This window comes from Schistocerca americana, chromosome 8 (assembly GCF_021461395.2).
Source record: "Schistocerca americana isolate TAMUIC-IGC-003095 chromosome 8, iqSchAmer2.1, whole genome shotgun sequence".
Lineage (NCBI taxonomy): Eukaryota > Metazoa > Arthropoda > Insecta > Orthoptera > Acrididae > Schistocerca > Schistocerca americana.
This window is the reverse complement of record NC_060126.1, coordinates 321097835-321386192: the sequence shown is the minus strand read 5'-3', so window position 1 is coordinate 321386192 and position 288358 is coordinate 321097835. Positions and strand designations below refer to the sequence as shown.

The following is a 288358-nucleotide window of genomic DNA, read 5'->3' as shown; positions in this document are numbered from 1 at the left end:
TAACCTTCCCTCTTCCTTTCTTTAAACATAGAAAAAGCCTGTGTATCAAACTGCACTGATATGCGCCTCCCGTCAGTTACAGCCTTCTAATAGCATCCTATCTAACTAACTATCCTTCATACATAACAATAAACAATGCACATTATCACTTTTTTGCATCCAACTGCAAGTTGCAAGATCTCCCATCCACAAACAACGCTCCTAAACTGTCTCATACCGTGTACCTACCACAGCATGTTGTTACACCACTTTCTTCAGTGTTCGTTCCGCCATCCATTGCTCCCAATAATCCCTCCAAATCCTCCTCAATAAATTCAGCTCCCAATGTAACAAGAGGCATATCTCCATTAATCCTATGGAACCTGGGGAAATTATTATAAGAAAAAACCACCAGAGGTTTTAGACCTGGAGACCTCTACCCCACAATCCAAAAATACCCAATTCACCTAAGTAAAACACTAAAATATCTTATACTAACACTCTATCAAAGACTAACTTGGAGTCCTCCACGGCTAGTCATCCAAAAGATAGCCCACAATAGATTAAAACTGCAAACCACAAGAACAGGAATTAAATAGCTGTCATATATATCCACAATACCTCCATTTGTAACATCCTCATCTATTGAAATGTTACATGGATTTCCGCTCTCCCAAGTTTTGCCATTCCCTCCAAATCCTTGACCGCTCTTCACTCCTCCTAGCTTTCTATGTCTGTTTACCGTCTCGCTGTTCGTATCCTGCACCACATTATAAAGTTCTCTCATCTCCTCAAACACCTCTAATACCTTCGTCAGTGGTATGTTCCACACAAAATTGAATCCCAACACCCCACTGTATCCTCCATACTTGAGAAGCCCGGCCTGCTGCCACGCATCTGTCACCACGTCCTACAGACCATACATCCCCACATACCGCGTGTCCTTTCCCAGACTAATTTCAAACGCCTTCCCCTCCTGCCAACTATAGCCTTCCCTAGCCCTTCCAAACGAAGGTTCCGAACCACCTACCAGCATCCCACCACCTACATGCCATCTCTTGAACCATCCCACATTCTTTCTCAAATTACTTCGTCTGCAGTTTCATCTGAATCCAAATATAAACCTATAAAATGCCTGCAGGAGCCCACAGCACCGTCACACTTCACAGTCTCAAGACTGTACAGAGCACGACATCATCATACCGAACGAGGAAGTGCATCAGTAAGACACTGACGGATTCGGGAAGATAGTGATTCAAATTTCCATCCAGATTTAGGTTTCCCCAGAGTTCCCTAACACACTCAAGACAAATGCCGGGATAGCTCCTTTGAAAGGATATGGCGGTTTTCCTTCCACAGTCCGAGCTTTTCCTCGTCGTCGACAAACACTAAATCCTAATCTTCCCTTTCTCCTTATCATATTATTAAGACTGAGAGTATAGTTTTTATTCGTATAATTGCATATTTATGTACGTAATTGTTTCATACAAAGGCTGAACAGTGGCAGCATGACCGCTGCCAGTCCGTATCTCCTCCCTCACCCTCTAGGATGGAGGAATGAAAATTAACAATCAAAAAACAGTGTACGATATCCCAAGCACGCTTGGCAATATTGCAACATCGCTCTAATCGAGTATTTGTTTCACTAACTTCGCTGTTCCGCATTTAGTTTCTGGATCCTTGTTTGAAATTGATCGATAACCTACTACATACTACATATTGCATGTGTATAAATCTGGCAAGAAAGCAATGTCTGCAATATTATTCTTCAGAATGTCTGTGAGATCCATTATTTTACAGGTCCGTTTGACCGTTGCTATGGTAAAGGTCAGTTCTCTCACTATTAGAGTGCTTGGAGACGGACGCCCTGGACGTGTGATTTTACGCCTGAGAATCGTCTGCCCAACAGCATTTCGTTCTGCTGTTTACACGGGGAACAGCGTTTAGCTTCCGTAATGTGTGTTATATGGTTCTGACATCTCATTCGTTTGTATCTTGAATCTAGACTTTGATAGTCTGACGCAAATTTTACACATCTTTCGTGTACACCTTTTAATTTGTATTTTGGTGACTTGTTGAGGATTTCTTTTATTGCTTTTTCAGCCTTGTATCACACAAATAAACTGATGGAAAAAGAATCGCAACACCAAGAGATGTCGTGCGACATAAACGAAAGTTGGTAGGCGCATTTCTACATCTGAAAAATTATGTTTCAAATTTTGCGCCATTCGAATAAGAGTGGCGCTAGTTGCGCCACTATGAGGATGCAAGTCACCGCTGTGAGGAAGCAAACCTATTTCGCTTTAAATACCTGTTGTAACGGCTGTGAGCGTTGGTTATCTTTGTGAGTTGATGTAAGTCAAAAATGCTTTTAAGGAGACAAAGACACCATTATCAACACCTCACCGAGTTTGATAGAGATAGTGTAATAGGGCTGCGATATTGCAGAAAAACTTGACGAGAATGTAGCTACTGCACGTGACTGCTGGCAGTAGTGATCACGAGAATGTACGGTCGCAAGAAGAACGGTCTTCGTACGGCCACGTGGCACAACCGAGAGGGAAGACCGTTGTGTTTGGCGTGTGACTCTGGCGCATCGTACTGCATCTGCAGCAGCAATTTCGGCAGCTGTTGGCACCACAGTGACACAACGACTGTTACTGATCGGGAACTTCAATGATAGCACCAAGCCAGGCGCCCTGTAGCGTGCAGTCCACTCATCCCAAATCACCGCCATTTGTGACTTCAGTGGTGTCAAGCGAGAGCTCATTGGAGGGCAAGGTAGAGGTTTGTCTTGTTTTCTGAAGAAAGTTGGTTCTGCCTCGGTGCCAGTGATGGCCGTGTGTTGGGCAGATGAACACCAATTGAGGGCCTACTTAAAAAAAAAAAATGGCTCTGAGCACTATGGGACTTAACTTCTGAGGTCATCAGTCCCCTGGAACTTAGAACTACTTAAACCTAACTAACCTAAGGACACCACACACATTCATGCCCAAGGTAGGATTCGAACCTGCGACCGTAGCGGTCGCGCGTTTCCAGACTGTAGCGCCTAGAACCGCTCGGCCACCACGGCCGGCGAGGGCCTACTACCAACCTGTCAGCGTGTTAGACACACTGGACGTACACCTGGAGTTGTGGACTGGGGTGCGATTTCGTATGACAGCGCGAACACTTTCATGGTTATACCACGCACAATGACTGCAAATCTGTACGTCAGTCAGATGATTCGACACGTAGGGCTGCCATTCATGAGCAGCATACTGGGGGATGATTTCCAGTGGGATAACGCTCACCAGCATACCGCTGCTATAACCCAGTATGCTCTACAGAGTGTCGGCATGTTGCCTTGGCCTGATCGTTCACCAGATTTGTCTCCAATCGAGCACATATGGGGCATCATCGGACGACAACTGCAGAGTCATCCATAACCAGCATTAACTGTCCCTGTATTGATCGACCAAATGCAATTGGCATGATACCCCATCCTTCAAGCTGACATTCAGAACCTGTACAACAGAATGCATGCACGTTTACATGCTTGCATACAAATTCCGACTGTTACATCGGTTACTAATGTATCAGCATTTCACATTTGCAATGATTATCTCGGACTTACATTAACCTGTGATGATGCAATGTTAATAACTTAAATGTTATTTAGACACGTGTATTCCCTAAATTTTTGGAGTTTAGATTTCTTTCCAACAGTGTAGTATCATTATCGTTTTTCGTCTTCTTAGCAAGCCATCATCAGATGATATGCTTAAAAAGATAGAAATACACTACTGGCCATTAAAATTGCTACACCAAGAAGAAATGCAGATGATAAACGAGTATTCATTGGACAAAGATATTATACTAGAACTGACACGTGATTACATTTTCACGCAATTTGGGTGCATAGATCCTGAGAAATCAGTACCCTGAACAACCACCTCTGGCCGTAATAACGGTCTTGATACGCCTGGGCATTGAGTCGAACAGAGCTTGGATGGCGTGTGTAGGTACAGCTGCCCATGCAGCTTCAATACGATACCATAGTACATCAAGAGTAGTGGCTGGCTTATTGTGACGAGCCAGTTGCTCGGCAACCATTGACCAGACGTTTTCAATTGGTGAGAGATCTGGACAATGTGCTGGCCAGGGCAGCAGTCGAACATTTTCTATATCCAGAAAGGCCCGTACAGGACCTGTAACATGCGGTCGTGCATTGTCCTGCTAAAATGCAGGGTTTCGAAGGGATCGAATGAAGGGTAGAGCCACGGGTCGTAACACATCTGAAATGTAACGTCCACTGTTCAAAGTGCCGTCAATGCGAACAAGAGATGACCGAGACGTCTAACCAATGGCACCCCATACCATCACGCCGGGCGATGCGTCAGTATGATTGTGACGAATACACGCTTCCAATGTGCATTCACCGCGATGTCGCCAAACACGGATACGACTATCATGATGCTGTAAACAGAACCTGGATTCATCCGAAAAAATGACGTTTTGCCATTCGTGCACCTAGGTTCGTCGTTGAGTACACCATCGCAGGCGCTCCTGTCTGTGATGCAGCGTCAAGGGTAACCGCAGCCATGGTCTCTGAACTGATAGTCCATGCTGCTGTAAACGTCGCCGAACTGTTCGTATAGATGGTTGTTACCTTGCAAACGTCCCCATCTGTTGACTCAGGGATCGAGACGTGGCTGCACGATCCGTTACATCCATGCGGATAAGATGCCTGTCATCTCGACTACTAGTGATATCAGGCCGTTGGGATCCAGCACGGCGTTTCGTATTACCCTCCTGAACCCACCGATTCCATATTCTGCTAACAGTCATTGGATCTCGACCAACGCGAGCACCAATGTCGCGATACGAAAAACCGCAATCGCGATAGGCTACAATCCGACCTTTATCAAAGTCGGAAACGTGATGGTACGCATTTCTCCTCCATACACGAGGCATGACACCCACGTTTCACCAGGCGACGCCGGTCAACTGCTGTTTGTGTAAGAGAAATCGGCTGGAAACTTTCCTCACGTCAGCACGTTGTAGGTGTCGCCATCGGTGCCAACCTTCTGTGAACGCTCTGAGAAGCTTATCACTTGCATATCACAGCATCTTCTTCCTGTTGGTTAAATTTCGCGTCTGTAGCACGTCATCTTCGTGGTGTAGCAATTTTAATGGCCAATAGTGTATTTTACTGACCTTTCTTCACTTTTTTCTTTTTAAGCAAATGAGCTGATAACTCACTAAGAAGTCGAAACTGCTAACGATCTATCTAAGTGACGCGAGGCTGAAAAATTCAGTAAAAGAATTTCGTTAACAGATGGGTACAGAGTTCCCCTTAGACGATAAGCTTAGTCTTTGTATGGCTGTTTGTGACTTCATTGTACATTTGTTTGGCCATTTTCGGATTTGTTGTAATTTCCTCTCAGCTTAGCGTCACCAGTGTATCCACTGTTTGCGGTCTGGCTTCGTAAAATATTACAGCTCCCCTGGCTGCGACATCTCTTTCTCATTAGCTTCAAGGTTTCGCAAAAGTATTTCTTATTATCGATTAGGTGCTCACTTGAGAAATTCCGGTTCTGCCGCCGCCTCATTTTCACTTGTCACAAAATAAATTAAGAAAGCCTAACTAATTTGTCTTACTTTGGTAGCATGGTATAGAGTGGAAGCAAAGAGCGGCGCGCTCGCAGTTTTGTACCATATTACACAATAAATTGGTGAATGTTATTAACGTTTGCATGCTCTACATCGTTTAATTAAACCACATAACTCTTTTATCATATAAATACCTAAAAATGTATGTATGTACATGTTTGCATGTATGTTCCACATCTTCTCATAAACCGCTGGGTAGATTTCTATAAAATTTGGTAACTATTTATTGTCTGGGAAGAAGTACTGAGGCATGGATAGGTGGTTAAGACCCACCTGGTTCCCATAGAGTGGGGACGAGAAGGGTTGGTAACCTCTGACATCCAACTGATGTGTTGTGTGAGTAGTATTGGAATGTATTCAAGGGGCTAAATGAGCAGATGGGAACGAATGAGCGAAGAGAGGGGAGAGTAGGAGGCGGATAGTGACAGGGCAGAGGATGAGGTGGACACAGAAAGGGTGGAGGAGATGGATGGAGAGAGAGCAGAAAGAGATACAGGTGAGAGGATGAGATGTATATTGAAACTGGGGGAGGAGGAGATGGAGAGCCAGAGGCGAGTGAGGAAGAGATGGTCAGACAGAGAGGAGAGAGAAAAAGGTGGACAGGAAGAGGAGCTAGGAAAGATGGACAGAGAAAGGGGCAAGGAGAGGATAGACAGAGAGAGGGGCGAGGAGAGGATGGACAGAGAAAGAGAGAGGAGGAGATTGATAGAGAGAGGGTAGGAAGAGATGGATAGAAAATGGGGGAGGATGATATATACAGAGAGATGAGGGTGGAGGGGGAGGACAGAAAGAGAGTGAGGAGGAGATGGACAGAGAGAAGTGGAGTAGGAGATGGACATACATAAAGGGGTGGAAGAGATGGACACAGAGATCTGGGATGATGAGATGGATATTGAGAGAGGGGGAGGAGGAGATGGAAGAGAGGACAGAGGAAGAGATGGACAAATAGAGAGGGGAGAGGAAGAGATAACCAGAGAGAGGGGTAGGAACAGATGAAGAGGGAGAGGATGGACAGATGGAGAAAAGGAATGAACAAAGAGAAGAGGAAGAGGAGATGTACATAGAGGGGTGAGGAAGGAACGGTCAGAGAGAGGAGAGGGAGAGATGAACAGAAAGGGGAGTAGAAGAAGGGGGTGGTGGATGTACAGAGAGGAGGGAAGAAAAGATCGACAGAGAGAGGTAGGAGGATAAAAAGTACACTGAAAGAAGAGGAGGAGGGGATGGATATAGAGGGAAGAGATAGACAGAGAGGAGTAGGAAGAGATGGAGAGAGGGGGAGGAGGGGATGAGCAGAGGGAGAGGGAGAAAAGGATGGATAGCAAGAGGGGCGACCAAATGGACATAGACAGGGTTTGGAGGTGGACAGAGAGAGGGAGGAGCAGGATATGGACAGAAAGGTGGAGTGGGAGGATATGTACATGTGTACGGAGAGACTGGGAGGAGGAGATGTACATAGAGTGTGGGTGGAAGACATGGGCAGAGATAGAGAGAGTGAGACGAGGAGATGGACAGATGGAGGGGGAGAAGACGATGGATGGAGATGAGAGTGAGGAAGAGGTGGTCAGAGGGATTGGGGAAGGAGGTGGAAAGAGTGAGGGAAAAGGAGGAGATGGACAAAGAGAGAGAGAGAGAGAGAGAGAGAGAGAGAGAGAGAGAGAGAGAGAAGAAGAAGAAGATGTTAGCAATATATATGCCGTACATGCAAGTGGTTGAAGGCGCGGGTAAAAGTCTAGTATTTTATAAAAGAGGAGAAAAAGAAAGTATTTCGATTTGAAAAAGTACACGTGTATCAAATCGCAAAGTAACTATAATTTGCCGCTGCGCCCGCTCCAGTGAACGCAACAATGAGTGAAAAAGTGATACGATAGCCAGGGCCGCGGAGTGAGAAGGGGAGAGAGGGGAAAACGTTTTTCTCTCTATCTCGCATTGTTACCAACTCAGGCGCCACCCAGCAATTAGTTGCTATGGTACAAATGACATACGGAACTAAAGTTACGTGAAGGCACGCTATAGGGAAGTCTGTGGTCAAATGCCTATTTGTATTAATGAATATTGAGTTAAATCAATCCATGTGTAATACAACTCCATGATAAGACAAATGACACTTGAAACGTTTACTAAACATCCAACTCACTGTCTCAAGTCACATCATGATTTCTTTTTCCTCACTCTTCGGGAAAAGTCAGGAATGCACGTGACCTCGACCCATCATGGCTAAATCCTTTATTAATTAATACTGGACACACGTTCACCGAGCAGCTACAATGCGACTGTTTGGACGTCGCGTGCGGCAGCAGCTGAAACATTACGTCACATTCGCGAAAACTACCGAATAAGCCGGTATGTATCGAGTAGAACTAGGGAGTAAAGTGACACCGCTACGGTGACAGGTGGTAGCACCTCTTATTTACATTAAATCTTGTGGTTTTATTGTTTTGATTATACGAATTTATGTTTTAAGTCCTGAATTTCAAGACAGTATTTCGTAAGAAAATGATTTATGATTGTGAGTTTGATCATAAGTTTTCAAAAATCGATACTTATGATTTTTATGGCTGAGAAGGGGGGGGGGGGGATTACATGATTGGAAAGGGCGTTTCGGCACATACCAGTGTGCACTGCCACTTCAGTATCGTGATTTCCTATCTTCATAGTTTCGGTAGTTTTAGCAGGGCGATTGCACTGAGATGATATCTCGTCTGAGCTGAAGGGCTCTTATAGCTTTGCGGCTTGTAACGTCGTGGTTTTGGTCTTAGGTGTCTTTGCTCTTCGCTCAGCGGCACAACGCTTTTTCCGGTGTCCGTGTAGCAGCTCTGCGCGGCACCGCTTCCTGCCATGTTTCAAAATTTAAATGGCTCTGAGCACTATGGGACTTAACATCTGAGGTCATCAGTCCCCTAGAAGTTAGAACTAGTTAAACCTTACTAACCTAAGGACATCACACACATCCACGCCCGAGGCAGGATTCGAACCTGCGACCGTAGCAGTCGCGCGTCTCCGGTCTGAAGCGCCTAGAACTGCTCGGTCACAGCGGCCTGCTGACATGTTTCTAACTGCTCGCCGGGACTTGATATGCCTCCGCAGTGGACCTTAATCTCTGCACGAATTCACAATCGCTGTAGACCAGTGTTGGGCATAAAGGCGCTAACGTGGAAACGGGCACCCGTGGCCACTCTGAGCCACCTCTATGCTAATATCGCTCGTTTGTTACCGGCCGGAACCGGCAAGGCACGCCTGCTCTCCTACTCAGTAAGATTAAATTTGTTGATGCAGCAAGTGTTTAATAAAGAAAATCATGTGTTCTTTACTTTTCGCTTTATATCGGTGTTGTATTTGTGACGAGGAAATGAAGTCCACGAGAGTGGTAATTTTATTTTCTTGATCCCTGAACCGCTCGCCCTCCACACGGTTCCCTGCTGAACAAAAAGACAAAACTTGGAAATTTGCATCATATCGTACTGCTTGCGCCTGCTGTCAAGCCCATGCAGTGTATCACTTTGCAGCGCTGCTGTGCTCGTTACGACATTACAAAGTGATTAAGATTAATCTCATTTGTTTCTTTGCCGCTGTGTTGTGCCTCAGTCGAACTGCAGCCGGTCAGTAGCTTCTCTATCCTCTGCTGGTGTCTTCTGAAAGTGTACCTGACTAGTTTTTTCGAACAAAGCGAACAGTACATTCGAGCTGAGAGGAAAGCGAAACATGACTTACGAGATGGTGGCACAGGGAAAAAAAAAAAAAAAATCAAACGTAGAATTTCCCTTACTGACAAACGTAGGAAAACAACACGACTAGTTTACAAACTAATAACTGACATGCAAATCCTTGTGTGACGACCTGGCACATTAAACCATGTACAGTAGTATAAATTCGCCTTCTTTTCTTCACAACAGAATTGTTATAAGCTAAACGTTGTTAATTTTTCATTTGATGGCACATTTGTGTAACACAAGGGAAGCAACGTTATCGTAAAGACTATACAGATGTTATATTTGTATTGTCCTACTACGAACAGAATACTTCCAATGCGACTATAAACTCGAGCGTCAGCTGTCGATCGTATATTGTCGGCAGTCTTCAATGCTGATCGCGAGTAAGAGGGTCCGTGCGCATTGTGCCTGGACTGCGATACGAGTGCCCACAGAGCCCACGGGCAGCTCACATGCTCAGCCTTGCTCTAGAATGATTCACTCTAGGCAGCAGCTCTGGTCTGATTCTTTGAGGATTAAAATTAATTAATTCATACAGATATAACAACAATATATTGTATAGTATTATTATACGTGTAGTGTCTGTTCAGTCGCACATGTCCGACAGAAAAGACATTTTTGATACAGCGGCCGAATATATACGAGGTGTGAGCAAAAAGTAACGGGATCTTTTCTCTCCCAGGCATTATGCACCCGTTTTTCAATTTTATTACAACTTCGTTGGTAGAGACATTCCTGGTGTATGTTTGCATTTTCAGCTGTTTTGAACATTTAGTTTATTGTTGGCGCATATGTATTATATGTGCCGTACAGACACCACTCATATAACGGCATACATGCACCTTGACGGTAATGATAACTGTAGTGTGGATGCACACTAGGTCCGAATTCTTGCGGAAATCAGGTAAAGCTCCGAGCAATGAGGATAATGAACAGTGCGCGCTACATGTGTGGTATGTGCGACAAGCTGAGAATTTGCGTTAGACGGGAAGCGTGTCCAGACAGCCGAAGAGCATAAGGCAACCGTTCGCTTAACGTGGCAAATCCAGGCTCGAGTCCCGGTTTGGCACAAGTTTTCACTTGCCGCTAGTGAATTTAATTCAATGCCCAACAGCGGTATTTCTCTTAAATCATGTACATATTGTAGTAGCCAACGATTAATAACCTAAAAACTTCACTCGGGTGCTCAAATGACACGTTGAACGCCTTTATATTCTTAACAGCATACCCCTAATGAACAACATGAACATGACTCACACTAGCATCATTGCGCATGAATTTCCTCAGACCACTCTTTTCCTTTAAGAATCTGTTGCAAATTCCACTTCTACTAAATTTTAGAAAAAGTGATTAGGCCCACTGTATACAGTATAGCCGAATTCCTAAAGTTCCATTTTCCTGCAGTTCATCAATATCGAAAGCCGTATAGTGCATGGCATTTCTGAAACGTATTTATTCCGTTAGTCGAAGTCACGACACTCATAGTAACGTAGTCACAAAGAACAGTAACAAATCATTACCGACGACGGGCCAGCTGCTACAGTTCACACGTCCCACAAGAGTTATCATAAACTTACAGCGTTAACTGCTATAAAATGTTCCGAATTTATCGATATTCGCATTGAACTGAATGAATTAGCAGAAGGAGAAGGTACAGAATTGAGGCAAAAGAAGCAGGCAAAATTAGAGCCACCTTTGGAGAGAACAGAAGCCTTTGAATGAATATCAAGAGCTCAGACGGCAAGCCAGTACTAAGAAGAGAAAGCTGAAAGCAGGAAGATATGTATAGGAAGGTTGTATAATGAAAATGAAGGCAATACGAAGCATCTTCAGAAATTAAATGTACTCTGACCATAACGGGCTGGGTCTTTTTGTTTTTTAAGAGTGTGCAACACTGAGTCGCAAGAACACGGTAATACATAAATTCAAGTTGCAGCGGCATTTTTCTCTCTATCTTTTTTTTTTCTTTTCAAACAGAACGACTATGCTTAAGATGTGCAGGGAGTTTAGTGGAGGCACAAGAAACCTCCATGACGAACACATAAGTGGAAGACCTGCTATTTTGACTGATGGTTTGGTGCAAAAGATCGAGGAAATTGTTGTGAAGACAGTCGATTGAAAGTGGATGAAATTTCTGCGATGTTTCCAAAACGCTCTTATACAAGACACTCACAGGAACGCTGAGATACCGGAAACTGCCCCACATGGCTCGCAAACCAAGTGATGGGGCAGAACAACAAAAATCGGGTCAGTAGTGCCCGCAGGTTTCTTGAGCGACTGTAATTAGAAAATGAGGATTTTCTGAGCTCTGTTGTGACTGGTGATGAAACGTGGGTGGCTCATTACATGCCTGAGACAAAAAGACAGTCGTAATAGTGGCGTCACATCTATTCCCCATCCGTCAGAAGCTTGAAAAACCACAATTTCGAGCAAAAGAGTCATAGCCTTAGAGTTTTGGGACTGAAAACGCATCATTTTGGTCGAATTTCTCCGTCAGGGGGAGACCATCAAAGTACGACGATAGTGTGAGACACTAAAGAAAATCAAAAGGAGCATTCAAAACAAAAGGAAGAGTATGCTTGTTACATGACAACGCCAGTCCTCACACAGCCTTAGCCATAGCATTCTTGGACTAATTTGGCTGGGATGTTATGAACGACACCCCTTATTCTTCTGGCTTGGCGCCTTCAGATTATCTCGTTTTCACCTCCCTGAAGGTACACATGAGTGGAATTACATTTTCAACCGACGAACAGGTGCAGAAAGAGGTTCTGAAGTGGGGGAAGGAACTGGCGAGAGAGTTCTTCGAGGAGAGCATAAAGAGTCTTGTGTCACGGCTCACCACAAGCATTGATGGGATGGCGATTATGTGAAAAAGTAGCCAACAAGTCTACCAACAATATTCTGTCATTTTTTCAAATACATTTTTTCTAATGAAATATAAAAATCTAGCATACTTATTTTCCGGACATGTCTCGTATTATAGAAACGGAAGTTTAGTAAATGGAGATGAGATAAGAACTATGACAATGCGAGAAGAATTTGACGGAGCATTGAAAGACCTAAGTCAAAACTAAGTCTCTGGAGTAGACGAAATTACCTCATAATTACTGAGCTCCTTGGGATAGCCAAAAGCTACAAACCTATTCCACCCATTGTGCAACATATACATAAGATATTGAATGCAGACTGTCAATAGCAAGAAATCCTATCTGAAAAAGAGAATTTGTCAACGTTGAATATAAATTCTGGTTGTTAGGAAGTATTTTCTGAAGTATTTGTCTGGATTGCAGGCTCGTACAGGAATGAAACGTTGACAGTGAGTTCAGACAAGAAGAGAATAGAGGCTTTTGAAAGGTAATGTTACAGAAGAATGCCGGACATTAGATGGCCAGATCGTGTGACTGAGAAGGAACTGAATCGAACTGGGGAAAAAAGAAATTTGTCCCTTAACTTGACTAAAAGAAGGGGAAGGTTGTTAGGACAAATTCTGAGACATCAAGGAATCAACGATTTAGCACTTGAGGGAAGTGTAGGTGGTAAAAATTGTAGAGCGAGGCCAAGAGATGAATATAGTAAGCAGGTTCTGTGGGGTCTCGCCCACTCCTCGCTAATAGGGTGGCTGAGGGATGCACCGTTCACGGAATGCCATTCAACTATTCAAACAAATAACATTAGTAGTTTTATTGCTATAAAGCAGTTGACAATACTTATCTTTGGAAACAGCAAATGGCACTAGCGTGAGGCGACATGAAAAAAGTAAAGTTCTTGCTATACACAAAGTCGAAGTAAACACTTGATACGAATCACGACAATCTAATAGCGTAACACTAGCGTCCGTTTCAGCCTGGTCTGATCTGAGCGGCCGAGGCTAACGGGAGCGGCAATTATATTCACTTCTTCAGGTGTCGCTTTTGGCGCGGCGCTGTCCAATTCTGCGCACCATTGGCCAACGTTTGCTCACCGCCTTCTCTGCTCCTGCGTTCCGCATCTTCGTTCCGGCGCTTGTGGTTACGCCAGAACAGGTTTAAATGGACGTAGGCGGCGGCAGTTATTCGATAACGACGAAGAGGTTTGCACAAGAAAGTATTAAGAACAGAAAGTTGCTTGAAACCGGAAGTGAATAGCAGCGAAATTCTAAGTTCAGACTGGAATATTTATCGTAAGGATAGGTCAGTCACCAATGGTAGTGGCGCATTTGTTGCAGTAAAGAACTCGATAATATTTAACGAGGTTATCAAGGATTCCGAATGTGAATTAATCTGGATGAAGTCAGGTATCAAATACACGTAGGTCTGCTGTTAAGTGGCTATGTCACATGATAGCTCATACAGCAGGTGAAGAGTGACTTTATTGATAACAAAGTATTCATGATGCATTTCAACACTATTTCCATTTTCATAAATATCTAGGCGTAACTATCCAGAGCGACCTTAAGTGGAATGACCATATAAAACAGATAGTGGGAAAAGCAGACACAAGGCTCAGATTCATCGGAAGAATCTTAAGGAAATGTAGCTCATCCACGAAAGAAGTGGCTCATAAGGTGCTTGTTCGCCCGGTTCTTGAGTACTGTGCATCTGTCTGGGATCTTTATAAGGTAGGATTGATAGAGCAGAGAGAGAAGATCCAACGAAGAGCGGCACGTTTCGTGGCGGGATCGTTTAGCTGGCGAGAGAGCGTTACGGAGATGCTAAACAAACTCCACTGGCAGACATTACAAGAGAGACATTTTGCATCACGAAGAGATTTACTACTGATATTTCGAGACAGCACTTTTCAAGAGGAGTCAGACAACATATTACTTCCCCACTCCCAAGCCCCTACACACCTCTCGCGTATTGACCACGAGGAGAAAATTCGATAAATTAGAGCCAATACAGAGACTTACCAACAATAATTCTTCCCACTCACTATCCGCGAGTGGAACAGGATTGGAGGGATCAGATAGTTCAAATGGCTCTGAGCACTATGGGACTTAACATCTGAGGCCATCAGTACCCTAGAACTTAGAACTACTTGAACCTAACTAGCCTAAGGACATCACACATATCCATGCCTGAGGCAGGATTCGAACCTGCGACCGTAGCGGTCGCGCGATTCCAGACTATAGCGCCTAGAACCGCTCGCCAACAGAGGTCGGCGGATTAGATGGTGGTACCGCAAGTACCCTCCGCCATTAGGTGGCTTGCGGAAGATGATGGAGATGTAGATGTAGAAATTACGACTGTTTTGGGAAACGAAAATCTTCTCTATAAAAATTAACACGGATTCTGCAAGCAGTGATCTTGCGAAAATCAGCTCGTTTCCTCCACGAGTTCCATTGCGCTGTAGAAAAGGGCGATCGAGTTTGTGCTGTGTTCCTTAACTTCAGGAAGGCATTTGACACCATCCCGCCCTGCCTTTTAGTGAAAAAATACGACTTACCGAGCGCTGGACCTGATTTGCTTTTGAATTGAAGACTTCTTGCAGATGGAACAAAATTTGCATATGTCAAGGTAATTTCCGGAGTATTCCAGGGAAGTGTGATAAGACTGTTACTGTTTACAATGTATGTAAATGATCTAGTAAAAAGCTTGGAAGCTCTTTAAGACTGTTCGTAGATGATGCGGTTGTCTGTAAGGAAGTAGCAATGCCCAAAGACAGTATCGATTTGCAGACTGGCCTGCAGAGGATGGATGAATGGTGCAGACTCTGTCAGTTGACTCTGAACGTAAATAAATGTAACATAATTGCGCTTACATAGGAGTATCCTGAGCGACCTTAAGCGAAGTGACCAAATAAAACAAGTAATAGGTAAAGCAGATACAAGACTGAGATTCATAGGAAGAATGTTAACGGAAATGTAGCTCATTCAGGAAGGAAGTGACTTACAAGGCTCTTGTTCGACAGATTCTTGAGTATTGTTCATGAGTCTGCTATCCTCACCAGGAAGGACTGATAGAAGAGAGAGAGAAGATCCAACGATGAGCTGCGTGTTTCGGATTAGATTAGATTAGATTAGATTAATACTTGTTCCATAGATCATGAATACGACACTTCGTAATGATGTGGAACGTGTCAGGTTAATAAAAGATGTCTGTACAAGATATTACATTACACAAAATATTGCATGACACTAATGTTTGAGTTGGTTTCTTTTTCTTTTTTTTTGCCCCCCTTAATTTATATCTAAAAATTCAGCCAATGAGTAGAAGGAGTTGTCATCTAGAAATTCTTTTAATTTATTTTTAAATGTTAGTTGGCTATCTGTCAGGCTTTTGATGCTGTTTGCTAGGTGACCAAAGACTTTTGTGGCAGCATAATTTACCCCTTTCTGTGCCAAAGTCAGATTTAACCCTGCATGGTGAAGATCATCCTTTCTCCTGGTGTTATAGCTATGCACACTGCTATTACTTTTGAACTGGGCTGGATTATTAACAACAAATTTCATAAGTGAATATATATACTGTGAGGTTACTGTGAGGATCCCTAGATCCTTGAGTAGATGTCTGCAGGATGACCGTGGGTGGGCTCCAGCAATTATTCTGATTACACGTTTTTGAGCAATGAATACTTTTCTACTCAACGATGAATTACCCCAGAATATGATGCCATACGAAAGCAGTGAATGAAAGTAGGCATAGTAAGCTAATTTACTGAGATTCTTATCATCAAAATAGCATACATAGCTGAACTCAGACATTTCAGCAGACCATCAATGTGTTGCTTCCAGTTTAACCTCTCATCAATGGACACACGTAAAAATTTTGAAAATTCTACGTTAGCTACATGCTTCTGTTCAAAGTCTATATTTATTACTGGAGTTGTGCCATTTACTGTATGGAACTGTATATACTGTGTTTTATCAAAATTTAAAGAGAGTTCGTTTGCTGAGAACCACTTAATAACTTTGTGAAAAACATCATTTACAATTACATCACTTAGTTCTTGGTTTTTGGATGTTAGTTCTATACTTGTATCATCAGCAAAAAGAACTAACTTTGCGTCTTCATCAATGTGGAATGGTAAGTCATTAATGTATATCAAGAACAGTAAAGGACCTCAGACCGAACTCTGTGGGACCCCATACTTGATAGCCACCCAGTTTGAGGAATCAGCTGTTGTTTTAACATTACATGAACCACTTATTTCAACTTTCTGCATTCTTCCAGTTAAGTATGACTTAAACCATTTGTGCACTTCCCCCCTCAAACCATAATGATTTAGCTTATCTAAAAGAATTCCATGATTTACACAATCAAAGGCCTTTGAGAGATCACAAAAAATACCAATGGGTGATGTCCGGTTATTCAGAGCATTTAATATTTGATCAGTGAAAACGTATATAGCATTTTCTGTTGAAAAGCCTTTCTGAAAACCAAACTGACATTTTGTTATTACTTTATTTTTACAAATATGGGAGGCTACTCTTGAATACATTACTTTCTCAAAAATTTTTGATAGAGCTGTCAGAAGAGAGATTGGGCGGTAGTTGTTGACATACAATTAATACGACCGTTGCACCTGAAACCTGAACAACGACTTCACTTGCCACGCATAAGATGTGCAATAGACTACGTCACACCAGCGTGGGCAATAGTACCCCTTACATGAAGTTTTCAGTCTGAGGATTGGTTTGATGCAGCTCTCCGCGCCAGTCTGTCTTACATCTGTTTACATCTACATCATACTCCCCAAGCCCCCTAATGGTGTATTTGGACGGTACTCCTGCTACCAATAACTGATACTCCCCTTCTTTTGGTAAGCGTTTAGTTGGTGTGAGAGCGTGACAGACATGCTCAACAAACTCCAGCGGCAGATGTTGCAAGACAGGCGCTGAACATCATGGAGAGGCTTACTATCGAAATTTCTAGGGAGCACTTTCCGAGAAGAGTCGTACAACATCGTATTTCCTCCCACGTACATCTCATGAAACGCCCACGACCAGAAAATTCGAGAAATTAGAGCTAATACAGACGCTTACCGACAGAGGGCGAGTATCACTTATTGGTAGCAGGAGTACCGTCCAGATACACCATTAGGGGGCTTGGGGAGTATGATGTAGATGTAAACAGATGTAAGAGACTGGCGCGGAGACCTGCATCAAACCAGTCTTCAGACTGAAAACTTCATGTAAGGGGTACTATTGCCCACACTGGTATGACGTAGTCTATTGCACACCTTATGCGTGGCAAGTGAAATCGTTGTTCAGGTTTCACGTGGAACGGTCGTATTAATTCTATGTTTTGTTTTAGCTGGAACATTTTATTTCAAAATTAAGATAAAAGCAGTAGTAACTGAGCACAGTGCATTGGTCTGGTGTTTTTATTATTGTTAACGAAGAGCTGATTTTGTATAAGAATTACTATTGTACCAAATTTCATTAAAAAAAAGAGACAACAAAGAAAATAACTCTGGGAGGCAAACGCGTTACCGTTTGGCAAAGATATTTCCATGTCCAGGACTTTGCTATCCAGGGCCATTTCACTTAGGCTGAAGCATCCTTTGGTACACTATATTATTACTTAGGCAATTATTAAAGTTCTGGTGAGGCTTTTTTTGTAATTTAATAATAAAAAGTAATGCAGCAATGACAAACTTCAGTGTGGAAGTGAAACTAAATTTAATTGCTAATATGACCGCGGTTGGGTCTAACCATTGTTGGGAAGTGTGTTACTTACGAACTCAGTGTACGTAGTAAAGAATATCAAAATATCAAATATTTTCCTTTCGAAGTAACGTTTTCACTTCTTTCGCTACCTCCAAAAGAAAATATATTTCACGCCGTTTAGTTTTCCAGCGCAGAAATCTGGTATTTTGACATGGGAACTGTATGTCCCAGTTCAAATGAATTAGCATCCTTCATTTTCATTTATGATCTACGAGGGTGTGCTGGAAAGTAGTGTCTTCGAATTTTTTTAGAAGATCTTTAAATAAAATAAACTTTAATATCATCTTTATTCTTTCTGTCAATATATTTGTTTCTCAACGTAGTCACCCTGGCGACGAACACATTTCTCCAACAAGGGACCAGTTTGTTGATACTAAATACGTCACTGCAGAATGTTTTTAACTTTATTGACGGAACCACAACCTCACCTCTGTTTGCACCACTTCATCACTATGAAAGTGAAATCCTTGAAAGTGTTCTTTAAGTTTTGGAAACAGATTAAAATCGGTTGGGGCCCAGTCGGGATTGTACGGAGGATGATCGATGACAGTGAACCCAAGCCGTATACAGTTAGAATTCTTCGAGTGTTATACTGACATCACATATCTATGTGAATAAGAGCCAAGTCACCCTCTGGATGCACACGTGTTTACCAGTGCTGGCACGATGCCTCTCTACCTGCAGTCCAGCGAAGACCTAATTGCCGAGCAACTTACCCTCGCAGACACGGCTAAAACAAAGTGTAAAATTGGCAGTAGCGGAACATTGTGAGAACTGTGGCTCTGGCATCGATTTTAATAATGTGCATGTGCTGGCCAAAGAAACAAACATTTATAGAAGAAAGGTACGAGAAGCGGTTGAAAATTCCAAGAATGCATGTAATTTCAATAGAAAGGACGGCTATAGGCTTCCGGCATCATGGCTCCCCGCCATCAAGGAAGTGAATATGCGGCCGCGGCGTGCGAGAGACAGAAACAACACGCTGCAAGTCACCTCGCCGGACATAAATATTTTGCGTAAACATTCCCGCTCTCCAGCTCTGTCCGTTTCACATATAGCCAATGATGACGGCCAACCAATAGCAGTGGGAGGAATTTCAACCAATAACCCTTCTCCAGCGTTAAGTGTGAAATAATGCCTTTCTATCCAATGATGATGGGCCACCAACGGTATCCACAAGAGTTTAGCCAATAACGTCCCCACTTCTGTATAAGTGCGGGAATATTAGTCTATGACGATGGTCCACCAATGGTAGCCACAAGAATTTTAACCAATACTCCCACTTTTCCAGCACAAACGCGGGAAAACTCCCCTTTACAAGAGAACAGGACACTGGTCTCTTGACAGTGTTATAGCAATAGTGGACACCGGAAGATCCCGAAGAAGATCCCAGCAGAGGGGTCGAAACGTCGATTATTTTAGAGGAAATATGATGCGGTCTAACAACCCAGATGATTTTAACTTTAGTATCCCATTAGTCTCACAGAAGTCAATGGACTCCAGACTGATGTGATGTGTGATTGCCCATTATATTTAGGACTGGATTTTGTTTGCTTGGGTGAGTGTGACTGGTAAAGTGTTCTAAAAACTTAAGAAAATTTTGAGCAGTCATCAGTCCTGATTCAAGAGCCACTCCAATGGTGTCTAGGAGTGCCCCATTTAAAATAGCAGGGTTCGTCCTTAACCTGGGACAGACGAGAAATGGTGGAATATATGACCCAGTAGCACTCATACCACACAAAACTGTGATTGTTACTCCTTGTTCAGCAGGAGAAACTTTAATCACACAGTGGGGAACTATGGGTATGGTCACTTCAGCAGTTTTCGTTGACACTGTGGAAAACCTTGTTTCATCGATGTTATAGGTAGATTGAGTTTTGTGCTACTGCCGTTGTCTCTGGCTTTCTCAGGATTATTTTGTAGTTGTTTCGAAAATACTTTATGGAGACTTTTCCAGCAGCTTTCTTATATTTGATGAACCGATGGCTCATTCCTAGTTTTTCTTTATACGAAAAACACAGTTTCCCAAACAGTTTATTTGTTATCCCGAATCCCTTTTGTCCAAATCGATGACAAATCGTCTCAGCTCTTCTATTTGATGGTTGGTAAATGTTTGTTTAAATCTTCCTAAGTTTCGAGGATACTCCTAAAACTAGTAAAAGTTTTATCCATAAATTTAAAGATGCATTATTTTTTTAGTTTTTTCTTTAAAAAAATTTCACTACACTAGCCCACTTAAGGCTTCCCCATCGAGATCACATGTCTGTTTCAAATATTTTCGTGGTGTTGGCTCTGGCACGTTATGTTTCTTTCCTGCTGCATTTACACTAGAGGTTTTATCTCATATCTAGCTGCATTCATTGCCTCCTTATCAGTTTCCCCTGTCACTTTTCCTGGTATAATTTCTTGGCACTGTGTTTATAAAATGTAAAACATTAATAGATGAACACCCGACATTAGGATTTAAAATAAAAAAAAAACAGCATCTAAAATTCATTTTCAAAAGCAGTTATTAAATAAGACAAAAGCTGTTAATAAGGAATGGCATCTTCAAAATATGTCGGGTAAGATGATGAACAAGCGAACTTCTCGTCATCTTACCCACCCTGCGATTCGTCATCTTATCCCACACCACCATTTCTGTTTTGAACTAGATTACTATTTCCCTGCCGGCCGGTGTAGCCGTGCAGTTCTAGGCGCTACAGTCTGGAACCGTGTGACTGCTACGGTCGCAGGTTCGAATCCTGCCTCGGGCGTGGATGTGTGTGATGTCCTTAGGTTAGTTAGGTTTAGGTAGTTCTAAGTTCCAGGGGACTGATGACCACAGCAGTTACGTTCCATAGTGCTCAGAGCCATTTGATACTATTTCCCTAGTTTATCGTCGACTACCTACACCATGCATTGTTCTTTGAATTAAGAGATGTATTTTGAGATTAGTTTATGGAAGAGCGTAGTCAGCTAACCACATTCGAATAATTCCTTACGCTGCGAAGTCCAAAAATTACAAATCCAGCGTTGTTGCGACTGCTCGCTGAATAACCGGTCCGCAATCCCTGTTGGCGAACTTTGCAAGTAATCGCCTGAGTCTCAGAAACTGCTATCTTTGAATCCGTTGGAGAAATAACGTGTTCGTTATCTTCCAAGCTTCGTGACCATCCCCCACCTTCCCTATATTTCCAATTCACAGAGTAATTTAATGTAAGAATAAATATCTTGTTGCTTTTCTCTTATTACAATGGCAAAGCAAACCAAAACAAGCAAATGAACTACATCTGAGCTCCACATAGTTCTACACTATTACATTGTACGAGTTAATGCTGGCAGATGTTTTTACGCTCACATACCGGAAGTTTGCTTAATAAGTAGGCCTATGTAACCTGCTACGGTAGTGGTTCAAATGGCTCTGAGCACTATGGGACTTAACATCTATGGTCATCAGTCCCTTAGAACTTAGAACTACTTCAACCTAACTAACCTAAGGACATCACATGCATCCATGCCTGAGGCAGGATTCGAACCTGTGACCGTAGCAGTCGCGCGGTTCCGGACTGAGCGCCTAAAACCGCTAGACCACCGCGGCCGGCTGCTACGGTAGTTTCATAAATTCAGACTACGCTCGTTGCCGCACAAAGTGCTGCAACGGGGAAGCAGTCGGTTTGGACATTGATTTGTTAAACGAAAGGAGTGAAAAAAAAAATACCATGGAATTTGGGATGCATCTCGCATGGACTATCATGACAGGATTAAGAAGAGAGTGCCATAATTTCAAGGTTGTGCAAAGTTATGTGAGGGCTTCGCTACGAAAGTGTATCAGGAGAGAAATGAAATGAGTAAACATCACTGTTAAACTATTTTTTGTTTATTTTCTGTCGGTGGCGTTTTTTCTCGAATGTGGCCATCTAAAACAGGAGTATGTAAACTTTTCGTCTGGTAATTTGATAGGAGACATTGTTTACTTTGAAAGTTAATAAATTTTTTAAAAACGGGATAAACTTGTATTATTCTGTGATAAATTTTAAACCATAACTAATAACACAGAATCCGTAATAAAATTTTAAAAGTATAATTAGTACTGCCAAAATGATGAAGAAAGCGATTCAGTTACCAGTTTCCAGTGGAATACTTATTAATTTCCCACGTAATACAGTTTGGGAACCCCAATGTAAAACTTGAAATAACGCAAAGCAGCTCCTTTTCATCTGAACGAACAAATCTTCAGTTAACAGCAAAAGTTTAAAATAAATTCTGTTACCTCAGCCGATTCAATATAATCAATGCTTTTATTGTATTGCAGTCACATAGTACGTACTATACGAATACACTAAGTTGACATTCGGTGGGGCAGATGATGGGAGCATTTCGCATTTACAGCCGCTCCCATCAGCCACCGTGCCGTGTGTCAACTTCAAGTTTGCACGTTTAATAATTGTACACATTACGGTAATGATATAAGGTCTATAGTCTTTCATGTTCTGGAAAAAAATTTATTCATTGTTCACTACGGTTGTTATCGACCAGATTCAGATACATTTGTATTGCCGTGGTACTCTGGCAGCCTCGTCTACAAAGACATTTCTTCTTCTGTTAAGTGATCTCCATCCTTGGGGCAATCGGATTTCATTGTCCAGATCACATAGCATGATTTTCAAATTCCCTGGCATTTTTCAACTGTTTTCTTCTGTGAATTTTGGTATGCGCTATTTGCACAAGACTTCCCGCACAGGTTTAAAAACTTTCTTAGCTATTTTACACTGTGTTGCATCGCTGACTCTGTATTGATAATACAGATTGATTAGAGTGTAGCCACTGACCGGATATCCGGAAAGATAAACAATTCATGCTGTAGCTGTTGTTCTGGTATTAATTCATCAAATGACTGTACATTAATTTCAAAATAAAGGAGTTACTTTCATCTTCTCTTAAATCCACGTACGAGGGTGAGTCAAATGAAAATATTAAATTTGTAATAACAAATCGAAATTTTCGCGCCGTTATCCTGTAAGTTGGTAAGCGTGCTACAAACTGCGTGCAGAATGCCCTATAGGTGGCAGCACAGTACAGATGCACACATACCGTCGCAGTATCAGTATAAAGATGGCCGCCCCACTTGTGACTTGCACCAGGGAAGAACAGCGTTCTGTTATTCGGTTTTTGCGTAGTGAAGGTGTGAAACCTATTGAAATTCATCGACAATTGAAGGCTCAGTAAAGTGATTCATGTTTGTCACAGCAGCAAGTCTACGAATGGAGTAGGAAGTTCACAAATGGTGTGACTTCAGTGGAAGGTGCTCCTCGTCCAGGTCAGGCACAACGAGTTGTGACTCCACAGAACATTGCGGCAGTTGAAGCCATAGTGAAGGAAAACTGCTGAGCGGCACTGAATGACATTGCAGCATGTTTACAGATTAGTCATGGGCCAGCACACCACATTGTGCATGATGTGCTCCAGTTTCACAAAGTGCCTGCAAGATAGGTGCCACGGCAGCTGTCTCCTAAAATGAGAGAACGATGTGTTGATGCTTGTGAAGAACTTCTTCGGCACTTTGAACGAGAAGGTGTTGGCTTCCTTGCAGGAATCATTACTGGGGACGAAACCTGGGTTAACTTGCACCAACCAGAAACAAATAGAGTGAGCAACCCAGACCTTGCCCCAAGTGATTTCCATATGTTTGGACCACTCAAAGACGCAATGGGAGGGAAGAAGTTCCATTCCGATGAAGAGGTACGCCACGCTGTGCATGAGTGGTTGTGCAGACTACCAAAATAATTTTTTCTCTAAAGGAATTTATGCACTTTGTAAGCGCTGGAGGACTTGCACTGAGCCTATGGGAGATTATGTTGAAAAGTGACACAGCTTTGTACCGCTTCTGCACAATAAATAATATTTTTTTTAAATATTTAAGGTTTTCATTTGACTCAGCCTCGTACAATGTTACGAACGTTCTTTTCAACAGCCTGTATCACTACTAGGTGAGTTACTGTTACGTTTCTTAATGTATTCTTAAATGAAATAAGAAAACACTGCCTGGCTTTTTACTGCCTATGTACATACTGAATGGCTTCCAGTCTAGCACTATTGTGCAATCATTGTTGAGCTGCCATCCTATGTGCACCAAAACGATTTCAGATGCTGATTCTGCAGTAATTGCTCTACTTCGTTGTAAGTAGAAAAAAAAGATGAAAAATTGAGTCAAGGATCACTCATAACTTGTGAGCACTGAGGTTGAACGAAAATAACAGTAATAATAATAATAATAATAATAATAATAATAACAATCAAAAATGTGCTGAACACATCTGGTGCTTAAAAACGATATTACAAATGAGGAAATGCAGAAACACAGTAAATACATTCATCGACTTCAGGAAAGCATACGATTCAGAGGACCACGAAACCCTCTTTTAAATCATAGAAGAATTTCGAATCGATCGAAAGACACGAAATATCACAGAACAGAGACTTGCAGGAACGACATCCAAAATGAAATTCATAGACGAAATATCAGAACCCTTCGAAATCAAAACTGGAGTCTGACAGGGGGACGGACTATCCCCAATGCTTTGTTCTAGAAAAGATCGGGGAATAGGAATCTCATGTAAAGGGCATCCAGATTGGTATAAAAAAAGAGAACCGAATTAAAGCCAAGTGCCTTTTGCTGATGTTATTGCAATCATCACCAATAACAGAACATAAGCAATTCACACAGTGGCAAAACTACATGCAATTTCACACAAAACTGGACTAAGTTAAAGGCACCAGTAATTGACACCTTAAGAAATGAAACTATTTTAATTTGATATTTATGAATACAAGTTGATGTTGGGCACAAACACAATTAATCTTCAGGCTCTTTGATCTTTGGGATTTGATATTTATTATAATTTACTATGTTAAGGTACATTAAATGGTAAATAAAAATTATAACAAAAGTATAAGAGCAGTCATCAGTAGTTAACACTAGTGAGACATGAAAGTTTCAATAGTTGACAGGAAAAATATTCAGTAGTTGACACTAAATAAATAACTTTAATCTACACATCACAGTCAATACTGTTTCGGAATTCATATTTCAAATGTTCATTAGTGATAGTTGAGAGTGGTAAAGGAAGAATAACACTAACATCATTTTCATCAACATAAAAAACTTTTTTCTAACAGTTGCAAGATTTTAGAGCCACTACTTCTATTTCACCATCCTCAAACACACGCTAAACAATACAAACATATTTGAAATATCTCTTCCTTCTGGGAAAAGAAAGAAGAAGAAATTCACCATTTCTAAAAGTTTATTCGTATTTTCTTCTTTGTTTGCTGTTTCTTTTTCAGTTATAATTGTTTGATCAGAATTGTCGTCTTCCTTGCCATCAGATGTCTGCAAATCACTATCAAGGAGCTTACTAATGTCATCGATACTGCTGCCTGACTCACTCCATTCTCCATCTTCAGAATCTGAGGACACTGAAATTGTTCTTTTCTCGTGCATATTTTGCTTTCTACGATTCTCTGCTTTAGTTTGCTTCTTGAGTTTCTTAGCTTTCTCACACTGTTCTTTCTTAAGTTTTCGTGCTTCTGCTCTATCAGCTTTTAGTCTCTCTCTTTGTAGCTTCAGTTGTTCCTTCTTATGATGATATTCCTGCCACTGCTTGGATGTCACAACACTTTGAAGTTTTTCTCTTAATCTTATTTTCCCTTGTTTTCCTATATTCTGTGGCCAAAATAATGCATGTTTGAATGGGGAGGGGATTAGTTGGTCCCCTGATTTCCTATTAATATTTCCACTAGAAGCACGCTGAGGAAAATCAGAATTTTTCATTGAATTATTGGGTGTGTCATACTGGTCTGTTATATTAGTCTCCTCTCTTTCTTTATTTTGGTTGTTGCCTGCCAAGCTTTTCATGTCTTCCTGTTTTTTATTTTCGATTACTTCATTATTTTGTTTTTCATCTTGATGGACATTTCATTCCTCCACTTTTTCATTTTGATTTGCCACACAGTTGTTTGTGTCATCAACAGACTGGAAAGGATAGAATTATGACAGTAATTTTTAAGTTCCTTCCAAAGCAAAAACAAAGACTGGCCATTTATATTTCCTTCCCACACATCACTTGAAGACTCAAAGCATGCAAGTTTAACTCTCTCAATGTATATTTCTAGGACCTCTCACCCAACTCTTAAGTTTAATTTTTCAGTAGTGGCAGTTCTGTGAGTAGTAAGTATAATATCATCACTCACTGATGAACATTTCGAGTCCCAAATCCATTCTATAGGACAGATGGTTTAATCAACTCATCCAAAGTTTGTTCCAGTAAGGGTGCAAAATGGATCTTCTTAAGTACTGGTTGATCCAAATGTTCCAATGTCCACAGATGTGCCTTGTTTTTCCAACTTTCCTTTAACAAATAAAAGGGAGCAACATCCATAGGTTGAAGAAGATGTGTAGAATTTGGAAGCAACGCTACGAGTATTATCCCACGCTCATTACAAAACTTACTAGTGTGTAAGGTGAGATGTGACGAATGGCCGTCAATAAACACAATGACTGGCAGTGGTATTTTCTTTTCTAGAAGGTAAGTACGGAAAACATTCGTTATAAATTCAAAGAATAAGGGACCTGTCATCCAACCTGTTTCAGATTTACCTATTCCCCAATGTTTTGGCACACTCTCTGCCAGTTCCCGTGGTATTCTAATGTATTTAAACACTTTCAATGGAGGTGCTAAATCATCATTTGCATTTACAGTCAACAAAAACCGTTAGACATTCTTTCTCGTCACTATTCACTAGCTGGTACACATTTTTTTCTCCTTTGAGGACCAACACTTTGTTTTCTTTGGGGTTCAGAAAGTATCAGTTTCATCTAAATTAAAAACTCTTTCGGGACTTTGAAGAATTGACTTAAAATTGTTCTCTGTTAAATATTTATCTATCTCATCAAACCAGTTTCTTATAGCTTCCGGCTTTACTCCTGCCCTGCTTGCTTTACTCCTGCCCTGCTTGATGTCAGATTTTGTGACATTCTGATCCCAGTATCGGGATGGAGCTTCAGAAAAGCATTGTACCAAGTTTTCCCTGGGTGGTTACAAACAAAGGGATTTTTATGCTTCAGTAGTTCAATCAGATGCTGCACACTGTCCAGAAGCTCGAGTTTTGCTATGGGGAAACCGGTCTTAGCCATAGTACAAATCCAGTGTACTAATAAACCCTCTTCTTTGGTAAGAAATGCATAAGGACCCATGTGACGATTTCTGGCTTTGTACATTAAAGTAATTCGAGGAACTGAGAAACTTTTTGCTGCTGTAGAAACAGGCATTCCATTGAGTACTGTATCGATGGCAAGCTGCATTTGTTCCTCTGGATAACTGAGCATCTTCCCATTTACTGGTGGGGTTATAATGACCTAAATAATATAAAACATAATGTCAGAAATTCACATTACTTGAATGCCAGTAATTGACATGGTATGAGCTAGTGGTTGAGATAGGGTGTCAACCACTGGATCTACACATGCAATGATAAATTTAACACAAACTCCACAGACCTAAGCTTATCAAGATACAGGGAATGAAAAAGGGATTAAAAAAGTTATTGGACTCAGTAGTTGACATATGTGTCAACTACTAAAAATAAGGAACATATTAGCACCAGTACTTGGCACCTGATCCCTGACCATATCATAACCTAACTTCACAAATATTTCACAAATTTGCTTAATTTGTTTAACACTGGAACCATCTAAAAAACTGCACACAAAAAGAATAATATCTTATGTTTGCTTTGCCACATCAAAAAACTTATCTCCATATCGATTTCGAGAAGAAAATCAACAACAGCAGAGAAACACAAGCACACAGTGTCACAAACAGAAGCACCCACTTCAAGATGGCTGCTAAGAAAATATTATAGTTATCAAATTACACTGTAGATGGCACCACTATACCACAACAGTCAAAACTCTATCTCTGAATAAAGCGATTTTCTTATTTTAAGAACTTTTATTTGAAAATGTCAACTACTGGTATTCTGTCAACTACCGGTGCCTTTGCCTTACAGATATCTTATGAAAAAACCAAATATATGGAAAGACAGCCAGAAGATAAATCCCCTTTAATCACAAAACATGGTAAAATTGTACAAGTCTGCAATTTTAAATACCTCGGAGAAATTATACAGTCCTCAGGATTAAATCGAATTGCCAATGAACAAAGAATCACCATGCTCCAGAAGGCCTAACATGGACACATTACAACAAGAAGTGCATCTCGACAGACGCAAAATTAAGGCACTATAGAACAGCAATCTACACAGCTAAAACAATGGTGATTGATGGTCATTCAAAAATTAGGGAAACAGAAAAGCAGGAAAGACAAATTCTCAGGAAGATTTATGGGACAATCAACAAAAACGGCATTTTGATGACATGACAACAAAACGAGCTCTATATAAAGGCCAACACAGTAAGAGACAAAATCAGAAAACACTCAAATTTTATATACATATCTACAGGACGGAATACTCTAGAACAGCAAAGAAACTTTTCAATATTAGAACAAAGAGTAAACACAACACAAACTGGCTGAGAGAAGTCCAGAGGGATCTGCAGCAGATCAACATAAAGAATCTCGAAGACCGCATTGAGTGCCGGAATAAAATCGCAAATATTAAGTTTGAGGAAAGGACATCGCACCAGCCTAGTAAAAAATGGACAGAAGAACGGATGAAGGAGCATTCTCAGAGGATGAAGAGTTTTTGGGAAGCAAAGAAGAAAAACGTCTGGAGACGAAATTATGAATTCAAGTTCAACCCCTCTCCTAAAGGGGAACAATCGTTATAATAATGAAAATATTTCGGAAATCAAAATAAGCTTTGAAAAACTACAGCTTATTGAAATGGAAGAAAATTTTACCAAAAATAATACTAGAAATTTTTATCAAACTTTTAAACACATATTTAAAGGATATCAGACACCAAGTATTTCTTTCAAAGGTGAAAATGGCAAAATGGGATTAAATAACAAAGAAAATTGTGAAATTTTAACAAAATTTTTTGAAAGGCTATTAAACTGTCCAGATCCAACAGATAAACTAGAATTTCCAGTGACACATCAAAATCTAGAGGAAGATTTCCCACCAACAGAATTAGAAATTCACGAAGCCATCAAAACACTCAAAAACAATAAAGCAAGTGGTGAAGACTCCATTACAGCAGAATTACTGAAGTGGTCAGAACAAAAAATCAGAAAGGACCTACAACTGCTTCTTTAAGACATTTGTGAAACTGAAAAGATTCCAGTTGAATGGAAAACAGCATTAATCCTTCCGCTACATAAAAAGGGGAGACAAATAAAATGTCAGTAATTACAGAGGAGTGTCACTTTTGCTAGAGGCATACAAAATATTATCAAAAGTTCTCCTGAACAGAGTGGTAGATACTTTAGACAACAACTGGGAGAATATTAGGGTGGTTTGCGAAAGGGAAGATCCTGTGCAGAACAAATATTTAACTTAAACTCAATAATTCGCTGTAGAATGTTAACCAGCAAACCAATAATAGTGTCATTTACTGATTTCAAGAAAGCATTTCATTGTATAAACAGATAAACAATAGATAAGGTCATTAGAGAATTTTGTGTTAAATCAAAATTAGCAAATATAATTCGTGAAACACTAATGTGTACAATATATGAAGTCAAATTTATGGGAGAAGTATCTCAGCTATTTGAAATAAAAACTTGTGTTAGTCAAAGTGATGGTTTATCACCTTTTCTGTTCAATTATGTTCTAGAAAAAACTGTAAATATCTGGAATTCATAGCTAAAAAATCACAAAATTGAACCAAAAACTCTGGGAAGGAAAACAAATGGAATCAAAATAAACTGCTTGGCTTTTCCGGATGATTTTGCAATACTTTCAGAAAACCTGACAGAAGCAGTTATTCAGATAAACCTTCTGTAAAAAACAGCAAACAGAACTGGTCTCAAAATTTCAGCTGAAAAAACAAAATTGATGACAAATATAAAAAATGAGCCAAAATTCATAAAAACACTGAAAGATAAAATAGAACAAGTAAATAAATTAAAATGTCTTGGAGAGGCTATACAACAGAATGGACTAGAAAAATCTGCAATAGATGTAAGAATTAACAAAATGGAAAGAGCATATGGTTGGACCAAAAATATTTACAACAAGAAATGTATATCTAGAAAAACAAAACTAAAACACTACAACACAGTGGCACGACCAGAATGTTTATATGGATCTAAATGCCTAACGATGATCTATAAGATGGACAGACTAGAGGTACTGGAAAGAAGGATTAAGGTATTAGAAAAATAATGGGTGCAATAAAAACTGCAGATGGTTGGCAAATAAGAAGTAATGAGGAGATCTACGAAAATATAGAGAAAATATCTGAAGTAATGGCCAAACAAACATTAACCTTCTTCAGACACCTCTACCGGATGGATAGACTAACAAAACAAATACTCCTGTATTTCTGGAAGAAGAAATCGACGATAGCATGGATTACAGAAGTAACAAAAGATCTAGAAAGAAAAAACGTCAAATAATCAGAAATAACAGAAATTAACCGTTTTAAAAATAAAATACTAAATTTGGGAGGCTTTCAAAGCAGAAGAAATAAAAAATCAGGAACAACATGGACAGAAGAAAGGAAGAGACATCATGGGGAGAAAATGAGGGAATACTGAAAAAATAGGAAACAACAACAAAGGGAAAAGAGGAACTGAAGTTGTTAGCCTGATCCTAGTTGGTCAATACAATTGTACAAAAATAATAATAATAAGATTAGCATAACTTCTTGTGTGTTGGTGGTTCAGCATCTGATACGTTACTGCAAATGGTCATCAACATACATTGGCACCCCATACATAGGCACTTGCGCTGCCCCACCCTCTCACTCTTGGTATCTGGAGTATGCTTTTTTTATTGATTACAAAATTCTTATACACTCCAAGAAGTCGTTTCCATGATTCCACTGAACCTCTCGTTCAGCCAAATGTAGCACTACATGGCTGATCGCAGAGAGGAAGTACTATGGCTGTAGCAATTGCTGTATAATCGTTAGTTTGTTTGTACAGTATCGAAGTAAAGTACATTAACAAATGTTGAGTGGATAACCATCAGTTTTCTGGGATATAGTGGATTTTTTTCCCTATAAAATTCAGTTCCTCAGGTATGATACATCTCAAACCCGACCAATTCATTTACATCAAAAATAGAAATTTTAGAGTCTTGCATTTCCGTAACCCCCCATCCAAACCCGCTGCCCAATTAAATTTCTGCAGACGCCAAATCTCCATGATGGGAGACGTAATTCCACCAAGTCAGCGTTTACATAATGTGGTACAGTACCTTACCACTGACCATTCTTTCCAAGACTTTACAAATTTGCAAGTACAGTTTTACCTTATGGAAACGTGTCATGCAAGACATGCGTTGAGTGATTATTTTCGGATAGATAATACACAGGGTGGACCATTGATCGTGACTGGGCCAAATATCTCACGAAATAAGTGTCAAACGAAAAAACTACAAAGAACGAAACTTGTCTAGCTTGAAGGGGGAAACCAGATGGCGCTATGGTTGGCCTGCTAGATGGCGCTGCCATAGGTAAAACGGATATCAACTGCGTTTTTTTAAAAAATAGGAACCCCCATTTTTATTACATATTCGTGTAGTACGTAAAGAAATATGAATGTTTTAGTTGGACCACTTTTTTCGCTTTGTGATAGATGGCGCTTGCGGCGGCGCGGTTCTTTCCGTCCCTTTACGACGAACCTGCACCTACTTGTGAACATTGTCTCAGCAGATCATCAGTAGGAAAGCCGAGTGAAACCTACTGTACTTCCACGTGAACCAGGCTGCAATTTAAGTCACTAATCTACGTTTCGGGAGAAAGTTTTCACACAAATGAAATGTTGGAAATTTTGTCCTCAATTAATATATTCTGAAACTTAGGTGAACAAGTATCACTGCCAAGCCCGTGCCAGTCTTAACACAGTCACTCACAATCAATTTCACTCACGTTAGCAAGTTTATGATGTTGCATTTCCCGAAAACGTATTAGTTACAGATGTACGGATTGTTTTTCATTTAGAATGCTCGCCAAATATTAAGTCTGTCGGTACCAAATGCAGTCACAGTTTTTAGCCACCGACCTGCTCAATACGCCACGCGGAATATATGTCTTTTCTCGTCACAAAATTCACTTAAAAATTCTGAAATTTCTACACGCCCATCGGAATAATTATGCCGTCACTTTACCACACTTTTCATGTATGAAACACTGCTAGATCCAGCAACTTATCGTTTCCATCGGAACTACTACTACGCACATCCGAACTGTTTCATGGCTACGCTCCCACTCTTCTCTAGAATACTCTGTCTTCTCTACCAGCAGAGAAAGGCGCGCAAAGAATATTTGCTTTACCATTGGTTAGTTTACTCAACAGCCAATAGCAAAACAACATTCTCCCGCGTCACTCCGCGCTTTTCATCAATAACCAATCGCAAAATAGTAAACCTAACGACTGCATTTTTTTACCGACGTAACTATCTAATTTGCTGAATTTTTGCTTATGCATAAATGGGATGGAAAGTGCTACCAACTTCCAAGACACCTGTCGTTTATGAAAGAAAATTAATGTTTTAAAACTTTCGGAACATATCGACCAGTCGAATGGGACTGAAAAAGCCAATTCAGGCCTGTTTAAATAATTGATCTACGTAAGAGCAGACAGTGCATTGGAATCAGTGTAAATAGTAACTCTACTTCTTTTAGTGTAAGGTACAGTCCAAGAACTAGTAAAATAAATCAGTTTTGCACTCAACATAGTTACAGTGTGTGAAAGACTAAAGTAGGGTATGAATTTAGCCATTTACTGACGAAATGTATCGTAACAATGTGTAATGGTACACGTGCCGTCTAGGCATGCTGTAGCTTCTAGAAAACGCTGAAATAGAGCTTATAAGTACTATTATTTAAAATTTCATTGCAACTGCTGTTGAGGGGACTTAATGTTTTATTTACTATGGTACTGTCTTGTATTAAAAGTACGCACTTTGTATATAATGCAAGGAAATGGGACCAAATAGAACTCATTAAATCAATCTTTGAAAATCATACTGGTAGTTCGGACGCAGCCTTTATTTATTGACCTTTCGATTCCTCATGAGAGTAGTAATGGTTACGTAATGGATTAGTTATTGTATGTATAATATAACTTTGTAAGCATTTATTCATTCATTCAACCGTAGACTAATTTGCTGGGATGGCTGGCATCATATATTCATATAAGGGAATGCATTATTTATAGCAGATGTTAATAAAATAAAAATAATGGAAAAATACAGGGTATATATAAGAAGTTCAGTATTTACATAATTATGTACACAGTTTATCACGTAAGTGCGTAAGACAAGTTTAAAAGAAGAGAAAGAACCTGATTCAAACAAGGGAAATGAATCACAGAAGACTCCTCCAATAATACGCCTTGATTTTTAGATTACACGGAACAATTTACAAAATAGTCATGTAAAGTGTGCTTACAAACATGCTCCGACTTCTTTAGCATCTTTGTTATTGGTGAACATGATGTATTTATTTAGTCCTTCAAATCCTATATGTATAGAATATATACAAGGATATTGGACATGGTTAGTTATTTACAAGATAAAATACAGTTTGTATTGCAATCCTAAGGACTAGATATTGAAGTAATTTAGCACAGATTCATAAATACAACAAACATTACAGGCAACATACAAAGTAGATTATTAATAATGCATCTTTATTTTTGTTGTTTGGCTTTTATATATTCTGTCAGACTGTAAAAGCAATGATCAATTAAATATGCCTTTACTTCAGCCTTAAAACTACAGAGTTTACCTATTGATTTAATATGTTTAGGTAGATTATTGAAAATCGTTATCCTAGTATGTAGAGTGCCTTTTTGGCACAATGATGTTCTCACCTGTTTCACATGAAGGTCAGATTTTTGCCTTGTATTGTGTGCATTTTTGTTATTGGTGAACATGATTTATTTATTCATTTTTTAACAAGATATCTGGGTGTCTATTGATGTATTGTTTGATGAAAACTGATGTTTCATAGATATAAATGCAAGGAAGAGGAAGAACTGTCAGTTTTTTGGATATGGGTCTGCACGATTTCGTATTGTTTAACTTCAATAGTTCTTAGTATTCTCTTTTGCATCCTGAAAAGTTTAATATTTGTTGTTGTATTGCCCCAGAAGATTATGCCATATTTAATTACAGAATGCACATAGGAGTAGTATACATTTAACAGGCTGGCTTTGCTGCAACAAGTTTTTAAGATCCATATCATGTAACAGGTTTTGCTTAGTTTTCTTATTATTTTTGTTACGGTACTTGAGTTCTTTAGTTGAGAAAAAAACTATTTTTAGTAAATGTCTGGGTATTTTAAGGCGTTTAAAATTTACATTTCTTTCATGGTTTTGTTCTCTTTTAGCAGTGTATAATATAGCATGACTTCTTGGTAAAACATATTGGACAGGGTCGTAACTGTCTTTCTCTCCAGATACAACCAATCAGTGTAGGTGGTTTGGTGACTGTGTGTGGAGCAGTATATATATTTAGTTGTTTGTCACTCTACTTGCATGCTTACAGACCATATCAGATTTAGTGTTGACAGCAGAATTTGTCAACCTGTAAATGTGTCCATTTTCATGGCTGGAATGTTGTCTACAGGTGGTCAGGTTTCAATACTGCCCATGTGGGTATGTCCTTGCACAAGAAACTGAAAATATCATGTGCTAAACACATGGTAATTTTCCAAAATCTCTTGTCATTTTAAGTATCTTAGTTTTCATGCTACTATATTCTCCTAAAGTATACTTCTAGTACAGTATATTTTAGGAATGGTGTTTTTGACCCCTACACATCTCCCCGGAATGGATGTCTGCTTGTAGCTTTATAATTCTTAATAGTTGGTGAAAATGGTAGATCAAACATCAAAGTGAGTTAGTAGCTTTTAGATTGTAATCAAATTGAATAAAGATGGGCAAAAATAGGTGGCAATCTCAGTGTTCATCAAAAAAGTAATATCTTGCAGTTGAAGAAATAAAAGTAACCACACATGATGTATTTGAGGCTTTACATGATTAACAGGTATCTAAATAAGACTGAAAATATTGCTGAGCTTTTAGGCTGAGCCCTCCCTCAGAGCTGAGTAACAAATATGCATACATTGTCTCAGCAGTGCAAAGCAATTGAGATGTTTTTACAGTTATCTCTGAAGAACATTTATCTGAGAACTCAGCAGCATTGGTAATCTTATGTCCCAGTCAACGACTCAACACCTTCACTGTTTGTTGTGTGGTTGAGTTTATTAATTTTAGTGATGTGGGAATACATTTTTGACAATGTAAAACAGGTGGCATATTTGTAAATTTATAGGGGTTTTCTATTATATGTTCCACAGATTAGTGGTCTCAGTTTACAACGTATGTCTGGCAGTTTTATTTCAGTGCATCTTCAGTCTGATGAGAAGGTTTATGCTATGAGTGTGTTGTGAAAAACAAGTACATTACTTACTGTCCTGATCCTTTTTTACATGAAAGAGATAAGATTCTCCAGTAACCACTTTGTTTTGTCATTGTCTCTGGATTCATCTTGGCAGAAATCATTTATTGTAACTGAAGTAATGGATGCATTACCAGTGCACTGCAAAAGAGCAATACTGTGAACTTTCGATAGAGCCCGCCAGGGGTTAGTGCCTATTTAACCTTTCTGCGCTATGCTCGCACTTAGTTATCATGTTATTACTGCTTGCATACATTTGCCTTATCTTATTGTGTTCTGTGTGTGTTACGGTGATTGATGTATGTGCCAAAATCTAATAAAGTTGTACTGACATTCTTGGTTGTGTTGTGTGCCCAAGTTACAACACAAATGACGACGAGTGTTGAATTGTTCTCCTTGCTGTTTTCAGTCTCTGAGTAGTCCTCTATTGCGTTATGATATCTGACAGTACTACTGATGAATTTTTACACTGCCTGGTTGATCAGCAAGGGATTCTTACTGTGGTGTTACAGCATCTCGGTCAACAGGCGGAGGTGTTCACCACAGCACAGCACAACACAATCAAAGCCAGGTATTCCAAATGTTTGCCTCTGTTTTGACCAGTTCAGCTCCATCTCGGTCCATGCCGTCTGCTGCGTCTTCCCTTGCACTTCCTGTTTTGCCTGTCACTACCCTGGTCACTTATCCCCTGCTGTTTCCAGCTTATGATGAGTCTGTTGAAGAATTGGAAGCATTTTCATGCATCTGAGTTAACTGATGTTACCTTAGGCCATGCTTTTTTTTTGTCTTGGTTATTGCCTTGCAATTATCAACTCCTTTGCCAACTGGCCCCGCAGCAGGATCTGTCTTCACTCTCTTTTGATAACATGTGCAACCCCCTTTTGATATACTACTGTAAACAGATGCACATCATTGCCGCTCAAGTTGAGTTCTATTGGTGTTTCAAGAAATCAGAACATTCCTAAAAGACTTGAGCAGCTGAGATTCATGGTTTGAGCTGTCATCACTTTGTCACTGATGTACATAAGGAATCATATGCTGACCATATGGTTTGTGATGCAATCATTTGGCTGGCCCCCTATCATAAGGTTCGTGAGCAGGCTCATGAAAACTCCTCCCTCTCTGATGTTGTGACTGTTGCACAATTGTTTGAGGTTTCGAGGGCTGCGGATACTCAAATTGAATCATCGTGTGAGGTTGCAGAAGTTCAACCCGAGCCTACTGCTGTTTGTTGGATGGTTCACTAGGGGATGATATGGTGGCAGCGGTCCACGCACAAGCAAGACATCACAGCAGCCGACCCACTTTCCAGCGCATCAAAATGGGCCACATTGCTCCTTTGTAATGCAAAATTCCAACAGCCTATTGCAGACACTGACATGGATGTCAATTGTCGGTCTTCATTGCACCCAATAAGCTTTTGATGTCAAGGTTTGTCAGAAGGTTTTGCATGTGCGAGTCAACACTGGTGCTGCCTTGTCATTACTGAACTTGCAGATGTAGCCTGCATGGAATTGGGTTCTCTCTCTCTGTAGCACTAGTGTCACATATGTTAGTCACCTACAATAAACAAAGCATTCCAATATTAGGTATTTTCTCAACCCAGTCTCATGTAAATCTGTGGTTCGTCCCCTTACTTTTCTGGTGGATAACAATGCACACACCGAAAATTTGTTTGGTTTGGTTGCCTGTAACGTTTTAACATTTGGTATTTCCAGTGAAATTAATCTCGTCTCTGATCAAATGCCTTATATACTTTTTTATACTTTGAATTTTCTGCCCCATTTTCTGTGGATTTGGATTGTGCCAATAATTTCAAAGCCATCACCGTGAAACCTTTGGCCAGCCCTGTTTCTTTTGGGCTCAGTCAATGCCAATGGCACTCAATGACCAAGTCGAGGTGGAGTTCGATTGCCTCACGTCCTCCAGGGTTATGCAACTGATCGTATCCAGCACATGGGCTACCCCCTTAAGCATTGTCAAGAAGCCGTCGGGACAGTGACACATTTGCTGCAATTTCAAAGTTTCTTTCTGTGCTCAGTCTATCATCGACACGTATCCCTTGCTGCAGCCTGACGAACTTGTTGCTTATCTCGCTGGTGGTTGGTATTTTTCCTAGATTGACCTCACTTATGCATATTTGCAGCTTCCAGTTGATGCTGACTCTCAATGGCTCTTGGCCATTAACATGCCTTTGCTTTTTATCAATACCTGTGGTTACGATTTGGCATGGTCAGCGCTCCAACAATTTTTCAATGATTACTCAAACAACTCACAAGGTCTGTGCCAGGCTGGGCCAATATTGTGGTCTCCAGTTCCTCCTTCTGCAAGGCCAATGGGATTCACCCGACTTTTGCTCCACCCTTCCACCCGCAGTCCAAAAGGATTGTCAGGACATTCAAATCACAAGTGAAAAAAGTATGTGACTTGGTCCCCATCCAATCAATTTCTGTCTTCTTATCAGTTCATGCAGTTTGGCAGCAACAGCCCTGCTGAACTGCTCCGTGTATGTCAACCCAAAACACTCCTGCATCTCCTACAGCCTGGCCATGGACACCAACCTGTGCAACCGTCGTCCCATTTCTGGCAGGGTTGGCTGTCTGGGCACGTGGGTTTGGTTGTCACCCAAAATGGATTCCTACCATCATCTCCCCAAGCAGTGGCCGCCATCTCTGTGACATCTGTCTGGATTAGGGTCTCCGTTGTGCACATCATTATGACCAGTTGCTCCTGTGCATGGATAACTGGACAACCCTGGCCAGGACACTGACATCACAACACCAGTCTGCGTCGCTTGATGAATCACCTGATGTGGCAGGCTCCCTGCCAGGGGTGGTGGCAAGGGGGGGGGGGCTATGGAGGCTATTGCCACCCCCCATAGAGTATCATATTACACTGGATAAAATGACTTCAGAAATCAGTGAATGTATTACGGTACTTCAACAGATTCAATCATTTCTTTATAATTATGTAGCAATATAGGTTGCAATGTATTTCAAACACATTTTAACAAAAGAATAAGAATGGCAAATAGCTTGCTATCTAAACCAATAAATATCATTTAACTTAAAATGGGCGTCTTATTATTTATTAATATAAATTGGATGTATATTAATGTACGAGTACCACTTACAATAATCAAGAAAGCTTAATATGCCAGGTATGCCTACCAACACTTAAATTGCTGACCCCAGACAAAAACTTCAAAATCGCCCAACATCTGGGTCAAATCATATTATTTTCCTGGGAAAACACATTTTACCCTGAACTCCAAAACAGTTACCAAAAACTACTTTAAGCAAAATGAAATTTTACCAGTTTGTTGGTGGAGGACCCCAACTGTCCTTTTGTTAAGCAATAATCCATTCCCCCAAACCCCCTCCCCCACCTTCCCTGTCGTTAGCCCATCCCTTGACCGATTTCTAGAATCCTCTCTGTTCCCTGCCACAATGTATGAGGGAACCCCCATCACCACCATGCCCTCGACCTGATGTGTACATGGAGCTTGTGCCGATGTCACCCACCCTACAATATGGGTTGACACGCGAAGGCGGACTGTGACACTGCTTGTGCCCCAAGTAATGATGATCATACACCCTAGTATCAGCATGTCATCTCATTCAGAGCCTCATGGAGGAAGATGCCACGGACATCTCATGAATCTGAGATGTTCCCCAAGGGAAGAGGAATGAAGTAACGCACACACACTTGAAAGCTGTCCGCATTAACAGTGTGTTGCCATCCACAAGAGTGTGCCACGAAAGAGCAATACTGTGAACTTCCGGCAGAGCCCGCGAAGGGCGAGTGCCTATTTAAAGCCTGCCACACTAAGCTCGTGCTTAATTATCATGTTGTTATTGCATGTGTACATTTGTCTTATCTTATTGTGTTCAGTGTATGTCATGGTGATTGGTGCACATGCCACGGTCTATTAAAGTTGTACTAATATTCTTGATTGTGTTGTGTGTCCAAGTTACGACAGTAACACCTTTACTTTTTGAGGTAGTATAGTCTACCTATATATGAGGGTTGGAACTTAAATAGTGGCAACTATCTATTCACAACCGATACAAAAAGAGTTATATGTTTGCACCTGTTACTGTCCTTCAAAGTAGTCACCAGCATTATGTAGAACCCATTGCCAGTGATGTGGAAGATGTAGTACACCATTACCAGAGCCTGTTATGTTGATAGTACAGTCCACTGCCTGTCACAAAGCATTATGGGTCACTGCAAAAGTTGAAAGTGCGTCAGAGCCCCAGTATGGTGAAAGTTCTGGTGATTCTCATGTATGACTGTGATTGTGTTATCCTAACGCATTACATTGCTCCACAACAGACTGTCAGTGCACAGTATTACTGTTTGTTTTTGGAACATCATCTGCGACCAGCTTTGCATAAATAGTGGCGACACATTATGCGCAACCAACCCATCATTTTGCATGGCAATGCGTGGGCGCATACAACGCAAGCTGTGGCTGCTCTGTTCAGTCAATGGGACTTGGAAGTACTGTACCATCCACTATGCTCCACGGACTTAAGTCCTTGTGACTTTGATTTGATTCTGAAGATGAAGGAACCACTACATGGCATTTGCTTCAGAACTGTTCCAGAGATTCGACAGGCAGTAGACTGCTCCATTCCCACCATCAACAGAACAGGCTCTATTAACCATATACTATGCCTTCCACATTGCTGGCAACAGGTTCTACGCAACGCTGGTGACTACTTTGAAGGACAGTAACAGGTGCATACATGTAACTCTTTTGTATCAGTTGTGACTAAATAGTTGCCACTATTTAAGTTCCAATCCTCATATAAAATTAAAGGTGAAAGGATATCAATGATACGATTTGCTGATGACATTGCTATCCTAAGTGAAAGTGAAGAAGAATTACATGATCTGCTGAATGGAATGAACGGTCTATTGAGAACATAATATGGACTGAAAGTGAATTGAAGAAAGACGAAAGTAATGGAAAGTAGCAGAAATGAGTAAAGCAAGGAACTTAACAATGGGGTTGATGGAGGCTTGATAACTCAAAAAAATAATATTTATATTGATTGCATATAGTTACAGTGAGCAGTTTTCTAAAAGTAATGTTGGAGTTGGTCTCCAAGCCTTACTACAGGAGTTAAGTTTCAGTTAGTTGCATGTTCCATTGATCCATAGTAGGATCCCTTACTGTGATATGGAATGAGTTAGTTGGTTCGCAGTTATAATATATTTCTTCAGAAAAAAAGTGGCAACATGCTAATCATCCTCATAATTGTATTACATTAATCTTAGCATACTTTTTAGTCATGGTAATTTTTACTTAAGTGGATGTCTTGTCTTCAAGGGGAGGGGGGGGGGGGGGGAGGCGAGACATTTGTCTCCAACTAGGATCTATCCAGGGTACAGATTTTGTATTTATTACAGGATTCTCATACATTTCTGAAAATGGGTGTATGTGATTCTATTAAATGTCAAATTTAATGCTGCCTGGGGACACTAGCAGTCACTACAAAACTTAATTTTGTTTGGTTGTCAGGCTACTCATAGGAAAAGGTGGATGGAAAGCTGTACAGAAAACTACCAAACCAGAGTTCCCAATCTGTGCTCTGTCGTTTCCTCACACAGCACATACAGAGCTGCAGAAAATGACCTCTCCAACAAGCCTTCACGTGGTTGTGTGCCAAAACTCAGCACTTTGTAAACATGGCTACAGTGTAACTGCCCAATTTTAGTTTCCGTTTCCCACAAAGCCAGTCCTCTCCCCTTTCTGCACAAAGTGGTCACAACAGTAGTTTTTACATTTGTCTGTGGGCGAAGAAGACTTGTCAAAGTCCCTAGGACTACATTCAGTTTTCCATGGCTGAGCAAATGTAGTAGACTCTGAAGAACATGGCCATATTATACTTCAGGTGTTTTCATCCCTGGTTAATATTGACACAAATGTATTATTAGGATTGAGAAAATATTGTCTCTCTTAGAAGAAAGAGGACTAGAGAGTTTGTCAAACCCTGTTGGATTCAAGACACCTCAACAAGCAGTTATAGAGCTATGAAAAGTGATGCAGTGCACTTGGCATGACTGGACAATAGTGTGACAAATTTGGGAGACAAGGACAATCTTCATTCAGTTTGTGGCAGTTGAGAATCAGTTGAATGACAGTTTTGGAGTTGTTGCATGAAGTTTCACCACATTCATGTCCTTGAAGGTTTGCCTTAGGTTACACTTTACCAAAGCAATCCAAAAAAAGTTGTTTTCAAAACTTATTTTCTTCTGCTTTAGCTATGACAGACAACATTAAAAAATAGAAGGCATGAAAATTGCACTGTAAATCCATCAATGTCTGAAGTTTTGTAAGCAAAGGGATCAAAATTGAATAATATTTTTTTTACTTTTATTTTCTAGTTTCCGATTTGAGGGGTATTAATCAGTGTCATTCTTGTTTGTTGATAAGGAACAAAATTTTTGGGATTATTATGATTTTTGTTTTTATTCCAGATTTTTCATTTATCGTATTAGCCTAACATTATTGTTGTATGAATGAAAATGTATTTTGTGAATTTCCTGTAACTTTCTTACCCGATTTGTGGAATACACCATCTTTAATCATATGAGAATGTAATTTCAGATTGTTTACTCACAAAAGCTACCTCAATTAGGTAAGAGGCAATAAGATTCATGAACTTCATGTCAAATTTAATTCATGGGACAAGACATGTTTTCAAAGTCACCAAACCAATTACATAAAAAATGTAAAATCTTGCGCCATCTTAGAGAAATTTCTTGAGACACCCATGCTGCAATCTATTTTTGGACAATACTCTAACCATGGTAACTTTACTGAGAATGAAAATATTTGTTTGTTACAACGCATACATAGAGAGCCTATACACTGATATCACTTTGATCTGTGACTCTGAGGTTGTTTATTCAGCTTAAATTTGTATGTTACCAGAATGTAATGACTAAATATTTATTTTATTTGATGAAATCTTTTTTATAGAATGCTATTTTTCACTGATATTGAGATTGCTGCCCAAGTAATATATACTTGTAACTTCATCATCAGCTTTATGGGTTAATATTTCTAGCTTTTTCTGGTTTTTAATGGTCCCACCTCTTTTTAGGATGTCCCACATTACTTCCATTGAGTAGAATTATACCCTTATATAAGTTTTATTGTGTTTTTATTTATTTGTTTAGGTGTAGATCAATATTTGATGTTAGAGAAAATAAGTTCAATTCTTTTCTGGTATTGTCATTTCTTGCAAAGTCTCTTGTGGGACATTGTTCTTAATTTTTATTGTGAATCACAATCTATGATGAGGCATAGCAGATTTGCCATTGTTTATTATCATCTGCCCACTGATGAGTGGGAAAAGCAACGCAAACCCTCTAGAAGTAGCCAATACTTTTAACAGATATTATATTACTGTAGCAGACGAATTAATAAGTCAAAATAAAACAAATGCAGTAAGTAAATTGTTAAACCCCCCACATACAAATCATACTATGGTTTTCATACCTACAACAGATGCAGAAGTGTCAAACCTAATAAAACAACTTAAAATTAAACACTCTTCTGGCTTGGATGGTGTTACATCACATCTCATAAAGGAATGCAGAGAATGTATATTAAAACCATTGACACACATGCTGAATGCTGCGATAGAAGAAGGTATATTTCCAGATTCACTGAAAGTAAGTAAAGTGAAGCCAATATTTAAGAAAGGGAACAGGGATGAATTAGGAAATTACAGGCGAATATCATTGATCTCAACATTTGCTAAAATCTATGAAATGATAATAAAGGAGAGGGGAAGACGAAAGGAAGTGGGTTTTAAAGGAGAGGGTAAGGAGTCATTCCAATCCCGGGAGCGGAAAGACTTACCTTAGGGGGAAAAAAGGACAGGTATACACTCGCACACACGCACATATCCATCCACACACATATACATAGAGAGCCTATACACTGATATCACTTTGATCTTTGACTCTGAGGTTGTTTATTCAGCTTAAATTTGTATGTTACCAGAATGTGCGTGTGTGCGAGTGTATACCTGTCCTTTTTTCCCCCTAAGGTAAGTCTTTCCGCTCCCGGGATTGGAATGACTCCTTACCCTCTCCTTTAAAACCCACTTCCTTTCGTCTTCCCCTCTCCTTCCCTCTTTCCTGATGAGGCAACAGTTTGTTGCGAAAGCTTGAATTTTGTGTGTGTGTTTGTGTTTGTTTGTGTGTCTATCGACCTGCCAGCGCTTTTGTTCGGTAAGTCACCTCATCTTTGTTTTTATATATAATTTTTCCCACGTGGAATGTTTCCTTCCATTAAAATGATAATAAAGAATAGAATTGTAAGTTTTATAACAAAGTACAGTATACTGCATTCATCACAACATGGTTTCAGAGAAGGGAAGTCAACAAAAACAGCATCAACAGATATAATTGACCACATTCTTAATTTACTTGACAGGCAACAAAAGACTTGTGGGATTTTTATGGACCTATCTAAGGCATTTGCTTTTGTGAACCACTCAAAATTAATGATGAAATTATATCAGTATGGAATTAGAGGAAAATGCTATGACATACTTAAATCATACATTACAAATAGGAAACAATGCACAGAAATCAGACATACTAGTGGGGGAACTATAACAAACTACATATCAGAATTACAAACAGTTAAACACGGTGTGCCGCAAGGATCTGTGCTTGGGCCAATACTATTTATACTCTACGTAAATGACTTCCCTAGCTATATAAATCAGAAACTTATAATGTATGCTGATGACACAACAATCATTTGCACAGCTGACACAAAGGAGGAGCTTGAGAAGGAAGCACTCCTGACTATTGAAAATGCAAATAAATATTTAACACAAAACAACCTGTTTATGAATCAGTCTAAAACAATGAATGTAGTATTTCAGACCAAGCATAGTGAAAATTATAATATAAATGTTAATATAAATGGAAAGACTATTAAAGAAGTAACCAGCACAAATTTTCTAGGAACTATAATAGACAAACATTTGGCATGGGGGGAGCACATAGATGCACTGTGTAAAAAGATAAACAAACAGATCTTCATCATGCATAAAACAGCTAAGACTGTGGATGATAAAGTCCTCAGATCAATGTATTATGGACTTGTCTTCCCACATTTGTCTTATTCAGTTCATATATGGGGAAATGCACAAGCTGGCTACCTAAAAAGAATATTCACAATTCAGAAAAGGGCAGTGAGATGCATTGCAAAAATAGCACCAAGACAGACCTGTAGGCAAGCTTTTGTACACTATAATATTATGACAGTATATTCACTGTTTATATACCAAAGCATAATGGTGGTAAGGTCAAGTGATAAACACCTCCTAAATAAAGATGTACACAAACACGGTACAAGAGGAAATGAAAATTGCTACATGATAAACAGAAATCTAAAACTGTCTATGACTGCCCCAGAAGAAGCAGGCAAAAGGTTTTTTAATAAACTCCCCAAAATCATTAAAAAAGAAACAGATCTAAAATGTTTTAAAAATCATTTGAAACTATATCTCACAGAGAAATGTATATACAGTTTGAGTGAATACTAAGATGGTGTTTAAATATATCATTACTGAAATGTACCTGTAAAAATTATCATTTCTGTATGTTTTTTTGATTTGTGTGTACGTATAATGTGAAATATGTAAAACCTTTGTGTGATTATGGACTATTTCTGTTTAATCATTTGTTTCATTTATATATATATTGAAATCAAGTTTGATGTTAAAAGGCTATTGTATGACACACCCAATACTCTCAGCTGGATTTTCAGCTGGAGTCCATGGGCAAAGAATAAATAAATAAATAAATGTTGTTCTTCAGTTTTGAACAAATACAATGTTTAGCACTGAAATTATTTTCCTTGTGTCACAGTGCTGAGCAGTTCTCCTTGTAAGGTCCAGACTTCATTTGCATGCTAGTGGTGTATCTCATTACGTGGAGAGCTGTACCAGTGCTTGTTAGTTCCTGCGGAGTAGGCGACTCACTCGCCTTCTGTTCCTTTTTCACCTTTGTGCCTCTATTCATTTGACGAAGCTGCATTAGATGTGCGCTGTATATTGTAGTAATATATTATATGGACAGAGATCATCATCACAATTTCCATCGTCATCACCACCACCTGTTTGGTGTTCACTGCTGGAAAAAAATTCTTCCAGACTTCCCTGCATTAGTTTTCAGTGGTTTACATTCGTGCTGCTGCTGCATGCTTTCTAATGACATCATCCATTTGGTTGTTTTTGATCGTTATCTTGATTAAATAAGAATTTTAAGTAAAAAACTTTTAATGCCTAGACCACAATTTTTCTATCACAATTAAAGTATGATAATTAGTTTCAATTGCTATCTGCTACTATCTCCAGATTGTAATTCAGTTAGTTTTGATGGGTCTTGTCAGGCTGGCAGGCATGCAGCATTTTCCTATCATCCTTATCCTGTACACTTTTCATGACTACTTCATATGTTGTGCAGGATCATTCTTCTCTATGGAACAGCTGACAATTTTTGGAGCCATTACATGTACTGTTCTCACAATAATATCTGCTATACTGTTGCAAGTAATGAGCTTTCAATCCAACTTACTCACGCAACAGGACATTTTCCTATATCTCCATCATCCTGCGAGATTACGATCTGAAGGTTGTTGCTGATAACAACCGAAACTAGTTGTCCTGCTTTAACCGTGATAAGAAAATTGCAGCCTAGCCATTGAAAGTTTTATAGAATGGTATGCATGAGAGCTTCTGCGAAGTTTGGAAGGTAGGAGATGAGGTACTGGCAGAATTAAAGGTGTGAGGATGGGTCGTGAATTGTGCTTGGATAGCTCAGTTGGTAGATCACTTGCCCGCGAAAGGCAAAGGTCCCTAGTTCGAGTCTCGGTCTGGCACACAGTTTTAATCTGTCAGGAAGTTTCGAAAGTTTTATAGTTTGAAACATTTTATTTAAGAAACCACATTAAGACCACTGTATCCTCTATGACAGTGTCAGTCTTCGCCATTATCTTGATTTTTTTTTTTTCCCTCGGAATCCGGCTGATAACTTCCATTGCACATGTATCGCCTATTCACCTGGGTACATGTACTGCTCACCTCCGTTTCATTTTCATAACAGTCTTCGTAAACTCTTCTACTTCAGTCTGTTCTATGATTCATTTGTTTGTTTTCCTGTCACTGTTAGTGATTTCCAATGTGCATCATGATTGCTAATTAAATGACCTTCAGTTTTTGACTGGCTGCTGCATTCTCTGTGCCATATATCAAAACATGTAATACACAATTATTGTACACTTCTCCTTTCAAAGATATTGAGAGCTTAGTTTTGAAAACTCTAGTTTACCAAAAGAAATAATTACTTTTTACCTACCCATCCAATCATTACCTCCTGATTTCCTAAATACAACTCTCGCCAACTGGCTTTGTTAATGTGTCTTTTTTTATGTGGTGGTTATACATTATTTTATGACACTGGCATAAAATACTGAAATCACTAATTACTGAAATGTTATGCTGTAGTAAGACAAATCTACAAAACTAGTTACATGCGTATAAAATGTGATATTAGCAAACCAGCTCTAATTACAGGCCTATAACACTCATACAGACCTGTTTGGTGTTTGGGAAAGAGACGTGATAGACTACTGAAGATAACTGGGCAGGACATGTTAATTGCATTTTAGTTTGGCCATTGTCAATGGCCTTCAAAGAGAAAGCAATATGAAACCTCACAAATCAAATCTATGCAGAGCTAAACAAGAAAAATTGTCCTTTTGGTATATTTTGTGCCCTTGCCAAAGCCTCCAGTTGTATCGAGTACAAAATTCTGTGTGTCAGAGCAAGGTGTTATGACACTAATGACACCTGTCTTCCATTGATACAGTCTTACCTTCATAACAGAAAGCATAGGGTCTCGTTAAGATTATGTCACAATAATTAAATTAACCTCCTAATGGGGTAACTAAAAATGTGGAGTGCCCCAAGGATGGTTCTGGACCCCCTCTTCTTTCTGACCTACATAAGCTTTATTCCAAGGATTTTAAAAGGTGGTTCAAGACAGTAATGTTTACTGATGATACAAGTGTATTAATCAAGAGTCCTAATTCAACGTTAGGAGTTACAGCTTAGATGATAGCTTAACAGCCTTGAAGTAGTTTGCAGCCATCAGTTTAAGTCTTAATCTCATAAAGATTCCTATTATGCAATTTCAGACATGTGATAATGATCCCCTTCCACCAGAAGTAAATATGAATGGCCATACACTAAATGAAACATTGTGTAATATTCATTGGGGACCAGTTGTATAACAAGTTAAAATGGAGCCAACTTATAGATAAACTAATTAAGGAACTTAGTATATAGAAGCATCCCTCATTGTGCTGATATAAAGACAAGTGTATTGATAGAGTTTGAATGTTTTCAGACCATGTTTTTTAAACTGTGGAATTAAAGTAAATAAAATATTAAATAAAATATTCATTCAGCAGAAGTGAGAAATGATGTAAATTAGATAGTTGTAGGCCTACATCTTGGAGAAGTCTTCTTAAGGATCTTGGTATTAATACACTCACTCTCCAGTACATTTGTTCCATAATGCTTTTTGCAGCTGGTAATAACAGTCAGATTCAGCTAAATTGTGATATACACAATCACAATAGAAAACAAAAAAATAATTTTTAAGTAGACTTTGCCTCTTCATCCAGAGTTCACTGAGGAGTTATGTACTCTGGTGCAAAGGTATTTGGCCGAAGTTCCTGTCTAACTTAGCAATAACATGGAAGTACCTACCAGTTTGAAATAAAATGAAAAACATGGCTCATTAACCAGTTTTTCTATTAATTATTTGAATATTTAGATTCAGGGATTGAAAATTTCTGTTTGCTACATGAGAAGCAATAGTTTTTGTTATAAAGCTGCATCTCATGTAGTGATATACTGTAATCAGGACTCTGTATTTAAAGATGTGAGTAACTATTTTCTTTGAGAATTACAGTGCAATAAAGTAAATATTAAATTACTGTTAGAGGGTAAACAAAGGTAAAGGAAACAAACCATTTTTCAAACTAACAGCTTTCTTTTTTAAATTTAACTGGCACAAGTAAGAATATTATTAAACAGTATAGAGACTTTTTTTTAAAATTTAAGTGAGTATCCTGAATATTTTCACACTCTTGAAGTTTCCTTTGTGATGGCATTTACGGAATATGATGCATGAATGATTTAGTGTCATTAGTAGGCTACTCATTTCTGTGCCTCCTTCCAAACATTGCTTTATTAACTTCTTCATTTATTGCTGTTGATATACACGTTACTAGATGGGAAATCTTTTTTTCTGCAATAATAGGCAGTAAGTACACTGTAAACAGTGAAACAGAAGTTGTTCAGATACGTCCATTAACTTGTATTCATTCTTTGTTTTCCCAGTGTAAAGATTTAAATATATCCGCAAACTTCAATAAAGATTGACTCAATTATAAATCCGCATCAAATTAACCAGGGGTTTGGTCCTCGAAGTCACAGATATTTATTGTTTCTTGTTTATGGTGTATACTCATAGGGTAAACAAATTACAAACTTTCCTACTTTTCCAATATATAGGTAATAGTTTTTCATATTTCAAGAAATAAAGATTGCTCACTTTTCTGACCATCCATCAAACAAAAATATCCAGTCACTAAGTGCCAGCAGGAAAAAAAACACATAAAAGATATAGTAACGTGCAACCTTTGAAGCCAGTGACTCTTTCTTCTGGTAGAAGGACTTAAGGGAAAGGAAGATGGATGAAGGAAGAGAACTGTCAAGGTTTAAGAAATGGGGAAAGTCACAGAAAAGTTGCTCAGAACTCTGGGTCAGGGGAGACTTCCTGAACAAGATGAGAAGGAAAGACTGATTGTTGGTGCCTGCACTATATGAGATTCTTGTTGCTTTCCGTTTGGAACGTTGTCTCTGCGCTAAGCAATCTTTGTGCACTTTTGAAGCCAAGCATTCAAATGCATGACCAACAGCAGCTGAGGCAGAATGTAACTATAGCTATGTCATTCACCAGTCAAGACCAGATAGACTGCATCAGTGTCAAAAAGTTAAGACTATTCAAGCATTATAATACATAGCCAATTGGCATAATAATGCAAAATAATATAGAACAAATTTGTATGACACTTAATGGCATAGAGGGAGAGAAATTTTTAACAAATACATGTTCATTTCATTTCATATGACAGTGCATTGTTTAGGGCATCCAGTTTGCTGTTTCAATATCGAAAAACTCATTTAAACTGTACAATGGTTCTTGGCATAGGTTTATTGACATCTTTCCTCATTTTAGTATTTAGATGGTTGAACATTTTAATAGTTACTTTTGGAAAACTTTGCTTTGTCATAGTGAGTCGGCAGCTCGAGATGTCTGTGTCTTCCTCAATGCATGTGTTATATATGTGGACGTCTCTCGTGTTGGTGAATGTTTTATGGTTTTCTTTCAAATATATAAGACAGGTGAAGACATATTAATTGAAAATTGTCATCATCATAGGTGGGTTTATAGTGGTCCAGTTTCCTACTTGATGTTATGATCCTTATTGCTTTTTTGTAGAAGTAGAATTTTCTTGCAGCCTGTAGCATGTTATTTTGGATCACCATAAGGATTATAATATTGATCAAACCTTCTTAACAATACTTATTGCTTTCAATCATGCTGTTTATTTTTACAAATAGGTTAACCAAATGCAACATGTACCAAACAAAATCGTAACATGTATAAATTGTATTTACTCTCTCAATCGTGACTTATCTTGGATTCTATGTGCAAACTGTGTACCTAATCAAAATTTACAGTATCGATAAAGAAAAACAAATGTAATACAAATACAATTCACTCCATTTTTTGCAAAATTTGAAGAATCATATTTTTGGTAAACGACTGTATGTTTGAGAAGCAAAATTGTATTCACATGGAACAAAATTCCAACCTTTCTAATTTTGATTTTCCTCAGGTTCCTAAAATCAGTTCAAGCAAATGGTTCCATCAGAAACATAGCTATCAGTTTCCCTTCCCTGGTCTTGTTCACCTAAGCTTGGCCTTTGTCTGTAATTTTCTAAATGTTACTATGACATTAAAACCTAACCTTCTTTAACTGTTATGGTGTTAATGTGCATGTCAGGAAATAAACTCATTATTCAATATATTTAGTGTATGAGTTAAGTGGACTTCTTCCACATGTCAGTTACCAGCTTATGACCCTAGTGAAATGTCTCATTTTTGACTGCCGATAGCTGAGCTCAAATAATACAACACCATATCATTTTCTGCTGTGTCACTCTATGTTAAGGTGGTTCCTGTCAGAAAATGTGGTACTATCATACCCTAATCTGCAGCAGAACTATGTTATTGATACAGCTATAATGATCAAGCAATCATTGTCAGATTCTGATAGAACTTTAGATTGTACGAAGAATTCAGTTAACAGTTTGGCTTACATCATTTGTGACTACATCATCATGTTGAAATTAAACATGTGAGCAACTGTTGCAAAATTCAAAGAATTAAGCCTTCTGTTGTTTGCGTAAACAGTTTTTCCTCTACAAATTTTAAAGCTTACTGAAATGAAAGACTTCATATAAGACCATAAAGACAACACAACAGTCACAGGAGTACTAATGTTCAAATGTGTGTGAATTCCTAAGGGACGAAACTGCTCAGGTCATCGGTCCCTTATTCTTACACACTACTTAAACTAACTTATACTAAGAACAAAACACACACACACACACACACACACACACACACACACACACATATATGCTCGCTCACTCCTGTTGCATGGCACAGGAGTACTGAGAATGTGGTGGTAGACATTATTATTCTCTGACCATGAAATGTGTCTTCGTGGTAGCGAAATTTAAATCCTCAAGATAATTTATATTGGATCTGACTTCACTGAACTATTAATTTACTGTAGTCTTTGGGTGGGAAAAATCCCTAAATGCCTCCATCATGGTATTTATTCACACTGAATCACATTTTGAAATTGTTAAAAAAGTCTGGCGTTTGTAAATGTCCCCATTTCAGGTAAACTATAGTGCTACTGGTAAATGCATATTGTTGAAACTTGGTACAACAGATACAATTAGATATTGATATTGGAAGTCTGTCTTTGAATTTCAACATTGGATGAAAATTCAGTCATTCTGAACATTTTTGGAGCAAGCATTGTTTTTGTTTATCATTTAAGGGAAACTATTATGAAATAGTTGAAATCATTACCAGAAAGTATCACTAAATCTAAATACTCTTTTAAAGCATTTTTATTAAATTGTAGAGATAATTTCTTCAATTCATATACTGTGATCATATGACACACTTATATTTGATGAATCATATGAACTGATTATTTGCTTTTTTGGCAGCATCTATATTTTGAATTAATGAATATTAACTTTGTTGTTGCCTTAGAAATAATATCATCTTTTTTTTTTTTTTTTTTAGGAGGATCAACTGGCTCGTGTGCTGGAGAAAAACACTGAGCTAACAATCCAGAACACTGATTTGCAGAAGCAAGTGCAGCACTTGCAGAATGTAAGTAATGTAAATACATAAGTCAAAATTGCCTTGATACTTTGTAAGCAAATTTGTTGGGGAAAAAATATATTTCTCAAACTTTAATTGATAGGAATGAAGTTTTACTTTTGTTATGTTGGTGTATGTTGCACAATAACTCAAGTCAAGTGTCAGTTTGATATGTTAAATACTTTTGTGCACTATCAAATTATAAAAAATATATGTAATCATGAGTCATTGTATCATACACCAAAGCAATAAAAATTCAGTTGTGTAATTATTTCTGTTTTATTCTAAAACAGTGCAAGACAACAAATTTCTCCAAATTTTCTTCACTTAGACAGAACGTTTTTTTACATAGAAAATGAAACTTTTATGTCACAAGAAGTGACAGGCGTATAAGTAAGTAAAGAAATTTTGGATAAAGTCAGATCAGGTTAAAAGTCTTTTATATTTCCATCACAAAATATTTTTTTGTCAACTCGATAAACTCGAAAATGGAATCTACATCTACATCTACATCATACTCTGCAAGCCACCTAATGGTATGTGGCAGAGGGTACTTACGGTACCTCTATCTTGTTGAATAATTTTGTTTAGCTGATTTTTGCTGCGACACTCACTTCTCCGTAGGATGATTGCAAATTTTTCAACCTCTTCAATAATTCTCTGAGATTCCACCAGTTACCTTGGCTTCCAGCTTCATTATTGCAGCAGGCAAATTAGCAAAATTTGATTTGATGTGCATCAGCTGTTTCTTCAAATCTGTTTTCATGAATGCCACTTCTAAAAGCTGTATTAGTGGCTTTGAAATTGCCCACAACATAAAACAGGAAGGGGATGGGGGAGGGGGAAAATAGGGGGCAGTAACTCAAGGCTTTTCAATAGAATGAAGCAAACAGATGTTAACTTCAATAAATTTGTGGAGACTTACAGTCTCCTACCCACTAATTTCTTTCGAATACATTATGGGAGTGACAGTGATCAATGTGTTACAAATGTTTACTATCAAAAACAGTCTTGATCACAATTTATTTATTATGGTGACCGGTTTCAACCACTACTGTGCTCATCTTCAGACCAATGAGTAAGAACCTCCTTCTGCTGGAGAATTGGTTGTGATTCTCCAGCAGAAGGAGGTTCTTACTCATTGGTCTGAAGATGACCACAGTAGTGGTCAAAACTGGTCACCGTAATAAACAAATTGTGATGAAGACTGTTTTTGATAGTAAATATTCCTACCCACTAAACTTCATCAAAATTATCAATGTAAAAGATGATAGTGTTATCTACGTAATAAAATGATTAAAATGGATTGTGTTAGCAAAGCTAAACCTGGCATTGTATCTCTAAATGTGGCAAACAGACTGGTGTTTTCAAGAATACCTTCAATGAGAAAAAGAGACAGCATACAGTATGACTTAATTAATGCTGCCAAAGTTATCAGATCTTTAAATTTTGTGCATGTTTACTTTGTTTGAGGTGGATATCAGTGTATTTACATTTTCACGTTTTATACATACTCTTTCAGTTACCAGTATTGCTCAAGGGCTAAACATGTAATGTGCTTTAGGTTAGGATAAAATTTTGTAATTGTCTCCCAGCCTTCATCGTATATGGAACAGCATTGCTGAAAAACAATAGGATCCTTTTTTTATTTAAATTTATTGGCACGAAGTACATTGACTTCTGTCGACTTTTGGCGAGTTGAACTGGGCACTTGAGCTTCCTAGGAAGTTTACAGACTGTAAGAAAATTCACAAAATTATTCATTTTCTGTTCTTTTGGCTGAATTCATATGAAACAAGCCAATAAAAGATGCTATCATGCAAGTTATTGCAATATACACACTGAGGCCACAAAAATATGCATTATACATGTCTAAATTCATGCAGTTGTATCAGTGAAATCTTTTGAAATATGCATATACTTTCCAAATGGCCAAAACATATGTGCGAAATGCTTTTGCGTGGAAATCTAGTAATCACATTATGTATGCTTAATTCAGCATGATAATTCGGAATGTCAGGTGTTCTAAAATTCTTTGTTTCTAGAGGGTAATTTCATCGGTGTTAGGTGAAGTTGTATAAGTAGTCTGCACCTTTGTTTTGAACACTGAAAAAATTGAGAGCTGAAATCAAATTTGGCTGTACTTGTACTGCTAAGAAGATCCATGTGAAAGAAGCCCCAGTTCTGCACAACTCTAACATTTATATTAGACTTTGGTAGTGTATAGATAGCAGATAATGGTCTACATAAAATTACACAAATACTTTATCTGAAGTATCAGAAAGAAATATCAGCTGAGTATTATAATAGGGAGAGTAGTTGCTCCATCATAACACAGTAGAAGTAAAATGGCAATCAGACCATTGGATAGAAGTCACCGACCCTATACCAAAACATGCAGTCTGTTTTAACTGCTGAAAGTGCCCTAATCGTAGAGTCCAGTCACATTAATGTGACCACCCGTCAAAAGCCTGAATAACAAAATTTTGCATTGTGGACCACTGCAAAACTTGCAGAAAGAGAGTCAACAAGGTTCTGGAAGTTACTGAAAGGGATATGGAGCCATGCTGACTCAAGTACCGTAGCTGGCTACACTAAGTTTCTTGGTTGGGGATCCAAGGCATGAGCACCGTGATTGAGATGGTCCCACAGATTCTTGATTGGGTTTTAATCTGGGGAATTTGGTGGCCAGGGCAATATGGTAAACTCATCCTGACACTCTTTGAACCACAAATGCACACTCTGTGCTGTGTGCCATGTTGCATAGTCCAGTGGGTAGATGCCATCATACTGACAAAAACAAACTATATGCAGGGTTGTAAATGGTCCCAAGGATAGATGTGTTGATCCAATGTGCCTTCCAGAATGGTCATTGAGGAGACATTGTTGGTGGCCCTGTCATCAGTGGCCCACAGTGCACCACAGTTGCCTCAGTGTTGGTTTTGGATGGTGCCATTTTGCCGTGCACTGTGTCCTTTGACCATGATGGCATGCAAACAGTTCACAAACTTAGCTGTTTCAGAAATCCTTCCACTCTTGTCTTGAAAGCCAATGATCATACTGGTCATGCCCTTTCGGATGTCAGATAAATTGCTGCTCTGTTTCTGCATTACAATAACGACAGTACTGTTTTCCACATTGTCGTCTACTGCTAGTGCTGCCACTTCTCATCTGTTAGTGGTTACTGCTGGTTGATGTCGAACATTAATTTGACTGGAGTGCATAAAAGGGATTCTTCTTATTGATTACACAACAAATAGTAAAATAATAACTGGTGAATATTATGCAAGACATGTGGGTAAATTGTAATTAAAAGAGACTCTTTATTTGTCCACAAGGAAGCTTTTGTGTTTGAAGCACAATTTGTTGTAAAATTTCAAGATTTACAATAATCCAATCTTCTTCTTCTTCTTCTTCTTATTTGTTCTTACCATTTCTTCTGTATGCTGGTAGGATCCACTGTTTTAGCTGTCTGTTACTGTTTTATCCAGTTTTGTGCCTGATCAGGGTACAGGCCTGATATCTTAAGATCTGCAGGCAGGGTTTCAAGTTGTCACTGCGTACATCGTCCTATTGGCCATTTACCATTTACTCTCAAACTCTAACCAGTCTTTGTCACCGTTACTGTGTCTGCCCTAAGAACATGCCCACACCATTGTAGATGACCTTCTCCCATCTTGTCTACTATTGGTACTGCTCCATATGACTCATCAACTTCATCTTTTATGACATGATCTTGCAGTGTTGATCCAGATGTTCATGTCAATATCTTTGTTTCCATGGCACCAAATTATTATTCCACTTCTTTTGTTGAAAGCCAGCATTCAGCACCATACATTGCAACTCAACAAATTGTAGATCACTGTATTTTTTGTAGCCTGCCTGGAATCCTCCAATCACAGAATAACTTTACTCACAGAAGGTCATTTGAGCCATGTGCTACTCAGATGGTTAGGGATTTCTGCAGATATATTTCCACCAGAAAAATATTTCCAGCCTAGGTACTTGAAAGTGCTTGTTGTTGAGAGATCAGTACAACTAATTCTGATGGTATCTGAGTCATTGAGATCTGTGGTGAGATACTGCATTTTCTTTATGTTAAGTCAAAGATGCACTTCTGCCAAGTGGTCATTGACTTGACACTGCAGATTGGTCTTAATCTTCACAGGCCAACAACACATCATCAGCTTCTAGTAACATCCAGGGTGTGGTTTTCTGCAGACTTCTTGTGATTGCATCCATGACTGTGACAAAGAGGGGAGATGAGAGAGCATATCCTGGATGTACTCATACGGAAACAGGAAAATTGCACAATAGCCCACCAGTTGAGTGTATCTGGCTCTTTGGATAATAATAAAGCAGTCTGAGCCATCCTACTAGTTCTTCAGTTACTCCATGCACTCACAGGGCAACCAAATCAACTTGCGTAGCATTCAGTCAGAGACCTTTTTGAAGTCAAAATTGTAGGTGCCTTGACTTCTCACGGTATTTTTCAAGGAGCAGGCAACTGGCACAGATAGCATCTGTCATCCCACAGCCCATTACAAGTCCACATTGATTGGTAGTGGGACTGATAATTTGCCAGATTATTTTAATTGATGATGCGTTCAGATATCTTCAGTGCATGTGATAGAAAGTGTATTGGGTGATAGTTGCTACCTTCAGCAGGGCTACCCGTCTGCTTCCAAACTGGAACTGTTATACTGCATGTCCAATCAGCTGGAATCCTTCTTTCTTCAATAACTTTATTGAAGAAATCTGTCAACCATTCAGTTGAATTTCAGGACTTCGAGATTTCCACAGACCTGCAGTTAGATTGTCTGGTCCTGTTGCCTTTCCATTTTTCTTTTTGTGCAATGTTTTGAGTACCTCGTCTTTGGTGACTGGAATAATGGGTCCCTGAACAGGCTTTGACATGTAATCCAATGTCCAAGGAAATTTATGACTGACAAGTGTATTGTGTCAACTGGAGAGGCAATGGAAAATGTATATATCAGTGTTTGGCAGACATTTCATTACACTAATAAAGTCTACGAAGGAATAGTGGATGAGAGAGATCTCTGGAACATGGAGAAATGTCAGAAATGTGTGTTTTATTTAAGTCCAGTGCAACATAATGGCCAAACTTCATGAAGAATTAATATACTGAAGTCTTATTATTAAATATCATATTTGAGATAATTTTGTTATTGTTCTTGTACATGCACTCTTTCCCAGTACTGTTGAGAAGAAGAAGGGCAGGGAAAGTCTACGTCTACCTCTATACTCAGCAAACCTCCGTGAAATGTGTGGCAGAGAGTACTTTCCATTGTACTAGTTATTAGACCTTCTTGTCACACAAATCACATATGGAGTGCAGGATGAAAATTGCTTGAAAGCATCTGTGCACACCCTAATTAGTATAATCTTGTTCTCTATGATCTCAGTGGGAGTCATATGTAGGCGACTGTAATATATTCCTAGATTTGTTACATAAAAACTGGTTTTCAAACTTTCTAAGTAGGAAAGTAGCCATTCTTAGGATAGTGTGTGTCTGTCTTAAAGTGTCTGCCAGGTCCATTTTTTCAGCGTCTCCATAATTGTCTCCCATGGGTCAAACAAACCTGTGACCATTTGTGCTGCACTTCTTGTTTGATACCCCTGTTAGTCCTGTTTGGTATGCATCCCATACTCTTAAGTAATATTCTAGGATAGGATATATGAGTATTTTCTAAGCAATATCCATTGTAGACTGATTGCAGTTCATCTAAATTTACATGGTTACTCTGAAAATCACATTTAAGTGCCTGGCAGAGGATTCATCAAACCACTTCCACAATTATTCTCAATTATTCCACTCTAGGACAGAGTGTGGAAAAGACTAACACCTATATCTTTCCATGCAAGTGCTGATTTCCTCTTATTTTATTGTGATGATTATTTCTCCCTATTTAGGTTGGCGTCAAAAAAATATTTTCACATTAGGAGGAGAAAGTTGGTGATTGAAATGTTGTGAGAAGATCTCACCACAATGAGAAATACCTTTGTTTTAATTATTCCCACCCCAAATCCTGTATCAATCTGTGACACTCTCTCCCATATTTCTTGATAATACAAACTGTGCTGCAATTCTTTCAATTTTCTTGATGTACTCTATTAATCTTATCTGGTAAGGATCCCTCACTGCACAGCAGTACTTCAAAAGAGGATGGGCAAGCATAGTGTAGCCAGTCTCTTCAGGAATTACTGCAGTATTCTCTGTTATTTGACCAATAAACTGAAGCCTGTCACGTGCTTTAACTAAGGCTCAGCCTATGTTCTAGTAACCAGACTCTGACATGATCGGGAGCCACAGGCCAATAGGCTGAGGGCATCGACAGTGAGTCACCAAAATCCACAGAAAGACAACTATGGACAGCAGGGAGGACAACAACAACAACAACAAACAGACAACAACAACAACAACACCAAACAGATACAGTAGTATACAAGTCCGAAGAGTAAACCAGATTGAGGGCCTACACGTAGTGAGATCAAGAACAGTGCATACCATATACAACAGTGCACACCATATACAACATAAGAGTGCAGTCAGAACGTGATTGACTTCTGAGCCCCTGAATTGCTGGCCTTATAGGGCCCTGTGAATGCCAATAGGCTGGCGCGGCAGGCGTGTACCACACATAGCGCTGTGGTGTTGAAAGCAGAACTCACTGGTTATAGAGATGCTGCCTAGCGGTTGTTGTTTGTGTCCAATATCTTCTGGCAGGCTGTCCAAATTGTTGAACCAGAATACCAGATCTCTGCCCCTCCCATACCCCCTCCCCCATAATGGACACATAGAGCCTGAAGAGCCCTGGCCAATGTTTCAGGAGGTGAAGAGATGTTGTCCCATCAGTGTAAGCTGCCAGCTGGGAGAAGGAACATGGGACATCAGGTACTTCTCTCTGGAACTCCAGGTGGTGGGTGACTGCACAGCAGATGGAGGCAGTGGCAATGTCTCGACCTCCATCCCTGTGCTTACGGCAGCTGCTGACAGTGTCGTGGATTGCAAATAGTATTCGTGAGGTGGAGGGAGAGGGCAGAGACTCCAACTCAGAGTGATCCACTGCTGGAGGGGTAGGCTGGATGCAGAGACGGAGTTGGTTCATGTGCCAACGTTCCAAATCTCTTGGAGTATCAACCGTCATAAGGAGCCGCTCATAGTAGCCACTATCATAGCTGGTATCCATGAGGGTATTGTTCCATAGGAACATGCCCAAACAGCCAAAGCAGGAGGGTATCGTCCAGCATGACGGGTTTGGTGTTCCTTGGGTTAGGGTGCCAGGAGATGGAGGGTGGTATGCAGCTGTTGATTATGAAGGAGTTCTGCTGGGCTGTTGCAGTGGACAGGGGTGGACCTGTAGGTGTCCAGAAACATCGTGAGTGCTGATGTCTTGATAGATGCACCCACACTCTTCAGTTTTTGTTGCTTGAATGTGTGCACCATCTGCTCTTCTTCGTCAGTGAAGGAGGGGTGAAACGGAGGACTACACAGGTGTTTGATGCAATTAGCGGTACAGAACTGTTCGTAGACCGTAGAAGTGAAGTTGGACCCATTGTCAGTGAGAGGGTCCAGGGAAGCCCCACAATGGCAAGAATCTGCAGAAGGGCATTGAGTGTGGCCGTTGTGGTGGTGGACGCCATGCTGGCTGTGTAGTTTTAGTTAGAACAAGCATCATAGTTTGAACAAGCATGCACAACAATAAGCCAAGTCGAGCCAAGGAAGGGGCCAGCAAAATGTAGATGCATGTGATCCCAAGGGTGATGGGAGTAGGCCAGGGTGCGAAAGATTGGGGTGGAGCAGCCTGTTGTTGAGCACAAGCAGAACAGCAGTGCCCCATAGCCTCCACATCCTTGTTCAGTCCTGACCAGCAGATATATCACCTGGCAAGGGCTTTTATCCAAGACATACCCCAGTGCCTGTGATGGAGGAGTTCCAAGATGTGTGTGCGTAAGGTAGTTGGGATGACAGCACGGTTGGTATCCACCTCCACATTCACCTCCACCCATGGAAGACATATTGTGCGAACGGTGCAAGATAGGGTCGCAGCGTGTGTCCATCACCACCTGAGTAGTGGTAATAGGAAATCCATCCAAGGTGTGTTGTTGTTCCATGTCAATGTGACAACAGGAGATGTCCAGTTGGTCAAATACTGGGTCTAGTCCTGAGGGTAAACATGAGAGGGCATCTGCAATGGCATGTCATGCAGTAGACTTGTACTTCATTGTGTTATAGTAGGAGCTAAGGAAAAGAGCCCAACACAGGAGCCTCTGGGCTGTCCACTCTGGAAGCGAAGAGTGTGGCCCAAAGAGTGGTATGGGTGATTTATGATCTGTAATGAGTGTAAATCTGGACCCAGAGAGGTATTCAAGGAATTTCTTCAAGGCAAAGATGATCGCCAGTGTCTCTTTCTCAATCTGGGAGTAATTGTGTTGGGCAGGCATCAATGTTTTGGATACATAGGTGATAGATTGCTCCATACCATCATCATTACAATGTGCCAGCACTGCACCAATGCCAAAGGGAGAAGCGTCCGCAGCTGAAACAGGGTGACGTGATGGGGAAAAGGGGCTAAGGCAGGGTGCGGAATCTAACATGCACTCCAACCACTGAAATGGAATACCTTTCTTCCACAACTGGTTGAGGGGATGCATAATGTGTGCTCTGTGCAGAAGGAACTTAGAATAATAATTCACTTTCCCCAAAAAAAAACTGCAACACCTGGAGGTTTTGGGGATGCAGGAAGGAGTCAATAACAGAAACGCTCTGGTCATTGGGCTGAATCCCATCTTTGCTGAGCAAGTAGCCTAGGTAGTTGACTTGTTCCTGGAAGCAGTGCATCATGGAATGTAGTAAAGAGGGTATGTAGGTTACGCAGGTGGTCTAGGCTCATAGTACCTGTAACAGTTAAGTCATCTAGGTAATTGGTAAAGCTGGGATGGACATGGTTAACTGTTCCAGGTACCTAGGTGAAGATCGCTGGAGCATAAGAGATCCCAAAAGGCAAATGCTTGTATTTGTATAACCCAAAAGATGTTTTGATGACAACAATGTGTTGAGATTCCTCATTGAGTGGAACCTCTAAGTAAGCATCAACAAGGTCTATTTTAGATAAACATTCACCTCCAGCAAGCTTTGGGAGGAGGTTCTCTTGATGTTGTATGGGGTAGATTTGCACCAGAGCTTGGGCATTGATTGTTGACTTAAAATCTCCACAATGCCAGAGGGAACCATTTGGCGTCTGGACTATGACCAGTGTTGTGGCCCAAGCACTAATTTTGACTGGTTCTAGTCCCCAGCGTCATGAAGGCGATATAGTTCGAGCTTAAAGATCATCTGTAAGGAGACTGGATGAGGACGTGCAGCGTATCTGGACATAAAGAAATGTGTGCCTCAAAATTGGTGGCACACCCCAAGCCAGGCTCAAACAGAGACACAAAAGAGGCACAAAGGTTACCAAATTCCTGGATGGGAACTGTGTGTGAGATTACCTGAGTTTCATCCATGATGGAGAACCCACACAGCGAGAAAGCATCCAGGCTCAAAATGTTGCCAGCAGAATGGCTCTTGACAACATACAGCATTAGCAGCCATCTAACCATTTTGTATGTGGATGTAGTGGTGAATTGATCTCTGAGGGGAATAGAGCTGTCACTGTATGCAACCAACTTGTAAGAAGGCGAGGCCAATGCCAGGTAACCCAGATGAGTGTATATTGGCAGATTGACCAGGGAAACTGTCGCTCCCGTGTCAACTTGGAAACGAATGTCCTGAGGAGCAATCATGAGGTCAATAAACAGCTTGGGGGTGCAAGGATTTCCCTGGGGAATGATGATGGCCTGAATCTCTTGCACCATCCTGTGATGCAAGTTAGAAGTGGGGTTAGACTGACCTGACGGCTGATGGCAGACAGTTCGGAGATGTCCATTCTTGCCACAATGGGTGCAGTGCATCCAATGCTCAGGGCAGTGTGCCCACTGGTGTTCACAAAACAGTTAGGACAAGAAGACAGACCCCATTGGTTGTACCAACACACCTGGAGTGGCTGCTCAGAGGTCATTGACATGTCTGAAAGTGACGAATCATGACGCCACTGTCGGGAAGAAGGCTGACTAGAATCCATCCCTGTGGCAGTGGTTGAACTGCTGTGATCTAGGGACAGGCCATAGGACGTTCATTTGCTGCCTGTGTGATTTAAAAGAGTGTGCGATTTTCAGTATGACATCCAAGGAAGGACTGTTGACCTTGAGGGCCACAGTGCGAACTTCTGGATCGGGAGCCAATTGGACCACTACATCACGGATCAGGGAATCAGCATACCAGGTTTTTCAAGACAGGTTGGCACAGGTAAAATTGCAACAATGACTCAGACCTTGCAAATCTGTCACCCACGATTGATAAGACTGGCCCGCCTGCTTGTGGTACTGATGGAACTTGAGGCGCTATGCGACCAGGTGAAACTGTTGTGAATAATAGGTCGACAGCAACGAACACATTTCCTCAAAAGCAGGTGCAATCAGGCTTGAAAGGGGATCCAGCACCTTGAGTAAGAAAAATGTCTCTGGGGAAGTCCAAGAAATGAAAAGCGACCACTGGAGAGCTTCATCAGAAATCTGAAAATCAGCGAACTGCTGTTTCAGCCGCTACAAATACTTGTCCCAATCCTCCTGGGTATCATTAAACAGCCAAAATGTGGGTGGGGTGGGTGAGTGGGACTCTGTCTGTGAGGTGACCACAGTTGGGATGGGTTCTGAACCTTGTACCTGTAATAGGTCTGACAGCAGCTGTATTTCCTGATGCAAAAAGTGTGTTTGCTGCTGGAACTGCCGTAGCAATTGCTGCTGCCGGAGCAGCCGTTGCTGTTGCTGTTCCTGTTCCACAAGCTGTAGAAATTTCACGTTCATAATGCACCATTAACCTTAACCTCATCGCCATTTCTGGTAACTGGAGTCTGACACTATCAGAAGCCACAGGCCGACCGGCTGAGGGTGAGTCGCCAAAGCTCACAGAATGACAGCTATGGACAACAATGATAACAACAGCAACAACAACAACCATGAATGGATACAGCAGTATACAAATCCGAAGAGTAAAGCAGATTGAGGGCCTAGACATAGCGAGATCAAGAACCCACAACGATGCATATCACATACAACACAGGAGCGCAGTCGGAACGTGACTGACTTCTGAGCCCCTGTGCTGCCAGCATTATAGGGCCCTCCTGAGTACCGATAGGCTTGCACGGCTTGCACACAGTGTTGTGGTGGTACAGCAGCACTCACAAGTTATAGGGGCATGCCTAGCAGCATTCGTCTTATGTCCATGCCTTCTGGTGGGCTGTCCAAATTGTTGGACCGGGATACCAGGCATGTGATGGTCATTTCATATCCTTACAGTTTGTTAGTTAGCTAGTTTCATGGATCTTTCTGCATGATAGATTGTAATGATGTGGAACAAGTCATTTTTACCTTCACATTGAGCATTAATTTGTATGTAAAGGTTACATTCTGAACATTTCTAAATTTTTTCAAAAACAAAAAATATATACAGATGTTGTTAGTCAGTAAGTCAGGAGAAACTTTCTCAGTTTGTTTTCAAATTTTACTTTGCTCTCTGTCAGACATCTTATATCACTAGGCAAGCCATAAAAAATTTTTGTTGCATCATTGTGCACCCAGTTTTGTGCTAAAGGCTACCTTAAAATGCAAAGCAATGAATTCCATTTTTCCTTCTGGTGTTGTAGTTATGTACATCATTGTTCCTTTTGAACTGTAGTGGATTATTTACAACAAACTTCATGAGGGAATAAATAAACTGTGAAGCAGTAGTCAAAATTAAACAGATGTCTACAAGATGATGATGATGAGTGAACATCACATATTATTCTTACAGCACATTTTTGCACAGTGAAGACTTTCTTTCTTGAAGATGAGTTACCCTGGAGCATTATTCCATGTGACATTATTGAATGAAAATATGCAAAATATGTCAACTTACTGATTTGTATCTACTCAAAATTTTCAATGATTATAAGTGCAAATGTGGCTGAACTAAGTTGTTTTAAGAGTTGCTTTTCCCAGTTTAATTCTCACCAGTATGGACACCTAAGACTTTTGAAGTTTCCACCATATTTATTATTTCCTCGCCATGTGTTGTACTTACTATTGGTATAGCACCTGTAGATTTGCAGAAATGAATATATTGTTTCTTTTTAAATTGACCATTGCAGAAGAATATTTGCAGAAGACCAGTCAGTGATACTCTTAAGAACTTTGTTTACCAGTTCTCCTGTTTCTGTATGTATGCTTGGAGTAACTACAATTCTATTTTCATCTGCAAAAAGAACTAACTCTGCTTCTTGTGTGTTAGATGGAAGATCAGTTACATATATGAAGAACAATAGTGGATCTAAGATTGAGCCTGGGGGGACATCATACACAATTTCTCCCCAGTTAGTGTTATGTTATGAGACTATTTTGGTTGAATTACTAAGTACAACTTTCTGTATTCTTTTGGTTATATATGACATTATCCATTGTTCGGCTGAACCATTAGTCACATAAAACTTCAATGTAACACACAGGTGTTGGTGTGAATTGACCAATTCCAGTTGTGACTCATTGATACTGTAGTCATAGGATACTATGTTTTTCATTCTGTGAAGTGCAAAATTTTACATTTCTGAACATTTAAAGCAAGATTCCGAGTTTTGCACCACTTTGACATATTGTCAAAATCTCCAGGAACACATGTGCAGATTCTTTCAGACAATACTTCATTATAGATAACTGCATCATCTACCAAAAGTCTGAGGTTGCTATTTATTGTCAACAAGGTCATTAATAAACAACATGAAGAGAATTGGCTCTAACACACTTTTTCTAGGAACACATGAAGTTACTGCTGCATCTGACGATAACATGCTGTCTCCTTTCCACTAATTAATCCTCAGTCCAGTCACAAATTTCTGTTGGTACCCTGTATGACTGTCTTTTTGATAATAAGGTTAGGTATGCTACAGAGTCAATTGATTTTCAGAAGTAAAGAAATGGTGCGTTTATCCAATGACTTGGTCTGTAACTTTCAGGGTATGAGAAAAGTGCAAGTTCGGTTTCATGTGGTCAGTGATCGTGGAATCCATGCTGGCTGGAGGTTCAAATGCAAAAAAAGCATCTGCATATTAATATTGAGCCATAGGGCAGGAATGAATCTCATAATTGTACCATTGAATCTCATAATTGTACCTACTATAGAACAGAGCCTATTGTTGTAGTCTATGAGCTGCCTTGTCTGGTAAGAGAACCACAGGACTAAACAATAAATGCTAATGGTTTGTGATCAGTTAACGGTTTGTGATCAATCACTAGATGAAAATTAAAACATTATAAAAATACATGAAACTTCTTGATAGCATAAATAATTGCAAGACCTCCCTTCTGTATTTAAGAGTAAATCTTCTGTGCATCGTTAAGCATTTTTGATGCAAAAGCAATGAGCTGTTTCAAACTATTATCATGACATTGAGACAACATAGCCCCCACACGATATTGTGAAGCATCAGTTGGAACAACAGGCTGGAGCCCTGGCCAACAGGTGGCCAAGCATGGGGTAAAATGCAAACTAGCTTTTAATACGTTGAATGTTTGGTCACAGACAGGAATCAACTCAAACTCTCCATCTTTCTTAAGCAGCTGATTTAGAGCATGATACTGGAGCCACCTGCAGGAGGAAATAGTGGTAAAATGTGACTTTGCCTAAGAATGTCTGGAGCTCCTTCAATTTCAAAGGGAGTGGGAGGGCTGCTATGTGGCCGTCAGCTAGCTGAATCCCTGTGAGAGATAACATGCCCCAAGTATACGATAGAGGGTTGGCAGAAATATGATTTTTCCAAATTTCATTTAAGACACATGTCAAGCAAAGTTTGGAAAAAACAGATGAAGTTTGTAAAGGTGTTCCTTAGTGGTGGGACCAGTAGTGCCAAAGATAAGTGATACAACAAAGAATGGATGAATGTGTTGAGTAAACTGTTCCAAGTAACATTGAAAACTGACTGGCACACTAATAATGCTGAAAACCAAGCAGTTGCACCTGTAGAGGCCATATGGTGTATTCACAACAAGAAGCTGACATAATTCATCATCAAGCGGCAGCAGTAAATATGCTTCTAACAAATTGAGTTTTGAAGAATGTTGTCCACCCACCAGCTTTGTCATAAGTTTCTCCAGGTGAGAAGTGGGCTACATATGAACCACAGACTGAATTAACAGTCACCTTGAAGGCACTTTAAAAACAAAGTTTGCTCCTTGGCTTCTTGATAATAACTAATGGTGTAGTCCACTGAGTAGATAAAATGGATTCAATGACATCTAGAGTTGACAGTCTGTCTAATTATTCCTTCACATGAATGTGAAGTGCAAGCAGTACAGGTCTGGCATGGAAAAACAGGGCCATGCCATAGATTTGAGAGTAATATACTCTATGTAGTGTGAGGGTTCTCTTCTTTTTGAAGTGATCTTCTCACTCATTTTGGAGGGACCTCTCTTTCCACCAGACTTTTTCAGACAGACTCTGCTTTCCACTGGACTTTTCCTGTAAAATGACTGCTATCACGTCGTAACAGGTACTGGTAGGTTCACAAATGGGATTATTATTCTAATTATAAATTGGATTAACTTCTGATCAACAGTAACTTCATATAACCAACTAATAACAATAACAGACTCTCCTTATATTTCTGAGTCAAATTTGGTTCTTTGTTTTACATCAGTCTCCTTAAGAGAATATGGAACTCTGAGACCTCTGTTCTGACGTTACGAGCAGCCATCTGGCACTGCCGGAATATCACCAACAGAAATCACCAAACCAATCGAAACAGAATGCAGTTTTCTTTTACCTTTAACTATAGGGTGTACATAAAGTCCAGGAACACTTTCAATTATTTATTGCACAAGAACCAAACATTGTACATATATCATACATATGTCATTTTGAAGAGAAACCCTGAAAGTTTTTTTCATATATACCACCACAGTGTAACTTGGTAATTGCTGGCCGTTGTGGCCGTGCGGTTCTAGGCACTTAAGTCTGGAACCGCGCTGCTGCTATGGTCGCAGGTTCGAATCCTGCCTCGGGCATGGGTGTGTGTTGTATCCTTAGGTTAATTAGGTTTAAGTAGTTCTAAGTCTAGGGGACTGACGACCTCAGATGTTAAGTCCCATAGTGCTCAGAGTGATTTGAACCATTTTTTGAACTTGGTAATTTGCCGATAGTCAGCACTAGTTGCAAACATGGCGAGTTCCGGTGCGGAGCAAGCTTCCTAGGTGGAGTTCAACAATAACAAGTGTGCTACAGCTGTTCAGTGGATGTTTAGAACCAAGTACAGTAAGAAACCACCAACGAGGAATGCAATTTACCACTGGCACAACAAATTTGTTACAGAGTGTTACTTGTGCCCGGCAAAGAGGAGCGTAGAATATGGCAAGCGAATGCCACAGTCGACGATGCCATGCTGGGACGGGTATGGCAAGAATTTGATTACTGTATTGATGTCTGCCCAGGCCACTTATGGTTTGTATATTGAATGTCAGTTAAAAAAAAAAAACCTTCAGAGTTTCTCTTCAAAATGCAATATGTATGACATCTGTACAATGTTTCGTTCTTGTGCAATAAATAATTGAAAGTGTTCCTAGACTTTATGTACACCCTGTATTATTACTTAAACCTAGTCTTCTGCAATTCAACTCTTGGCCTATACATATTTCTACGAACACCAACAAGCACAATCTCGCAATCCCAGTTCAGCATTTCTCATTACCATTGTGTGCGTTTGCACCCTTACTGTAGTTAGTAGCATTGCTGAAGCTGGGTGAAAACAAGGGGAAATATTCTTTGCACAAATCTGGTTCTTTGCCACAGTGGATACACCGGTTCCTGTGAGATCACTGAATTTAAGTGCTGTTGGACGTGGCCGGCACTTGGTGGGTGACCATCCAGCCGCCATATGCTGTTGCCATTTTTCGGGGTGCACTCAGCCTCGTGATGCCAATTGAGGAGCTACTCGACCGAATAGTAGTGGCTTCGGTCAAGAATACCATCATAACAACCCTGAGAGTGGTGTGCTGACATGCCCCTCCTATCCGCATCCTCCTCTGAGGATGACACGACCGTCGGATGGTCCTGGTAGGCCACTCGTGGTCTAAAGATGGAGTGCTTTTTTTATTCAAAAATGTTCAAATGTTTGTGAAATCTTATGAGACTTAACTGATAAGGTCATCAGTCCCTAAGCTTGCACACTACTTAACCTAAATTAACCTAAGGACAAACTCACACACCCATGCCCAAGGGAGGACTCGAACCTCCGCCAGGACCAGCTGCACAGTCCATGACTGTAGTGCCTTAGACCGCTCAGCTAATTGTGAGTGGCTTTTATGACAAATCTTGATAGGCTATGAGATCTGACACAAAGTGAATGAAATCTGAGACCATAAACCCAAAAGTTTGGAAAGCATCCAGACCAAAGAAATCTTCCATAAAGGTACTGTCCACTACCAAAAATGTCATTGGCCAAACCATCGTGAAACACATTTTTTCCACAGTAAATTGGCCCAGAAGAGGAGTCTGCTCTCTGTTGCAGCTAACAAGATGATGTGAAGTAGACGGGGCAACCAAGGCATAATAAGTGTTAAAATTCTATAGCGTGGCCACTGCTCCTGGAGGCGTAAGGGAATCCCATCAATACAAACATCAATGAACAGTTTGTTTGAAACATTTGCAGTATCTTCACACATTTGACTAACAACTTTAATGTCAATAGGTTGAGAAATGAGCAGTACCAATGAAGCAGACCGAACATTGCATACATTTGTAACATGACGTTTATGACATAGGTGGCCAACACCCAATGCTGTGGACAAGTTGGCAAGTCATGCTGAATGAAACAGGCTAGGCAGGAGGGCAGTGGCTTGTGGTGCATTTTTCCCCATGGCCCTATTTGTGTGGAATGTTGCAGCCGAAACTACTACACCGCCATGACACCCACTTCCAAGGGTATGCTAGAACACGCCAGCCTGTTGCTTCCAAGTTGGCTGTGACTGTGTTGGCCCAAGAGACAAACTGATGGTCATTGGCATGAGAAACTTCAAATGCTGGTCCAACCTTGAGTACTTCTTCGGAAGAGAGATGCTCGAATTGCAGTGCACTTTGTTGAACTTCCTTATCAGGATATAATACAGCAAACAGCGAATTTCAACAAGCATTAGAAATGTAGTATCCTGAATGGGGGCTGACTTCCCTAAAAATGATACATTTGAGATCTATGACAGAAAAATGGTGTCGACATGTTTTATCGTGAAGGCCGCGAAGTATTACTGTAGACATTTTTTGTATGATCCCCAGTCTTCAGTGATGACTTCTTAGGTGAGTAAGGGAGGTGGGCAGGATGGCAAAAGTTTGAGGCCTCATTAACAAGCCCATTAACAACCTGTCCAGAATGGCCATGTGCTCTTGCTGCAGCATTTATAAGTGATATTGGTTTTTGTATAAAAAACAGTGATCTGCGCATGGAACATTGCAGAATGAGGACTGGAACACTGCTCTGGGATTAAATAGAAAAACCATTAAACAATGGAAACTTTTGGTAGGAATATCAAGAGTGTAGGAAAAGATAGGTTGCTACTTACTGTAAAGATAACATGTTGTGTTGCAGACAGGCACAATTAATAAGACACTTACACATAAGCTTTCAGCCACAGCCTTCATCAGGAAAAGAGAAATACACACCATTCATTCATACAAGCAAGAATACCTCATGCATACATGACTGCCAACTCAGGCAGCTCATCTGACCAAAGCTACTGGAGTTGGCAGTCGTGTGCATAAGGTGCACTTGCTTTTGTGAGTGAATGGTGTATGGTTCCCTTTTTCTGACTAAGGCTGTGGCCAAAAGCTTAGGTGTAAGTGTGTTTTAATTGTGCCTGTCAGCAGCTTAATGTGTCATCTTTACAATAAATAGTAATTATCTTTTTGTACATTATAGAAAAATGCTAGACATTTCTGCGTAGTGGTGCTGAACATTAGCTGCATTGTAGTGCCTCAAGAATTTTGGGGTAAATTCTAGAAACACTCGGCCTTCCACCGTCTCGAACACCTGCTATTTTAGGTGTTAGTGTGGGATAGTGAGAACGTTTCTACCGATCCACCTGTTTCTATGTGCAGTTCGGAAAGTTTGTTATTAGAAGACCGTAAGAGGTGCGAGTTACTGACAATGACAAGTGTTTTCCACCAGTGCCACAGAAGATGTGAGGAGAACTCAATGAATAATTAAGTCATATTCTTTGATGTGTTAGTGTCTGAGATGATTGTAAAAAAGACTATTGAACAGTTGAATATAGATTGCTATGCACATTCATTTATTGGACTCACTTGAGACTAGAGACTTTCGAATTACTTAATGTCTTGGCTATGAACAAAGCAAGACACATGTATGCTATTTAAATATGTGTGAATGAGTCTAATGTGTAAGGAATAAGTTAGCATGCAGAAGTTATTATCTGAGAAAGTTGAAAATATAAAGTGATTGACCTGATATATGAGTACCACAATTATTTCAATGGTAGAGGAGTATTTTAATAAATTCCTTAACCAGCTGTAGTCTTTGGAGAAGAAGCTTGTGGGAGATCAATGTAGCTGATTACCCAGAGAAGAGGATCAGCTACACACAATGTGCAAGTTAACTGAATTGAGAGACGTGTGTGCCTTGCAACCCAATACCAAACTTTCTCTTGTCTTCTGAAAAACATTAGAGCATGTGCTGCTTGGAAGGCACAGTTGTCAGTGTTGTCTGAAGGTGCTTCATCCTGGTAGCCAAGCATGATCTCCATATGCTGGTGCGGGTTGATCAAACATCATATGACAGGCTGTTGCCTTGTGTCCAGTTGAACTTTGATGGCTTCAGGTATGATTGATGTGGTAACTACAGGTTACAACAGATGTAGTGCTTGATTGTCAGTTCTCTGTAAAGTGTCTACCTGTTTTTCTGCTGTGAAAATTAAATTTCACTCCAGCTAGTCTTTTCAACATGGTTCGCGAAGATCAATTTGTTATCCAGTACTAAACCTAGCTATTTGGTTTAGGTGCTCTTTTCAAACATTTTTTTGTCATTCTTTGCCCTGAAGTTTGGGTTTTTGTGTTGTATGGGAAAGAACTGATGTATTATTTCTTATTTATTGATGATCAGGGTTATTACAAAAAAAAACATGTTTTTGGAGATCTAATATCTTGTTTATTGATGCTTGTAGTTTGTGCTTTCAGTTTTGAAAATTTTTGTCAGTGGCCCATATTATTACGACATTGTCTGTAAATGTGCTCACATTTATATTTTCAGTGTTCTTCAACTCGTTAATCAGGTCATTTATCTAGATTTGGAAAAGGTGCAGCTCCTGAATGCTCTCTGTGGACCTGAAACTTAACATTGCTTGTAACTTGGTTGTACCTTGTGTTTTTGCCCATCTTTGTGTCAGGAACCTTTTTATGCAATTTAACATGTTTCCTAGAAATTCATTTATTTTCAGTTTAATTAAAGCTTACTCCTCCACACTGTATCATGTGCTCCTTGGAGATAAACATATACTGATTATGAGCTTTGTTTTATTGAATCCATATTTGATGTTGTTTGTCACTTCAGAATTGAGTTGGATATGGACATGTTATTCCTGAAACTTACATTCTCTTCTTCTCTAATTTCCTGAGTTTTGAGGTAGTAATTGAGTCTTGCAGTTAACATTTTTTGAAAGGTGTTGGCTGTTACTGATGTCATTGTGATTAGTCATTAGGATTAGATGTTTTCACTTTGTTTTCCTTATTAGAGAACTGGTATAACTGTGGCTTTTAACTATTCTGTTGCTAGGCTTATGTTTCTTCTGTAAAATTTGTTGTATGTGGATAAGAGAATGGATCTTGATTCATCCAATAAATGTTTTGAAAAATCTGGAAAATTAAGTCTGGTTCTGCACTTTTTTTCATTTGTACGCTATTTACAAATTAATTTAACTCTTCCATAGTGAAGTCACCATTAAACGAGTTTTTAGTTCATCTACCTCTTTAGGTTTCTCTTGCCGATATTTTTTTTGCTGCAATAACAGATCAGGAGGTATCACGAAATGTATCTGCATCATCTGAAACACGACATCCTCATTTACTGACACTGCTAGAACTGACTGTGTTCACTTACTTGGACTGACAATACCTTGACCTGTCTCCCCTAAATTTACTGCGCCTAGAGATTTAAGTTAACTGAAACCAAGAAAGTCTACTTTCCTTCAGTTTGGCTGAACATCACTTTCACACGTGCAGGTAACTACCCAAAAACTAGAACATCATGAATGGTCACCCATTCGTCCAAATCAAACAGATTACCACTGCTAAAATATTCTTCTATACAAACTGAACAACTTGTGATGTATTTCTGCGTACAAATACAATGTCAGTTAATGCATTGTGCACGAAATCCATCAGCAACACACAATAATTCATATGAGGTTAAATACAGAGCAGCAAAACATGCAGATGTAGGTAAACACTTAAAGACTACATAAATAAAGAAACATTGGCAATTAAAAGCAAATGTGAACAAATCAGTACTGTTTAACTCTTCTCACATTAGTATTAGTAACTATTGTTTGCAAAAATGACTGTGTTGGAAAGGGTTTGCAAAGTTATGGTTATGAAAAGAAATAATTAAATGAATGAAACCAAGTTCTAAATGTTATTGAAATTAAAACTGAATTGTCTTACAATGTGACGGTTTATCAAACAATGGAAAATCCAGGATGAAATATAACAATACTATGAGAAGAAAAGTTACTACCCATCATATAGCGGAGGGGGGGTGGAGGTGGGGGGTGGAGGTGGGGGGTGGGGTGGGGTGAGGTGGGGGTGGGTGGGGGGGAACTCTTCCATCCTTACACAAACCCTGCTCTCAGTCCCTTACCTCATGGCTCATACCCCTGTAATAAACCTAGATGCAAGACCTGTCCCTTAAATCCTCCCGCCACCAGCACCAACTCCAGTCTGGTCACTAATATCACCTATCTCATCAAAGGCAGGGCTACCTTTGAAACCAGTCATGTGGTCTACAAGCTAAGCTGCAATCACTGTGCTGCATTCTGTGTAGGCATGACAAACAGCAAGCTGTCTCTCTGCATGAATGGCCACCAACATACTGTGGCCAAGAAACAGGTGAACCACCCTGTTGCTGAACATGCTATCAAACATGGTATCCTTCATTTCAGTGACTGCTTCACAGCTTGTGCCATATGGATCCTTCCCACCATCATTTCTGAATTATGCAGGTGGGAACTTTCCTGCAATATGCCCTACGTACCCATAGCACTCATGGCCTCAACATTCGGTAGCCACTTTCCTCACCCATCCAGCCCCTTTCCTGTTCCCATTCCAGCACGACACAGCTGTAATTCCACCACTACACCCAGTCTTTTTATTTCTCTCCTTTTCTACTACTTCCCCCCCCCCCCCCCCTCACCACCTCTCCCCTATGCTCCATGCAGCACTTCACTGTCCGCCACCCCTACTATACTATCCCCCCCCCTCCCCACCCCAAGCTCCTCCTTACCCCCACTCAGTCGCCACTCCCATCATGCACTGGTGCTGCTGCTCACAGTGTGGTGTCAGTTGCGTGAGACTGTGACTCAAAATGACTGTTTACAGTTACGTGAACTGAGTGACCAAGGAAAGTTATTGTTGTCTCTATATACAGAATTCTACGTCACCGATTAGAACGATGTACTTTGCAGTGTGTCTGAGCCAATTAGCCTCCAAAACAGTTTCCACTTAGCCGATGTTGTCGGCTAGTCATCAACATTAGTCCATTATCCTTCAGCATCTAACCCAGTAACTGGTGTTATCTTGATCACTAGCTTCAGTTGAGAAATTGACAGGTAGGCTTGATATTTGCAGAATTAATTCCAGTTTGCCTGCCTGCATACAACAATGAAAATAAAACATGCTGCTTCCCATTAACGCATAATGTAAACTGACATCATATTGTTTGTTTACATTTTAGCCACAGTGTTCAGATTTATGGTTTACAATCATAGTGGAGCACGGTTCACAGTATATCTGTCTGCACTATGAAAGTAAATCAAGTCAGTTGCACTGGAAATCATTAGTCTGTGTTTAACCTGGAGAATAAGTGCCATGCGCAATTGTCTAAGCAAACACTTCAACCTCACAGCAATCAGCATGTCATACATTCACAGTTGAAGTTCTTCGTGTCAGTATATGACGTGAAAATGTATGATCATGTTTTCTGTTTTATTACACAGTCCATGGTAAACACTAAATAATTTGTGCTGTCTGCAATTGAAAACAGTACCTTTAAAGTGTGCACACAGCTTACTGGTTTGCATATCATTGCATAAAGAGTCAAAATGCAGGTCCACAGATGAGTAATGTGACATGTAAAGTCACTAGTCCTCAAATTGAGGTATGCACCAAGGTCATAAATGTAACACTGTCCAAACACTGATATGTTTCACTGGCCACCAACACTATGTGTAGCAGTACCTGCATGGCACAACAATCACCTCATCTCCCTTCTTCTCACTTCTGACACTTTGTTGATGCTTTCTCTTTTGACCTATTAATGTGATTCTACATCAATCATACAACTCATTTCACATAACTGTTTCAAAGATTCTGATTACATCAATTTACAATTTTATACGAAATCACAAATTCATATCACTCTGTCCATAGAAAAAGAATTCAAATAACATGTTAACAAGTAAGAAAGGATTCATCAGAATAATTGAAAGTGGGAATCACATTCATAACACTATATTATATAACCAGAAACATAATTATACCAAGAATTAACTACAAAATACTCATTGTGAAATAACCTTTTCAATGAATGATGAAAATAAAATAGGAAAAAAGTAAAAGAAAATACAGTAAAAAGGGGGAAAAAACTGTACATCAACGGGTAGTGTTATTTCACACTTTCTTGTTTCTTTTGCTTTTTGCTGAGAGTATGTTGTGTGAGGTAATATTTGTTAAACTCTCCAGCTATAACTTTTGGACCCGTAGATTCTTTATTCCCAATTTTCACAGACTGTTTCTTCTTAAGTGTCTTCTTATTATTTAAAGTCTTCATTGAGCAATATGCTTTCATGCTATCAGGTTTATTGACTTTCATAATCGAGAAATTATCCCATGTTTATTTTCCTTTTTTTCCACCTTACTTTATCATGTGATAAAGTCATGCTTCTGTTCCTCTTTCATTTTTCCTTCTGTATTTTCAGCTTCTTATGCCTGAATTTCTTTTAGTCTGAAAGATCACTGTTCCAATAGATATGCCCTTATGAGATATTTTTGTTCCATAAGGGCTTGTATAAATACATCAGCCCTCATGATATATTATTTTTGGCGCTTTTGTTTTAGAACTTCCAAAAAGGCAGAGGGTGCTCCATATTGTACGGCATCTGCACAGAAACTGCTGACTAGATTGCCTACCATAGTGGTAAAATAACACTATTTTGCTTTCTTGTAATTCCACATAATTTTTGCTATATTGTTTTTTGTTACTGTTGTTACATCTGTTGCTGTTTTAGCCATTCTATATGGCCACTGCCAGAGCTCCAGTTATATATTTTTTACACTGGTGAACAATATTAGCAAACACTATTGATAGATCAGGGTTAGTTGGGGTTTTGGAATAATGAATGAATTTTTTGTGGTCTATGCCATTATATAGCATTGGTAGGCATATCCCCAATTAGGTGATGCGGTATTGAAGTCTGCAACTATAACTGTATTATTTGTGGGTGTTATTATGGCTACACTGAAGTTTTTATTGATTGAGGAGGGTTGTAAATTACAAAGATTTTTAGTTTGGTTATTTTTCCAATTGCATGTTGTAAATAAATTTGGAAACATTGAACCACTTTTAAATTAACAATCATGCTATGAAATATCCTATGCCTTAAATGAGGTAGCAAACTTAAAAAATTAAAACACTCACTTTTATAAAAAAAAAAAAAAATAAATAAAAAAATAAAAAAAAAGTTATATACTCCGTACACTTCCCGTTCATTTCTCCTCCTGGATCCCCAGCTTCACATTGAAAATTTATTGCACGCATTGTATTCACCTTCATTGTTTGTGTCACTCTAACCGTAAATGGTTTCAAATCCACTATGTTCTTAAGACTAATTTTCTTCTTTGACTTTGGATAAACTAAATAGAATGTATTTGGGTGTAGTATACTCATTACCTCAAGTGGACCTTTGTACACTTCAAAAAGTTATGATATCTCATTATTTATCTCTCTGGATTTTTCATATGTCTTAACTAACACTAAATCTCCCAATTTAATATCAACCTTCTTTATCTTTTCATCATGTCTTCTCTGCCACTCCTCCAGTTTCTTTTCCACCAACTCCCTCACTTATTTCTTCCTCTCATCCCAACTTAATTGATTTTTAAGAGGAAAAGCCAGTTTCTTCTCTAATGAACTCAAAGATCTCGCTCTTTGCATGATCTCATGAGGAGTAAATCCTGTTATATTGTGGACAACATTATTATTACATCTTCTCCCATGAGCTATGGTTGTAGCTGCAGTATATGTGGCACAACTGTTCAGTTTCTCTCATGTAACGCCTCCAGGTTTTCCTGCTGGCTGATATGTTGATGTATGCAGGGTGAGTCACATAAGACATAACATTCCTTTTACTATGTGTATTTTTACACATATTGAAATGCAGTTTTCAGCTAATGTTAGAGCATCGAGGGACACATGTGTTTCTGTTTGTTAATATTCTTAGTGTTGGTATCAATTGAGATAATGAAGTAAGCACTATTTTTTTGGAACCATATACTTTTTGTAACTGCATTCAATAATTCTTGAGTAGGAAATTACAGTGATATAGCATAATGTGGCATTTGAACCTACTGAAGAAAAAAAGAAGGAAGAGAGGGAGAGAAATGTCCTAGAATGTGAGAGTATAGTGGCTGGAAATGGCATTTGTGATGCAAACACTGCCAAGTAAGCATCTTGGACCAGGCTGCAAAGTTGTATACTGTAAGGTAGCCCTGTGCTACAAGAATAAAGCTTTATTTCCCCGTGAACCAACTTAAAGCTTCGATGCAGGTTCACCTATGACTGTTGTATTTGGAAATACGACATAGGTAGAATCTAGCTATTACAAAGGCCTTAGGAAAACTATTTCACATTTGTGTATCCTCCCAGACTTACATGAGTTGAAACGGAGAAATTAAAAAAATGAAGAGGTCTTATATGCTGGAAAAAGCAACTATTATATTAAATATCTAAACGTTAGAAGAAATATTTGGCCTGCCCTTTCCTGCATGTGCCTGTGTGCTTTTTAGAGGTAAAATACATGCTGTTGGACAGCTGTCTCTACTTACACTGCTCTAAACTATATTATATGGGATACATTCATTGAACTAAGTACTTTATTAAAAATACTTTGGTGACCACTGGTACATTGCTAAATAAATATTCTTCTTAATGAAATGTCATTTCATGCTGAAAGTAAACGTGTAATGACAGTGTTGCCAGCTGAGTACAATACACACCATCGACTTATTTGACATTGCAATGCAATTTCATACACACATAAATGAAATAAACAATTTACTAACATTGATTTGGTAACCACCCAAATCACATAACATAAATTTTGTCTTCCAAAAAAATAGCTTAATCCTTTATTTAAGCATGTATTCAGACTGTTGATCATGGGTTGAAAGTCACATTTACAATCACCATTCGAAAGAATGATGAATAGCTGTAATTATAGTGGATGACATTTTAGCGTATGCCCTGGCAAATCAACGACACATATCATCTGGTGTGGTTGGGGCTTTGCTATAGACTGCATCTTTGAGTGCTCCCCAAAGGAAGAACTCAAGAGGAGTCAAATTGGGGGACCTTGCAAGCCATTTGATAACAGAATTTTGTCCTATCCAATGATTAGGAAATTTCTCATTCAGTAGTTGTATAGCAACATGGGACGAATGAGCTGGACATCCATCGTATTGCAGCCATATACACTGTCAAATATCCAGTTTTACCTCTTCTAGAAGAACCTGCAGAATGTTTGTCGGAAAGCAGCCACACAAATATCCATTTAGAACACTAGAGATTAAGAAAGTGTGGCGTCAAAAGTTCGTATCGACCATGAAACTTATTATCTGTGAACTCTAAGTGCTCTGTTGAGCCTCCATCTTAACTTTATTTTAGTCAGTTCTTTGTTATACTTCATTCTGTATGAATGCAGTGTTAAGTGTAAATATATACGAGCTATGAAATATATGGGAATTAAGTTTTCTATATTCCGATTACCAATCCTGTGCCCATAGTGGTGACCCCGCAGTTCGTTCGTGTTTCGCGTCTTCCACACCGGTGTTTATACAACAGGTTATATGCACTACTTAATGACCACCCCAAACAATGCCTTGTTCGAAGATGTTGAAGCACAACTCCGCTCACCGAGGTTCGTCGTTTCTTTGCTGACAGCGTATTCATCATTTACACACAGTGATTCGCTTTCTCAACCAATACCACATGCTAACCTCATTAGTTTTCAATAGTCAACAACCACGCCATTAGAGCGAACAATGGACTCATTCTTCGCATCACCGGATTATGCCCATCCGACAGTGAAATGTGAACTGAACAATATTTCGAATTGTGTCCCTTCAAATCAAGTGTTTGAAGAACAAAGTGATCTCCATTCGAATACATGTTTAGCCACCCACTGGCATGCTACATCAGTTACTGTCGGGCCACGTGCAGCATTGCCATTACTACAAACCATGGCAGATCTGTTCCATGCACATAGTGTTCCAGTTGTGTCCAATTTACATGCACAATTCAGTGTTTTGCGTAACATGGGCCCCTTATGTCGCCTCAGTGGCTGGCCACATGCACTACAGGCATGTTATGCTTCAGATAGTTTCCATGCAAGTGACGTTCTCCCCCCCCCCCCCTCCCCCCCCCTTCCCCCCTCACTTGTGGGGGTCCCTGTTTCTGGTCGCTCAACTGCCTGCCGCTCCCACAGCACTGCCTGTGGCTGCTGTGCCGGTCTCTCGCCCTGTTCCGGAAGCGGGTCATTTACATGCAGCATTCTTCACTCATGATCCAGTTTCTGGGCCCCCTTGTGTGCCATCCATCCGCCCGTTTCCTTGGTACCATCTGCACCTTCCGCACCATGTTTTCGTGACACACAGTCAACTATGCCAGCTGTCGCTACTACGGATTTGCACGCCTGGTTTAAATCCGGGCCTACTACGCCGGCCTCTGACTTAACCTCAGTTCAGCCGCTATCACAGGAGACACTGAAGCAGCCGTTGTCACCCCCCTCCTGGCCACCTGCTGAAGCTACTGCCCTTATATGAGGACAACTCAGCATAGTGGTCCGTGCTCATCAAGCATCTGTTCGAGTTACGTCATGTCTGACGACAACTCAAAGTTTCTCTGCCTCATCACACACCTCCACGACCACTCGAATTTGATTTGTGACCTGCTCCTTTCACCGCCGCTTGCACCAAAATACGAGTTTGCAAAGAAGACTATAGTGGAATGACTTGCCTGCTTGTCACAAGAGTTAATAATCAAGATTCTCTATGAGGAAAATTCTCAACAAGGAGCACCTGGGGGAACGCGCCCCCTCACAACTCTGGTGCTGCCTTTGATTGCTTGTGAACGAGCATACCATACCTGACATCACGCTATGGGCTGTGTGGTCTGCCAAACTACCTACCAATCTACAAATCCATTTGTTACCACACTCGTTCGAGTCCATCGGCTCCCGCCTACACAGTTGTATTCCCTGCTGCAGCAACATCAGCCGGTTCATTCCACACTGTTCGTCTGCACAACCGTCCCCACAACCAACCTTTGGCCAGCAGAGGCAGGGCTCGCTCTGTTGTCACCTCGTCTACCTCTCCTGACAGCATCGGTTCACCCTCTCTGCTGTCCGAGCACTCCAGGATTGCCCATGCACCTTATGTACCGGTCTATTTAATGGACCAAACCTCCTCCTTACCCTGCTCACCCTTTCTGCTGGTACCGCAAAGTGTTCAGTGACGATGCCAAGAAGTGCAGGTTGCCATGCCAATACCCAAATGCCGACCACAGGAACTAAGAGACGCCGAGTCCTGCGGGGAACCTAACAGGTGTCCTCTTACATTATACTCCGTTCACTCGTCTGACCAGCCGAGTGGTCGTCTCTATGTGACTGACATTGCATAAGGTCTAGCTTTTCTGGTCGACACTGATGCTAACATGTCGATCATACCTACTTTGATGGCTCCACCCACTTCGTCACAGATGGAGTCACTTCTATAAGCTATCAACATGTCGACGTTACCTACCTCAGGCTCAGTAAAGTTTATAGTGACCCCATCTCCTTCTCTACGTTTTCCGTGGATGTTCTACATTGCAGACATTGATGAACCGAACCTCGGTATGGATTTTTTGTCTCATTACGAACTATCTCCGAACACCGTACAGAGTTCAGTGCTCCACCATCCTACGAACACTCACATACTGTACACCTGCACCTATGTCCAACGCTCTGTTTCCACCGCAACATGCGATGTCATACGCGAGTGCTCCACCCTCGTCCTGCGTTACTGACCTACTGTCAGAATATGACTTGGCGACACAACTCCACCAGGACAACAAGAAGCTTAAACAACACATCGCATCCACTTGCAGTGAGCTCTTCGCGGCTTGCACCTCGCTTCTGCAACTGCAGGCCACGGCACTGCCACCTAAACAAGATTGCTCGGCCAAGCCTAACTCGAACTCTCACTAGGTTAGTCCAAAAACCTTACTTGCGTGTGACGTTTGACATTCTAACCTCCCCCCCCACCCGACCCCCCCCCCCCCCCCCCCCCGCCCCCATCATCAAGCAAGCCTCATCCAGTGGCGTGTGTTTCAAACAATCCTGCTAACAACACTCGCGCGCATGTTTTGACCAGGCCCACCTCTCGGACAGCTACTGTGTGTGTTGATAAACATTCCCCATCTCTCACTCACCAGCCACGTGACCCAGCAGCCATTGTGGCCCCACGTGCAACGCCAGTGCCGCTTTTGCCCATTCCGGTTGTCCAGTGCAAGGTTAACAGTGGACAGTTGCTGCCCGTTCCCCTCTGCTTGGCGCTGCGTGCGCACCCACTCCCTCCACACAAGTGCACACCGCGCTCCCATAAGAGACATGTGACTTTCGTGCTACCTCTCCCTACTCGCACTAACGGCTATGCCTCGTCGCACCCTACTCGTGCGAAGACTCGGCGCCAGGACATTAACCAATCTCATGTGCAGTTCTCAGTTTCTTCCGTCACTGATGGAACGACACACAAGATAATTACCACTACCGGCCCTCCTATTAGGCATAAGGTCCAACACCTCAACCCTATCAAGTTGCGCGTGGCCTGGCAGCAGATAAATGAACTTTTGGTGGCAGGATCTTTTGGAATGTGCAGCGATTACAGACGATCATGGACAATTAACCAGTGCTGAAAATCAGTAACTTCACTCATATGTTATCTGGCGCCACAATTTTTAGTGTTATTGACTGTAAACGCACCTACCACCAGATTCCCGTGGTGCTGCAAGATATTCCTATAAGATGGCTATTATCACGCCGCTCGGTTTATTCCAGTACCACTTCATGCTGTTCGGCCTAAAGAATGCAGTGAAAACATGGCAATGTTTCATTGACTCTATCTCGTGACAGTTCGAGTTTTGCTTTGCTTATCTGGACAACATTCTTGTTTTCAGCAGTTCAGCAGAGGAACATGAAAATTATCTGTCTACGGTCCTCCAGACCTTGAACTCCAACAGGTCAACAAAGACAAGTTTCAGTTGCGCCAGGCATCAGTCTCCTTCCTAGGTTACACCATCTCTGCTGACGGAATACAGCCTCCCTAATCTCATATGCAGGTTATCACGTCTCTGCTGCCTCTGGCTACTTACACAAAGGGCTATACCGTTTCCTTGGCACCATCAATTACTATTGTCACCATCTGCCTTCCGCCGCCGCTGTTCAGGCACCCCTGATGGACGCACTATCAGGCAAACAAACTTCCGGTATCAAACCCATCTCTTGGACTGTCCAATGCTAGAGGCCTTCAAGGCTCTGAAGACTTCTTTAGCTCATACTGTGATACTCGCCCACCCCGACTCCTCGGCTGAGTTATTCCTCACTATGGATGCCAGCGACATCGCGGTGGGGGCAGCGTTGCAACATTGCAAGGTTGACACAGTTTCTCCCCTTCATTTCTTCTCCAAGAAATTATTTACAGCTCAGACAAAATATTCTGCATTCAATAGAGAGCTCCTTGCTGTTTACAAGGCGATCAAACATTTCCGCCCCAATGTCGAGGAACATTCGCTTTTCATCCTCACCGCTCACAAACCACTGGCAGAAGTGTTCTGCAACCCACCTGAGGACCCACCCCCTCGACATTACCGCCACTTTGACCTGGTTTCTCAATTCACAATGGACGTCCGTTACATCAAGGGTGCAGATAACATCGCTGCAGATTTCTTCTCATGGATCAGTGCTGTTTGCTGCATCGTTGATCTTTCTGATCTGGCCTCCCTCAAGCTTCTGACGAAGATTCTCAGGCTCTCCTACAAGACCCTAAAACATCACTTGTTTTCACAAAGGCTAAATTTCCTGGCATTTCCGATGAGGTCTGGTGTGATTCTTCGACTGGCACCCTACACCCTTTGCTCCCACCCTGGCTGCGCCACTCGGGCGTTCGAGCCACCACACGTCTCGTGTCAGAACATTATGTTTGGAAGAATATCAAACAGGACTGTCAAACCTGGGCACGCAGCTGCGTCGCTTGCCAGCACAACAAGATCAGCTGCCACACCTCCCCACCTCTGGGCAAGTTCGACATTCCCGCAGGATGATTCCGTCATGTACATATTGATCTGATCGGGCCTCTTCCTCCTTCAGCAGGCCATAGATATATCTTATCAACTATCGACTGTTTGTCTCGCTGAGTTGAGGCTGTCCCTCTCCCTAACATTACTGCTGCGACGGTACCTGAGGCTTTCATTGGCTCGTGGATCGCATGTTTCAGGTGCCCGACCACTATCACCACCGAGCAGGGTCGACAGTTCGAATCCTCCCTTTTCACCATCCTCTGCAATATCTGTGGTTTTAAAAAAATACACACTACCACCTATCACCCACAATGCAATGGGTTGGTGGAGAGATGGCACCACACCCTCAAGATGGTCCTTCGATGCTGTGATTACCTCAGGTTGGAAGCTCTCCCGTGGGTGCTACTTGGTCTACCCTCGACCTATAAACCTGACCTACAGGGGACTATATCCAGATTTGTTTTCGGCGAGAATCTGGTCCTACCAGGTGAACTTATTCTTCCCCAGGTTAGCGAGGATCTTCCCCCCTCGCCAGATTTCATTAATCGGATGCGTACGCATTTTCAACAAATGTGTTTGCACCTGCCCATCAGTCACTCACCGCCCGAGACTTATGTTCTCACACCACACTCTCCGACTGCTCCCATGACATGCTGTGTGTTGATGCGGTTAGGCAGCCTCTTCAACCTCCTTATCTTGGCCCCTACAAAGTCGTGCGGGGGGGGGGGGACATGACTTTTGATATCGTGATTAAAGACCGCACACAGACAGTTTCTCTGCATCACCTGAAACCAGCTTTCGTTGACCCTGATGGCCTTACATCGCTGCAGTTGGACTCTGCAGACGATCCATCCTTGATCGACAATGAAGACTTACTCCCATTAACCTCACCGCACACCTCTTCCACCGAGGACTGTTCGCCACTATTCGCTGGTTTCCTGACCTCGCCCCCTGTTTCACCCTGCACAGGTTTCGCGCCCTCACCTCCAACGTCAGAGACATACACACCTACTATCAGTTTGTCCTGCAGATTGCCCCCGTAACAAATGAACGACGTTTCTATAGTGAGGTTCGACAACAAAGTGCTCATTATTTTGACAGATACTGAGGTCCCGCCATCGGACAGTCCCTTAAATGTCAACATTGCACACAACCTCACACTCCCACGTGAGTGTGACTAGCATCTCTACGTGCTTTCATTTCTATGGATGGCTCGACCCACTTAAGGGCCACACACGCCTCCACCACTCCGTTGACCGCCCTGCCCGCTTACTCCCAGGCCGGTCGCCGTCTCATCCGGCCACGGTAGCTGACTGACTAAGAAGTAGACCTGCCTCTCACCGCTCTGCATGCACAACCCCCCTCATTTGAGGTTGAAGTACCTGTGGTGTGCTTGCCTACGTGCACGATTGCCACCGACTTTGATGCGCACACGCCCTCACCCTTGGATGTCTGTAGTACATCTGTAGTACTCCATACTGCAGGGGGGGGGGGGGGGGGTAGGAAGGGGGGTAGGGGGGGGGGGGAGCTGTGTGGTGTCGATAGTTTGTATCTCCCATTTCATCTTCATCTACATCCTCTTCCATTTCCAGAACATTGTCCTCAAGTACATCGCCCTTGTAGATGAAATGGAAGATACAATACTGCGTGAAGAGTTTGACAGAGCACTGAAAGACCTGAGTCGAAACAAGGCCCCGGGAGTAGACAACATTCCATTAGAGCTACTGACGGCCTTGGGAGAGCCAGTCCTGACAAAACTCTATCATCTGGTGAGCAAGATGTATAAGACAGGCGAAATACCCTCAGACTTCAAGAAGAATATAATAATTCCAATCCCAAAGAAAGCAGGTGCTGACAGATGTGAAAATTACCGAACTATCAGTTTAATAAGTCACAGCTGCAAAGTACTAACATGAATTCCTTACAGACGAATGGAAAAACTGGTAGAAGCCGACCTCGGGGAAGATCAGTTTGGATTCCGTAGAAATGTTGGAACACGTGAGGCAATACTGACCTTACGACTTATCTTAGAAGAAAGATTAAGGAAAGGCAAACCTACATTTCTAGCATTTGTAGACTTAGAGAAAGCTTTTGACAATGTTGACTGGAATACCCTCTTTCAAATTCTAATGGTGGGAGGAGTAAAATACAGGGAGCGAAAGGCTATTTACAATTTGCACAGAAACCAGATGGCAGTTATAAGAGTCGAGGGGCATGAAAGGGAAGCAGTGGTTGGGAAGGGAGTGAGACTGGGTTGTAACCTCTCCCCGATATTATTCAATCTGTATATTGAGCAAGCAGTAAAGGAAACAAAAGAAAAATTTGGAGTAGGTATTAAAATCCAGGGAGAAGAAGTAAAAACTTTGAGGTTCGCCGATGACATTGTAATTCTGTCAGAGACAGCAAAGGACTTGGAAGAGCAGTTGAATGGAATGGACAGTGTCTTGAAAAGAGGATATAAGATGAACATCAACAAAACCAAAACAAGGATAATGGAATGTAGTCGAATTAAGTCAGGTGAAGCTGAGGGAATTAGATTAGGAAATGAGACACTTAAAGTAGTAAAGGAGTTTTGCTATTTGGGGAGCAAAATAACTGATGATGGTCGAAGTAGAGAGGATATAAAATGTAGACTGGCAATGGCAAGGAAAGTGTTTCTGAAGAACAGAAATTTGTTAACATCGAGTATAGATTTAAGTGTGAGGAAGTCGTTTCTGAAAGTATTTGTATGGAGTGCAACCATGTATGGAAGTGAAACATGGACAATAAATAGTTTGGACAAGAAGAGAATAGAAGCTTTCGAAATGTGGTGCTACAGAAGAATGTTGAAGATTAGGTGGGTAGATCACGTAACTAATGAGGAGGTATTGAATAGGATTGGGGAGAAGAGAAGTTTGTGGCACAACTTGACTGGAAGAAGGGATCGGTTGGTAGGACATGTCTTGAGGCATCAAGGGATCACAAATTTAGCATTGGAGGGCAGAGTGGAGGGTAAAAATCGTAGAGGGAGACCAAGAGATGAATACACTAAGCAGATTCAGAAGGATTTAGGTTGCAGTAAGTACTGGGAGATGAAGTAGCTTGCACAGGATAGAGTAGCATGGAGAGCTGCATCAAAGCAGTCTCAGGACTGAAGACCACAACAACAACAACAACAACAACAACAACAATCATGTCCCCTTTTCTCAAAGCTTGAAATACCTCATCAGCAGGCTACAATGCTCTTTTTCAAGAATCAGTGGCAACCAACAGGTCATTCACATCCGCCATTATTTTGGAACTCATCTCCAGTCCTAAGACTTGGTATAGTGCTCTTATGAACACTGACACACTAATATTCAACCCAAACTGAACTACAGAATATTGGTAACACATTCTGTTCACCAAAACGCATTATACTTCTTATACGCTTCTGCAAGACTGATCATATAATTCATCTTCTACTATTTTTCAATATCCCATCCATCTCCTTTGGGTAATCAGTCTCTCTACTCACCATTATATTCAACATCCTAGCACCTTTGATTACCCTGTCACTACTATCATTTTTACCAATGATCGGTGGACTATTCTATTCACTCTTTACTCCTTTCTATAGCCCCACACTCCATCATCATCTCAGTTTCTTTGTACATTGCTTCTCTCAAGGAAAACGGCATAGAAAAAGATTTTCTTGCAAAAGGTTCTTGCCTTTTGATGTCTAATTTATACTCAGAAGTCCTTAAATTTACCTGGTTTATTAGAGAATATCTCCCTGTTCACTCACAAAATTTCTCTCAACTGCTCTGTCTATTGCTCATTCAATCCTGGTACTTTATCCAGTTGGTTCTTTAATTCTTCCATTATTCCTCTCTCATCTCCACTACCACCATAGTCTAGGTTTGTTTGTAAATCTCCAGCATCAACTCCTTAATTTTAGTTGTCCTATTTGTAGTAACACTGTTCACGTTTACGTCGCACTTCACTTAGCGTAGACCGGGACTGTGTCCTAGGCATGCCCGATGTTAACTCACTGGGCACGGCCCGTGCTGCCAAGTTGTTGTTATGCTGGCAGAGGTCACGTCCGAATTCTCGCGTGCCCTCTGGTGGACGGGACTCTACTTGCGGCAACTACCGTCCGTGACGCGCCGTGCCAATGTGCACCTCCCGCGATCTTTCTGGTGGCTACTGCACTCCTTCTCCTTCAGGGGTTGAAGCCACTGTGATCCACTGCGTCGGAAGGTGGAGCGTCGGGCAGGAGCGATGACCTCCACATCCATTGGATGGCCAGAGTCGAGGGGATCTGCTAACCCTCGAGCCGGAACCTTCGAATACGGCTGGAAGTGACCCACACGAAAAGGCCCCCGTCGTCCCACCACCGGAGTCCGGGACAGAACGGGCGACAAGCTGTCGAACTCCGGATCCTGTTCCACCTCGGGAGGGGCAAGACCCAGTGGCGGGGACGAAGGGGAAGGGACGACCGCAGGTGAACCAGCCTCCTGAGAAACCGGCCCTGCTATGGGGGCCAGCTCTCGCTGGGGCATCTCGAACGATGGCGATGCCGGTGCTGGAGCTACTGGAGGCTGCCAAGGCCGAGAACCATCGCAGTGCGGCAGAGTCACAGCGGGGAGAGGAGGTAACGTCCCCTGTGAAACCAATACAGGTGCCGGCAATGGGGAAGCCGGTGTCCGAGAGGTCGGAGTGTGGGTGCCCGAACGCGGACGTAGCTGATTTTAGTGACGACGTACCACCCGGTCCCCCGCCTGCAAGGTATAGAGCCGGGGGCCATTTCGGTGCAGGACCACCGCTGGTATCCGACGTGGATTGCGACCAAACCCACGGGCCCAGACCGACATACCCAGTGGAAAGCCAGGTACTCCGTTTTGTGAAGACTGGCGAGGACCAGGCCGGAGGAGGTGCAGCAGAGTCCTAGGTTGACGCCCATGGAGGAGCTCTGCGGGGCTGAGTTCTCCCATTGGTGTGGTCCAGTATGCCGTCAAGAAAAACGTCAATGCTTCCTCCGCAGAAAATTCGTGCACATACTTTTTCATCTGCATCTTAAATATGCGCACCATATGATCGGCTTCCCCATTCGATTGTGGATGGAAGGGGGGAGAGCAAACGTGCCGAATACCGAAGCGCCTACAAAAATCCTGGAAGGTCTGCAAAGTAAACTGCGCTCCATTGTCCGAGACCAGGGTGATTGGCAGACCTTCCACAGAAAAGATTTTTGCTAGTGCCTGGATTGCAACGTCTGAAGTGGTTGAGGAGCAGCGAACCACATATGGGAATCGGGAATAAGCATCAATGACAATGAGCCAAAAGCCATTGAGAAACGGGCCCGCAAAATTGATGTGAACGCGTTCCCATGCTTGGGTTGCCGGCGGCCATGAAGAGAACGCTGCCCTGGGAGATGCTTGTTGGCTAGCACACTGAGAACAGGCAGCCACCAAGTTCTCAATTTCTCTGTCAATACCGGGCCAGTACACATGTCTGCGAGCCAAGGTTTTAGTACGGGAAACACCCCAGTGCCCCGCATGTAATAACGTGAGGACCTCCCTTCGTAAACTTGCAGTAACAACCACGCGAGGAGCTGTATCATCGGTAGCCAGAAGGAGAACTCCTTCCAAGACCGAGAGGCGGTCTCGTAGAAGAAAATAATTACGAAGAGGGTCCAAGGCCCGGCCCGGAGGGCAGGATGACCACCCCTGCTGAATGAGGCGAACTACTTGCTGGAGAACCGGGTCAGCCGCCGTTTCCCTGGCGACTCGAGAACTAGTGATCGGGAAGCCATCAACCGCTTGGTGGGATGCCACATCCAAATGAAAACACATAATTTCCTCTCGATCGAACGTAGGATCCGGGCCCACCAGAAGACGGGAAAGAGCGTCGGCGTTGGCATGCTGTCCTGTAGGGCGAAAATGAATGTCATAATGGTACTGAAAGAGGAACAAGGCCCAGCGCTGTAGTCTGTGGGCCGCCCTATCTGGAATCTGAGAGGCGGGGCCAAATAACGATATTAACGGCTTATGGTCAGTGATTAACTGAAACTTCGTGCCATACAAGAAAGGGTGAAACTTGGTAACAGCGTAGACAATGGCCAAAGCCTCTTTTTCCACCTGGAAGTAATGGGCCTGCGCGGGACTAAGCGTTTTAGACGCAAACGCCAGTGGTTGCTCGGAACCATCTGCGTTGCGATGGGCCAGGACCGCCCCCACCCCATACTGCGAAGCATCTGTAGCCAGGACCAACGGCTTATGGGGATCAAAAGTAGCCAAACAAGGGGCGGACGTGAGGAGGCCCTTCAACGAGGTGAACGCTCGCTCGCATGCAGGCGACCAATAAAAAGGAACACCCTTGTGCAGAAGGCAGTACAGGGGGTGGGCTATAGTGGAAGGCCTGGGAATGAACCAGTGGTAATAGGCTATCTTGCCTAAAAAAGCTTGTAACTCTTTCAGCGAAGTGGGCCGAGGAAGTTTGACGATACCTTGGACCAAACTCCCTAGTGGCTGGATGCCGTGCCCAGATACGATGTAGCCCACATACTCAATGGACGGTTGGAAGAAGGTTGACTTATGCAGGTTGCAACGCAAGTCCACAGACCTGAATTTGAGAAAGAGGGTGCGAAGGTTGTGCAAGTGTTCCTTCATGCTGCGGCCTGTGACAATTATGTCATCCAGGTAATTAAAACAATGAGGGATTGTCGACGTGACATGCTCAAGATAACGCTGGAATATCGCCGGGGCACTGGATATTCCAAAGGCCAACCGCTGGTATTGGTAAAGGCCAAACGAGGTGTTGACGACCGCCAGCCGTTTGGAGTCCTCATCAAGTGGTATCTGATGATAAGCCTCCGACAGATCAATTTTTGAAAAATATTGGCCTCCCACCACGGCGGAGAACAATTCATCAGCATGAGGCAAAGGATAGGTGTCCACCACCAATTGGGAATTAATGGTGGCCTTGAAATCGCCACAAAGACGTAATTTTCCCGAGGGCTTCCTTACAATAACGAGGGGCGAAGCCCACTCACTGGAAGAAATGGGAAGAACGACCTCTAGGGCTGTCAGCCGGTCTAGCTCTTCCTTTATCGGAGGGCAGAGAGCCAAGGGGATCTGCCTCGCGCGTAGAAAATGCGGGCGAGCCGACGTCTTCAACGTTAAGTGAGCTTCAAAATCCGAAACACGCCCCAGGCCCTCCTCAAAAATATCTGGAAAGTCTGAGATCAAAGATTCCAATGATTGATAGGGAACGTCTTCGGAGACCAACTGTACGGTGTCAGCGATAGAAAAACTGAAAGCTTGAAAGGCATCCAGGCCAAAAAGGTTAGCGGAGCTCGCATCACTGACAACAATAAAAGTAATAGGCCGAGTGACTGATTTGTAAGTCACGTCGGTAGTGAATTGACCCAGTAGGGGAATGAACTGTTTACCATAACCGCGTAGACACCGGTAAACTGGCGCCAACGGGGGCGATCCAAGGTCGGAATAAGTTTGTGCATTCACAACGAAACTGCCGGGCCCGTATCTACTTGCAGTTGTAACCGGCGCGACCGAACCAACACCTCGATAAAGAGTTTGCATGCCGATGCGTCGGGACCCTGGCCCGATGAAACTTCCTGAATGTCATCGTCCATGTCCTCTGTACCTGCTTCCTTCGATTCTTTTGAGGCTGAGCGGCAAACTTTAGCAATGTGACCTTTTTTATTACATTTGCGACAAACGGCCCAACGCTGGGGGCACTCTGACCGATCATGATGTATATAGCACGCCGCACAGGACGGCAACAGGGGCCGGTGGCCAGAATTCTGTTTACGCGCTGTGCGGGAGCAGCCGTAACGGCCGGATTGTACCACTCGCACGTCGTCCACAACGGCCGCGGCCGCGCCGCCCTGAACCTCCGCGACGTCACACCACACTGCCAGCTGTTGACCTGCTGCATGAGAGACTTCATACAATTGAGCAGTGGACAGGACTTCCTGGAGGGAAGGGTCTTCTAACTGAAGGGCCCATTGCCGGACCTCCCTATCAGGGGCCGAACGAACAATGTCGTCATGTACCATAAAGTGGGCATACGACTCTCGCAACTGCTCCGTGGCAAAATGACACTTGCGACTAAGACCGTGCAGGATAGCGGCCCACGCCCGGTAAGACTGATGGGGCTGTTTCTTGCATTGATAGAACTCGACCCTAGCCGCCACAACATGCGTGCGGCGGCGATGATATGAAGACAGCAATGAACACAAAGCGTCAAAAGACAAGGACGAGGGTTCCTGCAACGGCGCTAGCTGCCGCAAAACTTGATACAGCGAGGGAGATATCCAAGACAAGAAGAGACCACAACATACCTCCGCATCGGCAACATGAAACGCCTGGAAATGCTGCCGAAGGCAATGTTCATATGCGTCCCAATCCTCCGCCATCTCGTCATACGGGGGAAAGGGAAGAGGGAACTGCGTCGGAGCAGACGGCGTGGAGAGCAACGCCGGAAGCACTTTTTTCATGGTGGCCATGAGCTCCGTCTGCTGCACAACCAAAACCCGCACCAAATCCTCCATGCCGTGGAGAAGCTGTGAAACTGGAACAACGACGCAACACGTGAAAGAACGACCCTGCTTGTCGCCAATTGTGTAGTAACACTGTTCACGTTTACATCGCACTTCACTTAGCGCAGACCGGGACTGTGTCCTAGGCATGCCCGATGTTAACTCACTGGGCACGGCCCGTGGTGCCGGAGTTGTTGTTATGCTGGCAGAGGTCGCGTCCGAATTCTCGCGTGCCCTCTGGTGGACGGGACTCTACTTGCGGCAACTACCGTCCGTGACGCGCCGTGCCAGTGTGCGCCTCCCGCGATCTTTCTGGTGGCTACTGCACTATTAAATTGTTATTGTCCACTACTATCCAGTCAAAACTACTTTCTACACTCAGACCAGGTACTACAAAGAAATTGTGGACCAGACCTATACCCCCAAGTTCAAACTCCAAAATAATTTGACACTTAAAAGCTTTACTCAGTTTGCCCATAGTACCCACTACATGCAGTCCCAATACTGGCACATCCATTACTTTATTATCATCCTTTATACAATTATAAAATTCTTCGGTAGCTGCACTAATTTTGCCACCAGTGTCCAAAAGAGCTTTTTCTTCCATACCATAGGCTCTTATTCTTACAAATGATTGTACAGCTTTAACATCATCACCCTCCTCTTACTCATGTAATAAGTCTCTCTCAACTTTGTCATGTTCCCAATCTCTACAACCTAACTTTGAATGTAACAATACAATGAAAAGGATAGTTGCTACTCACCATACAGCAGAGCTACTGAGTTGCAGAAAGGCACAAGAAAAAGACTGTCACACAGTTAGCTTTTGGACAACAAGACCTTTGTCAAAATTAGACAACATACACACATGCACGCACTCATGCAAACGCAACTCACACACACATGATCACAGTCTCTGGCAGCTGGAGCCAGACTGCGAGCGCCAGGGCATTATGGGAGAGGCAACCGGATGAGGGTAAGGAGAAGAGGAGATTAGCAGGGTAGGGGTGGGGGACGATAAAGTGCTTCTGGGAGCGTTCAGAGACAAAGTGGAGAGTGTAGCAGCTAGGTACAGTTGGGAGGTTAGACAGAAGGTGGGGGAGAGACGGGGTGGGGGTTAGCGGAAAAGGAGAGAAGTAAAAAGACCAGGTGCATTGGTGTGGAATAGAGGGCTGTGTAGTCTTGGAATTGGAACAGGGAAGGGGCTAGATGGGTGACAACAATGACTAACGAAGGTTGAGACCAGGGGGGTTATGGATACATAGCATATATTGCCTTGAGAGTTCAGGGCGGTCCACTTGTTTCTTGGCCACAGTTTGTCAGTGGCCTTTACAGTTCGTAATTACCCTCCAAACCTTGTACGAAAATAGATCGCCAATGCTTTATCTTTACAGTCACCTAACACCTCCCAAAACTCCACTGTCTGGCCACTGAGGAGCATTCCTCTCCTGACTCAGTACCACCCAGGACTGGAGCAACTGAACTAAATTCTCTGTCAGGGTTTCAACTATCTCTCGTTGTGCCCTGAAATGAGAAATGTCCTGCCCACTATCCTTCCTACTTCTTTTCACAGTGGTATTCCACTGCCAATTGAACCTACATAATATACTCATCCATCCCTACAAAACCCCTGTTCTCAATGCTTTGCTTCATGGCTTGTACCTCTGTAATAGACCTAGATGTGAGATCTGCCCCATACATCCTCCCCTACTCCAGCCATGTCACATACATCACCTGTCCCATCAAAGGCAGGTCTACCTGTGAAACCAGTCATGTGATTTACAAACTAAGCTGCAGCCACTGTGCTGCATTCTATGTGGTCATGATAACCAACAAGCTGTCTGTCAGTTTGAATGGCCATCGACATACTGTGGCCTAGAAAGAAGTGGACCACCCTAATGTTGAGCATGCTGCCCAACACGACATCCTTCATTTAAATGACTGCTTCACTGCCTGTGTCATGTGGATCCTTCCCACTAATGACAGCTTTTTTGAATTGCACAGGTAGAAATCCTTCATACAATATATCCTATGTTCCTGTAACCCTTCTGGTCTCAACCTTCGATATTCCTTGTCCTTACCCATCTAGCCCCTTCCCTGTTCCCATTCCAGCACTGCACAGCTCTCTGTTCCACCAATGCGCCCAACCTTTTTACTTCCCTCCTTTTCCACTCCCCCCCCCCCCCCTGCCCCCCTCATGCTCACCCTCTGCCTAACCTCCCAACTGTACCTAGCTGCTCCACTCTCCACCTCGCTCCACCTCGTCCCTGCATGCTCCCAGCAGTACTTTATTGTCCCCCACCTCTATCCTGATATCCCTCCCCACCCCAACCTCCTCTTTACTCCACCCGGTTGCCTCTCCCATAATACCCTGCTGCTCACAGGCTGGTTCCAGCTCACAGAGACTGTGGTCATGAGAGTGTGAGCTGCATTTGCATGAGTGTGTGCATGTTGTCTAATTTTGACAAAGGCCTTGTTGGCTAGAAGCTAATTGTGTGACAGTCTTTTGTTGTGCCTTTCTGTGACTCAGCATATCCACTACATGGTGAGTAGCTACTATCCTTTTCAATGTATTGTTACATTCCATCTTGGACTTTCCATTGTTTTAACTTCAAATTTACTTTTTGTGCTGACTTGTTTCAAACTGCACATAAACTTCTTTCCTCCTCCTTACGAATTGCCATTCTGGTATCTTTACCTGTGATGAAAACATTAATGTTCTCCTCCTCATCTGCATCTGTATCACTATTCATAGGATTTATAGAAGTCTTCCCTCCAGCAGTTTCAGAAATCTGCTCTTCGCCTTCCTTATTATTTTTCTGCAAGCTGCCATGCAACAGAAATACATCTCTTTGTGTCCTTTGTTCTTTGTCTTCTCCTTCTTCATCTTCTTCTTCATTATAACTACTTATACTGCTATTTCATTTCTCACTATCAACACTTGAAATTTGTATCACTTTATTTTCCTCTCTCTCATCTCCCCACTCCACTCTTTAACTCCATAGCAGATTTGGGAAAACATTTCCATATGTGAACCCTCTGACTCTAAATTACTTCTTCAAGTAACTTCAGGTACTATCTCTTCAGTCACCAAATTCTGACTCTCATGTCTCCTATCACCATGACTAGTATTACATATATTACATATTATTAAACTTCTTGTCGTACCATAGCAACTTGTAACATTGGCAGGCCCAAACGTTTGACCTGCCCAGCACTGGCCCTCACTGTTGCAGGGTACTATTTTCCACCTGAAATTCTCATCTTCTATCATGACCTCTACTGCTGCCTCTAGAACTCATTTGACCTCCTCCTCTACCTCTCATATTTACTTGGTTTAATCTGTTAGTCTGCTCTCAGTTTTCCTGGTATCACTAAAAGTCTTTTTTTTTCCCATTAAACGAACAATTTGTTTGCTGTCTGTCTACAACCCTCACTCTATTCAAAAGTCATTACTATTATGATTGTGTTCTATCAATCCACATCTTTTGTTTGGAGGCAACTTCCCCATTACTATCTTCTTAGTATCCTTATCACTCCAAGTACTATCCAAATGTTTCATTTTATTGATCCACCTGTCACAGCATTCTCACATACTTTCTGCATGTCTCCTGTTATGCCATGGAGGTTTCTTAAAAGCTTCTAGAACATCAGTTTGCTTCTCTTTGGACCAGTACTGCCACAGAAAATCTGACACAAATTTCTTAAAGTTTCATATTTATCTGGTGCATCCATTCTTCAATCCAAACTTTCTCCTTTTAAGCAAGCATTGGCCATCCTTAACTTATCTATCTCTATTCACTCTACAGTAAACTGGTTTCTCAAACTATTTATAAAAGACACAGGATGTACATTCCCTTCATGATCAAACACTATATTATTAAAATGACTACTGTCTCTCAGATGTACTACCACAGCTGAATATGGATCTCTTCTATATTGTACTGTTCTTTTTAAAGTCCCTGCCCTCTTCCCAATCACAGAAGTGGCCCTTTTAATGTCTTCCACTTCCATCTTAGCCTTTTTTTCGATGTTCCTGGAAAACTCAATTACTATATTCCTTCACTTCTGTCTGTCTTTGTCCACATTTTTCTGTTTGGGCTTCGGCATATTTATCCAAGTGGTCTATCTTTTCCTTTGTGATGCTCCCAGATTTCTTTTGTTTTCCATTTAATTATAATTCTGTTTCCTTAAATGTCTTTTTAAAGTCGTCTTTAAATTTACCAGACTCTTTATTTACTTTGAATCCATCTTCCAACTCTCTTTTAAAATCCTTCAAACTTCATTTGAATTTTTTATCTAGCTCCTTTTTTGACTCATCTACCTGCTAATAGTTACTATTTGCCCCCGCAGTTCTTGCTGCCCTTCTTCCATTTTATTGTTAACAGCTTTTATCTGCCTACTCATTTCCTTCTGCCCTTCCACCATTTTTGCTAATAGCAATTCAAACACATTTTCTGCTCCTCCCTTGTCATCTACTTCTCTTTTGATGTCTGGTTTCAATTTAACAGCTAATCCTTTTTCTATATTTTTGATAACAGGTCCTGTATCTTTATCTACCATTTGTTCACTTCCCCATGTCTGGGAACTTGCTACCCTTTCATCCTTTTTAATCCTCATTTTGTATACTCAATGAAATGAACACAAAACAAAACAAATCACATACCACCAAGTCTCAAACTTCGATCCTAAGATTAATAGATTTGTCAAGACAGTATTAAAATAACATTGTCCTATCACTACATGGTCGACATACTGGTATATGGTGATAATGGATCAGGGGAATCAAAATGTAACTGTATCACCCAAAGCAGTACCTCCTCGAAAGTTGACTAAGATAGAACTGATAGTGTTCAACTGCTTGGACTAACAACACCCCAACCCATCTCCCCTAAATTTACTGTGCCTGGTAATTTTAAGTTAAATGAAACCAGAAAAACTCTACTTTTCTTCAGTTTGGCTGAACATTACATTCACACCTGCAAGCAATAACCCAAAAACTATAGCATTACAAATGATCACTCATTAGCCCAAATCAAACAGATTACCACTGATAAATATTCCCCTATACCAACTGAATAACTTGCGATTTGTTTCTGACTTCTAACTTTGTTTCTGACTTCTAACACATTGGGGGTTAATGCATAGCATCCAAAATCCATCAGTTGAACACAATATTTCATTTGAGGTTAAATGCAGAACATCAAAATATGCAAATGCAGGTGAACTCTTATAGACTATATAAATAAACATTGGCAATTAAAAGCAAATGAAAAGAAACCGAAACTGTATAACTCTTATCTCATTAGTATTAGCAACAATTGTTTACAAAAATGACTGTGTCAGAAATTAATGAGTTTGCAAAGTTTTATGGTTGTGAAAAGAAATGATCAAATGAATGAAACATGTTTTAATTACTGTTCTAAATGTTATTGAAACTAAAGGTGAATAGTATGACAGTATGACGATTTACAGTTACGTAAACTGAATGACCAAGGAATGTTGTTTTTATTTGTATATAAAGAGTTTATACATCACTGATTAGCACTGTGTCTCTTAGCCAATGTTCCTTCAAACTAGTTTCCACTTAGCTGATGCTGCTGGCGAGTCATTGACATTCACATTGTTAGTTCATGATCGTCGAGCATTTAATCCAGTAATTGGTGCCATCTTGCTGACCTCCTTCATCTTGAGTACCAATTGTGAATGTAACACTAGTTTCACAATGCATGGTCAACATTTAAATCTATCTGGTAAAAAGAGACTTGCATCAGACATAAACAAAGCTGTTGAGGTAATAATTCGTGAAAACAGCTGTGAAAACAGACAGGCTATCGCCATAATCCCAATGCGCAGGGAAACTAGTGGAAAGGGCCAACTCCAACCAGATTTGGACCAATATTAACAATCCAGAACAGGAGGAAATTCAAAGTGACAAACTGAAAGTACCATTAAGGCTCATGCACTTTAATATACAATATCTTAGAGATAATCTCAATGTTTTGCAGACTTTTGTAAATGATCATTCACCTCATGTAGTTGTGTTAACTAAGTGTGGACTGAAATCTGAGGAAATTATTTACTTTAAACTAGATTGCTATTTGCTAGGAAATAACTACTGTACACAGCATCTTAAAGGTGGAGGTGCCGCAGTATTTGTTAGAGAGCAGCTCAAAGTAAATAAATTAAACCATCTAGATCTGTATAATAATGAAGGCTTGACTGAAGTGACAGGCATTGAACTCCATATCAAAGGTTGTGGAAAGGGCACGATGAAACAGAAAATTATTGGGATTTATCGTCCACCTAAATCAGAGGCAGGGTGTTTCATAGATATTTTTAGTAGAATAGTGGGACACTGTGACCCAGACGAGGTAACAATACTTGGTGACTTGAATATAGAGGCAACATCTTGCAATAACCATAACAGCAGGCTAATAGATACCCTTAACTTACATAATCTCATGAATGCAGTAAATTCTGATACAAGAGTAACTCAGTCTACTTCTAGTAGAATAGACTACATAATACGAAAGGACTCAGGTTGTAGAATGTAAAAAGAGTGCTTAAAGAGAAAAACATTAATGCTTTTAAAAGTAAACTAGAATCTGAGGAATGGCAACTGGTTCTTCAGCAAGAAGGGTCCAAATGCAAATGGGCCAAATTTTATGATATTATTTTACAATATCTTAATTTTCGCTGCCCAGTGAAAGGAATTAAGAAAGATGTATCTCACAACCAAAATGTAAAAAACACGAGACTGACCCTTCCAGCGTACATGATTAAACTCAGGCAAAATATTGAGGATCTAAGTGTGCTTCATAAGTCAACTAAATTGCAAATATTTAAGGATAAGTGCAATCAAGCTAAAAAACAATTTCAGGAACAGCTCTCAAATTTAAGAAAACAGATCCTAGATAAGGAAATAGCTCAGTCATCAAATATAGGGAAGACTTCATGGAATATAATAAATAGATATCGCAAAGCCACCCCTAAGTTAGATGCTCAGATTGACAGAATCCAACATGAAGGAAACCATATTAATGATCCAGATATAATCTGCAATATATTTAATGAATATTTTATATCTTCAGTTGTGAATCCAGTTAATAACACTGGTCTGACTCGGATGGTAAAGCCTTACCCTAGGCTGGAAATTGCTTTTGAATTTAAGGAAGTGAATGTGGAGGAAATAGGAAAAATAATAAATAACTTAAAGAATAAGACCTCATCTGGCTGGGATGGACAGAGTAGTATTATAATTAAAAAATGCAATAAGCAATTAGTTGAAATAATTACCCATATGATCAACAGTAGTATCAGGGAGCACACATTTCAAAATATATTGAAGAAAAGTACAGTTAAACCTGTACGTAAAAAAAGGATCGAAAGAAGAGCTATCAAACTTCAGGCCCATATCACTAATACCAATTTTCAGTAAAATATTTGGAATTGTTTTGTTGACACAACTTATTGATTATTTCACAAAGAATAATTTACTAGCAGAAACACAGCATGGCTTCAGAAAGCATCACAGTACTATTACGGCAATTACCGAATTTCTCCACAAGCTGTATGATGCCCTGGATGCGGGAATGCAGATAGCAGGGATATTTCTAGACCTTACTAAAGCATTTGACTCAGTGAACCATGAGCTACTACTAAGCAAACTGGAAACATACAATATAAATGCCACATCCATACAACTACTGATCACTTATCTAACCAATCGTAAGCAGTGTACAAAGCTGAGTTATGAAATTAATGGTCAGATGAAACATTTCCAATCCAGCTATGAAACAGTAAAACAAGGTGTACGTCAGGGCTCCGTATTGGGGCCTTTCCTTTTCCTGGTCTACATTAATGATTCAGAGGCACCTCTGTACTCCCAACTAGTAAATTATGCAGATGATACCTCACTTTTGTTCTTTTGCAAACAAACTAATGACTTGACATTAGCTGCAACTGATGACTTAAGTCAAATAACTACCTACTTCCATGATCAAGGTCTAAAAGTCATATTAGGAAATCCCAGCTATTACCATTTAAACTTGGTAATTCATACCAAACCTGTATTGATAATATAAGTGGCATCAAGAAAGTAGACACTGACAAATGTAAATTTTTGGGGATATACCTAGATGAAAATCTTAGATGATTACAACATATCAATGTTGTATGCAATAAAATCAGCAGTTCATTGCAGTTAATTAGCAAACTATCGTAATTAGTCTCTGAACAAACATTAAAAACTGCTTATTATGGGACTATATTTGCATATATTAATTATGGAATAGAGGTATGGGGATGTGCTGCTGATAGACACATGAACAGAATCCTAACACTGCAGAAAAGAGCAATCAGGACCATGCATCAACTAGGATACAGAGATTGATGTAGGGAAACCTTTGTGCAACATAAATATCTAACAGTATACTCCTTGTATCTGTACAAATTAATAATATTCTTTCTGGACCATAAAAATAATGAAGCTAAGTGCTCTGATGTGCATACCCATAGCGCAAGACAAAAAGATTGCTTTTTCAGAAACAGAACTAAACTAAAGACAACAGATCATAGTCCTTGGATTAATGGCCAGATATGGTTTAACAAACTGCCAAGCGCTTTAAGATGCCACAGAGGTAAAGCATTCAAAAGGGAATTAAAATCATACTTAACTCTCAAATGTTTGTACTCACTGAATAAATACTGATATTAAAATGTAGCTATTCTTAAACTTAAATGTAGGCCTAACTCTTCAATCTATACAATGTACTATTCTGAGGTCCGCGGCTCGTGGTCTTGCAGTAACGTTCTCACTTCCCACATATGGGTCCTGGGTTTGATTCCCGGTGGGGTCAGGGATTTTATCTGCCTTGAGATGACTGGGTGTTGTGTGTTTATCATTATTTCATCCTCATTCACTCGCAAGTTGCCATAGTGGTGTTAAAGAACTTGTGGAGCGGCGGCCGAAGTCCCCTGCGAGGGGTCTCCCGGCCACCAATGCCATACGCTCATTATTATTACTATTCTGAGGTGATTGATATATATTATTTTTGTAACAACATGCTGTAAATTCAGATACCTATACTATGTAACAACTGTATGTTGCATTATGAAGTACTGTACCATATATTGCCAAGTGTGTCACCCTTAAGTGGCTTCTTGTAAATGTGAATTGCAAATTCCTACTGTTTGTACAAAAATTGTATAAAAATGCTATGACGTTTGCAAAAGTCACCAGTTGGTGACTATATGCAACAAAAGATAATAAATAAATAAAAATAAATAAACTGGTATGCTCAGTGTTTGTAGAGTTCATTCCAGTCTGCTTAGATGCTTACAGTGATGAAAATGAAACACACTTCTTTCCATTAACCCATGATATAACCTGACGTCATAATGTTTGTTTCACATGTTAGCCACAGTTTTCAGATTTGTAGTGTACAATCATGGTGTGGCACTTTTCACGGTATATCTGTCTGCTCTATAAAAGTAATCAAGTCAATCATACTGTAAATCATTAGTCTGTGATTTAAACTGAAGAATAAATGCTGTGGGCAGTTGTCTAAGCAAACATTTTAATCACACGGCAAGCAGCACATTGTACATTCTCAGTTAAAGTTCTTTGTGTCAGTATATGAGACAGAATCTGTTACCATATTTTCTGTTTAATTCCACAGTCTGTGGTAAACACTAAACAATTTGTGCTGTTACAATTGCAAACTGTACCTTTACAGTACGCATACAGCTTACTGATCTGCCTAACAAAGTTTTAAGTTTTATGGTTTTATTATTAATGAGACAAAATGCAGTTCTAACAAATAGCAGTGTGAGACATAAAGTCACGAGTGCTTAAATTGCAGTACGCACCGAGATCATATATGTAGTACTGTCCGAACACCGATATTTTCCACTGGCAACCAACACAATGTGTAGCAGTACCTGTGTGGCCCGACAATCACCTCCACTCTCTTCTTCTCGCTTTCTACATTTTGTTGATGCCTTCTATATTGACCTACCAATATGATTCTACATCACTCATACAATTCCCTTTACACATCCCTTTCCGAGATTCTGATTACATCGGTTTACAGTTTCATACAAAATCACAAATTCATATCACTCTGTCCACAGAAAATGAATTCAAATAACATGTTAACAAATGAGAAAATACACAGAAACATAATTATACTGAGAATTAAATCTACAGAACTCCTTCTGAAATAATTTTTTCAGTTTATGATGAAAATGGTGTTTTTTTTTTTTTTTTTCCTTGAGTGTACTGTGTAAAGCAATATTTGTTAAACTCTCCAGCTATAGTTTTGGGACCTGTAGCTTCTTTATTTTCTATTTTCATAGATTCTCTATTCTTCTGTGTCTTCCTATTGTTTAAAGTGTTCATTAAGCAATATGCTCCCATGCTACAGTTTTATTTGCCTTCATACTTATGAAATCATCCCAGTTTTGTCATTTGACGTTGTTTTCTGTTTTATTTTTGCACTTTCCTGTCATAGTGTGAAAACGTTCTTCTCGTTTTCCAGCCGTATTTTCAGCTTCTTGCTTTATGCCTGACATTCTTTTGGTTTGATAGATCACTGTTACAAAAGAGCTTGTATACATGCGTTCACATATGGACCATGTGAAGAATGATTGTTTGAATGCCTCTGTATCTGCAGTAATTATTCTAATCTTATCCTCATGAGCCCTATCTGAGCAATATGCGGGGGATTGTAGTATATTAATAGAGTCTTTATTTTAAGCCAGTCCTTGAAACTTTGTTAACAGACTATCTTCAACAGTCTTCCATTACAGCTCTTTCAGTGCCTTTGTGGTACTCTCTTCCAGATCAAGCAAACCTGTGACCATTCACGCTGCCCTTCTCAATATGCTCTGTTAGCCCTATTTGGAATGGGCCCACACACTTGAATAATATTTTCTTGAACTGATCACACATGTGATCTGTACACAATTTCCTTTGAAGACTAATTGCACTTCTCAAGTATTCTACCAGTAAACCAAAGTCTGCCACCTGCTTTACCCATGACTGAGCCTATTGACCCAGGTATGTGTAAGAGTTGGCCGATTCCAACAGTGACTCATTGATATTATAGTCATAGCGTACTATGTTTTTTTTCATTTTGTGAAGTGCACAATTTTACATTTCTGAACATTTAAAGCAAGTTGTCAATCATTGCACCAATCTGAAATCTTATCAAGATCTGACTGAATATTTATGTAGTTTCTTTCAAATATTACTTCATTATAGATAACTGCACCTCTGCAGACAGCCTGAGGTTACTATTACTATTGTCTGCAAGGTCATTAATAAACATCATGAACAGCAATGATCCCAACATGCATCTGTGGGGCACACCTGAAGTTCCTTCTACATCCAAGATAAATGTTGTGTCCTCCCTATGAAGAAGTCCTCAGTCCAATAACAAATTTTGGTACACCATATGATTGTACTTTTGACAAGTGTGGGTGTGCTAACGAGTTGAATTCATCTACCTGGCTACCATGATCCAAATCTTTCAGTATGTCATGTGAGAAAAGTGTGAGTTGTGTTTTTGGCACTGAGGAGGTCATTCTCTTCAAGATACCTCATTATTTTTTTAACTCAGAATATGTTCTAAAACACTGGAGACTAGTTCTGTGGATCACTTCTACTACCCTTCTTGTAGACAAGTGACCTGCACTATTTTCCAAGAACTGGGCATGGTTTTTTGTTCGAGGGATCTGTAACAGATTATAGTTAGAAGAGGGCTAATTCAACCACACATTCAATATAGAATCTCACTGAGATTCCATCAGGCCTGGAGCTTTGTTCAGTTTTAGCAATTTCAGCTATTTCTCAACACCACTGACACTAATACTCAATTCATTCATTTTTTTCTGTAGTACGAGGATTACATTGAGGCAATTCTTTGGGGGTTTCCTTAGTAATGGAACATTTGAAAGCGGAGTTAAGCATTTCAGCTTTTGCTTTGTTGTCCTCAGTTTCAGTTCCTGTTTCATTTGCTTCATGACTGGACAGTAACTTTGGTGCCATGAACAGCCTTTATATATGACCAGAATTTTTTGAAATGAAATGTAATTTGACAATATTCTGCTACAGCTGTTCTTGAAGGCCTAATGCATTGCTCTCTTGACAGCCAAACACATTTCATTTGCTATCTGTTTATCTGTAGCATGTAACTTGACATCCTCCTTTAACATTATTTTTCCTTAACAGTAGTTGTCGATAATAGTATTATTTTTCGAATTTTGGACAGGTCAATATTATCTCAGTTGCTTATCTGAAAACTGTCATATAATTTTATACACGGTATGTTATATTTCAAGCTAAAATTTATGTAAATGAATTACTTTATAAAATGTTTTTCTCTTGATGTTATAAGTGATAGTACTAGTCCTGAACGTCCAGTTAAAATTATTTTTTTTAGAAACATTTGAAATTTTGAACTATTGGCACACTTAAAATTTGTATTATTAATCATGCAATACTGTACTGGTTACTATTTTTATTTCTTGATACATTTATGAAATAATAATCGAAAGTAGTAATGTAACAGAAACTTGTAGAAATTAATTTGTTAAGAAGAATCATGTACCCTTTGGAGTATGGTTATTTCCACAGTATGGGGGAGTCGTAAGGATAATAATGAAAGTAATAATGCAACAGAAACTAGTAGGAATTCATTTGTTAAGAAAAATCGTAAACCCTTAGTAATATGGTTATTTCCACAGAATTGGGAAGTTGTAAGCATGCCTCTGATGTGATCGGACATATTTTTGTATTTTGTGTGAACAATGTAATTTTGACTTTGTTAAAGTGAAAAGTCTAAAGACTGTATTATATACTAAAATGTGAAAAATATATTTACATAAAAACAAAAATTCTGCAACAATAATCTACTAATTTAATTACATCAGTCCAACCATGAGGACCTAAAATGTGACATTTTCAGCTTCAAGAATCAGACTCCTAGACAAGAAGAACTGGAGCCAACTCTACATGAAAGCTAAGTCAACTAGAAAATTTATTGTAGTCTTTGTGTCTCTCAAATCTTCATAAAAAAACTAATGGGGACAATAGATGGATTTAGAAAGGAGGGGGAAGGTTACAAGCACTACAATTTGTTTTCCACCTGTTATGCAGTAATCTGTTTCTTTAGAAGTTTCTTTGCAGTGACTGTATCCCATGGAGGTCCCCTCGCATTAGGAACTGTTCTAGTGGGTACATATCTTTTGAGTGCATGGGCAACTTGAGCCATAGTTCCTCTACATGCTCCTGCCCTGTGCTGAAAGTTTCAAGTTTCTCATTGAGATGTGACACTACTGATTAGTTTATCTAGTTTATTGAACATATATATCTTTCTGCTTGTTTTATTTGTCTTTTGCGTGTTGGTAATCAGAGTTGCCACAACCATGTCATGGCCACTTATACCAGTTTTGATGTGGACATCCTCAAAGAGGTCAGGTCTATTTGCTGCTATGTGTTCTAGGTAGTTTTCAGATAAGCCATTTCGTAATGTTTCACAAGCCATCTTATCATTCCCATCACCAGCAAAACTGTAATTTTCCCAATTAACTATTGGATGATTGAAGTCTCCGCTGATGATTACAGTGTGATTGGGAAACTTATTTACGAGTGAATTGAGTTTTTCTCTAAAGTTTTTGGTTTCAACAGAAGATGTGTCTGGTTGGCAATAGAAGGATCCAATTTTCATTTTATGACCATCCTCAATACTGAGTCTTGCCCAAACAATCTCACATGCTGATTCTTGTCTTCTATGACTAGTATACCACCCCCATTTCCCATTTGCCTATCCTTTTGATATACTCTTAAATTTTTCCCAAAAATCTCACTGCTATCAATTTCAGGTTTCAGTCAGCTTTCTGTACTTAGTATTATGTGAGATTCACTACTTTTCAGAAAAGCTTCAAACTCCGGCACTTTGTTGTGAATGCTTTGGCAGTGAACCATTGTGATTTTAATACTCTCACTTGTGGGAGGCATTTCTTTCAATGTTACATTTATACTTCTGGGTTTCCTATAGCAAACATTATCTGGATTAGATGGAGAGTCACCTAATCTAAAAATCCCTTGTGTGCACCCCACACATAGTCAGCTACCTGAGCAGCCTCTGGCATGTAGTGTACACCTTACCCATTTAGGGGGACCCTGCAGTTCTCAACAATATGGTACAAGTCCAGGAAGTTGCAGCTTAGCTTTTCACAGAACCTTCAATGTCTCTGGTTCAGTTCTGCCATTCAATTTAGAACCAAAGGGCTGTGATCAGTTGTGGGACAATGCTGCAGCTTGTAAGCTTCGATGAAATTCCATACACAAGGTTGGTCTTCTCAACCTTCTCTGCCAGTTGCTGGAATGACCCACGTATGATCTCAGAGCCCAGACAACAGGTATAATTTATTCCAAGATGTGCCTGAATCTGCAATTGCTTGCACCATGTCCTCTTAGTGGCTGCCGGAATAACCTCTTCAACATGTTGAATGATGTTCCCAGTCGAACACACAGAATTGAGAGCATCTGGGGTTCTTTTCTGCCCCTTGCTGCCGTTTCCATAAGGGTTACTCTCATTTGCTACATGTCTGAACTGCTGATGATTAATAAATTTCCGCCAGGGTGTATGTGACTGAGGACAACCAGGAAATCCGGGAAAAACCCAGGAATTTTTTCATCTGTGAAAAACCTGTGCTTTTTTAAATTCTGGGACTTTTTCATTGTTTTAATTTTCAGTTAAATTGTTGTAATTTTAACTGGCGAGAACTGATACTCTAACAAAAGAATGTTACTTTAGCCCACTACTGCAGGTTAAAACTGCAGCAGTAAAACAAATTAGAGAATAACTTCAGTTACAAGGAAAGTGCACCATTTTCAACAACAAAACAAAGTGCACACACAAGTGTCTGTGCGCAACAAAATATGTCAAAGGCATTAGGACTAAGATTACAATACTTTGTAACAACAAACTGTTTGTGGTTAGAGTGATTACACAAGTGTTTACATTTCTAATAAGTCTCATCAACCTGTGCTGTGACACACAAAACCCATCTTTGTAGCACCATGGAAGAAAATTTACTGAATAGCTTAGCTTTTATGCACTTGACAGAAGGCTTCAGTCAAAAATTTAAGACAAGACCAAACTACAGTATTTTTGAGACTGCAGTATTTTTCAGAATGTATTTTATAGCTATATAAAATGTTTATTTAACTGGCTTTGCTATAATTAAACCAGCAAAAGTGAATAAAATAGTTCAGTTGATTTAAATTTATTGCAAAGTCCTTGTGAAGACCATCTTGACCTTAACATATAGGCACCCTATCATAGGCAGATACACTGTGCTGTGCTGTGACATGGATAATTATTATTGTTTGTTGATACTATTATTACATCTGTTGTTGTTTTAGCGATTCTGTGGCCCTGCCAGTGCCCCAGTTATATACATTTTTGCACTGGTGAACAGTATTAGCAGACACTATTGATAGATCAGGGTTAGTCCAGCTTTTGGAATAATGAATGAATGTTTTGTGATCTTTGTCATTATATAGCATTGGTAAGTGTACCACCAATTAGGTGATGCAGTGTTGAAGTCCGTAACTATAACTGTATCATTTGTGGGTGTTATTATGGCTATATTGAGTTTTTTGTTGTTAGGAGGATTGTAAATTCCAAAGATTTGTGGTTTGGTTTTCTGAGTCCACACTCTAATAGCTCATATTTCGGCTACGTCATTTTTGCTCACCTTTTTCACTGCATCAAAATATAAAATTAGGTTGTTTCGTACTGCAGCTAATATTGTGCCAGCAACTTATCTCTTCTTGTAGAGTCCATGTATATTCTTTTATACTATAGTTTTTGATATTGTTCTCAGTGATATTTGCTTTTGGAACTATTAGGATGTAGATTTTTTTTCCATAGAACTGCTTCCTTAAGATCTGTTACTTTTCTAATTTAGAGTGTCCTCCTGCATTCTATTGAAGAATGTTTATGCTTATAACTGAATTTATATTATTTAAGTTACTTACAAATTTTGGCCTTAAAGGACTGTGTCAGACACATGTAACTTTGGCCTCTCTGTGGTGAAACTTGTTGCTGTACTTTGGGCCTTCTTGGTTTCCTGTATCAATTATATCTCATCTGGTCCAAGACTGACAAGCAATATTCAATCATTTGTCAAACGTGAGATTTGTAAGCTGTGTCCTTTGTGGTTGGGCTACACTTCCATAGGATCCTTCCAGTGAATCTGACTGGCATTTTCTTTTCTTGTGATTAGTTTTTTGGCCTCACTCCACTTTGAATCACATAATACAGGTACTCCCAGATATTTAATGATGTGATTGGTTCCAGTGCCTGGTTAGCAGTTACATAATTATACATATGCAGCAATCATGAGTCCTTCCCTTCAGCACAGAACATAGGTCAGTGGCCAGTGACCTCTGCTCCCTGAGCCCACCTGGAAGACCCCACCAGTGAGAATGAACATGGGAGGAAAGCCAAATATGGCAGTATGGCAGCAGTTGGCACTAAAATGCAAAGCAGGCCAAGTTCCTGCAGTGACAGAAGGTGACTCATAAAAACATGACAACAAGGTTAGCACAAGGGGACTGGTAGATGAAGTCGAAGCACTCATTCATGTTCTGGTGGAGAGGCTGTACCAAAAGATAAAAGCCAAGTTTATCAATAAGACAGCAGCCATACTAAATGTGGTAAAATAAGTGGCATTACCAGCAGCTCCAGCCATGGTTTCCAGAGGTGTTCCCTGGCCACAAAGCAGAAGTTTGAGCTGTTCCCAAACTTTTCTAGACCCAAATTCCCAAACAAAGGTCCATAGTCATAACTCCATAGTCCTACATAAGGTAGCTGAGTAAGAAATCCAATGAGATACTCATGTGCTCTTACAACAAACATTGGCCAATAAAGTAAATACAAAATTTGTAGTCCCATGGTTGTGAAAAGCATGCAACCCTCTCCTCCCTCATAGAGAGGAGAAAAACGAAGCCATCATTGCACACTTGAGCTTCAGTCACAGCTACTTCAAGAAACATTGTGGAGTCACATCAGTCATACACCATTCTTTTGCGTGCCTCCAGTTGCAGAATCCCATCATGTGATATGTTTTATTCCACCGTTGAGCATATTTACATACAGTTAGTGTCGTCAATGCTAACATAATAATAATAACAACAATAGTAATATAAACTTCAACATGACAAATGTTATAAACTACAATATAATAATGCAAGATGGATACAATACATATTTTTGCAAATGTCAATAACAAAAAGAAGTTTCCTAATAGATCAATTACAATATAAGTTAACTACATAGTACAGTGAATGACAAATAAATAATCACACAGATAATTAACAATAAGTACATGAAACAGTAATAAAATAGCTGCACAGTATGGCATATGTATAGTTTGCAGTTAATTTAAAGTTCATTCTCATAAGGAAATGCATCATTTGTCACGTACTCAAGGAACTCTTGACCAGAGTAAATTACTTTGCTTTTGATCCACCTCGAAAGATTGGTTTTAAATTTATTAACTGGCACTGTGTAGGCATTTTCAGGCAATTTCTTGAGGTAGACAGGACCAAGATATTTGTAGCTATTATGTGTCTTTGCAAGCCTAGCATATTAATTGTATGTCCACTTCTTATGTTATGGTCATGAACTGTTCTCCTTAAGTCAAATTTACTCAGATTCTCTTTAATGAAGACAAGTCAGTTGTAAATATACGGGCCAGGCACTGTCATTATATTTAGTTTCTTAAAATAATCTCAACATGATTCATATGGGCTAAGTTCTGCTATGCACATTATGGCTCTCTTTTGCCATTTAAACACTAATTTTGAGCCTATGGAATTGCCTTATAATAGTATTCCATAACTCAGATGCGAATGGAAGAATGCAAAATATGCACATAACAGAAGTTCTTTACTGATGCTGCTCCTCAGCTTGTACAGCAGATGTATGATCTATATGAAATCCTAATAATATTACTGTTTTTTTTTTTTATCATGACTAGGAGCATTCAGACTGAACACAATAGTTTCAGTTTTACTGTCATTCTTCTGCAGTACATTGCCACTACCATGCTGTGTTGCACATTTTCAAGATTGGTATCACATGTGATGATTGTTGTGTCATAGCATATAGCACTGCATCATGTGATACAACTGCAGGTAAATCATTTATATAAATAATGAAAAGGAAAGGTCCAAGAACAGATCCTTGAGGTACACCGTTTACAACTGGGAGACATTCTGACATCCGATTATTTACCTTAACTAACTGTTTTCTGGTGTCCAAGTATGATTGCATTAGGCATAGGGCATTCTCTCTCCCTCGGTAGTGGTAGAGCTGTTTTATGAGAATACTGTGGATACCATATCAAAAGATTTCCTGAGGTCCAAAGTGTTGCACAGATAATATCTTTATTTTTAAAACAGCTATACAGTTTTGCTACCATACACTCAACTGTTTTGACTGTAGAAAGGCTGGATCTGAAACCATACTGTGAGGAGGTGAGCATATCATTGTGTTCAAAATATTGACTCATCTGTTTATGCATGCAGTATTCTGTTATTTTTGATATTATAGGTATAAGTGATATTGGTCGATAGTTATCTCATGATGTTAAATCTCCTTTCTTATGTACTGGTTTAACTACAGATATTTTTAAGCATTCTGGATAATTAACTTCATTTAAAATTTTGTTGATTATTTTAGTCAGTGCCATTACAGTTTGATTTATGATATATTTAATAACATAAATTGAGAGACCATAGTAATCCTCTGCTATAGAATTACTGAGGTTAGCTACTGATTCATTGACCATCTTCTCAGTTACAAAAGTCCAGTGAAAGCTGTCTGTCTGCCCACTGTTCATTTCTGGCAGCAGTGCCTCTACCTTACTCAAATTCTCCGTTATGCTGTTATCAGATTGAGGTCTGACAAAATGCGCGTTTTGAATATCGGGTGGAATTGGTGTCCGGTACACTTTATCATCACACTTAGTTTCTGTTTTAATAATTTCCCATGCAGCTTTCCGTTTATTTACTGAGTTCAGTATATATGTATCATTTGCTTTGCACTTAGCTGCCTGGATTTCAGACCTGTAAATCTTTTTCACTTTCTTGTACATTTCCTTGTCAGTATTATTTTGCTTGGACCTATCATGATAGAGTAGCATTATGATTCTTATTCTACTTACATATGGGGTGTACCAGCATTTTAGATTTCGTGGTTTGGTGTAACGATGTTGCTTTGATATTTTCTTGCAGTGTTTAGGACAACATGCTTCAAAATTTTCCGTTAACAGTTCTAGAAATTTGTTGGTAGATTCATTTGGACCTGCAGTGGTTATTATTTTATCCCATTTTATTGAATTCAATTTACATACCAACTTGTTTAGCTTTTATTTGTTAATTGGTCTTATAATTTTTCTACAGTCTGCGGAAGTTTCAGTTGCTTTACTGTTAAGAGTTTGTCTGAGCCACAGTCCCTCATGATCTGAAATGCCTTGCTTGATTGTGTTGAATTCTGTTTTGTTTAGATGAAAATTACAAATTATGTTGTCTAGACATGCTTCCTGTCTTGTGGGTTTGTAATTTACACAACTGAAGTTAAGGGATCTTAATGTATTTAGCAAGTGATCAACCTTCCTATTCTTAAACCTAATATATATATATATATATATATATATACATATATATATACACACTCCTGGAAATGGAAAAAAGAACACATTGACACCGGTGTGTCAGACCCACCATACTTGCTCCGGACACTGCGAGAGGGCTGTACAAGCAATGATCACACGCACGGCACAGCGGACACACCAGGAACCGCGGTGTTGGCCGTCGAATGGCGCTAGCTGTGCAGCATTTGTGCACCGCCGCCGTCAGTGTCAGCCGGTTTGCCGTGGCATACGGAGCTCCATCGCAGTCTCTAACACTGGTAGCATGCCGCGACAGCGTTGACGTGAACCGTATGTGTAGTTGACGGACTTTGAGCGAGGGCGTATAGTGGGCATGCGGGAGGCCGGGTGGACGTACCGCCGAATTGCTCAACATGTGGGGCGTGAGGTCTCCACAGTACATCGATGTTGTCGCCAGTGGTCGGCGGAAGGTGCACGTGCCCGTCGACCTGGGACCGGACCGCAGCGACGCACGGATGCACGCCAAGACCGTAGGATCCTACGCAGTGCCGTAGGGGACCGCACCGCCACTTCCCAGCAAATTAGGGACATTGTTGCTCCTGGGGTATCGGCGAGGACCATTCGCAACCGTCTCCATGAAGCTGGGCTACGGTCCCGCACACCGTTAGGCCGTCTTCCGCTCACGCCCCAACATTGTGCAGCCCGCCTCCAGGCGTGAATGGAGGGACGAATGGAGACGTGTCATCTTCAGCGATGAGAGTCGCTTCTGCCTTGGTGCCAATGATGGTCGAATGCGTGTTTGGCGCCGTGCAGGTGAGCGCCACAATCAGGACTGCATACGACCGAGGCACACAGGGCCAACACCCGGCATCATGGTGTGGGGAGCGATCTCCTACACTGGCCGTACACCACTGGTGATCGTCGAGGGGACACTGAATAGTGCACGGTACATCCAAACCGTCATCGAACCCATCGTTCTACCATTCCTAGACCGGCAAGGGAACTTGCTGTTCCAACAGGACAATGCACGTCCGCATCTATCCCGTGCCACCCAACGTGCTCTAGAAGGTGTAAGTCAACTACCCTGGCCAGCAAGATCTCCGGATCTGTCCCCCATTGAGCATGTTTGGGACTGGATGAAGCGTCGTCTCGCGCGGTCTGCACGTCCAGCACGAACGCTGGTCCAGCTGAGGCGCCAGGTGGAAATGGCATGGCAAGCCGTTCCACAGGACTACATCCAGCATCTCTACGATCGTCTCCATGGGAGAATAGCAGCCTGCATTGCTGCGAAAGGTGGATATACAGTGTACTAGTGCCGACGTTGTGCATGCTCTGTTGCCTGTGTCTATGTGCCTGTGGTTCTGTCAGTGTGATCATGTGATGTATCTGACCCCAGGATTGTTTCAATAAAGTTTCCCCTTCCTGGGACAATGAATTCACGGTGTTCTTATTTCAATTTCCAGGAGTGTATATATATATCACCAAATATTAGTATTCTGTAATTTTTGTATTTGAGTAGCAAGAGTATCAGTTTGTCCAGAAGCTCCACAAACAGGTCTTCATTGTGTTTTGGGGGGCAGTATACTAAAACTACTATACTTTCCTGGTTTGGCAACGTTATGGCTGCAGCTTCAAATTTTTCTTCTATGCACAGTCCACTTACATCTATAACTTCATAGATTGAGTTCACACTATTTTTAACATATACAGATACACCACCATGTTTACTCCTTGTTCTACAGTAGCTGGTTGCCAGTTCATATCCAAATGGTACACGTAATTTTAGTTCCTCATTGCTAAGCCAGTGTTCATTTGTTGAAATCACAGTGCAGTTTAAGTTTTCCAGCCAATACGGGTGTTCATTAAGTTTGCTCTTAAGAGACTGCATATTAATATGTAAGAACATTACACTTGTACTTATCTTACTGTGGCTTTCCTGTAGGCCTTCAGCAAAAAATCATTGAAATGGGATGGAACTGCTGCTTTTTTCTTCCACAGTATATGGCAATTTGATGGGTTTTCCAATGTTGACTGCTCCTTCAGATGGTATGGTGGTGAACTTCTTGTCTTGTTAAGGGGATGAGTGGCTCCTATTACTTCTGCCAGTGTTGATGTTTGCATTTTCCATTATTGGTGTTGATTCTTTTCTTGTTGCCTGTGTTTCTGATGATAATGATTCTGGGGATGCTGCTGCCACTGGTGACTGTGGCTCTGCTGCTGTTGCCGGTGGTGGTTGTGGTTCTGCTGTTGACTGGGATGATGATGATGACCAAACCTCCATAAAAGTATCTCAGATAAGTTGTGAGTCCATAGAAAGCAGATTAGGTGACCTACAGCACGACTAGATGTATTTTTGCGCTCGTGGCTGCACAAGTTAAGTTGATCCTTTCCTTTATTAACTAGATGATTCAATGCATAAGATGCAAGCAGGTGACTTGGGCTCCTCCTAGCTTTGTTAGCTAGTACAGTGAAACCTCTTTATAAAGTTCCTCCATATAATGTTTTCCTCTGTATTATGTCGGTTTTTTTCGGTCCTGACTAAAAGTCCATATAAACAATGTTAAATTTTCCTCTTTTTGAGTTTCCTCTATATTACAATTTCCTCCATGTAATGCTCATATTTTTGGGACCCTGGTCAATTATTTACCTCTTTATAATGTTTAAGTGATGTAACATCCACGAGATAAATTTTTGGCTACAGTGCGATGAGAGGAAATTATGCCTCTAACAGTTATAAACATTATGTATTCGACGTATGAAAAAACAATGAAAACTTATAAATATTAATTATTTATATAATATTCTATGATGTAATTAGACATATCGTTGTGTATCATACAAAGACAATTATAATTGTAAATTCCTTTTATGATCTGCGTTTATCTTCCTTTGTTTTTACCTTTTGTTGGATGGCTTTTGTAGGTTCCGGACGCATATCGAACTGAGGTCTGTTAAGAAATTGTAATTATTTGTTAATTATTACTTGAAAATAGAGTTCATTATTATTATAAACATGAGTGAATAATTATTTGTAACTTTAATTCCTCTCTCAGTAAGCATTATCTGTGTTAATTATTCCTTTCCGCTGCAAGGAGCACAGCCATTGATGATAGCGATTTGTATCGCGTTTTTGTCTATGTTTTCCTTAGAAACAAATCAAATGTTTGCTTGATGAGGTCTAAATACTGCACAATACGAAAGTAGATTTTATAGCGTTTAATAACCATTTTAAATATTTACTTATTTGCTCTAACAATAGAAAGTCTCTATCAATTGTCTGCCGCCATCTTAACAATTATCTCAGCGGCAAATTCAAATTTAAATTACGCAACTCTGCAGACATAAATGCCAAACGTAATACAAATGTGTAAAAATAAATGTGCACCGGTGGTCCCGAACTCATTTTAATGAAAATAATTCGAATCAGATTGGTTCTTTAAAAACAGTGCTCATAGCACGATCGTTATAACAAACTTTTCTAGCTGATGTATGGAGCAAAAATTAATAATGCACGAGTTCCGAAGAATATTGTTTCAGGTAACATACGTCAGTGTTGTGCACGGCTGATATTCGGTGGTTTTAATGATCATTTTGCTGAAGATAACTGCTTCCATCTTAATCAATAGTTGTGTAGAATCTGTTGTATGAACTGTAATTTAGTGACACTTACACAACTTACAGAAAACACTTTAACACGACATTAAATTGGAGTTCGTTAGCAACTTGATCTAATCTTTAGCTGGGAGAAATATTATTTAGTAATTACTCAATTTAATAAAATAAGATTATCATTTCCATTTACAAATTAGTTAAATACCAAACCACTGAATAACACAGCGAATGCCACAGTGACTGGATGTAGACACATAGTTTTCCGTTCTGTGGATTCACAATTTGCACCAGCTCAGAAAGCCCGCGCTCAGTGTGTTTCATATGTAAGTGGCAGAACCCGGTCACATGACATGTGACGCACATTCTGCTTGCGACCTTTTGGTGCCATTTCAGTTGATGCTTTGTATTCATAGCATGTTGTGTGAGTTGAGCAGCAAACAGTTTGTGTGTCTAGTGAGAGTGTGTCTTCGATACAACTTTTTTTTTTTTTTTTTTTTTAAGCTTTCATCGTTGGACATGAGTGAAAAGTGGAGGAACATTTCTCTGGAAGAGATGTTTTCTGTTATTAAAAAAGTGGAGGCATCTTCTGGTGTGAGTCACGTGGAGCTAGCGAAGTAATTTGAACTGGCCCGCTCAATACTCAAAACTACTATGAAAAACAGATCATCGATAATGGAAGGGTTTGAGAAATGTGGCAATTTGAAACGTATGCGTGTGAAACCATTGACTTACGACAAAATGGAGAAAGTTTTATTAACTTGGTTTCAGAAAGCACACACTGCAAACATTCCTATAAACTGAACTATTCTGAAGGAGAAGGTGCTTCAAATATCACTGCAGTTAGGAATGGAAAATTTTAAGGCGTCCAATGGATGGATTGATAAATTTTGACAGCATCATGGTGTTGTATAGAAAGCGGAATGTGGAGAAAGTAAAAGTGTGTACGATCCAACTGTAACTCAGTGGATGCAGACTCTCCCTAATCTGATACATGGCTACAAACTGATAAGACATTTACTTTTCATGGGGAAAATTGCCATGGCGGTAAGAAGAGCAAGAAATGTCTTACCGTTTTGTTGTGTACAAACACCGATGCAGTGAAAAACTGAAACCTATGGTTATCGGGGAGCCAAAAAATCCAAGGTACTTCAAAAACATTTCCATGTTTCCAAGCAAATATACAATCAATGCCAAGGCATGGATGACGAGTGAGATAATTTTACGTTTTCTCCGAGAATTTGATGCCAAAATGGGGATTGCAGCAAGAAAAGTGCTGCTGTTTGTGGATAGATGTGTGGCACGTCCACCAGACGTATCCTTTCTGGGAAATGTGAAAGTAATTTTCCTGCCACTCAACTGCACCAGCCACCTGCAACCTTCGGACTTGGGAATAATACGCGCCCTTAAGGTTAAATGTAGGACAGCCCTTGCCTTGAATTTGATGGACCAAAGAAAACCGGGAAGCCAGCAGAGCTCACAACTGAATCTGAATATTTTACAGGCAATGAATTTAATTATGTACTTGTGGAGGGAAGTCAGTGCTGAAACTATTAAAAACTGTTTCACAAAAGCGGATTCTGTGAAAATGAGATGGCAGCTCCTGTAGATGATGTTGCAAGAGATTTGTAGGAGTTTCAGGAATTAATAGGCAGTGATTCTGTCACTTTTGAAGACTTTGTGGCTGTGGATGATAACGTGGCAACCACAGGAGTATAAAGTATTGAGGAACTGACTGCAGAGAGAAGTTTGGAGAATAATAGTGGTAGTGAAAGTGACAGTGACAAGGAAGATGACCCTGTGCCCTCATATACTAAGGCAGCTAAAGCCTTTGAAACATTCGGGAGATATATGATGGCCCATACACTTGAGGACGGAATGAGCAATAAATGATTGCCATGCAGTCAAGGAGAAATAGAAAACAAATATTCTTGCTTGAATATTTAAAAAAATCATAGGTATGCGATTTTCAGATCGCATAGGTTTCTAGAGTTTTGTGCAAATTTAAGTTCCATTTCATAATTTAATTATTAAAGTAATTTTTTGTAACTAATTCTTTTTTAATCTGTACCACTTTCTGTGTTTTTATGTAATATGTGCAGTATATCATAAACAAAATTTGGCTCATATTCTATAATTGGGTCAACTGAAGAACGGGATACCACCTGTCAGCTTTGGACAATGATGTCATATCTTAAGAATCTGTTATAACTTTTTACAGTACAAACTGATCCATTTACTTTGACCCATCCACCTACTGGGCCCCATGTTTTAATTACAAAAAACTAATCATTTGATACATTGATCATTTGCAATGAATATCATCTTACGTTATTGTGAAAATTTAAAATGTCATCTATGGCACCATTTGTCAAAGCTGATTAGTGGTATCCCTGTCTCCAGTAATGCCATATAATTATTATTTGGAAGACTTCCTCTTTATAGTGTTTTCCTCTATACAGTATTCAGAATTTGTGGTCCCTTGAAAAACATTATATAGAGGTTTCACTGTATATAATAAAGAAAATTTTGACTTTTGCACCTGTGTGTCTGTGGCTCACCTATGCATAGATTGCTAATCAAGATCCTTCCTCATGAATTGTGTATCCTTCCTTGCTCCAGTGACTCACTACAGTGCCGTATGGTCCTTCCATTACCTGAGCCTGTTTGGGAAACAGCTTCTTATTTGGTGCCATTGCATTCTGCAGTATGGTAGGGTTTGTGGACAGTAAAGTGTTACTTGTGGGGGCATACAGGAACGTAGTATTTACGGGGTACGGGGTAGGTGGGCTAGGTGCAGTCGGAGGTGTTAGACAGTGCTGGTGAAAGGGGGGGGGGGCAGAAAAGTAGAGGAGTGGAGAAAAGACTGTGTTTGCATTGGTAGAATAGAAATGGTAGAATAGAAAACTGTATAGTGCTGGAATGGGAGCAGGGAAGAGGTTATATGGTTGAAGGACAGGGACTAAGTTTGACACCAGGGGGTTACGGGAATGAAGATGTTAGCTTTGTGATCTGGATGAAGGGTGAGGATACCCTATCCACTTTCCTCCAGAGCCTCCAACACCTACTCCTCCGTTTGCTTCACCTGGTCCTCCTCAACCCAACAAGCCACCTTCCATGAAGTTGACCTCCACCTCAGAGATGGCTACATCAGTACCGCTGTACATATCAAACCTGCCAACCATCAGTAATACCTTCATTTTGACATTGCCACCCATTCCGTACCTAGAAGTCCCTTCCATCCAGTCTAGCCACATATGGACATGGCTTTTAAAGTGATGAGCAGCCCTCTCGAAATATACTGAAGGTCTCATGGAGGCCTTCACAGACCAAAATTATGGTCACAACCACGTACAGGAACTGATCTCCTGTGCCTTATTTCTCCAGTCACCTGCCACCTCCCGAAACCTCATTGTCTGGTCACATAAGATCACCTCTTTGTGACTCAATACTACCCAGGACTGAGCAGCTGAATTACAATCTCTGCCAGGATTTCAACTACCCCTTTCTGTGCCCTGAAATGAGGAATATCCTGCTCACTATCCTCCCACCACTCTCACAGTGTTATTCTGCCATCCTCCATACTTACCCAATATCTTCATCCATCCCTACTCCAGCCCTGCTTCTAACTCCTTTCCTTATGGCTCATATCCCAGTAATAGACCTAGATGCAAAACCTGTCCCATACATCCTCGCACCATCACCATCACCATCACCATCACCATCACCTACTCCAGTCCTGTCGCAAGCATCACCTATGCCATCAAAAGGTGTGAAAGCAGTCATGTGATCTACAAGCTAAGCTGCAACTACTGTGCTGTGTTCTACGTGGGCTTGACAGCCAACAAGCTGTCTGTCTGCATGAATGCCCACCGACAAATTATGGCCAGGGGACAGTTGTATCATCCAGTTGCTTAGCATTCTGCCCAACACAATGTGCTTCTCTTAAGTTACTGCTTTACAGCCTGCACCATACAGATCCTTCCTACCAACTCTATCTCTCTGAATTACACAGGTGGGAACTCTCCCGGCAATATATCCTACAGCCCCATAACCACCCTGGCCTGAACCTTTGTTAGTCCCTGTCCTTCAGCCACCAATGTCCTTCCCAGCTTCCTCTACAGCATTACACAGCCTTCTGTTCCACCAATGCACACACTGTCTTTTCCCCCCTCTCTGTTTCTCTCCTTTCCTGCTCAACTTGCCCTCTCCCTCCTCCTCACCCCACCTGCCCCCTCTGCAGCCACCACTTCACCTAGCTGCCCATAGACATGGGAAAAACCGACCAGTTGAAAATGATAGTGGTATTTTAGTTGTGAATAACTGGTACGTTTTGGTATTTTATTTGTTCACTATTACAACAGGTATTTTTTATTTATTGCTAGCAGCCAAGCAGAAAAAAAATCAATTATCCATAGCAGCAGTGCCAAAACTAACCATTTATAAGTAAACTTTTTTAAAAAGGATTAAGTTTTATTTATTAAATTTGCATTGGTGTGAAACATTGTGTTATTATACAAAATGGGAAATGGGAAAAGTAATAAGTGCTATTTTAATAAAAGTGCCTATAGAAATGTGCAACACAAGCATTTCATAAGAATTGGTACAGCATTGGTGAGACAATAATATCCTTGTTGCTGTGTGTCGTGGCTGCATGCACGTACATGCAGTGTGCAAGGTTTTGCCCCAACTGCTCTGTAAGATAGCTTCCCACATCACCAGCAGACATCCATTGTATTACAGAGGCACCAACCTTAGTCTGGAAATGTTTTCATGAATTTATTTAGCAATGAAGTACAATGCTTCATTTGATTTAAAAGTTGGTGAATTTGTCTGCCATCTCTATGAAATAATAAAAGAGGAAGGAAGTTACGACAACATTAATAAATTAAAAATATAACAACAATTCATTCATAGTTTACAATAAAAATAGAAAGTAGCTGACCTACTGTCTGTGTCTACGTAATATGCCTTCACCTCCTTGTAGCCATTGGAAACGGATACATTAACATGAGAAACAGAGTTCCGCAACATCAGCTTTCACCTTTAGCACTGACTATTTGTAATGCCCAGTTAGTGACATGATTCCTGATTGCAGAGTTTAAAAAAAAGAATCAGTAAGAGAATATTGGTGATTTTTTTGTAGTATTTTACCACTTTTCACTTCTCGAGAAAAGCAGCGAACGGTTGATGGATTAAGTTTTCTTTTATTTGCTACTTGATTTAATGTTTTGATTCTATTTGTTTTGAAACCAAGAGAACCAAAATTTTTCAATCTTTGTTAAATTTCTACATTTATTATAGAAATTAATAGGAATAAAAAAAACCAAAAAACAGTTATTTCAGAAACTGGTAATTTTGAGCAATTTTAACAGTCAAGTTAAACAGGCAGGAATAAAAAAACCAATATAACTGAACTGATTTTTTCAGTGATAACCGCCATCCCTAGCTGCCTTAGCCCGTCCCCACTACATCTCTGTATGCTCTTACAAGCAGCACTGTACCGTCCCCATTCTTGGCTGCCATATCCGGTCCCAACTAGTCCCGGTATGCTCCCACAAGCAGCGCTTTACCATCCACCATCTCTACTCTGCTATTCCTCCCCTCCCTGCCCAGCCTCCTCCTTACTCCCACCACCCAGATTGCTTCTCCATTCATACACCATTGCTCAGTGGGCAGAGTTATAGGTCATGTGTGTATGAATTGTGCATGCGTGAACGTGTGCATGTTATCTAATTTAGAAGGACTTTTGGGTGAAAATCTTACATGTTTAGCAGCATTTTTGTCGTGCCTGTCTGCGAGTCAGCATCTCCTCTATAGGATGAGTAGTAGTCTATCCTTTTCATAATATTGTCATTATTCCATCTTGGATTTTCCATTGTTTAATAACTACGCTGATAATAGTAGCAGTAGTAATTGTAGTAGTCATTTGTTCATTCACAGATCATTTTACAGTGAGATAGGATTTGTCAGTTTAACGCAAGGAGGAGGGGGGGGGGGGGGGGAAGGGGAGGTAGGATATGTATATATCGAAATTGTCTGCCTGTGTTACTAAGTGGTCAGCATGTCTGACAGCCATGCAGAAGACTCAGGTTTGATTTCTGGTACTGCTAGGAATATTTGATTGGTGATAGGACCACACTGGGATGTACTCAGCCTCATGATTCCAATTGAGGAGCTGTTTGGGTGAGAAGTAACAGCTCCAACTTTGGGAAATTGACAACAGACAGGATACTGCATGTGGATGATGCTGTTGGTAGGGGATTTCATGATGGGTAGTCAATACTGAATAGCCTGTCAGAAACAATACTTAGAGCTGGTATACGCAGTTGAATGAATCTATAAGGTTATGTTTAGCCAGGGTAGAGCACATGGCCAGTTCATCATACACATTAGTTAACTTTTAATTTTCACAATCAGTATTCTGTTATGGATGTGGTAAGTGTTTTGTCACTTTAATATTATATTGTTTGGTTAGCATAACTGACATTGTCTGCAAAAAAGACCATTCTTGAATACATAAATTTCTCTGACAGCATAGGAAACAGTTAGCAGCAAAATTAGCTGGTAGTTATTCAAATTAACTTGTGTCTTATTACTGTTGTTACAAGGAGGTATATGTAAGCTTGTCTGGAAATATACATTGTGACAATGTTATCTAATATTTGAAAGTAATTACAGTGCTAGTAAATCACCTGAAATATGATCAACCATTGGTAGTGAAGGTTGTTATGAAAACAGCAGAAATGGCAAGTAATTGAAATATTTGTACCATACTCTGAACTATACAGAAAATGAATTAACATTCAGCCTTCAATGTTTGTTGGTACAAATCCCAACATGCAAAGTTATAAGATACTGAAGTTAGTGAGAAGAATTCAGTCGCAAGAGTTAATTCCTTGCTGCTGAACATAAATAAAAAGTGAATAGAAAACTTATCAGACCTTTGTGCAGATTTAAAACAAACAATAAGAATAGGTAAATTTTTATTTTCTAGTAAAATGCACGTTTCGTTTCTACCTGCAGGTGAATGCCAGCGATGGTCGCAGCCTCCCAGGTCTGGCCTCGGCCAGCAAGCCTGGGGACACTCTGGAGTCTATTCTTAAGGTAAATTTGCTCTACAAATATAAATTTATATATTTTTTTCTGATAATCTGAATGATCTATCAGGAGAAACATAAGATTACAAAGATTTATAAAACTTCGGGGAAAAAAATTGTCTTCATGCAAAACTCTGTTGTTAAAGTTTAAAGGACTGATTTTTGTATCAAATTGCATAGTTATTTACATCATCTGTTCAGTGTCTTCCACGAATGCCGAAGAACAAGATAGAGAAATTAGTGCATGTACAGAAGCAAGCTTGGCCCATTTCCACAGTGCAGGGAAATGGGAAAACTGAAATAAACATGATGGCTTATTTTAATGAATGTGTTAGTAATAAATATTTACTGATTTTTGTTCTTGCACATGTGATAACTATAAAAAGTATTAACAAAAGGTCAAATGTTTTCTGAAATAATTTGTCTAAAAGTAAGAAATAAAATATATTATAAAAACATTTGATGTGCCTTTGACTGATACACAAAATTATGTACGACACGTGAGCTGCAACTTCACAATGCACATTTGCTTTCCTGATACTTCAAGGATTCACTATAGAAAACTTTTTGGGACTCATAAATTGTTGCCACTTTTTTACACCTTCAAGCAAAGACTATAGATATGTATCAAGTCCACACCACAGAACAATGCACAGTCTCAATAATCCACCAGACAATATTGTGAAATCGGAAGTTGGTACTCACCATAAAGTGGAGATGCTGAGTTGCAGATAGGCACAACAAAAAGACTGTTACAAATAAGCTCTTGGCCAGTAAGGCCTTAGTCAAAAATAGACAACAGACACAAGCACACATACACACACACACACACACACACACACACACACACACACACACACACACACACACACATACAAATGCTCACACTGCAGTCTCTGGCAACTGAAACCACACCATGAGCTGCAGCAGAAGCAGTGCATGATGAGAGTGCCAACTGTGTGGGAGTAAGGAGGAGGCTGGAGTGGGGAGGAGGACAGATAGCAGGGTTGGGATGGTAGACGGTGAAGTGCTACTGGGGAGGGACAGAGACAGGGTGGAGAGAGGGTAGGGCAGCTATGTGCAGTCGGGAGGTTAGGCAGAGGGCAGGGGAGAGATGGGGAAGGGGAGAGAGGTAGCGGAAAAGGAGAGAAGGAAAGAGACAGGGTGCGATGGTGGTGGAATGAGGGTTATGTAGTGCTGGAATGGAAACAGGGAAGAGGCTGGATGGGTGTGGACAATGACTAATGAATTTTCCTCACTCACCCAACCCCTTCCCTGTTCCCATTCCAGCATTACACAGCCCTCATTCCACCATCACACCTAGTCTTTCCACTTCTCTCCTTTTCCAGTACCCCCCCCCCCCCCCCCCCCATCTCTCCACTTCACTGTCTGCCACCCCTACCCTAGTATCCCTCCCTCTTCCCACCCCACCCTCCTCCTTACTACTACCCAGTCGCCACACCCCATCATACACTGGTGCTGCTGCTCACATTGTAGCTTCAGTTGCCAGAGACAGCAGTCATGTGTGTGTGAGTTGCATTTGCATGAGTGTGTGAGTGTGTCTGCTTTCTATTTTTTATGAAGGCCTTACTAACTGAAAGCTTATTTGTGACAGTTGTTTTTGTTGCACCTATCTGTGACTCTGTATCTCCACTGTATGATGAGTAGCAACTTCCCTTTCATAATATTGTTGCATTCCATCCTGGATTTTCCATTGTTCGATTTAATCCACCAGACAGATATTCTTTAGTACTCTTTAAAATTCTAAGATACTAAATTAAACAGTGAACTTTAAATTCTCAATCAGCACATCATGTGTACATAATTTTGAACAATGTCCACAGGCATGACAGGTGTGTCTCTAATGTATTTTATTTCTTGGTTTTAGACAAATCATTTCATAGAACATTTGACCAATTTTTTATTTTCAAGTTTTGATGAGAAAGCATGAATTTTTTGACACCTCATTTGCTTTCCTAGACTCTTCAGTTCTCAAAATATCCTAAATTTAGTACTTGAGTAGGAGGAAGCCTTTTTGACAGTTAAATATCACAGAAATGTAACTTATTATGTCCAAAATAGCTAGGCCTTGGGGAGATGACCTTTTTGACATTCTATTTGCAAAGCTAGCAGCAGGTGTCTTTGAAATATTTCAGTTTTTCCTCAAGTCACTAATTAAGTTTCTGATTTCTTTCAAGCAATTAAGCCTTTTTTCTTTTTTTCCTTTTTGCAAAACTGAACCTTATGCTGATCAATTGGTACCCTGTTTGTCCATTTCCCACTCTTTGTCTGGCTATGAAAACTCAGTTAACATCCATTGCATAATTTATAGAGACTCTTGTTTTCATTCCATTCAAACATCTGTCCAAAAATTATCAGTGCTGATATCGACAAGTGATGCTTGGAGTCAGTAATATAAAAATATCTGTGAAGAATAGCATGGCAAATGTTACATGTTTATAGAAACATAAATAGTTTGTGAATAACTCAAATGAAAAGCTCCGTCTGCTATGCATAGAATTAGTAACTGGCTATTGTTTTGTGAATGTGGTCAGTATCAGAATAGTCTTATAGGATTTTTTGAGTAATTCTTCATATCTGGATACACATCTGTGCTCTGTGAATCACCTTATGATAATGGTGGAGGTTATTTCTGATACAATTCTCATTTCTCCCCATTTCTCCTATTCCATTGACAAATAGTGCATGAGAATTAAAAATGTTGGAAGGTCTCTATACAAGCTCTTATTTCTCTCATTTTCTTGATGTGGTGATGTTCAGACTTGAAGGTGGGAGATGTAATATGTAGCCCAGCTATTACTGGAATTTACACTCTCAGTATTTCTACAGTAAAACTTGCTATGAGTGCAGAAAGCCTCTCTAGTAATTTCTGTCATTGGAGTTGGTCACTGTATTCAAAACACTTGTAATTACTTAACAATTCTGTGATGAAGTGTGCCACTCATCATTGGATATTCAGTATCTTTTTTGTTAATTCAGCCGGACAGGGTTCCAGACTGATGAGCAATTGGTAAGAATGTCTCAGAAGTGTGTTTTTTAGGCCACTTCTCTTATGGAGTAAGTAGATTTCCTTAAATGTTGTAGGAAAATTCTTGTGGAAAGTAAATATTTTTGGACTGAAGGAGACCAATCACTGAAAATCAGGAGAACTAAGTTACTGAAAAAAAAAAACCCTTGCTGTCTTTCAGAGCTGTCCTTTAGCTGCCTGGAGTAAAATGGGGAGGGACCGGGGGGGTGTGGCTAGCAGCTTGGAGTGAGGCAGTTGGTTTGTCAGGAGTATGGGAGGGAGAGGTGGCAGGTATTATATGGGCTGGCACAATTGTAGCGGCCAGTGGGAAGCAGCACACAGGGACATGGGGATATCAGTTGGGAGGGGGTGATAGGACAGAGGAAGGAGAAAGAGATGTGGGGACAGTTGGTTGCCAAAGATTGAGGCCAGGGTCATTACAGCAGTGGAGGACAAGTTGTAAGGATAACTCCGATCTGCATAGTTCAGAGAAGCTGACGGTGAAGGGAAGGACACAGATGACTTGGTCTGTGAGGCAGCCATTGAAAATGACCAAGTTGTGCTCGTCTGCATGTTGTGCCCCCAGGTGTTCAACTTTGTTCATGGTGACAGTTTGGCAGTTGTCATTCATCCTGATGGACAGCTGATTGGTAGTAATACCAACATAAAAAGCTGTTTAGTGTTTACAGCAGAGTTGGTGTGTGACATGGGTACTTTCACAGGTGGCCTGGCCTCTTTTTGGGTAGGATAAGCATGTGACTGGACTGAAGTAGGAGGGATTGGGCAGCTCTTGCACCTTGCTCTGCCACAGGGATGTGATATGGGAATGGCATAGGGATGAATGAGAATGTTGTATGTTTGGAGGGGTGAGAAGGATCTTGGGTAGGATGTCCCTCATTTCAGGGCAGGATGAGAGGTAATCAAAGCCCTGGCCATGACAAAGGATATGGTTCAGTTGTTCCAGTCCAGGGTTCTCGTTTGTAGCTGATTCTGGGAAGTTTGGGGGTGTGTGAGGATACTACACAGGAAATATGTTTGTGAACTAGGTGTGGAGGGTATTGCCTTTCTGTGAAGGCCTTTGTAAAGCCTAAAGCATATTGGGCAACGGAGTTCTTGTTACTGCAAATACATCATCCACGGATGGTTACACTGTGGTGTGGAATGGATGGTAGCTGTAGAAATGGAGGTACAGTTGGTGTTTAGAAGTTTTAATGTGGACAGAGGTGTGGATGGAGCCATCAGATAGGTGGAGGTCCAGAAAAGTGACATGTTGGGTAGAGGAGGGCTAGGTGAAGTGGATGGGGGAAAGTTGATGAGGTTGTGAAGGAATGTGCATAGGGTGTCTTGACCCTGAGTCCAGATCACAATATCATCTATGAACTTGAACCAGACCAGGGATTGGGAGTTTCGGGAGCTAGGGAGGTTTGTTATAGATGGCACATAAACAGGTTGATATAGGAGTGTGCCCATGGCTGTGATGTGGATTTGCTTGTAAACCTTCCCTTCAAAGCAATAAGAGTTGTGGATCATGATATAGTTGGTAAGGTGTATCCAGAATGAGGTGAAGTGGATGGGAGAAAAGGTGTTGAGGGCCAACGGTGACCATGCCCTCTCCTACCTACCCACCCCCATGTCAGCTTCCAGGAATTCCTTGCCTCCAACTTTGCCTCACCATCCTTCCTCAGGTTCCTGTCTCAGAACTCTAGCCTTTTGGCAGAAGAAAAGGCAGCCCTAAACAACCTGAAAACAGATCCATACCTAATTATCCTCCCTGCAGGGCTGCACTGTCATGATGATTTGCAGTGGCTACCTGATGGAAGACCTCCACCAACTGTCTGATTTCTCCACCTACAAGTTCTGCCTGAGTGATCCTATCCTGGAGGTCCAACATAACCTCCAATCCCTACTGAAATCCATAGACCCTTACCAAAGCCTCTCACAGGGTGTAAATGCCCTGGGACAATTTTCATCTGGAAGAAATCTGGGTAAAAAAGCAGGAAATTTTTAGAATTCCAGGAATTTTTCATTGTTTTAGTTTTCAGTGAAATTTTTGCAGTTTTGACTAGTAAGAACTGCTTTTGATGCGTGTTTCTGCTGGGCCTTGTTTCGATGAGTGTGACATACCAACTGTTTACATTGCTAACAGGTTGTGGAAAAATATTGCGAATGGTTGTTTGAGAAGGCTTACTTTCAAAGTAAATTTACTTTTACACTAGATGAATTATGTTGTTGTTGTTGTTGTTGTGGTCTTCAGTCCTGAGACTGGTTTGATGCAGCTCTCCATGCTACTCTATCCTGTGCAAGCTTTTTCATCTCCCAGTACCTACTGCAACCTACATCCTTCTGAATCTGCTTAGTGTATTCATCTCTTGGTCTCCCTCTACGATTTTTACCCTCCACGCTGCCCTCCAATACTAAATTGGTGATCCCTTGATGCCTCAGAACATGTCCTACCAACCGATCCCTTCTTCTGGTCAAGTTGTGCCACAAACTTCTCTCCTCCCCAATCCTATTCAATACCTCCTCATTAGTTATGTGATCTATCCATCTAATCTTCAGCATTCTTCTGTAGCACCACATTTCGAAAGCTTCTATTCTCTTCTTGTCCAAACTATTTATCGTCCATGTTTCACTTCCATACATGGCTACACTCCATACGAATACTTTCAGAAATGACTTCCTGACACTTAAATCAATACTGGATGTTAACAGATTTCTCTTCTTCAGAAACGCTTTCCTTGCCATTGCCAGCCTACATTTTATATCCTCTCTACTTCGACCATCATCAGTTATTTTGCTCCCCAAATAGCAAAACTCCTTTACTACTTTAAGTGCCTCATTTCCTAATCTAATTCCCTCAGCATCACCCGACTTAATTAGACTACATTCCATTATCCTTGTTTTGCTTTTGTTGATGTTCATCTTATATCCTCCTTTCAAGACACTGTCCATTCCATTCAACTGCTCTTCCAAGTCCTTTGCTGTCTCTGAATTATGTTATGTGTGAGAATATGCAATGAATGTCTTAAACCATGGAGCAGTAGACTGTCATTAAAAACTTAATATTCAGGACCAGCCACTTAGAAAAAAAATTTCCGGCCCAAAAGACCAGCCCTTTATGCCATTACTTAAAATTTTACTGGCACTTAGGTGTTTGATATATCTTAAAAGAGACTTAACGTTCTGAACTAGGCACTTAGAAAAAACTTTGGGCCCAAACAACCAGCCATTTATGCCATTAGTTAAAATGTTACTGGCACATTTGTGTTTGATATATCTTAAAGGGTAACACATGCTACAAAAAGACCATGTTTCAAGGTTAACATGTCTTACTTGTTTTAGTTCTTTCATAGAGTACAATTTATGGAATAACAATGGCATTAATTAGTCTTACAGAAAAGTGCAAAGTCTGCTCTTGAGCAATTTCACACATAATTGGCTTTTCTATAGAAAATTAAGTGCTTGACAGAACATATATTCTGCCATAACCTACAGAATGTCTGGTGCACAGCAGTGAAATTTCTAATCATACCCATCATAAATATTCAGCTGCTGCAATTTAAGCTGTGTGTATATAGCTTTCTTAAAGGTCACATGAGCAGACATGAAACTTATCATGAGTTTAATCTGGCTACTGTTAAAGCTAAGGAATGCAGAACTTCTCTTCAAATATGGTTTCTGCATCATCAACTTACTTTTCAGGTATTTCTATCTGTAAATGCCTTTGTCCCACATAGATGTAGAAATGTCCCTTTCTGCAGTCTTTCTAAAGAGGACCACCGAATTAGTCTTCTAATCCCAGCTGCCAGGTGCTCTCATTCAATATTCCTCACTAGAATTCTATAATTTATTGAAACCCCGACATGGAAGTTCCTAAATAAACCGTAGCTTGGCTTGAAATGCCTTGAAACATTGTTTTCCATTCTGAATTTACAATGAGAAATTTTCGAGATGGGTCAAAACAGAGGTAAGTGTTTCCACTGTAATCTCTCAGCTTTTAGAACAACAGGTTGAGTTCTAGCTGCTTAAATTCAGTCACAGATGTGGTCTGATACTTGCAAAACTCATATTTCATTGCCCAGTTGACAATGCGTAACTGTATTGGAGGCTATCTGATCTGAAAGTCAGCATTGACTTGGGCAGTGTTGTCTGTGGTGGTCTGGATCTCATGAACAAACAGAACGAGTAGAGTTTCACAAGATCTCTGAATCAGAAATACATTTTGATTTTATAGAGGAGATTTTATTCTTCAAAAAGGTCATATTGTGTGAGCATAAAACATATTCTGTAATTCCAAATCAGATTAATCAAAACAATATAGGACTATAATTATGTGCATCTGCTTGGTGACTTTCTGGAAATGAGAATAACATGCAGTTTTTCCCCGGATGGAATGTAACAATATTATGAGAAGGAAAGCTGCTACTCACTATATAGCAAAGATGCTGAGTTGCAGATAGGCACAGATAAGCAGTTTTTTCCCAATTATTTCGTACTTTTATTGTTCCAGTGAGATAATTATGATGAACTGCAGCTAGAAGAGGAACAAAGTCTTTCACATAATATGTTAACAATTTCACAAGTATCTCATCAGGTCCTGATGTTTTCCACTTTAAACAATTTTAGTTGATTTTCTATTTCTTGATTTTTCTATTCCCTGCTGACTTACCTGCCATTTCAGCATTTGTACAATGAGGTGAAAGGAATAACCGTATTATGATCTACTGCTGTAAAACAATTGCAGAATACTGAATTCAGTATTATGTTCTTCACTCTGTCATCTTCCTTTTTGGTGCCGTGTTATCACTGAGGGACTAAATAGATTCTTCCAATGTACTTACTGACTTTATGTAATATACATCTACATCGATACTTTGCAAGCCACTGTAAGGCGCGTAATTGAGGGAACCATGTACCATTCGTTGTCATTTCCCATCCTGTTCCACTTGCAAATAGAGCAAGAGAAAAATGACTGCCTTTATGCCTCCATATGAGCCCTAATTTCTTGTATCTTACTCGAGCAGTACTTTACAGGTGAGCCATTCTTTCCTGAAATTATCTCAGTAAACCAAAGTCCCCATGGACCATGGACCTTGCCATTGGTGGGGAGGTTTGCGTGCCTCAGTGATATAGATAGCCAATACCGCAGGTGCAACCACAATGGAGGGGTGTCAGTTGAGAGGCCAGAAGAGGGGCCTGAAGAGGGGCAGCTGCCTTTCAGTGGTTGCAGGGGCAACAGTCTGGATGATTGACCAATCTGGCATTCTAACAACCAAAACAGCCTAGCTGTGATGGTACTGTGAACAGCTGAAAGCAAGGGGAAACTGCAGCTGTAATTTTTCCCAAGGGCATGCAGCATAGTCCCCCATTTGGATCTCCGGGCAGGGACTACTCAGGAGGATGTCGTTATCAGGAGAAACAAAACTGTCATTCTACTGATTGGAGTGTGGAATGTCAGATCCCTTAATCGGGCAGGTAGGTTAGAAAATTAAAAAAGGGAAATGGATAGGTTAAAGTTGGATATAGTGGGAATTAGTGAAGTTTGGTGGCAGGAGGAACAAGACTTCTGGTCAGGTGAATGTAGGGTTACAATTATAAAATCAAATAGGAGTAATGCAGGAGTAGGTTTAATAATGATTAAAAAAAAATAGGAGCATGGGTAAGCTTACTACGAAAAGCATAATGAACACATTATTGTATCCAAGATAGACACGAAGCCCATTCCTACCACACTAGTATAAGTTTATATGCCAACTAACTTCGCAGATGCAAAGAGATTGAAGAAATGTATGATGAGATAAAAGACATTATTGGGATACTAAAGGGAGATGAAAATTTTATAGTCAAGGGGGACTGGAATTCTGTAATAGGAAAAGAAAGAGAAGGAAAAGTAATAGGCGAATATGGAATGGGGTAAGGAATGAAAGAGGAAGCCACCTGGTAGAATTTTGCACAGAGAATAACTTAATCATAGCTAACACTTGGTTTAAGAATCATGATAGAAGGTTACATATATGGAAGAGGGCTGGAGATGCTGGAAGGTAGATAGATTACATAACGGTAAGACAGAGATTTGGGAACCAGGTTTTAAATTGTAAGACATTTCCAGGGGCAGATGTGGACTCTGACCACAATCTGTTGGTTATGAGCTGTAGATTAAAACTGAAGAAACTGCAAAAGGTGGCAATTTTAGGAGAAGGGACCTGGATAAACTAAAAGAACCAGAGAATGTAGAGAGTTCCATAGAGAGCTTTAGAGAACAATTGACAAATACAGGGGAAAGAAATACAATAGAAGAAGAATGGGTAGTTTTGAAAGATGAAGTAGTGAAGGCAGCAGAGAATCAAATAGGTAAAAAGACAAGGGCTAGTAGATATCCTTGGGTAACAGAAAAGATAGTGAATTTAATTGATGAAAGGAGAAAATATAAAAATGCAGTAAATGAAACAGGCAAAAAGGAATACAAACGTCTCAAAAATGAGATCGACAAGAAGTGCAAAATGGCTGAGCAGGGATGACTAGAGGACAAATATAAGAGTGTTTAGGCATATATCACTAGGGGTAAGATACATACTGCCTACAGGAAAATTAAAGAGACCGTTGCAGAAAAGAGAACCACCTGTATGAATATCAAGAGCTCAGATGGAAAACCAGTTCTAAGCAAAGAAGGGAAGGCAGGAAGGTGGAAGGAGTATATAGAGGGTTTATACAAGGGTGATGTACTTGAGGGCAATATTATGGAAATGGAAGAGGACATAGATGAAGATGAAATGGGAGATATGATATTGCATTAAAGCACTGAAAGACCTAAGTCAAAACAAGGCCCCGGGAAGAGACAACATTCCATTAGAGCTACTGATACCATTGGGAGAGACAGCCATGACAAAACTCCTCCATCTGGTGAGCAAGATGTATGAGACAAGATGAATATAATAATTCCAATCCCAAAGAAAGCAGGTTTTTACAGGTGTGAAAATTACTGATCTATCAGTTTAATAAGTCATGGCTGCAAAATACTAACACAAATTCTTTACGGACGAATGGAAAACCAGGTAGAAGTTGACCTTGGGGAAGATCAGTTTGGATTCCATAGAAATGTTGGAACACGTGTGGCAATACTGACCCTATGACTTATCTTACAAGATAGATTAAGGAAAGGCAAACCTACGTTTCTAGCATTTGTAGACTCAGAGAAAACTTTTGACAATGTTGACTGGAATACTGTCTTTCAAATTCTGAAGGTGGCAAGGGTGAAATACAGGGAATGAAAGGCTATTTACAATTTGTAGAGAAACCAGATGACAGTTATAAGAGTTGAGGGGCATGAAAGAGGAGCAGTGTTTAGGAAGGGAGTGGGGAAGATATGTAGCCTATCCCCAGTTTTAATCAATCTGTACATTGAGCAAGCAGTAAAGGAAATAAAAGAAAAATTTGGAGTAGGAATTAAAATCTATGGAGAAAAAATAAAAACTTTGAGGTTTGCCGATGACATAGTAATTCTGTCAGAGACAGCAAGAAAGGAGGATATAAGATGAACATCAACAAAAGCAAAACAATCATAAGGGAATGCAATGGAATTAAATCAGGTGATGCTGTGGGAATTGGATTAGGAAATGAGACACTTAAAATAGTAGAAGAGTTTTGCTATTGGGGAACAAAATAACTGATGATGGTCAAATTAGGGAGGATATAAAATGTAGAGTGGCAATGGCATGAAAAGCATTCCCGAAGAAGAGAAATTTGTTAACATCGAGTGTAGATTTATGGGTCAGGAAATCCTTTCCTGAAAGTATTTGTATGGAGTGTATCCCTGTATGGAAGTGAAACATGGACGATAAATAGTTTTGACAAGTAGAGAATAGAAGCTCTTGAAATGTGGTGCTACAGATGAATGCTGAAGATTAGATGGGTAGATCACGTAATGAATGAGGAGGTAATGAACAGAATTGAGGAGAAGAATAATTTGCGGCACAACTTGACTAGAAGAAGGGATTGGTTGATCACATTCTGAGGCATCAAGGGATCACCAATTTAGTATTGGAGGGCAGCGTGGAGGGTAAATTTCATAGAGGGAGACCAAGAGATGAATACACTAAGTAGATTCAGAAGGATGTAGGTTGCAGTAGGTACTTGGAGATGAAGAAGTCTGTACAGGATTGAGTAGCATGGAGAGCTGCATTCTCTGGACAGAAGACCACAGCAACAAACTGAAGTCAACCATTTGCCTTCCCTACCACAGTTTTGACATGCTCGTTCCACCTTATATTGCTTTGGAACGTTATGCCCAGATATTTAAATGATTTCACCGTGTCAAGCTGGACACTAGCAATACTGTATCCGAACATTATGGGTTTGATCTTCCTACTCATCTGGATTAACTTACATCTTTCCACATTTAGGGCTAGCTGCCATTCATCACGCCAACTGGAAATTTCATCTAAGTCATCTTATATCCTCCTACAGTCAGTCAACTTCGACATCATGAAATCATCAGCAAATAAATGCAGACTGCTGCCCATCCTGTCCGCCAAATCCTTTATTTATGTAGAGAACAACAGAAGTCTTATCACACTTCCCTGGGGCACTCCTGGTAATACCCTTGTCTCTGATAAACACTAGCCATTGATGACAACATACTGGGTTCTATTATTTAAGAAGTCTCCAAGCCACTCACATATCTGTGAACTTATTCCATATTCTTGTACCTTCATTAACAGCCTGCAATGGGGCACTGTGTCAAATGCTTTCCAGAAATCTAGAAATGTGGAATCTGCCTATTGCTCTTCATCCATAGTTCTCAGTATATCATGTGACAAAAAGGCAAAGTGAGTTTAGCGTGAGTGATACTATCTAAAACCGTGCTGATTCGTGGACATAAGCTGTTTAAATTCAGGAAAGTTTATTATATTCAAACTGAAAATGTGTTCATGGATTCTACAGAAAACAGAAGTTAAGAATATTGGTCCATAATTTTGTGGGTCCGTTCTTTTACCTTTCTTATATACTGCAGTCATCGGCACTTTTTTTCAGTCGCTTGACGCTTTAAGCTGGGCTAGAGCTTCACAATAAATGCAAGCTAGGTGAGGGGTCAGTGATGTAGAGTACTCTGTGTAAAATCAATCTGGGACTCTATCTAGACCTGATGATTTATTTGTTTTCAAATCTTTAAGTTGCTTCTCTACGACAGGTATACTTATTTCTATGTCGTGCATATGTGAGTCTGCCCATTGGTCAAATGATGGAAGTGATAGCAAAACGTCCTGAGTATTTTGGTCAGATTTGTTGAGATGCATTCTTTGCTTTCACAGAAATTTTCTAACACAGCTATTGAACCATTATGGCTCTCTCTCATCCCTCATGATCATGCGTATGGTCACTGTTTCCCTCCTCTATGTTAACTGTTTCGGAAGTTTGTGTCTGTTACTTATTAGAAAGTCTAAGATGTTGCCCTCCCTAGTTGGTTCTATAATTATTGCTTGAAATATTTTTCAGAAAAAATGTTCCAGAACAGTCTCACATGAATCCCTGTCTCTGGAACTAGTGTTAATTGCATGACTCTACTGTTCTTTAGCCGGCAAATTAGACTATCTCAGGAATTATAATCATTTGAAATGATAAGCTCAAGGTATACAGTATATGGGTGTGAAATTTACAACAAAGTAAAAGGAAAAGATTTTCTCAATATTAATCTAGAATCAGTAAAAAAAAATTACAAGACAAATTGGTACAGAAATGTTACTGATCAGTTGAAGAGTTCATGGATGATGAACTGAGAATTTGAGGAGCGGAAATCAGATACTTCACCTTAAAGTTTGTAATTTTAAAAAATTACCAATTTCGTATCCAGCAAGTATATCATATTAATGATATTTAAGAAAAACTGTAAACCACTTTTTGTGATCTGATGAGTTTTTGGTGTACAGTAAGTCAGTTACTTGAAACTTTGTGTTATGAGACAATAAATTTCTATCCTATTCTAATCCTGATCAGGAAACTTACTCACAATAGTCTCCAAGTCTTCTTTTTAGTGTTCCGCCACTATAGCTTGTGAGGTAGGTGGTGTTTAAACATACCTGATTACCATCTCCGTCACATCTCTGATGCTTATCCTCAGTCAGATTATTTTACACTTGAAAACTGCCATAACTCACTACAATTTATAAACCCACTGCTGTTCACTTTTGGTTTCAGCAGTCTTTCATTTTGTCTGAAAAGTTCTCTAATTTTTCTAATAATTACATGTTGGTGACCATTTTGGTTTGGCTCAGATATGTGCAGAAGTGACAAAAACAAATAAATATCCATATTCATTAAAGCTGTAAAACTTAGATACTTGTAGAATTAATACTTGCAGTCATGGCCAAGTTACAAAAAAATATACAGAAATATGGCCTTGTACATGATGCAGATAAAAGTAAATTGTGACTCAGTGTCACACAAAACAAAGATCATTTACTGTCTTTGTAATATGTTAGTTGAAATATTAAAAGGTTGGACACAATGTTATTCAGTTTAAGCTTTTTGTATGTTCAGGAGAAAACAACAGTTACATGTTGCAGTTTACAAACAAAGAACTTCTGGTATTATTTCCCTATGTAAAATGTTATTATTATAATTTTAATCTCTTGCTTTAATAATATCAAAATACTTGTTACTGCTATTGGAAATGACATTGGAAATATCAAGAAAGTAGAAGACACATTGAGTAGAGGGGAAAAAAATGTGATGAAGATCAATTATGCATTTTTACAAATATCATAATTTTATTAGAAGAAAGAAGAAAAACATTACTTTTATTCCTCGTGTTGACTTTTATCTCACTGATATTGCACACATTTTGTCATGTACAGAAATACCACATGAAAACAATTTGCATGTCACTACTACCTATAGCTGTTGTTGAGTCTGCAGCAGTACAGAGTGATACTGTGAAACATTTCTTGTCTCTCCCCAGATTTTACTGATACTTGTCAGACATAATGCTAAGGCACTTGCTTAAACTGCCCACATTATAATACAGGGTGACAATTACTGAATTATATTAAATAAAATCATCATAACTTTTGAGCAGTTTGCCTGAGGATGTTCGGACTGCACGGTTGGCCATGGGGCATGATGGGAATTTGTATGCGCAGTAAACCCACTTTCATTTTAATGGGTCTCTTCAACCTCAATGGGTGACTGTGTGATGTGCAATGTGATATTCCTTGATGGCACAGTGATTACCAAATGGTATATTAAGGTTTTGGAAGATGATTTCATCCTCATTATCCAAAGTGACCCTGATTTCGCCAAGATGTGGTTCTTGTAAGATGGAGCTCGATGCCATTGAAGCAGGGGAGTGTTTGATGTCCTGGAGAAGGACTTTGGGGACTACATTCTGGCTCTGTGGTACCCAGAGGCCACTGGCATGGGCCTTGATTTGCTGCTGTATTCTCCGGATCTGAACACATGTGACTCCTTTTTGTGGGGCTGTATTAAAGACAAAGTGTACAGCATAACCCCAAAACCATTGCTGAGCTGAAAACAGTCATTCAGAAGGTCATCGACAGGATTGATGTTCCATCACTTCACCGTGTCATGCAGAGTTTTGCTATTTGTCTGCACCAATACTGGCAGGCATATCAGACATGTCATAACCTAAATCCAAATATATGTAGTGATATCAATATAATGGAAGGAAACATTCCACGTGGGAAAAATTATATATAAAAACAAAGATGAGGTGACTTACCGAACAAAAGCGCTGGCAGGTCGATAGACATACAAACAAACACAAACATACAAACAAAATTCAAGCTTTCGCAACAAACTGTTGCCTCATCAGGAAAGAGGGAAGGAGAGGGGAAGACGAAAGGAAGTGGGTTTTAAGGGAGAGGGTAAGGAGTCATTCCAATCCCGGGAGCGGAAAGACTTACCTTAGGGGGAAAAAAGGACAGGTATACACTTGCACACACGCACATATCCATCCACACATACAGACACAAGCAGACATATATTTGGTCTTTAAATATGTCTGCTTGTGTCTGTATGTGTGGATGGATATGTGCGTGTGTGCGAGTGTATACCTGTCCTTTTTTCCCCCTAAGGTAAGTCTTTCCGCTCCCGGGATTGGAATGACTCCTTACCCTCTCCCTTAAAACCCACTTCCTTTCGTCTTCCCCTCTCCTTCCCTCTTTCCTGATGAGGCAACAGTTTGTTGCGAAAGCTTGAATTTTGTGTGTATGTTTGTGTGTCTATCGACCTGCCAGCGCTTTTGTTCGGTAAGTCACCTCATCTTTGTTTTTATATATAATATATGTAGTGACGTTTACATGTTGAATAAAGTATGTACATGCCATATTTGTAACTAATTTACGTCTTTTGTTCTTTCATGTAGTTCAGTAATTGTCATCCTGTATGTGGCAGTGCACAGAACAAGCCACTAATTTATGATGTTCTGTTACTGCAAAGTAAGAGGAGTCATTGAATAAGGAATTTTGAGCTACAATTTCACCAATATCTTTATGCTGAGCACTGTAAATTTGTACTTGCATAGTTTTTATTTGTTACACATTTCAGCATTCATTTTTATCATATGTTCAGTTTTTGTCTTTCATGTCTTTTTAACACTAATTCTATGCTTTTTATACCAGTATACCTCAATACTAATAAAAACTAGTCCAGATTATTGTGAATGTGCTACTGAAGAAGCCATATGTATAACTTTTTTAGCAAATGCGAGAGGCAGCTGACAAACGCAAGGAACTCGAAAGAGAACATGCTGAGGCCCTCACACAGCTCCGAGAAAAACAGAATGAAGCACAGAGGCTCACGAAACAGAGGGATGCATCTTCTAGAGAAAAAAGCAAGTCATATGAGACTATTGAAGCTCTGCAGGTATGTTTGCATGCCACAGAATCTTTCTACTGGGACAGTGTTTTTAGCAAGTGACTCTTTTCTCTGCTGTTGTATGTATTGTACTAATTATTTTATAACTCTGTGATCTGATGCCTTATTATGGAGTGGCTGTGTGTGCAGAACATACAGTGTAACCTGCTCCACACAAGTTGGTTGTTAGTTACTGCATTCAACATGCGTTTCTAGACTATTTTCATAACTGAATTGCAAGCACTCAGTGATTCATGTACTCTACAAGGTATGAGGAAAGTAATGAGACTGATAACAGTACGAGCGATTTGGGAATGCTGTGTTGTTCTACTTGTGTAGACTGCTGTGTTTGTCCCTTCCAGATGCTCTGCACAAATTTCAGCTCCATACAGTCATCACATGAGATGAATCCTGAATTTTTTAGTATGATCCTGAGACAAAGCAGTAAAATGAGGAGTGGTACACTTATGACATCTTGACCAAAAATACAAATGCTGATTTACTTTTTTGATAGTAGGGGTATCATATATAAATAATTTGTTCTTCCAGGACAAACTGTCACTCAAATGATTTATAAAGATGACATGAAAGGCTAAGGAAAAGGGTGAATCAAGTGAGACCGGACATTGAACACAATGCACCATGTCACATGGCCACTTCGATCACAGAATTTTTGGCCTCAAAAGGCTTTCTCATTGTTCCAAAGCCCCCATATTCACCTGATCTGAGAGTTCTTGTGACTTTTTTCGTTTCCCAAAATTGAAAAATGTCTTAAAAGGACGTCACTTTGGGATTCTCAAGAACATTCAAAAGAATCTGACAGACATGTTAAAGGTGCTTCCAGTTGAAGCCATTGACCATTGCTACCAAACTGGGAATGATGATTCCACCAGTATATAACTGCCAAATGGAATGTCTCTGAAGGGGAAGATATTGTTGTCTGAAAAAATAAGAACTTTATATAATGTAATTGGATAGATAAAAACATTTACTTACCAAGAGACAGCAGGACAACTTACACATAAGGAAAGGCTTTCCTTATGTAAGCTTTCCTTATGTAAGCTTTCAAAGCCAGTGGCTCCTTCTTACAGAAGGATTGAAGGGGAAGGAAGAGGGGCAAAGGAAAGGGAATTTGAGAGGCTGAGAAAAAGACGTAGAGCTCGGCAATGTCACCCAGCACACCTCCTCAGGGGAAATTTACCAGACAGGATGAGAAGGAAAGACTGATTGTTGGGTACTGCGCTGAACAAGATTTGAAAACCTGATAAGTTAAGTGTGGAAGACACAGTAATATGCAAGACAGAGATTACTTCTAAAACATCGTGCATGCATTAATAAGTGTGAAAAACCAAGTACATTGTACATAACAGAGATGCGAGAGTGGCGGCAAAAAATAGACAGATCAGAAAATGGAAGATGCAGAAAACTAAAACAGAGTGAAGAAAGAAATAGTAGTGTGAAGAAACGCTGAGACAGAAGAAATTAACGTAAATTAAGGCCAGGTGGATGTTGGGAACCAAAGACATGTTCTAGTGCTAGTTCCCACATGAGGTTTTCTGAAAAACTGGTGTTTGAGGGGAGAATCCAGACGGCGCGTGTGGTGAAACGAGCACCGAAGTCATGACTTTCATGTTGTGGAGCTTGCTCTATGTATTGCCAGTACATACCCTCAGCATATAGTCATTCATCCTAACTGATAACTCAGTTGTAATCATGGCAGTGTAAAAGTCCTAACAGTGTTTACATAACAGCTGATATATGACATATGTTACTTCTCAGTTGCTCTCCTTTTGGTAGTATATGTTTCACCAGTTACAGGGCTGGTATAGGAGGTGGTAGTAGAGTGCATAGGGCAAGTCTCACAGCAGGGACAGTCACTGGGGTAGGAGCGATAGAGTAGGCAGGTGGGTGCAGAAGGAGCATAGGGTTTGAAAACGATGTTGCTTAGATTGGAAGGGTGACAAAAATCTACTCTAGATGTGGTTGGTAAAATGTCAGATAGAATGAATCTCATTTCAGGGCGTGAATTTAGGATGTCAGGCCTTTTCAGAGCAGCTGATCAATTCATTCAAGACCAGGAAATAGTGAGTGACAAGTGGTGTGCTCCAAAGTTGTTTCTTGGAGGGATCAGGAGTATCAGGATTGGATGTGAAGGTCCAGGAAATCTATTTTGAACTGTGCTGGAGGGGTAATTGTACCCTGTGAATGCTAATGTGAGAATGGTGGTGTATTGCTGTAAAGAGTTTGCATCCAAACAAATATGTTTGCCTGGAATGCCAAGGTTGTATGGGAGGGAATGTTTGACATCGAAATGATGGCAGTTACCAAAATGTAAGTACTGTTGTTTGTTAGTAGATTTAATGTAGACAGAAGTATGTCACTGGCCTTCAGTGAAGATGAGATCAACATCTATGAAAGTGGCATGGGATTCCGAATAGAATGATGTGAAATTAGTTGTAAGAAGGTATTTAGAGATCCAAGGAATTTTAACAGGACAGCCTCACCCTGAGCCCATAAGGCAGAAATGTAATTTCAGCCCTCAACCTTCATTTAATCAAGCTGCTTTGGTAAAGACGTATTTTCCAGCACACATAATGTTAACTGAAAATATCACCTTGAAACCCAATCTCAAAACCTTTCCTACAGCAAACCTGACATTGAACCCTGACTTCAACAGTTCCACAATCCCAACTTGATCCCTCATCAGTACCTCAAAATCATCTGTCACAAGCCTTCCAAGAATTCCTCACATCCAGCATTGCTTCACAATCATTCATCAGGCCCCTACTACATGACCCTAACCTGTTCTCTGCAGAACTCCAGGGTCTGCATTCCCCAAATACTAATGACTCCATTATTATCCTCGCAACAGACAAAGGATCTACCACTGTATTACTTGACCAACAGGAGTATGTTAATGGAGGTCTGCACCAGCTGTTTGAGGCCCCTGCATATATCATCTGCCATCAAGATTCCATCCCTGTTATTCAAATTGACCTGCAATCCCTCCTTAAAATCTCAGGCCCCTCACAAGGACTAACACCACAACCCAAAGGACTTATTGCCCGGTGCCGCATCCAAACCATGCACTCCCACCTTTTACCTCCTTCCTAAGATACAGAAACCCAATTCTCGTCATCCTGTAGTTGCTGGCTTCAAAGCATCCACTGAATGTATATATGCTGTAGTTGATCAGTACTCCAACCAATAGTATAAAGACTTCCCTCCTATATTAAAGACACAAACCATTTCCTATATCAGTACCGAGTGAGCTGGCATAGTTGTTAGCAGACAGGACTTGCATTTGAGAGGATGACAGTTCAAACTGGCACCCTGGTATCCAGATTTAGGTTTTCTGTGATCTCCCTAAATCACTCCAGGCAAATGCCAGGATGGTTCCTTTGAAAGGTCGCGGCTAGTTTCCTTCCCAGTTTGTACTCCATCTCTGATGACCTCGATGTCAGCTGAATGTTAAAACTCATCTTATTTCTTCCTTCCTAGATTGTCTGAAATCCGTGCTCCTTCCAACCCTCCCCCCCCCCTTTCCGCCATCAGTTCCAACATCCCCCACATACATCGTCTGCCTGCTAATGAACAGTTTCTCAGTCACTGCCCACCAGGTTCAAAACCGGTAACATCTTTCCTGCTCACCTTAATCAACTTTATATTTAATAACTACTACTTCACTTTAGAGAGGCAGACATACAAACAGGTGTGGGTAATGGCCATGGGAACCTGGATGACCCCCTTGGAGGGGGCTTTCCTGGGATCCATAAGCCTCTATCCTCTGGTTTGGTTTAGATCCATCTTTGCAATATGGACTCATGGTAAGGCTGACCTATTAAAATTTCTGGGCTCTCTAAATACCTTCTCCTAACTAATTTTCACATGGTCCTATTCGGAATCCCATGCCACTTTCCTTGATGTTGATCTCATCCCCACTGAAGGCCAGTGACATACTTCTGCCCACATTAAATCTACTAACAAACAACAGTACTTACATTTTGGTAACTGCCATCATTTCGATGTCAAACATTCCCTCCCATACAACCTTGGCATTCCAGGCAAACATATTTGTTTGGATGCAAACTCTTTACAGCAATACACCACCATTCTCACATTAGCATTCACAGGGTACAATTACCCCTCCAGCACAGTTCAAAATAGATTTCCTGGACCTTCACATCCAATCCTGATACTCCTGATCCCTCCAAGAAACAACTTTGGAGCACACCACTTGTCACTCACTATTTCCTGGTCTTGAATGAATTGATCAGCTGCTCTGAAAAGGCCTGACATCCTAAATTCACGCCCTGAAATGAGATTCATTCTATCTGACATTTTACCAACCACATCTAGAGTAGATTTTTGTCACCCTTCCAATCTAAGCAACATCGTTTTCAAACCCTATGCTCCTTCTGCACCCACCTGCCTACTCTATCGCTCCTACCCCAGTGACTGTCCCTGCTGTGAGACTTGCCCTATGCACTCTACTACCACCTCCTATACCAGCCCTGTAACTGGTGAAACATATACTACCAAAAGGAGAGCAACTGAGAAGTAACATATGTCATACATCAGCTGTTATGTAAACACTGTTAGGACTTTTACACTGCCATGATTACAACTGAGTTATCAGTTAGGATGAATGACTATATGCTGAGGGTATGTACTGGCAATACATAGAGCATGCTCCACAACATGAAAGTCATGACTTCGATGCTCGTTTCACCACACGCGCCATCTGGATTCTCCCCTCAAACACCAGTTTTTCAGAAAACCTCATGTGGGAACTAGCACTAGAACATGTCTTTGGTTCCCAACACCCACCTGGCCTTAATTTACGTTAATTTCTTCTGTCTCAGCGTTTCTTCACACTACTATTTCTTTCTTCACTCAGTTTTAGTTTTCTGCATCTTCCATTTTCTGATCTGTCTATTTTTTGCCGCCACTCTCGCATCTCTGTTATATACAATGTACTTGGTTTTTCACACTTATTAATTCATGCACGATGTTATAGAAGTAATCTCTGTCTTGCATATTACTGTGTCTTCCACATTTAACTTATCAGGTTTTCAAATCTTGTCCAGTGCAGTACCCAACAATCAGTCTTTTGTTCTCATCCTTTCTGGTAATTTTCCCCTGATGTGGTGTGCTGGTTGACTTTCCTGAACTCTATGTCTTTTCCTCAGCCCCCCAAATTCCCTTCACCCCTCTTCCTTCCTCTTCAACCCTTCTGCTGGAAGAAGAAGCCACTGGCTTTGAAAGCTTACATAAGTAAAACCTTTTCCTATATGTACGTTGTCCTGCTACCACATGGTGAACAGTTTTTTTATCTATCCAATTACATTATGTTGTCAAAAATTGATCATTTTTTTGTTAAAATATAAGGGGCATTCAAATGAAACCCTTTCACTAGTGTAAATTAATTGTAATGATTTTATTAACTCAAAAATAGAGTTATGCACAGCACACACTTAAAAATAGTCACCAAAACTGTTGCCATATTTACCCCAATGCGACCCCCGCCAATTGATTCCATCCCTGAAGAAGCTAGTAGGCTGCTGTCGGATCCAGGCCTGGACCCAATCACACACTTTGTCATCTGTTGCGAATGGATATCCACGAATAGCTTGTTTTAGAGGTCCAAACACTGATGGATCTCATCCACAGTGATTCTGCAGTTGTCCGTGACCAAAGCTTTCTCTTCTGCAACCATTTTCGGTGTGATGACATGATGAGCCTGTCCAGGACGAGCATCGTCTTCTAGTGACTTGCACCCCTCAAGGAATCATTCGCACCATTCCACAACACTTGAATGACTCAGACTGTACTCACCATACATAGCCTTCATCTGTTGATACGTTTCATGGCCTCCAACTCCCTCCACCGCCAAAAATCAAATCACTCTTTGTAGTTCCTGCCTACTTGCCTGCATGTTCAGTAGTGGATGATAACTTGCATGACCACCTTCTCTTCAGTGTAAAACCACATTGGTGCTATGCAACATCAAATGGTGCACACGCGTTAGTCTCTCTGCCAATAGATGGTGCCGCCATACCTGCAGTTACGTGGTGCCATCTTATGTGTAAGGCAAAGGTAGATGCAATGACCAGGTTTCATATGAATGAACGTCGTAAAAACTTTTCCCACACACCCTGTATTAATAAATATTTTACTAAAATAATGAATTTTTGAAAATATAACAGGGCAGATGAAAATATCTGCTCACCAAATGATGACATGAGAAAACCCATATAAAACTTATGGAAATGTGCAAGCTTCTGGAGTCTGTGGCTCCTTCTCCTGGCAGAAGGGTTAAAGGGGAAGGGAAAGGGATGAAGGGAAAGGACTGGTGAGGTTTAGAAAGTGGAGAGTGTTATGGAAAACTCACGCAGAACCATCCAGTGAGTCTTCACTGACCCTGGGGTCTGGGCGACATTTCTGTAACTCTTCCCATTTCATACAACTCACCAATCTTCTTTCCTTCATTCCTCTTATTTTCCCTTCAACCCTTATGTAAGAAGAAGGAATCACTGACCATAAAAGGTGCACATTTCTGTAAGTTTAATGAGGGTTTTCTCCCACCACCATTTTTTGAATCGATTTTTTTCTATTCAATTAAATTATGGATATGTTTACTAATTCTTAAATTTAAACAAATCTTTTTTTTAATGATAGCTGCCACCACATATCTGTCCCTCCATTTAGAGACACCCTCAGTTAGTCACTGAGCATGTGACATTTAATAGACTCTACAAATTTCTTGGGTGGTAGTAAATGGCATTCATCTTGATGAACTCAACCTGTGATGGCCAAGTTCAAGTTTTGTGCTACTATTACTTTATTACCACTAGCTTAGGGAATGATTCAATAATCACCATTATGTATGATATGGGAAACTTTTGTTTTTCAAAGTATGTGTATCTCAGTTTTTTGTAAGGCATATGAACATGGTACAAATCTATGACCAAGTGAGGTGGCACAGTGGTTAGCTCAGTGTACTCGTATTTGGCAGGATGATGGTTCATATCTGCATTGGCTATCGAGGTTTAGCTTTTCCATGACTTCCCTAAATTATTCCAGGCAAATACTGGAATGGTCCATTCAAAGGGCATGGTTGATTTCCTTGCCCATCCTTGGAACATTCTGAGCTTCCACTCTGCATCTGATGACCTTGATGTTAACGGGACATTAAACTCTAATCCTTGTTCCTTCCTTTTTTAAAAATGTCTACAAAGAAAAAGTCCACATAACCTTCATGTTGAGGAGATGAATGATTGTTACACTCATTATGGCAGTACTTGTGATGTACCTGCCACACCCTAATTGTATTAGGCTTTTTAAGGCATAAGTGTGGATGTTGCGTTAGCTGGCATTCTGTTTGTCCTATCAAGTGAACCTAATCAGCTAGTTCTATTAACCCTCGAGCAGTGTGCTGGTGCACAGAGTGTGCCGCTCATTAAAAAATCTTTATGAAATATAATCAGCTGATATCACTGCGTTCTTCACTCTTGTCTTCCTTCATTGTTGACTTGACTTCTGCCGCGAACAATCATTTCTGTCTGTTATTGCTACAAGTGGAGTTATTTCATATTTCTTCCGCCTAAGTGTAGTTAGCACACAAAGTGTGCCATGCGTCTGCTGACGTCCCGATACCAGTAAGTATTTTTCTTTTTGTTTTATGTGCTGTACAAAACCTTACTGATATAATACTAAATTGTTTTACATATTTTGTAATTATTTTTGCTTCTGTAGGACTAAAAGGTACCTTAATGATGCCGAGGTTGATTGTCTACTCAATGAGGATCCAGATTTTCTGGTATCAAATTTTGAGTTTGATGCTGGCGAAGGTGAGGACGAAGAAGAAGAAGAAGAAGAAGAAATGATCACACAGAGTGACCATGATTCAACAAGTGAACACGAATGTGCCTCTGAAGCCGAAGAAAGTAATGTCTAATTTGTTTCAAATGACACTTGTTATATTGGAAGGGATAAAACGTGTAAGTGCAAGAAATCTTGCAGTACAGCCGCAACAAAGACAAAAAGTAAGAACATTGTCAAGATACTTCCTGGGCATAAAGCCATAGCCAGGGTTGTCAAGGATGATATAAGTGCATCCGCAAAAATTATCAGCATTGACATGATCGATGAGGTTGTCAAATGTACTAACTTGTATATTCAACATAAAAAGACTAGTGTGAACTATGTTAAAGAAAATGCTGCCAAAGACATGACAAAAGATGATATAATGACAATGTTTGGGTTGATCTACATCTTAGGAACAAAGAAGGCTAACCATACAAATGTGATTGATCAGGCATGCAGATACTTAGAGCTGTGCTGGGCTAGTATTTTCTGTTCCTATTATGGTGTCTCAGATTTGATGATTAAAGAACATGACAAGTGAGACAATAAACAAACAAGTTAGCTGCTATTAGAACAATTCTTGACGAGTTTATTGGAAACTGCAAAAACAGTTTCAGTTTGAGTGAATTCATAACTGTGGAAGAAAAGTTACAAGCATTTAGAGGACACTGTAACTTCATTCAGTGTATCCCAAATAAACCAGCGAAATATGGAATAAAGATGTTTGCTCTCTGTGATGCAAAAACTTTTTACACCAGTAATTTGGAGATCTATTGTGGCAAGCAACCTCAACGGCTTTTTCAATTCTCTATCAAGTGTGGTCAGCAGGCTTACCAGTCATATTGAAAAAGCAATAGGAATGTAACTATGGATAGTTGGTATACCAGTTACGCACTAGCACTCTCCTTACTGACCAGGAAACTCACATGGATTGGAACAATGAGGAAAAATAAATGTGAGATTCCACCAGAATTCCTGCCACGGAAAGATAGAGTACAAAATTTGTTTTTATTTAGGTACCAAAAAATATTGCTTTGGTGTCCTACGTACCTAAAAAGAATAAAGCTGTGATTCTACTATCAATGATGCTTGATACTGGAGCTATCAGTGAAGAAACTAACAAGCCTGAAATCATTATGGACTATAATGGCACAAAAGGAGGAGTTGACACTGTCGATCAAATGTGTGCCTCCTATTCTGCAGCAAGAATTTCGAGAAGATGGCGTTTGGCAATATTTTTTGCACTGATGGACATTGCAGGTATCAATGCCCAAATAATCTACCACGCAAACTCTAAGCATCCTAAAATCCCAAGAAGAATTTTCCTGAAAGGCTTGTCATATACCCTAATGAAACCACATTTGCTACAGAGAGCTAAGATTCCACCTCTACCATCTGACATTTCAGCTTTCCTTAGAAATTACAAAGGAGAAGAAGTAGCAAAAGTTGGAGAATCTTCTTCAAAGAAGCATGGACAATGTGTAAACTGTGTACATGCTAAAAACATAAACACTACAAGCAAATGTGATTTTTGCCGCAATTTCATCTGCAAATGGCATGCGACTATCAGATACACATGTGAAAACTGTAAACATATCAACTCAGTGTAAGGGGTTGCAAAGAAATTTGTGTGCATTGTTCACTTTCATAATAATGTAAGGTTTTATAGTTGATTATTATGATAAAGAAATAACATTGCACTATCTATATATTTATTTAGTGTTTTACAAGTAAGAGATGGAATACAGTCTTCTGCTAAGCCAAATATATGTGTTCTTTTTTTGTCATTCATGAATCTATGTAAATAGCAATAAAAATACAAATGAGATGTAAGAACAAAAATCCCCATGGCGCACAGAGTACACCATGTGCCCGCTTGTGGTTTGAATGGAAGTGCCCCCGCTCGAGGGTTAATAACTCATACTGAATTTCAAATGTGGTGATTAGTGATAGGAAACAAACATATTAAAGCATGTCCATAATTGTGAAGCAGGCTCATTTTAAGAAAGTAGTCCCCCTCAACATTCAGAAGACTTGAAAATCATTGCTTAAATCCATGAGTTATTTATCATGATGATATCCCTCCTGTAGAGGCAGACACAGTGTGTTCAGCATCTTAAGAACAAAACACTTAGCATCAGCCAGGTAGCAGCTGAACAATACAATACTCTTAACTCTGATCAGTGGTTAGTGACATGTAAGAAAATCCTGGATATTGATACTTCCTGGCAGATTGAAACTGTGTCACACACTGGGAAATGAAAAAAGTGGGATTCAGATATGGTCTTTTAGCTGTAAAGAGAGGGGCCTCTTTAGGGTGTACAAGGAAGAAGTGTGTAGCAGACCATTAATAAGAATTTGAGAGAAAGGTAAAAAACTGAGCTGAGTAAAAAAAAGAAAATCTTGTGTTGGGTAGCTGTCATAGGATGGGTGGGTAGACCAACAACTGCTGGAAAAATTGGGAACAGTGTACCGTATCACAAGTATTGTAAAGACTGCTGTCAGGATATAGAGAATATTAAGGCACTGGCCAAGATCCGAGTAAAGAGGACCAGATGTCGATAGTTGTGGGACCAGGAAACAACCTGGACAATGACACTGCCAAGGTTGCTTAGTGGTTAGCACATCTGCCAAGGGAGCATAAGATCCTGTTTTGAATCACAGCCTTGGTACAAGTTTTCATTTGTCACTTCAGTCTGCATATATACATTGAAATTGTTTAAGACTTGAAAAGGTCTGTGGAATCATATAGTTTCATTTGATTAAAGCACCTTTGCCTGGATTTCAGGGAGGATCCCCTATTTCATTTGATACTGAGTTGGTATTCCAATATAGTTGGAGAGCCTCTACAAGACTGTGCAAGCTTAGGGGGAATATCAAGTGGGCTATGGGAATTTGAATTGAGGAGGGAGGCATGCTAGGACAGTCCATGCAATTGTGCAAAGTCACTGAGCCAGGGTGGCATAGTGGTTAGCACATTTACCTAGTGAGCAGGAGACCCTGATTCAGGTCCTGGCCTTGGTACAAATTTTCATTTGTCACTTCGGTCTACATATGTACATCATGTCGAAAGTAATTAATATTGTTTATGTTGGACCATTTTGGAAAGCATCCTGATTCATATGTGTGAACATATAGTCACAATTCCTTTATATATTTGGCATGATATCAGCAACTTCACGTACCACAATGAAGGCATTCAAAAAAATTTGTCATAGAACAATTCCCAAAGATCATAGTTTCTGACAATGAGACACTATTTGTATCAAAGGAATTCTGTGTCAGGAAAGGCATAGGACATCTGACTACACTCCTGCTTGAAATGGTGAAACATAAATATTTGCCAGGACTTTCAAGGAAGCCACAAACAAGGCTTATTGGGGAGGATAGAACAAGCTAGATGATATACAGAAAATGCTGACTACTTATCACACAACTATAAATCCAATAACTGGAAAATCACCAGCTGTGTTACTTTAAGACCATCCAGCAGGGGTCACATTGTCACAGATCCTTCTGTCAAATGATGATACAAAGCAAAAGACCAGCCCAGAGTTCCATGTTGGTGATCATGTGTACGCCAGAAATTTCCCACACAATTTGTCAAACTGTGTATCTTTGGCATTGAAAACAAATAGCTGGGGTATATGGATTTTGTCATGAAGTGGCATTGTGGAACTGTCAGAAGGCATGGAAACCAACTCAGAAAATGGAACCTCTTGAAGAATAGTGGGAAACACAAAATGGAAGATGAATGGTACTTATTCGACTGCCTCATGAACCAACTGTAGAACTGGATGAAAAGGACCCCGAGTGAGGGGACACCTACTGAACTTAGGAGATCAAAAAGGATTTGTCGATATGTGTTTTGCTACAGCCCACTCTCAAATTAACTGGGAAGGAAAGTTATATCTGAAATTTTCTATGTGGACCAAGAGCTAGTTTTGACTTACATTTACCAAGCAAAAGCAAACAGAGAACTCAAAACAGCGTTTTCTCTGAGGTACCAAAATTGTATAATATATTAGTCAAGGAGATGAAAAAGTTTACTAAAATACATATGTTTAAAAAGGCATCTGAATCATATTTCATAAGTAATGCATACTACATAATTAAAAATTACTTAGAGGACTTAGAGTTAACAATGAAAGGGGAAAACTGCAACACCTTGTCACATCACAATACAATGATCACAATGTAATGTTTTTACAAGAAAATCATGTAAAGATCTATAGTGCATGATGGTAATGTCTTGTCATCCTCCGAGCTCAACATCTCACTCATCACGGGGAGGATACTGACTTAGTTTCCCAGGAGGACTGAAAGGAGAACATGGAGACATGGAAGGGACCTAATAACGTGTTTACAGGGTGTTCAGGTTTTCAAACTGAACGAATGGAATGCAGTGAACACAGCAATATATTTGTTATCCTGGAGTCACCAGCAGATGTCCATAGTGTGTGCAGTGCTAAACTACATTATCTGATGTAAATTGTGTGTAATCAAAATAACTTTGTACAATAGAAACCAACCAAGTGAGGTAATGTAGTTGTAAAGACACTGTCTTCATATTCAGCCATCCTGAGTTCTGGCAAGTTGGAGTTTATTAAATGTATGACTGATTTAATGTTCATTGCATGTATATGCATATAAGGGAAATCCACATACTTCTCCCAAGTCCTATAAATTCTTCCGTAAAAGCTAATAATTATCAATTGTAGGTAGACTTAGCATCAGTGGTGCAAATAATGTTCTAAACATTGCTGGTTATTATCTAGAAATAATTTCTTATAATAAACCTTTGTTTAAGCTTCTATCGCATGGTATTTCCATTTGGCAACGAACTGTAAATGTACAAATAGGATTAAGGAAACTACTCATATACACATTATGTTGCCGTCTAGCAACATACACATTTTGGCTCCATCAAACTAGATTGTGTTTAATGTCATTTTGTGGGCAGAAACAGTTGAAAATCAGTAGCCTTTTCTGAAGGTTAAGTAGTTGAAAGAGTAAATTATTTATGCCATTTAGATCACATCTCGTAAGATTTTTAAGGTATGTAAAATGAAGCTTAATAATATTATGTTTACATGACTCTGTAACTGAGCAATTAGTAATTAATCAATTTTTTCGGTTTGTTGGCATATGGCAACGAACCTAAAATATTGAATAAATCAAAATTAAATTAAAATTTGTAATTTCATCCTGTTACATAGTATTTTGTGTGCAAGATCGTACCCCAGATTTTTTTTCACCTGAATTTGTTTCCTAAAAAAAGCCGTGCAATTGAGGTTTAATATTGTGAGAAAAACCATGATGGCAAGTTACTACCAGTATTACGAAGTACTAAATCAGGTGCACAACAGTATCATTGTCAATTAAAGTTCAAAAGAATTCATAAATCCAAACATGTTGCAGCTCAGAGTATGAGTCCACGATAGTAATTGTTGAAGAATTCACAGGTCTAAATGTGATGTTGTTTAAAGTTGAAGTTCATAAAACCAGAGCTGTCGAAACTTTTCTAACTTTCAAAACACCAACTAACATCACTAACAAAAACAAAATAGAAGAAATAGACGACTTCTGGAACCAATTAGATAATATTCTCCAAAAAATCCCAAATAACCATGTCAAAATCCTTATGGGCGATTTCAATGCACAAATCGGTAAAGAAAAGAAGTATCGATATTGGGTAGGTAAATGGTCAGGGCATACACAGACCAACCGGAATGGCATGCGACTGATTGAAATCTGCAAAAACCATGACCTATTTTTCAAATCAACATTTTTCAAGAAAAGATCCTCGAAAACGAAAACTTGGATCTCACCTAATCCATTACTAGGTGAATATCAGTTGGATTGTGTAATGATCTCCCGCGTAAATACAGTAGAAATCATGAAACTTAAAGTCCTTAATGGACTAGACCTAGATTCCGACCATTACCCAACAAAATTCTCCCTAGATGTCATTCCAGAAAAAAGAAAATTCACTAAGAAATCTCCACACCGTAAATATGATGTACAAAAGATAAATGGCAATGAACAATTTACAAAAGAGACGCAAAATTTAAAACCACAAAATTGGCAACAACTGCAAGCAGGACTTTTAAATGCAGCTGAAACTGTAGCACTGCAAACAAGAACACGTAAACACCCATGGTGGACAGATGAGTGTGACCAACTGATAAATCTCGGACAACAGGCGTGGCAAAATTGGTTGTGCAACAAAAATCAAAAGACCCTGGAAGATCTCAAAGGTACCAGGAAAACAGTCACAAAAGCAATACGATCAGTCCGTAAACAGCACAAAGACAAAACATTGCAAGACATAGAAAATGATTTCAAGAAAAACAATTCCCGAAATTTCTACAGAGTATTCAAACAAAAATTAACAAAGTACTCTCCTCCATCACTCCAGTTCAAAAATGACCATGGGGAAATTGCTCATACCAACACCGCAAAACTGTGAAATTCTTGCAAAATACTTTTCTAAATTACTGAATTGTGAAAAGCCTGCAGAAAAATTTGAGTTCCATCGTACACAACGAAACCCAGACTCAAAGCCACCAAGTTTACAAGAGATTAAAGAGATAATTCAGTCACTGAAAAATAACAAAGCATCAGGAGAAGACCAAATCATCGCAGAATTATGGAAAAATGCATGAGAAAATCTTATTGCAAAACTCAAAGAAATTATACATGAAATCTGGAAAACTGAAAAAATCCCCACAGATTGGAAGACTGCAATCATACATCCTCTGTACAAAAAAGGAAGTAAAACAGACCCCAACAACTAACGTGCACTCTCTTTATTGTCAATAACATACAAAATTCTGTCTAAAGCCCTACTAAACCGCGCAGAACCTCAGCTGGGTTCAAAACTAGGCGAATACCAAGGTGGGTTCAGAAAAGGTCAATCTTGCACAGAACAGATCCTTAACTTGAAAAACTCAATGAAATATTTACATAGTACTTCAAACAAAAGTTATGTCATCACGTTTGTCGACTTTAAAAAAGCATATGACAGTATAGACCGAGAATCCCTTTTTGAAGTATTAGGAGAATTTGGACTAGATCAAAAGACAACAAACATCATAAAAGAAACACTCACGGAGACCAAATCCAAAGTAAAATTTATGGGAGAATTGAGCACAGAATTTGAAATACACAGGAGTACGACAAGGGGATGTACTGTCCCCAGTGCTCTTCAATTGTGCTCTTGAAAAAGTTGTTAGAGAATGGAAAAAGGCAGGTGCACCAGCACACAGACTGGGACCAAGACATAAGGACATAGAATTACACTGTTTAGCATTTGCTGATGACATGGCACTGATCGCACAAGACATTACTGATGCACAGAAACAGCTAGAATTATTACAAGAACAGGCAGCTAAAATAGGATTACAGATTTCATTTGAAAAAACAAAATTTATGACTGACGTGAAAGATGCACCTTCTGATCTCAAAATTGGTAATAATTAAATCTCTCGAGTAAAAGAATTTAAATATTTAGGTGAATGAATTGCAAAAAATTGTAATGAAAAGAAATCTGTCAGATCAAGAGTCCAGAAAATGGAGATGGCGTTTCAGTTAACAAAAAACATTTACAACAAAAAGAGTTTCTCGTGGAACTGCAAAATACGACACTACACAACAGTAATTAGACCCGAAGCTCTCTACGCATCTGAGACACTAAACCTTCAACACAGAACACTAAAATAGGAATTAGAAGTGAAAGAACATAAGATAATGAGGAAAATCCTAGGACCAAGAACTAAAGATGGGGTACATTATCCAAAACCCAATGCAGAAATATATAAAAATATCTCCAAAATAACAGACACAATGCGCATGAGAAGAATCCAATTCATGGGGCACTTAGAAAGAATGGACTCAAACAGGTTAACGCCCAAAATCCATACATTTTTAAAGAACAAAACTACAAGACCGAACTGGTACAAACAGACGGAAAAAGACCTGAGAGAATTAGGGTCTCCAAATCTACATGATAGAAATGAAATCAGAAAAATCACAAACACACGGGGTTTTGAGGAAGAAGAGAGAAAAACTAACCGACATACATGGTCTACGCAATGAAAGTTAGCCCATTCGTTGTTTATGAAGGAATACTGGGCGAAAAGGAAGGCCAACAAATGTTGATTACGCGTGGTCCTAAGTGATCCATCTGCGAAGAAGAAGAATATAAAAAATAAAAAAAAATTAAAAAAAATAAAAAAACATAAAAAAAATAAAAAAAATTCCATCACTTTACTAGCAACCAACATGCTGATCATCAGCCCACATGCCTGTACCCATTCAGCTCCCAAGTTGAACTGTTCCCAGCCAATATGGTGCAAATTTACATTTAACTTACTGCTTAATATACATAGTACACATGAATGAAGACTAGAATTTCACCATCTGTCCCATGATGACATTAGATTTTTTGCTGTGGTCCTTGTTTTTATCGTTTGTTACATTTTAATCAGTGGGATAGTTAACTTACCCTTATTTGCAATTATCTATTATAAAACATAATGAAATTTACTTGTTTGGAGATAGCTATGGTCATTTACTGTCTCACACTGCCACAATTTTTTTTTTTAATTTGTAGTTTATTTCATATTAAAATATGTTTTCTAATTCTTAGAATTAATATTCTGGGTCATAACTCAATATATATTACGTTGATAAAATTTTTGAAGTTGTATTTTCAAATTGCTGTTCAAGCACTATCTGTGGACACTACTTCCTTCTTGGAAATTGCTTATGGTTACTCTGAGTCGATATGTTTACAGTTTTCACATGTGTATCTGATAGTCGAATGCCGTTTGCAGATGAAATTGCGGCAAAAATCACATTTGATTGTAGTGTTTATGCTTTTAGCATGTACACAGTTTACACTTCTGCCTGCTGCTTTTCTATTAGCCATCTTTCAATGGAAGTTATGCTCATCTGTGCCAGGACCGGCCTGTGCCAAGCCACCTGACAAACCGATATGTGTTTAGCTGTACCTGTCTGTAACACCTCAGAAACTTCTCACTCAAAGGCCAAATAAACATAAAAAAAAAACTTCTTTCAGCAAGGCCATAGCTGACCACCTGTCATAACCTCATAAAAACATACTTATGTATTCTGTCTGTATGAATATTTCAGCTGTTTATTTTTAATGTACTCATATTATGGTGAAAAATTCTATATCATTGTAAGGTTATTCCTAGGTGAAGGAATCACTGGATAAACAACTACACACATGAATAAATTAAGTTCTGTTAATTCCATCAGGTTACATTTTCTGTGTTTACAAAATAAAATATCTTATTTAAACCACTGCATTTTTGGAGCTTTATCTAACATACCAAAGTCGTAGAGTGCAATGTCCATTGCTATTGTTAACTTCCCAAATATATAATAGATGTCATAAAGCAACCTATTAAATGACTTTATACGCAGAGGATATTTTAATTTGCTCCCATTACAAGCATCAAAAGTACATTTGGCAGTAAAATAAATAAATGCCGCATTGTAGTGCCTTGAGAATTTTGGTGTAAATTCTAGAGACACTCAGTTTTCCACAGTCTCGAACACCTGACATTTTAAGTACTAGGGTGAGAGAGTGGAGATGTGTCTACCTCGTCGTCGGTTTCTGTGTGTGCAGGATGGATGTGTATCAGGAGAATATAGCAACAGTGACAGTTGATCGACATGGACAAGTGTTTGCAGTGCACGCCTGAGAAGCTGTATGTCCAGTACAAGGAGCAGGCACGCTCTATTCCTTGATGGTGTAATGACTGTTTTGTTGTGAACAAATGAATTATGTATTGAACTAAAGACTTTAACATTTGACTTTTGGGTGTTGGACTTGCGAGAAGCAAGAACTGGTGTTGTAGTGGTTATTAAATCAAACATATTATAATTGTATTTGTTAGTTTCTAATGGTCCAAGATGGGGCTGACTAGCGAGAGTTGAATGTTTGTGTGAAACTTGTGAAGTTGTTTTATTGTGGGGATGAAAATACAACAGAGTTGAACAAAAGTATCCTGAGAGTACAGAATCATTTCAAGAGAAGAAAAGAAGTCTATTTTGAAATTCCTTTAACCAGCTATAGTCTTTGGAGAAGAAGAGTTTGTGAAGATCGATGCAGCTGTCTGACCCGAGAAGAAGATCAGTTGCACACAATACGTGAGTCACTACGAGAGACATGTGAGTCTTGCACCCCAGTACCATACTGTCTCATGTCATCCGAAGACCATTAGAACGTGGTGACCTACATGACAGGACCCGAAGAAAATGGGAATTTGAAGACAGAAACGGAAAGAAGACATTAGGTGTTGCCATAGCAACCAAGCCTAACAACATCCAAGAACTGTTTCCAGTAATCGTGTTGAGTCCAGTGCACAAATGGAAGAAATTTGCAAGTGCAGTGCTGTAAAAGATGTGAAAAGTAAGAGAGAGAACTGGAGAGAAGACCCTAACTTTTCAACTAAGATGTTCCGGTGTACCGACGCCGACGGCACCAGCTGGTGCTCACCATTGCTGTTTCCGCGTCTGCTCACCAATGATGACACTGAAACCAACATCCAATGCTGCCGGCGCCAGTGCTGTCCACTGGCACTGATTATACATTTGCACACCAACGCAGCTGGAACTGTATGCCGGGTGAGCGGAAAACAATAATTATTTGGTAAAGTTGAAGGAACTGGGCATGATAAACTGTTAGTGTAGTTATTGTATTCAGTGGTGAATTTTCTTTAGATGATTGCTAGGTCCCAATCCATAAAATTATGGCTCAAGAACAGCAACAAACTTCAGAACCAACTGTGGCCGTTAAGGTGAATAGTGGAATGCCAGACTTGTCTGAATTAGTGAATTTAATTAAAGCCCAGCAGGCAGATTCAGCAGCTGTAAATGCTGAAATTGCTTCCTTAAGAACAGAGTTAAATGCTGAAAATGGTTCCTTTAGACAAGAACTAAATGCTAGATTAGATGACCAAAGTGCTAAATTAGGTAACCAGAGAACAGAGTTAAACGATCAAAATGCTTCCTCGAGTGATGAACTGAGTGCGAGTTTAAGTAAAAACTAGAAGCACAAATTGTAACTTTAAGTGAAAAATTAAATGCTCAGAATGAAGCTGTAAGGAGGAAATAGGTTTAGTACATTTTAGTACTGGGAAAATAGCAGGAAAGTTAAAGGGGGGAGGTACTGTCATGAGTGATAAAATACCAGTGGTCATAGGATTCAGAAAAGACCCTTTTTTAGGGTAGTGAGGACAGAAAGAAACCAAATTTTAAGAGAGGTTAGGGCTGGGACAAACCTTCAGTTTGAGAAAGAAACCAAAAAACATAATTCTGGCTTATTACATGAGCAAAAACTGCCATTGGTTAAGAATTTTCAACAGTCAGCAGATATTTTAACTCTACCCAATTTTAACTCTGTCAACGTGAAATGTCAGCTATATTTATTGCATCAAAATATTCGAGGACTGAGAAATAAAATTAATGAATTAATTATCTGCATAGATGAATTAGAGTCTTCAAACCCAGATGACATAATCTGCCTCTTTGAACATCATGTGACCACTGGTATAGAACTTTTAAGTGTTACAGGGTTTAGGTTTGCATCTCACTTTTGTAGATCAGAAATGGAGAAAGGAGGAGTTGTCACATTCATCATGAACATTCATAAATTTAAGAACATAGACATTAATAAATTTTGCCTAGAATAGCATATGGAAGCATGTGCAACAGAAGTAGAATTTCACAAAAAATCCTTCATAATATTAAGTGTATGTCGAGCATCTGCAGGTAACTTTAATCTGCTCGTAAACCACCTTGAAGCTGTACTGGCCCATTTAACAACCAAAAACAAAGAAATAGTGGTTGCTGGTGATTTCAATGTAGATTTCCTTAAAGACTCTCTTAATAAGAACTTATTTGAGTTAGTAACACTATCATTCAGCTTAATTCCCACTGTAAAGTTCCCCACTAGGGTAGCCAATTGCTCACAAACAGCCATTGATAATATTTTTATAGAAAAGTCCAATGAACAAAATTGTATTACAAAACCAATAGTCAATGGCCTCTCAGACCATGACATGCAGTTCCTTCTGTTAAATGTTAATACTGAACAGGATACAAACTCTGTTAAATCTGAGCTCAAGAGGGTAATCGATAAGCCAAAAATTGATTATTTCAGGACACTCCTCAGAGACATTCACTGAACTGATGTTTACAGAGCTCATGGCATGAATGAAAAATATAACACTTTTGCTAATAAAGTGCTTACCTTATTCGAACACTGTTTTCGCCCAAAACTTACCAAGGTTAGAGCAAAGTCTACAAAGAAGCCCTGGATTACTCAAGGAATGGGAGTATCTTGCAAAACAAAAATAAAACTGTATCTGTCAATCCGAAACAGTTCCGATGTTGATGCTATAGAACATTACAAGAAATCCTGCAAAATATTAAAGACTGTAATACGGACATCAAAGCAAATATATTACAAGGAAAACAGTCATATTAGATAACAAAATAAAGACAATATGGGAGACCGGTAGAACCAGACGTGAAGAGGAACAAATAGCATTAAGAGTAAATGATACATTGGTGACAGATGTGTATAGTGTTGCAGAACTTTTTAACTAACAATTTATAACTGTTACTGAAAAGATGGGGTTGTCAGGTTCGGTAGATGCTGCTATGGAATACCTCAGACAAGACATTTAGAGTAACTTCCATAATATGAATCTGACCCTCACTACCCCAGCAGAAATAATGTCCATCATAAAATCTTTAAAATCAAAAACATCTAGTGGGTATGATGAAATATCAACAAAGTTAATTAAAGAATGTGATTCTGAGCTAAGTAACATATTAAGCTATCTGTGTAGCCAGTTGTTTATCAGTGAAATATTTCCTGAATGGTTAAAATATGCTGAAGTTAAGCCACTGTTTAAGAAGGGAAATAAATAAATAGCATCAAATTTCTGTCCAGTTTCACTGTTGCCAGCATTCTCAAAAATTTTACAAAAAGTAATGTACAATCGATTTTATAACCATCTTATCTCAAATAACATACTGTCAAAGTCACAGTTTGGATTTCTAAAGGGTTCTGATATTGAGAAGGCTATCTACACTTACAGTGAAAATGTGCTTAATTCATTAGACAAAAAATTGCAGGCAACTGGTATATTTTGTGATCTGTCAAAGGCATTTGACTGTGTAAATCACAATATCCTTTTAAATAAATTAGAATATTATAGTGTAACAGGAAATGCTTCAAAATGGTTCAAATCTTATATCTCTGGCACGAAACAAAGGGTGTTACAAGGAAAGAGACATGTATCAAGCTATCAGGCATCATCCAACTGGGAACTAATTACATGTGGGGTCCCACAAGGTTCCACTTGGGGGCCCTTACTTTTTATTATGTTTATTAATGACCTTTCATCAGCAACATTACCAGATGCCAAGTTCGTTTTGTTTGCCGATGATACAATCATTACAACAAATAGCAAATCAAGTGTAGTATAACAAAGATCGGCTAATGAAATATTTTTGGACATTAATCACTGGTTCCTAGCCAATTCTTTGTCACTAAACTTTGAAAAAACACACTACATGCAGTTCAGAACTTGTAAGGGGTGTCCCACGAGTATATGCCTAACATACAATGACAAGCAGATAGAAGAAGTGGATGGTGTTAAATTCTTGGGATTACAGCTTGATAATAAATTCAACTGGGAGGAACACACCACAGAAAGGCTGAAGCATCTTAACAAATCTCTATTTGCAATGCGAATTGTGTCCAGACATAGGGGATATAAACATGAAAAAGCTGGCATACTACTATGCTTACTATCATTCCATAATGTCATATGGGATTATTTTTTGGGGTAATTCAACAAGTCAAGCTAAAGTTTTCTGGGCACAAAAATGTGCAGTAAGAGTTATATGTGGCGTGAACTCGAGAACATCCTGCAGAAGCCTGTTTAGGGAATTAGGGATACTAACTACTGCTTCCTAATATGTTTATTCTTTAATGAAATTAGTCATTAAAAATATATCACTTTTTCAAACCAACAGCTCAACTCATGGAATCAATACTAGAAATAATAATCTTCACAAGGATTTAAAGTCACTTGTGTGTAAGTACAATCTAACTTCTGCACCACTTCAGTGCAGTGATGTGTTCGTTGTAAATAAATGTTATAGTAGTTGTATTACATGTTTATTACCTTATAAATAAATTTAAAAAACTTTTTAAATATGTTCTACATCCTGGAGGACCTCCTCACTACGGATCAATTGGAATGAAAGTAAATCTAATCTAGTTTTAATGCTCAGAGTGAAACCTTGAACAGTCAAGCAGCAAATTTGTTTTATTTTTAAGGACTGAATTTGACCTTTAAATGATAAGGTAGAAAATCGAGGTTAGATATAAAGAGTGAATCACTAGTTCTTTGAATACTCACATTAATCAACTATTTATTGAATTTAACCAGAAACAGGATGAGCTACTTCAGGATTTAACAAACAAATTATAATTTGACATTGAAGATAAATGTAACAATGTAGAAATGGAACATGTCGAAAAATTAGGATCATTTCAAAGCGTATGCAATGTTACTTTTGATGTTGTAAATCAGAGGTTGCACACCCTGAAGGATAGTATTGAGAAACAAGATAAGCTAATTCCTTTTGTCCAATCACAAATTGCAGGTGTCAACACTCAAGTTGATACCATGGAAAGGGATTTTAAAGAGAAACTAGCGACATCAGATACCTTAAATATAAGCAATCTGAAGGAACAAGAAGAAGAGTTAATAGACAGAAAAGTGGCCGAGAGAGTAACCCCTAACAACATTTCTTCAGATTTAGCTCTGGAACTTATTGATATGAAGAAAGGCATAGATAGTTTATGGAAAGAATTCAAATTTATCCAGGATAAGGTAGACAAAAAAGTGACTTCTTCTAACATGGTGTTAACCAGTGAGGCAATAACTGACCTACAATGGGGAGCAAATTCTGGACTATCCAGGCTGTTTCCAAAATTTAAGCCAGACAGGAAGTACACCCAGCTCATTTTCTGAAACGATTTAACCAAGCCTTGCTGAAAAACTGGGAAATACTCATAGAAAGATAGAGTTCATGGTAGGGTACCTTTTAGGAGAGGCTTCAGAATGGGGCACTGTGAACATTGAGAATTTTTCATCTTGGGCCAATTTCCAGAAAAAGTTTAAGGAGAAGTATTCGTCAGCAAGTGCCCAAGAAAAATTATTATCTGATTTATGGGACTCAAACTATTATAACGGTATGTGGGGAACAATGAGAAGGTGTTTACACTGGCGTTTGTTATGGCCAAAGTACTTAGATCAACCCATGAAGGAAGAAGAGTTGGTTAGGATCTTAATAAGGTGATTACCTATCTACACTAGGAAAGATATAGTATGCAGTGGATGGAAGACCATAGAAGAATTGTTATCCTTTGTAGATGCACTTGATGCCATAAGCAAAGACAGGGATGAGAACGTACATCAAAGTGAAAGTCAGAATTTCCAAAGAAATAACAATAGTACTAACAGTAATTATAAGAGACATGAAGCTAATCTAGCTAGAGTATACCAGTGTAGTCAGAATAGTGATAGTGAAAGTTGTCAAATAAACATCCACCTTCAAATATAGGGCCAGTAATGTCGCAGGAATTTGTACCTTGTAGCAATGGAGTACAAAATGGAAATGTAAAATCCCGATTTGGTAACCAGCTGGTAATTATAAACAATGAGGAAAACGTTATGCGATCTGGATTCAGAACCGGGGCCCAAGTCATAGATATACATTAGGAGGTCTAGCTTATAATAAATATGTTAGCTTTACACATAACATACTGACCAAAGACTGGTTGTTGGTAGAAGAACCTAGCTTAACTACTGTTAATCCACGACCAATTATAATTGGAAGGGTAAAAGATTTTTAGGTTAACATATTTATTGAATCTGGTAGTGAAGTGTCACTTATTTCTAATGATTTTTTTAATACATTACGAACTAAACATAACTTACCGCTATTACCTGTAACAGGAGTGTACATAGTAGGTATTACTGGGACCAAAAGTGAAGTTGTGAAACATGACATCCAGGTGAACTGCATCACTAGGAATATCCTATTTCGTCAGACACTTTTAGTAGTGGAAAATATCAATAGGGATGTGTTGTTTGGCATAGACTGCCTATCAAAATTTAACGTAATATTAAATTTTTAGGACAATTTTCTTTATTTTAGTAATGATTACAATAAATATTGTGTAAAGTTTGTGACTGACAGCTATAGTAGTAAAGAAATAACTGAGAAGCAGCGACAGTGAAATTGTTGCCAGAGATTGAAAACTTAAGTCAGGCATCACACCGAGCTGACATACAAAATAAAGTAATATTAACCAACAACCAAAAATTGGATTTAGCTAAAATTCTATTGGAATATGAAATGATATTTTCTGACAGTCCAGGTAGTATTAGTGACTAGTTATGTAAATTTAAGATCAAAGATAACACTCTATTTTTCTGTAAACCTTATCTGATACTGGTGAGCTTGAAAGAAGCAGTTAAAGAAGAAATACATAAGATGATTGACAGCAAAATAATAGAACGTAGTACAAGTGTTATGAATAACCCTTTAGTAGTGGTAAAAAAGGCTACAGGGGGTGTGCAGTTAGTGCTAGACACATGTACTTTGAATAAACACATAGAGACAGAACGAGACAGTCCAAATTTGAAAAAGCACAGTATTTTAACATGGTGGACCTGTCTGCTGGGTATTGGCAAATTCAGTTACACTCTGATTCAAAGAAGTATACAGCGTTTCTATTTGATGGGAAATCATAACATTTTAATGTGTCACTGTTTGGACTAAATATCTCGGTGTCTGTTTTTATACGCGCACTGGACGAGGTGTCAGGAAGGGAATTGTTAAGGGATTTGATAATATATGTGGATGATATCCTTATTATATCCACTACTTGGGAAGAACATTGTATAACCCTAAGGAAAACCCTGAGGTGGTTTAAAGAAAACAGAGTTACAGTAAAACTATCCAAGTTGCACTTTGCGAGGCAAGAGCTCAACTTTTTAGGGCATATCGTCGGACTGCAGGGAATTAGACCAGATCCAGAACATATGAAGGCTATTATGGAATGTCCATCTCCTAGAAACATTACAAAATTGAAGGAATTTATTGGAATGGCTGGGTATTATAGACTATATATATGAAGTCAAGAACTGAACGCCCCAAGACTTTTGTGTTTATTACAGAAGGGAATACCATGGATTTGGGACCAAGAGGCCAATGATGCATTTGAAAATGTGGAAAAAGCATTAGTAGAATCACCTATATTACTCCATCTGGTTATGGGTGAACCATTTAAGATTGCAACAGATGCTTTCGACTTTTTCAAGGAGAGTGGGGTCTGGAAAGCACCATTCACAGATCTATAGCTTTTGCTAGCCGAAGTATCAACAAACATGAGTTAAACTACACAGAAACAGAAAAAGAACTATTGGCCATAGTATGGAGTATACAAAAATTCCAACACTAATTTGAAATGTACAGAAAGACCCGGCGTAATTTTGTGATTAATTTTATGACAATAGAATATCCGCACAACAGGGCACAAGAAATGGCTCAAAGAATAACCGACAATATCCATCATGATTCCTACTTTACAGAAATATATGCTATGTGTAATAGAAAATATTTACCTCCTAATCAAGCAGAGAAATGGAAAATTATAGGGCAAAATCTGTTTCAGAGAGACAGTATAACATCTCAACGGTGGCGTTTATGCATCCTGAAGTTAATGGATGACAAAATTGTGTGGTATGTCCATACAGGGCATGGACATTTCAGAATAAAAAAAGTGTATAACCCACATGAACAAGTCCTATTATTTTAAAAAGTTGGGATATAAGGTAGTATCTTTAATTAGATCTTGTGAAACCTGTCAGAAAGTAAAAGAGAGTAACACTCATGTTAGTTACAAAATGTATTCAATCATCCGTAAGGCATTACAAGATCTTACAGCAGCGGACTTCTTTGGACCAATTCCAAAAGGAAAGGGAGGAGTGGCATACATTTTTGTTCTCATAGAGTGTTGGTCTAAGTATGTTAAGTTGTATCCTATTAAGAAAGCAAATACACCAACACTGATACACTGTCTGCAACAATACTTTGTCTAGGTGGGCAAACCAAAATGATTCCTCTATGATAATGGACCACAGTTTGTTAGTAAGGACTTTGAAGAATTCTTAGCATGGGAAGATATTCATCAGGTATTAATCTCCAACTATAATCTGTCTTTTAACCTGTGTGAAAGGGTTATGAAAAAAATTGGGAAATTATGTCGTACATACTGCCATGAAAGACATACGTCATGGGCAATGAAAGTTAAAGACTTTGAGCTTATTTTAAATGAATTGCACATTAATCAACTGGATTAATTCCTTTGGAAGTAATAGGTAAACCTTTGTGGGAGAACCCCTTATTAAATATTTTACTTGGCTGGAACAGCCTACTGTTGATTACCAACTTAATCAACAACAGTTTCTAAGAACTTAGTTGAAAGAGCACAACAACAAGTGAATAAATATAATGAGAAGGCTGTTGAACCTAAGTATAATGTTAATGACCTAGTCTTAGTAAAACAGCATCTCCAGAGCTCTGCTCTGAAGAAAGAAACACACAATTTTTTTCAAAAGTATGAGGGAGGGTGCAGACAGTGGTACATCCCAAAGCCTTAGTTTTAGTGGATCCTCTCACAGGATCAGGAAAAGGAAAATACAGTGTAAAAGACATAAAGTTGTATATCTCCCAGGGATGTTAATGTTCTGTGTTAGCGGGCGGAGTGACGACTGCTGGCTCCTGAGTTGTTTTCGGTGTTCCTTCTGAGGTTAGTTTTCCTGCACCAAATTACCTTCAACTCTTCAACTATCCTGTAATCTATTCTTGAATTCTTAAACTATCCTATAATTTTAGTATATAGGAAACCGGATGTGACTACAAGATTAGGATCAATTTAAGAGAATCACAGATGAACAGTGACCTCTAAACATGAAATGAAGCAAATAAAATATTTGAGTGAAAAGTATATCATCGTGATACTATTCAAACAAAGTAATATCTAGACTTCAGAAACTGAACAGAGTACTTTATGTGTATATGAAATATAGTGTAAAGTGAATGACTAACCAACCATAATATTGTAGTGTATGATTTTCTATTTCTATAGAATATCTTATACCTTTTGTGAGACGTAAGGTAAAGGGGAAGGTTTGTGTCACTTTTGGAAGGGGTGGGTAGTGTAAGTACAAGCATGACTAACAGTAATTACACACCCCACCTTTCAGACAACCCTCGCTGACAAGTGTAACTGATTCGTCACCGTTTGCCGTTCAATAGATGTTGCTAAGATTTTTCTTCGGGGGCTTCAAAGGTGAAGGTGAGAATGTCCATTCTGTATGTGATGTTTAACATCATACTTCCTCTGGCTTCTCACTCAAGCACTGGCAATGTAGGGATCCTGGGGAAGGGGGCTGGGAAGGATTTCCTGTCTTTGGGCTATCTTCTTTCACTTCTTCGATCTTAACAACTGTCTCTACTTTTTCCTTTTTTACTTCTCTGTTGAGTACCTATCCATCTTTCCCTCGTTTCATATGCATATCCTTCTATTACTGAAGTCCTTCTCAATTTTCGTGATTCAATATAACCTTCAACTTATTTCACATAAGTTGGCCGAAGAATCAGGATACACAAACACACATCTACATACACACAAAGATATACTTAAACACAAATAGAAGAATTATGAATTAGAAACCAGAAGTAATGCCAGAACTGCCAAGGGAGGTAGGGGAATAAAGATATATGTACATCTGAGTCGATGCACATATTACATTGTTGATACGTGACGGTTCTGTACCGTTTTTTTGTCTCTCTCAAATGTATAGTTACATGTGCCATGCTAGTCCTTTGAGAAAAGGCATAGTATCTACTGGGAGTTAGTAAATACAGGTGGACATAGTATCTACTATGTTTAGGCATGACATCTGTTTATATGGCAGAAGTGAGGAGTGAAAGAGGATTCTAGGGTATTAGATTAAGTACTAGAAAGTGGAACAGAAATATAGAGTAGATTTGTAAATTTACCAGAGAATATTTAAGAATAGTATACATAAAGTTGTATGCTAGGGCAAATGAACCAGGAGGCCTACTCAAGAAGGATACAGAGGCCGCACCCGACATTTGTTGGATGAGGGAAAGGGCAGATAGGAAGACGTATGAAAGGCTGACCTATACTGCACGGACAGGGGCACCAAGAAGGGGACTGGCCTTGTACTATAGGAGGATAGGAATGAGAAAGGGGCGTACCTGCCAAAACAGAAAGAGAAAGGGTACTCCTAGGACCTACCCATGTAAGATATAGGTACTGTTCCTAAAGGGAAAAGGGGCACTATTGTGACAGAAGTCACAAGTTTAAAGGGATGAGTCTGGTAAGTTTGAGTTCTATGCATAAATAGCCTCATTAACTTTCAGGTTTACAAATGTCCAAGAAGGCAACACTTTTATTCTACCCAGAGTTCCTCCAGATTACAATAAGTAATGATTCAGCAAATACTTAACAAGAAGTAGCACGGGAAGTAAGAACAAAGCAGCAGAATATGTATAAGTTATGTACACCTGTAATTTACAATTGGAAGAGTAATAGGAAACAGAGCTAACTCCAACATGGATTGAAAGGGTCGTGTATTATAATTGTGGTAAAATATGCACAGCTATTAGTAGAAAGAGAGGCATTGTTAAAAGATAAAGGATTATCTTGTGTAATTGTATATAAATATGTATAAAATATCACATGTTTGTGCCAAGAGGAGGGATATGTAGTGCTTTGAGAATTTTGGTGTAAATTCTAGAAACACTCAGCTTTCCACCCATCTCCAACACCAAATATTGTAAGTAAGAGGGTGAGAGAGTGGAGATGTGTCTACCTTGCCACTGGTTTCTGTGTGTGCAGGATGGACATGTATCAGGAGAATACGGCAATAGTGATGGTTGATCAGTGTGGACAAGTGTTTGCAGCACGCACCTGAGAAGCTGTATGTCCAGTACAAGGAGCAAGCATGCTCTATTCTTTAATGGTGTAATGACTGTATTGTTGTGAACAAATGAATTATGTATTGAACTAAAGACTTAAACATTTGACTTTTGGGTGTTGGACTTGTGAGAAGCAAGAACTGGTGTTATACTGGTTATTAAACCAAACATATTATAATTGTATTTGTTAGTTTCTAGTGGTCCAAGATGGGGCTGACTAGCGAGAGTTGAATGTTTGTGTGAAACTTGTGAAGTTGTTTTATTGTGGAGATGAAAATACAACAGAGTTGAACAAAAGTATCCTGAGAGTACAGAATCATTTCAAGAGAAGAAAAGAAGTCTATTTTGAAATTCCTTTAACCAGCTATAGTCTTTGGAGAAGAAGAGTTTGTGAAGATCGATGCAGCTGTCTGACCCGAGAAGAAGATCAGCTGCACACAAGATGTGAGTCAACTGTGAAAGACGTGTGAGTCTTGCACCCCAGTACCATACTGTCTCATGTCATCTGAAGACTGTTAGAGCATGACTCACACATATATGCAGACCTTAAAGAGCTGAAAAAAGGTACAAAACATTGATTGTAGAGTTTTGTCTGAGGAAATAATTTGGACAGATTTTTTTACCTACCCACACTGCAACAGGGATCACCAAAATAAACTTCCAGAATTCTGTGTGCTTTATTTTTCCTAATCAAAAGCATGTTCTTATATTTCTGGCTTATTTGATTGTGTAACTCATTAGTTCAAGCATATGCTTTTTTTGGTGACTTGTAAGTCAGGTCTTACTGATAAGTATGAGTAGAGCATAATATTAAGTTCGTGTTATCATAAGTAGTCTAATGGAAATGTTTCATGAAATTAATGAATTCAACTGTATTTTTAAAGAGAATACCAAAGTCAGTGTTGATTGGACTTGGTTTTACTATTCTGTTACTGTATGCAAAGTGTCTAATTAAATTGGAAAGAACAGTACCTTGCTTCTTGTGAAAACAGATGTATTAAATGTGCAACTTTAATTTTATGGGTAATGTTAATTTTTCTTTCTCAGTCAAAAATCCGTGAACTGGAAAAGAAAACGGAGCTTCAGAATGTCCGCCATGAAGAGCTTCTCCTTGAAATGGCAAGCATCAAACGATCAGCACAAAGTGCTAACACAGCACTGGCAGCAGCAGCTGCTGCTGCTGCTGCTGTCAACCACAACTCTCCTGAGTCAGGGCATTCAACACCAGGTACAATTTAAAACATAATAATAATAATAATAATAATAATAATAATAATAATAGAGTGCAATTCAATGATGGCCCCTGGATGTCCCACTCTGCACAATTTACAAGTAAAAGTTCACATAGTGGATATGTGGGATGGTCAAAAGAAAAGAGTCCCCATGTCTTATAAACAACATGCAGACAGTTCACTTGTTTATTGTAAGTAGCAAATTATTATTATGAAAAACAAGGTACTGAACATTCAATAGATCTGTAATTCAAAGGAGGTGTTGAAAATGTTCACGATAAACTTCGATACCGAACTCAGCAAGTCTCAACATTTTTTTGGAAACTTTTGCGAATTCATTTGGTAGGATTTCCACAGTTGCATTGTGAATGCTTGTTTTCAACTCTTCAATTGTATGTGAGTTGTGACTGTAGACGTAATCCTTTAAATTACCTTACAACTAAAAATCACAGGTAGACGGATCAGGCACTCTGGGAGGCCATAAACCTGTGGAAACAATACGTTCTTTTCCTAAATCTTCATAGACATGTGATATTGAAAACTGTGAAGTAACAACAAACATTTTGTTCGCCTGAAAAAGTCATTTTGCAGAACTGTATTCACAAGATGTTTCAAACTGCAATGCAGCACTGATCTCTAAATCACTGCTTGACATCACGTGATTCCCCTCGAGCACTACCCAAGTGTTAAGAAATAACCACACAGAGATAGCTGCAAATATCCCATTCAGTAGTTTATCATGGGACCTCTTTTTTATCTTGGCCATACCTTACTACCTCTGGTGGTAGCACAGGTGAGAAATCCAACATTACATGTTCTGATGTATTGGGACCTTGGATTCTAGGGATTTATAACATTTGTTGTGAAGAAGAAATGAGATTTACTGAAATCCCTTCCAAGTTAATGCTCAATAAAAAATACTATTTTATAACTTTGAAAGTAGTTTAGTTTATCTCCTGAAAACTGAGAGAAGAAGGAATTGGAATTACAGCTATAGAAAATTAGGTCACAAATTATATCATTGCAGGAAATAGGATCCTTTGATGAGACTGTAGTTGATACAGAACATTACAGTATTATTAGAGGGAAGACAGCACTGAGAATAATGGGAAGCATGTCATTGATTGGAATAGCATTTTAAGTAAACAAAAATTCATACTTAATTATCAGAGTTTAAGTCAAAATCAGAAATAATGCCCATGTTAACAGTGAAGTGCAATAATAAATGCTATATGCTCATAAATTGCAATGCATCTGTGAATGGAGATAACAAGAAATTTGCAGGTTGTAAATCAATTTTGGAATCGTTTAATAACTGAAATTTTCAACACACACACTAAAGGCAAGTTAAGATACTTCTTAGTGATGTCAAGGGGAAAATCGGAAAGGAAAAGAAATTTAAGAATATTGTAGGAGGACAAACAGAAACGGTGGAATACTTATTGATCATAATGTGGAACATGTTTCAGTTAAAACTGATACCCATACATTTTTGCAAATTACCAAGAAAAGTCAAAACTTTAATATCACCAAATCCAAATCTAGGAGAATTTCAGCTTTATCACATAACCATATATAAAATAAATATGAGGAAAATTATGAATGCTAAAGAGATCATAAATGGAGAGTGTGATTCAGGCCATTATATCTCTAAGGTTAAAATCCAATTTCTCCCATACAAAACATAAAATAACAGCCAGAAAATAAGCAGATACAACTCCAGCAGAGACAATATTACAATAGAAAATATAGAAAAATTTAGAGAAGGCATCAATGTGACTGAAAATGGCAGATGTCATGAGCTCCAGGCACAAATTACTAAAGAACAGGGAAAATATAGATGTAGAAAACATGAGTTGACCAAGGATAAAGAAAAGACATGATGGACTGAGGAGTGTGAAAAAACACTAGAACAAATAGCTTATGAGTTACTTGGCATCAAGAAATAATTTCAATATACATTGTGGACATAATGTTTGTTTGGAACGTAATTGCACACCAAATTATAACCAGTGCAAATACAAAGACTAATGAACAAACCTTTATATTGATAATAAATACTCCGTGCCAAAGCAGCAATTCACCTTTTGTCTGTTATGCTGGCTGCTTGCACAGTAACTTTTGTCACCCCACCAGACCCCACCCTACCACCTCCCCCTCTACCCTTTCTAAAGCTGGAAGCTGGGTGCTCCAGGAATATTGAGGTACTGGTGCTTAACATTTCAACGCTGGGGGAGGGGAGGAGGAGGTCGGAGGGGGTCGTGGCAACAGCTGGCAGAATAGTGTGGACCTTTTGAGTCTCCAAGGAGGCTACAGTGTTGCTTGATGTTGTAGGCTCAGTGCAGGCTGGCCGGAAACTGACAGAACAGAATATGGCTGGTGTAACAGTGGGTGGGCAGTATCGTCTCTGAGTCAGACGTGTACCATATTTACTCGAATCTAAGCCGCACATGAAAAATGAGACTCGAAATCGAGGAAAAAAATTTTCCCAAATCTAAGCCACACCTTAAATTTGAGACTCGAAATTCGAGGGGAGAGAAAAGTTTTAGGCCGCACCTCCAAATCAAAACAAAGTTGGTCCATTCTAATATGAGACACAATTTAGGTCGAATGAATGACGATACAGCTATAGTAGTTTGGTTCAAGTCGTAAGCTTAGCAGTTAGTTTTACGAGGTAGCCATTGCTATGTGTCAGGCGCTCCATCCATATTTATATGGGTACCCTTCCTTTTTCACGTGCTTCATCTGGTTTGAATTGATTGCTTTTTTTCTTTGATCTGATAGGTGCCGTTCTCTTTTTCATAGGTGTTTACGTCACTCTAAGCTGAAAATGCATTACTGTACTGTGTCATGCATTGTTTGTCGCATTCTGATAATGAGTGTTTATGGCTTGTCGCTGCTCGCGGCATGGCTTGCTTTTGTGCACGCTACTGCGCTTAAAAAAGAGAGAGGAATCGTCTAATTAGCGAAACAATGGCAAGAGACTGTTATTTGTTGTTACTTACACTGCTGCTTTCTTTGATAATGATCAACAAGAACCAAATAGTAGACTGCGTATGATAGAAGATGTTCTGAACGAGAGTTTGGCGAAAAATTTTCTCCGTTTGAAAATCTTTGCAGACGCCTATTTAGTACATTACATTCTGCACGGAAATTAGTCATCTTAGATTTAAAAATCTAGTCAATTGCCGTGCTTCATTTGTGACTGTATCACTATTAGGCATAAGGATAATATGAATATAAACATGACAGGATATGTATATTGTTTCGCCTTTACTGTTGTCTCACTCTAGTTTTGTAGTTTATTAGGCAGACAGGATTTAAATGAGATAGCAGCAAACACGAAAGAGTACATGGCAAAATGTTTATATTCGTATTATTCTTATGGTGAAGAGAATGCTGCATGTGATCCACAATTCATAAAAGTTCCTATTAACAACCACGTCTTCTCCCAGGTAGGAAAAAATTCAGAACGTAGAGTTGGCCATATTGACAAACATCCCAAACAGTTTTGCCAGTCGGATTTTCGTAGTACATCAAAATGCTGCTACATTCGAAGATGAACAATACGGAATTTGTATTTACTTCATTGGATAATGTATGAAAATGCAGTGGTCGAAACTCGGGGCGGAGGAAAAAGCTCGTCTTCCACTCTTTTTTTTTTACTGATGCAGAGGTTTTGGCGCCAGTATTTATCTTTGTGCTGCAAAGCATGCCTGTGTAGCGCTACAAATATTCGATGGCAGAAGTTAGTTGTGACGGCACCTACCAACATTTTTCAGAACTTCCGCTTACTTTGCACTCGATTCTAAGCCGCAGGCAGTTTTTTGGATTACAAAAACCGGAAAAAAAGTGTGGCTTGGATTCAAGTAAATACGGTAATGCTGTAAGCAGATCTCTTATGGATAAAAACCTTTCTCTCTCTGTGTCTGTCAGGTTGGCCTGCATGCAAACCTCACCATGCCTGGCATGCAAATGTCTTATCTGGGTTGTGAACTGTTGAGTGAACTCTGTCACTGAATCTGGAGCAGTCTGCCAAAGTGATACTGGTACAAAGAGTTCCCCTGGCATACATAACTTGTCACTGTAGACCAATTGGGCTGGTGAACATTGCAGATCCTCCTTTTCTGGTGTGCACAGGCCTTACAATATCAGCAGCAAGGCATCTTTCCATGTTGATGAGTAACACATCACCACTGCTTTTAGCTTGTGATGCAGCCTCTCCACTACTCCAATGTTGACAGGATGGTAGATAGTGATGCGTAGATGGTTTTAGCTGTGTAGGTAAAGAAGCTTGTTAAATGGCTGCACCTCAAACTGACATCCACAGTCAGTTGTGTTTCAATATATATGGCTGCCATTCAGCACCAGGTCCTTCGCGGCCAGTATTTCTGTTTCACATATCTCAGTTTGGCAGACAATTCATGGACAGTTGAACTCTCTGAAAGTTGTTTTCGTTTTCAGATATAAGGTTTTTAGCTGCCTCTGGGGCAGGAATTTGGTGGTTGAGGTTGGGGTTGGGGAATGGGGCATAGGGCATCTTCTGCTGCCAGCTAGGTCTGGGGGACCTCCCACCCCACCTCCTTGACCATCTCACTCTTTCATCCCTGTCTTACACTGTTTTACTTGATTTTAGATGCAGTTTGCCTCCTTTTCTGCCACATACTATTTTATATTTTAGAGATTTCATTCTAGTGAATAGTGGATGCTCTTCAATGCCTTTACAACACTGGAGCAGGGATGGAATAGCTGTGGGCGGACAATTCCCATCACATGCAGAGCTCTGGAGACATCCACTTGCTGCCTACTTATTTCTGTCCCCTGGTTTTCATTATTGACAGTTCAACTAGCGTCCATTACATTTTTAGTCTTTTCACTTTTACTGTTCTACATCTCCAAAATAGAAGACATCCAGCTCTGTAACTGTCTTCACCCTTCATCTGGCTAATGGGAATCAGATGCAGTGTAGAACTTTCCTCATCATCTGATCTGACCTACAAACTAGTTTGATCCCTACACTTCTCCATAAAATCTTTCTCAGCTCTTGCATCAGCACTGCCTTTCTTACCTTGGTCTTACCACTCCTATATACTTTCTTTATCATAACACGTAGTTCATGGATGTCACTAATTCTGGATGTACTACCCCTGGATTGAGGGACTAATGACCTACTATTCGTTCCCTTAACCCCCAATCAAACAAACAACCTTCTGACTTCTGAAATTTTCCCGGCGTGTTTCTTCTTCTAATAAATTCTGGGTATGCAGCTGGATCCCGTCGACATTCTGCCAGTATATTTCGGCCCAGAAACGTCCGGCCATCATCAGGTGAGTGCACAACTACTGAAGAGCCCAGGTGCAGTCACGGTATTTATGCCGAATCTCTTGCATGTGAAATGTACTGGCATCCTACAGCGCATGTCAGGTGTTGACATGCGCGGCGTAGCTGAGTTGTATGTGCTGCCCTCAGTGGTGAAAGTAAAAGATCATCTGGTCATTGAGTATCGAATGATGCTGTTGATTCCGCTGTGATTGTATAATTTTAATAACAGGATTCCGATTTTTATCCAGCTAAAATCCATTTTCACGATTTATAGGATTATCGGCAAGACGCATTTCCACTGATTGTTTGATTACGGAATCCCAAAATCCGGAAACCGGAGCTAAAATTTTTGTTCCTTTGTATTCCATTGAATGTCCCAAAGAAATACAGTGCTCTGCTACTGCCGATTTTGACAGTTGCTGCAGACGGGTGTATCTTTCATGTTCTGTACATCGTTCTTGGACAGTTCTTGTCGTCTGCCCAATATATGCAGAGCCACATTCACAGGGAATTTTGTAGATGCCTGCTTTCTTCAGTTATAAATCATCTTTAACGGATCCAACCAGGGCCCAGTTCTTTGCTGGTGGGTGGAAGATAACCTTGATTTTATTTTTCTTCAGTAATCAGCCTATTTTCAACGACATTCCCGGCATATGGAAGGAACGCAGTTGATTGAAAGTCATCATCAGCATCCTCAGTGCGTTGCTTCTTGTTATGACAGTTGCACATGGCCTTCCTTATTTGGTGTGAAGTGTAGCCATTCTCTTTAAAAACCTTCTCCAAGTGTTCTAATTCTGCATGGAGGTTTTCATCATCTGATATTATATGCACTCGATGTATTGAGGTACTGAAAACACAGGCTATTTGTGCTGGGTGATGGCAGCTTGACGCCTGGAGATACAGATCTGTGTGAGTCAGTTTCCTGTACACAGAATGTCGTAATGACCCGTCATTTTTACGGCATACTAGCATGTCTAGAAATGGTAAAGTGCCATCTTTTTCAATCTCCATCGTGAATTTGATATTCTCATGTAATGAGTTTAAGTGATGAAAGAATTTCTCCAGTTCCTGTCTGCCATGAGGCCATACAACAAAAGTATCATCTATGTACCGCCAGAAGACCGTAGGCTTTAAAACAGAAGACTCAAGTGCTTTCTCCTCAGAGTCCCCCATAAAGAGATTAGCTACCACAGGGGACAAAGGGCTCCCCATGGCGATGCCGTCTGTTTGTTCGAAGAATTTGTCATTGAATAAAAAGTACATTGAGGAGAGTATATGTTCAAACAAGGCCGTCATTCCTGCACTGAATAAGTTACCAATAAGATGTAACGATTCCATTAAAGGAACTTTGGTAAAAAGTGAGACCACATTGAAGCTGACTAATAAATCTGAGCTGCTAAGCTTAACTTCCTTCAAGCAAGTGACAAAATCCTCAGAATTACGTATATGGTGGCAACACTTACTTTAGTATGGAGGCCAGATATTTTGCTTCAATGTGGTCTCACTTTTTACCAAAGTGCCTCTAATGGAATCGTTACATCTTATTGGTAACTTATTCAGTGCAGAAATGACGGCGTTGTTTGAACATATACTCTCCTCAACGTACTTTTTATTCAATGACGAATTCTTTGAACAAACAGATGATTTACAACTGAAGAAAGCAGGCGTCTACAAAATTCCCTGTGAGTGTGGCTATGCATATATTGGGCAGACGACTAGAACTGTCCAAGAACGATGTACAGAACATGAAAGATACACCCGTCTGCGGCAACTGTCAAAATCGGCAGTAGCAGAGCACTGTATTTCTTTGGGACATTCAATGGAATACAAAGGAACAAAAATTTTAGCTCTGGTTTCCGGATTTTGGGATTCCATAATCAAAGAATCAGTGGAAATACGTCTTGCTGATAATCTTATAAATCGTGACAATGGATTTCAGCTTGATAAAAATTGGAATCCTGTTATTAAAATTATACACTCACAGTGGAATCAACAGTATCATTTGATACTCAATGACTAGATGATCTTTTACTTTCACCACTGAGGGCAGCACGTACAACTCAACTACGCCGCACATGTCAACACCTGACATGCGCTGTAGGATGCCAGTACATTTCGCATGCAAGAGATTCGGCATAAATACCGTGACTGCACCTGGGCTCTTCAGTAGTTGTGTACTCACCTGATGATGGCCGGACGTCTCTGGGCTTAAATATCGTGGCAGAATGTCGACGGGATCCAGCTGCATACCTGGAAATTATTAGGAAAACAACCTTCTGTTTTCCTCGGTCCAGATGATCTTGATCCTTATATTCTGGTTTTCCTGGAATATCTTGAATGTATCAGGCTTCTTTTAAAATACTTCTATATCCCAGATAACATCAAGGAAGAGAAACCTCATAAGACCGTATTACAACAGAGGCATTAAGAAAAATTTTACTATTTATCAACCAATTCTGTTTCTAAAATCTTTATATAAATTCTTAAAGAAGAATGGTAAGAATCTGTGCCAAATGAAGAATTTTGGGCAGTCACAATTTTGATTCTAGAAGGATTTTCCATTGAAAATCCCATATAGCAATTCATTACAAAGGACAGGGATGACAAAATATCACTTCAATTTCCTGTGAGCTGTGTTAGATAGTTGAATGTTATATGAGTGACAACTATCTTACAGAGACTGAAGTATAATGGCGTTGAAGGTAGACTTAGTGACAGATGTGTCTTACATTCAAATAATAGGAAGTAAAGGTTAGTGTTTGACAGATTCATATCACAGTCGACTTGATGTTGATTTATGCTAGTGTCTTAACATTCAGCATCTCCATTACTTGCACAGACTTTCTCTTAATAATGTACTGTTCACATTACTAGTTTTGCACTGTATTTATCAGCATGCGTTTTTTTCTTCTTTGATGACTTGCCAAGAAATAAAAACCAGAATGCCAATGGACAAATAAGTCTTAACAGGAAGAAAAATCTGATATGTGGTAAAAGGACTTACTACTAGTCAGCGGTCATCAGTTTAACTGGTATAACTTTGTAAAGCTGTTAAGCATAACATATCCATAGTTACTTTTAGATTTTTCAATTTCCTGCAGTAACATAAAATCTCATCTTCCTTATGCCAAAATATAAGAAACCTGGTAAATAGGTAATAATAGTTTCTCATATTACTACAGCAAATGTATTGTACCTAGTAGAATATCATCTGGAAGTCACACAAATTGAACATGAATCTATATAGAAACAAGTTAATATCAAATAAAATTAAAGCAGGCCATAGACCAAAAAATTTGCTGTATTGAACTGCTCTTTGAGTGTTGTAGTTCAGTAATGCTGTGGTTCAGCAATTGACTTAGACACAAACAAGTAGTTATTATGGCAGTGAGCAGGCCCTCTACAGGGAATGTTTTGGATTTCAATAGACAGACTTAAGAAGAATGCTTGGGAGGTCATTGTATGAGGTGATTCCAATACTGATTTTATCTTATATGGTACTGCTCGAGGCATTTAAAGGTCTTCTGGTCCAGCTTTGATTTTTTCTCGAGGATAACATACTCAATAAGGACATAGTGCCTCAGGGATTATAGTTCATTCCTAAATCCAAATGCCTTCCATGAAATTGAGTGAGGCTCAGAATAAATTGTCTGTCTGATTATGATATCATAAAAGGCAACACTGAAGAATCCCCATCAATCACATTTAGCTAAGAAGGAAAAATTAGAATTTAGCTGATATATATTAATGATGTTACATTACTCACAGAGAATTTACTGGACAAACACTGGGATGATGTTTGCTGAGAGCAAATAGCAAATCAGGAATTGAATTTATTCTTAAAAATATTCAAACAGCAATATGAAATCGATTTTGCACTTTCCATAGTACTGGGACAAGAACTCTCCTATGAGTAAACACATGGCAAGCATGAGGCCTCCAAGCCATTGCAGTACTTCTTCCTTTCCCATGCTGCAACGTTACTCTGAGGATATTATTTTGTCAGACTTCTCCTCTAGGACAGATTCTCTGCTTACAATCTAGCTCACACATATGACGTCAGTTACGGCTATTCCCACTTTGTTCCCTTTATTTTATACCAAGTATTTCAGATAACTTAGTCCTCACATCTGACCTCTACCTACTCAAAACAGAATGTGTAGGGAAGGTCCCCCAATACCCAGCATGATATACATTCCATGTGGAGTGTCGTCAGGTACCTCTACGGTGGTTGCCCGCGACGATGCAAGGATTTCACTGTTGATGCCCGACTTCCACGTAGTTCAGGCGTATGTCTTCCTGGTGCATACATGACTCATTTTGTGGAGACTGTGTCTGGCTCCTTCAAGAAAATTAACCATGTGTGCTACCACCTGTCAGAGTCAGTTGCGAGAACGACCATTCTCTGCAATCCATAAACAGTGCTGCCCTATAGCAAAATCCAGTAAATGAAGGTCACAGATCATTCTTCATATTTTGAAGCTCACTAATTATACTTTGTAACTGGTGTCCAAGATATCAACTTTTGCCACTACTTTGACTAACTTGTCAGCAATGCCTGTCATATTTATTCCCTCAGTGCCGACCTCTGGTAGCTGTACAAATAAACTTGGCCATGGGGGCTACAGACCCTCCCCTTTCTTGGTTCCTGCTGTACAATCTTCACGAACCACTCCTCGCACCGAGCTGAAGAGGCAGCTCCCTCCTCTATTGTCTATTGGTGACAGAGCTGCCTTATAGGAATCATCTCTCAAGATATCCACAGATCAGCATCCCGACATCAATCAGTGGCTGAAGAAGCCACAAACCGTGGATCCCAGGGCTACCCTGTCTCTTCTTCCATCCCTACACCCACAGCGTAGAAGCCTTCACTAGATTCTTGACAGCAAAAGTTATGAAAGAAAAAAGAAGAAATCTCAGGAGATGGCTACTCCGATGATCACAGAGGTGCCAGATCATTCATGCCATCAGACTCTTATTCAGTGTTGGTTGATCTTGTTTCATTAGTGACACACATTGATCCTAGACAGTGACTTATCCTCCCTATCCTTTCATACCTAACCAGCACACCCTCAATGTGACGACCCAACAGAACTTCAAAATTCTTGAACATGTTGTAAATTGGAATACAATTAATTTCCATGAGACATAAAAGCTTCTGTCCACAGAGCAGGATGGATTTAGAAAGCATTGCTCATGCGAAACTCAGCTATCCATGTTCTCACATGATATCCTGTGAACCATTGGTGAAGGGCAACATGCAGGTTCCATATTCCTAGATTTCCAGAAAGCATTTGACATGGTGGCCCATTGGAGGCTGCTAATTTGAGATATAAGCATAAGGAATAGTTTTCCTGATGCGTGAATGGATGGAAGACTTATTAAGCAGTAGAGCCCAGTACATTGTCCTTGATGATGAATATTAATTAGAGCCAAACACAGTGTGATAGGACCATTCTTGTTCTGTATGTACATAAATGATTTGACAGACAGTGTGAGCAAGAATTTGTGGCTGTTTGCTGATGATGCTGTCATGTATGGGAAGGTGTCATTGTTGAGTGACTGTAGGAGAATACAAGACGAATTAGGTAGAATTTCTAGTTGGTATGATGAATGGCAGCTTGTTGTAAATGTAGAAAATGCAATTTAATGGTGATGAGTAGGAAAAACAATTCCTTAGTGTTCAAATAAAGCCTTAGTAGTGTGCTGCTTGTCACAGTCACGTTAATTAAATATCTAGGCATAATGTTACAAAATGATTTGAAATACAATGAGTATGTAAGGCTGGTGGTACGGTAGCCGAATGGCTGACTTCAGTTTATTCAGAGAATTTTAGTAAAGTGTAGCTCATCTGTAAAGGAAATAGTTCATAGAACACTAGTGCGACCCAATCTTGAGTACTACTCAAGTGTTTGGTATTCCCACAAGGACAAGTTAAAGAAAGATATTGAAGCAATTCAGAAGTGTGCTGCTGGATTTGTTACTGGAAGATTTGATCAGTAGGCAAGTATTACGGAGATCATTCATGAACTTGAATGGGATACCCTGGAGGGAAATTAGTACTCATACAGAAGCATATAAATAGTCATTTTTTCCTTGCAATAATTGTGAGTGGAACAGGAAAAGAAATGACTAGTAGTCATTCAAGGTACTCTCCACCATGCACTGAATAGCCACTTGCGGAGTACATATGTGGATGCAGATATAGGTATATGCTGCTACCATCACTTTTGCCTCCTCTCTGTCTGTTTGCACTGAAAGATTCTAGGAGACTTCTCTGACACGATCACCTGTGCCTCTGGAACTGCTATTCCCTTTTCTGCAGGCTCACTACACCACTGGCCAATGCTGTCTTGGGCAAAGACATTGCAACAGCTATTTGGGATTGTCGAGGGATCCTGCAGCTTCTCAAGTGACATCATTCACAGACCTCCTTCATCACTTTTAAGTGGCTCTATGCTAAGGCTCACTATCTACAAGAGTTGACTGAAAAGTAATGCCTCCACCCTCGTAACTCTTCAACAGTTGGCAGCATTGGTATGCGTCAGGCACTGGCTTGTTCTATAGCCTCTTCTCTACAGCTCCAGTTGCCAGGAAGCCTTAGCATTGAACGGTTGTGTTGTTACAGTGAAAAGTATGGAACCCTGCACAGACAGTCGGTCAATGCAATTTAAGCAATGGGCAGTCATTCAATTCTTGACAACAGAGGGTGTCACCCCAAAGGAGATTCATCATAGAATGAAAGCAGTTTATGGTGATTGTGTTGATGTGAGTACTGTGCGTCATTGGGTGAGTATTTTTAAAGATGTTGAGGCAGGAACATCTGACCTGCTTGACAGACAAAGAGTTGGATGCCCTTTGATAGCAACCACCAACTTTCACAATCAAAATGCTGACAGATTGAGTCAGGAGGATCGTCGTATTACTCAGAGAGAAATTGCAAGCACAATCGGCATTTCACAAGAACGTGTGGGTCACATTATTACTTTGCTTGGCTATAGGATGCTCTGTCACCCTGGACGTTGACACCTGAAATGAAAGTGCACAGACTTGAAATTTTCCAGGAACTCCTTTCGCATTATGAGAATGAAGGTGATGCCTTTCTCTATTCAATTGTGACAGGACATGAGACATGGGTACACCATTATGACCCAGAGACGAAACATCAGTCTACGGAATATCGACACAAACTCTCCCCTAAGAAAAAGAAATTTAAGACGCTGCCCTCAGCTGGAAAAATCATGGCCACAGTGTTCTGGCATGCAGATGATGTTATCCATTTTGATTTTCTTGATCATGGAACAACAATAAATTCAGAGCATTACATCACAATGCTGCGAACTCTGAAACGATGGCTAACAAGGGTCCGAAAGGAATGGGGAAATGTTTTCCTACAAAATGACAATGCCAAACCACACACTTCATGTGCCACCACAGCAGAACTTCAGAGACTGAATTTCACCACCATAAGGCATCCTCCATCCACTCCAGATATAGTGCCATCTGACTTCCATCTGTTCCCAATAATGAAAGACAATCTGTGGGGACATCATTATGCTTCTGATGAAGACATTAAGAGAACTGTGAGACTGTGTTTGTGGAAACAGAGTGTTGACTTCTTCTGTGACGCCTTCAGAAAACTTGTTCATCGTTGGCAAAAATGTATCCACTTAGCTGGTGATTATGTGGAAAAGTGAATATTGGTAATTAAAGATCACATTCTAAGTATTATTTCTGCATTTGATTTATTAAAATATTCCCATCCAAACAGAATTAATGAAGGTGGAGGCATTACTTTTCATTCAACCCTTGTAATTAAACACAGTGAGGGAGAATCCTGGGAACACTACATCTCCTCCTTGGTAACATATGCCTTCTCATCACAGCTGTGGGCCTAGCTCTGTATTCTGCTGGGCCACAAAGCTAAACAACTGCCCCAGGTTTCCTTCTTCATGGTGGTGATCTACTTTGTGACTACACTGGCATCCTTTTCTTACCCAGCTACTTTTCGAACACATTCAACACAAGTTGAAAAAATTTTTATTTGCAACCGTTAGCTGCACCTTACGGTTACTTCTCTACGTAGTCGACACTCCAACTGAGACATTTGTTGTAGCATTGTACCACCTTTCCAATACTCTTGTCACAGAAGACACCTGCCTGTGCTCTACGTAGTCGACACTCCAACTGAGACATTTGTTGTAGCATTGTACCACCTTTCCAATACTCTTGTCACAGAAGACACCTGCCTGTGCTTTCTGCCAATTCTCTATGCTGATCTGCAGCTTGTGTGTGCTGAAAAGTTGTCCTCAAAGCCTGTGGTTCATGTAAGCAGAGATGAAAATCAGAGTGAGTCAAGTCTGGCCTGTATGATGGGTGATCAAAAACTTCCCACCAGAAATGCTACAGGAACGTTCTCATTGTACCTGCAATGTGTGTTTGACATTTGTCAAGAAGAAGGAAGTGCATGAAATTTACATTGTATGGGCTGCATGAAATCAGGCTAAATCTCTCATCGGCACACATATTTGGTATCTTTACGTGCTCACTGTTCACTCAGAACTGAAAAGAGTGACATGACACAATCAACAGGCATACTAGAGACACTGTGAGACATGTTTATGCAAATATTCATCAGATTTTCATTGTGGTTTCCATTTTGTGATCAATCAGACCTCAGTTTCTGAATAGCCCTTGTATTATGAGCCTTTCACTGACTGGGAACTGCTTCAGGCTCTTGACTTGGCAACAGGCTCTTATATAATGTACAATTCATAATCAGATGATACAACATCTGAAGGTTCCTCAGAGGCTCCATCTACTCAGGGCCTTCAACCACATTTGAGTCGAAAGTCTTTTCCCTTCTCAATGGCAAGATAGTAGCATTGTCCCTGCCTTTAAACCAGGCCAACAGCCACTGTCCATCAACAACTACCTCCTGATTACCATCACCAACATGGTCTCCAAACAGCTTGGAAGGATGGTAGTGTGACGACTATGCTGATCGTCGAATCATGGGACATTTTGTTCTCCTATTAGTGTGGTTTCTTGGATCCACTCTCGACCATGCGGTTAGGTTGGCATTAGCAATCTGACAGGCTTTTTTAAAATGGCAACAGCTCATTGCAGTGTTTTTTGTCCTTTGTAAGGCATAGGGCACCTCTTGGAGCCATCATGAGTGGGCCTTCCACGGCTCCGTGATGATTTTTATTTGTCAGTATTTAAACCACCAGTTGTTTTGGGTTAGGGTTGGTACATCACTCAGGTCCCCAGGATCCAAAAGAACTTTGTCCTGCATGACTCCATGCTCAACGTTCCATTCTTCCTCATCCTCATCAATGATGTGGTCATCTCTGTCTTACCACTGGTCGTCCCCACACTGTATGTTGATGGCTTTTGCCATTGTATATCTCCTAGTGCATCCTTGGCTGAATGCCAGTTCCCAGGTGCTGTTTAAAGGGTCAATGCTTGAACAATTTCCCAAGGCTTCCAGTTCTCTCCTGCAAAAATATGAATCATGCTTTTCGGTCACCATACCACAATCCCTCCTGACTCAGAACTCAAGTTTCTGACCTGAGTTGTACTACTTGCTGAGCTGTCTTTCTCTGGGTCCAGAGTCATGTAAGCCACTTGGAAATAAATTGGACAATTGTTTGGCTAGAGAAGTAGTTGCTCACCCAATACTCACTTTGATGGTTCCAGGAGCAGATTTGCTGTTGCAAATAAGACCTCTCATCACTTGGAGTTGGAACAATGTCTAGTGGGGCTACTACTTCCTATAATAAACTCTGCACTATCAAGGAGACTACTGCTGTGTTGCACCACTCCTTCCATTCCTCACAGAAGGAATCCACCATGCTGTGTTGGCTCCACACTGGTCATACCAGATTACCAAACATCCTTGTGGACCATCTGTTCCTTCTGGCTTTCTATTACTAAGCAAGAGCTTCTGGGTTCTTTGCCTATAATACTGTCATGACAAAATCACAGTCAACTACAAAACCAAAGGCAGGGTCATCAGTGAAGTACAACACTTGAAACTGAAAGCATGGTTATTGCTTATGCTAACTTTCATCTAGAAGAGAACTATTGCAAAAAAAAGTGCAGCTATTTATACAAACAAGGAATATTGTAGAATAAAATAAAAAAAGACATCAAATATACCAGGATATCGAAACATTACAAATATAACATACTTCAAGAATCTTCCCAGAATGGTAAGTACAAAGTAATAGATAATTGCTTGGAGTTGGGTTTGAACTGACAACCCACAATACACCAACCAGCAAATCTAGCCACTGTACCATACTGCATGCACCAGTATCAGGTGAAGGCTTTCAAACATTTGAACCAGTTCTCTGTGAAATTGGTTGTTATTATCAGGTGTAAAATTTTAAACTGCTTTTGGGGTAGGGGCAGGGTATTGGGACTGGGACTTTCCCACCTTACGCTGAGTGTGGAGGACCCTCTTTGCCAGTTGAATTGGTCAGTCCTCTTTTACTCTGTTTTACTCGGTTTTAGATGTGGTTATGCCCTTTCTCTACCACATCCTATTTTCCTTTTTATTGGTAGCACTCTGGCAGCTATGCAATGTGGAATGCTAGCTCACTGCCACCCGCCACAGGTGGCCTGGTCCATATCAGCAGACTGGCTGCTTGCTGATCCACCTCAGTCTCATCTCAGCACCAGGCTGTAGTTGGCTCGTCAGCCTGGCAAGTGCACTCAGCCGTCGTGAGCTGCGGTTAGGCCCAGGCTGCAATTCTCACTCCTTGTGCTGCATCTGCAGTGCTCATCTCGTCCCCGTTTGAAAGGGCATAAAATTTCTTGTAGTCTGCCCAAAACATATTTTGCTATAGTATAAGCAGACACATGAACTTTTACATTTCTGTAGAAGAGTTTTAACAAAATGCATTTCAAAAATATGTACCACAAAACAGCTCATCTAGGTAGCTGTCTCATGAAGCAGGAAACTCTTATTTATCACATCAGATTCAGCATGGAAAAAAAAAAATTATTATTATTATTTATTCATCCTGCACTCACATGAAAGAAAACTATGCAACTATTAGAATAAACAATTTGGTGAGAACCTTACTAAGTATTAGTGTATAAGAGAGTTGTCATTCCTCTTGAATAATGTGTAGGAAAAATGAATGTCAATGTCTTTATCTGGGAGCTCTGATTTGTCTTATTTTATTGCGATGGCCATTTCCCCCTGTGTAGGTGAGAGTCAACAAAGTATTTTGGTACTCAGAGGTGAAAATTAGTGACTGAAATTTCATGAAAATATCTCACTGCAACAAAAAAACACCTTTGTTTTAATGACTGACTCCAAAACTAGCTTATCATTCTGTTACACTCGCTCCACTACTTAACGACAAGCAAAACACGCTGCCCTTAACTTCTGTGATGACCTCCATCAGTCCTGTCTGATTAGGATCCCGTACTATGCAGCAATACTCCAGTAGACTACAGACCAACGTAGTATATTATGTCTCATTAGTAGAGTTGTTACATCTTCTAAGCATTCTGCCAGTAAAACACAGTCGTTGGTTCACCTTCTGCACAATAGTTTCTACATGACGGTTCCAATTTAAGTTGTTTGTAATCATAATCACTGGCTATTTAGTTGAATCTAAAACCTTTAAATTGGTGTTATTTGTCATGAAACTGAAATCTAATCACATTTTTTAGCATTCATGTGAAGCACTTCACATTCTAATTTTTTATGATCAAGTGCCATTTTTTGTACTTTGCAGATACCTAGTCTAAATCTATTTACAAATTTGTTTTTATGTCCTAATGGCTTTACTCAACATTAAACAACAGCATCATCTGCAAGCAATCTAAGAGGGCTGTTTGTATTCTGTCCTAAATCATTTACACAAATAAAGAATAGCAGAGGGGCTATAACACTTCCTCAGGGAACCCCATACTCTACTTTGGTTTCACTAGATGACAAAATGTTACCTCTCTGACAAAAAATCGCGAGTCCAGTCACAAAACTGATATAATGCTCCATGTGTATGCAATCTTATTAGAAGCTTCTTATGAGTAATGATGTCCAAAGCCTTCAAGAAAGCTAGAAATGTGGAATCATGTTGGAATCCCCTGTTACTGCATGTGGATAAAGAGCCAGTTGCATTTCACAGAAACAATATTTTCTGAGAATTCCGGCACTGGTTATGTATCATTAGATTGTTTTCTTTGAGGTATTTCATAATGTTTTAACACAGTGCTTGTTGCTGCTGCAAATTGATGTCACTTATGTGTTTCTATAATTCAGCAGATTACTTTTATTTGATTTCTTGTGTATTGGTGTATCCTGTGCAACTTTCCAGTTTTTAGAAACAGATCATTAGTCTAGAGAGTGATTATATATAATTGCAAGAAATTAAGCTATTTCTTCAGCAAACTCAGAAAGGGACCAAGATCTGGAATGGAAAGATTTACAGCATAAAGTTGCTTAAGTTGCTTCTCTACACCTATGGTATCTACTTCCTAAGTACTCACCTTGACAGCTGTTGTAGATTTAAACTCTGGAGTACTTAATACAGCACTGTTGCTAGTGGCATTACCACTACCATCATGCAGTAAAGGTGTTGATTGTGTATTACTGCAGGTATACTTTACACATGACCAGTATCTCTTTGGAGTTTGTTACAGATTTTGAGACAAGTTTAGTCATGGGAAATTTAAAAGCTAGTGTGTTATAGTGACCATTTACACTTAGTGTGACCCCCTGATGGAATTGCTCAAAATAAACTAGTAGCAAGCAGGCTAAAATCTTTTGTGCCACCCTACAACAGTTTGGAAAGTAACACTGCTGGGATGTTCACCAGGAAAGCAACATACTAGGATCTTCGCTTTATAGCTTACCTGTCATTATGTAGTCTCTATTCATCTTTAGACCATATTCTGATGTTGCTATTTGTGACAGCCTCAGAAGCAAAGTTTCCAAATTTGCTTTTCTTGGACGATGGACTTTTATTCATTTATGTACATAGTTTTATTTTATACAAAAAAAAAAAAAAGAAAATAAAAAAAATAAAAGAAGAAGAAGAATTTACTGTCAAATGACTGTTATGAGAAATTAAACAGCAGAGCTTGAGATCTTATTGTAATCTGATGTGGAAAGTTATTGTTGAAGTTTTATTTCATCCGGGTACTATTGCCTTCCACTGTCTAAAAGATCACATGTTGACACATCAAGATAGACACAGTATCTTTCATTTGTTGTATTTGAGATACAAACATGTTTGCAGTGATCATACAGTGCCATATTACCACTTGACAATTAAAGAAGCTTTCGCTAGGTTACACCCACATCAAACCAAACCACATCAAACTATATCACTTAAAAAGCACAAAGTAAACTATATAATTTAAAAAGTGCTATACATCACTGAGTGCTACATACACAGCTATAATAATAGTTGGTTGTTTATTTATTTAGCATATTCCTCTTCTAACATGGATAAAAACACTGTGGGCATATAGTTTTCTCTGTGACTCAGAGCATACTATTTTCATCAACTTTGTGGGCTGATCATTGGAGAAATCTGCTACCATGGGACTAACTAGCAGTTTCATCTCTTAGGGATGGGTTGGGTTATTTGGGGAAGGAGACCAAACAGCAAGGTCATCGGTCTCATCGGATTAGGGAAGGATGGGGAAGGAAGTCGGCCTTGCCCTTTCAAAGGAACCATCCAGGCATTTGCCTGGAGCTATTTAGGGAAATCACGGAAAACCTAAATCAGGATAGCCGGATGCAGGATTGAACCATCATCCTCCCGAATGTGAGTCCAGTGTCGAACCACTGCGCATCTCTTAGGTTCATGATGTTTGTTTCATTTCTGCCACTCAGAATCACACTACCTTTCACAGTGTGCCAAAAAATTCTACAAAACATCCCCCAGGCTGTGGCTAAGTCATGTCTCCGCAGTATCCTTTCTTTCAGGAGTGCTAGTTCTGCAAGGTTCGCAGGAGAGCTTCTGTAAAGTTTGGAAGGTAGGAGACGAGGTACTGGCAGAAGTAAAGCTGTGAGGAAGGGGCGTGAATCGTGCTTGGGTAGCTCAGTTGGTAGAGCACTTGCCCGTGAAAGGCAAAAGTCCCGAGTTCGAGTCTCGATCCGGCACACAGTTTTAATCTGCCTGGAAGTTTCAATTCTACAAAAGTTATTATTTTATTTTTCAAGTAGCTAATTTGGATGTACTATGGTTAATAGAAAACTGCATATTGTGCTAGGTTCAAATGCTCCTTTTGGAGACATCAATGAAGTAAAGTTGTCATTGAGTTGCCATGTCTTCTTTCTTACAAGCACTGCAAAAAAAGTAGCAAGTTACCCAGCAATTCAGCCTACACACTGATACATCAGCTGTTGTCAACCAGGCAACCTAGGCATGGCTGAACCTATGTGTGCTATGGAAGCCAGTCCACTGGAGGTGGGCTAACAAGGACTGGCAACATCCTATTCATACCTCTGCACTCCGATGAATAGTGGGTTCTGTTCTGCTGTTAAACACCGTGGGTGGAGTGCTACCATTCCATACAGAGCCCCGGATGGCTACTTGCCTAGCTCCATCCACCTACTGACCTGATTTTTTCTCTCACCTTTATTTTATTATTGTCGATCAAAATAATATCAAATACATTTTTAGCTCAATAAAAAGTTCTTGGTTTTCAAGCTGCGTCAGTTTGAATAAAATCCTCGAGCTATCAATGGCCATCCCCGCCATCTTCAGGAGTTCTCTGACTGCTGGGGCGGCTACGGTTTCTCACTTATATAGGCATGATGACATCATCAGCAGCCAATCATATCGATCCAATGTGGCATGCACGCGTAAGTTGACCCGGGAAGCTAGCGGAGCTATTGCACTGGTGACGTCAGGTAGCATCAGGGGCAGGCGCTACGTTTGAAACTGCCGCTCCCATGCCCTGCATCTGTCTTTGCTTTCTTTCAATGTCCAACGCCCATCCCCATGCCATGCTGATTTTTTATCCCTGGTTTCTGTTGAAATTGTTGTTGTTTAAATGAATCTTGGCCTCTTCCTTTCTAACAGAGTCCCAATATGTAGACACATGAGCCAACACTTTTGTATTTTCGAACTGTATTTTATATCCGTTTTCTAGGGAATGCTCCGCTATGGCTGACTTGTCAAGCTCCCTTTGTTTTATATGGTGCTTGTGCTCAGTACAACGCTCCGCAATCGTGCAAATTGTTTGTCCGATACATATACTACCACATTCACAGGGTACACCAGACACTCGAAGAGCAATGTCGTCCTTAACAGGGCGCAACATATCTCTTATCTTGGGGGCGGGCCAGAACACTGGTCTTAGCCCATGTTTCTGCAGCAGACATCCTAACTTACTGCTAGTTGCTCCACAGTATGGCAGGAATACAGTCCGTTTGCCTCTTCTACTGATTCACCAGGTGTCATTCGTTGGTGGCCCTTGAAAGTGTTTGCAATTTCTCTTTTGCTGTATCCATTTTCCCTGAAAACACATTTTAAGATCTGAAATTCAGACTGTAGGTGGTCGTCATCAGAGATAATCTTGGCTCAATGAACCAATGTGTTCAGGACAGCTTTCTTGTGTACAGGGTGGTGTAAACTATTGGCGTTCAAGTACCGATCAGTTTGTGTTGGTTTCCGGTACACTGAATGACCAAGCTGGCCTCCTGCCATTCATTTAACCAAAACATCCAAGAATGGTAGCTTGCCATGCTTCTCCATCTCGACAGTAAATTAAATGTTGGGATGGACACCATTCATGGAATCGATGAAATGCTGTAGTGTATTTTCACCATGAGGCCATATCAGGAAGGTGTCATCAACGAATTGTAGAAAGCAAAATGACAGCTATGTCGCAGTTTGAAGAGCCTGCTCCTCAAAGTGCTCCATGAAGAAATTTGTGACTGCTGGAGACAGTGGTGATCCCATGGCTGTGCCATCCGGCATCTCATACTATTCATCGCAGTACAAAAAGTACGTTGTTGTTAGGATGTGACGAAACAACTTAATGATTCCAGATGGAAAATGTTGGGCCAAAAGATCCAGTGTATCCTGTATTGGCACCCTTGTAAAAAGCGACACAACGTCCAGGCTAACCATTAGGCCATTTGGGCCCATCTTCATTCTCTTGAGTGTCTTAACAAATTTCTGCGAGTTCACAACATGGTGTTTGCAATGTCCCACTTTTGGTGGTAATAATCCTGCCAGATGTTTAGCAAGTCTGTAGGTGGGTGAACTGATTGCACTAACAATGGGCCTCAGAAGAACACTTTCCTTGTGTATATTTGGTAATCCATAAAGCCTGGGAGGTCTGGCAGCACGAGGTGTTAATTTCTTCACCACTTCATTTGGTAAGCCAGAATCCTTCAATAACTTCCCTGTCTTTCTGACAATGGGCTGTGTGGTATCACAACTAAGCTTGCGGTACTTGGTGTCTTCTAATAAATGTAGCATCTTCAGGTGGTAGTCTGCAGAGTTCAGAACCACGGTCGCATTCCCTTAGTTGGCTGGCAAGACAACCATGTCTTCATTCTCGCCCAATAACCATAAGCAGCATTGTTCCTCCTGGCTAATATTAGATTTTGGTGGCTAAGCTTTCGCCAGGATACGGCTGGTAGTTAGCCTGACGTCCTCAGCTGCATCGTGCGAAAGATTCCTAATGCACTGCTCTATTCCAGTAATTATATCCAATATTGGCAGACGTCATGGAGCTGGAGAAAAGTTGAGGCCTTTACTCAGTGCTGATATAGAGCCATCATCCAGTTCTTGTTGGAAAGATTAACAACCGTTCTATGGGCCTTAACGGCTTTCACAACAGTTCTTTCGTGATCCAGTCGGTCGAACTTGGCACATTGCTTTGATGTTACCTTGGATAAACTTGCATGTTGTTGCGCTGCCATGGCTACGTCCAGCAATTCCAAATAAGGTGGTGACAATATTGATGACAAAGACAGATGAGACTCAAGTAGGTTCCTGGTCTTATGATCAAGCTCGTACCTTGTCTGTCGTATCCGCTGTCTCACTATGGCAAGACTGGTCCTCTTCAAAATTCTGTCCATTGCAGTTGTTCGAATGTGGTGCTTGACTACCGCAAAGCAAGGAATTACCTCCTTGTCCCAGCAGCATTGTAAAAAGGCCAAAGAACTCAGCAGATGTGACCTCTTTTTCCCCAGTTTTTCTAACAGTCTCACTCTGCGCATTGTGTCCTCACCATAGAGGAAAGCTATGTGTCCTTGGAGTCTTTCGCGATGGCATACATGAGTAAAACGTTCTCGGTTTTCAAGCCGCGCCAATTCAAATAAAATCCTTGAGCTTTTCATTGCCATTTCCGCCATCATCATCAAGAGTTCACTGACTGCCGGGGCTGCTACGGTTTCTCACTTATGTAGGTATGATAACATCATCAGCAGCCAATCAGATCGATCAAATTTGGCATGTGCGCATAAGTCAACCTGGGCGACTAGCGGAGCAATTGCCCGTGGCAGCACCAGTGACATCAGGTGGTGCCAGGGGTAGGCGCCACATTTGAAACTGCCACACCCACGTCGTGCATCTGTCTTTGCTTTCTTTTGATGTCCAACGCCCGTCTCCATGCCCTGCTGAGTGTGTATCCCTGGTCTCTGTTGAAACTGCTGTTGTTTAAATGTATCTCGGGCACTTCCTTTATAACTGAGTCTCAATATGTAGATGCATGAGCCAACCCTTTTGTATTTTCAAACTGTATTTTATGTCTCTTTTCTAGGGAATGCTCCGCTATGGCCGACTTTTCAAGCTCCTTTTGTTTTATATGGCACTTGTTCTTAATACAACGCTCTGCAATCATATGAATTGTTTGTCCAATATACATGCTGCCACATTCACAGAGTACACCATACACACTGGACACTCGAAGAGCAATGTCGTCTTTAACAGAGCGCAACATTTCTCATATCTTGGGGGCGGGCTGGAACACTGGTCTTAGCCCATGTTTCTGCAGCAGATGTCCTAACTTACTGCTAGTTGCTCCACAGTATGGCAGGAATACAGTCTGTTTGGCCTCTTCTACTGATTCACCAGGTGTCTTTCATCGGTGGCCCTTGAAAGCGTTCCTCTGAGGCCCATTGTTAGTGCAATCAGTTTGCCCACCTACAGACTTGCTAAACATCTGGCAGGATTATTAGAACCAAACTTGGGACATTGTGAACACCATATTGTGAACTCGCAGAAATTTGTCGAGACACTCAAGAGAATGAAGATAGGCCCAAACGACCTAATGGTTAGCCTGGACCTTGTGTCACTTTTTATGAGGGTACCAATACACTGGATCTTTTGGCCCAACATTTTCCATCTGGAATCATGAAGTTGTTCCATCACGTCCTAACAACAACATACTTTTTGTACGGACAGCTTTTGATAAAAACTGACACCACATAGGCAAATTAAGTCCAGCTTTACATAAATTTTTCATTATTATTCTCTTAGAAAAACCATATTTGAGATTCTAGTAATATTATTAGCAGTCGATCCTACCTCAGTGTCAAATACTTTCTGGTTGGACACTTTTACGGCGTTAGATTTCCAAGTTTTAGATCATGTCAATTTAGTGTCTCCAATCATTCCTTTTCATGACTATGAGTCACTTTTTCAATCCCAAAAACAGCTTTTTGAGCCAACATTGGATGAAGGAAGAGACTTTCTTACCCACATTCAGCTCAAGCCATCCACTAACTCTTTATGTTTCACCATGCTTGACCTTTGCCATTTGCCATGAAAGATATCATTAATGCTGAATTAGACAGACTCTAGGACTCGGGGAGTATTTGATCTGTGGTATTGAGGCAGTGAACAAGACCATTAGTTGTGGTTAAAAAAAAAACATGGGGGCAATTCGGCTGTGTGGTAATTTTAAATCCACAATTAACACCCAGATTAACATGGCCGTTTATCCAATCCCTTGCACTGAGGAGTTATTGGTGGGATTTGCTGGTGGACACTATTTTTCAAAGATTGATTTGTGAGATGCTTATCTGCAGTTGCCCCTCAGTGATCTGTCACAACAGTTGTTTGTTATTAATACGATGATTCGTCTCTGCAAGTTCATTAGGTTACCTTTTCGTGTCAGCCTCAGGAATTTGTCTGTGTTTTATTGAGCAGAAAGTTCAGTGTATCCCAAAGTGTGCAACTGTCATGAATGTCTCCCGGAGAGAACATTTGTAACATATACAGGCAGTATTTCAGGCACGGGAGGATAGTGGTCTACATTGTAAATTGGAAAATTTTACATTTTTGTGCCTAGTGTTAACTATTTACAATGTGTCTTAAGCAGGGAGTGCATTAAACCTCTCGATTACCATGTTGCAGTGATTCATAAATTACCTGCCTCTTGGAACTTGAAACAGCTACAGTCATTCCTTGGCAAGGTAAACTATTATAACAAATTCGTACCAGATGCATCAGAGTTCTCACAACCCCTCAGTGAGCTTTGAAAAAAAGATGTGATATTTGTTTGTTCCTGCACTTGTCAGCGAGCTGTTGTGCAGCAAAAACATTGTTTACACAATGCTCTTTGTCTTGCTACCATCGATCCCAAGAAAATCTTAATACTGCTTGGTGACACATCGCAATAGAGGGTTTGTGCTGTACTGTCCCACAGTAATCCGGACAGGTGAGAACAACCAACTGCTTTCACATCTAAGACCGTCTCGCCCACCCAAACAATTACTTCAAAATAGACAAGGAGGCACTGGCCATGGTCTGTAGTATTACGAAGATTCATTTTTTCTTGTATGGCACTAAATTTCACTCGGTCACAGATCATGAACCATTGGTACTGTTGTGCAATCTCAAGACTGGTCTCCCTGACAAGACAGCTCAGAGACTGCAGTATGAGACACTATTTGCAGCAATCCTTTTTATGATATTCATTTTTGGCCCATTGTACAGCATGTGAATGCTGATGCATTGCCTAGGTGCCCATGGATCCTGATGTGGCTTTTGATAGGGAGGAAACAATTTATTTCAAGTTTGAAGATGTGTTAGATGTGCCAAGGAAGTAACAGTAGCTACAAGTTATGATCCATGGTTGCGCAGCATTGTTGCAGCAGTTCAATTGTGATGGCCTGTGCATCTTCCTGAAAGTTCCCAACCAGATTTTCAATCTAATTTTAGTATAAAAGAGTGACTCAGGGTATGTTAGGGAGCATTATTGCTTACAACAGAGGAAGACGAGTGCTGCACAGAAGTGCCTCTCGGAATAAATCCAAATGTCCTTGAGTTGCTGCATTCTTCTCACTGGTAGATGCCCCCATGCAAGCATGAGCTGAGCAGCATTTATATTGGTCAGCAATAAGCACTCATAACAGGTATTCCATGAGTGTCACACATGTTCACAGAACCAAGCAGCCCCTCCCCAGAAGTTTTATCATAGCCTCAACCGGCTCAGCCATGGGATACATTACATGTGGATTTTACTGGTCCCTTTCTTGGGTAGTTGTGGTTGATACTGATGTACACCACATCAGACTTCCCCTATATAGCGCAGATGTCCACCACAACAGTGAGATCCACCATCAGGGTGCTCACAACTATTTTTGCCACAGGTGTTGTACCAGTCACACTTACTGCTGATAATGACCCCCAGTTTTTGGTGTCAGACCTTTGGACATTCTGTTACCTGCTATCCAAAAAACCTCCTTGCTATCCAGCATCCAACTTAGAGGCAGAGGGGATAGTTCAGACTTTAAAGATGCTATTGAGAAAGGCATTGCAAACCATGCCAATATAGGAGACCCTTTCACACTTCTTAGACATGTACCACACCATTCTGGTAAATGGGTGTAGTGTGGTGGAGCTCTTGCATGGACAGTGACCTAATACATTGTTGGCTCTTTCATGTCCTACCCTCCACCCCCAGCAGTCCTATTTTAGGCCCCATTTCTGGAAGATTGTGTTGGTTTAGGTCTGCACTCTTGGGCATTGACCTGAGTGGACAGAAGGGATGAGAGTCCAACACAGAGATTGGCAACTTTTTGAGATCATGGCCAGGTGCTTGAGACACAGAAACCAACTACAGTTGTCACAGGAGCATAGTCAACTGCCACCTCAGTAGCCAACTCTGGGGATCATCACCCTGTACTGATGGTCAGCCCCCTGCCCCCCCCCCCCTTCCCCCCCAACATATGAGGCAGAGGGACTCGCCATTCTTGCACCCTGATTATGATTTAAAATCATGGCTGTGTTCCTCTTTCACAGTTTGGTGGAGGTGGGGGAGGGGGGGGGGGAGGGGGACAGAGCAACCAATGAAGGGTAATTCACTCCCTCTGATGCCACCTTCACAGGATGTGGAGGTTAATTCACTCCCTCGGATGCCACCTTCACAGCCCGTTGGACACGGCTAAAAACAGTTTTCGTATATTGAACTGCTGGCCAGGCATCCAGTTTCTACCTCTTCTCTCCCAGGTATTTAAGAATGGACCTAGACACTTTCGCCCTTACATGCCCATTAAAGGGGGGAGGGATTTGGTATCGGCACTTGCCAGTAATGCTACAGAAGAAGTGGAACCAATGATGTGGCAGCCAGCTAACTGGGTGTGATGGCTGTCATAAGGGGATCCCTATGCCGTGTGTACTGGAGAGAGCCTCTGGTTTCTGAGGCACCAAGTTAAGGTAGTCATCAATTCAAGTGAGTCATATGTTTACTAGCTTAGTAGTGTGATGTGAGGATATTTGGTCACTTAAATGTTTGCACATTTAAGCTCCTTTTGGAGCTGACAATGCAAGTGGTTGTAGCATCAGGTGCAGCAGGGGAAGGAGAGTCTGTGGTTAGCATCCATATAGCAGCTTGCTAGGGCTCTTGTCCCCCACCAGAATAAAATAGTATGAACTCTAAAAATGGTCTAAAGCAGCTTTAGGGGACCTGTTGGACACATACTTCTGCATTTGAGTTTTAAACATCCCAAACATGTGTCTAGCCTCACGGTTAGACTGAGGATGAAACAATGGAGCTGAGAGATAGCAAATGCCACTAGCCTGACAAAAAGATTCTAATTCTCGAGAAATAAACTGGAGGCCATTATCAGTAACCATGGTACACAGAAGTTGCTCAACAGCAAAAATCTTAGACATTGCCAAAATAGTGGGTACCATGTATATGGATGTACAATGCCCCGTGTGGGGAAACTTGTAACAGGCATCCACTACCATAAGCAAATACTGATTTAGCAATGGGCCAGTAAAATCAACATGTAGACACTCCCACAGGTGCTGTGGCATTGGCCAGGGCAAAAAAGATGCCCACAGGGCTGCCTGTTGCTGAACACATTGAGTGTAAGTGGCAATACTCTGCGTAATGTCCTCATCTATGCACGACCAGTACACATGATGGTGGGTTAAAGCTTTGGAAGCTTTGGTGTGAGAGGTCCGCCAATGACGAACATGCAGAAACTTCACTTCATTGTGGCATAAGGAAGCAGGAATCACAACATGGGGAGCAGTGGCCTCCATAGCTACCAAAAGAATCCCATCAAACACAGAAAGGCATTGCTGGAGGTAGAAGTAATTATGCAAGGGGTCCAAGGCATGGACCGGGGGTTCTTCTGGCCGACCTTGATGCACAAAAGAGGGGATCCGACTAAGTACGGGATCCATAGCAACGGCCAGTGCTGTTGTGACACTAGTTATGGGAAAACCATCGAATGCATTCTAGTGCCCAGTGTATAAATAGAAACAAACCAACTCGTCCTGATCAAACAACAGGTCTTGCCCAATCGAAAGGTGAGATAAGGCATTGGCATTGGCGTGTTGTGAGGAGGAGGAGTAGATTAGTGTTTAACGTCCCGTCGACTACGAGGTCATTAGAGACGGAGCACAAGCTCGAATTAGGGGAGGATGGGGAAGGAAATCGGCCGTGCCCTTTCGAGGGAACCATCCCGGCATTTGCCTGAAGTGATCTAGGGAAATCACGGAAAACCTAAATCAGGATGGCTGGACGCGGGATTGAACCGTCGTCCTCCCGAATGCGAGTCCAGTGTGCTAACCACTGCGCCACCTCGCTCGGTGGCGTGTTGTCACATTGGTCGTTAATGGATCTGATAATGGTAACAGGTGAGGAGAGTGTCCACAGCTGCAAGCAATGTGTTGCCTGGTTCAACAGGGAAGATGAAATGTTAAAAAGAGCAACCAATGGCTTGTGATCTGTGATGAAATGGATCTTAGAATCATACAAGAAGACATGAAATTTCTTGAGAGCAAACACAATCACAAAAGCTATCTTTTCAATCTGAGAATACTGCTGTTGAGTGGGAGTTAAAGCCTTAGAAGCATAAGCAATGGGTCATTCAGACCTGTCTGCATATTTGTGTGCCAATACCATGCCAAAACTGTGCTGAGAGGCATCTGTAGCCAATATGAGATGCTGACCTGGCTGAAAAATAGGCAGACACAGTCTAACATTTTGACGACACGAGAAGTGGTGCGAAACTGGATTGCATTCACAATTCACACCTCACTCTCATCAGTTAACTTACATGATGTTTGTAGCCCATCCTCTTCTCTGGATAATCAGCTACGTTGATCTCCCAAAAGTGTCTTCTCTGAAGACTATCGCTGGTTGTAGGAATTTATTTGACTATTTCTCTACTCTTGAGATGATTGGGTACTCGCAGAATACTTTCAGTTCAATTACGATATATTTTCAAGTTTCACAGTCAACAACTTCTGCAAGTCAACTTACTCATCAAACATTAGACTCTGTTAAACATATTTATAATAATGTTAGTCTAACAACCAAATGATTTATGGACACCACAAACGTCTTGTCTCATACAGGGTTGAGACATGAAGTAAGTTAAAAGTCTATAATCAATTGTTCATTTGTCTTTTTACAATAATCAGATTCACTAACACAGCAAAGAATTGCATATAATTACACTGTGTTCTTTCATACAGCATCTGTGGTGCTAGCGGCAAACATTTGTCATCATCAGTGGACTGCTACGCTTACAGTCTTCTCATAACAAACTTCGAACCTGCACACAGGGACAGGTGGCGCAGTAGATAAGCTTCCACTCTCCAACTTATGTTTAAAATATTGTGTGTTCAAGACGGTAGAAGGATGAGTGGTTCTAGAATTTACGCAGAAATTCTTGAAGCACTACAACAGGACAATTTGAAGCTTAGATTTAAGCAAGGCAAACACTCCGTCAAAAGCTGGGGACCAAAAAAAGGCATGGTTTTTTCGTAAAAGCACATTAAGGCACTGAGCATTAGTGGATGCACCTGGTAAAAATTTGTGGTGGTTCGCAACTTTACCTAAAAACACCGACTGTTCCATAACAGAGGTCAGCGACGGCAAAATGTCAGTTGCATTAAAAATGGTGATGCAATGACTTGACCAATGTGCAAGAAACCTCCAAAACCTAGGTACTCAATGGTCAGTTGTAAAATTGAGATTTGGCAGGATTGTACTAGAGACCCACAGACTGCAAAACAGAAAACAACAAAATGAGATTTTTAAGGTGGTTTTCAGTGGAAGAAACTGAAAAAACAATATCATCTAGGTAACTGAGAAAAGCCAGGCACAGCGGCTGTCAGCTGTTCTAAAGAAATGCTGAAAAATTGTGGGAGCGCTAGTGACACAAAAAGAGATGCTTGATATTGGTATGGATAAAAAGATTTATATACAACGAGAAGGTGTGTAGTGGCCCCATCTAAGGGGAGCTGGAGATATGGTTCTGAGAAATCAATCTTGGAAAAGCAGTGGCCGCTTGATAATATTGTGAGCAACCCATCAGGGTGGGGCAAAGGGTATGTATCTGTCACGGAATGCACAGTAATTGTGACACCGGAGTCACTGCAGAGGCAAAGCTTGCCCATTGGCTTCTTAATGATGGCCAGTGGTGTAGCCCATTCACTGGCAGAAATAAGCCGAATGACATCGAGTGACATCAGATGATCTAATTTGGCCTTGACAGGGAACCTGCTGCTCCTGAAAAAAAACATAGGTGGGCAGATTCTTTTCATCATAATGTGGGCTTGAAAACTGGTAGCACAACCAAGCCCAGGGGAAAATAAATGAAAACTGAGAGCAGAGAAAATCCAGTTGCTGATACGGAACTTGATTTGACACTAAATGTACCCCATCGGCAATGGAGAAACCAACAGCATTAAACACATGTAATCCAAACATAACTGCGATATGAGAATGATACACAGGAAAGGTGAGAGAGTGAACAACAAATTAGCAAGACACGAGCGAAGAATGGACCTAAGATGGGAATCTGCTGTTTATTGTAGCTAATCAATGTCCTTGAAACATGTACGAGTGGAGGGGAGCCCATGTCCACGTATTTTTATACATGTACTAAAGTCATTCTGGGCACCTCTGTACACTCGCATTCTTAGTGGGTTATTAAACACATACAAATCAGTAAACAATTTGTTTTATATCCATGGATACTTCTGTGTCTACACGTGTGAAGAGGAGTTACACACCAATGCAATGTTGTCCTTCTTTGTGCAAACAGCCCAATGCATAGGGCATGCAGTATGCTCGTGTTGGATGAAGCAGTATGGGCAAAATGAAAGGGGTGGAAGGGCGGGCGTCAGCACACGGCTTGTAGCTGCATAACCAACACTGCCCTTTGCGACAGTGAGTTGAAGGTTGTACTGCTGCAACAGCTTTTCCATCATCCTGAGCACATGCAGTGTGCCTAACAAGGGTTGATGGAGCATCTTCCGATACCTCCCCCCCACACAACAATCTGATTGCCTGTGGCCCATGACACATCAAAGGACTGCGCTATATTGAGCACATTCCTAGGTTTTGAATTCTCACATTGCAGTGCTTTTTCACAGACTTTCCTGTCTGGGGCCAGACCGATAATAACATCACACACCATGTGATCAGTGTAGGATTCATGATGGGCACTAGTGGCAAATTTACAATGATGGCTCAATTCTGCAGCCCATGCTTTGTAAGATTGGTTTGGGCATTTCTGACAATGGTATAATTCTACATGCATCACAATAACGTGTTCTGTCACAGTAATAGGTTGAGAGAAGCTTGCATATTTCATCAGATGATAAGCTGCCCAGTTCTTGCAAAGGCACAAGTTGGCACAGCAACTGGTAAATGCATAGGGAAAGTGTGGGAAGAAAGAAAACCCTATTTAGTTTTCCATTACCCACCTGAAAAACCTGGAAATGTTGCCGTCCCAAGCTTCAGCTGATTCATCATATGCTAAAAAGGGCAATGGTTGCATTGACAGGAGAGTAACCTACGAACTCATAGATGCCACTTGATTGAGAGTGGCGGTGAGAGCCTGCTGTTGTTCCATGAAAGCTTGCTGCTGGGCAATATTATGTTGGAGTATTTCTTCCATCGAGATGTTTGTTGTATGGCTTAGCACTGACACTAACACACAGAGAAAACATAATCCTCACTGGTTGCCAAGTTTGCTTTAGCAAGAACAAATATGATTTATGGAACACAGTACTTTATAGAGCAACATGTAAGATACAATGAAGTACAGGTTGTGTGTAGTATGGAATACATTGACTGGACAACAGTAATACAGGTCACAGAATAGGCCAAGCACTCATTTGCAAATCATGCGTGTCATAAGTGAAGGTACATAACTTTCCTTGCTACTGTCAGTCTTGATTTTATATCCTTTGTGAGTCTGCCATCATCAGTTATTTTGCAACCCAAATAGTAAAACATATCTACTACATTTCGTGTCTTATTTCCTAACTTAATTTCCCAGCCCCATCTGATTTAATTCACATGCATTCCATTGCCCTTGCTTTACATTTGTTGATGTTCGTCATATAATCTCTATTCAAGACACCATTTATGCCATTCAACTTGTCTTCCAAGTTCTCTGATATCTCTTAGTGAATTAAAATGTCATCGGTAAACCTCCGAGGTTTTATTTCTTCTCCCTGAACTGAAATTCTCTTTCCAGATCTATTATTAGATACCTTTACTGCTTGCTCAGTGTACAGACTGAATAATATCATGATTGGCTACAGTCCTATCTCATTGCCTTCTTAATTATTTCTTCCTTTTTATGTCCTTTGACACTTGTGGCTGGAATCTGGCATCCATGTATTCTATCCCTGCTAGTTCAAAATTCCAGGGTATATTCCAGCCAACATTACAAATCTACAAATTCTGTATAAGTATTTTAGATTATATTGGGTTTGGTGATACGTAAAAGAAGCTACCTGTAAAAGCAACTTCCCATTAAGCCCATTTAAAGAAGGCAAGAAAGCTAAAAACAGACTTTCTCTTGGAGAATGGTCCACAAAATATGCTGCAGAAACAGCAGAGGCCCCAAACCAAATCTTTTCATTCACAGTTCATTATTGACAACATTTTTGAAATTTTGGTGCATCTCTTATTGCACTGTCAGTCCTGCACATCTTACCTATATGCTTTCTTTACCCTCCTCTTGTTTTATTGATGGGTAAGCTTTAGAAATAGCAGAAGGTACAAAATTAAGCATGCTTGTATATTAGTGTTCCAGTCTGCTGTGCAACATTTGTCACTGGTTCAGTTGTCAGGTCTGGTATGTTAACATTTTTTGTCCATCATGAATGTCATTAATATGTTAAAAATGCTGTGCACTATATTCAAAGTTCTATCATATATTCTGCCATGACAGTTATTTTCTGTTTGTATTTTGATGATAACCAATGTGTTAAGTCCATTGTCCAATTTCTTTTATTTGGTAATACATTTATATTTGTTATGTTTATCTTTTAATTTTAGTTTTTGATTATGTTAATTACCAGATCATTTTATTCACTGTGTACATCATTCATTTGAAAAGCTGATAGTCTCTTATTTAAAATAATTTCAGACTCTGCAAGGGTTGATGGCGGTGGGAGTGCGGGTCCAAATCGCCCAGCAGTCATGACGTCATCTGCACTTGACAACCTTGGTGACATGCACCAAACCACCTCACGAGTATTGCCACATGGGCGCCCATCTAGTCAACCTGGTATGCAGACATCTTGCTTCTGTATTGTATTTTGATGTGTACAAGTGTTTGCTCTGTGGAAACAATGAAGTCATGGCCATGATAGTGCTTAATTAAATTGAAACTGAACTACCTTAATTTATCTCAGTGTGTCTCAGATTTCTGTAAGACACCCCTCTGAAGAGAGAACCTGAAACAAATAATAAGACATTGAAAAACAGAAAGACAGTGAACATTGTACATAATTTTTAATTTTTTGGAGAAGACCATCCAACATTAACAGCTTTGATAGGAATTCAAGAAAAAAGTTGTGGGGTTTGAAGGGATAAATGGGTACATTTGTTCCAAATGTTAAGAAATGATGTATGCTCTGTGCCTTCCAGTTTTTTACATGTGATACATTACTAGACTCAAACAATTAACATTTTGACCCCTTTATTGAGATCTTCTTCAGGATCTTCTGGTGTTCCCAGTTAGCTGAACACTATCAGAAGCCAGTGTCACACAGGCTGATCAACTCTCCCATATTTCTGAGTATCTCCTGTATTATAACAATTTTTTAAAATCCTCTTACTTCCTTTAATAACCATCTGTTTATCACACATATTTTGTCAGTGTTGACTGTTAAAAATACCAGGGTTGTCCAGAAAGTAATGCACTGCATTTTTTCTCAGCTGAAAACAATTTTATGAATTAGAAATGTTACATATGTATTATTTGAAGTCTCCTGAGTGAGTGTGCCAAGTTTCCGTCACTTCCGACTGATACCGTAGCTGCAGGACAGTTGCAAAATGGCATCTGTTGGTGATGTACATTAAAACAATATGCTCTCATTGAATTTCTCACTGCAGTGAAAGAAACTGCGGGGAATATTCACAAACGCTTGTGCAAAGTCTATGGAAGTACAGTTATTCACTGGACACAGAGGGTGAGTCATCATAAAGTGGTTTGGCAAAGCTCCATGATTTGTAGTGGTCAGGGGAGACCATCTATGGCTGTCATACCTGACATGTTGCAGTGAGCTGATGTTGTCATTCACGCGGACAGATGCATTACAACTCGGCAGTTGGTTCTACATCTGTCAATCAGCAAAGGAAGGGTGGGTGCAATTATCCAGACTCTTGGATATTCGAAAGTGTATGCAAGATGGGACCCATGCTGTCTAACAGTGGGTCAAAAATCGCACAGAAGAAACATTTGTCTTGACTTGTTGCAATATTTTGAAGCTGAGGAGGAGGCCTTCTTGTCCCGGATTGTGACACCATTTTGATCCAACTGCCTCTGCTGTTAAGGTCATGATCACCATGTTCTGGGACTGCAAATGTGTGATTCTCATTGATGTGATGCCAAGAGGCGGTACCATTAATCCAGAAACGTATGTGAACACATTAACAAAACTCAATATGCACTTATGGCAACTTCGGTTCCATAGCAAACCAGGAGATTTTTTGCAGATAACGCCCAGCCCCACACAAGTCTGACGATTGCAAAACACATCGTAAAACAGGGTTGGACAGTGTTACTCTATCCACCCTCTAGTCTTAACCTAGCCCCCTCGGACTTCCACTTGTTTCGGCCATTAAAGGATGCCACTTATGGAAGACATTTTGAGGACAGCGAGGAAGTGATTCACACAGTGAAGCACTGACTTTGCCACTAGAACAAGGTTTGGTACTGGCAGGTTATACACGCCCTTGTTTTGTGCTGGAGGAAGGCCATAGAATGGGATGGAGATTATGTGGAAAAATAGGGTGTGTGGATAAATCGCCATTTGTGTGTTTAGTTTTCATTATATTCAATGAAGAATTGTTGACGAAAAAAAATGCGGTGCATTACTTTCTGGGCAACCCTCATATTAATCCAGCAAAGTAATATTGACAGTCAAATTCACTGAATAACAGGTCTTGAAAAGTGTTTGTATAATAATCTATACTATTCTCAATATACAGTCTTTTTTCTGTTCGTGCTTCTATGGAAAGGAGGTGGTTTGGCTCAAGCTAGTGCATGGAGCAGAGAAAGAATGACATAGCATACAGGTTGGAGGAGCCTTGAGAGGGGGAAATGTTTATTTGTTTCTCAGTCAGTACTGGCAATCCATAGATGTGCTCGTCTTGTATCAATTAGCAGCCGTGGTATAAATAACAAATGGAATTAACAAAGACTTGCAAAAGAGGATTATGCAGACGTTTATGTTTAAATACACTCATTATGTTATTTATTTCTCAATTGACTCGCATAATATAACATTTCGCAATACTTTGAAAGAGAAAGTGCTAATAGATTGCTTAAGTTGACAGCAATCGGAAACAGAGACTGATCAGCACAACATGTTCCAATTTGTGCAGTCTTTTTTCAGTAATCAGACCTACTATACTGTTCAATGTTCACTTGTGTATTCATTTGCTTCAAAATGAATAAATTTTCATCAATGCTCTTGAAGTGAAAATGAAGATGCAAAAACAAAGTATGACAGGTTTTTTGTATCTCCTTTGTTATCTGTTCCAAGGAAATGCGATGTAACTGTGCAGTAAAAGTTCATTGTGACTTAAACCTTCTTTAAAATGTGGTTGGATTTGGTCATCTCCCTTAAAACTGGGATCAGATCTTGGTCACCCTAATCTTCATGTACACTTATAAAAATGGAGTTTTCCTACACTTATTCTGAAGATTAGAGTTGCTGAGTGAAGTTCTTCTAACTGCTATTGGTGGGCCTTTGTCATTGCTTAGAAAGCGAAACAGACAGAGCCAGAGAAGGGTAATTTTTATCAAAATATTATTGTTGTGCCACAGAAGTGGCTTCCTGATCCACTTCTTGGCCTTGATTTCACAGCAGATTTAACACTCTGTTTTAACCACATGTGGTGTTCCTGCTTTTTAATAACTCTTTTATTGTACTTCCTTTTCTGTCTCAATACACTTTACCACAGCCACATGTCAAAAGTCACTTCATAGACTGATTGTTCTGTAGTTTCTTCTATCTTATTTGTCTTCTGTCTTGTTTGACTCTTGAGGAACTGTCTACTTCTGCAAACATTCCATAAATAATTTACCAAGTTCATCATGGCTTACTTTCCATCCAGCTTTAATCGTTTTCACCGACACATGGCCATCTTCAGGTGCTTTTCCTTTCTTCATATTTCAAATGGCTTTATGCACCGCATATGGCATTAATTTTGCCTCTGTTATTGCTTGCTGTCAGAATACTATTGGGTGTTTCAAGATGAATATTGGCATTTTAAGATTTCTTAGTATTTATTACTTTCAACTTGCAGTTATAAATAATACACCAACTGAAAGAGCAACTCAAAAAGTTTTTTCTTACAAGTGTTCAATATGAGCACTGTTGGTCACAAGGCACATATTGAGTTGATAGATGAGTGGTTCAGCTTTTTCCAGTTAAGAAGAAAGTCATAGTTCTGGCACATCAAGGTGAGAAGCACCAGTTACACTTACTTCATCAGAAAGGTAGGCCCATATCCTTTCCACCAGGATACAGCACTGAAAATATTCAATTTAGAAGAGTCTCATTGCAATTGCACCATATCGTGGGTATTTGCTGACCCAATATGTTCACATTATGTATGTTTACATTTGCGTGTAGGTGAGATGTCAATTCATCACCGAAGACAATATGATCCAGGAAGTCTTTATTGACATGCACCAACATTTTGTTTGCAAAGTTGGCAAGTAAACCATGCAACATATTGTTTGCAAAATTGGCACATAAACTATGGTCTGTATGGTTTAGAGCTTTTAACAATTGCAAATGATAAGGGTACAGTTGTAAGTGTTCTCTTTGAGTCTCCACACATGTCACTGAAACTGGTAATTCATGACTAGCCTACCGAAATGATTTCTTGTGGCTATGTGTGAAAGATTGTCTGACTTGTTCAACATGTTCTTCAGCCACTCTTGGTCATCCTCTAGTCTTTTCTTTGCAAAGACAGTTTGTGTCTTTGACCGTTTGTGTCTTTAAACTGATTATACCATCCATGGATGTTATTGTTAGTTGAAAGATTACAGTGGAACTTAATACAGAATGCACATTGCATTGTAACAACAGGTTCAGTCCTTGCAAAGTGTAAAACACAAAAAAACTTTGTTCACTAGCTGCCATCTTTGCTATTAGCACCTTCTATCAGAAGACGCAGAAAACATTACATGTGTACTGTTATAAAAACAAAAGTGTTAGTCACTCTTCATTTGATGTATTATTTCCAAGTTATAATTTGAATTTAATAAATGCTACAAAGTCTTAAAATCCCAGTATTCACTTTGATACACTCGGTATTACTTTTTACAGTAGTTTGTCTTATCAAATACAGTATATTCCCAATTGTTCAGGGAAATTTGGAGAAGAAGACGCACGGAAAATCGAAAAACACAAGTATTCTATATATTTTCAAACACACATTCTTTGTTTGAAAGTTTATCCAAGTTCTATGCCTGGGTACTACAGACTTGTTTTTTTCTTAAAACAGTCTCTGATAGTGGTCTGCTCCTGAAAAAGAGTTAACATTTCTTGTGTAGCATTTTGAATTTTTCTTGCAGCAATAATGTCATTGTACTGAAACCCTCTCTCGCGCATGTAATCAAGAAGAGTATCAACACAATGCAGTGCAGTACAATGACTGTCAAGGTAACTGTCTTCATTCCCACTTTCACATTCGCTGTACTCTCCTTTGTTTTGTTGTGAAGCAGCACTCACTGTTTTGGCATCACATCCATTAGCCGTCAGTGACTGGTTCAAGTTTTATTCATAAGCATCTTCAAAATCATTTAAAGTTGTTGCCAGATGCATTATTTGTGTAGTTGTTATTTCTTCATCACTGAAACCTTGAAAATCACTTTCTTCTATTAACTGCAAGATCCAAGATAGGAGAAAGGGCAGTGTTGGCTGTAAATTTTTAATCTGTTTATTGAAGATCCATTTCAGCTACAGTGTAGCTATCTTCAGTGCAATTATATCCCAGTCATGATGACTATTTGTAAACAAAATTGCACATGCTACCATACTGTCATTACAGATAACCTTTAATGGCAATGTGGTATCATGTATGATTTTATTTACAAAGAGTCATCATGACTTCAATATAATTGCACTGAAGGCAGCTACACAGTAGCTGAAATCGATCTGCAATAAAGAGATTAAATATTATGACTGATGCTGTCCTTCCTGCTATCTTGGATCTCATAAATACATAAAGGAGCATGCTGTTCCTGATGCTAGTGTGTTTAGCTTGACTACCTGCCAGGCATCAAAAGTCTTGCGTATGACATCTAGAATTGTCAACTTCTTTCACAATGCCACCAAATCATCCTCATGGACTAGTGTTGTAAGTAGACCAGCCCGGTAATGTCGTTTTACTGATGCAGTTACACTTTGGTCCATTGGTGGCATAATGGCAGTTACATTTTGATGTAGTTGCTTAGTTGTGATTAGACCATGATCGCATATGAGAATGCTCTTATCAGGATGTGAAATGGCATTATGAGCCTTCTGTGGAAATCTTTTCTCTTGTGGAAACCACTGAACTTATGGTAATAAATGTGTATGGAACCACTTTAGGAAAATTTCGCTTTCCATCCACACCCCTTTTTCATTTACAGGGAGACACTTAGCTGCTATATCATTGCATTGAATCTCCCCCCCCCCCCCCCCCCCCCTGGTTGGTAGACATTTCCAATACAAACCATTTTCATCTGCATTATAAATTTGATATGGTGTGAAATTCTCTTCTTCCACAAATTTCTGGAACTATTCTTGGAAAATATCAGCTGCTGCAAATTTGAACCAAGGTGCTCTCCAGGCACAATAATTTCGCAAATCCCACAACATTGAATCCAGGTAGCCATACAGATGAGGCGCTAAATTCTCCATCTAACCCTAGAGGTTCATGAAAAAATTTAGCTTTTTCAGCACATATTTTTTTGTTTCAATTTTACCATATGTTTCTTTCATTTCCCTGTCATCTCTTTTATAAATTTCTTTTAACTTGGTTTATTGACACTTACATGCCAATTAACATCAGAAAACTGAGTTTGTGTTCAATTTACATGGAACAGGCTAGCTGTTCCATGACTTTGTTGTCATTCAGCATCTACACAATGGAAATGGCACTTACTGTCTCTCGGCTGGTTGTTTATCGCTGTTTTCTAGAGAAAAATATTGCTCTCTCCCTCCTCCCTCTCCCGCTGTCCCTCCTATAAAAAAAAGGAGGCACAGATAAACTGCAAACCAGAAACCAGATAATCCACACACAAATAATCAGGAGTACATTGTATTCATTTTACCTTCTCATGTCCTCTTAAAGACATTGCACATTAATTTTGTTTGCTCCAGCATATTCTGTTATGTTCCAATAATCATTTTCTTTTCATTTTATTCTTCTTCTTACCTAGAACATTGTTTATGGATTTACTTAGTGCTTTTGTAAAATAATTTCCCAATTTGTCTATGGTGGTTCCATTCTAAATAGGTGCAGGGGGTGTTCCTCATTCCAGTCCATCCAGGATGGCCCCAGGTCCACTCTGCTCATTATCAAAATGAGATCTGGAGATCTTCCCTAGGGGTTAAAGGCAGTTGGAGTGAGAAGCCCTCAACACTTCACTCTCCTAGTGCCATAGAGGATAGAAAGACTGCTGTCTGCTTACAGTCAGGCAAATAATCCAGTAACAGGCTTGTGCCACAGACTTTACCTTTTGTCTGAACTTCATTTTTTAAAGATACTTTTTTACCTTTTATTAAAGTTATGCCTTGATGTCTTAACATAAGTTATGTCATTCTCTTATTATCATTGTTCTCATATATTCCTTCACTCATGAATTCTATAGAGAATTTCCACATTTCTTTTCTTATCAGTCCACCTAAGTTTCAATACTGTTCTTTAACTTCACATCTCAAACCCTTTTGCCACTGTCCATGGCACACGTCCATACAGTGGTGTGCTTGATACATACAGCCTCTGAAATTTCATCCCGTTTTTTATTCGAGTACATATTTTTAAAATGAGGAATGCTCTCTTGTCATATAATAATCTACTTCTTATATCGTTCTTGCTTCATTCTTCATGTGCTATTTTGCTTCCACGGCAGCAGAATTCCTATGATTCGTCTACTATGTGGCCCTTAGTTTTGATGTTAAGTTTATTGCTAATCTCATTTCTGCCTCTTCTCATTACTTTTGTCATTATTTGGTTTACTCTCACTCCATATTACCTGCTCATTAGACTGTTCATTGCATCAGCAGCTCCTGTAATTTTTTTTCGCTTTTACAGATAATCACAATGTCATCACCAAATCTAATCATTGAAATCCTTTCATCCTGAAGATCCTCTGAACCTCTTATCAGTCCTCCATGGTCTTTGATAAGGCTGTTGGCAGAAAGACAGTGACTCCTAATATCAGAAATCTTGAACTGCCACTGCTGATGATTTTTATTGAAAATCTAAATTGTCACTGGGATCAAACCTGGGACTTGGGATTATTTGACCATTGTGGTCTTAAAGGTCTGTAATCACATTAATCCTAAAGTGATTCAAGATCATCATATTCTGTACAGTTTCTGTATTATTTATACAGTGTAGACAGTTTGATCTTTAATTCCATTAGGTTCTTGCTAAGACCATTTCCTTTTAGTTATCTCCGAGATGAATGTGTTAAGGACAAACATACTTTTTTATGACAATTTTTATTAATATTCGACCTCTGTCACTTCTGATATCATACCGAAGTTTCCCACTGAAGAATCATCACACATTTTTGCTCTCCTTTCAGTTTAAATCTCTGTGCTATCATCTTTAAGTGGGATGTACTGTGATTTAACAACTTCTGTAACCATTCGTAGATATGTTCTATACCTCATCTTAATTTTAGCAGATTGGAACATAGACTTGAATGAGTTCCATGTATATCTTTCAATAACCTTATTATGTGCCATTTGATGTTATTTAGCTCCTTTTTTAACTTCATAAACCTAACTTCAGTTAAAAGTACATTGCCCTAAATAAAAGTATCTGTAAGCATTTTGGTGTCCAAGATACATTTCACTGTTTGTTTAGTCAAATTATTTGTAACAAAGTGTGAGCATAGAAATAGTTGTGCATGTCTCATAGGCTGACACCATTGGATAAGTTCCCTGAATCCATGTTTCCCAATATTATTTCACCTGACTTTGAACTGCAATGGCCCAGCACCCAGTGTGATAGTAGAAACTGAGAATGCTACCCCTGCTACAGTAAACTTTCAGGGCTTGAATGAAGAGTTTGAGACATCAGAATAGCACTAAGCCTCAGGAGAGCTATCCTCAGACTTGTCTTAGTCCAGAACCTGAGTGTTTCTACATCTTTGAGCATGGGATCAACAAGACCAGTTCACATGCTGATCACATGCCCTCAGAGCTTTCAAATAAATAGTGCCATTTAAAAGTCATTTTTTGTGTGAGTCATAAAGCATTCCACAGTTACTGTAAACTTTTTCTTGTAGATGAGCATAATTTATAACCTAAGATTTTAATAATTACTCTTTTCCTGACTTATTATTTTTGCAACCATGTCTTAGCTCCCAGTGAATGAGGTTTTTGTTACATTTTTTCTAACACCATGGCTGTTTGTTTACAAGTAGGTATATTACCTGTATTTGGTTTTTTTATTTCCAACTTAAAAAGTTGAAATTTCTCAATACATTTTATCAGTTATGTGCTGCTATCTGTATTCCCTTATTGGACTGTTTTATTTATTTAAATAATTTTTAATTTAGAAAATCCTGTTTTGTTGTTATTGCACTTCACACTACTTCAGACTACTACAGTGATGAGTCACAATCCAATATTGGCTTACCTATGAATATTAAGAAGTATGCAAAAAATTCATGCAGGAACATGGAATGTGCATAGGTTTACTTTCATTTGTTGTATCTTAAGGACATAAGAAGAATTTTATCTGTAGCTTTGACATTAAGTTATTTCATCTTGGTAAATATACTCAGCAATTATCATCCGATTGATCTAAAACAATTAGTCACAACTCATGTGGGTGAGCAGACACTAGATCCAGTTGTAAATAATCATATTTTTTTCATTGAAATGGTAAGTCCCACTTCAGGATCTGAATTAGTTATGTAGATTCTGCAATTGCAGATTTCATGGCCATGAAATACAAGTATTTTTGCTAAGCTTTCTGTATTTTCTTTGTGGAAAAAAACTAGATGTATCAAGTGTGGAAGTAAATATTTTCGTTGTTGATAAATATTTTATTTGGCTTCATATGTGAAATGGAAATTGTATGTGTTCCTCAGCTGCAGTTACCAAATCCTAAGTTTCCCCATTGCAGTTTATTATGTGTATTGATTGAAATTTTAATGTGTTTGGTGCACCAAATGTACTATTATTCCAGTGTTTTTTCTTTCAGAATGTCAGTCCGTAAGTTGCACCTGTTTAGAATTTACTTTTTGTATGTTATGTGTCTGTAATAACTTCTTACAGTGTTTATCAGGATTCCAGCTATTATTTTCAATTCACTGTCCAACTGTTACAGTGTACTGAGGGGTAACATTTGTCTCTGCCCTTGCATGCAAATAATAGACATGCATGCTTTTTTTCTCTTTATTTTTTGTCACCTTTGTGTTGCATTTTGCCTGAGAATGCAGCACAGTAGAAGCACTTTTAGTTTCTTATCATATCTGAGTGCAATTTTTTTCATGCCCAGAGCATAATGACAGACTTTCAAAGAATAAAGATCAATAATTAGAGAAAGAAAGAAATGTGTAGACTACTACACTTAACTGCCCTCTTCTCAGATGTGAATAACATGACTGTTCATTGTAAAAGGAAGTACAGTATCAGTATATGTAGAAAGTGCTAACACATATTGCCGAATTTGATAGCACTGGGTTAATCAATGCAATTTTGTAATGCTAATGTAGTTTTTTTAACTGTATAGCACAGTTACAGTTTATCAAGAGTGAAAAAGAGAGTATTAATGTCAAAGTAGAATGGATTTTTACCAAAGAATTAAGTATCATTATTTGAATCTTGTCTCAAACTGAAGATATCACATAGTGCAGCAGTAATAATTCAATATTTCCTTTTGATTATCACAGTCTTGTCTGTGGTAATATTCTTTGTTATGTGCAAAGTAATTGTAAAATAATTTTAAATTCATTACTAAGATGCTCTGAGAAATATCTTTTTTGGAAACTCGTTATTATGTCTCTGATATCCATCCTAATTGTGTTTTGCATGCCTTTTTTGCATGGACAGTTTTGTAATGTCACACCTCATCATCAGTCATATTTTCTCATTTGTTTATTTGCTGGAGCTAATTCATATCTCAACACCTGTCCTTACCCTCATTCACTGCCTGCCCCCTTCACATGCCTGTCCCAAACCTTTGCCACGGTCCTCATGTTATTTATAGGTTGTGGAGTAGCAGGCTTCCCTAGCGGCATTCAGCAGGCGAACAGCCTCCCTTCCTCCTACCCTCCATCAGGCTTCACTGCTACTGCTGGGGGGTACCGCTACGCCGTCCCGCCCGGTGAGCACGGAAATCCAGCTCCAGTGCCAGCAGGCTTTGTAGATAGCTGCAGCTCTACTGGCTACCGCATGCAGTCGCAGATGTTGCCCCCTACTGCTGGCTCGGGCCAGCTATGGAAGGCTCCTTCGATGTCGGATCTGGCGGCGTTCAGTAGAAGTGGTGCTAATTGTCGTGGTCCCCTTCCTCCCTCATCCCTGCCTCTCCCTCTGACGGCTGCAGCCGACGCTCCGGGATCGGGCACACACGCACAAGCTGGGTCCGGTCCATCTTTGGGCCATCACACATCACACCCCTCGCCTCAGCAGCAACAACCTGGGACAGCCACCTCCTCAGAAATTGACCGCATCATGGCCAAGATTGAACAGGATAATCGGATTCTTGCTGAACTAGACAAGACACGATCCACCATAGGTGAGTATGAATTTGTTTTTCCCATAAAAAGCAGTGGCTGGAATGGTACATTCAGTGTGCTGCTGTATGGTTTTCCTGGAGATGTGCACTGGAAGGCCATAAAGACAGTTTTCTAAGTTTGCTTTTTACAATGGCTGTGAAGATGAGAGCACTGTCTTCCAGGTTGTCACTGCAGTAACACAGGCCTCACCTAAGTAAACTTGTTAGATGTAAAGCCTTTAAAACACTGACAGTGCTGAAGCTGTTTGCATGCTGATCATTTGATAATTTGTGTGTATATTACCTCCAAATATTCCAATATTGTGGAAGTAAACCCACATCGCATGCTGTTGTATCTTTCTGTAAGTAGCTGCAAGAAACTGTACTGCAATGTACCACAAGGCTTCACTTCATTATATTTGCTTTGTTTCACTTCCTCCTACAATTTCTATGCCCGAAAAAAGATGAATAGTAGTCATAAAAATTACTAGGGATGGAATAGTGTGAAAGTATGTATTAATGGCCAACTACGTTATTGATAAGTTTCAATTTTATTGATCTGGACATTTTCTACTTGTAACTTATTTTTATTTATTGTTTTTGTGGTCATAGAAGTTGAACATTTACTTTTCAATTAAAAGTTAGTGTCGTTGATCAGGAATAAAATGTTTTTTTTAACAACTGTAGAATTTATTTCTGTAACACAAAATACACATGTCATAAGGAAAGACTTTCCTTGCTACAGTATGATTGAATACTAAATTAAACAGAAAAATAAGAGAATAAGATCGTTAAAAAAGAAGATCTTCAGAGATAGTGTCTAAACTTGCAGGGACCATATACTGCATATTGAATAGCTGTTAGAAGATAATGCTAACATATTCTGTGATACCTTTATAAAAAATTGTAGCAAAAGAAGCTTAAAATTATGGAGAAAAGTTACTCTTGTGTGTGATTAGTGAGTGGATAAACAAGAACAAAATGACAATGAAAATGGAAAAAAATTAAAAACGGTTATGGAAGTTTTAATGTTAAAATAAACCTGATAGCACCTTACCACAATTTTTAATTTTGATTTGTATGATTATTTGATCTCTCTTATAGAAAATCTGTTATGCTTCCCATGTTAGCTATTCTAAAAAGATGATATGGGTAAATATTACCCATTGGAGTGTAATTTCCAATTGTTTAATTCAGTATGATATTGATTTAGCATTTAAGTTGCAGATTATGAGTAATGATCATTTTATTGCTTTCATATTGTAATATGCTTGTGTGCAAGCTTTAGTATATGTCTTCTTTGGCTTATTGTTGAATCTTGTTGATTGCAAAGCTTCAAATTAATCAATAAACAATAACGTAATTACATTTTATGACACAGTCTGCAAGCAGTGAAATAACACAAGAACCGTTTGTCATTACAGCTTTGCTGTATGAACACCCTCACTTTGAAATATATGGTTAAGTTCTCTCTTGTGGCTTTTCTATAATTGAAATGCACATGTGTTTTTCCTCAGTACATCAGTCACATAGGTTTCCACATTTGTCAATTATGTTGGTATGTGAAACAAGAAAAAACAATTATTTCCAAGCAAGTCCGAAGTTTGATCACTTCTTTGTAATATTCTTTAAAATTTAGTACAGAATGCCCCATCATTTTTCTCTTTGCAATGTTGCCATCTCCTTCCTACAGATTTCTGTAAACATGCAAATTTGCTTAGCTGCACTCTGAATGCTGTAAAAAGAACCGTGTGTAATGCTGTTTTGTCAAAAAAAAAAAAAAAAAAAAAAAAAATTAATATTATTATTGTAGAATATTGGATTTTAAGTGTTATTTTATTAGTTTTCCCAAGAAGCAAGAAATAACAATTTGAATAAAACAGACTGAGCATATTAATCTTTTGATTAGCACTTATCCTTATTTGAGTAGAACAAACAGGGAGATGTAAGAAAAAACACCTAAGTTAGTAGTTGGTAGTCTTAAAAGAACTTTTCAACAACTTCCTATTTCTCTGCCATATGTAGTAATGTATCACTAGCTACCAAGTGGTAAAGATTACAACAATTGTCAATTGGAACTAACCCAGACTTTGGGTTACACTACAGATCAGTCTGTCATCACAGTTAGAGTATTAGTTGGGTGGGGGGTCTGGGGGCACATTATCACACTCTAATTAAATGTTTATATACTGTATACTCTTTCCATCTTATAATCAGCTTCTAAATAACACCAAAAGACAACTCCAAGATAAGATCTATAGGTAGCATTATTACCCGACACATCACATTACCCGCCATTTTATACAACTGTAGTATCAGGATGGATTGAGGAGCATAAGTCAGCATCTAGGACTGATCCTGTTCACTCTAGCATATGGAATGAAAAGGGGAGTTGCCAAAAAATGGAGATTTTTTTCTCCTTCTGTTCTACAGAGTACAATTGGTCTGTCATCTGCTATGACTGCATATGGCACCACACATTGTGGTGGAGAGCATTTTGCTCTGAATGGGAGGAGCAGGAGGATTCATCTGTAAGGTAGGAGGGCTGATGGACAAGACAGCAATCAACTGCTTTGGCCACTCTCTCACTGGCTGTCCTGCATAATCCACATAACTGATCTTTGCTCTCCCTTTGCTTGGCTTTGAATCTTCTGAAAGCACTACTTGCTCAGCCACTCTGTGGTTACTGTCCCTAACTCAGCTGAGCTGTGTGTGGGATTCAACCCCAGTGCTGTGGAGCTCCTTATGTAACCTAAAAAAAAGTAGTAATAATAATAATAATAATAATAATAATAATAATAATAATAATGCTTTCCTTTAGCCTTAACACCACTTTGGGCTGTACAATCTCCACCACCCTTCTGAAAGACCTGGTTATGTGTCATTAATAAACTTTGATAATCAAGAAATGTATAACTGTTGAAGAGGCTTCACGAAAGTTAGTTAACATTTAATGTTTTAAGGAAAGGGGACTTATCCTAATAGAGAGTGTAAATCAAATGTTAAAAACATGCTAGGGGCAGGAGGTACAATGTTTCAGTATTGCAATAAATCATGTTCACAAGTATTAGTTCTTGAAGCGGCTTGTTTACAATTTTACTTCTAAATGTGCGATGTTGTCAGAGTTGCTGCAGTAGCCAGTTGTCAGCCAGGTGTGGCTGTGAGCATGGTAGAGGCAATTAGCTGGTCTGTAGCTAAGCCAGTGCATGGTTACATGGACATTGTGATAAGGTCTCTGTGTCAAGGCTGGTATGGCACTCATGGACGGGAGTCACATCAGTGTGGATTCAAATAGCTTTTTTTTGGGGGGGGGGGGGGGGGGGCAGGAGAGTAATAATGACTATCATTAGAAATACATCAATTTCCTATTAAAGGCATGATTGCAAAAGACATGAATTACAGAAACTTTACATAACTCATAACAGTTAGTAAACACATGATATTTAAAGTTAACAGATTCAAGTTTTCTCTTTATAAATCTGGTCTGATTAGACCTGCAGCAGAACTGGACAAATTACTAGAAATAGATTTCATATCTTAACCTAAAGGAAGGTCATGTGTATTAACGGCAGCCCTTTTGCTGTTTTGACATCACGGAGTCACATGCTTGTACAATCTGGTACTGTTTAAAACATCATGCATACTGGCGGCAGAACTTTTCAACTCTTATTTTTACCCATATTCTTATGGAGATGGACTAAAAAGCAGTTAATGAGTAACCTGTATGTGATGGTACAGTTTGATGACTTATAGTGACACATTCATAGTTCTGCTCTCTCCAGGCTGGCAGCAGTAAACTTAACCTTGACAAATTTCTTATTGTTTTAGTTGTTTTTCATAAGTAGGCACAGGGGTGATTAAAGCATTAATGTGACGAAGAACTCAAGGGTTCATATGAATTATTTCACTTCTGTATCAAGTAACCTGAATAAATGTGTAATCTGTGGTTATAAGCATTGAGCTTGGCTGTTTTATATCATACATAAATATCCTTAAAAGCTTTCTCATGCCACTATAAATCACTTGCTGAATACGTTTGTAGTTGACTCTATCAGGTAGAGCTACAGTGTACGTAAAGTTTTCAAACAAAGTGTAAAATAGTGGTGTTATGATGTACAGATGTTTCACTCAAGTGTATAGGTCTTGGCTCATTCAGAAAATCAAGATACAATGAAGTATTCATAAACTCATATGTGATGCAGGTTATGTGTAATTACAGTATAACAGTGTTATTTCCTTGCTCAGGTAGCTTCAACCTCTTTTTTTTATGTAGCAATTAACTGAGAATGAACATTAGACTAAAATGTAGCACAATATCAAATATGCAATTCAATGTGGGTTCCTCCTGTAGGATGGATGACTCAATAAAATTAAGCAGTTATTCTCCAAAAGTGTTCAAGTTGTAGCACAAGAGGTAGTTTCTGATAGATCCTCTAATGGAGTGTAATTTGTAGTCTTTGAATTATTTAATGTTAAGATGTGAGTTGTGAGTATGTATTCCTGACTGATGTTTATTGATAAGCATTTGAGAGACCTTTTATGACATCTTACATCTGTTTCTAGAGGTCTTTTGTCTGACACAAATACAAACACATATTGTCATAAACATGAAAAGCGCAAGCAAATTCATACTCTGTACAGGGGGCAGCAGTACATTTCCTTGGAAATGGTCTTCATCCTTCCAGTATGTTGCATAAATAAAACTTCCATCAAACTTCATTCAGCAATAACATTGATGTTATTGGCATCAGCCGATCCTTCTTTTTCTTTGGCTTTATTGTTGTGGCATTTTTGCATGATGTAGTTGTTTTGGAAGGAGAGGCAGGCAGAGCTAATCGAGACGATGCAGTTCATCCTTGATATGGCTTTAGCCAGTCAGAATGTGTTATGATAGTATGATTGGATAACCTTATTCCACATTTACAGAGAAGTTACCTGTGAGAGTGGGTAAGGGCCCTCATAAGGAGGAGTGAACTTGGCTCACCCTTTCTTCATCACAGGACTCTGAAGCAATACCAAATCACCAGGCTTGTATTCAGGAAGCATAGTGCCTTTGTTTGCTATGTTCCAATTGTTTTTATGTGGCTTTATAATTACTATACTTAAACTTATGTTGTTTGAGACGGCAGGCTACGTTTTTCACTTTGCCTACATTGATGCCAGACCCATTTTGTCAATTCAAGAGATGAATTCATGGGTCTCCCATAAATGGTTTCATATGGGGAGTATCCTGTTGCCTGATGGACATGGCTCTTTGTACACAGAAGTGACGAATGCTACATATCTGTCCCAATCTAATTGTGTTTTCGGTGCATAATATGATAACATTCACACAGTAGTGTTGTGCACTTGCTCCAAGGACCCATTGGCTTTAGGGCAAAGGGGTGTAGTTCACCATTCTTTGATTCATAACATTTTGCAAACTTGTGCAAACAGTGCCAACATGAAACTTGATCCTTGGTCAGTGAGTATTGCATTAGGACTTTTTAATGGCAGTACCAAGTGATTGAAAAAGGTGCAAGCAACAGTTTCAGTGGTCATATCTGCAAGTGGTATCAAAATTAAGTATCAGAAAAAGTGATCAGTAATTGACAGTATATATTTATTATTCTTGGTGCTTTGTGGAAATGGACCACAGATATCCAAGGCCACAATTTGAAATGGTTTGGATGCTACTGTTAATGTTAGTTCCTGATGGAGGCGTGCTCTTTGTGCACAAGGTAGACAATTTTTATGTACTTCGAAACGTTTATTTGTCGACCTCTCTGCCAGTAATTTGAGGCTACTCTTGCATTTTTAGTTTGTAGCCCATTATGACAGGTCTGTAAAATGTTATGACACTGTGCTATTATTCATTGTTTTCATTCTTTTGGTAATACTTCTCTGTTACCCAATGGGATTTTGCAGTGCACTATACTGTCTTCTATGACAAAATCAGAGAGTGATGCATCCTGATGGCATTCAATATCTCTCTTGTAATTCTTTCAGTTCTTCTAGGGAGACATCAGCTGTTTGCATAAGTCTTACTTTTTCTGCTAAGCGCATCAGTATTTCCATACAAACTAGTGTGGCTTAGTCTGTAACCACAGTGAAATGGCATCCATAAAAGCAGCATATAAAGTAATTTATGCAAAAGATGAGAACTAATAATTCTTTCTCAGTAGTGCTGTAGTTAATTTCTTCAGAATTTATTTGCCTGGAGGTATAACCTATTGGTCTTTCCTCACCATCAGTTTGCTGGCTCAAAACGGCCCCAACCAAGTAATCCAATGCATCCGTTGAAAGTCTGGGTGTACTGATAGAGGTGAACTAGTCAAATTGTTTTTAATTTTTTTACTCACTGTCTCACTCTCCTCTGTCCATTCAAACACTGTAACTTTCTTGAATAGACTTGTCAGTGGTTTTGCTGTTATAGCATAATCTTATTCAAATTGATAAAAATAATTGGCTAAGCTAAGAAAAGATTGTAATTCTTTAATTTTTATGACACTGTGAAATTATCCACTGCCTCAGTTAGCCTCGGATCTGCTTAACTCCTTCTGAACTAAAGACATCTCCCAGGTACTGAACCTATGACTATGGAAAAGAACAATTTTCTAACTTTAAACTTAAATTTGCATTTTGGTGTTAAGAATACATTTCTTAATATCTTGGCTAGGTAAATCTTTGAAAAGTGGCAGGCACATTTGTTAGACCAAAAAACATGTCTAAGAATACATGCAGTCCAGATAGAACCAAAAAAATAGTTTTCAGTCAGAATCTTATGATACGATATCCAAAATGAATGTCAAGGGTGGTAAAGTATTTCCAGTTTCCTAATCTGTCTAAGGTCTCATCGATACATGAAGTGGATAGGTATCAGGTGTGGTAACCTTGTTTACTGCCCTCATGTCGACACACAGATGATAGGTTCTTTCCCCATTGATTGATTCTTTGTGCACAGCAACAAGAGGACTTGAGCACGGACTTGCAGAGGATTGAATTATCTCCACAGCCAATGCTGTTGAACAATATGTATCTTTAACAACAGACTGCAGATGGTATGGTATTCAATATCCTTTCTGTGCAATTGGTCTTGCATCTCCCATGGGATTTTTGCGCTGTATGAGGGCAGTAGCTGGCAAATACTGCCTTTCCTCAAACAACCATGTATATTCCTCTAAAACTGGGTGCAAAATGTGTTCCTTTGATTCAGGCAAGTGTGTGAACTTCTTCATTAACTGATCTTTCTTTTTAATCTGTTTTGGCTTTGCTACTTCAGTTTCTATAACCTCCCCATCACTGGCCAAGATTGTATCATGTGGTATTTTGTATCCCATTGACCAAAATTGTCTACACATCTAGCTACTTGAAACTTGTTCCCTTTAATATTGGGTTCACTCAAATCTCTTTTAACATGTACCTGCAACCTGTTGAGAAAATCATTCTGGGTGAGCAGATCGAACAGAAAGTCTGATCTCTGTGCTTCCCAGTCTTTGATATCGATCCAGAGAACTCTTCCCATTCCACTGCTGAATTTTACAGCTGTGGTAGTTTTCAGTGCCCATATATGCGGCTCGGTTGGGGCTTGCGAGGTGGTCCCCCATTCACAAGTTCCTCACGATTGTGACACACCCTCACTGCTCAAACAATGTATGGAATCACTGAATTGAATATGTGTGTTTTAGAATCTGTCATCGCCTGATAATGTGTTTGGAAATCATTCCCTAAGATAACATCAAAGCCCCATCTGTGTTTCTTTACTACTTCCATATAAAAGATATACTTTTTTCCTTCAGTATGCAAGTCTATTGCACAGCTGCCTACAGGAATGATTATCTCGTCCCCCAAGTCCACTTATATTGTAATGTGGCAGTCTTAGCACGTGCCTGTCATTATGAGAAAAAGAAAGAAAAAAAACTAAACTGAGCTCTGGTAGTCACAAGAATTTTGACAGGCCTCCCTCTGAACAGCTTGCCCTCTAAAACTAAATTTGCCACCTAAGTGGGCTCTCCCCTCTTTATAGGGTACATATATTTCATTTGGGCTGAGGGTTGGTAGCAGAACCTGCTCCATACTCATTTCCCTGTGTATTAGTACTCTTGTTTGACTGTTAATTTTTTTGTTACCTGCTGGCACATTTCTCTTGGGGAAATTTGACCACTTTGTGGGCAAGGATCCTGTTTGTGTCTGGCAGTATGGCATTTCCTACAACAGGGATCCCAGCAGTAATGAGCTGTATGGTTGGGCTTCCTGCATCTTTGATAGTTCATGTTAGTAATGAACACGTGTTGCACTTAGCTGGTGTGAGGCAGGTCGAATACAAATCTTCCCGCTTCCTGATGTAATAGACCAAGTCTGACTGCTTCATGCAAGGAAGTGTGGGAGGCTACCTTTACATTACTCCCTATTTGTGGATTGGTTCCACATATGAGTACATTGATTGCCCTCACTTCAGCTTCTTCAGTTAACACTTCATTATGTGTATTATCTCCTCCTAGGGTGCATGAGCCACAAGATGCTGCCCTAATTCTGCTGGCAAATGCTTAAAAACCCTTCCTGCTTTTCTGTCTAAGGGTGGAAAACCATCGTGGCAACAGCTAATCCAGCGTTTGTTGGAGTAGCTCCCTGCTAACCCCATTGCCAAGAATTCAAAACTGTGTGTTTTCGAAATGCGTCTACTGACTCAAAATAACATCATGCATCATCTGAAAGCTTCAGTTTGGTGACATTTAACAAAAAATGGTCTGGCCATGTTCAGGTACGTCCCATGTCTCTGACATTTGGAAAAATTGTTGTTACATTTTCATCTGGCTTTCCAGAAAAAGAAGGTACAAAAGCTGGAAATGTACAGGCTATATTTGGTACTAGTTTTCCAGTTTCAACCTTTGGGGCTCTTGAAGGGCCCGGAGTTGCTGCTCTGGATACACCTTCATGAGTTATCACATTAAGCCATTCCTTTAACTCTATTTTTTCAAATGCCAGTGTGCTTATCTGCTGTAGCAGTAAAGTAATGCAATCAGGCTCATCCGTGGCCAGTTGAGTTCTTTCCACTGGTTGACAAGGACATAAATCAGCTATGGTTACAAAACTGGGTCTGATTCCAAGCAGATGTACACAAAAAGAGTTCTTGCTCTATTCTAGATAATGAAAAGATCCCTCAGCAGAAGATTGCCGAAGTTGTTAAGTAGCAGAATGCAATGCTGCAACACTTGCATCATGCAGAGGTGGTAGTGGCATTAGAGGTGGTGGAGGCATTGGCATCAGTGAAGGTGGCATTGGTCTCAGCAGCAGCAGCAGCAGCAGCATAAACCCAAAACTCCTGGATGCCACATTGTAGATGGCTGTTGAGCTTCCACTGAAAGAATTACAAACTATATCCTGACTTACAACTACATTTTATTTGAAGGGAAGGTATACAAACAAATCTGTGGTGGAGTCATGGGTGTCAGCATGGTGCCCTCCTGTTGCAATCTGTTTATGAGCCATCTAGAAGGAAACCTCTGTAACCTCCCAAAACTCTCAGTCCCTAGTCTGGTTCCAGTTCATTATTGATATCTTCATGGCCTGGATTCAGGGCTAAGACACTCTACCTGCAGTCCTTCACAACTTCAACACCTTCTCTCCCACTTGCTTCACCTGATTCTCCTCCCCCAATGCACCACCTTCCCAGGCATTGAACTCAACTTCTGTGATTGCTCCATCCACACCTTTGTCCACATTAAACACACTAACTACATATAGTAACTTCCTTTTCATAGCTCTCATCCTTAACATATCAAAAAATTCCCCCCCCATACATCCTTCTCACCTACTGATGACATATCTGCAGTGATTTCTTTCTCTCTTTCCCAGTATGCTGAAGATCTCACAGACTGGCAACATATCCAAAACATAGTTTACAAACAGATTTCCCATCCCATATGCTCACCAGACACTCCCAATCATCCTACAACTCCCCCAGAATCAGCTACAAAGAAATGCCCTGCCACCCAATATCACCAAGGACTGGAACAATTGAATATTATATTTTGCCAGGGATTTGATTATTGAGCCATGCAATGAGGGACATCCTACTCAAGATCCTTCCCACCCCTCCTGAAGTTCCATCACCCATGAAACCTACACAATATCCTAGTACATTCCTATGTGACTCGCATTCCCAACCCTTGACGCACATATCATATCCCTGTGGCAGACGAATATGCAAGACCTGACCAGTCCAGATACCCGGCATGTCCTACTCCAGACCTGAGTCTTGCCACAGGTGTATCCTACTCTGGGCCACCTGTGAAAGGAGCCATTTTGCATACCAACTCTGCTGCAAACACTTAACAGCTTCTTTTGTAGGTATGACTTCCAGCCAGCTGTCCACCAGCATGAATGGTTCTCGCCAAACTGTTGACAAGAACAATGTTGACTATCCAGAGGCACAACAAGCAGATGACCACAATGTGCTCAATTTCAATTGCTGATTCACATCCTGGACCATCTGAATCCTTCCATCCACCAGCAGCTTCTCTGGACTTCACATATGAGAGTTATCCTTACAAACGTCCTCTGCTCCCGTAATCATCCTTGACTCAATCTCTGGGAAACCAGTGTCCCCATACCCTCCACCCAACAGTTTCCCCTTCTTCTGTCCTGTCACCTCCTCCTCCTCCTCCCATGTCACCTTCAGTGTGCTGCTCCCCACTAAATCTGACAAATGTGCGTCACGTGCCTAACCGATATATGTGCCACTCCCTCTCGCATTCCTGGCTGGCAAACCATGTGCCTCCCTCCAAGCCACTAACCACCCACGCTGAATCCTTCTCTCTGCCTCCCACTTCGCTCTCCCTCTACTCACCCCATCTGATGGAAAGCTAGCAATTTTTCTTTCTTTTTTGTGTGTGGCTATCGACAACTCAACACTTCAGCTTTTTTGATGAGTGGCTTTCCTTAATAGATAAGCATTTGCATTCTACCACAACTTCCCTACAAAGTGTTTTCTATAGATATATATCCAAACACTTAACTCCAGCGGATGTTGATTCAGTTTTGGTAATAAATCTCTCCCATTGTTCTTCACTGCTTACTGTGAAGGTTTCCATAAAGCTGTGGCTTTTTTTCAGTATTATTGTTCAGTGTCAGAAGTACTTGTCTTGTTTTCATTTTATAACATTTCTAGTTGTGTAGACCAGTTATTTCCTAAAAAAGTTGAGATAGTGACCTACAACTGAACACTGTCTCATTTTCCATTGAATAGCTTCTTAATTGGATTTCAGTTTTGCTTCTGTAGAAGATTCTCTACAGAGAAAACCATACAAAATCTCGAAAACGAATTTATGGTAGAGCTAAAATAACTGTGCCAAGACCTTTGATTGTATGGACCACAAATTTCAGTTTCTGAAACTAATCAGTTGTGGCCTTAATAGCATCATTATTGCTTAAATAAGATTTCATCTCCATAACTTAAAGCAGAGAAATAATTTATATTCTATTTTGCCAACCACAGGTCATACAAATGGTATCATAACAGTTTTTAAATTTTAGGAAGCACTTACTAGATAATCTGTTTCAAAAGAAAAAAAACAAGAATAATAAAATATTAAGAAACTAAATTACTAACTCAAAGCAAATTCTGTAAAAAGCAACACACAGAGGAAGATGTTACACAGTGAATATATTCAAATCTGTGGAGCTGTGTGTAGACAATAGTTTTTTGTGATGATTTTCTAAGAAGGCCAAACTGGTTAGGAGACAATTTATGACTCGAATCTGGAAAAATTCAGTAGAGAAATTTGTTTATAGTACGATTACTGTGTTCCCATTAGGCAATGTTCCTAGCCCATCTGTAAAGCAGAGCGTCACATTGATTGAATGTGCCACAGGAATAATGCTTAACTGGGAATATGTGAAATAAAATATTCTAACATTCTGACAACTTGAAGTGTGAGTGTGTATCTGGGTTGTATCGGCTTATTCCCCCAAACCACCTTGCACTTCTTTACAAGGAGACTTACTTAGAATTTGCAACCACTCTTCTTTACTGAATAGCAGGCTGCTGGAAACCCTCCTGACTTCTTCTCTGTCGAATAACACTAGGTACAGGAATTTTAGACTCTTTCTACTTATGTGAATAAGTAGACATACAAACTTTACTTTTCGTCAACTAATGATGTATATGACCTCCATACACAGTAAAAATCTCACTTTCCACATGAATATGTAACTTCCTACAGGTCTCTCATACAGTCAGACATTAGAAACAAATTGATTTACAGTTAAAGGAAATTTGGCTTGAATACCATGACCTCTCTAAGAATGAATCATAAAACGAGTCTTGCCTCTAACAAGGTTGCGTCAAGAGTCTACAAGAGTACTTTATCAACTGTTCTTATCTTAATTACAATAGTCAATGACACAATAAGCACACACACTCACTAAAACATCTATGGATTGCCTGACAGGTATTTGTCAGTGCCGTCCAACTGCCATGTCTACTTTCTTCCCGCAACTGATTTTAAACCTGCACACACAAACATGTGACACGCAGTAGGTAGGATTCTACCATCTCACACTCATATCCAGAATATTGTGTGTTTGAGACGGTAGAAGGCTGAGTGGTTCTAGAATCTACACAGAAATTCTCGAATCACTGCAATATTGAGTCCCACATTTCAATACTATACACATTACCTTAACATAATTAAATAACTAATATTTGCTACTGCCACTAGCATACCAAGCAAGGGCTCAAGTTAAATGTGACAGACATAGCCCTTATGATCCAAGAACAGATGTATAATGACACTCAACAAATAGTTCGTCCTAATTCCACAGTCTCAAATTATGCAGTATTAAGTATATGAAAATGATCTGATGGTACCAGATAAAGACATTATTGGCCCTACAAAAAAATCATACACAAAATGAAACCCTATGTGTAAAATTCTCTATGGTTCAACTGAATAATGAAAATGATCAAATGGTACCAAATAGTCATCAGTGATCATACACAAATATCGTACACAAAATGAAGCCCTATGTGTAAAGTTCTCTGGGTTCGACTGAATAACATACTAAAAGAGAGCCAGGCCTTTGAAAGAATTAATTGTGACTCTCAGTTCAACAGTTCTTGTACACAAAAATATCTCTCATTATAATGAGTTGAAGAATACGTGATGCATACCCTCCCATACAGAATTACCCTTCGTCTTAGTGCATCTAACATAAGTAATGATTCATTCAGCAAAAGCAATCAGAATGAGTATTGTGTAAGGCAGATAATTGTACACTTTGAAGAAAACTCTTCAGTTTTTGTGGAATTCTTGCACTTGTTGCCCAGTAAATTAACACCTTAGTATTTTTTGTGCAATAATAAAAGCATTCTGTTTCAGTTGAATCACAATTCACAGAAGCTCACATCTGGCATAAAGAAATAATAAACCATAAATACCTGTATATTCACGGCAAAATTTAAAATGTACAAAATACACTCCTAAAAATTATCGGACTCCTAAAAATTATCTGATTAAAGAATTCAAGAATTCAGTGGAGATTCTCAATAGTTGTGTGACAAGTTGCAGTGTTCATTGTGAACAGCCCTTTATTGTTATGGCATGTAGGAAACTATTGTTGTATGATAAGTATTAATGCTACCAGACCAACATTTGGCTGTTATACATAACTTGGGAAGCATTAGTTGTTTTCAAAGTAGCAACATTTCTGTTATATTTGCTATTTAGACACTAATAGTTTGTTGCAGTTGAATTATGGTTAATTATTAATGTGTTTTGTAATTAATGTTGTTAGTGTGTTTTTTCGCATGTTACACATTCTTGAGAACTCTTCTTCTTGATTGATTGATTTTAACAGGAGAGCTAAAACAGCTTAGGTCTAACCCGCCACTACCCACACTGAAACTAGGTCTGTTGCGTGGTATCACTCCCTGTATATCTAGTAAAGCCAACCAGTGCCCTCAAATAGTGCAAGGAGTCCCTCTACCAGTTTTTTGTTTGACACAATCTCTTCAGGTCTAGTTGTCCCATAGATTCTGTGTCTTTTACTCTCCAATACCATGCATTCAAATATTAGATGTGATGCAGTTTCTTCACCCTCATCACAGATCCTACATTTAGGGTCCTCTTCCATTATACCCATTGTGTGTAGGTGTTCTTTGATTTTCCTGTGGCCGGTCATCAGTCCAGTCATGTGTTTGATCTCTTTCCTGTTCAATCCCAGGATTACAGAGCTTCTTTTAAAACATGGCTTGGGCATCATTACCTTACCATGTTTTTGCTTATGGACCTTGGTCGAGTATCCTACGTGCTGTTTCCTATGCCAGTTCCATAGTTGTAATTTGATCATAGCCTTGGTGATTGTCAAGACAGTTTCTGGTCCAATAAATGGAGTTGTTGCTCCCATCCTAGCCAATTTATCGGCTTGTTCATTGCCACAGATCCCTGAGTGGCCAGGGACCCACACTAGGCACACCCTATTGCTTCCCCCTAGCTCCACCAGATCCCTGTGGCAATCTGCAACAATCTTAGATCTTGTTGCAGGAGCTGCCAATGATTTCAGGGCTGCCAGACTGTCTGAATAGATGTAGATGCTACGGTCATTGTAGCACCTACTCATATTCTCCTCCACACATGCCCTGACTCTTCTTCTTAGTAGGATCTACTGAACAAGATGAATAGGCACATATGTAATCATGTCTTACACAGAGATCTGACCAGTGTAGCATGGTGTAGAGAGTAGGAGTGGTGTAAGTATGGACACCAATATTTCGTAAATTGGGTTGGTGGCATAGTACCACTTTGAGATAGATAAGAATAATGGAGCATTTTGTTGCATGGAGAAAACTTGACACAGCTGTGGTTGATAAAGTATTCAGCAGTTTCAGCTCTTTCATTCACACATTTTGTTTCATATATCCCAAATTAAAGTGAATCTTAGATATGTGGAAACGAGCTATACGTTAATAGGCAGAAGCAGCCAATGCAAGATACTCCTGTAAAGTATTTTAACAAATAATTCTAATCTACTCATATAGCTAATTATGGGAATTACTCCTAGATTACTACTCCTTTCTTTATCTTAGACAGGCACATAGATTCTGTATGACATCATCAACTTTTGTAGTACTGTGGTTGTGAATTACTCAACTTGTCCTAAATATACTCTTATAAGTAAACCTAAACTCAAATGTGAGTAGTAAGTAGGTGTATTGGCACATGAGAGTATTATCCAGTTACCAACTTAATATAATATTCTTACTGTGTGCTTTCTAGAATAAGAACTTTTTTGAGCTTAGCTGCATTGTTCCAGAAGATTATAATAGTATTGAATATAAGTTTCATGTCTGCTACAATTTCCTCTGCAGATCAACACTGAAAGCAATTTCTCAGTGCAAAGCAAGGAGAACTGAGCTTTTTGGTTAACTTATCCATATGTTTCAGTTTGTTATCCATTTGGATTTATATTTATTGTGCACCCATTGATCTCTATTTATGGTAACTGTTAGTCATTTTTATTTGTTTGTAATTCTCTAACATGAGTTTTTGTAGAGCCTTTGGTAAATCATTAATGTGGACCAAGAACAGGAGGGGGCCAAGTACTTTACTTTGTGATGCACCATAGTTAACATTTTCCCATTCAGAATTTACTTTTGTTTCCATTGTTTCATTTCTTAGTTTGAAAGTATTTTCAAAAATGTAATAAGCAATCTTCCCAAAAACTTTTGAGAACATAAGAAGATGGGAGATGAAACTATGATTAGTGGTCAGTTGCTTGCCTCTGGGACACACAATCATACTCTTTTATGTCTCACTTCCTGAACACTCTCCCTCCAGTGACATTTATTTATCTGTCAAGAATACGAACTTCAGTGTTTGCTGAAATGCCATGGTGATAATCATATAGTTTAATTAAGTCATTTATTTTTCCATGTGATCTGCAGATCTGTGCACAACATTTTAAAGAGTATTTTTTTTTCTTTTTTCCCCCCAAAATTTATTTGCTACTAATTTGTTCTTTGTTATACTAATTACTGATTGAAAGAGAGAGAATTTTTTGTGCACTTTACAAAATAATAATGAATTTAATGTCTCCAAAATAATAAGTACAACATAATTAATAACTGAAAGAACTTGCTAGATTTATTTTTTGATAATATTATAATAATCTAGGAACTGTTACATGGTGATAATTGGAAGACAATCATTTTAAAGATACCATTTTGTGATGATTCTTCTTTTGTTACTGGGAGTCTATACAAAGATATTAATAATATCAATATAATAGAAGAAAACATTCCACGTGGGAAAAATTATATATAAAAACAAAGATGAGATGACTTACCGAACGAAAGCGCTGGCAGGTCACTAGACACACAAACAAACACAAACATACACACAAAATTCAAGCTTTCGCAACAAACTGTTGCCTCATCAGGAAAGAGGGAAGGAGAGGGGAAGACGAAAGGAAGTGGGTTTTAAGGGAGAGGGTAAGGAGTCATTCCAATCCCGGGAGCGGAAAGACTGCTTGTGTCTGTAAGTGTGGATGGATATGTGCGTGTGTGCGAGTGTATACCTGTCCTTTTTCCCCCCTAAGGTAAGTCTTTCCGCTCCCGGGATTGAAATGACTCCTTACCCTCTCCCTTAAAACCCACTTCCTTTCGTCTTCCCCTCTCCTTCCCTCTTTCCTGATGAGGCAACAGTTTGTTGCGAAAGCTTGAATTTTGTGTGTATGTTTGTGTTTGTTTGTGTGTCTATCGACCTGCCAGCGCTTTCGTTCGGTAAGTCACCTCATCTTTGTTTTTATATACAAAGATATTAATACATTTTCATACTTGAGTGGTTTTAACACTTTATTTTTTTTTATTTTTTTTTATTTTTTTTTTTTAAGATAGACCCAATAATCATCACAGCTAATGAGATATTGAAATGATAAAAACCTTTAGAATCTGTTTTATTTATCATTGTTAGCCCTTTAACAATTTACTCTTGATGTACTTGATATCTCTCTCCTTGTTGATTCAATTCAATACCCTGATATATTTTAGTATATCTGCCTCTTTAATTGTTAAAACTGCTGTTAATATTCATGTATTTTCTTGTTTCATTCTTGAAAAATTAGTTTAATTGTTTCAGATTTCTTTGTTCTAATTATAAAAAATATAGCAACTTAAAATTCAAATATTAGATATCATCCTTTTCAGACTTGTCAGAAAAACTGACAGCACAGGGAAAAGCTAATGCATGTGTGTTCTTTCAGTCTTCTTGTCTTTAAATTTTGTATATGTTTAAGTATCTTTACAAGCTAGTTATCAAAAAATTGTGTGTTTGTATTTATCACGGAAGTACAAAAATCCAAGTGTAAACTGCAAAATAGAAGAATAGTGCAGTATAAAATATTCTTTGTGACAGTTACCCGAACCTCATAAATTTTCTATATGTGGTGTACTGATATATATTAATTCACAGATGTTCATAGCAAAAACACATGTGCAGTCAGGGACAGAATTAGTAAAACCACTCATTTTTTCATTACGCTTATCTGCATAGCTTCACTGTTTGTTTCACACCATAACAGGCACGGAGAGATTCGTGCTACCAACATGCTGTCAACTTGTGTGTCTTTAGTGTCTCTTATAAAACCAACTTGATCAAAGTTAGAAGTCAACAAAAACGAATTAAAAAAAAAAAAAAAACAAAGAAAAAAGAAAAAAAAACTGGTTTAACAGAAAGGTCAGCTTACTTCTCACATAAATAGCAGGAGGAAAACAGTCATCTATGAGCATATTGTTCATGATATGAACAGCTTTGTGTGACTTGATGTGGATCTCATACAGAAATTTTCAAATTGCATTGAAATTTTATTTTTACCACTGCTTTTCAGGCAGGTTTGTGGTTGCAGTTCTCAATTTTCATGCTGTTCTGCAAAGGAAACTTATCCATCAAATCCTACTAGCTACAGAAGAGCCTGTTATTTCTTATATGTTGCACCAGCATGCTTACTGGTCCAATATTAACCACAGTAGAAGTAGAATTAGTGGTTTATTGTCTCATTACATACAATTTCAAGCCATTGACTTAAAAGTACAGGAGACTCGTCAACACACAAAAACTGGTTTACAATTTTCCTTATAATACCAGTAATATAATATACAGTACTGAATAATTGCATAATTAAGCAGTTAATAATTTTTCTTCAAAAGTGACAAACTTTTAAGATTAGCAGTCCTAAGTATTTGCTCTCTCCTGCTCAAATTTTCATGTTGTCATTTATGAATTTTTCTACTGAATAGTAACATTTCTGCACTAGTTTCTCATATAAGGAATTTTTCACTGTTTCTGAATTTATGCTGAGCAATTCTCTTCCTTTCACTTTGTTATAAATTTTCATACTCATATTATGTGGAGTTTGAGCATAAAGTTTTAAACGGTGGGTGGACAGCATAAAATTATTTTGGTTTCTGGTGTTGTAATCATGTTGAAAATGATTTGCTACAAATAAAACAGGGTTACTGTGTACAAAGATAATCAACTCATATATGTTTAGTGAGGGAACACTTAGTATACTCGGATTTTTTAGGAGTGGGCGACATGATTTTCTTTGCCCTACATTGTGCTTATTTCTAATGATGGCTTTCTGAAGTTTTAGTATTCAACAGATATGGTTTGAGGTACCCCAAAATACAATTCCATACCTTGTTACTGACTCAAAGTAGCTGTGATATACTACATTTCTTATGTCCATACTGGTAGCATTGTACAATATTTTCATTGCATATGCTAGGCTATTTAATTTATTTGCAAGGTACTGTATGTGTGACCCCCATGATGGATTTTTATCTAGTTGCATTCCTAGGAATTTCACTCACAAGGGGAGGCCGCCAATTGTGAAATTCAGATTCGATTCATACTGCGCATAATAAAAGCTCATGGCCAGAGGTGTAATGTCGCAAAGCACCAAGATGCACTTCTCAGCCGTTGTCGAGAAAATCGACAGTTAAATGAAACCGTTGCGGTGAAATACTCTCTACGGTTAATAGTTTTCTAAAGCGTCGTGGCGCAGCGGTAAGCGCTCGGGTTCGTAATCCGAAGGTCGCCGGATCGAATCCTGTGGCATGCAACTTTTTTTATTATTAGTTTTTTGTAATTCATATATATATATATATATATATATATATATATATATATAAACAAAGATGATGTGACTTACCAAATGAAAGTGCTGGCAGGTCGACAGACACACAAACAAACACAAACATACACACAAAATTCAAGCTTTCGCAACAAACTGTTGCCTCATCAGGAAAGAGGGAAGGAGAGGGAAAGACGAAAGGATGTGGGTTTTAAGGGAGAGGGTAAGGAGTCATTCCAATTCCGGGAGCGGAAAGACTTACCTTAGAGGGGAAAAAGGACGGGTATACACTCGCGCACACACACACATATCCATCCACACATATACAGACACAATATGTCTGCTTGTGTCTTGGAATGACTCCTTACCCTCTCCCTTAAAACCCACATCCTTTCGTCTTTCCCTCTCCTTCCCTCTTTCCTGATGAGGCAACAGTTTGTTGCGAAAGCTTGAATTTTGTGTGTATGTTTGTGTTTGTTTGTGTGTCTGTCGACCTGCCAGCACTTTCATTTGGTAAGTCACATCATCTTTGTTTAGATATATATTTCCTGCGTGGAATGTTTCCCTCTATTATAACTATATATATATATATATATATATATATATAGACACACACACACACACACACACACACACACTGTAATTCAAATATATATTTAAATTACAAAAAACTAATAATAAAAAAAGTTGCATGCCGCGAATTAATGAATTGCTTATGCATGTTGGTGAAGGCGGATCGCTCTCCAATTGTACCGCCTCCATTTTTCCGTTTGTTTAACAGGGTGTACCAAAGCTCTCACGCCCGCACTGATTTTCGACGATGTTATAAGTTGCGCTCGGGACCGCATCTACCTTCTTTCGAAGTTAGCAGGCAACTACGCTGTTATGTGGTGGCTCGTTTCGGCCCATTCAACATCTGTCCATCAAGTGTAACGAGCGAGTAACGGAGTTTATATTTCATACCTGCCACAGCAAATTTGTGTTCGTGGGGTCTCTATTCTAATTCGAACATTTGACTTACGCTATACGTATTCGTTTCGGAATATTGTTTCTACGTCTTCCGTTAACTATCGTGGTAAACATTATGAAGACAATTAATAACATTTGTGAAATACAACTTTGTTTGCGGAAAACATAATGATGTTCGAAGTCGCCAGTTTTTCCACGACAAACGACTTTCAACATCTTATTATATGCATAATTGTTGCAACTGATTGCCGGGAATTATATATATATATATATATATATATATATGTGTGTGTGTGTGTGTGTGTGTGTGTGTGTGTGTGTGTGTGTGTGTGTGTATATATATACACATTTGAATTACAAAAAACAAATACTAAAAAAAAAAAAAAAGTTGCATGGCGCGAGATTTGATCCGGCGACTTTCGGATTACAAACCCGAGCGTTTACTGCTGCGCCACAACGCCGTAGAAAAGTGTAAATCGTAGGGAGTATTTCACCGCAACGGTTTCTTTTTAACTGTTGGTTTTCTCGACAACGGCTGAGAAGTGCATCTTGGTGCTTTGCCACATTACACCCCTGGCCATGAGCTTTTATTATGCGCAGTATGAATCGAATCTGAATTTCACAATTGGCGGCCTCCCCTTGTCAGCTAACTTCCTGCAAATCCTGGTATCTGTGACTGACCTGAATATCATTTAATTTTGCTTGTTTTGTTTTAAATTGCATTAACTGAGTCTTTTCCATGTTTAATTTTAACCCATTTAAATCAAACAAGGTATTTACATTTTCTAGAGTATTTAATACAGTTTGTGGAATTTGATCTGTAATGCTACTTTCAATTATTAAAGACGTGTCATCTGCAAATAAAACTGAGTGACACTCAATATTAAGTGGGAGATCATTTATGTACAACAAAAACTGAATGGGACCTAAGAAAGAACCTTGGGGTACTCCTTGTGAAATGGTTTTCCATTCTGAAATATAAGTTCCTCTCTCTGATGTTATGACTACTCTTTGTCTTGAGTTGGTTAGATAGTATTCAAACCATTCTAATACTGTGCCCCTAATTCCATATTTTTCCAGTTTACAAAGTAGCAAGGAGTGATTCATACTATCAAAGGCCTTTGATAGGTCACAAAAAATTCCTGTGGTATGCAGTGAGTTGTCTAGAGACAAGCTAATTTTATCAACAAAATTATTTATAGCAGGTATTGTGGTTTTGACTTTTTGAAATCCATACTGATTTTTAAATTATTTTAAATTTTTCTATGAAGTTTTGAATTTGTATGGTGACTACCTTCTCAAATATTTTGACAGTGATGGAAGAAGAGAGACTGGACAATAGTTTCCCATGTGTTCTTTTGTGCCTTTTTTGAATAGTGGCTTAACTACTGCATACTTCAATGTTTCTGGAAAATAACCTTCTGGAAGGGCCTGGTTAACTATTGTAGTTAGTGTCTGTGCAGTTACTTTAGAGACTGTTTTTAACACTTTTGTTGGTATCCCATCCCATCCTGCTGATGTTTTACTTTTTAGTGACAGTATCACATTTTCTATATCTTTTACTGTAGTTTTTGTAAAGGTACTGAAAAATCCATCGTCAGGTTGCCCACTGTTGAAGAAATTTACTGTGTCTCGGTACTCTGCTACATTGGCATTAGATTTGTTTGCATTTATAAAGAATTCATTAAACAATTCAGAAATTTGAGCATGATTTACAGTAGTTTTATCCTCTATCTTGATTTCAGAAATATCATGGCCTCTACCTGTGGCACTTACTCCAGCTTTGGTCACTGACCAGAATGCCTTTAATTTGTTTTCACTATCCAATATAAACCTATTATTTGCCAGTTCTTTGACTGCCTTTACAACTTTTTTAAAAATATTTTTGTAATCTTTTACATAGTTGACAAAAGCAGGACTTTTATTATGTTTCAGTTTCCTATGTAGCTGTCTTCTTTTGCACTCAAGATTTTTATTCCTTCAGTAATCCACTTTACTTTATTTCCTACTTTCTTATGATGTACAGTAAGGGGGAAAGTTTCATTAAAAACAAGCAGGAATTTTTTCAGAAAAGTAGCAAAATTTTCAGAGCATGAAATACTATGATCTATAGACCAATTCACCTTATTTAATTTATGATAGAATAAGTTTATATTTTCTTTGCTGAACTGGCGTTTTGTGTAGGTTTTTTTTTTTTGAGCAAGGTTCTATTGTTTTTGGTAACTCCATAAACAGAGAGCAATGATCAGAAAGTCCTAAATCGAAACAAAACTTATTTGCCTCATTATAAGTGTAATTGGTTAAAATATTAATGATATGAATATAATAGAGGGAAACATTCCACGTGGGAAAAATATATCTAAAAACAAAGGTAATGTGACTTACCAAACAAAAGTGCTGGCATGTCGATAGACACACAAACAAACCCAAACATGCACACAAAATTCAAACTTTCGCAACCAACAGTTGTTTCATCAGGAAAGAGGGAAGGAGAGGGAAAGACGAAAGGATGTGGGTTTTAAGGGAGAGGGTAAGGAGTCATTCCAATCCCGGGAGTGGAAAGACTTACTTTAGGGGGAAAAAAGGACAGGTATACACTCGCACACACACACATATCCATCCGCACAGACACAGACACAAGCAGACATTTGTAAAGGCAAAGAGTTTGGGCAGAGATGTCAGTCGAGGTGGAAGTACAGAGACAAAGATGTTGTTGAATGACAGGTGAGGTATGAGTGGCGACAACTTGATATTAGTGGAGGTTGAGGCCTGGTGGGTAACGAGAATAGAGGATATACTGAAGGGCAAGTTCCCATCTCCGGAGTTCTGACAGGTTGGTGTTAGTGGGAAGTATCCAGATAACCTGGATGGTGTAACACTGTGCCAAGATGGTGCTGGCCGTGCACCAAGGCATGTTTAGCCACAGGGTGATCCTCATTACCAACAAACACTGTCTGCCTGTGTCCATTCATGTGAATGGACGGTTTGTTGCTGGCCATTCCCACATAGAAAGCTTCACAGTGTAGGCAGGTCAGTTGGTAAATCATGTGGGTGCTTTCACACGTGGCTCTGCCTTTGATCATGTACACCTTCTGCGATACAGGACTGGAGTAGTTGGTGGTGGGAGGGTGCATGGGACAGGTTTTACACCAGGGGCGCTTACAAGGATAGCAGCCAGACGGTAGGGAAGATGGCTTGGGGATTTCATAGGGATGAACCCAGAGGTTATGAAGGTTAGGTGGATGGCGGAAAGACACTCTTGGTGGAGTGGGGAGGATTTCATGAAGGATGGATCTCATTTCAGAGCAGGATTTGAGGAAGTCGTATCCCTGCTGGAGAGCCACATTCAGAATCTGATCCAGTCCCGGAAAGTATCCTGTCACAAGTAAGGCACTTTTGGGGTTCTTCTGTGGGAGGTTCTGGGTTTGAGGGGATGAGGAAGTGACTCTGGTAATTTGCTTCTGTACCAGGTCTGGAGGGTAGTTGCGGGATGCAAAAGCTGTTTTCAGGTTGTTGGTGTAATGGTTTATGGATTCTGGACTGGAGCAGATTCATTTGCCATGAAGACCTAGGCTGTAGGGAAGGGACCATTTGATGTGGAATGGGTGGCAGCTGTCATAATGGAGGTGCTGTTGCTTGTTGGTGGGTTTGATGTGGATGGATGTGTGAAGCTGGCCATTGGACAGATGGAGGTCAATGTCAAGGAAAGTGGCATGGGATTTGGAGTAGGACCAGGTGAATCTGATGGAACCAAAGGAGTTGAGGTTTGAGAGGAAATTCTGGAGTTCTTCTTCACTGTGAGTCCAGATCATGAAGATGTCATCAATAAATCTGTACCGAACTTTGGGTTGGCAGGCCTGGGTAACCAAGTAGGCTTCCTCTAAGCAACCCATAAATAGGTTGGCGTACAAGGGGTCCATCCTGGTACCCATGGCTGTTCCTTTTAATTGTTGGTATGTCTGGTCTTCGAAAGTGAAGAAGTTGTGAGTCAGGATGAAGCTGGCTAAGGTAATGAGGAAAGAGGTTTTAGGTAGGGTGGCAGGTGATCAGCGTGAAAGGAAGTGCTCCATCGCAGCGAGGCCCTGGACATGCAGAATATTTGTGTATAAGGAAGTGGCATCAATGGTTACAAGGATGGTTTCCGGGGGTAACAGATTGGGTAAGGATTCCAGGCATTCGAGAAAGTGGTTGGTGTCTTTGATGGGTAAGGATTCCAGGCATTCGAGAAAGTGGTTGGTGTCTTTGATGAAGTATGGGAGACTGCATGTAATGGGTTGAAGGTGTTGATCTATGTAGGCAGAGATACCTTCTGTGGGGGCTTGGTAACCAGCTACAATGGGGTGGCCGAGATGATTGGGTTTGTGAATTTTAGGAAGAAGGTAGAAGGTAGGGGTGTGGGGTGTCAGTGGGGTCAGGAGGTTGATGGAGTCAGGTGAAAGGTTTTGTAGGGGACGTAAGGTTCTGAGGATTCCTTGAAGCTCCACCTGGACATCAGGAATGGGATTACCTTGGCAAACTTTGTATGTAGTATTGTCTGAAAGCTGACACAGTCCCTCAGCCACATACTCCCGATGATCAAGTACCACGGTCGTGGAACCCTTGTCTGCCGGAAGGATGACGATGGATCGGTCAGCCTTCAGATCACGGATAGCCTGGGCTTCAGCAGTGGTGATGTTGGGAGTAGGATTAAGGTTTTTTAAGAAGGATTGAGAGGCAAGGCTGGAAGTGAGAAATTCCTGGAAGGTTTGGAGAGGGTGATTTTGAGGAAGAGGAGGTGGGTCCCGCTGTGACGGAGGATGGAACTGTTCGAGGCAGGGTTCAATTTGGATAGTGTCTTGGGGAGTTGGATCATTAGGAACAGGATTAGGATCATTTTTCTTCGTGTATATTATCTATACATGTTGCAGACACTTCGTTTACTTGAGTGAAATCAATTAAATCTGCGCTGAAACCCAACGTTTGAATCATGTCAATGAATTTTGTTGAGTTATTGGCTTCACTGGCTAGATCTGTGTTGGTTTCTTGGTTTCTTTTTGAAGTTTTTGTAATAGGCACTGGAATTTCGACAAAAAAATGTTTAATTATTTCTGCGCCTGGAATTCTGTACATAGATAAAATTACAATATTTTGCCCTAACTCTACGCAGCAGCTTTTAAATATACATTCTTCATTAAGGGAATTGAAATGGAGTCTTTCTTTACATTGCATTGATCTTTCCACTAGTATGCACGATCCTCCTTGAGTTAAATTACTTCTACAAAAGCTTCTGGTAACATAAAAATTATCAAGGTTATTTAAGATTTTGATACTATCCTTTGTAAGTGAGTGTTCATTGAAGCATCCAATCTTGATATTTGGTATTTCCGACAAAATGATTTGCAAGTCGTTAAGTTTAGTTTCTCTGCCATTTGTGTAATTTGAACTTAACCCATTTATGTTCAAGTGCATTAAAAACATATTGTTACCTTTTCGAATACTCCTAATGGCATCTGCTATGAAACGCTGTTTGTGTATTTTTGTTTCAACTTCATTATCAATTTTTACACCCCCATCTTTGCATGCTAGCTTCCCTTATTAAGTATGATCTTACATATATCACTAAACATATTACTGAATGTTATTAGTTGGTAGAATAGACAAGATGGATCCTGCTTCACAGCCATTGTCATGAATCACTAGAGGTTGCAAAGCCCCACAATTTTTGAAAGTCATTGGCTCTGCCAGACACTGTGCGAGCAATAGTAGTTTGGCACGGTGGGTGGCTGGTGTTTTCCTTTCAAGTGAAAATCTGATTCTGATTGTCAACTCTACTAGTTTTAACTAGTTGCAGTTCACTCACAACTGAAGTTTTAGCTGAAGTGTAAGACAAATATAAACCAACTGTTATATCATTGATGACAGTTTCCTTTGTGGATACGTTATTGATAGAATAATGTACTGGGTGTGAGCATCAGTGTCGAAGCAGTAATTCTGACTGTACCCAAAGCAAAATAAACTTTTGTGTTGCAGGGAATAGAGGTTATAAATTTACATCCATATAGCTAAATGGTTTAAAGCCTTGCTTCTGAGGCTTGAGGAGTAGAACCGACACCAGATTGAATCCTGCTCGTAGACTGATGATGGGGTCAGTGTGGTGGCCATCCTGGATGTGATTTCTACACCAATTTCCAAATCTATCTTATGTAAATTCTGGGATATCACCACAACATGGAAACACTTTGAAAAACGGTGTCAATTTTTACCATGCGGTTACACTACACAAAGACGGAAATGGTGCATGGGTTCTTCTCCTAGATGGGGTTGGCAGTAGCTTTAAAATGCCTTGAGGAATGATGCAGTAGCTTTAAAATGCCTTGAGGAATGATGATCTCATTCTAATGATGGCTTCTATATTGTATGATTGGTTCTATAGTAAGCTGGTGGAGTACCAATACCAGTCCCAATCTGCCATTCACTGGATAAAGGGCACTGGAAAGGCATATTTACTGGGTGCTGTATCAAGGTAATGATAAGACATGATGCAGACATTTTCTTAAGATACCCTTATTAATTCAGTCTGACTTCTGTCCTAGAAAAGCTAAAAGTTTTGACTGAAGTGAGTTTGGACCCAACAACTAACGTAGCATTCACTTTTTAAGTTTAGTCATGCATCCACCGAGCCCTCAAATGACTTTGGAGTTCAACTCCCTCTCTCTCTCTCTCTCTCTCTCTCTCTCTCTCTCTCTCTTTCTCTCTACCCCCCTCCCCCCCTCCCCCCATCCCAACCCACCCCAATGCCATGCTGATTGCTAAGACAGATAATTTGCAGCATAAAATATGAAATTAGTTGCAATTTCTCCATGGAATTTCTCCCCTAGATTCAGAAATGTAAATTTACTAACTTGATATCGTAACTTAATTGAAAATCATTCAGAATACATAGCTATAATTACAAGAAATTATCAAGTGAATACAGAGAGATCATTGTGAGCTGCTTCAGGAAGTAAGCTGATGATCACTGAACTGAAAAACATATTCTCAATTACACTAGCAGCTAGAAGGGTATATTTCCTCAGTCAAACTGTTTCTTGAGTGTGTACTATTCTGGAATATAACTTGCTCTTGAAAGATGCAGCACAAGCTGTCATTGAGGGCCAAAATACCTAACCAATAGGCTGATGAATTTTATTTCCATTTCTGTAACCTGGGGTTGGAACTAAAGCATAGGTATGAATAAGTCTGAGTCATGGATTGCAGTGTGAACACAATAAATTAAGAGCCGGGTAAATAGTTTTGGTGATCCTGCTCCACTGTAATTATTTTTGTTTTTATGTCATAACTCAGAAGCATTGGCAGAATTAGTCAGTCTACAATAATCAAAAGAATGAAAAGTGTCATCTACTCATAATGATAACAATATGACTGCTGCTGTTGCGTAGTCTGTAAAAACAAAAACAATTTAATGCATGGGCTTGTCGACCTGCGGGACATGTAGAGGTCAACCAAGTAGAGTGTAAGGTGGAGTTTCTATGCTGGATCACACAATTGGCAGTTCTTGCTCTTAATTTAATTCTTGATTGTTTCATGCAAATGAAGCCACTACACTATTATTAAATTCATGTGATATTTATTGAACTGTAATTTTTAAAACAGACTGCTGTGTTAATTAGTACACTTTACTTGTGGTGGAGTATAATTGGGTTGGTGATGCTGCTTGTAATTTCATTTGAGACTACTCTAACTGTTGAGTTGCCTGCCTTGTGGAAGTTGCCAAGACAGTCTTGGGTAAAGTTGTTTACTGTTGTAGTGGATAATCTTTTCTTAGCAGCATTTTGCTCACTATAGCAATTCATAAAATTATGTGTGGCTCAATGGCAGAAGAGCTCAATTACAGTAAGTCCTTAAGTGTAAAAAGAAACAATTGGAGCTTGGAGCACCGTTTGCATATGGCAGAATGTGACATTACAAATGAACTGGTGGTGCTGGAATGGGCAGGAAGTTTCCAAGTGCTCCTGAAAATGCTGTCAAACTACAATCATTATCCAACAGTGGATGGCAACTGCATAATTATAACCCACACTTAAATAATTTTTGCCAGGGTATCAATTTCTTATCAGAATGTGAATAGCATTGGCATCCTTTTACCCAATGTGCCACAGACACATTGGGATAAATTATGGACAGGCTCTAATACTCTGTAATCTGAATATGATTTCCCGTTTGAGGTAAGCTCCTTCAGTGAAAAAATATTGCACACAGGCTTAACAGTAACATCAGCTTTAGTGATTGATAAACAGAATTGTTTGATCTCAACCTTTATTAAATCAACATGTCTAAAACATGAAGACTGTTGAAATGAATTAATACACCTTGAAGCTAACTCCTGACCACATCGGTGTGTAAATCTCCCCCCCCCCCCCCCCCCCCCACACCTCCTCATGGAGTTAGGGGTTTCTTCAAGTCATTGCAGTGCGTGCGTCTTGCTGAATCTGTCTGTCTATGAGTACATCTTTTCTCAGTCTTGGACTGTAGATCAGATACCCTTTTGAATAACTAACTTGTTTGTAGGACACTGATTATTTCCCATTTTGTTTGTTTATTTTATATGACTTTGATTAGCTTTTGTATGGTCCTCACATCCAAATATGACCTCCACCTTTTCAAACTTTTTAAATACATATGTCATGCAGGGAGTGTCATCGAATACCCTGCATACTAGCCAGTCTGTGTGAGAGGGTCGTCATGTATCCATATGGTTGTAGGCACTGACATAGAGGGAATGTACTATTGATGCCTGAGTTGTTACTTCCCCATGCATGCCAAGGAATAGATTCCTGTCTGTTAGGGCGCACTGGGATTCAGTGAAGCGGCCATTGCTGGGGCTGGTTGAAACCTGGGGATAGAGGTATTGTTCGGAGTAGGCCTCTTAATGGTGGATATCTTGGACAGTGAAAAGGCCAAAGTTATCAACTAGTGGCTGTGACATTCTAGCAATCTTTTTCAGACATAATTGTCAATTTTAATGGAGCTTATTATGACCCCTAAACCTTTCCCTTCGTGACCACACCATGGGAGGAAAACAACATAAAACATATTCCCTCAGTTAATGGTTAGCATCTTGGACTAATAGAGGGTCTTTTGTCTCTACTAAGCTGATGTTCTTTGTGGAGAATATCTAAAAATGTTTTGGAGAAATCTCTTCCCTCAGTAAACTAGAAAGTGGTTCTGCTTTAATGAAAACAGTGACTCCTGCCCAGTCCCTAGCATTAGTCTCTAACAAAAAAGTAGGTGACATACCTGTCACCATAACCTCTGACAAGAGCTTGAACATGGTACACAGCACAATTTTTTCACTGGAATTTAGCACTACAGATGAACGAGGAATTTCATAAAAACTAGTAGAAGTGAGGAATCCACTTAGTAAATCTTATATGTTGAGGCCCGGCAAACAATAAGTTTGGCACCAGAGCTTGATTCTTGCTTTTGAGGTTGAATTCAGCTCCCAAGCAAGCTAAAATCATGGTTTACCATTGTGATGTGAAGCTGTATGTCCCACCCTCGAAGAAGTGCTTGAAATGCCAGCACTTTGGGCGAATATCTTCCCATTGTATGAACATAGCTGCCAACTATTACTGATTGTCCATAATTATTATGGATTCATCACCTTCATTATGGAGTTATAAAGAGGTAGTAAAAAATTACAGAAATGGAAATTATCGATTTCACTTTTTAAAAATATCAGGAAAGATACCATTTGCTTTCTGCCAGTCATATACTGCAAAATGTTTTATAGACTGTAATGATTTCCTTGCAGAGTATGTAACAAATCTTTCTATGAATTATTTTGACGTACATGTCTAGAGTGACAGCCATCTAGTGGTGGACACGTCATCTGCATGCAGAAGTTGTAACCACCTGTGAATCTACACATCATACCAGGCAGCGATAATGTGTGTGTTCATCCAGAACAGAGTTCTGTGATATTTATATAAGAGAACAAAAATTGGGTAATAAATATTAACAAAAAACTATTAGTTAATGGATCGGAATCCTGAGCTCCTTGAAATTTTGAATTTTAATAGTAGTTCTACAAAAATCTGACAGTCCCCTTCAAGTTTGGCACAGTATTTCCAATAATGAGGGTTTTTCTGTCTAATTTCTTCAGCAACTGTTAATAGTGGTCATAAAGAAAAGCCTGACAAAAACGATAATGCAAAATTGAAGAGTGTGATGGATACCTTGACTGAAAGTGAGAAAAATACTGAATCAAGTTTAGACAGTTAGACAGTAAAATTGTGGAATACCAAGGTATTAGTACACAAAAGTATCCAGATCTCCTCCCCCCCCCTCCCCCCCCCCCCAAAAAAACAACACCATATGTTTTTCATATTAGGTGCATTGTGCTGTGCCACCTACTGCCAGGTACTCCATATCAGTCACCTCAGTAGTCCTTAGGCATCATGAGAGAGCAGAATGGGATGCCCCGCGGAACTCACGGACTTAAAACGTGGTCAGATGATTGGGTGTCACTTGTGTCATACATTTGTATGGGAGATTTCCATACTCCTAAACTTTCCTAGGTCCACCATTTCCAAAGTGATAGTGAAGAGGAAACGCGAAGGGACACGTACAGCACAAAAGTGTACAGGCCAACCTTGTCTGTTGACTGACAGACACTGCCGACAGTTGAAGAGAGTCATAATGTGTAATAGGAAGACATCTATCCAGACCATCACACAGGAATTCCAAACTGCATCAATATCCACTGCAAGTACTATGACAGTTAGGCGGGAAGTGAGAAAACTTGGATTTTGTGGCTGAGTGGCTGCTCATTAGCCACACATCACACCGGTAAATGCAAAATGTCACCAGGTTTTAAGCACCTTCTTGCCTCTCACTGCTAAAGAGCAATTCGAGGATGGCAATTGCGTCTTTCAACATGATCGAGCACCTGTTCATAATGCACAGCCTGTGGCAGTGTGCTTACAAGACAATAACATCCCTGTAATGGACTGGTCTGACCAGAGTCCAGACCTGAATCCTATAGAACACTTTTGGGGTGTTTGGGAATGCCAACTTTTTGCAGGGCCTCACTGACTGAAATCGATACCTCTCCTCAGTGCAGCACTCTGTGAAGAATGAGCTATCATTCCCCAAGAAACCTTCCAACATGTGATTGAATATGTACGTATGCCTGTGAGAGCGAAAGCTGTCATCAAGGGTAGGGGTGGGCTAATACCATATTGCATTCCAGCATTACCGATGGAAGGCGCCACAAACTCGTAAGTCTTTTCAGCCAGGTGTCTGGAAAAATATATCTAAAAACAAAGATGATATAACTTACCAAACGAAAACGTTGGTATGTTGATAGAGATACTAACAAACACTAACACACACACAAAATTCAAGCTTTTGCAACCCACAGTTGCTTCATAAGGAAAGAGGGAAGGAGAGGGAAAGACGAAAGGATGTGGGTTTTAAGGAAGAGGGTAAGGAGTCATTCCAGTCCTGGGAGCGGAAAGACTTACTTTAGGGGGAAAAAGAGCCAGCTATACACACACACACACACACACACACACACACACACACACACCCATCCGCACATATACAGACACAAGCAGACATATCTGCTTTTTGTTGTAATGTTGTAATGTCTTTTTGTTGTAATGTTTGCAATTCTTACTTATTTCTAAAATCACCTATGTTAATTTTTCTGAGTTGTATATAGCATTGCAAGAAAAGTGTGGAAGGGGCAGGATATGAGTCACTGATGTTTTTTTTTTTAGCAGAGGTATGTCAGCTGGTCAGACGTAATGAATAACTGATCTTCTCAGCAAAATCCAGTTCTTAGTGTTTTCAATTCAAATCAAGGTGTGTGTGCTTTTTATATAGTATAGTATCATATCATTATAATTAGTGAATGTTTTTGTATCAGTTATTGTTGATGTATAGTTTCACAATCAGTTATAAATGTATGTAGTTGTGGGCATTACTGTATGGCAATTATAAACAAAAATGGGACTTCAGTTTGCCACTCTTATTTCAGAAATTTGTTGTTGTTGTCTTCAGTCCAGAGACTGGTTTGATGCAGCTCTCCGTGCTCCATACATGTAATTTCAGAAATTACAAAATTTGTATTCTCTCTTGTATGTGTGCTCTCGAGGCACTATTAATAAAGCTAATAACATTGTACCCTGACCCTCAAGGTTTATTTTTATTTAAGTACAGTTAGAACTATTGTTTAGATGTTGATGCACCATGTCCAATAGTTGGCTATAAAGGAAATTGTCATCAGTGACATAAGAGTTAGCTTGTATTTGTCTCACATTTAACATAAAATTTCAGGTTCCACATCAACCATGACTAGTTAAAGTTAGTGGATTCAACAATCGAAATGAAATCTTCACTGGCAAGACAAACATCAGTGACCTATCATGTCAAACAGTTATCACCAGCCTAACACCTGACAGAGCCAGTGGACAGAAACTGTCATGCAGCTGGTCCAAAAGTAATGGAGCAGTGGGGGGAGGGGGGGGGAGAAGGGTTGAAGCCCCCTAGTGATTCATAACATTGCCGTAAAGCAGGATCCTTGTTGTCATTTCTCCTAATTAAAAAGTGCTGTTAATATATGTTCTGCAAGCATGCTGGTGCAGCATGTATTAGTTAACTGACCATTTTATGGCAAATAGGATGTTAAATTTTCTCTGGAGGACAACAAGTGTTGAGATACAGGTGAGATACAGTAGTTAAAAAATTGAGAACTGTGGCCACAAACATGCACTATTGTGGTCTTGTAAAAGCTGTGGTAAAAATAAAATTTCAACACAGATCAAAAATCCTTTTATGAGGTCCACATCGTGTTACACAAAGAAGCACGCATTGTGAATAATTTTACTATTGCTGGTTGTGATGCACATAGGTGTCCATTTTCCTTCCATGTGTTATGTTAGAAGGAAACTGACCTATCTTGTAAACAGTTTTTGACAGTTTTTGCTTAAAATTCATTTTTTGTTAACTGTTAATTTTGGTCCAATGACCATCTCATCTTTTGTTTCATGTAAGAGGCATTAGCGAAAAGTTTGAGTTGAGAGCATGTAGGTGGTACTGTGTCTGCTTCACGATTACACTATTAACAGACAATAGGCTGGTGAGAATTTGAAGTACTAACTGTCTATTACTGGTGACTACTGTTCGATGCTAGCCTTATTTGTTGTGTCAGCAAGGGTCATAGCCCAGTGCATGCAGATCTTACCACTCCACTGGAGAGATGGTAACATTCTAATTGTCCCAGAGGGGCCATCTCATTGGTAGTTGTCTTGAATTTTAATGGAATCTCTGATTCTATGTAGTTGTTAGTAGAATACCATCACACAAATTGCAGTCCTATTCCTGCCCTCCATCACACCAGCAGCAATATAAATTTGCACATAAATTAATGGTTACTTTAAGTAAATGAAACAGGGTATATTTTTGGTAGACAATACATTTGACTGGTTTTGATGACAGGTGACTCAGTAACCAACAAATAAAATTTTACACACACATGAATATCTTTTTTATTTTTCTGATTCAAGAGATGAGTAATAAATACAGACGCTAAATACTAAAAAGAAATACAATACTTTGGAAGTTGTACCAGATGAGATGAAGTGCCTGGTGATGAGTGTGTTTTGATTGAAATGATTAATGCAGTAAAAGTAATTTAAATTGATGTTGCAAAATTATCACAGAATTTGTGGAAAAGAAAATAATTTCTCGTAACAGGAGCAATGCTTCAATTGTGCTACTTAACAAGAAATGAGACAGATGAGACAAAAAAGAAACTATAGACTTATTTGACTTCTCTCCATAATATGCAAGATATTCACTTGAATGTTATGTTAGGTAACTAGTCTCATTGGAGTAAAGATAGAATTTTGATCAAGCAGAAGAACAAGTGGGATGTATAACCAGATATAGCACGGTGGACTGCTTGCAAAAATCGTGAACAAAGTTATAGAATGAAACAATGAACAATCATTACAATTTTTCGTGGGTTAATTGATTTTTAGATGTCTTTTAGCTTTCTCTCAACAAAATTTGTACTAACAGTTTTCGAAGAACAATCTGCTAAACTAATCTGTATTGGTATACTCAAGATTGTAGTTATCAATGCTACAAATACCATTACCTTTCATCAGGGTAGTGGGGAATTCAGAATTAAAAGAGGACCTGAGCACTCATGTTCCATATTCTTGAATCTGTTCTCAAAGTAATTTACTAGATTCATAAACTGGAAAAACAAAGAAGAAATATGTTACTGTGAAATTCACTTGAATCATGTTTGCTCTGCTGATTTATTGCACTGTTTCCCTCTAGTGCAAATAAACTTCGACAGCATGTAACTTAATAAACTTATAGCAGCAACTTAGTAGAAAGTATTTTAAAGTTAGACTGGAAAATCAATTATATCAAGCCTAAAGCAGGATATAATAAGAAAGAAAGTTTGTCCAAATAGCAATGGAGGAATACTTTCATACTTCCCAGCATGTGGGAATCAAAATCTTCGAAATGCTAAAAGATAAGAATATCTGGAAAAGAAATACATGATACTCAGATACAGAAATGTTTCTACACAGTGGAAGAATTCTTGAAGATCAAGTTGATAATTTAAGAAGAATATCCCAGATCATTAACAATGTTATGTAAATATATTTTTTTTCCTAAGAAGAAGTATTAACTTATAATACTGCTCCATTTCATTAGCTATAATTTTGTCTGTTGTTATGGTCTTCAGTCTCAAGGCTGGTTTGATGCAGCTCTCCACACTAGTCTGTCCTGATGCAATCCTCTTCATGTTTGCATAACTACTGCAACCTGCATCCACTTGAATGTGCTTGCTGCGTTCAAGCTTTGGTCTCCCTCCACAGTACATTAACCACCCTCTTGAACACCCATACACACACACTTTATTCCATATCAAAAGTGGTGTTCCATAATGCCTCAGCATGTCCCCTGTCAATTGATCCCTTCTTTTAGTCTAGATGTGCCATACATTTCTTTTTCCTTCCATTCGATTCAGTACCTCCTCATTAGTTATCTGATCTACCCAGCTAACCTTCATCATCCTTCATTAACACTACGTTTCGAAATCTTCTGTTCACTTCTTGTCTAAACTGCTAATCGCCCACATTTCACTTCCATACTTGGCTACAGACCAATACCCTCAGGAAAGAATTCCAAACACTGAAATTTATATTCGATTCCAAATTCCTCTTTTTGAGACAACCTTTTCTTTATGTTGCCAGAGTGCAATTTATATCTTTCCTATTTCAGCACTGGTCACTGTGGCCAGCGGTTCTAGGCGCTTCAGTCTGGAACTGTGCAACCACTACAGTCTCAGGTTCGAATCCTGCCTCGGGCATGGATATGTGTGATGTCCTTAGGTTAGCTAGGTTTAAGTAGTTCTATGTTCTAGGGGACTGATGACCTCGGATGTTAAGTCCAATAGTACTCAGAGCCATTTGAAACATTTTGAACCTATTTCAGCCATTGTCAATAATTTTGCTGCCAAATAACAAAAGTCATTGACCAGTTTTCTTGTTTTATTTCCTAATCTAATTCTATCTGTATCACCTGATTTAATTTAGCTACAGTTCATTACCCTGGTTTTGCTGTTGTTGATGTTCATCTTATAACCTCTTTTCATGACATTATCCTATCTGTTCAAATGCTCTTCCAAGTCCATTGCTGCCTCAATAGAGTTACAGTATTATCAGCAGACCCCAAAGATTTAATTTATATTCTATGAACTTTAATTCCCTTTCCAAACTTATCCTTGGTTTCCTTTATAGATTTCTCAATGTACAGATTCAGAAACATGGGGAAAAAGGTACAACCCTGTCTCACTCTTTTCTCAACCACTACTTCCTTTTCAAGTCTTTCAACTGCACTGTGATTTCTTTAAAAGCTGTAGATGATATTTTGCTCCCTGTTTTTTCTTTTTTTATCCTTGCTGCCTTCAGAATTTTAAAGAGTTTATTCCATTCAACATTGTCAGAAGCTTTCTCTAAACCTACAAATGATATAATTGTAAGTTTGCCCTTCTTCAGTCTATCTTCTAATGGGATGAGTTGTAGCGTCGATATGACCTTGCCTGTTTTGCATTTGTACGGAGCCTAAAATATGCTTCCCCCGTGTCAGCTTCTACCAGTTTTTCTATTCCTCTGTGAATAATTTCTTCAAGTCTGAGAGTATTTGACCAGTCTTTTCAATGTCACACACGCTTCTACAGCCTTGCATTTCTGGGTTGTCGTTACTGCTTTACCAGATTGCACTTCCATTCAGTCTCATTTTTCAAAAGTCAGTATTCCCGTTTGCCTGCTTCATTTGCTGGATTTTTATGTTTTCTCCTTTTTAACATTTAAATTCAGTATTTCTTCTGGGCCTTGTCATTATGCCTATTTGATCCTTATGTGTTCACCTTTTCATTTCTCAAAGCTACACATTTGTCCTTCATTGCATTTTTTGCCCCTGTTTCAATCAACTGTTGCTTAATATATATTTTTAAAAAATCAATTTTTGAAAATGTAATATAATTGGATAGTTCAAAATTATGAGCATGGCTGCAGTTTGGCAAGTATGTCAGTCTCTTTCCTTTGATTTCAACCCTTTGTTCTCTTGGAAGGTATGTATCGTGTACGATCTTTTTGAGAGCTAGATTGAACAGGATAGGGGACAAACCATCTTCTTGCCTGAGTCCTGTCACAATTTCAAATTCCTCAGTTATGCGATTTCCCACCTTCACCTTTGCACATGTTTCACTCAGACAGTTCTTTATCAGATTGATGAGTTTCTCTGCCATGACAAACTCCCTTAAACAATGAAAAAAAAAAAATTGCAACTTGGACTGGTTTTTCATTCTACCAAATAATGAAGCTATCTAATAGTTGTCCAATGAAAATATGTTGTCAGCGCGCATCATTGCATACGTTATTAAATATGCTGGCCCCTATGGTCAGGGCTTGTCAAGTAAGAATAGTTAAAATCCAGAAATAAAACCAATCAAATAAAATGACAGGTCATGTTATGAGCTTTTGGACTAGGCTGCTGAGGTAATTACATTGAGTGAAGGCAGAGGTGAGAGTGGTGATGTATTGCTGTAATATGTTAGGCTTGAATGTCAGTGCTGTATAGGAGGAAAGGGTGACAACTGTCAAAATGTAAGTAGTGTTGGTTGTTCATAGGTTTAAGTGAACAGAAGTATGTATCTGACTTCGTGAGGATGAGGTCAGCATCAAGAAAAGAGGCATGTAATTCAGAATAAAATCATATGAAATTTAATTGGGAAAATATGTTTAGACATTCCAAAAGTTTTGGTGCGTCAGCCTCATCATCAGTCCATATGGCAAAGATGTCATCAATATATTGAAACCAAACCAGTGGTGAAGGCTTATGGATCCAAAGAAAGCCACCTCCAGATGACCCATAAAGGTTGGCGAATGGTGGAATCATCCGAGTTCCCATGGCGTTGCCCATGATCTGTTTGTATGTTGACTGTCAAATGTAAAGTAGGCGTTTGCAAGCATGGAGTTGATTAAGGTGAGAAGGAGGGATGGAACAAGTTTATAAGCTGGTGGGCACTAGTTGAAGCAATGTTCATCAGCTTAGAGACCACGTGAGGCAGGGTCAATAGTGACAAACAAGTTGTATGGTGGGAGTGGGACAGGCGCAGATTTCAGATGATCAAGTAAATGATTGGTGCCTTTAATGTAGGAGTGGTGTCTTTGTACTATCTCTTGAAGGTATAGATCAACCTGAGCAAATATACATTCAGTGGGTGCTTTGAAGCCAGAAAGAATTTGGCAGCTGGGGTAATTGGGTTTGTGGATCTTAGGAAGAAGGTAAAAGGCAGGAGTACGTGATTTTGGATGGGGTAAGAATTTCTATGGAATAAGGTGTTGGTCCCTGTGGGGGGCCTGAAGTTTTAAAGAAGAATTGTGGGCCAATTTGTACTACAGGGCTGGGGTCTTAATGGCAGATTCTGGTGTGTAGAAGTGTCAGAAAGTTGGGTTAGACCCTTGCTTATATACTCCCACTGGTCACGTGCTGCAGTGATAGATCCCTTGTTGATTGGGAGAATAATGATGGAATCGTCATATTTTAAGCAAGGGAAGGCATGGAGTTCTGCAGAGGACAGGTTGAAGTTTCCAGTATTGCTTGTGAGATGAAAGCAGAGCTCACCATTTGCAGCATAGTCAACAGGACCAATTGCAGACCTGAGTGGAGGGTCTGAACCAGAGGCTCAGACGACTCTACGACTGTGTAGGCTGCAGATTCCTTGATGTGTGCCATTGAGTGGTGTGGTGTTGGGTTTTGATAAATAGATCAGGAGTCCATTACATGCAGGAGGTGGTCGCACAGGTGGCAAGGGTGGTGTGGTGTGGACTGGGCAGTTTTTAGGGGAATCGGGGAAACACAAAAAGGGTGCTGGTTGGACACAGGAATAATATAGATCTAGGAACCATTGGTATAACAGTTGTAAATTGTTGGAAAAGAGCCTGAGCTCCAGGTGGTAATAGAAAGTGCTGATGCTCCAATCGTTATAGGTACTGAAAGCTGGCTAAAGCTGGAGATAAATTCAGCCAAAGTTTTTGCAAAGGACTTGATGGTGTTCAGAAAGGATGGGCTAAATACAGTTGCCGGTGGCGTGTTTGTTACTGTTAGAAGTATTTTATTTTGTAGCAAAATTAAAGTAAATAATTCCTGTGAGTTAGTATGGGTAGAGGTCATTCTTGGCAACTGGAATAAAATAATAAATGGATCCTTTTACTGATCTCCCAGCTCAGGTTCAAAGAAAACTTTAGTCTTAATTTCAAACACTTGCTGTACTCATGCAATTATAGTTGGTGGTGACTCCAATTTACCCTTGATACATTGGCAAAAATACATGTTTAAATCTGGAGGCACACATAAAACATCATCCAAAATGTGCTAAACACATTCTCTGAAAATTATTTTGAGCAATTAGCAGTGAGCCCACTCAAATAGTAAACAGTTATGAAAATATACTTGAACTCTTTGTAACAAATAATCCTGAGCTAGTAATGAGCATTAAAATGGAGACAGGGTTAGTGAACACAGGGTTGTCATAGCAGGACTGAACATGGTGACTCCCAAATCCTTCAAAAATAAAGAAAAGATATACATATTCAGAAAAGCAGATAAACATTTGTTTGATGTCTTCCTGAGAGATAATTGCTACTGCTTCCAAATGAACAATGTGAGTGTAGACCACATGTGCCTTGAATTCAAAGAAAAAGTATCAACAGCAATTGAGAGATTTATACCAAATACACTAACAAATGATGGAATTGATAGCCCTTGGTTCACAAAACAGGTTAGAACACTGTTGGAGAAACAATGGAAAAAGCATGTCAAATTTAAATGAATGCAAAATACACAAGATTGGTGATTTTTTACAGAAGCTCAAAATTTAGTGCAGACTTTGTGAAGACGTTCCCTGCTTTATTTCTTCATTCGTTGTCCCTGGTATCGACATACTGCGTAGCTACACTGGCTAGAAAATGGGTTGTGGAAGTACAACACTGCGTACTTTAAATTATGTAGCCGACAGGTGCACATTTGCGTTTCACAGTACTTTACTTTCACTGTTCACAACCGCCTCCCCCCCCCCCTCCCCCTCCCCCAATAATACACAGTTATAAAGCCACTATCATTTAATAGGTTGCAGACGAACCTCCACATAGTGCTACAATAGTTTACTATTGAACATCTATGAGCAGTAAAAACCTAACCACGAAGTTCACAGTTCTTGAAGAATAGAAAGATACGTATGGGGCAGACACTGTCATTGTTTTAACACATGGCCTAATTGTGTAACACTTATTTCACAGTTAAGTTGAAGCATTGTTGTTGTTCTAACCAACACAGGTTTCTTGTCTGAAACTTGGCTGTGGACTGACTGTCTTGTGGCCAAAAATTGGGCCCTTATATATCCTCACAATAATGGATACTGAAACTTCATATTGTTTGATGTTTAATTTACAGAAATTGCAATTAAAATTTTACTCATTAAATTAACTGAATACATAAAAAAAATTCGGTCTTTTTAACAGTTTCTGCTACTACAAGGTTTTGGCTGAATTATTTCTTTAAATCATGAAATTAACAAATATGGTTACACAAACAATACTTATGACAAAACTGTTAATTACTTTGGAATTAATTAAGAGTCAGCTTTGCTAACATGCTTACGAGCACAGCCAAGAATACTATTAGTTGTTCCTCCAAATGTTTATAATCAGTACAGAATTTATATTTGTTTATAATCAACAATAGAATTTAAATTACGAAACTCTTACTGAATTCACCCTGTAACAAAAGATACTAACTAGGAATAGTCAAAATAAATTAGAAAATCAATTATATGCATAAAACTAAGTACAAATATATCTAAAAACACAGATGATGTGACTTACCGAACGAAAGTGCTGGCAGGTCGATAGACACACAAACAAACACAAACACACACATGAAATTCAAGCTTTCGCAACAAACTGTTGCCTCATCAGGAAAGAGGGAAGGAGAGGGAAAGACGAAAGGATGTGGGTTTTAAGGGAGAGGGTAAGGAGTCATTCCAATCCCGGTAGTGGAAAGACTAACCTTAGGGGGAAAGAAGGGGTATACACTCGCGCACACACACACACACACACACACACACACACACACACACACACACACACATATCCATCCGCACATACCAAAATTGGATCTGGTGTTACATTCCATGAAACTGAGGGACAACCTTTCTCTTTCATAAAAATGCAGATTACATTCACTTATGTTAATGGTAATTAGTTATAAACTAAAAACAAATTTAAGTAGGCAGATGGCAAAACAAGAGGGGAAGTAAAAGTATCCCAGCTTGCTTCATCACAACTTCCTTTCGAGATGCTTATAATAGGTTTTTGTCTTGAAACCTGGCAGAAAATCCAAAGAGATTGTTGTTGTATTTAAAGTATTCTGGTGGCAAGACATAAGCTTTCTCTGCATGATGGCAATGGAAATACTATCGAAGACAGTGCTGCTAAAGCAGAATAACTAAACACAGCTTTCTGAAATTCCTTCACCAAAGAAGACAAAGTAAATATTCCAGAATTCGAATCAAGAGCACCTATCAACATGAGTAACTTACATGTAGGTATCCCTGGGGTAGCAAACCTCTTAAATCACGTAATAAAAGCAAGTCTTATGGTCCAGACAGTATACCAGTTAGGTTCCTTTCAGAGTATGCCAATGCAGTAACTCCATACTTAACAATCATATACAACCACTGGCTTCACAAAAGATCTACACCCAAAGACCGGAAAGCTGCACAGGTCACACCAATATTAAAGAAAGGCAGTAGGAATAATGAATTATATTAAAGGTCCATGTCATTAACATCAGTATGCAGCAGGATATTGGAACATATATTGTGTTTGAACATTATGATTCATCTTGAAGACAATGGTATATTGACACACAGTCAACATAGATTTAGAAAACATTGTTCTTGTGAAACATGACTAGCTCTTTACTCACACTAAGTGCTGAGACCTATCGACAAGGGATTTCATATTGACTCTGCATTTCTAGATTACCAGAAGGCTTCTGACATTGTACCTCACAAGCGGCTTGTAATCAGTTTGCATTCTTATGGAGTATCATCTCAGTCAGAGAGGTCATATGAATTGCTGGAAAGTCATCAAGTAAAACAGAAGTGTTTTCTGACATTCCTCCAGGCAGTGTTATAGGCCTTCTGCTGTTTTCTTATCTAATAAATCTGGCATTGACACTAAGTAATGAAAAGTGTAAGGTCATCAACATGAGTGCTAAAAGGAATTTGTTAAACTTTGGTTACATGATAAATCAATCAAATTTATAGGCCATAAATTCAATTAAATTCCTGGGAATTATAATTATGAACAATTTAAATTGGAAAGAACACACAGAAAATGTTGTGGGGAAGGCAAACAAAAGACTGTGTTTTATTGGCAGAACACATAGAAGATCCAAAAGATCTGCTAAAGAGACTGTCTGCATTACTCGTCTCTCCTGTTTTGTAGTACTGCTGTGTGATTGTGGATCCTTACCAGGTAGGATTAATGGAGTACATCAAGAAAGATCAAAGATGGGCAGCAGATTTATATTATCAAGAAATAGGTGAGAAAGTATCATGGGCATGACACTGAATTTGGAATGGGAATCATTAAAACAAAGGCATTTCTCATTGTGGCGGAATCTTCTCATGAAATTTCAGTCACCAATTTACTCCTCCAAATATGAAAATATTTTGTTGTCATCAACTTACATAGGGAGAAATTATCGCCATAATAAAATAAGGGAATCAGGGTTTGCGCTGAAAGGTAGAGGAGTTCGTTTTTTCCACACTGTTCTAGAGTGGAATAATAGAGAATTATTGTGAAGGTGGTTTGATGAGCACTTTGCAAGGCACTTAATTGTGATTTGCAGAGTATCCATGTAGATGTAGATGTAGTTACATTCTAGGGACCTCAAAAGATTTATGAAGGGATACTGGATGTTAGGAATTCTTGGAAGGCTTGATAGGAAGGGGTGATTTTGAGGTGGTTGATCAAGTTGGGATCTTGGTCGAAACTGTTTAAGGCAGGATTCAGTGTCAAGCTTGCTTTTGGAAAGGTTTCGAGTTTGAATTGCAGAAAGATACTTCCAGTTGACATTAACTGTGAAGGGCTCTTTACAACAGTGCACCACCATTCACACCTCAGCCTTGAGTGGACATAAGTACCTCGATAGCCAAGTTCAGCAACAGATTTCCTGGACCATCACATCCCATCCTGTTATTGCTGATCTCTCCAAAAAATAACTCAGGAGTACACCTTTTGTCACCCAGTACTATACTGAATTCCTTAATTTTCTTCTTCTCTGCAATTTCTTAGTTTTTAGTCATCAGCTTTTGACCAATAAATTAGGGTCGGAGTCTGCTTCTGTCCCCGGAAACATTTTGCATTTTACAATCAGGTTTCTAAGTCTCTGTTGTACTGTAATTTATCTGAAACCATCCTGTGTCTCCAGGTGTCATAAATATATCAAGGCTGCTTTCATTTTTCTTAAACCAAGCATTAACAATGAAACTTTCTGGCACATTAAAACTGTGTATTGTACTGGAACTCTAATCTGGGACCTTTGACTTTCACAGCCAAGTGCTCTGCCAACTGAACTATCCAAGCATGGCTCATGACCCATCCTCAGAACTTTTCTTATGGTAGTACCTCTTCTCCTACCTTCCTAAAGTCACAAAATTTCTCCTGTATACATTGTGGGAAACATTAACAATCAATAAATTGTACCTTGTGTATTATTATACCAAGCAGATTTCCTGTTCATTCCTCCTCCCCAGTCTATGTTCTATTGCTCTCACTTTTTGTCCTTTTCCTTGTCCATGTCACAATTAAATTTTCATTTCCCCTAACAATCCAAATAATCTCTCTTGTCCCATGACACATTTGTCATCCATGGAGCTAGCCAGCATATAATCTTGTATTGTAATAATGCATTCACAATGCTGTTCATAGTAGACTACCCACGTGCCTGTTTCTTATACATTATTAGACCTACTCCTGCTTTACTCCTATTTGCTTTTGTGTTGTTAGCACTGTACTGACTTGACTAGAAGTCATGTACTTCCTATCTCCACAATTTGCAAATTCTCACTGTATCTAACTCAAACCTATCCATCTCTCTTTTTACATTCTTTAACACATGTTTTAGGAATAACATTCTGTGCTCTGATCATTTTTTTTTTCTCCTGATGACAACATCCTCGTAACTAGTTCTCACCCAGAGTCCCAAATAGGGGGACTGTTTTACTTGTGGAATATTTAACACAGGAGGATGCCATCATTATTAATCTATACAGCAGAGCTGCATGTCCCCGAGAAACATAAAACGTTATAATTTGCCTTTGCTTTCTGCTACTTGCAATAGCGACACAGCAATGCCATATCAGCTAATTACACATATGGTATGTGTAACTATCCCATAGAGGCACACAAGCCACCTCACCCCAACAAGATTCCAGGTGGGAATTTGATATTAGTCATTTGCATTACCAATTTTTGACACGTGTCCTCCTGTACTCTAATCTGGTTGTTAATAAGAGTATGTTATGAGTTGAATAAATGGCTATTCACACAAGCTATAGGTGATGTGTTCCTGTATATAGGGCAGCTTAAGGCAACATGTGGATAAAAATAAAATAAAATAAAGAAACAGCACTGTAACTGGCCTGGTTCAAATGATTCAAAAGGCTCTGAGCTCTATGGGGCTTAACATCTGAGGTCATCATTCCCCTAGAACTTAGAACTACTTAAACCTAACTAACCTAAGGTCATCACACACATCCATGCCAGAGGCAGGATTTGAACCTGCGACCGTAGCAGTCGCGCAGTTCCAGACTGAAATGCCTAGAACCGCTCGGCCACAACAATTGGCCTGGAAAGAGTTTACTGAGCTAAAGATTTTATTTATTTATTTTTTATACCAAAGAGTCCATTGTACCTGAAAGGAAAATTTATAATTAGTGTATATTATCAGTTTTGACTTGCAGCAGTGGGACATAGACTTCAATAACAAAAACCATTCAGTCTCTCATTGATTTATGTAGAGATGCTTGTTGGGAATTACTGGGAAATACAGGAAACAGGTAGAGTTGAGACACATAGTTATCACTATAATGAAATTGAATTTGGAGGTGGTGGGGGTCATATACCTAGGTTATATATGTGGCAGATGGATTATTAAGTTCATTGCTGTATTCCAAGATAGCAGAAAATATTGAGATGATGAACTGGTAGAAGGTGGGTAGGTGACTTTACCTAGAGGTGAATTCTTTGCTGGATTCCAAGATAGCAGAAAAGCAGAAAATATTGAGATGATCACCTAGTAAAAAATGGGTAGGTGGTATTACTTAGCAGAGGTCTTCATCCAGCTGTGGATTTCAAATAATTATCATGATGAAGATGATGAAAGGTAATAATATAATTTTTTACAATGCAACTAGCCTACTTTGCTTCTGATTTTCTGATTCCATGGCGAAAACAATTTTTGTAAAGACTTATGGATTTCTGTTAGATTTATCCACAGAAAGATAAAAAATTCTTTTAGAGAAATGACACGCATTTTTTCACACTCCTTTGGTTTTTTGTCTTTTAGTTCTACCTTCTGATTTCAGTTGTGTTTTACCCTGTCCTTGATCTAACATTTACAAGAGTTTCTCATTGGTATTCATTTTTGCAATGCTCATTTTTTTTGATGACAGGAAATTCAGAAGATGTCAAAGTTATCAGTTTGATCTCATTCTCTAATTCCTGATCTTGTAGCTGTGCTCCAGTTGTTTATGGTTCAGCTGCTGACACACAGAGATGACTCACATCTTGTGGAATACTGAATATTCACTTTTTGAGAGCAAAGTAAACTGCTTTGCTTAAATAACAAGACAAGACGATATAACTACCACTATCTAAAAAATGCACTCATTAATCTTGTCTGATGAAATCTTACCAATACAAAATAACTGAAATACATTGAAAGTATTTCTACAGTGCATCTTGAGATATTTTGTTTTGTGAGTCTTTTGAAATGTTTAGGGGGGAAGCAGTTCTAAGACATTCTTTTTCTAGAACTGTTTCCACATAACATGACCGACTATGTTCATTTTAAGTATTGTGTCAATTTTTCTTATTAATTAATACACCTACATTACTAAATGGCTAAAATGGTCACTGTGTCCCAATTGCAGGTTGCCTATGAAATGGCGTTCAGGGGCTATAAATATTTGATTTTCGGTGTTCATATAATTATTGACCAAATTTAAAAGTATAAAATGTTGTCATAATGTACTCATTTAGAGGTATAATCCTGTGTTACAGGTTTAACACAGTTAGGCAAGTATTATAGCTAGAAACTGTGTAGGCCTATGTACATTGAGACTTTGTAACACTTCAACAAGAGGCACAACATTTTAATTTATTACTTCCTTACTGCCAACTCTGTTCACAGCTCATTTTGGAGACAGTATCCACCAATAACTCTGAATATGCTTGCAAAATTGTGTCATTGTCCAACACACATTTCAGTGAATATGATTAGATTAGATTTACTTTCATTCCAATTGATCCGTAGTGAGGAGGTCCTCCAGGATGTGGAACATGTCAGAAAAACAACAATACATGACAAATATTTACAACTAAAACAAATAAGCTAACGTACCATTCCACAGGTCCCAAGTGGAATGATCGTCATTTTTTAATGAACACTAAGAGTCATTTTACAAATACTAATGCACTGAATTTAAAATAAAAAAGTTTTTTATTTATTTATAAGGTAATAAACATGTAATACAACTACTGTAATACTTATTTACAATGAACACATTACTGCACTGAAATGGTGCAGAAGTTAGATTATACTGACACACACACACACACACACACACACACACACACACACACACACACACAGACACACAAATTTTCAATGAACACATTACTGCACTGAAATTGTGCAGAAGTTATGTTGTACTTATATACAAATCAGTTGGTTTTACTAAGAAATTCATCAATGGAGTAGAAGGAGTTGGCCACCAATAAATCCTTTAGGCTTCTCTTAAACTGAATTTCATTGGTTGTTAAGCTTTTTATGACTGCTGGCAAGTTATTGAAAATGTGTGTTCCTGAATAATGCACACCTTTTTGTACAAGACTAAGTGACTTTAAATCCTTGTGAAGATTATTCTTATTTCTAGTACTGATTCCATGAATTGAGCTGTTGGTTTGAAAAAGTGATATATTTTTAATGACAAATTTCTTTAAGGAATAAATATATTGGGAAGCAGTAGTTAGTATCCCTAGTTCCCTAAACAGGCTTCTGCAGGATGTTCTTGAGTTCACACCACATATAACTCTTACTGCACGTTTTTGTGCCCGGAAAACTTTAGCTTGGCTTGATAACATTGTAAACATTAAGATGCGTGGAAAACTAGCTTTTCTTAAAACTGAGCAGAATTTACACACACTTTACTCGTTAAGTGTTTGAGAATAAGAGCACTTAGTGCCCTCAGAAAAATTTAGAACATAATTTCAAACCTTTGCTAACTTTTTTTCACTTTTGCCACCACAAAATAATAAAAGGAAAATATTTTATCTCTCACTGTATGTCTGCTGTTCATGTAGTACACTTTATTCTTTTTTAACCTTTGCTTATGTACTTATTTTAAAAGTGCAATTTAATGCATTTGTATTTTGTAACATACCCATAATGTCAATTACAAAATTGGTATCATAATATGATCAATCCAACCATAAACAGTTTGACAGTATTCACTATTTGCCAAAAAGGTCTTACATGAACAAATGGAATACCTGTTTAGGTTTTTACATTTGCATTAGTCTATGGGTGAGTAATCCAAAACTAATAAAACCAATATAATTAGGGTTTTGCGTCTTAAGCCTTAAATGTTTTATGTGCTTCATATGAAAACATTAACACATTAGCTCATTTGTAAAGTAATCAGTTATTTGAAGCTGTTTTACACATGGGAGTTCAATTATTTAAAAAAAGGAGGGGGTTGTTACTGGGTTTGCTGATTTGTTTTGAAGATTCTCAGTATCTCCATTAATTTTAATTTAAAAGCCCAGCAGCTAGAAACTATAATCAAGAAACTGAAGATTTAGTTTCTCTCTATTAATCACATTGGACTCTGGATTGCTCATTATCTTTCTTGTTACAAGATTCACATATTTATCTTACCTTTGACAAAACTAGTGTTATTGTTACCATTGCTTACCACTGATTCAGTATCTGTGTCTTATTGAGTCTTGTAATACTCAAATAAAATAACTGATCACTTGAAACTAGTATTAGAGAGTGAGGAAGCAGAGTTTTTTCCCTGAAACATTTAAGCAGAAGAAATTGATTAAAATTTGTGCTGAAACCAGGTCTTCTTGCTTGCTGGCCAGAAATGCTAACCATTACACCACCACAGCGCTATGGTTAACATTGCTGCATGAACTACCCAAGTTGAGTGCCCTTCCCAACACAAACTTCAATTCATATCTTTTGCTTATTTTCCCTTTCATTGTCACTACTGCCAGGGCTCTCTGGTATTGGAATAGCACCTCAGCGTGGGACATAATGGGAAAGTCCTGCACCATAGGTGATCGCCTAGATCTACTAATTATATTTTGCCCTGAGATATTTAAGTCTCTTCTTTGTCTGCAACAATGATTGAAGCAGAAGACCTGGATGCAGTACACATGGTGGATAACCTGGGTTAGATTTTCCGTTTCTTCTTCTTCTTCTTCTTATTTTATTTTATTTTATTTTTTTAAAAAAAAGATCACTTGAGGCTAGTGACAGTACTAGCTCTAGTACCATGGCCCATTTCCTTCCTGATCTTCATCCAATGAAAGTAGAGCTCTGTCTCTTACAACCTTGGTGTTGATGTAATGTTAAACTGCTTACTTGTCATCTTTCCTTCTGTTTTCATCTAAAAAAACTGCATTCTACTTTAGTAACTTGTATTTTGTCAGCTGCTAGTCTCAGTTCTGAACTACAATTTTCAAATAGTCTTTGAGAATATGAGAATAATATGACTTTACTTTAGCTATGATCTTTTTTTTTTTTTTTTATAAACAGTAATAACAGTCTTAGGGAGTCTAATGACCTCTCTAAGTTATTTATGAAAATTGTGATTAGCAACAGTTCCACTGTGTTTTCTTGACCCTTATTCAGTGTTGTCTTCAGTTTTGATCTGAACCACTTGATCAGACCCAAATACTGATTTCTAACTGGGAAGATCTCGTCAGTCTACACAAGTATGTACTCATACACATTGAGGTAACAAAAGTCATAGGATAGCGATATGCACACATACAGGTAGAGGCTGTGTCACCTACATAAGGTATCAAAGGTCATTGCATTGGCGGAGCTGTCATTTGTACTCAGGTGATTTATGTGAAAAGGCTTCCGATATGATTATGGCTACACGACAGGAAGTAACAGACCTTGAACATGGAATAATAGTTTTAGCTAGATCTATTGGACATTCCATTTCAGAAATCATTAGGGAATTCAATATTCTGAGATCCACAGTGTCAAAAGTGTGCCAAGAATACCAAATTTCAGGCACTACCTCTCACCATGGACAACAAAGTGGCTGACGACCTTTAGTTAACAACTCAAGAGCTGCAGCAATTGTGTATAATTGTCAGTGCTAACAGACAAGCAACATTGTGTGAAATAACATCAGAAATCAATGTGGGGCATACGACAAATGTATCCATTAAAACAGTGCAGCCAAATTTGACATTAATGGGCTATGACAGCAGATTACAGTTGCCAATGCCTTTGCTAACAGCACGACATTACTTGCAGCATCTCTCCTGCCTCTTGACCATGCAGGTTGGATGCTGGATAACTGAAAAACCATAGCCTTGTCAGATGAGTCGTGATTTCAGTTGGTAAGAGCTGATGGTAGGGTTCGAGTGTACTGCAGACCCTATGAAACCATGGACACAGGTTATCAACAAGACATTGTTTAAGCTGGTGGTGGCTTCATAATGGTGTGGGTTGTATTTACATGGAATGGACTGGGTCCACTGGCCAACTGAACTGAACAGAAATGGTTATGTTAAGCTACATGGAGACCACCTGCAGCCATTCATGGACTTCATGTTCCCAAAAAATGATAGAATATTTATGGTTGACTATGCATCATGGCACTCAGCCACAATTATTTGCAACTGGTTTGATGAACATTTTGGACAATTTGAGCGAATCATTCACATCATCCTACATGAATCCTATCAAACATTTATGGGACATTATCAAGAGTTCAATTCATGTGCAAAATCCTACAGAGGCAACAGTTCCCCAATTATGGGCAGCTACAGAGGCAGCATGGCTCATTATTTATTCAGGGGACTTTCAACAGCTTACTGAGTCCATGCTACAGTACATAAAAAGGAGGTCGGCCATAATATTAGGAAGTATCCATGACTTTTGTCACCTCAGTGTATTTTTACACTTTTATTCTGTTTTTTAGATGCAGAACTGTCTCATAAGCTTTTAAGAAGTCAAGAAAGGAGGAAGCAAAGTACCCCGCTACTCCCCAAAAACTCCTGTATCTCATGACTTAAAAAAGGAATGTAAATTTCATATGATACCTGTTTCCCAAATTCATTATAATTTCAGTTCAGTAGATCACCTATTAAACAAAAAGTTGAATGTTATACTTGAGTTTAATTTTCATTAAAGTCCCAGTAACATATTGCTGCAGCAGCAACAGCAGCTTTATGGTCACAGATATCCATTTCGAAAATAATGATTTGAAAAGATCAACCCTGCTGGTTGATATATCTGAAATACTTCCATATTTAGAAGGTTGTTCAGTTGGAAGTTTAAAGTAATTTTCATATGAATTGCTGTAGATGATTGTGGAATAGGCCCATTAGTGTTTGTGTCCATTAGAAGCACCTAGTTGTAATGTTAAATCCATCATTTATGGTTATTAACTGATAAAACATCACACTCAGGCTATCACTCCCAGCAGATATCTTATGGTATGCATTTTGATATGTTTATTCTAGTAACCGTTGGTGCTGTCAGCATCAGTAAATCAGATGTCATGTCAATTTCCATCCTCAGTACCATAGGCACTACTCTCATTCTTCTTCTTGTTTTGAATGGCCTACTTTGGGCCACTCTTGTTCGACTGTTGGGCTTTGATCTTTGCCCAGTACTGTTACATGTACTGCTGATGTAACTCCCTATCTCACCGACTGTCTGTTCTGGAAATCAATTATTCTCAGTTCTTCAATGTCCTTTTCTGTTTCTTTGAGCCAAGTGGTGCAAACCTTCTTGTTTTTCCAGAAGGTGAACAGATGGATGGTCAGTGTGTTTGGTGGCAAGCTTGGAACATGGCTATAGAAAGCTACCCTTCTTTTTCTTGCACAGTGAGAGAGCCTCTCGATGTGTTTGTAGAGCTCCAAGTTACGTCATCTTCGGAGTTTCCACATATTCTTCTGCCAGGCCTAGGATCTTCCTGAGGATTCTCCTCTCTCTGACTTCCAATGTCTCCATTAGACCTCTCCAGTTCATGGAAAGACATTCCATGAAATACTGGGCTTCTGGTCATATGACTGATGTGTAGTGTTTAAGTTTCAGGTTGCATAACAGGCATTTTTTGTTGCATGTGTTCATGGTCAGTCGGTAGGCTAGTTCCAACTTGTTGACTCTCATGGATAATGACGTTTTTTCTGATAAGTTGGGTTCAATCCATTCGCTGAGATACTTAAACTTCTCAGTCCTTTTGATGTTTCTCTGGTCTAGTAACATCTCTCTGTTAGCTTCTTTGATGTTGGTGAAGAACCCTGTTTTCTCCAGTGGCACTTGAAGACCCGCTTTGGCTGCCTGCATTTTTGCCATTTCAAGAGAATAAGCAATGAGTGCTATGTCATCTGCAAAAGCCAGGCAATCTACAATCAGTCCTTCATTCTTACGGCCCAGGTAGATACCACTCTGAACACCCAAATTGGTCAGTTCTTTGTGCCATTCTCTCACAACCTTTTCAAGGATACATTTGAAGAGCAGTGGGGAGAGTCCATCCCCTTGTCCCAGACCAGTTTTTATCTCAAAGCTTTCTGAGATCTCACCTCTAAATTTGACCTTGGAATAATTGTTGGTCATGGTTTCTAGAATGAGTCTGCGGGTATTGTTGTTCCTGGAGTATTTTGTTAAGCATTTTTCTATCAAGAGAGTTCCTGAAATCTACAAAGGTGCCAACCGTCTTGTGGTTTCTCATCTTGGAACACGCCAGTACAGTTTTAAGGTTGAGGATCTGTTCAGCACAGGACTGGGTCTTCCTGAAGCCTCCCTAATATTCTCCCAGTTGATTATCTAGTTGATCTTCTGCCCTTGTTAGTAACACCTTGGAGAGAATCTTGAATGTTACCGGGACAAGAGAAATTACACAGTAGCTGTTCAGATCAGTAAAATCTCTGTTTTTGTGAAGTGGATGGATCAGCACCGTGTTCCAATCAGGTAGTAATTTCTCTGTTTCTCAGATGTTCTGGATGATCTCGATGAGCTTGCCCACGGCATTGCTTCCAGCACATTTCCAGAGTTCAGAAACATAGAGTCCTCTCCAGCTGCCTTATTATTCTTTAGAAATTGAATGATTTGTCCAACTTCTTCCAGTGAAGGAGGCAGGGAGCTGGATTTGGTGTGGTTTGTTTGTAGTCAAAGTCTTCACTAGGTGGATCACAGTTGAATAGTTTTTAAAGTACTGAGCAGTTGTTCTTGTCGATAAAAACCGGTTTGCCCTGCTAGTCTCTGTATTGGAGGTTTGGCAGATTGTATTTTCTGAGTGTCTGCTTGAAGGTTTTGTAGAAATTTTCTGGTGCTATTCTTATCGAAGCTCTCTTTGATTTGGGTTAGTTGGTTTTGTGTGAAGGTCTGTTTGGTTCCCCAAATTATCTTAGCTGTAAGTCTTCTTTGTTCAAAAAAAAATTCCCAATTTTTCTTGGTTTTCTTACAATGCCACATCTCCCAGAATGTCTGTCTGTGGGCTGTTGTGTGGTCACAGTCTTCATTCCACCACGGATGCTTCCTTCTTCTTATGAGGGGGAAAGTTCACTTGTCGTCTTCACTAGAGTCTTCTTTGGTTGGTCCCAGCTGTTTAAATCTGTACTGTTCAGTCTCTGGCTTACTTCTTGTCTGTTCTTAAGTTGCTCTATGTCAAATCTTACTGTCTTGGAGGTTCTGCGTACTCTAGTGTTTCTAGATGCTACTCTCATTACTAATAGGAACTAATTCTTATGCATCACCCTGTTACACATTGGCAGCTGATTTGTGTAAAGTTTTAGTATACACTGAAGGTATGAAGGCTATGAGAATACAATAGGGTATTTTCTTGTGTTGTATGTAAGGTTAAACCTATAATTCTGCTTTGTTGTGGAACAGCTAAAACAGGACCTGCAAAAGTGGCTATTGTAGCCTAGGAGGCAAACACATAAATTTTCATTATAGTCTTATATGTGACTAACTTTTGATTATGCACCAAGTATTACTTATTTCTCAAGGGATGTCACACTGATTTGCATCCATTTGTGACAGAAAGTCTGCCACTGCAATATATTAGAAAGGTATGAAATTCAGACTTCTCTCACTGGCAAGAATAACAGTCACAACCACAGTTACCTGTTATTAAGAGATATTAAGGGTTGTCTGAGAGTACTTGTCACAGGTGTACTTAGTGCTTGTGCATGATTAAATGCCTCTAATCAACTTAACTTCCCACACTCTGTTAATGTCACCAGTGTGTGTCACACGTTTCAGATAGCAACCCGTACTAACAAGCATATTGTGTGTGAATTTATTTTCTTAATCTTCTGGATCACTTATTTTCTTAACATCAGCTTTTAGCAACCTAACATTAGAGCTCTCATTAACATCCCTTTTACTGTTGGGTCCATCTAGATCATATAAAACTGTGACTTCTAAAATTTATACCAATTATGTGTATTCCCAGCAATATTCTTGTATTCTGCAGTTTTGGATTAAGAGTTCTAGAACTGTTTTGATAGTACATTTATAGAATCAGTTTGTTTTCTTTCTCTCTCTTGCCTTTTTATTTTCAGCATAGCTTTAGCTCTACCACATTTGTATGTGACATATGAGCTAAGATTACATCTTACCCATGCATTTTAATTTTGCAAATTATTTTTATATTTATTACATTTCTATATATTTGTGTAAGTTTTATTTAAAAATACTCATATTATTGGGGTTGCAGGTTTTGTTCCACACAACCTTTGTGTTAACACCACTTCCTATAATGTATTTCAAAAGCATTTGTGTACAGGTGTGAGCGGCACGCTTGTTCCCCCCACTATCACAGTGTTACCACCACCCCCTAACAATGCAGTGGGATCGAGCCGCATGCTGCCTGTGTGTTGCTCTCCACCACTGCGGCTGCCACAGGAACAGCACTGGAACAATAGGAAACAATATCTCAAAGTACCACAAGTCTCATATGGTCGCAATCGTAGCCACAACTCTAGCTGTAAGTCGGGTCAGAATTCTCTATCAATAGTGCTCACAATTAGGGCTTGGAGAATGACTGTAGATGGTATAGACAACCAGTCCTACACTCTCCACAGTAGTGGCTGTAGGAGCTAGTCTCGCTCGAGCATTCATCCAGCTTCCTTAATATAGTGGTGCGTGTTCATGGGTGGAAACATTTAAGTCTGATTATATATGATCTATTTTACTGCTGCAAATTGACATAAATTTAAGATCTTTTTGGTGGGAACAGAACTTAAAAATCTACACTTCTGCTTCTTACTAGGTTATTTTCTAGGTATTGGTGGTGAGTGGATGCAATATTAAACAATTCATGACTGCTGAACCTTCCATTGTTCCTTATTTGTTATTTTCTGTTTCTTTACAGTAAAGTTCCATTAATTTATTTTGAAAATGGAGTTGTTATTGAATTTAAAAGAGTAGAGAGCTGAAAATTATTAACATTATTTTATGCAAGACTGTTATCAATTGTGATACATACTTACAAGTTTTTAAATAGTAAATTTTCTCTCTTTTTGAATGACTTATGGCTTCAAGAAATGAACTGAAATACTTAGTGTTTATAAGTCTCTTGTTATTGTTACAGTAGAGCTTCTTACCATTCGATTACATCATATAATTGTTTTGTTCTCTGAGCAATTGTCGCAAAACAAACTTTATTTTCAAATCTACCAAAGGGAATGATAAATGTGTTGAGGGATAGAAACAGGCATGACAGAGAGAAATGTCTGAAATAACCTTATCATATAATAGATTGTAATGTGGAAGTTTTGGGTGTATGTGTTGTGGAGGGCCTGAGTTCAGTGAAAAGCTAGAAGAGGAGGAAGCAGTTACCTGTTTTGTAGACAGAATCACATTTAATAAGTAGACAGGAGGAATAATACAAGGGAGAAATGAACTGGAATATAAATAGTCTAAACTGAAGGAAATGTTAGTAATAAAGTTGGGTTTTCAGGTAGATAATAAAATGAAAGAATCTTGATGCATGAAAACAAAAAGAGGATAATGATGTACTGCCAAAAGCAAATTATTGATGGATAAAATATGTGGATGATAGGGAAACATGTCCTACAGAGAAAGGCAAGACCACTGATCTGTCATGTAGAATGAATGGAGGGAATTGTTTTAGAAAGAAACTATACATTAATATTATTCAGCTGGCTGCCAGATTCTGTGACATATGGAAAGATCGGCTAGGTGAGTTATATTTTTGTTAATTTAACAACTTGGTATTTGTTCTGTCTGCTTTTTGAACAATAATTAAAATTACAGATGTGGTTCCTACTTCTATTTATACAAAACTCAAACATGGTGGATGACCCAAGAAATTGTTTAATCATTTGCATTCTTTATGCTGTATCAGACAGGTTTTTAAACTGTGAAACACAAGGACTGGATATTGTGGTCATAAGTTTATGTTAATGTACTAAGGTGGCATAATTACTGCATGTACATGAAATGGATAGCAAAGAAATGTGCCATATGAAGGAGGATAGGATGTAAGAAATTTGTGGTCCTTTCAAACATTGTGTTATCTACAGTAATTGAATATTCAGTTTTTGAAGCATTTTAACCTGTGGAAAAGCTGTTCACAAAGATGTTAATATTACTTTAAGAGAATTGTTTTCCTTAGGTATATATATAAATCTTTTGCAGAAGATTATAATTACCTGTTGAAGTAGCCATGGCTGAGGGAAGACCGGCATCCTGTAATAATGACTATTAGTATAATTGATTGTGCAATGCTCTGTTGGTAACTATGTGTTGCCTACTATCCTATTTTGTTAGTAGAGCATCATGTGCCATTTGTTATAGTTTTGTGGGTTGGAAAGATGTGGTTGGGTACCAGAAAAGGGTTCCATTACAGTTGTCAGTCTAATAACTGTATTTTTAATTATTATTTTTTACTTGCGCGTTTTTAAACAAGAGATTTCAGGTACTTTGATTCTACATTAGGTGGATTTATGATGTGTGTTACTTCTTCATTGCTATCATGACTGTTAGATCATCAGACAGCCCTAGAAATTTATATCTGATTGTATACTGAAAATAATTGTTCTCTGATGGTAAAAATCTTTAAATTTTTCTACTTGCTCTACTGTTCTAGTACATTTTATGAATAATTCAAGAGTTAGGGACTGTCAGTACATGTTTATCTATCTGAAAACCATGGATGTTCTGCCAACCTTGCCAGAATTGTACATTAAGAGAAGAGATATTGGGCAGAGTTTATTAGGTGCAACTGTTTTGTTTTTATTTTTTATTTATTTATTTATTTATTTATTTTTTTTTTTAATTCTGCCTCATTCTATAGTAAAGTATGTACTGAAATCAGTCTCATCATAGATCAAAATTATTTTATTTGCCTTGAATGACAAACATAAATCCCTGTCTTTGGCTTGCAGTGCTCCACTAATTGAGCTATTCTGAATGCACATCTGTAATCAAACGAACACAATTCCTCAGGAGTGTTATTGACATTACTGGACTAGCATCTGCAGTGTGAAATAACATAGCAGGGGATAATCTCATACTCTACAAGGATGTGCAAGCTGAAATGAATCTTATGAACTATAGCTTCGCCTTAGGCTTGCACGTAAGTCTATATTTTATGCGGGCAGCTTGAATTTGACAGATATATCTGAGCACATATCATGGAGCGTGACAGAGTTTTGCCTTTTCGGTGCTCCTCTCTTCCATTACTGAGTGAGAGATTTCTTTCCGAATCCAACATTCTGACTGCTTATTCAATCAGTCAGAGAAATACTCTTTTCCCAGCTGTGTAATTCCATAAATATAGTTTCAGTTTTGTTTATGTAAGTGAATGTGCCAATGTTTTCTCCAAATAAAGTTATTTTGTCATCCTATTGGTGTCGGTCACCTGGTCTGAATACTGCTTGTCTGATCATTATTATTGCAATTGAGTACAGATATAAAACATTTCTACTTACCTAGCAATAGCACTGACATATTCATCATCTCTCCCCTGGAAACCTGTTCTTGGAATTTTGTAGGTAGGTTTTTATGGGATTGGACACTTTTCTTCAGGAGTGTGACAGTTAAGACTTTTCAGCATATCTCATACACATTGCCATATGACTATTCTTCCTGCTCTTCTTAGTACACGTCCCTTGTTAACTTAGTATAATATAATATAAAGCAACACACAGGGTAGTATTACAGTACAGTTGATACAAATATTTGCAAGCAATGCAGTTTCTGGGTATCCTGTCAACGAATCTAACCCTGCCAGTGATTACTGTTGAGCCCATTGGTTGTTCCACTTATTCCCAAACATAGTTATTCTCAGATTTAATTAGCTTCTCCCAATTAAATTTTAGGCAGTCCTCTTCTGAATCCCATGCCACTTTCCTTGATGTTGATCTTGACCTCACTGAAGGCCATATACCCACTTCTGTCCACATTAAACCTACTAACAAGCTACTGTACTTACATTTTGACAGTTGCCTCCCTTTCCATGTCAAATATTCCCTCCCATACAGCTTTGGCTTTCAAGGCAAACGTATTTGTTTCAATGCAGGCTCTTTACAGCAATACACCACCATTCTCACCTCAGCCTTCACTGGATGTAATTACCCCACCATCCTAGTTGAAAAACAGATGTCCTGGACCATCACATCCATCCTGGCATTGCTAATCCCTCCAAAAAGCAGTTTCGGAGCATACCAATTGTCACTCAGTATTATCCTGGTCTTGAATGCATTAATCATGTACTTTGACAAGGCTATGACTCCCTAAATTCACGTCCTTAAATGAGATCCATTCTGTCTGAGATTCTGCCCACCACATCCAGAATAGCTTTTTGTCACCCTACCAGTCTGCCCAATATCCTTGCCAGAGCCTATGCTCCTTCTACACCCATCTTCCTATCCTGTGGCACCTACCCCTTTTCCACCTCCACTTCAAGACTTGCCCTATGTTCCCTCCTACCACCACCTATGCCAGCCCACCTATAACAGCCCTGTAACTGGCAAAACACGCGCTCTCAAAGACAGAGCCACCTGAGAAGTGACAAATGTCATATACCAGCTGTTATGTAAACACTGTTCAGCCTTTTACATTGGCATCACTACCACCAATCTATCAGTTAGGATGAATGAGCATAAGCAGAGGGTGTATACTGGCAACACACAATATCCTGTGGCAGAGCATTCTCTACAACATGATAGTCCTGACCTCGGTTCCTGTTTCACCACATGCGCCATCTGGATTCTTCCCCCAGACACTAGTTTCTCAGAACTCTGCAGGTGGGAACTAGCACTACAACATGTCCTTGGTTCTCGGCACCCCCCTGGCCTTAATTTACATTAATTTCTTCCATCTCAGCGTTCCTTCACAGCAACTGTTCCTTTCTTCACTCTGTTGTAGTTTTCTACATCTTTCACTTTCTGACCTGTCTATTATTCTCTGACCCCCACCTACCTTTGTTACATACAATGCATTTAGCTTTTCACTCATGTTAATTCATGTACTATGTTTTTGCAGTAATCTCTGTCTTGCATCGTGTGGCACAGTCCCCAACAAACAGTCTTTCTTTCTCATCCTGTCCGGTAAGTCTCCCCTGACCAGCAGTTCTTGGTGACTTTTCCGAAATCCACCCCTTTCCCTAAACCACTCCAGTCCTTTTTTCCTTCACCCCCCTTCCTTCCTCTTTAGCCCTTCTGTGGGAAGGACTGGCTCTGAAAGCTTGCATAACTATAACCTTCTTATATGCGTGTGTTCTCCTGCTGCCACTTGGTGAGTAGATTTTTTTTATTTATCCAGTTACATTATATTGTCAGTCATTTCTATTGCATGACTAACTCTAGTTGTTACTCATTACTTCTGTAGCCAAGGGATACTACATTTTTACTCCTCATGAAGTACTTAATTTTACATTTCTCCTCAATTAAAGGAAGTTGCTGATATTTCCACTGGGTACATCTCCATTCAGGATTGAACTGAAAATCTTTTATGATGAAACCTGCAGAACATGATGAATGAAAAAATGAATTCTTGTAGAGTGATTTTTCATAATAATTGATCTGATAGTGTTCACTGATATAGATAATGTGGAGTAATAAACTTACCTCACTTCTTGGGTCACACACATCTTGGGTCACACATGAAACTACGTGTGTGTCTGTGGATCTCTTATAGAAGAGAACAGTTCATTGTACCGAGTGAGGTGGCGCAGTGGTTAGACACTGGACTCGCATTCGGGAGGACGACGGTTCAATCCCGCGTCCGGCCATCCTGATTTAGGTTTTCCGTGATTTCCCTAAATCACTCCAGGCAAATGCCGGGATGGTTCCTCTCAAAGGGCACGGCCGACTTCCTTCCCCGTCCTTCCCTAAACCGATGAGACCGATGACCTCGCTGTCTGGTCTCCTTCCCCAAAACAACCAACCAACCAACAGTTCATTGTATTCTATACATCAACACATGTTCAGCCTCAACACATGTATGTGTAGATACCTATATGGAGGGGTATTCTGAGAAACAGTGGAATCCTTTTATACCAAAATTTGAAAAGTATTGGAACCTTGTGGTTACTTTACCTCTGACAGTGCCATGGTGAATAATCTGTATTTGGTTTGACATTATTAGCATTACTGAATGCTATCCGGGTTGCTAATGTGCAGCTTGTGTTTTATATGTAGACACAGAATGTAATGTTTGAACTGAGAATTAGAATTTCATTACATTTATAAATGAATGGCTTAGGACAGTAATTCTGAAGATCAATTCTACTGGCTGTTGGGAGAATGCCCTGCTCATGAAATCTGAAATGTCTTCTGGTTCAGAGTGGATTTATGTCAACTGCAAGTTTCATATATAGTTGGCACAGATCCATTTAGGCCTTAAAGTTGTGTTAACCTTTAGTGAATACAGATGCATCTTGGTGCATCCAGTATTTTGATTGTGTGTGATGAGTTAAAACTTTATACTGAGCTGGGGTTCAAACTCCAATGCCTGTCTTTTTGTGAGCACTCACTTCTAATTATGCCATCTGTGTAGGTCTCTGGGACTGACACGAAAGTGCAGCTTGTCACTAGCTCCTGCCCTTTCCTTCCAAACTCTGCAAATGGTCTACACTGATTTTGTGAGAGAAGCAATCTACTGCACAATTTGTATAGTGGTATGTTGTGTTTCATTTAATATCTTTGAAAGTTTTATGTTGAATGTAAATCTTTAAAAAACACTACATTTAAATTTATATATGTGTCACTGAAAGACAAAATGAAAATATTTCACTTCCAGTTATGTCACCAGGCTAGTAACTAATGACATTCAAAAATTTGGAGTTTCTGAGTTCATCATCTACATTGATACTCTAAAAACCACTGTACTTGGTAGATGGTATTTACCGCAGTACTATTCCAAATGTTGTGGCACTATCTTCTTCCACTCACACATGGAGTGTGGAAAAAATAACTGCTTAAATGCCTCGGTGTGCACTATAATTATTCTAATCTTCTCTACACAGTCCATTCAGGGGCAATATGTAGGAGGCTGTAGTATTTTCATAAATTCCTTACTCAACAGTCATTCTCAAAACTATGTAAGTAGGTTATTACAGGATAGTTGCCATCTCTCTTCAAGTGTCTGTCAGTTTAGTTTTTCCAACATTTCTGATGTTCTCCATTGAGTCAAACAAACATATGACCGTTTGTGCTGCAATTGTTTGCATACGTTAAGCGTTTTCTGTAAGTCCTATTTAGTGTGAGTCCCACTCATTTTCTGCAATTTTCCAGGATGGTTCAAACGAGTGTTCTGTAAACAATCTCTTTTGTTGACTGACTGTATTTTTCCCATATCCTACCAATAGGCCAAAGTTTGCCACTAGCTTTACCTGTGATTCAGCCTATGCGGTCATTTGTTTTGATCTGAAATGTATTTCTGCTGCTTCTCTTTTTTTGTCTTTAGTTGGTCAAATTACTTGAGGTATATATATTCATGTTTGTTTACAGTAGGCACAAACCATTCATGTGGAAGTGTTGAAATCAACAGTACGGCACACTATATTTTTTTGTTCTTAGTGTTGTTTATGTTACTAGACCTTCAAGCTAGATAGAACTGACCACAGCATCCTACATTACATGTAATTCCATCTGTTTTCTGGGAGTTACGCTGCTATCTTTTTTTAAATAGGTCCAATTTTTTATGTGTCTCATTATAGTGAAAGAAAGAAACATTACCATTATCTTTCTTTTGCAAGAAAGGAATGTAAATGATGACATATTTGATCTCATATTACATATGTAAAGATAAACCATAATTAATTAAATCTATCTTCCAGTTTTTGTTCATGATAGTTCAAATTGTAGTTGTAAATTTTAGCTGAAAGGTTTCTCTACCTCACTTTTTGTATTTGATTTATGTGCAGTAGCAGTTCGTAAGTTACTTTTTTGATTACTTTTTGATAATTTACAGTACTGAAAAGTGTTTTACTCGAGATGTATTAGCAATATTCTATATGAATGTTTGCTCCACACAGCTACATGGACATTTATTGATTTGATGAAGATTGTTACAAAAAAGGAGTCTTTAAACAGAACAGATTGTGAATTTGAGATGAACAAGTATCCTCAAACCATTGTTACACTCTGTTATAATATAAATTTCCTAGCAGAAAATAGACTAAAACAAGATCACTCCCATAAAAAATGTGTAGTGACTATAAGTGAACAAAATAATTTTGACAGATCTTCCCAACCTTCTAACATCAAACATTCTTTTTGTTTTATGCTATTTATTGTGTGTAGGATAAGTAGTCTTATGGCACAAATGAAATACATTGTAGAACTGTCCACACTTGGTAATTAGCACCATAATTTTCATATACTAGTGTTAATTTCCTGGCTTTTACATCTGGCCAGTAAATTCTTGTTTTACAAATTACTCTATATCCCCTGCAGTATCTATCAGTCTTCATGATGTAGAAAAAAATATTCCTCCTAAATGAAGCAAAAGCACACAGTAAACAATTCTGTATGTCAAACATACTACACCAATGATTTTTAGTTTTTGGTCAAGAATTAATAGTTATGAAAGATGCTACAGAAACATAGAGCATGTCTATTGAAGAAAATTTATGTTTGGAGGAAAGGCAAAATGAAACTTTTCAAATAACTCAGTTAAGTGATTATTGCTCTTCATTTCATCAGAAGGCTAGGAGTGAGGCAAACTCACAAGTTATGTATTTAATTTCATTTGGTACTAAATTATAATCAGAATAATGTAAGGAATAAAGGTAAGAACTCACTGAATAGTAGAAGCATTGAGTCATCCAAAGGTACATAAAAAGAGGGAAACTTTGCTACCTTTCAGCGGAATCCTTTTTGTGTTGATAAATAGTGCTGATTGACTACAATATTAATCAGATGGTGCAACATAGTTGATAGGCAAGTGTGTGTGTGTGTGTGTGTGTGTGTGTGTGTGTGTGTGTGTGTGTGTGTGTGTGTAATCACCTGTTTAAATGGTCAGGCACTATAGCTGTACAATTCATACTTGTCTCATTAAAATTGTTAAAGGACTTGCAATACAGTGGCCAAACTACCCCGCTTGGGGCCTCCTGGCCAACAATGCCATACGGTCATTTCATTTCATTTTTTGTTGTAAATAATCAACTATGGTTGAAAAGGAAGAGTGATGTCCAACAGTCTTCATTATTATTCATGAAAACTGTCTGTTGTCCAAGAAGAAAAGATGTAATTTCTCTCAGCAAAATAAAATTTCATTTTTGGCAATTCCCCCCCCCCCCCTCCCCCCTTCCCTGTTCCATTAGGGCATTATTATTTGAAAACTTGAAGCTTGTGGCGTGATATTAAACTAAATACTTTTTACTGCCATATACACTTATCTGTAAATGTTCTGTATATGATCACACTGAAGTAACAACTATCTTAATGACTTCTAAATTAGCATATTACATGTTGTTTTGTAGTGCTTGGTATCATGTGTAACTGACTGCATTAAATTTTTTTATTAATTGTAGATCATTATAAAAGCCAAATTAAGTGAATTTTGACTAAACAGAGGGAAGTTGGAATTTTTTTAAATTAACTACTTTGATGTAACTTATACAGACATAACTTCAGGTGTGTTCATTTTGTAAGTTCAGTAAAATATTTATTAATTTACTTATGGAATATTTAATAACTTTCTAATACAGATACCTACAAAGATTTTGAAACTTCTGGCCATCAATATGTGAATGTGTATTGTGTCTCAAGTTTTTATGACTGTAATATTGAATTGTTTAGCCGGTAGTCTGTCTAATGTTGAAGCAAGATTGAATTGTAAAGGGAGAGCTTGGTCTTCTTCCTAAGCTGCTTGAATTCTGTGATAGATGTACTTCCAAGGTAGACAAATTATTTTATATTCTGGGGAACTGCAGCTGTTGAAAGGCAGCGTTCTGCACTAGGGACTTAGATGAGACATAGTTAAGTACAAAAATATCTTTGTAAAAGTATCACATATTCATGTTTGCCAGGTACATAATTACAGGGCACCTATTTGATTTTGTTTATTAAGTTATTAAACTCACTTTGGGAATGAATTTCTTTCCTGAACAAATTCCTCTGTTAAGTTATTGCATTTTGCTATCATTAGTATTCTAATTACTTACTTACTGGATTTGTAATTTTCTGAAACTTATTTATCAAATGGTGTTATCGTCCACTGGTCACTTCTAGAAATTTTGTGTTTAGTTATGTAAATATTGTCTTCTAACAAACTGCATGAACTTGCTATAAATAGTGCCTCTATTACTTTTGTTTTAACACCATGAGTATTTATTGAGCATGTACAGCTTAGCTTATTTTAGCTCATCACCTTTTTGTTTTTGCACCTAATACATTAAGAAATTCAGTTTTTTCAATACATAAGTGCAGCTTGTAAATGTTTTATAATTATATGTGGACTTAAATGACTGTTTAAGGGTAATAAATCATATTTTTAGTAAATATATACTTTTTCTGTTCTTCTTCTTCACTGTCTTCTAATTTTTCATAATATTATGAGATTTGCAAAGGGAAAGTTATTTTATGACATTCCTTTTCAAATTTTGGTGTACTGCCACAAAACTGAATATTCAGTTTGCTTATTGAGTTACTCACTTAGCTAGCTGTGATTATTATGAACTGATGAATAGCAGAAGGAAATGAATACTTCTCTGAAACAATATGTTGCAATTTCCAGGCCTGTCGAACAACTCAAGTAGCACAACAGCTGGAGGAAGTGTGTGTGCAGCAGGGAATGTCACCAGTGGCACTACAGTACCCCTAGCCACACAAGCTGGGCATGGTGAACAGAATACACTTGCATACGTCGGGGTGCCCAGTGCACAACCCTATCAGGCACTGTCGGCTCCTCTGGGTACCCAGCCGCAATATGTAATGCCTGTGCTAGCGCCAGCTGCTCCACCAGGACCCCAGCAGCAGACCTACGTGCCAACACACACAGCACGGCTTATGCCGCAGATACCGACAGCGGCAGCTGCTGCTACTGCAGGTGCAGCTGCTGGTATACCTGGAATACTAACAACACCGTATGATCTAGACAGTATGTGGCAGCCCTTGTTGTCATTAGTGCATGATCCTGTGACCATGTTATTATCCCGTAACATGCTTCATGAAAATAGAAAATTTCAATGGCAGTGGATTTATTGCAATAGCTTTCTTCATTATAATGTATGGTGTATTTAAACTTGCTGTTGGATTGTATCTACTGGCCGAGCAAAGTTCCACAGAAACAGCATTGTATTTTGTTTACAGCATTTTTTTAATTTCCATATTTTGCATCATGTTCTGCATCCAATTGTCAGATTGTCAGATTAAGTTACAAGAATTTTGACACAGTTTCTCTGCTGTTTCCCTTTTTCTAGGAAATGTTTCATCAGTATCAATTAGGCCGGTATTACACTATCAAATTTCTTTGTCGATGATTTGATCAAAGATGTGATCAAATATTCCGTCAAATATATTTGACAAAGATGTTTGCCATAGCACTAGAAGAGGTATTACACTGTCATCATATTTTTCGTCAAAGTTCAAGATGACTGACAACAAAAAGTTGTTATTAACTGTAGCAGTTGCATGTACCACAATTGCACTGTGTGTATATGCAGAAGAGAAGCAGGGGGGGGGGAAAAAAGGAAACATACCTGGGTGAAGCCGTGGGTTTTACGATGACACGATAAAAGCATTCAACAAAACTTGTTACATGAGCTTATAGTGGAGGACGTCAAGTCGTACATCAATTACTTAAGAATGGATGAGCATACATTTCTGTATGTGCTCAATGAAGTGTATCCTCATATCACAAAGCACAATATTCACTTAAGAACTGCTACATCTGCAGAAGACAGGCTCAATGTAACACTCCATTTCCTTGCTACAAGAGAGGGTTAGGTTAGGTTAGGATAGGTCAGGTCTCCAATCTTCGTAATCTATTTTTGTATTCAGTGTGCCTCACGCTGTAAAGTGCCTCATCAGCTTCATACATCTCTAATAATTTTGTGGTTGTCAGCACACGCCAATTGTATTTACCCGCAATGTTTATAAAAACACTACAGACGACAGAATGCAGCGATGCTAGCGCTCCATGTGGTAACATTTCACATTGCAGTGAGGCCCTAGATTTGATCAAATATTGGATGACATTTGACAAAGTTCCCTATTACGCCATCAAATATCTTTGACAAAGATATTGGGCAAAGATATTTGACAAAGAAATTTGATAGTGTAATACCGGCCTTAGATAAGTCGCTGGGCAAAGGTATTTATCATTGGGAGCAACCTAATCTTCTGCAAACATAAATATATATCATCATTATTGGAAATGTTTGGTGTCCTGGCCACAAATCCTTTTAATATTGGCAGCCAGCGAAGCATAATGTAGAACATGTATGTGAAAATTTGAAATTGAGCAGTGGGCCTAAACCTTTTACACCAGCGCTGTACTGAGTGGGTGGGAATAGGTCCCTGCCAAGGCCACAGGCATGGAAGAGTTGCAGAAACTTACACAAAAAAAAGACAAATGAGAAAGAATGATGGGTTAAGAGTTAACAGGGAGAGGAATGAGAGCTCTCCTATTCTTTGTATTCTTATGATTCATGTACAAGAAAAAGTGTTTCCCTTGGTCTGTGTCATAAACACACATTATTGTCACCATCCACTAGAAAGAAAAGACCACAACAGACAGACATTAAATGTTTGCACGATTCACACAGCTCCCACTTATTCAGCTTGCTCATGTTCAGCAATGAAGTTCTTTCTATGACTTCTATACAGTATTGTAGATTGTTACAGGCCAGTGAGTGGGTGTTTGATCAAAGGCTTTTAAGATTTTTGCTGAATGAGGATTGAAGTGACATGTGGCAGTGGAAGAAGCAAGCAGAAAAGATGGAGGTGATATGTAATTTATTTACCCTTCAAGCCAGTACTTCTCCTGCTCTCAAGTTTCAGTTGGTACAGTCTGCTGTATAAATATAAAAGACTGCAAGAATAAATCTTCTGTGGCTGATTAATAATATTATAGGAGTTATTAGTAATGCCTGTAGACAGCTGATTCAGTTCATCTACACTGAATCTTCCTGTAAACAAACATATGCTTTGCCGTTCTTCGGCTGCATTGCCCAAGTATCTGTTGTCATAAGAAGTAGATCTTATTTATGTATTAGATATTTTGTTATTCTAGTGTGAAAGAAACTCTTGACACATTCTGCAGCATAAGAAACTTTTAGTTAATTTGCCTATCATTGTCTGAAATGCTTAACCCATATACTGCCTGTATCAAATGTCACTGGGCAGTGGTTTTAACTGTGCTTCATTATTAAACTTTCTTACAGAAGTATTATATTTTCCAAACCTGTGTAGAAAAACAATTGCAGATAGGTAGTTTTTTTTGTTTTATGAAAGGAGGTTTGAGTTTGCTTGTTTGCGGAGGTGCAGGATCATTTTGTTACAGCTCTGTTTAATACCAAGGAACTTTCATTTATTGATAAGATAAGACTATTCAGAGTTCTTAAGTTATTTACACCAAAGCTCCACACGGGTTGCAATGGAAGTATCTGCGCTAGAGTTGTAGACAGATGCATACGAGTAAAACTGTGAAGTGAACTCATACACTAAAACAAATCTTCCCTGATGGCAAAAAAGGAAATCTAAAATTGTCAATAGATGCCACAAACAAAAAGTTTAAACCCTGATAAAGTTGAATAATTTAAATACAACGTAACATTAATCTTCTAAAAGTAAATGATTGTTCATAAAATCTTTGATAATCCTGATGGTTATGGTCCTTGAACAGGCCTGAGCAGCATATGGTTCCTGAAGAGGGCAGCAACCATTTTAATAGTTGTGGGGGACATTCTGGATGATTAACTTATCTGACTTTGTACTCTGGCAAGGCTGAAAGCAAAGGCAGATTACAGCTGTTATATTTCCCATGGACATATAACTCTACTGTAAGATTTAAGGATGATAGCATCTTCTTGGATAAAATATTCCTGAGGTAAAATAATCCCCTGTACAGATCTTCAAGTGGAGACTAATCAGGACAACATTTTTATTTTAAAAAATACTTGTAAAGTGAAATGCATAGGCTGAAGTCAGATATAATGGGAGTAAGTAAAGTGCAGTGAAAGAAAGAACACGATTTCTGGTCAGGGGAGTATAGTGATATCAACACATCATCACATAGAGGTAGTGCCAGGACAGGTCTGATAATGAATAAGAAAGTAGGATTGTGATGAGCTGTTATAAACATTGGATACATTATTACAGCCCAGATAGAGACCAAGCCTCACCTACCACAATAGTACAAATTTATATAGGTATTAACTCAGTAGATGATGAGATTGAAACAATGATATTATAAAAGAAACTCAGATCATTAAGAGAGACAAAAATGTAACTATCATGAGAGAATGGAGCTAAATGGCAGCAAAAAAAGACGAAGAAATGTAGGAACTAAAAGGGAAGGCAATGCATTAGCATACAGGGCAATTTAATCACTGCATATGATTGGCTTATGAATCATGAAAGAAGGCTGTATATGTACACTGATGTGACCTACAGCACCAGAAAGTTTAAGATATTTTTTATTAACATAAGACAAAGATTTAAAAATCAGCAAAACATTTTTTGGTAGCATTTGTAGACTGTACATAATTTATTGGGAACTGCTGATTGAAACTGAAGAATTTTTAAAAAGGTAGGCAATTAAAAGAGACGGGGCTTGGATAAGTTGAAAGAACCAAAGATTGTTGAGCATTTAAAAGGGGGGTTAAGTAGTTGTTGGCTGGAACGGAGGAAGGTATACAGTAGAAGGCTTTGAGAGATGAATTAATTAAGATAAAAAGAAAAACTAAAATAGAATTTTATGGATAATGCATGATATGTTGAATTTAATTGAAAGAAGCAGAAAATGTAAAAATATGTACATACATGAATTAATCCTTGTTCCATAGATCATGAATAAGACATTTCATAATGATGTGGAACTTGTCACTTTAACATAAGTTTCCTTTACACAAAATAATTAATTAATTTATTTTTTTTACTACTTTATGTCTAAGATTTCACCTATTGAGTAGAAGGAGTTGTCATTCACAAATTCTTTTAATTTGCTTTTAAATGTTGCATGGCTATCTGTCAGACTTTTAATACTATTTCGCAAATGACCAAAGATTTTTGTGGCAGCATAATTGACCCCTTTGTGTGCCAAAATGACATTTAATCCAGAATAGTGAAAATCATCCTTTCTTCTAGTGTTGTTGCTATGCACTTTGCTGTTATTTTTGAATTGGGATGGGTTATTAGAGACAAATTTCATAAATGAATATATGTATTGTGAAGGTACTCTATTACCCTGAGTTCCTTAAACAAGTATCTGCAAGATGATCTTGGGTGGCTCTAGTTATTATTCTGATTACATGCTTTTGTGCAATGAATACTTTTTCTCTTAATGACTAATTGCCCCAAAACATGACACCATATGAAAGCAATGAATGAAAATAGGCATAGTAGTCTAATTTACTGATATATTTATCACCAAAATTTGCAACCTAACCATTTCAGCAGATCATCGATGTGTTTCTTCCAATCCAGTTAATCATCAGTGCACACACCCAGCAATTTTGAGTATTCTGCCTTACCAACAGACTTCTGTTCATAGTCTATATTTATGAATGGTGTTATGCCATTTACTGTACAGAATTGTATAAATTGCATTTTCTCAAAATTTAGTGAGAGTCCATTTGCAGAGAACCATTTAATAATTTTCTGAAATACATTATTTACAACTTCCTCAGCTGATTCTTGCTTGTTGTGTACGTGGGGTGCTATACTTGTATCATCGGCATAAAAAACTAGCTTTGCATCTTCATGAATATAGAGTGGCAAGTCGTTAATATATGTTGTTGTTGTGGTCTTCAGTCCAGAGACTGATTTGACGCAGCTCTCCATGCTACTCTAGCCTGTGCAAGCTTATTCATCTCCCAGTACCTACTGCAACTGACATCCTTCTGAATGTGCTTAGTGTATTCATCTCTTGGTCTACCTCTATGATTTTTACCCTCCATGCTGTCCTCCAGTACTAAATTGGTGATCCCTTGATGCGTCAAAACATGTCCTACCAACCAATCCCTTCCTCTAGTCAAGTTGTGCCACAAATTTCTCTTCTCCCCAATTCTATACAATACCTCCTGATTAGATATGTGATCTATCCATCTGATCTTCAGCATTCTTCTGTAGCAACACATTTCGAAAGCTTCTATTCTCTTCTTGTCCAAGCTATTTATCGTCCATGTTTCACTTCCATACATGGCAACTCTCCATAAAAGTACTTTCAGAAATGACTTCCTGACACTTAAATCTATACTCGATGTTAACAAATTTCTCTTCTTCAGAAACACTTTCCTTGCCATTGCTACTCTGCATTTTATTTCCTCTCTACTTCAACCATGATCAGTCATTTTGCATTCCAAACAGCAAAACTCATTTACTTCTTTAAGTGTCTCATTTCCTAATCAGATTCCTTCAGCATCACCCGACTTAGTTCTACTACATTCCATTATCCTCGTTTTACTTTTGTTAATGTTCATCTTATATCCTCCTGTCAAGGCACTGTCCATTCCCTTCAACTGCTCTTCTGGGTCCTTTGCTGTCTCTGACAGAATTACAATGTCATAGGCAGACCTCAAAGTTTTTATTTCTTCTCCATGGATTTTAATGCCTACTTCAAATTTTTCTTTTTTTTCCTTTACTACTTGCTCAATATACAGATTGAATAACATTGGGGATGGGTGTACAACCCTGTCTCATTCCCCCCCAACCACTCCTTCCCTTTCATGCCCCTCGCCTCTTATAACTCCATCTGGTTTCTATACAAATTGTGAATAGCCTTTCACTCCCTGTATTTTACCCCTGCCACCTTCAGAATCTGAAAGAGAGCATTACATTCAACATTTTCAAAAGCTTTCTCTAAGTACACAAATGCTAGAAATGTAGGTTCCCCTTTTCTTAATCTATCTTCTACGTTAAGTCGTAGTGCCAATATTACCTCACGTATTCCAATATTTCTACAAAATCCAAACCGATCTTCCCCGAGGTCTGCTTCTACCAGTTTTTCCATTGATCTGTAAAGAATTCATGCAGTATCTATCTTACCCCTAGTGAGATATGCCTCTACATCCTTACATTTGTCCTCTAGCCATCCCTGCTTAGCCATTTTGCACTTCCTGTCGATCTCATTTTTGAGACGTTTGTATTCCTTTTTGCCCGCTTCATTTAGTGCATTTTTATATTTTCTCCTTTCATCAATTAAATACAATATATCTTCTGTTACCCAAGGAGTTCTACTAGCCCTCGTCTTTTTACCTACTTGATCCTCTGCTGCCTTCACTACTTCATCCCTCAGAGCTACCCAATCTTCTACTGTATTTCTTTCCCCCATCCCTGTCAATTGTTCCCTTATGCTCTCTATGAAACTCTGTACAACCTCTGGTTTATTCAGTTTATCCAGGTCCCATCTCCTTAAATTCCCACCTTTTTGCAGTTTCTTCAGTTTTAATCTACAGATCATAACCAATAGATTGTGGTCAGAGTCCACATCTGCTCGTGGAAATGTCTTACAATTTAAAACCTGGTTCCTAAATCTCTGTCTTACCATTATATAATCTATCTGAACCCCTCCAGTATCTCCAAGCCTCTTCCATGTGTACAACCTTCTTTCATGATTCTTGAACCAAGTGTTAGCTATGATCAAGTTATGCTCTGTGCAAAATTCTAGCAGGCGGCTTCCTCTTTCATTTCTTACCCCCATTCCATATTCACCTACTATGTTTCCTTTCTTGCTTTTCTTACTGTTGAATTCCAGTCACCCATGACTATTAAATTTTCATCTCCCTTCACTGTCTGAATGATTTCTTTTGCCTCATTACACAGTTCATCACTCTCTTTGTCATCTGCGGAACTTGTACTACTGTGGTGGGTATGGGCTTTGTGTCTATCTTGGCCACAATAATGCGTTCACTATACTGTTTGTAGTACTTTCTCACAATTTTTTTTTCATTATTAAACCTACTTCTGCATTACCCCTATTTGATTTTGTATTTATAACCCTGTATGCACTTGTTCAGAAGTCTTGTTCCTCCTGCCACCAAACTTCACTAATTCCCTCTATATCTAACTGTAACCTATCCATTTCTCTTTTTAAATTTTCCAACCGACCTGCCCGATTAAGGGATCTGACATTCCACACTCCAATCCATAGAACACCAGTTTTCTTTCTCCTGATAATGACGTCCTCCTGAGTAGTCCCCGCCCGGAGATCCAAATGGGGGACTATTTTACTTCCAGAATCTTTTACCCAAGAGGATGCAATCATCATTTAACCATACTGTAAAGCTGCATGCCCTCGGTAAAAATTACGGTTGTAGTTTACCCTTGCTTTCAGCTATTTGCAGTACCATCACAGCAAGGCCGTTTTGGTTAGTGTTACAAGGCCAGATCAGTCAATCTTCCAGACTGTTGCCCCTGCAGCTATTGAAAAGGCTGCTTCCCCTCTTCAGGAACCACACGTTTGTCTGGCCTCTCAACAAATATGCCTCAATTGTGGTTGCATCTATGGTACAGGTGTCTGTATCGCTGAGGCATGCAAGCGTCCCCACCAACGGTAAGCTCCATGGTCCATGGTTAATATATGTAAAGAACAATAAGGGATGCACGACTGAACTCCATGGGACACCATTCATAATACCTTCCCAGTTAGAGGACTCTGCTGATTTTTGCAGACTATCTGTACCGTTAATTTCAACATTCTGCATTCTACCAGTTAAGTTTGAATTAAACGATTTGTGTACTGGCGCACTCACACCACAATACTTAACCTTATCTAGAAGAATTTCTTGATTCACACAATCATAAGCCTTTGAGAGACCACAAAATATCCCAATGGGTGATGTTTGGTTATTCAATGTATTTAACATTAGACCAGTGAAAGCATATATAGCATTTTCTGTTGAAAAGCCTTTCTGAAAACCAAATTGACATTTTGTTAGTACTTCATTTTTACAAATATGTGATGCTATTCTTCAATACATTACTTTTTCAAGAATTTTGGATAAAGCTGTCAGAAGTGAGATTGGGTGGTAGTTGTTAGTATCAGACCTACCTGCTTTTTTATGCAATGGTTTAACATTAGCGTATTTCTTTCTATCTGGAAAAATTGCCCTGTTTCAGTGAACTACTGCATATGTGGCTGAGAAGCCTACTTATCTGTTGGGAACAAACTTTTAGTACTGTGTTGGAAATGCCATCAGTTCCATGTGAGCTTTTACTTTTGAGTGAATTATTTTTCTAATTTCAGTAGGAGAGGTGGGTTGAAGTTATATTTTATCAAATTGCTTAGGTATTGCCTCTTCCACATACTGCCTTGCATTTTCTAATGAATAGATGGATCCTGTTTTCTCTTCAACACTTAAAAAATGATTATTAAAAATGTTTTGTACTTCTTACTTTTTGTCAACAAACTTTTCATTGTGTTTGATGGAAATACAGTCTTCCTGTGTTTTTGGTTGCCCTGTTTCTCTTTTAACAGTATTTCAAATTGTTTTAATTTTATCATCAGATTTGCTGATCTCAGACATAATGAACATACTTCTTGTCTTTATAATAACTTTTCTTAATACAGTGCAGTAGTTTTTATAATGGTTCTCTGTTTCAGAATCATTACTCCTCCTAGCTATAAGATACATTTCCCTTTTCTGTTTACAAGATATTTTTATCCCTTTAGTAAGCCATGCCTTTTTACATGGTTTCTTACAATTATATTTCACTGTTTTCTTTGGGCAACTGTTTTCAAATATACTCACAAATGTATCATGAAATAGGTTAAATTTTAAATTAGCATCATGTTCCCTGTACACCTCATCTGAGTCTAACTGTTGCAAGCTTTCCCTAAAATTTTGAATTATTAAATCGTTAATTGAACTCACTATTTTGGAGGACTGTTTTGAATTACTGTATGGAGCTATATCTTATACTGTAACTAGCTGTGCATCATGATCAGACAGATCATTCTTAACAGGAAATGTTTTTATTTGATTAAATTTATCTTGGTCTATGAAAACATTATCTATCAGTGTGTTGCTTTCCTGTACTACCCAAGTAGGAAAATGTATAACTGATGTCAAATTGAAAGAACCCACTAATACTAGAAGGTTAAGCTTTCTATCGGACTCTTTCAGAAAATCTTCATTGAAATCCCCACAAACAATAATTTGCTTTCCTCAGATAACACAACAAAGAAAAAATGGGGACCTATACACAGCTACAATTATAAAAGTGCCATTATTTAGTTTAAGCTCACATGCACATGCTTCTGTATGTTGCTGTATGCAAAATTTTTTAGTTTCCAAATTTTTCACACCATGACATATTTTAACACATTTGGCAACTCCTCCTTTCTCCATAGTGTCTCTACTTACATTTGCTGAAAGTTTTTATCCACCTACATTTACCATGTCCATACCTGTGACTATATGATGTTCAGATAGGCATCCATTCACCCTCAGTTTCTAAATATTCTAAACAAACAAGATGCTCACCTACTTTGTTTAATCCCCTGATATTCTTATGCAATATACTAACATTATTTTTCATTGTGCTTTTATGTGAATCTTGTGACACTATAACATTATTTTTCACTGTACTGTTATGAGAATCTTGTGATATTTTGATATCTCTAGTACCTGCCTGTTGAAATTCCCATTAAGCTTAATTTCTATCAATGTAGGATGATTGGACACTGATCTTAGCCTAAAAAAGTACTCCCATGAGTTGCAGTGCCCCCCCCCCCCCCCCAAAGATTTTGCTATCATTCCAGACAGTTTACCCTAGAGATGAAGCAGACAAAAGAGAGTACAGACATCTAAAAATGAGACTGGCCAAAAGTGCAAAATGGCAAAGTAGAAATAGCCAGGAGAAAAATTCAGTGCTATAGAAATATTAATATCTATGGAAAAGGTAGATCTTGCAGGTAGGAAAATTAATGAATCTTTTGTAAAATGAGAAGCAACTGTCTGAATATCAGGAGATGAGATGGAAAGCCAATACCAAGACAGGCAAAATACTCTCAGATTTTGAGGAGAATGTAATAATTCCAATTCCAAAGAAGCCAGATACTAACATTACTGAACTGTCAGTTTAACAAGTCAGGAGTGCTAAATACTGACTCAGACAATAGAAAATCCAGGATGGAATATAATAACATTATGAAAAGGATAGTTGCTACTCACCTTATAGCTGAGATGCTGAGTCACAGAAAGGTACAACAAAAAGAATGTCGGAAAGTTAGCTTTCGGCCAACAAGACCTTTGTTAAAAATAGACAACACACACACACACACACACACACACACACACACACACACACACACACAAATGCAGTTCACACACATGTAACAACAATCTTTGGCTGCTGGAACCAGACTCAGATTATTTAAAGAAGAATAGAAAAACAGGTAGAAGCCAATCTCGGGAAAGGTCAGTTTGGGTTCTGGAGAAATGTAGGAATAAACAAAGTACTAAGGCAGTGGAGAACTACAGTCTTTTGAGGCAGACTGAAGAAGTCAAGCCTACATTTATAGCCCTTATAAAATTAGAGAGAACTTTTCACAGTGCAGGCTCAAAAACACTCTTTGAAGTTGGATGGCAATAAGCATAAATTACAGGAAGTGAAATGGCATCAAAATTGGTTCAGAAAGTAGGCTGCAGTTGTAAGATTTGGAGGACTTGGAAGGGTGACAGCAGATGAGGTGAGAGTAAGACAGATTGTATCCTATTCCTCATTCTATTCAATCTGTGTGCTAAGCAAGCAGTAACGGAAACCAAGGTGGGTTGACAGGATACCTCCTGAGGCATCAAGAAATAATTTATTTGGTGGTGGTGGTGGTGGTGGTGGTGGTGGTGGTTGTGGTGTGTATGTGTGTGTGTGGGGGGGGGGGGGGGGGATATAGTGTATAGTGGAGGGAGGCTTGACTACAATAAACAGGTTCAGGTGGATGTAAGTTGCAGCAGTTCACACATACACATAACTTCTCAAATCTGAGACTACTGTCATCTATAAACGATTAAAATCCCTGTCCCTCCATTGTGCCTTAGGTTTTCTTAAAATG

At 39.3% G+C, this 288358-nt stretch overlaps 2 protein-coding genes across 2 annotated transcripts; both read left to right on the top strand.

Moving 5' to 3' along the window:
• Positions 1-51588: 51588 nt before the first annotated feature.
• On the top strand, positions 51589-201577 carry LOC124545803 (peripheral-type benzodiazepine receptor-associated protein 1-like). Its single transcript, XM_047124749.1, has 6 exons — positions 51589-51651; positions 52092-52181; positions 122004-122084; positions 137820-137984; positions 168036-168216; positions 201402-201577. The coding sequence occupies exons 1-6, from the start codon at positions 51589-51591 to the stop codon at positions 201575-201577; spliced, it is 756 nt and encodes a 251-aa protein (XP_046980705.1).
• A 10148-nt stretch (positions 201578-211725) lies between these two features.
• On the top strand, positions 211726-279792 carry LOC124545802 (class E vacuolar protein-sorting machinery protein hse1-like). The gene is made up of 3 exons (XM_047124748.1): positions 211726-212464; positions 276878-277240; positions 279647-279792. Exons 1-3 carry the CDS (start codon positions 211726-211728, stop codon positions 279790-279792), a joined length of 1248 nt encoding a protein of 415 aa, XP_046980704.1.
• Positions 279793-288358: the final 8566 nt, after the last annotated feature.

Coding starts and splice junctions, on each gene's coding strand:
- LOC124545803 (XM_047124749.1), top strand. CDS start 51,589: ATGCCTCCATCATGGTATTTATTCACACTGAATCACATTTTGAAATTG. Junction 52,182..122,003: donor AAGTGCAGCACTTGCAGAAT/GTAAGTAATGTA, acceptor TTCTACCTGCAG/GTGAATGCCAGCGATGGTCG. Junction 137,985..168,035: donor AGACTATTGAAGCTCTGCAG/GTATGTTTGCAT, acceptor TTTCTTTCTCAG/TCAAAAATCCGTGAACTGGA.
- LOC124545802 (XM_047124748.1), top strand. CDS start 211,726: ATGTCTCTGATATCCATCCTAATTGTGTTTTGCATGCCTTTTTTGCAT. Junction 212,465..276,877: donor CAAGACACGATCCACCATAG/GTGAGTATGAAT, acceptor TGCAATTTCCAG/GCCTGTCGAACAACTCAAGT. Junction 277,241..279,646: donor AACACCGTATGATCTAGACA/GTATGTGGCAGC, acceptor ATTTTGTTACAG/CTCTGTTTAATACCAAGGAA.